Source organism: Tenebrio molitor, chromosome 6 (genome assembly GCF_963966145.1).
Source record: "Tenebrio molitor chromosome 6, icTenMoli1.1, whole genome shotgun sequence".
Taxonomy (NCBI): domain Eukaryota; kingdom Metazoa; phylum Arthropoda; class Insecta; order Coleoptera; family Tenebrionidae; genus Tenebrio; species Tenebrio molitor.
In genome coordinates, this window is record NC_091051.1 from 3,012,182 (window position 1) to 3,289,199 (window position 277,018).

The 277,018-nt window shown below is 40.4% G+C and overlaps 30 protein-coding genes, 4 long non-coding RNA genes and 2 pseudogenes across 59 annotated transcripts; 13 read left to right on the forward strand and 23 right to left on the reverse strand.

Moving 5' to 3' along the window:
- Window positions 1–261: 261 nt before the first annotated feature.
- On the reverse strand, window positions 262–4,256 carry LOC138132893 (muscle LIM protein 1-like). Of its 8 annotated transcripts, none has more exons than XM_069050594.1 (9): window positions 4,099–4,256; window positions 3,789–3,918; window positions 3,569–3,728; window positions 2,535–2,661; window positions 2,204–2,300; window positions 1,993–2,077; window positions 1,406–1,702; window positions 1,217–1,349; window positions 262–1,162 (listed from the first exon to the last, which is right to left on the reverse strand). In XM_069050594.1, exons 2-9 carry the CDS (start codon window positions 3,901–3,903, stop codon window positions 698–700), a joined length of 1,479 nt encoding a protein of 492 aa, XP_068906695.1. In that variant the 5' UTR covers window positions 3,904–3,918; window positions 4,099–4,256; the 3' UTR covers window positions 262–697. The 8 variants fall into 8 exon arrangements, 7 of the variants coding, with proteins under 7 accessions (XP_068906695.1, XP_068906694.1, XP_068906696.1 ...); XM_069050593.1 differs by lacking the exons at window positions 1,993–2,077; window positions 2,204–2,300 and adding exons at window positions 1,818–1,914; window positions 2,389–2,485; XM_069050595.1 differs by lacking the exon at window positions 2,204–2,300 and adding an exon at window positions 2,389–2,485.
- Window positions 4,257–15,751: 11,495 nt separating this feature from the next.
- On the reverse strand, window positions 15,752–16,477 carry Mp20 (Muscle protein 20). Its single transcript, XM_069052491.1, has 2 exons — window positions 16,204–16,477; window positions 15,752–16,159 (listed from the first exon to the last, which is right to left on the reverse strand). Exons 1-2 carry the CDS (start codon window positions 16,443–16,445, stop codon window positions 15,847–15,849), a joined length of 555 nt encoding a protein of 184 aa, XP_068908592.1. The 5' UTR covers window positions 16,446–16,477; the 3' UTR covers window positions 15,752–15,846.
- Window positions 16,478–16,619: 142 nt separating this feature from the next.
- On the reverse strand, window positions 16,620–45,847 carry LOC138134301 (paired mesoderm homeobox protein 2B-like). Its single transcript, XM_069052490.1, has 4 exons — window positions 45,053–45,847; window positions 37,814–38,010; window positions 23,778–24,045; window positions 16,620–18,486 (listed from the first exon to the last, which is right to left on the reverse strand). Exons 1-4 carry the CDS (start codon window positions 45,363–45,365, stop codon window positions 18,212–18,214), a joined length of 1,053 nt encoding a protein of 350 aa, XP_068908591.1. The 5' UTR covers window positions 45,366–45,847; the 3' UTR covers window positions 16,620–18,211.
- Window positions 38,955–42,629, forward strand: LOC138134300 (glucose dehydrogenase [FAD, quinone]-like). Its single transcript, XM_069052489.1, has 2 exons — window positions 38,955–39,279; window positions 39,326–42,629. The coding sequence occupies exons 1-2, from the start codon at window positions 39,171–39,173 to the stop codon at window positions 41,029–41,031; spliced, it is 1,815 nt and encodes a 604-aa protein (XP_068908590.1). The 5' UTR covers window positions 38,955–39,170; the 3' UTR covers window positions 41,032–42,629.
- Window positions 45,848–50,857: 5,010 nt separating the features above from the next.
- LOC138134308 (uncharacterized) lies at window positions 50,858–52,286 on the reverse strand. Of its 2 annotated transcripts, XM_069052506.1 has the most exons (4): window positions 51,626–52,286; window positions 51,532–51,577; window positions 51,399–51,477; window positions 50,858–51,349 (listed from the first exon to the last, which is right to left on the reverse strand). In XM_069052506.1, exons 1-4 carry the CDS (start codon window positions 51,698–51,700, stop codon window positions 50,902–50,904), a joined length of 648 nt encoding a protein of 215 aa, XP_068908607.1. In that variant the 5' UTR covers window positions 51,701–52,286; the 3' UTR covers window positions 50,858–50,901. The 2 variants fall into 2 exon arrangements, with proteins under 2 accessions (XP_068908607.1, XP_068908606.1); XM_069052505.1 differs by having other exon boundaries at window positions 51,399–51,577; window positions 51,626–52,255.
- Window positions 52,287–52,985: 699 nt separating this feature from the next.
- Window positions 52,986–62,687, forward strand: LOC138134306 (RWD domain-containing protein 2A). 3 transcript variants are annotated; one of them, XM_069052503.1, is made up of 2 exons: window positions 52,986–53,207; window positions 61,793–62,687. In XM_069052503.1, exon 2 carries the CDS (start codon window positions 61,795–61,797, stop codon window positions 62,629–62,631), a length of 837 nt encoding a protein of 278 aa, XP_068908604.1. In that variant the 5' UTR covers window positions 52,986–53,207; window positions 61,793–61,794; the 3' UTR covers window positions 62,632–62,687. The 3 variants fall into 3 exon arrangements, with proteins under 3 accessions (XP_068908604.1, XP_068908603.1, XP_068908605.1); XM_069052502.1 differs by lacking the exon at window positions 52,986–53,207 and adding an exon at window positions 55,003–55,140; XM_069052504.1 differs by lacking the exon at window positions 52,986–53,207 and adding an exon at window positions 55,680–55,815.
- clos (closca) lies at window positions 55,265–63,043 on the reverse strand. 4 transcript variants are annotated; one of them, XM_069052496.1, is made up of 18 exons: window positions 62,827–63,043; window positions 62,651–62,779; window positions 61,604–61,764; window positions 60,958–61,555; window positions 60,793–60,911; window positions 60,575–60,746; window positions 60,311–60,528; window positions 58,789–60,227; window positions 58,163–58,740; window positions 57,873–58,115; window positions 57,667–57,824; window positions 57,359–57,611; window positions 57,059–57,311; window positions 56,610–57,004; window positions 56,387–56,563; window positions 56,256–56,339; window positions 56,003–56,208; window positions 55,265–55,953 (listed from the first exon to the last, which is right to left on the reverse strand). In XM_069052496.1, the coding sequence occupies exons 1-18, from the start codon at window positions 63,041–63,043 to the stop codon at window positions 55,396–55,398; spliced, it is 5,958 nt and encodes a 1,985-aa protein (XP_068908597.1). In that variant the 3' UTR covers window positions 55,265–55,395. The 4 variants fall into 4 exon arrangements, with proteins under 4 accessions (XP_068908597.1, XP_068908595.1, XP_068908594.1 ...); XM_069052494.1 differs by having other exon boundaries at window positions 57,667–58,115; XM_069052493.1 differs by having other exon boundaries at window positions 60,958–61,764.
- APC10 (anaphase-promoting complex subunit 10) lies at window positions 63,031–63,750 on the reverse strand. Its single transcript, XM_069052507.1, has 2 exons — window positions 63,560–63,750; window positions 63,031–63,511 (listed from the first exon to the last, which is right to left on the reverse strand). Exons 1-2 carry the CDS (start codon window positions 63,675–63,677, stop codon window positions 63,063–63,065), a joined length of 567 nt encoding a protein of 188 aa, XP_068908608.1. The 5' UTR covers window positions 63,678–63,750; the 3' UTR covers window positions 63,031–63,062.
- Window positions 63,751–63,813: 63 nt separating this feature from the next.
- LOC138134304 (putative helicase MOV-10) lies at window positions 63,814–68,566 on the forward strand. 4 transcript variants are annotated; one of them, XM_069052497.1, is made up of 11 exons: window positions 63,814–64,010; window positions 64,056–64,158; window positions 64,207–64,452; window positions 64,508–64,705; window positions 65,487–65,815; window positions 65,861–65,982; window positions 66,033–66,485; window positions 66,535–67,319; window positions 67,363–67,949; window positions 67,996–68,191; window positions 68,242–68,566. In XM_069052497.1, exons 2-11 carry the CDS (start codon window positions 64,143–64,145, stop codon window positions 68,283–68,285), a joined length of 2,976 nt encoding a protein of 991 aa, XP_068908598.1. In that variant the 5' UTR covers window positions 63,814–64,010; window positions 64,056–64,142; the 3' UTR covers window positions 68,286–68,566. The 4 variants fall into 4 exon arrangements, with proteins under 4 accessions (XP_068908598.1, XP_068908599.1, XP_068908601.1 ...); XM_069052498.1 differs by having other exon boundaries at window positions 64,071–64,158; XM_069052500.1 differs by lacking the exons at window positions 63,814–64,010; window positions 64,056–64,158; window positions 64,207–64,452; window positions 64,508–64,705 and adding an exon at window positions 64,732–65,197.
- An 81-nt stretch (window positions 68,567–68,647) lies between these two features.
- Window positions 68,648–70,002, forward strand: LOC138134305 (uncharacterized). Its single transcript, XM_069052501.1, has 2 exons — window positions 68,648–68,753; window positions 68,914–70,002. Exon 2 carries the CDS (start codon window positions 68,931–68,933, stop codon window positions 69,858–69,860), a length of 930 nt encoding a protein of 309 aa, XP_068908602.1. The 5' UTR covers window positions 68,648–68,753; window positions 68,914–68,930; the 3' UTR covers window positions 69,861–70,002.
- A 101-nt stretch (window positions 70,003–70,103) lies between these two features.
- On the reverse strand, window positions 70,104–72,898 carry LOC138134310 (nose resistant to fluoxetine protein 6-like). Its single transcript, XM_069052509.1, has 11 exons — window positions 72,729–72,898; window positions 72,444–72,679; window positions 72,318–72,394; window positions 71,911–72,268; window positions 71,694–71,862; window positions 71,455–71,648; window positions 71,087–71,406; window positions 70,898–71,040; window positions 70,742–70,844; window positions 70,242–70,692; window positions 70,104–70,185 (listed from the first exon to the last, which is right to left on the reverse strand). The coding sequence occupies exons 1-10, from the start codon at window positions 72,846–72,848 to the stop codon at window positions 70,619–70,621; spliced, it is 1,794 nt and encodes a 597-aa protein (XP_068908610.1). The 5' UTR covers window positions 72,849–72,898; the 3' UTR covers window positions 70,104–70,185; window positions 70,242–70,618.
- Window positions 72,899–73,509: 611 nt separating this feature from the next.
- On the reverse strand, window positions 73,510–76,075 carry LOC138133007 (nose resistant to fluoxetine protein 6-like). The gene is made up of 10 exons (XM_069050782.1): window positions 75,649–76,075; window positions 75,365–75,600; window positions 75,239–75,315; window positions 74,825–75,182; window positions 74,607–74,775; window positions 74,366–74,559; window positions 73,998–74,317; window positions 73,805–73,947; window positions 73,655–73,757; window positions 73,510–73,605 (listed from the first exon to the last, which is right to left on the reverse strand). The coding sequence occupies exons 1-10, from the start codon at window positions 76,036–76,038 to the stop codon at window positions 73,532–73,534; spliced, it is 2,064 nt and encodes a 687-aa protein (XP_068906883.1). The 5' UTR covers window positions 76,039–76,075; the 3' UTR covers window positions 73,510–73,531.
- Window positions 76,076–76,394: 319 nt separating this feature from the next.
- On the reverse strand, window positions 76,395–79,326 carry LOC138133001 (nose resistant to fluoxetine protein 6-like). Of its 2 annotated transcripts, XM_069050777.1 has the most exons (11): window positions 78,719–79,322; window positions 78,498–78,673; window positions 78,214–78,449; window positions 78,088–78,164; window positions 77,681–78,038; window positions 77,463–77,631; window positions 77,222–77,415; window positions 76,854–77,173; window positions 76,661–76,803; window positions 76,509–76,611; window positions 76,395–76,458 (listed from the first exon to the last, which is right to left on the reverse strand). In XM_069050777.1, exons 1-11 carry the CDS (start codon window positions 78,903–78,905, stop codon window positions 76,418–76,420), a joined length of 2,004 nt encoding a protein of 667 aa, XP_068906878.1. In that variant the 5' UTR covers window positions 78,906–79,322; the 3' UTR covers window positions 76,395–76,417. The 2 variants fall into 2 exon arrangements, with proteins under 2 accessions (XP_068906878.1, XP_068906877.1); XM_069050776.1 differs by having other exon boundaries at window positions 78,498–79,326.
- A 26-nt stretch (window positions 79,327–79,352) lies between these two features.
- LOC138133002 (nose resistant to fluoxetine protein 6-like) lies at window positions 79,353–81,960 on the reverse strand (annotated as a pseudogene).
- A 668-nt stretch (window positions 81,961–82,628) lies between these two features.
- Window positions 82,629–85,296, reverse strand: LOC138133000 (nose resistant to fluoxetine protein 6-like; annotated as a pseudogene).
- A 310-nt stretch (window positions 85,297–85,606) lies between these two features.
- On the reverse strand, window positions 85,607–88,279 carry LOC138133005 (nose resistant to fluoxetine protein 6-like). The gene is made up of 11 exons (XM_069050779.1): window positions 87,994–88,279; window positions 87,773–87,948; window positions 87,489–87,724; window positions 87,363–87,439; window positions 86,956–87,313; window positions 86,739–86,907; window positions 86,498–86,691; window positions 86,130–86,449; window positions 85,940–86,082; window positions 85,788–85,890; window positions 85,607–85,738 (listed from the first exon to the last, which is right to left on the reverse strand). The coding sequence occupies exons 1-11, from the start codon at window positions 88,178–88,180 to the stop codon at window positions 85,698–85,700; spliced, it is 2,004 nt and encodes a 667-aa protein (XP_068906880.1). The 5' UTR covers window positions 88,181–88,279; the 3' UTR covers window positions 85,607–85,697.
- A 234-nt stretch (window positions 88,280–88,513) lies between these two features.
- Window positions 88,514–91,112, reverse strand: LOC138133003 (nose resistant to fluoxetine protein 6-like). The gene is made up of 11 exons (XM_069050778.1): window positions 90,903–91,112; window positions 90,681–90,856; window positions 90,397–90,632; window positions 90,270–90,346; window positions 89,861–90,218; window positions 89,643–89,811; window positions 89,403–89,596; window positions 89,035–89,354; window positions 88,842–88,984; window positions 88,689–88,791; window positions 88,514–88,639 (listed from the first exon to the last, which is right to left on the reverse strand). Exons 1-11 carry the CDS (start codon window positions 91,078–91,080, stop codon window positions 88,566–88,568), a joined length of 2,028 nt encoding a protein of 675 aa, XP_068906879.1. The 5' UTR covers window positions 91,081–91,112; the 3' UTR covers window positions 88,514–88,565.
- Window positions 91,113–91,788: 676 nt separating this feature from the next.
- Window positions 91,789–94,406, reverse strand: Ir76b (Ionotropic receptor 76b). Of its 2 annotated transcripts, XM_069050781.1 has the most exons (6): window positions 94,272–94,406; window positions 94,126–94,220; window positions 93,900–94,076; window positions 93,518–93,854; window positions 92,423–92,906; window positions 91,789–92,371 (listed from the first exon to the last, which is right to left on the reverse strand). In XM_069050781.1, exons 1-6 carry the CDS (start codon window positions 94,339–94,341, stop codon window positions 91,873–91,875), a joined length of 1,662 nt encoding a protein of 553 aa, XP_068906882.1. In that variant the 5' UTR covers window positions 94,342–94,406; the 3' UTR covers window positions 91,789–91,872. The 2 variants fall into 2 exon arrangements, with proteins under 2 accessions (XP_068906882.1, XP_068906881.1); XM_069050780.1 differs by having other exon boundaries at window positions 94,126–94,341.
- Window positions 94,407–97,733: 3,327 nt separating this feature from the next.
- On the reverse strand, window positions 97,734–101,167 carry LOC138133361 (nose resistant to fluoxetine protein 6-like). Its single transcript, XM_069051230.1, has 13 exons — window positions 100,931–101,167; window positions 100,525–100,818; window positions 100,230–100,468; window positions 99,957–100,174; window positions 99,809–99,903; window positions 99,566–99,759; window positions 99,186–99,349; window positions 98,972–99,140; window positions 98,727–98,920; window positions 98,347–98,678; window positions 98,109–98,251; window positions 97,948–98,056; window positions 97,734–97,894 (listed from the first exon to the last, which is right to left on the reverse strand). The coding sequence occupies exons 2-13, from the start codon at window positions 100,712–100,714 to the stop codon at window positions 97,809–97,811; spliced, it is 2,133 nt and encodes a 710-aa protein (XP_068907331.1). The 5' UTR covers window positions 100,715–100,818; window positions 100,931–101,167; the 3' UTR covers window positions 97,734–97,808.
- A 147-nt stretch (window positions 101,168–101,314) lies between these two features.
- Window positions 101,315–104,413, reverse strand: LOC138133360 (Bardet-Biedl syndrome 7 protein homolog). Of its 2 annotated transcripts, XM_069051229.1 has the most exons (13): window positions 104,274–104,413; window positions 104,104–104,227; window positions 103,935–104,049; window positions 103,763–103,892; window positions 103,529–103,716; window positions 103,285–103,471; window positions 102,944–103,140; window positions 102,780–102,897; window positions 102,500–102,652; window positions 102,076–102,443; window positions 101,919–102,028; window positions 101,639–101,869; window positions 101,315–101,590 (listed from the first exon to the last, which is right to left on the reverse strand). In XM_069051229.1, the coding sequence occupies exons 1-13, from the start codon at window positions 104,373–104,375 to the stop codon at window positions 101,448–101,450; spliced, it is 2,166 nt and encodes a 721-aa protein (XP_068907330.1). In that variant the 5' UTR covers window positions 104,376–104,413; the 3' UTR covers window positions 101,315–101,447. The 2 variants fall into 2 exon arrangements, with proteins under 2 accessions (XP_068907330.1, XP_068907329.1); XM_069051228.1 differs by having other exon boundaries at window positions 103,285–103,716.
- Window positions 104,414–104,920: 507 nt separating this feature from the next.
- Window positions 104,921–105,410, reverse strand: LOC138132399 (uncharacterized). Its single transcript, XR_011160067.1, has 2 exons — window positions 105,216–105,410; window positions 104,921–105,159 (listed from the first exon to the last, which is right to left on the reverse strand). It is a non-coding gene; the product is annotated as an uncharacterized lncRNA (long non-coding RNA).
- Window positions 105,411–107,171: 1,761 nt separating this feature from the next.
- Window positions 107,172–108,505, reverse strand: LOC138133594 (uncharacterized). Its single transcript, XR_011160429.1, has 2 exons — window positions 107,546–108,505; window positions 107,172–107,488 (listed from the first exon to the last, which is right to left on the reverse strand). It is a non-coding gene; the product is annotated as an uncharacterized lncRNA (long non-coding RNA).
- Window positions 108,506–110,858: 2,353 nt separating this feature from the next.
- Window positions 110,859–115,721, forward strand: LOC138133791 (uncharacterized). Its single transcript, XM_069051747.1, has 2 exons — window positions 110,859–111,199; window positions 111,992–115,721. The coding sequence occupies exons 1-2, from the start codon at window positions 111,191–111,193 to the stop codon at window positions 115,490–115,492; spliced, it is 3,510 nt and encodes a 1,169-aa protein (XP_068907848.1). The 5' UTR covers window positions 110,859–111,190; the 3' UTR covers window positions 115,493–115,721.
- Window positions 115,722–115,866: 145 nt separating this feature from the next.
- On the reverse strand, window positions 115,867–116,386 carry LOC138133605 (uncharacterized). Its single transcript, XR_011160430.1, has 2 exons — window positions 116,281–116,386; window positions 115,867–116,195 (listed from the first exon to the last, which is right to left on the reverse strand). It is a non-coding gene; the product is annotated as an uncharacterized lncRNA (long non-coding RNA).
- Window positions 115,970–120,170, forward strand: LOC138133595 (uncharacterized). Of its 2 annotated transcripts, none has more exons than XM_069051531.1 (3): window positions 115,970–116,095; window positions 116,186–116,326; window positions 116,598–120,170. In XM_069051531.1, the coding sequence occupies exon 3, from the start codon at window positions 116,602–116,604 to the stop codon at window positions 120,028–120,030; it is 3,429 nt and encodes a 1,142-aa protein (XP_068907632.1). In that variant the 5' UTR covers window positions 115,970–116,095; window positions 116,186–116,326; window positions 116,598–116,601; the 3' UTR covers window positions 120,031–120,170. The 2 variants fall into 2 exon arrangements, with proteins under 2 accessions (XP_068907632.1, XP_068907631.1); XM_069051530.1 differs by having other exon boundaries at window positions 115,988–116,128.
- Window positions 120,116–121,516, reverse strand: LOC138133603 (toll-interacting protein-like). The gene is made up of 3 exons (XM_069051544.1): window positions 121,349–121,516; window positions 121,004–121,302; window positions 120,116–120,952 (listed from the first exon to the last, which is right to left on the reverse strand). Exons 1-3 carry the CDS (start codon window positions 121,391–121,393, stop codon window positions 120,490–120,492), a joined length of 807 nt encoding a protein of 268 aa, XP_068907645.1. The 5' UTR covers window positions 121,394–121,516; the 3' UTR covers window positions 120,116–120,489.
- A 210-nt stretch (window positions 121,517–121,726) lies between these two features.
- MED25 (Mediator complex subunit 25) lies at window positions 121,727–125,392 on the forward strand. Of its 2 annotated transcripts, none has more exons than XM_069051534.1 (10): window positions 121,727–121,940; window positions 122,157–122,327; window positions 122,380–122,599; window positions 122,647–123,325; window positions 123,378–123,562; window positions 123,615–123,784; window positions 124,001–124,163; window positions 124,213–124,941; window positions 124,999–125,109; window positions 125,156–125,392. In XM_069051534.1, exons 1-10 carry the CDS (start codon window positions 121,819–121,821, stop codon window positions 125,291–125,293), a joined length of 2,688 nt encoding a protein of 895 aa, XP_068907635.1. In that variant the 5' UTR covers window positions 121,727–121,818; the 3' UTR covers window positions 125,294–125,392. The 2 variants fall into 2 exon arrangements, with proteins under 2 accessions (XP_068907635.1, XP_068907634.1); XM_069051533.1 differs by having other exon boundaries at window positions 121,728–121,940; window positions 124,993–125,109.
- Window positions 125,393–125,494: 102 nt separating this feature from the next.
- Vps2 (vacuolar protein sorting 2) lies at window positions 125,495–126,664 on the reverse strand. The gene is made up of 3 exons (XM_069051545.1): window positions 126,376–126,664; window positions 126,018–126,328; window positions 125,495–125,971 (listed from the first exon to the last, which is right to left on the reverse strand). Exons 1-3 carry the CDS (start codon window positions 126,541–126,543, stop codon window positions 125,764–125,766), a joined length of 687 nt encoding a protein of 228 aa, XP_068907646.1. The 5' UTR covers window positions 126,544–126,664; the 3' UTR covers window positions 125,495–125,763.
- A 298-nt stretch (window positions 126,665–126,962) lies between these two features.
- Window positions 126,963–130,337, forward strand: LOC138133598 (V-type proton ATPase catalytic subunit A). The gene is made up of 6 exons (XM_069051536.1): window positions 126,963–127,115; window positions 127,570–127,661; window positions 127,719–128,059; window positions 128,113–128,250; window positions 128,536–128,687; window positions 128,744–130,337. Exons 2-6 carry the CDS (start codon window positions 127,586–127,588, stop codon window positions 129,879–129,881), a joined length of 1,845 nt encoding a protein of 614 aa, XP_068907637.1. The 5' UTR covers window positions 126,963–127,115; window positions 127,570–127,585; the 3' UTR covers window positions 129,882–130,337.
- A 142-nt stretch (window positions 130,338–130,479) lies between these two features.
- Window positions 130,480–132,416, forward strand: LOC138133602 (zinc finger protein 626-like). The gene is made up of 3 exons (XM_069051543.1): window positions 130,480–131,118; window positions 131,166–131,964; window positions 132,055–132,416. Exons 1-3 carry the CDS (start codon window positions 131,011–131,013, stop codon window positions 132,399–132,401), a joined length of 1,254 nt encoding a protein of 417 aa, XP_068907644.1. The 5' UTR covers window positions 130,480–131,010; the 3' UTR covers window positions 132,402–132,416.
- Window positions 132,417–132,499: 83 nt separating this feature from the next.
- Window positions 132,500–134,279, reverse strand: Sas10 (UTP3 small subunit processome component Sas10). The gene is made up of 7 exons (XM_069051540.1): window positions 134,124–134,279; window positions 133,951–134,068; window positions 133,603–133,899; window positions 133,303–133,553; window positions 132,867–133,249; window positions 132,680–132,816; window positions 132,500–132,628 (listed from the first exon to the last, which is right to left on the reverse strand). Exons 1-7 carry the CDS (start codon window positions 134,138–134,140, stop codon window positions 132,536–132,538), a joined length of 1,296 nt encoding a protein of 431 aa, XP_068907641.1. The 5' UTR covers window positions 134,141–134,279; the 3' UTR covers window positions 132,500–132,535.
- A 389-nt stretch (window positions 134,280–134,668) lies between these two features.
- Window positions 134,669–137,786, forward strand: LOC138133597 (CLK4-associating serine/arginine rich protein). The gene is made up of 11 exons (XM_069051535.1): window positions 134,669–134,905; window positions 134,964–135,061; window positions 135,112–135,407; window positions 135,457–135,730; window positions 135,778–135,938; window positions 135,986–136,184; window positions 136,371–136,703; window positions 136,756–136,807; window positions 136,970–137,039; window positions 137,098–137,203; window positions 137,251–137,786. Exons 1-11 carry the CDS (start codon window positions 134,807–134,809, stop codon window positions 137,630–137,632), a joined length of 2,070 nt encoding a protein of 689 aa, XP_068907636.1. The 5' UTR covers window positions 134,669–134,806; the 3' UTR covers window positions 137,633–137,786.
- A 3,997-nt stretch (window positions 137,787–141,783) lies between these two features.
- On the forward strand, window positions 141,784–148,009 carry LOC138133599 (maltase 2-like). 2 transcript variants are annotated; one of them, XM_069051537.1, is made up of 6 exons: window positions 141,784–141,940; window positions 142,575–142,609; window positions 146,161–146,609; window positions 146,653–146,778; window positions 146,825–147,852; window positions 147,900–148,009. In XM_069051537.1, the coding sequence occupies exons 2-6, from the start codon at window positions 142,582–142,584 to the stop codon at window positions 147,994–147,996; spliced, it is 1,728 nt and encodes a 575-aa protein (XP_068907638.1). In that variant the 5' UTR covers window positions 141,784–141,940; window positions 142,575–142,581; the 3' UTR covers window positions 147,997–148,009. The 2 variants fall into 2 exon arrangements, with proteins under 2 accessions (XP_068907638.1, XP_068907639.1); XM_069051538.1 differs by lacking the exon at window positions 146,653–146,778.
- Window positions 148,010–148,338: 329 nt separating this feature from the next.
- LOC138133600 (maltase 2-like) lies at window positions 148,339–150,325 on the forward strand. The gene is made up of 4 exons (XM_069051539.1): window positions 148,339–148,880; window positions 148,929–149,054; window positions 149,101–150,128; window positions 150,178–150,325. Exons 1-4 carry the CDS (start codon window positions 148,377–148,379, stop codon window positions 150,239–150,241), a joined length of 1,722 nt encoding a protein of 573 aa, XP_068907640.1. The 5' UTR covers window positions 148,339–148,376; the 3' UTR covers window positions 150,242–150,325.
- A 58,830-nt stretch (window positions 150,326–209,155) lies between these two features.
- Window positions 209,156–241,928, reverse strand: Cph (Chronophage). 4 transcript variants are annotated; one of them, XM_069049910.1, is made up of 3 exons: window positions 241,312–241,928; window positions 217,849–218,355; window positions 209,156–212,032 (listed from the first exon to the last, which is right to left on the reverse strand). In XM_069049910.1, exons 1-3 carry the CDS (start codon window positions 241,346–241,348, stop codon window positions 210,087–210,089), a joined length of 2,490 nt encoding a protein of 829 aa, XP_068906011.1. In that variant the 5' UTR covers window positions 241,349–241,928; the 3' UTR covers window positions 209,156–210,086. The 4 variants fall into 4 exon arrangements, with proteins under 4 accessions (XP_068906011.1, XP_068906010.1, XP_068906009.1 ...); XM_069049909.1 differs by having other exon boundaries at window positions 217,849–218,358; window positions 241,312–241,924; XM_069049908.1 differs by lacking the exon at window positions 241,312–241,928 and adding an exon at window positions 222,820–224,715.
- LOC138132437 (uncharacterized) lies at window positions 231,327–232,624 on the forward strand. The gene is made up of 2 exons (XR_011160086.1): window positions 231,327–231,623; window positions 231,672–232,624. It is a non-coding gene; the product is annotated as an uncharacterized lncRNA (long non-coding RNA).
- Window positions 241,929–277,018: the final 35,090 nt, after the last annotated feature.

Genomic DNA, 277,018 nt, shown 5'->3' on the forward strand with positions numbered 1-277,018 from the left:
CGTGTGACATACTGTTTTCTCAATTTGGTTGTTGGTCGTAAAATTTTATGGTTTTATGGTGTCCGTTAATCGCTCATACTTAATATGCAATACAAGTTTACGACCTACTACGAAATTGAGAAAACAGTACAGCTTCTTCGGTTTTTGTATCAGCTATGGTACAATTGCTTCTTTTAACAAAGATTTGAACTGAGCATTTTGTGGAAACTTGAAAATATTGTCGTTTGATTTTGTTTTGGAGGGGTCAGGTATAGAGAGTGCTTCGATTTTTAGGTAACTTTATTAGCTTTTTATTAAACATAATGTACAATTAAAATACATCTAGACAAAAATGACTTACGTTGTAAATAGCATAAAAACAATCGAGTACAGTAGCGAAGCGCAAAGCTGTAAATAGACCAACGTGTGGCCGGTGTAGATATGTACAAAAAATCTCAGGTTTACCCTGGTCGTTCGAGGAAGTCTTTCATAATCTTATAACAACTGGTTATAAACGGAATAAGCCGTTCGAGTCTTGTTCCCTGTCAGGCGTCTCCTCTATCAAAATGGAATTCCAAAAAAATCATCCACCAAAAAAATATGCGTCTTCAAGCATCATTTTAGTATTAATAGAATATTATTCCTGCTAAAACCAAGCTAAAACGTTGTAAACGGGTCCCGGCCAATCTAATTGGCCGGGGGGTCGAATCGGATTGAGTTAAGCCATCGTGAGTGCGCCGGCGCCCATTCCGAATCCGACTCCTTTGGGCCCGAAGTTCCTGCCGTAGCAGCCCCTGCAGTAGATCTCTCCATCGGGGGCGTCATTCTGGTTGGTGGAGTCGAGGGAGCGCTTGCACTCGACGCAGGCGAAGCACCTCTTGTGCCAGATGCCGTTCTTGCTGAGCATCTGCTCGGCGGCGTAGACGGCATAGCCGCACCTGCGGCACCCTTGACCGGGGGCGGCTTTGTGGCCGCTGTTGGGTCTGATGTCGGCTTGGATGGCGGCCGGGGCGCCGTCGGCGCACACCAGAGTGGGGGTGTGACCGAAGCCGAAGCCCTTGGGGCCGAACAGCTTGCTGTAGCAGGCCCTGCAGTGGATCTCGCGGTCGGGGCCGTCGCAAGCTAGAACCGAGTCGAGGGGGCGGTGGCACTCGGCGCAGTTGAAGCATTTCTTGTGCCACATCTGTCCGAGAAGAGAGCGTGAGAGAGAACGTGAGGACTGGGAGGAAGGACTCACCGTTCCTTTAGCCAGTTGTTGTTCGGCGGCGAAAACCATTCCTCCACATCTGGGGCAACCTTGACCGGGAGGGGCCTTGATAGAGGTCGTGTCGGGGTTATAGAAGGGTCGATTTTGAGAGATCTCGTTTTCGCTGCAATTGATTAAGGTGGTGACGTTTGAAGGACGAGAGAAAGGAGGAATATTTACGTCAGGCCGTCAGTCTGCAGAAAACCTGAGCCGCAAGCGAACCCGTATCCGTGGGGGCCCCACTTTTTGCCGTAGCAGGTCTTACAATAGACATCGCTGTCGGGTCCGTCGCAAGCGATGATGGAGTCAAGGGTCTTGGTGCAGTCCTTGCACTTGAAACATTTACGATGCCAAGGTCTTCCCTTGGCGAGGACCTCTTCGGCGGCGAAGACTACGCCGCCGCAACGGGGACAACCTTGGCCGGGTGGAGCCTTGATGCACGCGGTGTCGATAACCGTGGTCTTGGGGGCGGCGTCACTAAAAGCCCATCGACCGTCAGATCGCGACGCATCAGCTCCGGAGTGTTATTGGGTGGTGAGCGTGAAAGCGGGGTTAGGCGGGTGACAGAGGTGCGACAGTACAGTTGAGGTACCTCTGCCATTCAAGGTCCAAAGCATCGCACATTAGCCCAAGGAAATTGCCGCCAGCGTGACCGATTCCTCGAGGACCAAAGCGTTGAGCATAGCAAGCTGTCGGAATATACGGACAAAAAATCATCTTTAGAAAGTGCAGCAGGTCGAGGGCTTGCGGGAGGGGTCAATACTGACCTATTAGCGTAACAATCGCTTTGCAGGGTGCCACCACCTTGACCGTAACCATATCCTTTGGGGCCGAATTTCTTTCCGTAACAAACTATGGGACAACACAGTATCATTCGAGGCACACCCGGAGGTACTTAGGTAAGTAAGACATGCTTCGACGGAAGCGCAACACTCAGTTGCGTCTCCGTCGACCACACCAGAGAGTGCTCGCACGCACCTTTGCAGTAAATATCCTTGTCAGGACCTTCGGTGACGTTAACAGAATCCAATCCTTTAGCACAGACGCCACATTTGAAACAGGACTTGTGGAAGGCCTAAACACAGAGAAAACACAACTCAGACGGCACAACACATGCGACGAAGACAGTGAACGAGAAAAGGGGGCACTCGAAGGGCTCATACCATTGCAATAAACTTCCCCGTCTGGTCCATCACAATGTGATGTAGAGTCCAACCACCGGGTGCAATTTTTACAACGAAAACAAAATCTGTGCCAGCCCTAGTCATAATTTTAGAGAAATGCGAAGAAGAAGGTTTTCGGAACTTACTCTTCCTCTGGCTAGCATCTGTTCGGCGGCGTAAACGTAGCCGCCGCATCGGGGACATCCTTCGCCTTCGGGGGCCTTAGCGATGGCCTTGGGCAGAAGGGGGGCTCGGGATACAACAATGTCGTCGCTAAAAAGAGAAAAATCGGGTCGATTAACCGAAACCTTGACACGGTGACGTGTTAGAAACAAAGCAAGTGAATGCGTTGAAGCGCGCTGCTGCCTAAAATGAACTAATCAAAATAGAAAAGATATGAGAGTCGTAATGAGAGAAGGTAAAGTCGGTCTACAACTAGTGTGATACTTGAGGGCACCTTCCTTATCCCATCACTGGAGTTAGGGAAGGACAAAAATGACAACTATGTTAATAGCGAGAGAGCAGGTTGCCTTAGCCATGCTTAAATCATCTATGTCTCACCGTTGGTGGCGCTGCTCGCTGTTGGATTAGATGGTAAGGGTGTGTCGGGGTGAGTAATAAGAGACAAACCGAACACCTACACCACTTTGTTTAGTGTTTTGCGAGGTATCGTGTGATTTGAAACGAACGTGTAATTTTTGACGTGATTTATTACGATTCAATTATTACAAAATAATAATCGAATTGTTTGTACCATGTATGTAAAACAAATTTTATAAACAGTAACCTATTTGTTATTTTAAAATCTATAAATATAACACAACATATAATTAATTATACGTGGGATGGAAGGAGTAGGTTTGCGAGGCGGCGACGGCTGGTGTTTGTCGACGAGGCCGCCCTTCTGTCCCCGGATGATCCCTTAGGAGCTACGATAGAGAAAAGGGCGAGTCATGCTCTGATAGACACTCAGTACAGTGGTTATCGACTCGGCATCGGCTTCACCAAGCAACACTTCTGATTAGCGCAAGCAAGCGTCGCCATCAGAAATGTTAACTTGCACAGTCAGGCACGACGACAAGATAAGAAAGACAAGAGAGCCCTCAAGTTTACACACGGAGATGATAGAGTAGCCTTGACCGATACCTCAACAGACAGCAGACAAAAACAAGAGACTCACCCTTGCTGGAGGTGGGAACCGGTGTCCATGCTGAGACAGCCGGCACCACCGCCGAAGCCGTACCCCTTGGGGCCGTATTTGCGGGCGTGGCAGTTCTTGCAGAACAGCTCGGCTTCGTGTTCCGTGCAGTTGGTCGAGTCCAACATCTTGCCGCACATTCCTGCGGCGCACACCTTGACTAGTACCGGGGGCGGCGACAACCGCTCGTCGTTCTACTTACCGCACTTGAAGCAGGACTTGTGCCATTTGTAGCCGCCGGCCACGCGCTCTTCGGCGGCGTAGACCGACTTCTGGCACTTGGGGCATTTGGGGTTTTCGATAGGCTTGAAAGGCATCTTGATCTAGTCGACCTGGAATTTTGGAAAAATCGATTTTCGAAACCGAATGCCTCGCGACTCTTATTAGGTCAACTGGCGCCGCTCCAACGTCGTGATGCAACAACGACGCCGGGTTAAAATTAGCGCCGGTTACCAAATAAGGGCGCAGGTAAAGCACTGTCGGCACTGCAGGACACTGTAACACTCGCGTACCTGGTCGGAATCGGAGTAGTCGGTGGAGAGGTCCTCGATGGTGTCCTTACACTACAACCACTGAAATTCGAATGCCAGAAACGGCAGCTCCTAGTCTATAAAAGTGGTTTTGCACACGACCCCAGGACCGAGTCTGGAGGGGTGGGACACATCATAGTCAACGTGCTGGGAATAGCCTTTTGAGCAGCGTTCTATTTTCGGTGGATGCAAGGATGACAGATGGACTTTTTCGATAAAAACCGCACCTTTTGCGGAAATTTGATCCGGCGCACCTGGGGGAAATGCGGCGGGGGATGGCCGAAGGGTCATCGCGCAAATATTCCGACTTAGTCATCGCTGATTTTTCTAACATCTATGCAGTATTTGGCAACGGGTTATTGTTGTGATGCACGCTTTACGGCCGCACACGTGAACAATCGCTTTTCACGCCAGAGGGAAATCCAGTCGGGAAAGTCTTTCGAGTGAAAGTGTGGGGTTTTGTGCGAGGGCTCATGTTACACCGCCGCAGAAGCATCTTCTCTTTCGGTGGTATTTTGGAAGCGTCCGATGTGCGAAGGAACTAAATCTATTACCGGCTTCTTTGCGCTTCTTGCGTTCGATAAAAATTACGGCGTGGCGCCGATTTTACTGCCGAAACACCCACTTTTCAAATTTTTTACATAATAAATACCACTGATTTATCTTTGTATTTGCTTTATTTTTTTTAAGTTTCAATGTTACCGGTTTATATTTAAAAAATAATTCGATTTAAAAAAATTATTTTCGGACTTTTTTTTTATTTGTGTTCTTCGATTATTTTTGACACGCTGACATACTTCGCCCAGCTTTTAACAGATAAGGGAGTTGTTTGTTACGTAATGGTGACAGGATTGTCGCTCTCAGAAGGTTTTTTTTTACCACGGCGCTAGGAATACTCCTTTTTCTAGTGCAGTTTGCAGTCTCACGGTATCACACGGATGTGAGTGGTGCAAAAACACTTGTGTCATTGTTACAGTGATTGCCAATTCAAATTTTTTTCTTCAATTCTCAAATGAATCACAATTTGCATTTATACAAAAAAAAAATCTAAATTTATACACTTTTCAAGAGTTATTCGTGTCCGCAAACAATTTTTAATTTCTGTGAAAATTTTTTCAAAAAACATTCAGTAAATTTTGACAACTTTTTACTGTCCACAAGAGTTTCTTAGTATCTTTACTAATACCCTAGAATAAAAAATCTCTTTTTTTGATTAAACACTTTGCCTTCTTGCTTGCTCCCTTTCAAGCCCTTTTAACTTTACTAAAGAATACAATTTCAAAGACTTCTAGCCCATAGATAATTCTCCAAGAAATCTGTAAGTCTTGACAAATCAGAATTTTCATTTATTCTTAATCTTTAAATTGTCAATTTTTCTAAATTTTTTCGTTTTATTCAGTCAAAAAACTTGTAATTTTTTTTTAATAATTTTGAAAAATTTATCCACTTTAATTATCACCAAAGTAATTATTTTAGTAAATCTACACTGTGTATATTATATTAGATAATGCCAAGGGCAACTATAAAATTATTGTTTTTTCAAAAAAACATCCACAATTAAGTGATTTTTGGTTATCGATTTTTGTTGGACATTTTTTAACAACTATTATCATAATTTAGATTATTATTTGTTTTGTAAAATATTCAGACATATTTTGAAAAAGTCGCGCAGTTGTTTAGCACCATTAGAAAGTTTTGAAAAATTAAACCGCTTCAATTGTAGGATAGTGATTAATTTAAAATTATTCATTTGATTTTGTATTTTTAGAAAATTTGTAAAATTAAACGGTTTTGATTCCTTTAACGTTTTTTCATTTGTGCTACACCTTGTAGTGTATTAGATTGTTATACAAATAAATTTTTCATTTTCCATTTTAAAAACATCTTGGTTATCCTGATCTGATTGTCTTGGAAATTTTTTCAAAAATATTTTAAGTGTAAAATACTACATATTTTTATTTTATGAATTTCGAAAATCAAACAATTTTGATTGTTTGTAGAGATATTTTCATATTTCGTGGCGGAAACAAAAGACTGAGAAATGTCACAAATTTGTATTGTCAGTGTCAAATTTCTCAAAGACGTTCGTGATTTCGACAAAAATGCAGCAAATTGGCAATAAGAAAGTTATTCATCGTCGAACTAGAGAAATAATTTGTAATGCGTTTGATTATATGAGAATAACTTTTCCTTTTGAAGCACTGACAAAAATTGGTTTCCTTAGAATTTGTTTTTTCAATCTATTTAGCGAAAATGTAAATTTACTTAGACATTCCTTTTTACGGCGTTTATGAGAAATTTCACACTGACAATACATTTTTGTGACATTTCTCAGTCTTTTGTTTCCGCCACCAAATATGAAAATACCTCTACAAATGTTTTCAAAAATATTCTTTTCACTGTTTTGACTTTTGTAAAAAAGCTGTTTGTGCTAAAGTGCTTTCAAAAGTATCTTGCTACTGTTGTATGTTAGTCTGTATTAGACTTTTTTCAAAAATATTTGTTTGTTTTTGTAGTATAATAGATTATTTTTAAAATTATCGTTTCGGTTTTTGGCATTTTTTGCAACAGATATTCGAAAATCAAAAAACCTTTATTGTTATCAGTTTTATGAATTCCAAAAAACTTCTTTTCTTCTCTTCTGCAACACAACATAACCTGACCGGCACAAAAAACGACTTACTTTGAATTTTATTAATATATGTAATTAAGTAATTCATTGTCTTCTTAAAAAAAATTTTTAGAAAAAAATTTATATTATGAAAAATTGCCAAAATTTGAACAGCATTTTGAATTAGTATCTCGTATTGTCAAATTAAATCTTTTAACACGTAAATCAACCGACAAAAACAACATGGAAGTAGCGCAAATTTTCTAATAATTTATTTAAACAAAACAGTTCGGTTGCCATGGTGACCTTAGCACTCCCGATCATTGAAAATATCCTAATTTAACTATAATAAAGAAAAATAAGCGCAAATATAATTTCAAGATCATTTATTAAAGAAATCATGAGTCGTTTTTTGTACCGGTCAGTGTATTATTTTACGGAGAAAGAAATCAATTTTTTTTCAGGATAATGTTTTCTAGGCATTTTTTCAATAATGTGTTTACATAATGTAACTTCTTCGACTCTTATCTAAATAAATTTAAAGTTTCTATTTTCATTTAACATTTTCAACAGATTATCAAAATAAATAATAATTTATCAAATTTTTCAAAAATGTAAAAATGAATTGCATATTTCAATGTTTTTAATGTGTTTAATGTGTAATGTGTAATTTTACAAAAATGTATCTACATTCAGCAATTATAAAATCAGTATTTTCTTTGCAAAATTTTGAAAAATTAAGGAGCAAAAAATTGCTCAACTTGTGAATTTCGCCGTTCTCGCAGTAATCTCTATTAATAGTGCAACTGAGAATTTAAGATAGCTCAATCAAAGATTAATGTGTTTGTTACAAACAACCAAATTTCGAAACTTCAACGAATTAAAACGCGATCATCTCTAATCTCCAAAACCCGCCCAACATACCGCCATTCTAAACAAACACCTCATCAAATAAACAAAAATTTATATTTTCTCCGAAGCGCAAAAAATAAACACTCCCAAATACCAAATTTTATTTTATTTTTTTCGCCACATAATCAAATTATCGTCGAAATTTATGCCCGCGCTTTGCAACTAACTTTCTCGACGGAAAATTTCCAAACGCTAATAATACCGGAGCTATTTTTAAAAATTCGGAAGATTCCAGATGTGCCGGAGCATTCTTCCCAAAGCGATCCGTCGATTCCTCAAAATTTGCTTTATTTTCGGAAAATGCGTCGGACGCTCGTGCACTTCTTCATCAAAACACTTTTGAAAAATGATTACGTAAGCGCAGTCGAGAAAAGTCCTGCGGCCTCTCGACCGCGGCGCATTTTAAAATGAAATTTATTTCGAGAAGGCTTGCATTGTGATCCGGCCAATGAGAGGTCGGTCCCACACACGTCTGGACCTGTCGCCGCTTATTAACCCCGGAGTGAATTATCGTTGATATTTCTGTACCCGGTCAGGTGTTAAAATAATTATCAAGCCGGTCGCAGTTGTCGTAAAATTTTGTGTAGTGGTGTTGTTGTGGTGCCCACGCAATATCGCCTTTTCAAAAATAAATTCCGTGTCGGACCAGTGAGTCACGTTTACGTTAAAACCGATAGAGAGGAACCGTTTGGCAACGGTTCCATTATTCACGGTCTAAATTTAGGGCGAAAACGCGAATCAAAAACGGCATTTCTGCATAACCGATTGGGACGTGGAGCCCGCCAGGACCGGCTTTGCCAAACTCCAATTTAATCGGGAGCCTTGGCGATAAATCATCGACGGTGCCCCCGCGAGCTTCGTGACTCCGCCGCCCGAAATAAGCTCCAACTGAGTCAGAAATTTTTTTTGCGGTCGGGGGCGGTTCTCAAAAATCCCCCGAAATCGGGAAAGTTCATTGACTCACCGGCTATTCCTGCCCGGACTAATTAATGCCGTGTTTATTTCAGTTGTGACTATTTCAGGAATTCGGTGCGTCTCTTCGCTTCGAATTATTGCACTTATGTAATAAAGTAGAATTATTCAAAGGGAGATCGGCTAAAATTGGGACGCGTGGGCGGCTACATATGTGAAAACTGAAATTTTACATGTTGCATGTGCCGTGAAATAGGATATAAACATTTCACTGGGTGTTTACCTATACTTTACACTAATCCAAACATCGCCCCCTATACTCCATCAAACGGACCGTCTGCCGCTGTGGAATTGGCGAACACACGGTATAACGGTTCCGGCAGACATTACTCTCCGGGTTTATAGGTCGTTACTAGGACCTGTTTTTCATCACGACCCAATTAACACTCTGTCTTTTATTGACAATAAAAAAATAAACACCAGAAAGAAACAATGCAAACCGGGGACCGGTTGCGCCTTTTCATTGTCAACGCCAACTATTTTTTTAAATTTCTATCTCCAGGCTTCTTATTTTTGAGTTGTAATTTCCAAAGTAAGTTTAGACCGTCAGATGTTTGTATATTTAATTTTTTTTTTAGCCCCCACTTTAATTTGAATATTTCGCAAATTATCGCTAATGGTCTTGTATTAAATGAAAACACTTTGTATATTTTCGCGTGTTTGGAGTTTGTCCAAAATTTTGAATATACGCCGGCATTAACTGATAGATAGTTATTTGATGATGTGCGAAATACACTGGGTGAAAATTTCTTTTGCAAAAATATACAGGGTGGAATTTGAAAGAGAAGTCAACGCGAATTTGTTTGTTTTGGAAAATGTGTGGCTCGCTAGGAAGAGCTTTGCCCTTTTTGTTTTTGATTTTTTGTTGTGGTGTCCTCAGTGTGAGATTTTTCAAAGTATGGTTTTGTTTTTTTAAATGAAAACACTTTGTATAATTTTACATATTTGAAGTGTGGCCAAATTTTGAATATAAGTTTAGTTGGCACTAATTGACAGTTTGAAGTAAATTTAGTTAAAATTTTATTGCAAACAAATGTACAGGAGTGGAGTTTCAGTAGCAAGATATATACAGGCTGTCCTCGAAATGCATATCAAAACAGATCAGTAGTTACATACAAAATGTTTTTCTAGTAAAGGTATTTTTGTTTTTGAAATATACTTATTCAATAAGAATTCAATAATAATAACAAATATAAAGCATTGAAAATTTGCTCGAAATTTCCAGTACGCTACTACGTTGAAGTAACTGAGAAAAAAAGAAAAAATATACTGGAAATTTCGAGCAAATTTTCAATGCTTTATATCTCAAAAACAAAAGAACTTTTACTAGAAATTTTTTTTGTATTTAACCTCTACTAAAGGATAAATTGGGCCAAGTTAAACCCAAAAGCGACCTTACTTAACCCACAATAAAATAAAACAAAAAGAAAAACAAAAAGGGGAAATATACAGGCTAATAAGAACTTTTATAATAATTCGTAAATACCGGGTGATCAAAATGGACTGTTTCAGTTGGCCATACAATTAAGAGCATTTTGTTATTCGGCTGTTTGCAATACTGCAACCGGATACGTCTTTTGACAGATATTTGACGTGAAATCAACAGCGATAAAATTGTAGGTTATGAATGTATAAAAATCAACGGTACAAAGAAACATTTTGAGCTGTCAACTGAGTCAAGTGTGAAGTCATCAACAACCGGAAGTAGGTAACTCCAGTTATACCATTTAAAAGTAAAAATCAGTACTGCCAACTCAAACAGTCCTTTTTGATCACGCTGTAGAATAAATGTACAGAATGATATTAGAAACAGTAACAAAAATAATTTATGACATCTTGCATTAAAGTAATAATTTACGACCATTGTCAAAAATTAAATATACTTAATGAAGAACAAAAAGGTTGTGTTAAGGAGTGTTTTGGTTGTAAAGAACAACTCATAATAGATACGGTAATAATGGAACAAGCTAGAAAAAATAATAGAAATATTTGTACCGCATTCATAAACTACAAAAAAGCCTATGATTCAGTACCACATTCATGGTTAATTAAAATTCTTAAAATTTATAAAATTAATTTGGATTTGATTAACTTTTTATCCCATGTTATGACATTTTGGAAAACTACTTTAAATTTATCAATAAACAATACTAAATTAAAATCCGAGCCTATTCAAATTAAACGGGGAATTTATCAAGGAGATTCTTTAAGTCCTTTATGGTTTTGTCTAGCCATCAATCCTTTGACAAATCTATTAAATAGCACTGGATATGGTTTCAATATTAGAGTTAATAATACCACACTATCCAAATTAAATCACCTTCTTTATATGGATGACATAAAACTTTATGCATCTAAAAAGAATCACATTTTATCTTTACTAACAATAACTGAAAATTTTTCAATTGATATTGGAATGAGTTTTGGTATTGATAAGTGTAAAACGCAATCAATATGTCGTGGTCATTACGAAAATTTAGAATATATAACTAAAGAAGGAGAAATCATTAAAAATTTAAATAAAGGAGAATTTTATAAATATTTAGGTATTAATCAATCAAATCATATTCAACATTCAATTATAAAAGAAAATTTAGAAAAACAATTTTATTTAAGAATTAAATCTATTTTAAAATCAAAATTAAACGGTAATAATTTAATTAAAGCAGTTAATACATATGCTGTTCCATTGTTGACCTATTCTTTTGGTGTTATAAAATGGTCCAAAACTAATTTACAGAATATAAATATTCAAACTAGAGTTCTCTTTACAAAATTTTGTAAACATCACCCCAAATCTGCTATTGAAAGATTTAATTTACCACGCGAAAATGGTGGTAGGGGTTTTTCAAATCTAGAAATTCTACAACACAATCAAATTGCTTCACTAAAAAATTATTTTCTCAATAGAGCTCGTGATAACACTTTTTTTAATGCTTTGGTTTCAGCGGATAAAGGTTACACACCTTTAAATTTAAGTGATAATGTAATTTCAGATATTGTTGAGCCAAATATACCTGACACTATAGCAAATATAAAACAAAAGTCTTTACATGGGAGATATTTTAAAGAGCTAGAACAGCCAGAAATTAATATTCAAGCTTCTCATGCATGGCTTAAAAAATCAAATATTCATCCTGAGACTGAGGGTTTTATATTTGCAATACAAGATCGTGTTATAAATACAAGAAATTATAAAAAACACATATGCGGTTTACAATCGATCATCGATAAATGTAGGATTTGCGGAACTGAAGGGGAAACCATTGAACACATCATTTCTTCTTGCACCGTTTTGGCTCAAAGCGAATATAAAAAACGTCATGATATATTCGCAAAAATTATACACATGAATTTAGCAGTTAAATTCAATTTATTAAAGGATACACAACCACATTACATTTATAAACCAGAAAGTTGTTTAGAAAATGACAATTACAAATTATATTTTGATCGCACAGTTTTAACTGACATTCACATTCAGCATAACAGACCAGACATTATTATTTTAAATAAACAACAAAAGCAAGCATATCTTTTAGATATAGCTGTTCCAAATTCACACAATATAACACAAACATATAATACAAAAATTAATAAATATTTAGAACTATCCGTTGCTATGAGAAATCTTTGGTGTTTAGAAAAAATTTCGATTTTACCATTTATAATTTCAGCAACAGGAATAGTACCGCAATCTCTTTTTAAAAATTTAAAAATTTTGGACTTAGAGAACACATTGGTGGTTGAAATTCAAAAAGGTATATTATTATACTCATGTCACATCGTGAGGAAATTCCTTAACATTGACACAGAACATAAAACACAAAAAAGTCAAAATGTGGAGGCGAGACGCCGGTAATTATGTTGATAAGCACTGCACTATTACTTGATAGTATTATCCGTAATAGTGTATGTACTCCGGCAAAATTGCCGTGCCGCCGGGTGGAGGTGGGATACGAAAAAATTCTCAAATTTGTTTATTCTGAAAAGTAAAGTGGAAACAAAATCGTCAAAAATATCGAGTGATGTGTCGATATTACAGGTATTTTTATTGATTTGCCAAGCGTAGCAACATCTTGTTGAGAGGTTGTTGTCTCTAATGATCCGGCAGGTTTTGCAATGAAGCTGTTTTTCTGCTTCTTTATCTTTATGGTTGCTGTGTCAACAGTTTTTTTAAACATTTGCTTTTTTCTCTGACGAAAGAAATGTTTGTGTATACAAACTTCCGACAAGATTTATTTTTTACACAACTTGTACACAAGTTTTTCAGGAAAATCTGATTTCATTCAAAAATCAAACCCTTTGGTTCCGATTTGGTGTGGTTTTTTCTTTAATTTATGTTTTGAAATTGAAAAGGAAAAATTCTTCTGTCAAAGTAAGTATGTACATACTTACATATCAGAATTAAAAATATGTTGTTATTTGTACAACTAGTTATGAAAGTCATACTTTTTTTCACGAATTTGCAGATTGATTAACGAGGGCGTAGCCCGAGTTAATCAAGCAAATGAGTGAAAAAAAGAAACTTTCATAACGTGTTGTACACACTATTTTTTTGGGTATCGATGTAAATTGAGAAATTTGGTCTAAAAGGATTTATGAAAAATTACACACAAAAAATAGGTATGCTTTGACAATCATCTCCAAGGAGATGGAATAAAATAATACAAAAAAGTACTACTTTCACTACGATTTTTCGTATAAAAAAGTGCTACTTTCACTACGATTTTGTGTGTAAAAAAGTGCCACTTTCATTACGATATGCTAAAAAAGATATTGTGCTTCAATTTTGATCAAAAATTACAAAATTGTCAGATATTTATTTAAAGTTCGCATTTAGCGTAAAGGGAATGCAATGCAAGAACCTTATTTATTACAGTGTCGAAACCGAAATATTTTGACGTAACTCGAACACTGTGCAGGTGAATTGGTAAGCTACTCGCCTAATAATATCTCAAATCCTTGGCACGAAAATTCAAATTATTACTTTCAAATATACAAATCATATGCAATTATAAACAGACCCACTCTGTTCAATTTGGGTCAAAGAGCGCAGAAAATGTCCTAAGAACAGCAAATAAACAAGTTTTATCTGGTTTGCAAAAACTCAACCAAAGAAGTCAAAATTTGTCCAAATTTTGACATTTCCAAGACTCGTCCCACCTTCGTCGACTTGGCTCAAAATAGAACGCCGTAGTGGCCCCCTATTTACTACTTCGATAGTAAATCCGGATTGGTCAACATTTATTTGCATCGACCTCTTCAGAAGCGTTGCCAAATATTTTGACAAATTCGACACCAACGTCTGATTCACGTCGAATTGAATTTTGCAAATTGTCCGACTTTTCCATCGGATATGACCGACAATAACGATGCGTAGGCGTTTTATGGGAACGTTTCCGGTTCAGTAATAACACGTTACAGTTTTACGGCGGTAGTTATACCAAAACAAAAATAGGCAAAGGACTTCAAGGTGATTTCGGAGAAAAAAATCTGGAAAGCTCGAGCTCTAGGTCGTTGTTGAGCAACTCTACTGTCAAGTTATGTCAAACATGTCAAAAGGTTAGACCGAGCTGTAACGTCACCAGTTGGCGATAAAATTTCGATCTTGAAGATGAATCGATAAGAAGTGGTGTTAATTTAGAGACGCGACACCACCCGCCGAAATGTATCAAACCATCGAGCAAAAATAGCTGGAGGAAATTTGTTTGGCAAGTGTACCTCGTCGCATTTTCCGCTAATTTGGAATCTACTCGTTCCCAGAAATAGATAACTCGCAAGTGTCACGCCTAATCAATACAATCCGTAGTTCACCTTTTATCTCTTGATCACTTGAATCCTGGTGTCAGATATTGCAGTAAAACAATCAGTTCGACAAAATTGTGTGTTTAACATGGCAGCTCTTCGAAACCTCCGCAACCTAGTGCTCGTCTCAGCTCTTCTCTTCCTGGTCTGTCAACAAGTCTCTTCGACCGTTGGTCCTTGCGTGTGTTCGAAGATCTACACCCCAGTGTGCGCCTCCGACGGCAACACCTACCCCAATGCGTGCACCTTCAACTGCTATGTAAAGGGATCAGGTGCCAACAGTCGAGACCTCAGAATTATAAGCGACGGAGAGTGTCCAGACATTGGAGACCTAGACATGTAACAACGACGACAAACAACTCTGTAAACGATTCATACATAAATAAAAAATAATTTATCTAGACCTGAACAAAAAAACCGACAAAATAATCACTTGTTTAGATCTAAAACGTACATTTATTAAGCGGCCAGAGTAATTAAGCTCTAAATTCGTTGCAGACGTTTACAAGACAGCGACCATTAAGGAAAATTTACAAGGGAAATGTTTAATGGTTCCGGCGGGTTTAAATGACAGATGAGGGCGCCCTCTCGTGGAGAGTGTACGCACTGAAGGCTTGACGGTCCAGAGTGCGGGACAAAGCTTTCAAAATGACCCACGATCGGTGTAGAAATTTTTGGAACAAGTGGAATTGTAAACGCGCCACCGCGACAAAGCTGAAAATTGTTAAATTTAGCGTCGAGAAGTGACACGTCAACGTGTACAGGTTCCTGTGTGCGTCGGAGTGAGTGTGTCGTGAAAAAACGGTAGAGGGCGCTGGATGTCCGACGATTTGACGTATCGATTACAAAGTCAAAATTTGCGAATGTCCCAATATTATTTGTTGATTTGTGGCGCCATTAAGTAAGAGTTTAATAAATGATCAGGTGCCAGATTAGGATTTGTTGGGTTTAGGATTAATACCAATTTAATTAAGATGCAACAAAATATTTGACAGGTTGTGATGCGCATTACAAAACTGTCAGCACTTTCTCAACAATGTTCGAAAATAGTTTCGGTTTTGAAAACAAGCTGAAACTTGTTCCCATTGCACAAACCCTAAATTTAAAATTACACGAACTGCAATCTGGACGAAAATAATCCGGTGTGTAAACAAAGTCCGAATTCTCGGGTAATTTATATAAATCTGATGTAAACAGGAGAAGTTGTAAAGAGCGTTCGATTCTATTTTGGAGTTTGGTGAAACATGACCGTGATGCGTCCTCATATTTATGGGAATGCTTCAAAATTAGAACCGCCCACAGGTTTGGGCCCAATCCGAGTAAAACTCCACATTATAAATAAATAAATTTATTAATAATTTGCCATAATGTAAAGAATTGAAATAAAAAATCTGGTGGGAATCTTAGACGTAGAAAAACACCTGGACCTACTTCCCGAGGATGATCTTGCGTCCAGCGCCCATGTTCTGTCCAGCTTGGGAAGCCCCCTTGTTCTGTCCGGCCTGGAGGCCGATCATGGTTTCTCCAGCCCTCATCTGCTCTTCGGTGAATTCGCGCTTGTTCTCGTCAGAGGGTTTGGGGCCCAGGTAGGGTCCTTTCCACTCGGGGTGCTTGTAGGTCGTCCTGCCCAAGGCGAAGATGGTGTTCGTGACTTGGCCGATGTCCTTCTTCTCCCACAAATCCACGGTCTGGAAGACGTCAACGTCGTTGACGCCGTAGGCCTTCAGGGCCGCCTGGAAGCTACGCACTGTTAGAACTAGTCGTCGCGACACCGCGAGTCTTACTTGTTGATGTTCTCCATCATCTTGAACTGTCCGCCGGAGGTGTTGATCTTGGGGACGGCGCCGGGGGAGAGCTTGTTGATCAGCTGGCAGAGGACGGTGCCGTCGCGGATCACATCTTCGTAGAGCTCTCCCGGGGGGAACTTGGCGCCGAGGACGGTCTCGATCCACTCTTGCGCCTCCCTGTCTTGGTCGGGGTTGCGCTTGGCGGCGATCTTGGCGCGGACTTGACGTTCCAGAGACATTTTGCCGGTGGATTGGTAAGCGACTGCGGCTGGGAGGCGTCGGGACGCTTATATAAGGGAGCGGGGAGTCCCACCACGCCGTGACGACGACGCAACGCTTCTCTATCACTATATTTAGTAGATTATTCGGTTTTCATTATCACGAACATTCTAGAAACACTTTCGTACAGTTACTTCGTTTATTTCATCTTAATTTTATACACGAAATTATTACAATATTGGACTAGAATGTGAAATAGAGTGATATTGTGAACAACCTCGAAAAATTACACGGCTAGATGAACACAAACATTTCTCATATATGTACAAATATACAGTCACTTAGAAAATACAAAGACACAATATCCTCAGTATACAATTATGTCTATTTACAATATACTTTGGGTAAAGAAAATCCGTATACCAATCGTATAATTCGATAAATCAATTCTATATGTGACGGATTTCCAACATCTTGTATCTGCGACGCTCTCACCGCTCACCTTCAAAAGTACAAATTTATTTTCAGGATATGGAAACGTTTCTCTCCCGATCCATTCAAGATTCCTCCTAATTCGACTCATTTATCTAAGACGGTCTCGTAAATTAGAGCGATGTAAAACATGCGAGAAAAAAATTTGGACGGCGAGAGCTCTCTTGGCATCTCTTCTCACGAAAAGAACAATTTACAGGTGTTCCTAAAGGAAAGGTGTAAAATTAGACGACAGAATCGAGCCAAACGATTTTTTGCTTTTCACGTAATTAGCAGAAAATTGAAGCGATTGTTAAAATTAGAATTTCCAATTTGCGATTCTAAATTAATTTGCATGTTGTAAACAAGAAAAAAGTGCGCCAACTTGCAGCTGCAATGGCCGTAATCGCTGAAGAAATAATCGATGCAAATGTCACCAGTGTTGGAATAGAAATTAAGCCAAGTGGAGATTTTGTAATCAAATTTATTGTAGATGAGCTTTGCTTGTGGATTTCCAGTGAAATAAGCTCATCAAGGATAATTCCTAAAACGTTATCGGGTTTTTTATTTTTTTTTTCTTGCTCTGAATAAATTCTCTAAAGTAATAACGGGCCTTCAAATAAATTTATATTTAGAGCAACCTATGGAAATTCAATTGTTTGCAACATTTTTCCAGCGTAGAAAATGACACAAGAAACGCCTGACATTTTAACGAAATAAAATTAGGTTAGAAAATATTTTTAATTTTTGTAGTGCATTCTCCCTATTCTCCCTCCACGGAATATGACAATATGAAATTGGGAAAAAGCTTACAATGCATACTCCGGAGAATAATTGGTTACCTACAAAAATTACTTTACCATGTCAAAAAAATTAGAATGTCTCCTACGCCTACTCTAAATATATATTTATTTGAAGGCCCGATATTATGTATTTGTAATTTTAATTTTTCGAAAGTTTCCAAATTCTGACAAGACTTCTTTTTGTTTGTTTTTTTCCGTGTCTGAAAGAAAATGGTTTGTGTTTTTTTTGGGTGGAACAGAGCAAATAAACCAAATAATTTTGCGTCCATCATCGACGGAATACTCCGAGCCGCAATCGAGCCTGCAGAATAAACACATAGACTCGTGTGAAAATAATCGTAAAATTTCCATTCTTAGGATCGACCACGCTCCTTTTGCGAAGCATAAACACCGTTAATTTTAATCGAAGGTTGCTCCAATAAGACGCATTTGTTGGATGCATTCTGGTGAGAGCGTCGCTTGTCGTCTCAACAAATATTTCCTAAATTGTTTTCTTTTGTTGTTATTTCTGTTTAAAACAAGTGGTTGGCCGCGGCGGTCGGCTTGAGATGATCGCCTAAGAGATAGGACGCCGCTCCTCCGCTCGCACCTAGAAGCGATGTGAAGGGGGAGGATAGAGCGGCGGCGGCTGCGGCGGCGGCGTGAGAGCCGTGGTGAGACTGGAGGTGTGACGGTTGCGAAGATAGTACTTTGTTGGCTTGGTGAACCAGCAGGGCCGTGTTGCAGGACTGCGGGCTCATTGACCATTTGTTGTTGTTGGAGATGATCGAGTCGTCGCTTAGCTTCCCTGCAAAACAAGAAAAAGTAAACTTGTTTGCTGGAGATTTTTGTGGACCTAATTCAAACACCAAGTCGTGTCAATTTGAGAAAAACAAGGAACATTTGACAATATTGTCTTTTGACAGTTAACCGTTGAATTTTTCTTGCAACTTCGCGCGTCAATTGTTGTGCTTTTTTAAAGCGTAGATTAATTGGAGCATGTTGACAGCTAACCTAAAATTTAGAGCCAAAAATCTTTCTTTTTTTCTTTCTTTGCAATGTTTTACATTAAAAATAGAATAACGTAACGATTCCTATTCTCGAAGCAAATATCTAAGGGCACCCTTTGCTGAAAAAAAACATGTGCAATTATGTTCCGATTAAACATCATAAACATGTCATTCGTGTCAAACGGCGGGAAATTCAAACTTTACACTGTTCTAAACGGTTTAATTTTTCCGATAATTTTTGATGGAACAATGTTTATTTATGAAGTTTTTTCTGCTTCAGATCGTCCTCTCAATCAGTAAAATTAAAAAAACTTATCTTCTAAAGTAGGTGTTTTTTTCTGCTACCTCCAAAAATAAAAGTTGAAGTATTTTTTGATAGTTTTGTTCTTTCTTTTTGTTTGATTTCTTCCCTTTTTATTTATCAACCTACAGGAGTAAACGCAGATGATAAATTCTCAATAACAACCCTTTAACATCCCTTTCTCATATTCCGACAGTTTTCTTCTTTGAACTCTCAATTCATTTTCACTAGGTTTCTTCTTCTAGGAATATTTACCACATTTTCTGAAAGCCTTATGCTCGACACCACTACGTTTTTGCAGCACTTTTAAATGATGAATGAAGGTTTTAGACAATTTTTTCCGCAGTTAATCGAAGATAACTTTTTAACTCCCAAAGAAATTTTGTGAAAAAAATTTTTGCAGTTTTTTTTTACTCCACAGTTGGTAGTTTGAAGAAGATGCTTTTTATTTATTTTTTCTTCTTCTGTGAACTTTGTTATTAAGACTAAGAAGTTTTTTCAAAAACAATTTTTCCGGCAATGTTTGAAACTACTTTTTTGATTCTTTGTGGCACTTTTGTGCTTTTACTTTTTATTTCGAAGTAAAGCTTTTCACCAACCAGCAACCAGAAGGAAGACAAATAACAAACTTATCTTCTGAGTAGCAGTCTTTTCTTTAACACTCGTTTCTTTCTTCTTTTGATACAACCAGTACTAGAAGATTATTTCTTTTTCTCTTAAAAAAGACATTTTCCGGCGTTAAGTGTTCTGTTTCAACATCAACTCTTTTTTACATTTTGAAAAATGAAGAATGTATGATCTAATCTTGATAAAAATCTTATAGCACTTTATTTTCTTCTGTATTTCTCATTGACAAAGGAAAATGTCTACTTCATTATCGGTCCATTTCACTTTGTTTCTCTTTCAGTAACTGTTTTTCGTAGCCTTTGCTTCACTTCTGCTAAAACTGTTGACATCTTCATTCTCTTCGACAAGCTTTGGGGTGTTTATTTTCCAAAAAAAAATTTTTTTCTGTGGTCAGTAAGTAACACAGCAGATCATTCTCTTTTCCGTTTTAACAACCTTTGTAATCTATCTTTCGTAAAGAAAACTCTCGGCGATAAATTTCCCTTCCTAACAAAGAACATTTCCAACTCTTTGGCAAACAAGATGGTTCCTAAATCGATCGATTTGTTCCCCTCTCGTGTAGTCCACCACATACTTTCCCTTATTTTTCAGTGTCGTTTGATTCTTTTCCTCTCCACCTCGTATGCTCCGGGATTTCTCTTTCATTAGCTAAGCGGATCAAGTCCTAGAAGTGAAAATATAATTTTTCCGGTGACAGTGTCTTCGCTCCCTCCGACCCCACTCAACTAGATTAAAGAAATTCTTGCGTGTTTGTACCGTGGCTGGTGTTTCGTGTTGAAAAATCGGCATCCCGTGTGCACCTCCGAAATAAATAGCCGGTAATTAATTACCGGAGACGGCTAGATTTGCGACTCCATCGCTTAGAAGAACTCTCCTCATCAAGTAATATGACATCAGATTGCCGGCTCGAGCGGTTCCTCGAGCGCCAGCTAAAGAGTTGACAGTAATGGAAATAAATGAGCGGCAGCGGGCAATTTTCTAGATTAAATGTCAGAATGGCGCGGCGAGCTGTCCTGCTGCCGTCCTGCAACCGGCAGCAGGAAAGCGAGGGCGAAAACGGACCGACGGACCCTCCCACTTATTGGGAATGAATAACACATATGAAACGGTTTGATGCTCGCCAGATGCTCGCTAGATTTATCTCCCGTATATAAAAATAATATTGTCTCTTTCGATTCCATAAAACGGGAGCGTCCCGACGCGCTTTTGATGCATCGCCGTCGACCTTTGTGAGCGTCTATCGAACAGACGTGCCAATTTTCTACTCGAGCACTCTATTTGCATACGCGGGATCCTGCTGCTGCTGCACGGGACTCCTGCTTGATCCACCTGAATCGATGTGTGCAAATGGCCATGCTGCCCAACGGACCTCCTGATCGATAACGGACGCTCCAGGAGTTTTTGCGCCGGAGGACACGCTAATTAGGCGACGTTGACAACGTGCCAGTTCTATTTATTTCAATGATGGTTGCACCGCGGACTCCACCAGGAATCGACGCGATCGATACGAGCTCTAGGAAGCCACGACTGGACACATCGCTAAATGACACTCTCAGGACGCGACGCCCAAAATAAACACGCTGATAGAATCATCACTTAAATGAATCGGGCGACATTTTTTTACTTTTGCAAAAATTAATTTTGTTGAGCGAACGGAACGAAAAATTTCTCGTGCCAGATTTTTTTTTATTGTTTCTTCTAAGCTCGAGAAACGACGAATGTACTGTGTTTCGGGCTGTTCGTCCTCTCCGTACTGTGGATTTTCCAAAACTGTGTTGTTTGGAGATGCTGTCAAAGGGCGTCAAATATCAAAAACGTCAAATGACATCGTTTCCAACATGGCCTCCTAGATCGAAAGAGACAAGGCCAATCGCATTAGCTATAGTCCATTCAAAAATAAAAAACCACCAACGTCGCATTTTCCTCGATATTTACTATCGGCAACGCTGTCTAGTGTAAAATTTGGTGAGAATTGTAATTTTGAGGTTAAGTGTTTATTAAGTGCCTTGTTTTTCTGGGCATGTTTAAGCAAAAATAACAAAAATTCATAAAAAATGAAACGTGCTGAGCACTAATAAAACAATTTGAACGAAATTCAAAGCAATTGAATTTTATTTTGAATCAAATAAATGTCATAATTTATAGTTACCAACATAGTATGAAAAAGTAACTACCTAGGGTTTTTTAAATTTTACCAACCTAAAGCAACAAGTGGTGGTTTTTTGATTTTTGAATGGAGTTTAGTTTCAGGCCTTTTTTGTGTTTTTTAGAGAGCAGCACATTAAGGGGCTTGGAGGGTTGCCTATCTTCAGTAACATAACCTTAAATAATGGACAATGTAAGGTTATGGCCGGCTGCATCGTCGGAATGTCTATTTTTAATTGTATTTAATGGACATCCCCTATAGTAGTTCCGTCTATTTTTCAATCATGGAGGCTTACAGTAGGCGCCTAATTTTGAGAAATAAAAAATATTTGTCAAATTATTGATCGACTTTTCGATAATTATGTATAAAAAAATGAACAGAAGTTTGTCATTCGCACAGTGAAATCTCAAAATTTAATATTTTTACTGTTCTAACCTTACACTGTCCATTTTTTAAGGTTATGTTACTGAGGATAGGCAACCCTACAAGCTCCTTAATGTGCTGCCCTCTTCAAAACACTGAAACTAGCCAATGCGGCAGGCCATATAAGAGACTTTGTCTCTTTCGATCTAGGAGGCCATGATTTCCAAGCACGAAATTGCAGTGATTGTCAAATATGCCAAAACTGGGACCTCGGCACTCCGGTTGCCAACCATACAAAGCAAAAAGCACTAAGAGATGTAATGGTTGTCCTTGTAGCGTTTTTTTTCCTTCTGTTATATCTGTTGACAAATCAACTCTCCGTGCCAGTTTTGATGTTTTTGTTTTTTGAAAAACAATCTGAATATGAAGTTTTTTATTTTGGCAACACAACATTTTTTTGAAAAAAAGATTTTTTTGCAACAATCTGTCTTGGAAACTTGTTGAAAAATATGTCCATCTACTTATTGAACAAAAAAAGGTATTGCAACAACGGGACACGGTTTCCCCGGACCGCCCATCCAAGTAGTGACTACGGGCGGTCTTGCTTAACTACTCTGACCGCATGAGAAGTTAAACTGAATTTTGTTTTTGATAGTTTTTCAACCTTTTGAGCATTTTATCGTTTTATTCTCTTCTGTATAATAACAAAGGTTTACCCATTGACGAAGGAAAATGTCTCCTTTATTTTCTTCTAAGAATATTCACCACATTTACTGAAAGCCTTATGCTCGACACTACGTTTTTGCAGCCCTTCTAAGTGATGAATGAAGGTTTTAGACGATTTTTTCCTCAGTTAGTCGAAGATAATTTTTTAACTCTCAAAGAAATTTTGTGAAAGAAATGTTTGCAGTTTTTTTTTGCTTCACACTTGGTAGTTTGAAGAAAAAGCTTTTTATTTATTTGTTCTTCTTCTGTGAACTCTTTTTTACACAAAATGAAGAATGTATTAACTAATCTTCTTAATGAGAATCTTCTAGTATTTTATTCTCTTCTGAGTAATAACAAAGCCTTACTCGTCGACTTCATTATCGGAGATCATTATTTTCTTCTTTTAAAGACAAAACCATAAACTAATCTTCATTCTAGTACTTTAATATTTTCAGTTGAAACTACTAAAACCCGTTGGAAAAAATTTTTACTTTGTTTCTCTTTTAGCAACAGTTTTGTGCTGCATTGTCTTCTAACAGAACGTTTAGGAAATTGATTAATTTGTTAAGCAGCAGATTTTTTCCGTAGCCTTTTCTTCACTTCTGCTAAAACTGTTGACATCTTCATTGTCTTTGATAACTTCTGGGATATTGATTTTCTGAAAGATAATCTATGAACAGCAAATCTGGTCAGTATTACAGTAGATTATTCTTTTTCAATTTTAACAACCTTTGTAATCTATCTTTCGCTCTTGGCGATATATTTGTCTTCCTAAACAAAGAACATTTCCAACTCTTTCGCAATCAAGATGGTCGCTTGTTCGGTTTCTCCGAGCCACCCATCCAAGTAATGACCGCGTACAGCGTTGCTTAACTACTCTGATCACCCGAGAGGTTGAATAGATTTTTTTAAAAATAGATTTTCAAGTGGTTTGATTTGTTTACCGTTGCCGTTGACCGGCTTGACGTCGACCCCGTTGGAAGACTGGTGGCTGGAGATGCTGCTGGTGTTCGAATTGGGCGTGGTGGAGATGCTGGAGTGCGGCGATCCCGGCTTGATCTCCTTGCTGCCGTTCAAGCTCTTGGTGTTGCCGTTTGTCTCCGCCTTGATGTTGGTCGGCGGGTTCGAGTTCTCGTTGGAGTTGCTCGACGCCTTCTGCTGCGCCAGTCGCTCCTGCTTCCGGAACTTCGCCCTCCGGTTCTGGAACCACACCTGCGGAAGGAACGCGTCTTAATTGCGTTGCCGGAAGAATCGGCGCATCGATTTAAAATTCGCGATCGGCCGACGCGACGTTTTAAAGGGCTCGTTAGAGCCGGCCGAGCCCTCCGCCGATTCGGTTCAATCAAACTTGTAAACATCGAGATGGGAGCCGAATACCGATGACTCTTAATTGTCTGCCAATAAAACAGCGGTCTGCTCAAATCAGAGCCAAATCAGGACCGACCAGTGCAAGACGATCCTTCGCAAACACCAATCAACTGACGGAGTGAACGCTTCGGTGGCTCGACGGCCATCGACGATGCTAATTTGGGTACCTGCGCCGCCGCCACGCAGCCCCAGAGAAAAATGGCGGCGACACGGGGCCCCAAATTACCTAAAATTAAACTGTCACCCGCAACCGCAAAGGCACGTCTTTGCTAGATTCCTCAACTTATTTAAAATAAGCGGCAAAACACTAAAAAAAGTACGTCTTTGCTAGAACCGTCCGGTTGTAGGAAATGTCAAACTTGCCGTCGTCATTAGTTTAAGTTTTTTGAGGTTTTTCGATTTTTGTGTGTGTAGGGGTTGGAAGATGGCGGCGAGTGCGGGTCCTGCCGCCTCGCCGCCATTAAATTCCGCCGCCGGTGCAAAACCTGTCACATCTCGGTAGGCTTACGCGACGCTGCCACTCCGACAACCGCACAGGGCCTACTTTATTATTAACCTTACCGAGCTTAATAAAGTCGCTGGATTTCAAACCGACAATTATGTCAAATGGGGCTTTTATGTTATTAGGGGGGTTGTAAAAAAGCGAGTCGCGTCGCAACATGTCGGGGGCGGCAGTGACATTATTTTGAGTCGAAAGGTCACGGTCCGTGCGGATCGAGCCGTCGGCAGCAATCAGGGAAAAATGGGGGGCGGCGGGGGCGGCGAATCAATCAGCGCCACTTAACTGCCTCATCACGCATGATTAGCCGTATCGTTGTGCAAACAACAATCACCCGTGCCGTGTAATAATATTTAAAGAACTCATAAACATCGGGTCGGTATGATGCCGGCGGTGGTGCCGCCGCCGCCGCCGCCACCCTCTGTTGTGTAATTACGCGCGTACGCGGCCCGATTAAAATTGCTCCCGCGTACAATTTAGCGCTCTGTTCGTTTTATTTATGTTAAACGCAGGCCGCGAGGCAATCAGCGTAATCAATTCTGCTTTTATTTATTGTGTCATCCGGTATACACGGGAGTTGGACGCCGCTCCCTCGCTCTCTGGATAAATGACGGAGGTCTCGATGTTTTCGCAAATAGACGGACGGGTTTTGATTTTCGACGCACGGGGGTGGGGCTGCTGATTTTTGTAATCGCGTTAATTCCGGATATGGGGGAGGAAATTATTTAAATTCGAACCGGGGCTAATAATGTCGGATGTGACATACATGCACGATGTGGGGTTTTTATTTTGCCCCCCCTCCGCCGAAAACTACCTCACGGAAAAGTTCATTCAACAGTATAGATTTTGCGCAGCCAACCAGTGCGTAACATTCATTTCAAAACAAAGTGGAAGTAATTAAAACGAAAATAGAAATGACAATCAGTCAATCAATCAATCAATCAAATTGCATTCTGAGTAGCTATGTTCAACCGTTGCGTACCGTTCTCTTCAGAGAAAATAAGAAAATACAAAAAGTATCGGGTGTTCATTTAAATGTCCGGTCAAAGTTGGCATTGAAGAGTCGATTGTGAACGCACTAGTCGTGTAAAAACGTAAGATTTAAACATCTGATCCGTGAACCGTAATCCGTAGTGCGTTCACAATCGACTCGTCACCGCCAAGTTTGACCGGAAATTTAAATGAACACCCGATAGAAGGATAAATGACTAGAAATTTTTTTTTTCAAGTTCCTTCGTTTCAGATTTGATTGGTAGTTGCAAACTGTGTCAGAAACGTCCGCGTTTTTAGATTTTTAGAATGTTCGTGGCGGTGTGTCGCCGCCCCCGCCGCTTTCTGCATCCCGGCAAGTGTTTTCGCATCTCCCACTGAATCAAAAGAAGCACATCAGCAGTCCCATCCCGGGGTTCGTTCCAGTAATGATTATTGTGTCAGGTGGCGGTTTAGGGGAGGCCGTCCCCCATTCGGCAGCGCTTGCCGTTTTTCGAAAGCAACCGTCACACAAAAGCGAGGAGGCAGAGCACCGAGAGCAAACAACACAGGACGCGTTAAGCGCTTCACACATTGCGGAAGAGGGCAGGTTCCTTTAATACACATGTTTCCCTTGTCACTTTGTTAAATACACAGTGCATACGAAATGTCGTTCGGTGGTGGAGGCGGCGGAGACTGGTGCGGTCCCCGGTCTGCGGCCCCTCGTTGTGTGTCATCAAACACGGTTTTTAGCCGCCGGCCGGGCTAATCTGCTGCACAAATACTCCACAATCCACCACCTACTTTCCGAACGAGATAATCCAAACAAAATAACACCGGTACATCTGTTCGCCTTTCTGTTTTCTTACGGGCGGCGACTAAATAGGCGGCGGACGGGACGCCCCACGAGATATCACCCAAAGTGGAAATGGGAGAGGCAAGTACGCGGGTTTGACGTGGTCAACCGGTGCGTACAAGACGGAAAAAAAATGAAATGAAGAAAGAAATGAAAATGAAAATGAAAATGGAAGAAGAAAAATGAAAATGAAGAAAGAAAAGCGTCATTTTCTTTTGGTTCTCATTGTTTCGACACATTTTCAGTAGATTTCATTTTGAAAGACATGTTACGCAACGGTTGACAATGCTTTGTGAAAAAACCAAAAAAAATATTATACCCTTAACTGACACCTCTACTTGGCGGACACCTCCTGACAACGGACATATACAAATTAACTTTGCCACCTCCCATTAACGAACACCTTCTCACAATGGATAATAATTAAAGATTGCCAATTGATGTCCGTTGTTAAGAAATTTTAATGTATTCCACATTTGTCACTATCATGTTTTTCGTTATCGTTTAACTTCTCTACTGCATACTTTGCTCAGAAAAGTAATGTTGACAACACCAAACTTCTACTTCTACCTATCAGAAGGACCTGTCAGGGGACAATTATTTATTTGCCATATTTTAAACCGTTTACAAAGAAAATAATCTCTGAGAGACACTTAGGCTTAAAAAAAATTTTTGGGCAGATTTTCTGATCATCAATATGGTCAACCATTTCGTATTCGACACTTCAAAGTTAAAAAAAAGTAGAGTAAAATGTGATTTATTGTATTGAACAGAACACAAGTTTTCATAGCAAGCGGGACCAGACAATCATTTATAAATACCGTGTATTATGATAATTTGTCCGTTTTTGCTTCACAGTTGATTGTTTTTCGCTCGCTCGGCTAAGCTCGACTCCCGAGCGTGACGATTTTAGCGTGTCGCATGAAACTAATTCACTGCCCGTGTGGTGCCCCTAACTCGATTTCCGAGATTTTAACTTGCTGCGAACGATTTTAGCGTGTTGCGAACGATTTTATCGTGATGCGAACTATTTTAGCGTGTCGCATGAAACTAATTCACTGTCCAGGAATAAAATGTCTTCAAAAATTGCATTCGAGAACTGATCAAGCAAGTTCACCTCTTTATTTTAAAATTTGCCATAGTTTCCTTTTTAGTGCTATCGCGCAATCCTTTGGTCGAACCTCCGTACATCCCACCGGCTTTGCAAGACATCCCCGATTAATCCATTTAAAATGCGAAAATAAAGCACAAGTGCACCCCTACGGTCTCCCCCCGGTCCACGCGACCCCTACCGTTTAGCGCTTCTCTTTGTCCTGGAGGTTTCCAAGTGGAAATGATTTAATATTCATTACAATAGCAAACGGACTTGCTACTTACATCATAATCCACCCCTCCCCGATCGGACACAATGGAAAAGTGCGTGTCATGTTTGGTAACATGTGTTGCCGATAAACTCGCGTTAATTGACTGATGTTCGGTTTGGTTGCTACATTTTTTTTTAATAAAACATTCGACAGCACCCTCGCCGCCGAAGAGCTGTTAACGCGGCGATTTCGATGGACGCGGCGGCGGGGGCGGTTAATATTTAAAACACAGCTTATGCATGCATAGATGGCGCTCGTCTTTTATGGTACCGCGAGTGTAGCCGTAAAAGTGTCTCGGTTTGGCTCTATAAAATCCAGAGTGGGATGTTGCAACATGTTTGGCGGAGGAATTTACGGCCGATACGAGTGGAGATTAAAATTGAGAAAATGCGCTTGTTCGAACCGGCTCGATTTGCAACCAGTGACATCACGTTGCTTTTTATAACTGATTCTATTTTTGGTTTTTTATCGGAAATTATGCAGGCCCCGCGCGTTTTGTTGGCCGAGATCAAAGACGTTCGGAATGTATTTATTTAATTTTTTTTTTTAGAATCCGCGCAAAAATTCCACCCCGCTTTTTAATTATTCCAGAGCCGATGAACGTTTTAATTTCGGAAATTCGCGGCGGTTTCGGTTAAATTCGTAATTCCCGCTGATTAAATTCCGAGACGCCCTCCTCGGGTGTCGCACTTTTTAATTTACGCCGTCTTTCCCGTAAACACAATGAACATAATTTATATCCGGTCCTTTGAATTGCAACCCTACTTATGGGGATTAACTAATGAAATGCATAATTTACGGAGACCGGGGATGATTTAATGAGCGCCTTATCACCGGCTCGACTCTCTTGTTTTTTTCGATTTCGGTTCTCACGGCCGAGTCCGTCCCTGGGGGGCGGCTCGCTAAATGGCACATAATGGGAGTGACGCGGCCCCCACGCAGGGGAGCGTAATGGAGAAACTAATACGCCGCCACTGTGACGGACGAATGTAAAGGAGGCGGACGACTGAGGTAGAACGCGATATGCCCCCCGAGGGACTAGCCCGAATTGTCACTGTAATTGTTTAATCGTCGGATCAAAATATCAACATGAATATTTTATTACGGCCCTGGGAATTTGCCGGCGTGGGAATGTCGACTTGTTTTTGCCCACGATGGGCTAATAACAGACAAACGTTAATGTCCAAATTGATATCGATCCCACAGTTTTTAATCTTCAATGGTCCCCCCCTACTCCGGATCTGGAGTGCAATCGTGTTAATTATTTTATTTCAAAAGCGAAACAATAAAAAAAAAACTCGGATGAGCCTTTCACCTCGGAGCGTGAGAGGCGACGCGTGACGGTGAAACTATTCACTGCCCCGGAATAATGTCCTAAGAAATTTTTGGCTTAAAAAATGAAGCCTATTTGTTCAGCGACCGAATCGAGAGTCGCACCGCAGCGTCGCCGGCGGCGGCGTCGAATTCCGCGATTCCTCGCGCGTCCCACATGTGGCGGCGCTTCCCCGTCAAAAATTTTTCCCGGCCGCAAATCCGATTAATCCCGCATAATTGTTGGGAAAATCGGGCGGTCGATCCACCCGAAATACAATTACGGCTAGATGTGTGGAGATACGATCGAGGGATGCATCAGATATCGGTGCAGCGACGGGAAGTGATTAGACTGAGTGTTAGTAGCAGTTGTGCTCCGGCAATTGCAATAAAATAAATGTCTATCTCGTGCGCCGTCTGCTGGTCTGTCGATTACCGTTCGCTTCAAATCGCATTATCGTCTCCCGTTTCCGTCCCGTTTCACCGGAGTTACCCGGAGCGCGTCACGCGGGACGCACTTCATTTGTTACGGGAAGGGCCGGACCTAATTCGATCCGAGAGATCATGATCTGATTCCGGACAATTAGAAGGACGACGGGAATTGGGAATCGAGCGGGGGCGGCGATTTTTTCAATTTTATTTTTTGTATCTTTTTATTTGAGTTTTTGGCGGGTGTAGTGGCCGCGTCCAGTGACGTAGCGCGCGTGGGTTGGTACGAATGATTTCGCTGCCAACACACTCACGGCCTTCGTGATTCAATGTTGGGCGAGATTATTTTTCCCACGATGGGACCACCCACTTATCAAAAAATATCCATGATCAAAAGGTGCCAATACCAAGCGATTCGTCATTCGTTTCTAAATTTGTCGGATATTTTTAGGAACGATTTTGACTCGTTTTGACAAAAATCGGCGCACTAATTTGTAAAATTATTAGTGACCTCCTTTACAGTCTTATTTTGTAATCTTGTTAGGGTTTATTTATAATGGAAATTAATAATTTTGTGTCAAGTTCAGCTAAAGCCAAGAATTGCAGCTTTTAACCCAGAATTCCACATTTTGCAATAAATATAAATTACAACTGCTCGTAATGAAACATGGTGGAAATTGTAAACAGCAACCAATTCTTCTCGTTCCAAGTATTCCATCTTTAAAAATATTTAAATTGCGCCACAAAAATTATTTTTTAATGTAGGAATTTGGATTATGTCAAAAGAAAAAAAATTGAATGTCTGATAAATATACAGGGTGTCGCAAAATTAACGTATTCTAAGTCGGGGGTCTTGTAGGGAAAAATCTCAGGAATCCCGAAAAAATAAAATAAAAAATATACGGGGGGGTCTTTACAAGGATATATGGGTCTGAAGGTTCAAACTTTTCATCATGTTTTCTTCAAATAAAAAATACAAATGGTTGACATTCATTTTGAAATATGGTGAGGATGATTATGTAAGATATTAAAATATAAATGAAACGACATTTCTTGAAAAAACAGCTTTATCTCGAAAAAATAAAAGTTTTATTTTTCCAATTTTTGATATTTTTTTCAAAGTGACAGCAATTTTTTCTTGGTCAACAGGATGTCCCCTACTAAGCCCCGAACTCGGAATACGATAATTTTAAGACACCCTGTATACAGAGTGAGACCAAAATATTGGCTAACGCACTTGCGTTCAGAGCTTGTTGGACTTTACGGGACAATATTTGAGATAAGGAGAAGGATGGAAAAGGAGGAAGCGAGAGGAAAGACAAAAAATGAAGGGTGAGTAATGTAGAGTAAAGAAAATGACTTTGGACAAGTAAGGGTCTTGATCAGGGATGTCGACCTGACCCAATACTGTTCAGGATTGAAGAATTAAGAAAATGAAGGCACAAGAAAATGGGTAAATGTAAAAATTTTCAACATGTGGTATAGATTAGAATTAAAGAGGGAGAATGAGAGAGAGAAAAAAAGAATACGTAGAGTAAGAACAGAAAAGTAACGGTGTTGAGCAGAGATGGCTAGAATAGTCAAAAATGAATAAAGAAAAAAGCACAGCGAAATACGGAAAAAAAATACGAGAGAAAAGTATGATTTATTAGACCTACGGTAAAATGGCGGAAACCTGGATTTTATCGGTGTTAAAATTGAACGTAACAACTTTGAGCCCTACTAAGGTCAACATACCCTTCATGACCACATTCTACGTTTTAATCAAGAAAGAGACACTGCGAACTTCTCTAAACTCATTACGGTCCGTCGAAACCGAGAAGAGGATGTCACGTGTCGCCGCGCTTATACGCCTTCAATGTAAATCATGCTCCGCCCATCCCTTTCTCGCGTCTTGTCGAAGAAGTCTAAGTCGAATTCGCTTTTTCGTGTGTCCCTCGCGTTTCGGGAGAAAGGGTGAGTTGCCGCCGCCGCCGTAATAATAATGTTTGTGTTTATTAAGGCCTAATCCGAGTTTACGGCCGTTTATGGCCGCGTCCTGCGGTCTAACGAGTGAGTGTGTAATGGCAGCACTTAGGGGCCATCTGTTGGCCATCGCGCCAATTTAACCGTCGCGTACCCACTACCTGGAGCATTTGTTTAATTTCCCGGTAGATATTTGGCGGGTGGTCCGGATTCGACCGGCGGAAATAAATATTGGCAAATCGGGTCGATGGTGGCGTGACGAGCGGAGCGCCGGCCGCCATACCGGAATTTCTTCCGGTCGCTGTTAATCCGGTTAGCAGACGGTCTCCAGCGGCCCCACTTCACTTCCTGTGACCGCGGGCATCTGTATTCTGCATATACACGCCGATGTCCAACAACTCGTAAACTATTCAAATGCTCATCCATCAGACACTGACGGAATTTATGGAGGTCCTGGTGTGTGCCGCCGCCGACGAGGATCGGTCGCGTGAGACGCCGCCGTAAAAATCCCAAAACGAGAGACCGGGAGGTATCAGCGACGTGCGTTCCGGCTTCCACGGCCGATTGATTTGTTAGGCGCTATTGTTTTCCTTTGACACTCTATCCTGTTGTTTGTCAAACTGGTAACAATTAGGATCAATTGAATCCGTGCCCTTCGCTTGTCCCTTCGCCCGGAGGCGCACGACGCACGGTCAAAAAGGCGTAACGCCGCACCCCTTCGTGCCACATGTCACCCTCACCGGATCCACTCCGGTTAAGTAATCACCATCGAGTGTATATTTTTATACAGATGTAATGCGACCGTCGAGTATCAAAATAATCACACGAAATGACCACGACCAAGATTTCGGCCTGCCCATGCCAAAAAAATAGAATAATAATCTTAATAATGTCACAAACGCGCCGAAACGTCACGAGAGCTATTTTCACACATCGCTTTCCCATAATAGTCAGAAAACTCCGAGCGACAACTGCGCGCGATTTGTCACATTTGACAGCGACGAGTTAACGTTTTCGCGTGATTTATAGTAGACTTTTGCACAGGTTTCGTCATAATTTTCTTTTATTATGTGTTTGTGCAGCAGGCTGTGCTACTATTAACTGCGGCCAACCTTGGACAGTTCCCTTTAGACAACAGAGAAACAAAGGTATGGGCGCGGCCACGTTTTACATTGAAATCCCATAAGATGAGGACACGTGACGTCCCCTTCTCGTTACAAAGAGTTCTGCGTTTGATGCGTCGATTAAGACGTGCAGGATCGTGCGTGGGAGTCCTGGAAGGACTAATGAAGGGTTCAATAAAAAAAGGTATGGGCGGGGCCACGATTTGCATTGAAATCCCATAAGATGAGGACACGTGATGTGATCTTCTGGTTGTGTAGAGTCGATTAAAACGTGCAGGATCGCGTGTGGGAGGACTAATGAAGGGTCCGGGGTGACGAAAGCGCGATAAATTTTTGTGTCGGCGTGCGACCCTCCACCTTCACATACGCGCATACACTTCAGGCCGACGCGGTCCGGGGGCGGCGCTGGGAATTGGGACCGAAAAGATAAAGCTCGCGTATGGTCCATAAAACTCGCTAAATGACGCGAGTTCTCGTCACTATTTTACCCGCAAACCATTTCGCGGTCGCGGCCCCATACGCGCGCCCTAATCCTGATATATGCGTTTGATTTCCTTCGCAGCCGACTCATTTTTGCTATTATAAACACATCTCCTAATTGGAAGCGATGGACGGCGAAGAATTTATAAAGCCATTCCGCCGTCGACCATGCAGTTTACAACTACCATAAAATTGTCAACGTGCCGGGTCGTACGTCAAAATTAACCGAACCGGAATTGATGGGTGGACAGTGGCGTTTTTCGCCGCCGCTCGTATGGGAAAATCCGGGGGCAATTATGGACGGTCGTCGAGTCAAGTGGGCCGTGCACGTGAGCTGTCATGTTAACACGACAAACAAGCACTCGTGACGAAAGACGATTCCACGGCAAGGCGCGATTAGGACGCGTCGATGCAGATCTATCGGTGTTTCCGGATCTGGTTACAAAGGGGCACGTGACCGCACTCCGAGACCGATTAGATCGGCACTCGACACCAAACAGGATAATGGAGAGCGACAAAGGCTCAGGACCACTCGGAGGGGCCCAACAACAAACGGGTATATTTTTGGCGGAACAGGATCGGCCCGGAGAGTGCTCCTTGCGGCACACGGGAAGATTCGAAGAAGCACCAGCCGTCAATTGAACTCGGAATGCCGTGACGGTGGCGGCGCCTTTTCGTTTTAATTAGCATATCGTCCATGTTGCAGCGGCGGTGTCGCCGCCCCCCGTCAGCCATGACGGGCTGCACCGGCGTACGATGGGAAACTGTCCCGAAAGCTCATCCATTAAAGTCCTGATGGCGCGTTTTAGACACCGGAACGGCGATGAATAATTTGTGGGGGCCGAAACCGAAAGTGATGGAATTACTTTTATAGATATTGATATCGTTAGCTTTAATTTAGTCGGTTGTAAGAGGCGTGCTAGTGCACCTGGGCTTCCGTTGTTGTCCTGAATATTTCATAATCCGGGAGACCGCCGCCGCCGCCTCCTCGCGCGCGCCGCCGACGAAAAGTTAAATTGAGCACGCGTCGGAAGGATGAAATGAAAAATGAGAGGAGCGGACCATCTGGACTCGACTTTTTCGCAGATAGGGAATTAATCCGCTGCTAAATTTCGTTTTGTCCTTGCGGAGCCGCCGCAACAAGTCAGCCTCATTAATCTGGGGCGGCACAACCCCACACGACGAATCCACGCCACCATACTTTCCAAATTTGACGACATTCACTCCACTTGGCAGGACAGTTTTATTGAGACACATGACAAATAATCGCCGTTTTGCCGAATGTTTTGTCGACTTTACGCAAATATTTGGCACTATTTTAACAAACGCCGACTCGACGAATTAATTGTTTTGGGGCACACCTGTACAAGCCTGTTAATTTATTAACAGTCTAATAAATAACCGCGCGGGGGCGGCGAAAAAGCACCGGAATGCGATCAGTGAATTATGCCCAAGTGCAAAATTGCAATAATTGTTTGGCACTCGCTCAAATTATTCGGATAACACAATTAGAAGATTACTCAATGAAACTTATTTCGGCAATTCTGATGTGTCTTGCCATTATTTCGCAGAGGAGAAAAACGGCGCTGTTGTCGGTTTATATCAAATTTTCACCCGATTTAATACTTGGCCGGAATTTTTATTTATGAGGCATCTAACTAGCACCAGTTTTGGCACCGTCACCTGACTCATTCACGACCATCACCTAATTAATTTCATTCGTTTGAGCGTTGAATAACCAAGAAAAAAATGAATCGACACTCTTTCTCGCTTTTTTTCAATAAATTTATTTTCAAGAATGAAAAAGAGATTATTTTAAACGACTAATACGACAAGGAAATGCGCTAGCTCGCGCTATAAACATATTTGGCACATATGAAACGTTGTGGAATTATATTACGAACACTTTTCATTGTGAACAATGATTTATGTATTTTTAAAATAACCGTAATGAAGAAAAATTGATCTTTAAAAACGCAAACATATCAACGGATTTGCCTCCAATTTTTTTTTACAATGCGAAATATCATTAATTGCGAACCTCATCTAACCTTTGTTTTTCGTGTTTTTTTAATATACATACATATATTATTTCTTATTTTTTGATTCACCTTTTAATGAAATAATTTTTCAAAATTTCGTAACTCACTTTTTGTAGAAAATTTTCAAAATTGTAGCACTTTTGGTTTTAATAAAAGTTCCAGGTCAAATATAAACAAGATAATTTCGAAAAATGGAAATTATCAAAACAGATACATATCCAAAAGTGTAATTATTTCTTTTTATACTACTTCAGTGCAAACTTATTTTGCGTATATTTCGTTTTTTTTTTTTTGGAACTAGTGTTATTTATCAAAGTTTTTTTTTGTATTCGTTCATTTAATTACTTTTATATCGGGTGTTGGTTTAAATTTCTCTTCAAAGTAGGCGTTGAAGAGTTGATTGTGAACGCACCACGGATTAGAGATCGCGGATCAGCTGTTTAAATTTTGCGTTGTTTGTATTTTAACTGTGCAAACGGACGAGGGGTGCATTCACAATCGACTCTTCAAGGCCAACTTTGACGAGAAATTTAAATAAACACCCGATACTTCTAAATTAGAACAATTTTCACTCCATTGACTTTTAAAATAAATTACAAATTAGCAAAAACAAAACCATACTATCATCAAAAAGATCTTTTGATTTTAAACCACAAAGTCTTGATATTCTAGGTATTTTTCTTTTATTTTCTGAACTAGTGATATTTGTCTAAGTACTTTCGCATACTTTCTGTAATGAACTAGTTAGTTTTATTTCGTTTTTCTTCCTATTGGTGGTTATTTATATTTTGTATACATATATGTGATTGTTAATTAATTCGGTGAATTAATGAGGCTACGAGGACCCAAATTAACCAAGAGAAAAACCAAGAAATATCTTTGTCCATTTTGCAGAATAGCGATTGTAAAAGATTTCTTAGAATTTTCGCAAACATTCTGTAGTAAAAATGATAAAATTGATAATAATTTTAAATTTGAGAATTATTGCAAGGAAAGAGACCTGCGTGATAGAAGGGAAAGAATCAAGATTCTAAGCTAGCAGTTGTTTTTGAAAAATGTTTGTATCTTTAACTTAAAATTTAGTACAAAATGTGAAGATACTAAAAAGGTACAGAAAGAGAAACTTTCTTTTATTATGTCGGGTGTTCATTTAAATTTCTTATCAAAGTTGGCGTTGAAGAGTCGATTGTGAACGCACCACTCGTCCGTCTGCAGAATAAAAACACAAACAACACAAAAAGTGAGGTTAGATTTAAACAGCTGATTCGTGATCTTTAATGCGTGGTGCGTTCACAATCGACTCTTCAGCGCCAACTATGAGGAGAAATTTAAATGAACACCCGATATTTTTTTATCTTCTTTGTTGAATCATTGACTGCTTTAATAAAAATATTTTCCAAAATTTTGAAATTATTAAATGTGTCTAAATTATGTCTATATTGTAAACTTTTAAAATTCAAAAAAAATCAAAGAATACAAACGTTTTCTAAACTTCGACAATTTTAACATCGTGAGAAAAGAGTAAAGAAAAAAATATTGTGGAAGAAAAAATCTAGATTGTAACGTGGTAGTTTCTTTTAAAAATATTTTGAAAATAGTGAATACCTTTAGATGATTTCCGAAATTACATTTTAAAAGTGAACACAAAATTGAAAGATACTGAAAGGGCGCAAAAAAGAGAAACTTTTTTAGATGCAAAATTCTGTCATTATTGTTATTGGTTTATTTTGTTGTGCAACCCCGTATATAATTTTTCCAACTTCTTTATTGAAACGTTCACTGCTTTAATACGTATTTAGTAAATTTTTTGAATTATTAAATATCTAAATTATTTCTAAATTGTAAAATTTTAAAATTCAAAACAAAATTAAAGATTAGAAATGTTTCCAAAATTTTTAGATAAGCGTAATCAAAGGAAAAAAATTATAATAGAAGAAAAATCTTGATTGTTACTCAATAGTTTCTTTTAAAACATTTTTGAAAATACTGAATGGCTTTATAGTTATTTGTACAACTAGTTATGAAAGTCATACTTTTTTTCATGAATTTGCAATCTAATTAACGAGGACGTAGCCCGAATGAATCAAGCAAATGAGTGAAAAAAAGATAGTTTCATAAAGTGTTGTACACTCTGTTTTTTTGCATATCGTTGTAACTTGTGAAATTTGGCAAAGTCTTGATATTCTAGGCGTTTTTCTTTTATTTTATGAACTAGTGATATTTGTCCAAGTACTTTCGCCTACTTTCTGCAATGACTAGTTACTTTTATTTCATTTTTCTTCCTATTGGTGGTTATTTATATTTTGAAAACTATTTTTAACTGAATTCATTCGAATTAGAAAATCTTCATTTTTGAATATTTCCTGTATTTTTTATATTAGTTTTTTTTCCTCTTTAAGACCAACATCTCGCTTTCCCAGATTGCAGTCGCAGCAGTAGTTTTCTTTTCGTCCATTTTTCCTCGCCCCTTTATTAATAGTTGTTAGTTTTATTTTTGTCGATTCCTGTCCCAAAACTATAACTTTTACGGCCGCCCCCGTCGCACCCTCGTCCTGACCCCTCATTCGACTAACCTGTACCCTGGCCTCCGTGAGATCAATTTTCATAGCAATTTCTTCCCTAGTGTAGATATCAGGATAATGCGTTTCCTGGAAAGCCCGTTCCAGTTCCTTGAGCTGTGCAGATGTGAACGTCGTCCTTATCCTCCGCTGCTTCCTCTTCTCCGTAAGGACACCGTCATGGCCAGGATAAACTTTGTAAGGCAATCCACCTGCAACAAAACATGAACATATTTTTTCTCGTTTCATTTAGAAATAATGCAATGTAGAGAAAATCGTAAACGTTCGGAGGAGGTCCTGGGAATTTTGTCACGCCGCTGCGAGTGTAGCGTGCCGCCATTTCAACTGACTAGCAGGAACTTTAGCAGGAAGAAACGCCTATATTGATCGCAACAGGATTCTCCCTTCTTTACGCAATGAAAAATGTCCGCCTCAGCCTCAGAATCTGGCTAACGCCAATGTTCCCTTATTTACTCGGCTAGATCATGCTCGTTCCACCACTGAAAACGAGCGGCTCGCTTAAATATTCCGCATAGAGGACGGTCGGGGGCGGCGCGGGTCGGATCTAGTTCCGGAGCGTTTAAATGTATTCCACATAACTTAATAGGCTGGTTAGGAGTTCACCGCATCCGGCGTATGAATTTTGCAGCGGCGGTTTCGCCGCCGCTATAATTGCACCGCCGCCCGCGTCTTCGGGGGCGAATCCAGAAATTTTTCCGTCGGCGCACCTCAGCCTCTGTCAAGTCGCGTCATCACCTTATGATTTTATAACGAAGAAGGCGCCCACAAACCCAAACATCACTCACGAAATTATCAACGCGTCCGCTTTTCGCCTTCTTTCGCAAACACTTGCCCCTCCAAATAGAAAGAAAATAAACAGGGGGGTGGAAATATGCAATTCGCTTTTCATTTGGCCGGATCGTTCGTCACATTTGAGGGACGCAACGGGAATCGGCCACGATCGGCCGTCCGTCTTCGCAGGAACAATCCTTCAGGAGCCGTCCGGATCAATTTGCACCACACTCCTGAAACAGTTGCAACAATTTGTCCACATTGTTTCGACCGAGGAGGAGAAGTGATGTAAATGCGCATCCATCGAATTTTTATCGTCCTTTTACTGTCGCAACATGTAGAGTAACTTTACGGTCGAGGGAACTTCTTTTATGGCTCGGAAGACGAATTTCTTTGTCTTTTGCCTTAAATATCAAACAAAATAAATCTTTTACGATTTTTGATTTCGTCGACTCCCGACCCACTCCTTTATCGCGAGCCAAGCGTAAACCACGCATTATCAGGACCATAAAACGTGACCAACTCTCTATTATTAATCCGTCAACGTGCCAACTCCACCACTCACAATTAGTCAAACATCATGAATTCCCAAGTCTACAACGCAATCCTTCTCTTCGCGTTAGTGCAACACATCCATGGAGTCCGCTTCGACTTCCTGGACTGGATCGAACCCGCGGAAGATCCGCTTTGTAAGAACTTCACCCAAAACTCCCACCTTCTAGACGATTGTTTCAGCCGTACACTACGACTTCGTCGTTGTGGGTTCTGGTTCCGCGGGTTCGGTAATCGCGAACCGACTCTCCGAAGTCCCACACTGGAACATTCTCGTTTTGGAAGTCGGCAACGAAGAGAACTTCCTCGCTGAAGTACCACTCGCAACTTCTTTCCTCCACTTTACAGACTACACCAATCGGTACTTGATGGCGTACCAACCTGGGATCGCCCAAGCGTGCGACAACCATCGCATGCCGTGGCCTAGAGGCAGAGCTCTAGGTGGTACCACCGTCATCAACTACATGGTCTACTCTAGAGGCAACCGGTACGACTACGACAGGTGGGCCTCGCAAGGCAACCCCTCCTGGTCCTACTCCGACGTCCTCCCGTACTTCATCAAATCAGAAAACTCGGGTTTGAAGGTTTCGGACCCCACCTTCCACGGCATTGATGGGTACTTGAGTGTGGAGGATGCGTACCAGACCCCGATCTCTGAGGCTTTCATCCAAGGCTTGCAACAGCTGGGTTTGCCGTACATCGACTACAACTCCAACTCCTCTCTGGGGGTGTCGATGCTCCAAGCGACCACGCTGAGAGGGCGCAGACACTCTGCCGCCAAAGCTTTCCTCAAACCGGTCCGGCACAGACCCAACCTCCACATCTTGACCCAAGCTTTGGTGACAAAAGTCTTGATCAATCGCAAAACCAAAGAAGCCTACGGAGTCGAGTACGAACGCTTTGGTAAGACGTACAAAGTGGGCGTGACCAAAGAGGTGGTGGTGTGCGCGGGGCCCATATCTTCCCCGCAACTGTTGATGCTGTCAGGAATCGGTCCTAGAGAGCATCTGGAAGATTTCGGTATCGCCGTGGTGCAAGACTTGCAAGTGGGCCAAAACCTGCAGGACCATCTGGCCTTCTTGGGGTTGTCTTTCGTGACCAACCAAGACGTGACCATGCGCTTTTCTGATCTGTACAAGCCGAAGAACATTCGAGACTTCTTGGTGAGCGGTACCGGAAGATGGACTAGTATCGGTGGTGCCCAAGCGATTGCGTTTGTCAAGACCGTCGAGTCGCAACAAGTCGAAGACATTCCAGACATCGAGTTGTTCTTCATGGGTGGTTCTTTGGCCACAGATTACGGAGTCTACCTCCGCACCGGGATGCACATTCGGGACGACGTCTACAAGAGCGTGTTCGCCCCGATGGAGAAGAAACCGTCGTTCATGATCATCCCGTCGCTCCTTACTCCCAAATCTAAGGGGTTCCTCAAACTGTCCTCGACCAACCCCCACGACCAACCCCTCCTCTACGGCAACTTCCTCACCGACAAGCGAGACAAAGACGTTGACACTCTTTTAGCGGCGGTCAGAGTGGTGCAAAGTCTGGCACGTACCGAGGCGTTTTGGAAGTTCAATGCGAGTTTCAACACGAATGTAGTACCAGGGTGCAAGCAACACTCGTACGACAGCGATCAGTACTGGAAGTGCGCGTTGAGGGCGCTGTCGCTGACTTTCCACCACCAAGTCGGTACTGTCAAGATGGGGCCCAAGGAGGACTGGGGGGCTGTGGTTGACAACAAGTTGCGGGTTTATGGGGTCGGGAGGTTAAGAGTGGCGGATTCAAGCGTCATTCCGTTTGCGATTGGGGCGCATACTAATGCTCCCGCGGTCATGATTGGAGAGAAGGCGGCTGATGCGATCAAGGATACTTGGAAGGAGTATTTGTAAAAAGAAATATAAAATATACAGGGTGTATCTGAAATAAGTGCATTAATTTTAACTGGTAATAGAACTCATCAAAAGGAACAACTTTTCTCTCTGCCATTTTGGCGAAAAACGTTGCGTAATGGCTTAAAAAACTAGGAAAGATTTTCCTAAAACCGTTCATATCTCCAAAACTAAGCTACCTAAAAACGTGAAACAACCAGATTCTTACCAAGTGGATTTTTTGCTATACGGGTAGATTTATTTGAATTTCGATTTCGGCGTTAAAACACGTTTTCTGGATGAAAATGGATGTTTTTTTCATATTAGCGCTGATCTCAATTAGCCATTGCAGTATTTAGTGGCCTAGGACTATTTTAGTGAAAAATTTCTCCAATTTTTTTTTGGAATTAAACATCGTTTTTCGGCAAAATGGTAGATAGAAAAGTTGTTTCTTTTGACGAGTTCTATTACCAGTTAAAATTAATGCACCTATTTCGGAAACACCCTGTAGAAATTTTTGAAGTGGTGTTGAGTGGGGCGATCTTTTTGAGTCGATTAATTGGAAGAGATGACACGTGTTGTTTTGAGGAAAATTGGAAAGGTTCAGATTTTATTGACGTTTAAAGAGATTTCAGAAATGAAAATTTTATCGGCAAGTGTAGCGCATGTACAGTTTTATTCGTCGCAAAATGGTGTCAATAACTGAAATTAAGGTTTACAACGCAATATCGATGTACTTCGTGTTCTGATTCATTTTGAGGAGAAACATTTATTGTTTGACATTGTCAAAAAAAGAAAAGGACGAACTTTTTAAGGACAAGAGACACGAAACTATTACATTTGCAAAAATTTCCAAATGTGAAGTTTTCGTATAAAAAAAATTAAAGAGAGAAATAGAAGAATAAGGAAAATCAACTAGGTAAATCAAAAAGGGGGAAAAATGGAACAAAATTTGAATTATTATTATTATTGATTATTTAAAGGATAATAACAAATAATTTGTTTGGTAATTGTTAATTAATTCGATGAATTAATGAGGCTACGAGGACGCAAATTAACCAAGAGAAAAACCAAAAAATATCATTGCCCATTTTGCAGAATAGCGATTGTAAAATATTTCTTAGAATTTCCGCAAACATTCTGTAGTAAAAATGATAAAATTGATAATAATTTTAAATTTGAGTATTATTGCAAGGAAGGAGACTTGCGTGATAGAAGGAAAAAGAATCAAGATTCTAACCTCAAAGTAAGCATTGAAGAGTTTATTGTGAACGCACCACGGATTACAGCTCGCGGATCAACTGTTTAAATTTTGCGTTGTTTGTGTTTTAACTGTGCAAACGGACGAGTGGTGCGTTCAAAATCGACTCTTCAAGGCCAACTTTGACGGGAGATTTAAATGAACACCCGATACTTCAAAATTAGAGCACTTTTTACTCCATTGACTTTTGAAATAAATTACAAATTAGCAAAAACTAAACGATACTATCTTGAAAAAGATCTTTAGATTTTAAACCACAAAGTCTTCATATTCTAGGTGTTTTTCTTTTATTTTCTGAACTAGTGATATTTGTCCAAGTACTTTCGCATACTTTCCTGCAATGGACTAGTTAGTTTTATTTAGTTTTTCTTCCTATTGGTGGTTATTTATATTTTGTATATAATTGTTAATTAATTCGATGAAAACCAAGATGAAACCAAGAAATATCTTTGTCCATTTTGCAGAATAGCGGTTGTAAAATATTTCTTAGAATTTCCGCAAACATTCTGTAGTAAAAATGATAAAATTGATAATAATTTTAAATTTGAGAATTATTGCAAGGAAGGTGACCTGCGTGGTATAAGGGAAAAGAATCAAGATTCTAACCTAAGCAACCTATAGCAGTTGTTTTTAAAAAAATTTTGTATCTTTAAGTTAAAATTGAGTAGAAAATGTAAAGATACTAAAAAGGTACAGAAAGAGAAACTTTCTTTTATTATGTCGGGTGTTCATTTAAATTTCTCATCAAAGTTGGCGTTGAAGAGTCGATTGTGAACGCACCACTCATCCGTCTGCAGAATAAAAACACAAACAACACAAAAAGTGAGGTCAGATTTAAACAGCTGACTCGTGATTTTTAATGCGTGTTGCGTTCACAATCGACTCTTCAACCCCAACTATGAAGAGAAATTTAAATGAACACCCGATATTTTTTTATCTTCTCTGTTGAATCATTGACTGCTTTAATAAAAATATTTTCCAAAATTTTGACATTATTAAATGTCTTTAAATTATGTCTATATTGTAAACTTTTAAAATTCAAAACAACATCAAAGAATACAAATGTTTTCTAAACTTCGAAAATTTAGCATCGTGAGAAAAGAGTAAAGAAAAAAATATTGTAGAAGAAAAATCTAGATTGTAACGTGGTAGTTTCTTTTAAAAATGTTTTGAAAATAGTGAATAGCTTTAAATGATTTCCGAAATAACAACATTTTAAAAGTGAACACATAATTGAAAGATACTGAAAGGGCGCAAAAAAGATAAACTTTCTTTAGATGCAAAATTCTGTCATTATTATTGGTTTATTTTGTTGTGCAACCCCGTATACAATTCTTCCAACTTTTTTATTGAAACGTTCACTGCTTCAATATACATTTAGCAAATTTTTGGAAATATTAAATATCTAAATAATTTGTAAATTGTAAAATTTTAAAATTCAAAACAAAATCACAGAATAGAAATGTTTTCAAAATTTTTAGATGACCGTAATTAAAGGAAAAAAATTATAATAGAAGAAAAATCTTGACTGTTACTCAGCAGTTTCGTTTAAAACATTTTTGCAAATACTGAATTGCTTTATAATTATTTGTACAACTAGTTACGAAGGTCATTCTTTTTTTCATGAATTTGCAATCTGATTAACGAGGACGTAGCCCGAGTTAATCAAGCAAATGAGTGAAAAAAAGAGACTTTCATAACGTGCTGTACACGCTATTTTTTTGCATATCGTGGTAAGTTGTGAAATTTGGCCCAAAAGGATTCTTGAAAAATTTAAAATCTCCAAGGAGATGAAATAAAATGATGCAAAAAAGTACTACTTTCACTACGATTTTTCGTTTAAAAAAGTGCTACTTTCATTACGATACGAAAAAAAAATAATTTTCGAAATTGCATTTCAAAAGTCAATACAAAATTGAAAGATGGTGAAAAGGTGCAAAAAACAGAAACTTTCTTTGGTTGTAAACTTTCCAAATAAGGATTTGAAATTTTAAAAGACAATGTGAATAGATAATTAAAATTTCTTATCCAAAACTTGTACAGGTACATGTTCCTCAAAAAAATAGAAATAGAAAATTTTCGTAGTTTTTTTCTAAATTTCTCTGTTTCGCTGTTTATCATAAATCATAAAATTTTGAAAGAGCGAAAGAAACACAAATTTTCGTTGGTTTTCCGGAGAAACGAAAAGAAAAATATGTTAAAATTGACTCAGCTCGCGTAAAACGTCGGTTAAGAGTTGATATTTTGGTAAGAGGAGATTCGGAGGCAGAGCGAGGCAAAGCCGAAGAGCCGTCGCTTCAGTTTCAAGCGGACCCGACGGCACCGCGATCCAAGTTCTAGGTGAAATATTTTGCGAAAAAATTTTGATCGTGGTCGTAGAGGTGCGAGTAAAGTTCGAATGAAAAAATGTACTTAGGTATCTAAAATAAAATGAGGAGAAAGGGGTCGCGAGTGTGGGAGTCCCCCGCGCAATAACCTAAACAAATAAAGCTCCGCTTTCTTTCTCCCCGGGCGAAGGGCGAAGGGCGATCCTCACCCGGCAAACTAGATTATTCACAATAAACTTTCGCTGCTATTAAATTATTTAATTTGAACGGTGGTGGGGGCGCCTCTCTGTAGTGGCTAAGGTCGAGGTGTAACCTTGTTAGCGAAGCACAACTGAGTTATGGTCTTATAATGGCCGGAATGAGAAAAAGAAGCCGAGCACGGCTTCGGCATCCGTCAGTCTGCCTCCAGCGGGCCCCGGGAGCGGTGTCGTGGCGGCGCGTGTTGGTGACTTACTCTGCAGGTTCATCGAGGAGGGGAACATCGAGGCCCGGTGGACGTCCTGGACGTGGGGCCGGGCGCCCATCACGGCGCACTGCGAGCCGGCCGAGCCCGGGTGGTGGACCCCCATGCCGCCGCCCGGGGGGTTGTAGGAGCGCGCCATCGACGCCGCCGCCGCCGTGTACCTGTAGGCCGCCTGCGACATCTGGCTGCAGGAGGTGAGGTCGCCGTACGAGCAGGGCATGTTGCCCAGGCCCGTGGGGTCCATGCCGGCCCCCTGCAGGCAGCCCGAGTCGAAGCCCGCCTGGTTCAGGTAAGAGTAGTCCATCCTGCACACGCACACAATAATACAATCAGACCCCCAATATGATCGAATTACGGCGCGATTACTGCCAAATCTCCACTTCGAGGAGTTTTTCCGAAGAGACGGAACCGCGCGTGAAGACCCGACTGTCTGCTACGTCGAAATCAAATGATAAGCTTAATTCAATAACTCGGCTAGGGGTGGGTCGGGGCGGCAGGACGGGGCGTTGCCACCCTCCATGACGCCGCCGCCGGCCAATGGCGGACGCACCCGCTCCCCGACGCCGGCTCCCATTGGAAGGGCCCCGTTACGTCATCGACCCTTCGAGCACGCGACTTCCGAGTGACAACTCGCACACATATGAACCCTGAATATTAAAATGCTACTGTTTCATATTAAATTTGCGTTCCGGGGGCCGATCTGGCCCCTTTTTTCCCTTTTCCAAACCGGCATCAACAGTTCCGAATTCGGACCGGAAGGATCCGATCCGACGATTTTTTGACACCTGTAGGACAGGAGCGGGATTGTCTCCCATCTCCAACGGGTAAACAGATGCCAACACATCTTCCACGTCTGTTTATTTGCGATACCGCCGCCGCCGAGCCGACGAAATCGAATCGTGAATAAAGAATTACGCGACGAGCAAACAACAATTCCCAAAAAAATTCTTCTCCTCCACTTCCAAATTCGATAACCTACGACGACGGAATGCAAAAGCAAAACACATTTTTCCTGACGCCGAAACTCAAAATTTCCTGTGCCTCTCGAGTCTGCTTTTTCTACGAGTTGGAAGTTTACGCGCACGACCGCAGCGACTGTCGTAAAAAAAACTTGTTAGAACCACAGCAAAAGTACTTTTTAAAGTGGTGGTGTGAATTTTTGGTGTCTCGATTTTTCACCAAAAACTGCCGCAAAGTGCGAGTGTCGCAGCCGCGGTATAAATTTAAAAATAATTTGTTGCCATAGCTGACATATTTTTCAGTGCCAATATTTTTAATCTGCTGGGATGTGCGTGGTTCGTGAATTGTAAAAATAAAATTTCATAAATTCTCGCTCGAAATTAACATTATTTGCGACACCGTTGTGAATAAATGATAATAACAATAAAGTAAAAAAAGAAATCGTATCTATAAATATGGTCTGAGAAACCTTGTGGAATCAAGATGTCTGTCAAAGCTAATTAATTAAATAAAAGATACACTTTTGTTGGATAGATTTATTTATTGATATGGCGAGTAATGTAAGAGACAAAGAAATTGACATTTGAAAACCATAGAACTGCTGAGAAGCTTGGTGCGTCAATTTTCTTAGTAAATTCAAAAAATCAAACTAAAAATATCTTTTATTTATAATTTACCGTTTAGCGTTTAAAAATCTAAGTTTAGATGGACTTTGACAAACAATAATTGCTAGAAGCAATTGCTACAGGAAAACCTAAAGAAGCATTGAGAAGCCTAATGGAAATGTACACATAGATTAGTTGTTCTATGTTTGCGATATCAATATTTTTTTCATTTATATCTTTATAAATCATAGATCATTATTAATCTTTATCTTATTTCAAGGTTTTCAAAAAAGTGTAAAAAATTTTCTGTTCAAAATTAAACCTAAAAATATTGAAAAACCCAATAAAACTGTTATCAAAATATTGTAACTAACTTTGTAAATAACATCAAAATTTCATCTCAGATACAACGTGATCAAGAATGACTGAATCTGTTGGCAACAATGAAAATTTGAATGATTTTGGCACCACTGTAACCTAAACGCATTTCCGGTTGTCAGCTTTGACAGCGTTGACAGCCAAATTTGACATTTACCATCAAAAGTTAATTTTTGTAATAGCATAAACATAACCGACATAACCTAATTTTTTTTAATGTCGTGTTATGTTAAAACATCCGGTCAGTGCCAATTGTGAGACAAAAAAATACCAATATTTTTCAACTGTTTCATTGCCAACGTACTGTCATTGTTGATCACGCTGTATTTCTAAACACCGTTCACGTTGTTTTGGCATAATGGAAGGCCACGATTTATTTTGTTAACGTTGGACACACTGTTTGATTTTCCTCATTAAAGTGCCTGACATGTGGACCTATCAAAATCAACATAACATGTTGCTGAATTTTCGGCGATGTCTGATTATTATTCTTCTATTGCAAACTAGTAAAATTGACAACAATGCACTAGGCATTGACTCTGTTTATAACCTCAAACTTAGAAAAACATAACCTAATTAAAATTTACATGGCCTCCGATTATGCCAAAACAACGTGAATGCATTTTAACTAACAAAATTTCTTTTGAGATATTTCTACGTTTTTAAATGTTTAAGACAGAGTAATCTTCAAAATTTTCTAAAATTGCTATTTTGGGAACTGTATTTTTATAAATTTGCTACGAGGAAATAAATATTCGAAAGCGACGGACTTTAAAATTGTAACTTTGGAAATAACTTTGAATAAACTCTAATGACAAGAGGAACAATCAAACAAAACTTTAAAAAATCACAAAACTTTAAGTGTTATTGAATTTCTGATGTCTTAGTGTTAGATTTGAAATTTTCACCTTATTTGATATGAAAAAAAAATGAATTTTCAAAATTGCAAATTTTAAAACTGTTTCGTCAAAAATGATGACATTTAAATGTCCATAACTTATTTCACAAGCGAGGTGGAGATTTAATTCTTTCGTCACATTTTTCTTATCAAAAATGTTTGTTTTTTCTTATTCACAAAACATTTAAAAAGCCTTTTTTCAAAAACTGACATCTATTATTACGCGAAGCTACTGTTTTTAGTTTACATAACCTAAAAATGTTTATATCCAGAACGTAAAAATATGTGGCATTCTGCAATTTTTGGTTAAGGAAGAGGCCACGATTTAAGGAAATATTTATATTTATTATACTTGTTTATTTATTTTGAACAATATTTAAATGTAAATTTCCAATAGTACAATTATTCAAAGTGATATCGATTGAAGACTCTAACTTGGTAAATGAAATAGTTATAGTATAATTCAGAATAAGTGGCATCGCGGTAGGCGTTGATTCTCTAAAGCGAGCTTTATGTTATGTCAAAAAATTTTGCAAACATGTGAAACCGTCATTACTTTATTCTGACGTTATGCGTTACATAATTTTGACATGGTTTTCGCTCACAGCAGAGATACCCCCAGAAAAATAATACACTTTTCATAAATGAAAGAAGGAAATTCCAAATATTATAACAAGAAAATAAACACAAAATGATCCCATTGATAATATCAAGGCCAAATTAAAAGCGAAGGTTACCAACAGTATCTTGCTGCCAACGTAAATTTGAATTTCCAACGCCTACCGCGGTGCCACTTATTCTGAATTATAATATACTTCATGAAAATCCGTTTCTATTGAAGAAATTGATTGATTTACTAGAAGAATTTTGTCTTGATGATGAGTCATGAATCATGATGAACTGATGGATAACATTACACTTTTTTTCACTTTTTTACAAACTTCTGGCCACAGCTTTTTTTAATTTTTATTTTATACAACCTATCGGGTTGACAGATCTGTATGTCAAAAAGTTTGACATTTATTATTTCATAAAAATCTGCAAAAGTGCAAAATAAAACATTTGGTCAGCCGAAAAGTGTAATACAAATGTCATACGGTAGGTGTATTTTCCAGCGCTCCAACTATTCGGACACTCGGCTTCGCCTCGAACCTGAAACCTAGTTGTCGCGCTGGAAAATACACCTACCGTACTCTAACGTAAATAACTAGATCAAAAATAACTATTCTAAATGAGCAAAATAATATGAATATCCTTCATTGGTGTATTTAAAAAGATCACATTTTGATTCTTCCTCGATTATGCTGTATTATAGAGAGATACTTTTGTAAATTTTATCCCACCCAAAAAATCGAAAATCAAATGGGCGACAATTCGGAATTAACTCAAAAAGAACTGTTTTGAAGTGGAGAAAAATTTTCGAGAACATCGAATTGAGGAGAGCGTCAATCAAAGAAAAGTGCTAATTTTCCAGTGCACCATGTATAACAACACGGCCCATTATGTATGTGCATGACTAATCTGTGCTGTTTAAATGTACCCTCTGCATGGTGGAATGTCATCCCTTATTTCCATATTCAAATGGTCCTTCATCCACCTCCCGACTTGTTGCGTCACAATCCCATTATGAACGCAAAATAATTCCGTCCTAATTTCAATAACAATCCGTTAATGTCGTCGAAATGTTCAATTATCGGCCTGATCCGGTCATGTGCCATTAAGTTATCGTGCGGTCCGCGGCCCAACTCCGGACGATATCTGCGCAATGGAGGAGAAAACTCTTCACATAACGATAAACAGATGATGAGGCCGGAGCCTGAATCGACGCGACGTTCCGCTTTTAATAAGCTTTATTATTTCATTATTTGTGTCTCGGCTCGACTCTTCCGGTTTTGATTTAGTGTCGGCCGTTCGCTGCCTTTTTACGGCCTCGTCCCATCGAACGGGAGCAATTACGCGAAGACGCCATTTTCCGTCGACTTTTAAACGGAAAAAATCAATCATCGCGCCCCCGATAATTGCGACCGAGCCCCGGAGGATTACGCTGCGACCGGAGTCCCAGACTCCTTCCCATCGTAAACATGGTGTCGAACGGCAGCAAGCCGCAGGACCTGCTGCAGCGGTCCTCTGGGGGAATCCTGCGACCCTCGTACACCGATATAGCGCAACGCACAATTATTTAGGGACCTCGTAGGAGGCCTAATCCAATATTCACATTAAAAGATTTATGTGCGAAATAAAACTTTCCTTATTTGCCACGATCACCTCCTTGCAAAACTCAAACGCCGCACGGAACTATTTATTTTTAATGGGATCAAAGGATTAGCGTCGACTACGACGGCTAGATCCTGCGCTCATCCTTTCACCGACTCGTCCAGGACGATCTCGCCGTCGGATTTTATCCACAGCACGAAATTCCTCCTAAGTATGTACACTCAAAAAGCCTAGAAAGTTTCCTGAGAAACCTAGTGGAACTCGAAATACAACTCAATTATTCTTCGTCTTGATTTACAAAACTTGAAAAGCCTAAAAACTAACTGAGCAACCTTGTAAAACTAGAGATACAACTCAATTATTCTTCCTCTTGATTTACAAAACTTGAGAAGCCTAGTCTGTGCAACCTAGTGGAACTCGACACAGATCAGTTGTTCTATGTTTGGGATTACAGAAATGTTTTCATCCAGAGCACTCCACGAAATTCTTCCTTCCAAAAGCCTAGAAAGTTTCCTGAGAAGCCTAGTGGAACTAGAGGTACAACTCGATTATTCTTCGTCTTGATTTACAAAACTTGTGAAGCCTAAACCTAGTGGAACTCTACGTAGATCAGTTGGTCTATGTTTGTGATTTTAGGAATGGTCTGTCATTTTCTTGTCAAGCTTTTGTCCTGGTAAGTCTCCAGAGAAACAGTAGGATACAGGATTACAGGATTTGACACTACCAGATCAGACAAAAGAGTACGACATAAATAATTTATTTTTTAAGCATCTAAAGAATCATCGTCATAAGTAGGAAGAATAAATCTTGCCGCTCCTCGTCTTTCTCGTGGTTTTGGTTTTCCTCCTCCTTTTGACCGTCTTGGGTCTGTGCTCCTCCCAGTCGCAGTCCCCGAAGCCCTGGAACCTCTCCACGTCGGGCTCCAGGGGCTTGTCCTCGATCTTCTCTAGTACGTTCTCTCCGTCCGATTTGATGCTGTACACGCTGGGAGAGCCCTCTTTGGTGACAGTCCCCCCGAGGCTGTCCTCCTTGGTGCAATCGCACTTGGTCGAGGAGACAGTCTTCGACGAGAGCGAGCACGTGGAGGAGCAATCATGGTGGAGCATCTGCAACGAATCTTTAGTCGCTTGAAGCAGATTGTTCCTACATCTACTTCTGGATCTGTGCGATCTGAATTTTCTGGGCAACCATGTTCGGTGGTCCCTCAAGTTGGAAGCGGAGGAGGACTGCGACCTGCAAATTATCCGGTTTTACAGTGAGAGGGGGGAGAGGTGGCATTTACCCGGATTTGCGGATGTGGCCGTCGAGGACCTTGGAGCGCCTACTGTTAGAGGGCGAGTAAGCGACTCGAATCCTCCTACCTTTAATCAAATGGTTGTACAACAAATACAGAGTTCCCGAAATTAAGACAATACCAGTGGACGACGGAAGGAGAGGAGTCCTGATCGCGGGGGCCTGCACCTGAAAGCCGAGTCAAAGGCGCTGCTTTGGGAGATTAAGCGTACCTACGGCGGCCAGAATCCTGTCCAACAACCCTCGCAGCACGACAGTCACCACCGCCACAGCAAAATTGGCCGATATCATTTTTCACACCATTTTTTGCAAATTTTACAAACACTTGAATTTAATATGGCACCTGTCAAAAAGGCAAAGACTAGTGGATGACGAAGTTGATAAATGATCAGCGCCGTTACATAAATCACGGTCATTGTGCTAGGGGACAATGCCGCTGCCAAATGCCCATCCAAGCCACGTGACGGACCCGAAGAGCGATCAAGTGGAAGTTTGCCGCCGCAACGCTACAGATGGCCTCTTGCGAGCTGGGGTGCGGCGCGTTTATTACCCCGAAATTTATTTAGAATGAGTGCACGGTCCGGTGAGGAGGTTTTAATTGCGCGCGATCCGGGCCTACGAACTTTGTCAATTCGGCAAGGAAGAAGTGAAAAGTAAACAGCGTGATAGATGTTTATTATAGAGCGGGGCGGCCATAGTTAGGATGGTCCCCGGAGACTCCGGGATGAATCTTAGAGGTGGAGCGCTTCTTGGACAAATTGCCCGGAGCGGAGATCGGGGACCTGAGACAGGATCAGGACGCGGGGCGCCAGGGTTTTCCACCAACGCACGACGCTGCTCCAAGGATAAATCACGATTAGCGAGGAAGCGCGCGATCGCGCAGGAACTGAACAAAAATTAATACGGAGTGGAAATGCAGATGAGGATTATTTTAAAATTTCGAAAACGTCTTGCACTGCTTGTAATTTTAAAAAATATAAAACAATTATCTAGTGACTTTTGTTTTAATGGAATTGGGTTGGTATCGAAGAAATGTCATTTCATTGAAAATTAAATTTCAAATTGTCTCCCAAATATTGTTATACAGTAATAATCTACCCCCTTAATAGTTTATTGTGATCCCACAACATGGATTCAGGTTCAAATGACATCACATTTAACACTGATATTTAGTAAACGCTGTTCAAAAATCAAGGTGCAAATAACACACATTTTTCATGACATTTTCTATTACTTATCACAGTGGCAGATAAGTCAATTTGCACCACAATGGTTTTTTGATTTTTGAACAGCGTTTAGGTATCAATATTCAATAATCACTAGAAACGAAACGAATTGATTTTCGTGTGACTGTTTTCAGTGTCACAAAATGCTCTTTATGACACCGTAATAGAAAAACACTGATTTTTCAAATTGTAGATTAAGAACACAAACAACGCAAAAAATGAGGTTAGATCAGCTGATCAATTACTCGTCTTAAAAAAGAGTAAAAACACAGATTTTTTAAACTGCATAATATTATTAAAAACACGCAAAAAGTTAGGTTAGATTTAAACAGCTGACCAGTGATCAGTTGTAATTCGGTGGTGGAAGTCTCCTGTTCTTCGGAGTGGTTCTTCAAGAGGACGTCGACTTTTCCATCGTGCACCAGGATCCCGTTTATGGAGCGCGACACCTGCAGGTCGTTGACGAACAAACCGCTCGTAAAGGACTCTCTGTAGTATCGGCACCAACTTCGACAAGCTTTTCCCAGAGATTTCGCCCCTCACGTCTAAATTCCTTGAAGGGTGTCAAACTTGTAAGTACAAAGAAGTCTTCTCTTCATCCTGCACTTTTGCGAAGATTCTGTCCAACTTCCTCTTTGGAAAATTGTTGATCAACATAACCGGGAGTGTTTTCTTTTCTAATTTGAGAAAGAATCTTCGTCCTAGTGCTGTTTCCTGGTCGTGCATTACAGGAATTAATTCGCCCCCCTCCTCAATTTTTTTAACGCTCGTTCCTGCTCCTTTGGCGCTAAGCCCCTTCTGACGTGCGTTCACGTTGAAAAAACATAAATTAAAGTTTGCCTTTTGGATTGTTTATGGCCGGCTTTTTCGCGAGCTCTGCTTAAGCCAATGAGCGGCGGAATGTCAATAAAGGCGCTCCCCTCGAGACGAAAGTCAATATTGTCGCTGTTCAATTCGTAAGAAGATGGTTTTGGGAAACGTTTAATAATTGACCGAGCTCGCGGAAAAGCCGATTTGTTCGTGGTGGAACAGTCGGCGATCCGTTTTCCGGTGCCAATCCGGAACAGACACGGACTCCTGTCCCGAGGCAATGAGGACAATCAGTCTCTCCCCTGTTCTTATTTCGCCGGAGATATTTGTCTGGCCGGAATCTGCTCTTGTGCAGAGTTGAGACTCATTTCTAGACCGTTTTCATCCGTTCTATTAGTCTAGATTGTAGTCGGTCGGGCGGCACTCTTGTCTTATTGCACACACACAACCCCGACAGACACACACACGCGCACGCCGCTCTGCTTTCTGCTGATTGCTTGGGGTACACAAATTGTGCAATAAGCTTTTTCATTAAATGAATTATGTGTTTTGTTGTTGCGTCGGCGGGTCCGGACTTTTTCCGGTTTTTTCCTTGGCGCGAACCGTAATATATGTGGCCGTGATTCCGTCGCCGGCTCGACCTGAAAGCCTTTCTCCTCCTCGTCCTTCTTGATAAATAAAACCCGCGGAAATCAAAACCACCCCGAAAGCGACAGTAAATAACCAGTTAATTTCGCCTAATGGCCTCAAGTTTGATTTCGATTTTGTGCAGCCAGGGGCCCTCAGATGGCTGGGCCGCAGCGAACGAAATTGCCGGCCTTGCCTTCCAACCCTTTAATCGATGTTTATGAAATGAGGCTTCAGATATTAACGCTATTACAGTCTCAAATTGCTTCTTATCTTATTAAGAGCCATGAACAGCCGCATTAACCGACTAATTCGCTTTTACATTCTAATTAAATTCTAGGCTTGAAACTCTTCTTCTTAGTTTCTTAATGTATTCTGCAATCATGGTGCTAATTTCATCAGCGCATCTCTTATAATCGCCTCTTCAATATTATTTTCACCTTGTTTTTTATCGCCCTCTCCAATTACCAACTCCTTTATCCTTCAAAGGACCCACCGACCGACCCATTACGATCATTATCCACTTTGGAGGTTTGATTTCGGGGCACAATGCCTCGTCACAAGATATGATCTCATCCGGAGACACGTGACTCTAACAGTCATATTCTTTCACGACACGTGACCGACGCGCGCCATCTACGCACTTCGCCCACGTCCGAATTGGGTTTTAATCTAATTTGATGATCCATTGATTCTACAACACCAACCATTCTAGTGGACATTTGCGCCTCCGATTCGTCCCTCCCCTTCATCATCAACCGAAAACATTTCCGCAAAACTAAACAATATTATCGTGAGGAAAGACGACATCAGAGAGGGAAAGAGTGTTTTAATAGATTCATTCGCACCAGTTGAAGTGTTGGGGGTGAGTAAGACAACAAGAACACAACCCCTGCAATATTTTCTGGTGGTATAGGCAACACAATATACACGCGATAACGAGTTGCGCAGCGCCCTCTGTATTGTTTTATTTATGGAAATGTCAACGTAAACAAACAATAATTGTCAAGTGCGAACGTCAAAAACACATGTTTGTGGTGAGACCTGCTGAACCGCCAAACCTGAAAGGTAAAATCATTTTTCATGACTTAATTTGCGACATGTATTCGATGTCACACTCGATACCATCGCGGTTTTGTTTATGTAACTGTCGTTATCAGTTTCGAGGTTATCAAAAAAAGACTTGGACAAAACTAGTTTAATCCATCATTGTATTGTACTTCAATGTACGTCTACACATTCGAAGATAATTAAAAAACACAAAAACAACGTTACAAAAAAAAATCGGCGACAATTATTAAATCCCCTTTCAAATTACATCATTCAGTTTACTTTTTCACCTTTAAAAATCGCCTCTATAACATTGATTTCGTCACGACTCTGCGCAACAATAAAATGCCGATCGACTCCACCCAGAAACTGGTTCAAGTAAACGATCTCCGGAAGAGTGGACCCGGTGACGGTCAACTGGAATCCGGCGATCCCCTCGTACCGGAAGACGAGCAACGGTTCGGTGGGGTTGTCGGTCAAGACGTACAACACCAGCTCGTCGGAGGGCAAAGTCGCAAACTCCACCTGCACCGGAGCGTCAAGCTCCAGACTCTGCCAGGGTAGAAGCGCGCGGGTCGACGGGTCGAATCGCCGAATCTCCACCCTTCCGGAGTAGATGGCGTTGTGGAGGTGTCCCGAAGCTATGGCCAAGTAGTGGAAGCCGTTGTACGAAACTGTGGCGACGCTCTTGGGGTGAGCCTCGAACATAGACTGTTGCATTTCGAAGGCGTTTGTTCGATTATTAAAGCGCCACAACTCTGTGCGGGACTCCTCCCCGCTGGGTTTGCTCACGATGACCAAATACAACGTGTCGACGGTGATCGAAGCGGCCTAAACAGTCGCATTGTCAGTATTGTAGAGGGCGCTCGCGTCCGCTTACCTTGGACGCGACGGTGTCGAGCGTTTGCAACAAGTGGACGCTTTGTCCCTTCGCGCAGAAAATCTTGGGGTTGCAGTCGGAATAGGTGAATAAGGTGCAAGCGGTGTTTGAGGGTAGAGCGAACGAAGTTGTGGATGTTGTGGTGTTGGTATGGATGGTCACTGTATTATCGGCAGAACTCGACACCGGAGCGAACTCTCCCAAACCTTAAACATAGAGATAGTACCGATTTGACCCAATATAAGACTAGTACCGTCGCTCCTTTCCATGTAGAGATATTGTCCCATCAGTACCTGGTCGACGTATACCAAGTGGTCACTTTTAAATGTGAGAGACGCTGAAAACAAAACACTGTATGTGTTGTCATCAAACGACGATATTTACCGTCTTTTGTAAATTGTTCGTCTTGAGGGTTCCAACAGTAGAGGTCCATTTTGACACCGGAGTCTTCTACCAAAACCCCAATTCTGTAGGCGCCATCTATCCACAGTACTTTGCGACTGTTTGATACTCCAGGTATCGTTTGGACAACTTTATAGTGATGGAGAAAGTAGGCTTGTGCTGAAACATCGATCGTCACTTGAATTCTTTTGACATTTCTCTTTACCTCCGATAGAGTCTTCGAGTTTGCCTGCCATGTTCAAGAGTTTGTTGTATTGATCGACTAAATTGTTCAAAGCACCCAAATTCGTCACGTTTGTGATCAATTCAGACATGTTCACCCCCCGGAAGGATTTTTTAACCTCCAAATTGTCAACAGTTATGTTATTGAAGAAGTTGAGACGACTCTTGAAGATGTTGTCTTGATTTTTGTAGGCTTGGTTGTTGATCAACTCGACGATGTCGACACCGTTGAGTCGACCTTTCAGTTTAATTCCTTTAAAAACGACAGGATCGCGAAGAGGTGCTTGTATAATTTTCACCCCTGTGATTTCTTGGGGAACGCTCTTCAACATCACGTTGCCACTGTCGAATCTCAACCCATTTAAGTATCCGTCGAGTCTAGAACACAACAAATCAACCCCACGGACCTAGTACAGGGTGGATCGTAAGTACTGCAACCCGTTTCTGAACGTCGCGCTCTTGAAGCTCTTGGTCCCGGTGATGTTGCTTCCCGTGGTCGTGAGCACCGAATTTTTGAACCACTCCAAAACGTCCACGCTTTGTATCTTCACGTTTTTGTCCAACTTCAAAGACTTGATGCTCAGATTATCGAAATGTTTTGCACCAGTGACCATGTTGACCTTGTCGTATCTCATAACGTCCTTGTCCAGGTCCAGACCGTTCACCAGAAACTCACCGGTCAAGTCTAGAAGAAAATGTAGTCGAACGATCGACGAAAATTCGATTTGTTACTTTGGACGGAGCAATTTTCCAAAAATACGACGCTCTCGAAGACTTGGTCGTGATCGTTCAGCAGCGCGGTGTGGACGAATTCGTCCAGATCGAGTCGATTCACTTCACCACCTAGAGTCATCGCCGGAACTGTGACGTCACTTTCGAAAATCAGATCGCCTTCGAAGGTGAACGTAGCGGTGACGTTTTGGTCTTTCGACTTGCTGAAGTAATTCTCGTGGAGATGGATCAGGCTGATGTTGTCGACGAAACCCTGGCAACAACATTGCAACATTGTGACAGTTGACGGACGATACTTTTGTACTTACCCCAACGGTGACGTCAGTTGTGAAAGTGACGTCTCCGAGTTCGAGTGAACCCGTCAAGACGCTGTCCTCGTCGCCGAACCAAGCCTCGTCGTTGATGGTTTGGACGCCAAGACCGTTGAGGTGAGCGACGTCGGGACCCCTGACGAAAAACGCATCACCTGAAATGCACATTGAGCCAATTTGTGCGACAAGCAATTGTTTCGTACCATCGAGGGTCAGATTCTTGTGGCGCACTTCGCCCCAAGCGAACTTGCAGAACTGTGTGAAATTAAAGTCGTTGACGAATCCGTCGAAACTGGCGGTACCGTTTATCGTGAGGTTAGTCTTGAACGTTTTTTCGTCGAAGAATGTCACTTCGGACTCGGTGTTTGCGAAAATTGCGTTGTCGAAGTCGAGGTTTTCGACGTGTCCGTGCAGAAGGACCGTGTCGTTCGAAATGACGTCCGATTCTAAAACAAACATGAGAGGAGAGTGTTTTCGAGAGGGTCGACAGTACCGAAAGTGACGAAATTGAATTCGAAGGGTTCGTCCAGTTTGACTGAATTCTCGGACAGTTCCCTCACATCGATTCCGTTGATTTGATTCGACGCGATGTAAGCCCCACCGAATATTGTGAGAGTGTTGAAGACTTGTTCGCCTTCAACTGTTCTGCAGCCGTCTTCGTGTGTTTCGTTCTTTCCAAAACTGTGACGGTCGACGCCGTTGAATTCCTTCTCAAAGTACAGATTCTCGATTTTGACGGTGGTGATCTCAAAGGGACCGGCCAGGGCTAGTTCGTCGATCTCGCTCGGTACGTCGAAGCCTTTGTTGACGCTCAATTCAACAGTTGTGAGTTTTTCGCCGAAATATTTGTGACCACGAACCAGACGATCGGTGTCTTTGGTCACGGTGTCGTTCACCATTTCGTCGAAAAACAAGTCGTTGACTAGTCCCTTAACAGTGATCGTCTTCGCCTGGACACTCTCCACGTTGTAGTCGTCATCGATGTAGACAGTTTCGGAATTAGTCCTGTTCGCGTCAGCTTTAACAGTGCTCAGCTTCTTGTTGTCAAAAAGCGTCCTCCTGCTCTCGATTCTGCAATTGAAAAAATACAATCGAGAAACTAAAAACTACCGATGTTACTTCTCCGCTATCAGATTCTTGACGTGGTGCTTGCCGGTGACAATCTGATCACCGTCAACTTTCAGCACTTTATTCTCCAACTCCTCCACTTCCACGTCGTCGATTTTGAGCGCGTTTGTATCCCCCGTGACTGTCAAGTCTCCGGTGAAGGTCTTCGCACCTTTGACGATTTGCGTGTCTTCGCTTCCCGTCACTACAAAACTGCTGACTTCTCTGCCGTTGATTTGATCGACGAAAATCTCGTCGACGTTCAGCTGTTGGGCGAAGTGCAGCCGCGGTTGTATTTCTTTGGCGGTGAGTCGGAGACCGTCGGCTTCGAGTTTCGACAAGGAGTGGGCGCCATCAGGAGTGATCACGTCGTCGGCGCTCACGAGGTTTTCAACTCGCACGTTGCCGGTCACGGTCCTGTCGCCGTCCAGGACGATGCTGTCTTTTAGAGTGACCACGGGGTTCATTCTCTCCATGTCTTCGCTGTTGATGCGGCCTCGGAGGTAGATCGCGCGATGGACTCGCACGTCGTCGAAGATTTTCTCACCGGAAATCTCCTGCTCTTCGGGGTGGTTCTTCAAGAGGACGTCGAGTTTTCCGTCGTGCACCAGGATGCCGTTTATGGAGCGCGTCACCTTCAGGTCGTTCACGAACAAACCGCTCGAAAAGAACAAGTCCGAGTCGATGGAGTACTCGCCGCCGTCGATCGGCACCAACTTCGACAAGGTTTTCCCGGAGATTTCGCCCCTCACGTCTAAATTCGTTCCTCGAAGGGTGTCGAATGTGTACAAAGAAGTGATTCGTTGGTCTCCGGTTTTCCTCAAAGCGTACTTGTCTAGTGTGGGCACGTCGACGTCATTGATGTACCCCCCGATCATCAGATTTTCAACTGTCAAAGTCTCCATAGACTCGACGGTGACGCTACCCTCGTCCCACAATCTCATAGTCGCGAGGTCGTTTCCCTTCAGCGATCTCGCAAAGATTCTGTCCACTGTCACATCTCTCACAACCAAAGGTTTAGAAAACTGTTGATCTCCAGTCCTCATGAGCAAATTTCCGTCGTCTACGACGACCCCATTCAGTGTCCCCCCGATTTCCACCCCATACGAAACTACTTTCCCCACTGTCAAAAACTCGAGAGTCAAATTGTCGTTACGATACACCAAACTGCTCGGATCTTGACGATTGATTGTTGTGGGGGTGAAATCACCCTCGATTTTGATCGACGCAAAATCTACTTCCCCCAATTCGAACCCTTCCTCGATATCCAGAATGTTATCGAGGATCTCCCTCGTTTGGAAACTGTTGATTGTGGTGGCGTTCAAATTATCGAAAAGCGTGAGATTATTGAAGATTATTTGATCGGCCGCGATTCCATCACCGTAATCGATTCCATCCAATAACGAGTTCAACGAAGCGATTCTAGAATTGATTTCTTCGATTTCCGCGTCCTGAAAATTAATTCACACGATTAATCGCAGTAGGTGCAAATGTCAAAATTTGACGTAAGGTGTCACAGCCATCTTTGACATACTCGCAACTCCTGTGATTCTTTTTCGTCGATGTCTGCCCTCTGAGCCTCCCCTAAAACGGCATCGAAGACCTCCGCATTGGTCATCTCGTTGATTTTTTCCAGTCCATCACCGCACCACCCCATCATGTCGTCGTACATCTCGTTCAGGGTGTTTTGGTAAGTGAAATTCAACCGGAACAAGTTACCGACATTACCGTTGTTGTTTTTGTTGGACACAACTGAAACTGTGTCAGTTTCCGATACAAAAAGTACCTCAAGACTCACCTAGTGTTGTAACGTTGCGAAAATCAGCGGAACGAATTGATGTGATACCAGACCCGCGCAGCAACTCTGTTGTTTTTTGGGACACCTCCGTAAACTCCCAACCGTCGTACTGGAAGAATCGCAAACCGTCGAAGCGAGACGAGGCCACAAGAACAAACTCCTGATCAGGACCCTGCAAGTCGTTCGTACAAATCGCTCAAATCTGGGTTTTTACCAACCTGTAGCGGAAGCCACTCCTCGACTCCGTTCAACTGGATGCTCTGGAAAGGGATGAAGTAGTTGTCGACCAATTTGTAAATGATCGAGTCGGTCTCGTAGTTGATGTTGCCGTCGAAGTCTGGAAGTTTGTTGTGAGGTCCAGAAACAAAAAACAAAACAATTACCTTTCTCGTGAGAGTTTGCGACCACAAGAAAAACATCTTTTCTGCGATCGTGCGACAAGCTAAACACTTTTATGTCGTTGCAAGCTCTTGTGAGAATGTTTTGGTACAATTCGAATTTTTCGCCGTGGTAGTCGTATTTGTAGATCTGCGAATAGATTCTGGTTTGGCCTCGGTCGTCTCTGAAATTGGCTATCGCCAGAAAATGCGAATTGTCTGCGGCGAAAGGTGCGACTCTTGTCGCACCTTTGCTGGGGATAATTTGCACCAAATCAAAGTGTCCACCTAGCCATTTGTATATTGGTAGTTCTATTTCGTAATGAATATTTCCGGTTTTATTGGACATAAATTGAGCAACGGACATGTACACATCATTATGAATTCTCCACATAACAATGTCACTTGCATAGTGCATGTCGATGGATTGAATTTTAACCAATCCGAACGCGTCGAATTGATAAATCCCGGATTTATCGTGGAATGTATTTTTGGGAGCGTCGTTCTCGGCCACCGCTATTAACGTGCGGTTTTTTGCGGCGACAGTGGCGAGTTTGACACCGTTCACCACCGCCACTCGAGACTCTTCGACGAAAGCTTCATCCTGAAAAGCTCGATTCATCGGTTGATTCACCCCAAATAATTGCGTTACCGCGAATTTGTACACGACCAAACTGTTGGCGTTGTTTTTGGGGGTGGGGCTCTCCAGAGCGGCGGCGAACCACCGCGAACCTTGTCTGAAGAGGGTGATGTCCACGGGAAAGCGCGCGGGGATCGTAGCGCATTTTTCGACGCCGTTGAGCAGATAGATTCCTAAAAAATGACGGTTTTATTTTTGCAGAGATGGAAGACAAGATAAGGAAGAATCTTGAGGTGCAGCTCTCGGAGGTCGAGACGCTCCAGTCGATGTACAACCCGGGGGAGCTGCGAGTGGAAGACTTGAACGTGCTGGCCGACGTGCACGCCTTCGTCGAGGGGCGTGCCCCAGAGCTTCCGGCTTATCTGGACCTGACCGTGAACCTCCTGGTGGACCAGCACAAGTTCGAGTTGTGCATCAACTTGTCGCACGAGTATCCGGACGTCGAGCCGGATCTGTTCGTGCGCAACCACAAACTGAACAAGCAGCAACACGCCGCGCTCAACAAGGACTTGGGGGATTACGTGGCAGGAGTGAGCAGAGGCGAGCCGTGCATCTTCTCGGCGATCTCTTGGCTGCAAGACAACGCCCAGAACTACGTCGTTTCGGAGGAGGTCGAGGAGAGGATCGAGAAGGACGAGGCGCTGGTTCGGTACTGGATCTACTCGCATCACATCTACAGCAAGTCGAAGAGGCGCGAGATTGTCGACTTGGCCCAGAAGATGAACATCACGGGGTTCTGCATGCCCGGAAAGCCCGGAATAATCTGCGTGGAGGGCACGACGAGTGACTGCAACGAGTGGTGGCAAACCATCAAAGCGATGAACTGGAAACGGATTTTTTGTAAGATAAGCGAGCAGTGTCAGGACTCCGGTGACGGCTTCCTAAAGTTTCGAACGTTCGAGGAGAGAGTGTTTCAGAACAGTAGTATTAAGTGCACCCACATGAACATGGGGGAGCTGTACAAGTTCCTAGACGAGCACGACTGCGGATACATATTCAAAGATATTTTCGGGGTCGAGGTCAAACCCGGTCCGCTGTGATCTGTACATACTTACTTACCTTTTGTAAATGTCTGTAATAAACTGCGTTTTTTCTTGCGACTTTTTTCTTCCCGCATAACCAGACCCACGAAATTGTCGATCTGTCGCTCAACAAACTGTCTAGATCGATCGCTCAGATCCGACTCAACTGAAACTTTTTTAGTAGATTTTTCAAGGTATAGCAGAGGGACTTACTTAACAATTTGGGATGGGCTTGCAAATTCTCGAAAAAGTTGCCTGAGAGCACCTCCATTTTCGTCGCGTGCAAAAAGTAAAACCCCGCGATTAACACGCCGACCTGGAGCAACATTTTAACACACCACACACGTGTAGGACAAGGGGATTGAGATTTTTTGCACAGCTGATAAGTTTTTGTGAGAGGTAACAAAAACCATCCAAAAAATGTAAACATTTATTAACGCCGAACGATTTTACCTAATTGTGGCAAACTGTTGAAATTCTACTGTAGAAAAAGTGAGAAAATTATCAATGGCCATGCCTTGTTTCTCAATGGGGCTGTAAATCTTGATCTGCCGCATGTGGGTATCGCGGCCGTTTTGGTGGTTACTAGTCACGGCAATTTGAATCATGAACACTCTAATTGGCTTGTCTCTGATATCTTTTATGGGGATGTGGACCCACCCCGTCGGCTCTGTCAGCATGACAACTTCGATCTCCTGCAGGTCGTTAAAATGGCTCCCCACCCGGATCGAGATGCGACTAGGGGTGTAGCTCTCATCCAGCTTGTAATCCGTGTAAATGTAAATGTCGCTGACCGTGGTTTTTCGCTGGAATTGAACGTTGACGAGGTGGGGCAACTGTCCGTCGGACTGCCAGTACGTGTCATCACGGTCATCCCTCAATTGGTCGACTCCAAACCCTGAAAGCGCTGATTAGAATGAGTTGGGCCGACATAACCTCAAAATACCTGGCTTGCACGACGACAAACTCCAAATCGCCTGCGAGCCCACCTCGCGAACTGTCCCGCTGCGCTCGCTTTTAATGGGGTCCACCTCTATGGACGGTTTTGAGGCCATTTTAAACATTAATCCGGATTAGAATTCAAAATTTGTAAACAAATCGACCTGTCATACCGACGGAGCGACAGAGATAGAAATCTGTACGGAGTACCAACTTTCACTCTCAACCAACCCCTAATTTTTTAATTTTTGCGAGGTTTAGCAACAAATCAAAGTGGGAAGTGTCACTTTGGAACGACTAATGGGTTTCAAAATTTAAGTGGAATTTTTCAATTTGAAAAAATGTAAACAACTTCTATTGGTAACAACACATCCGTTGGCGCCATGTTTCAAGTGTGAAATTCGCAAAACAGCCCCACTCTCTTTTCTTGCAAAAATTACCGCAATAACGACCATCAGGTGAGACTTGACGCTCATCAACAATCTTATCGATGTTCAAATTAGAATATTTGCAAATAGAATACGTTCAAGCGCGCGTCCACTTGGGGGAACCACTCACGTGAACCCGATCCCTCCAAAAACCACTCTAAAATGGATCAACATTTCTGTAAGATACCCCGATCGATTACTTTACAACTTTTAACATTTCTCCCAGCCTCGGCACAGCGATTTGCCCTCCACCTTTACAAAAACAATCATCTCGAAAACTTCTCAATCGAAAAAGAAGTTGCCAGATTAATTTTCTACCAAGAGTTCAAAAAAGAGTACGACGTGAGACGCAACTTCGGCTGCGTGTTTTCCGAAGGCCTCCATCTACTAAAAGCGCAGAAGAACCACGCCATCATTTGCTACAAACAAAACAATCTGATCAAACTTCTGCAAAAGGAACGCAAAATAATGGGTAGATATTGCATCGCTCGTGCGTTTCTTGTCGTTTTTTCACGACAAAACTGCAGAAGAGGCACCGAGAGCGGCGAAGCGGTCCACGATGATTTGTCAGAGCTTGTCTTTCAACATCAACAAGAAAAACGAAGAGGAAGCTTTGTCTCGTGATGAATGCAAATTGTGCGGGGTCAAATTCGAAAATGACGAAGATTTTGAAGAGCACGTCACTACTGATGGACACTCGTTCTTTGAAAACTTTAATAAAGCTCGTAAGTAGTGGTTGTTTGGTGTGGTAAGTTTACGAGGGGTTAGCGAAACATCCACTACTACTAGCGCCCCCTGCATCCAACTGGAACAAATTGAATTTATCCGATCCTGTCGCAAAACAACTCTTCATTTCAAGAAGACACTCTGTATTAGAAACCATCGTCCAGGCTGTACAGAGTGTCCCACTCTTTCAGTTTTTTGCACCACTAGTAGCGTACTATTTCATGAAAATGTGTCACTCCCACTCGCTGGAAGTCACCACTCACCTCTTACCATAGACATGCGCATGCGTCAGACTCACCGAACAAGAACTATTCCAAGAAGCAGATAAGATAGCAGAGACGTGAAGCAATGAAGGAAACGTTTTTTACACGACTTGTAATTTTTTCGATGATTGTGTTTTATCTGTCACGTTTTGAAAAAATGTAAACGAGGTGGAAACAGTCTAGGATTAGGATTAGTGGGTTAGACTAAGTAAAAAATGAATACGAAGGGTGAGTCATATTTGCTGGTCCTCTCTGGTTGAACTTTATGCGCCAAATGAGTGATAAACGTCTAGTAATAAGCGATAATAGTGATCTTTATGCACCAAATGAGTGATAAGCGATAATATGATAGTGATCAGCGCCTCACAGTCATGTTTTTACGTCCATCACTTCCTGTAGTTCTGTCCATTCGTAGTCGTGTAGTGTACAAAAAAAAAATGCTTGAAGGTGACGTCTTTCGTTTATTACGTCTCAACAGTGCGAGTGCTTCCTGTTTTCACAATTTTTTGCTTTGTAGTGAAGTTACCGTCGAAAACTTGGGAACTTAAGTTCACAATCGACAACTCCCCGGTCTTCAACAACATTATATTGCGCAAAAACGTCCCAAAGACTTTGCATTTTGGGGTGAAAAACGTATCGAACGAGATTGTCCAAGTGTTGACGGTCCAGATCCAACAGAGCACTCCCGACGTCCAGTTCAATCCAGTAGTACCGTACAATCTCCCTCCGTCAATCTTGATGCAACACGATCTCAAAGTGTGTTGCAAAACCGAAGGAATACTCTATTTTCCCATTTTGATCTTTGCACAAATCGGCGACAGATCTAGACAGTTCGCGGTCGAATTGGTAAGTCCTTCAGTTGTTGTTCCTTGTGTTGAGAAGACCTTCCAGGTGTTCCACACGCACGATGAGTCCTTGGACGATTTGCATCCGGTCGCACCATTCAAGAGGACCACTAGAGCTGTTCTGAAAGAACGCATAGAGACCGTCGACAGAGGACAACGCGCCAACTTGTACGTTTTCCAGCGGTCCAGAAAGACACTTGATGGTGTTTTGTTTGCAGATATCGCGGGCCACCACCTGCTGTGGCCTTGAAACAGTACAAACTCCCGGCGAAGATTTCGGTGGTGTTGAACACCGGCTTGAGACAGTTCAGCGGAATGCCGGACGCCCACCGGCACCAGTTGGAGAGTATGAAGAAGTTGTTGGACGTCGAGGACAAGAAGCACTGTTTGAGCTGCGCCAACTACACGAAAATGCTTGACCTTTTGCTCTTCATCGAGGAGCACCAGATGTGCAAAGACATCCGAGACTACGACAGAGAGGACATGGTGCTGAAGAGGACACCAGGAGGTCGCTTGTTGGAGCTGGAGGTACCAGACTTGGCGGAGCATCGACCATCGGTGATGGTGAACGACTCGGTCTTCGTCAGAGAGTCCAAACAAAGCGGGACTCTCTTCGAGGGATACGTCCACGAGGTCAGAGAAGCTTCGGTGTTGTTGAAGTTTTCCAACCGGTTAGGTAGTGCAAAGACTTGTTGCGAAAAAGTCTAATCGAGAGTTTAGTTTCTTCAAGGCGGTCTTCTCTCCCGGGAAGAAGTTCTACGTCAACTTCAGCTTCAACCGCTACCCTTTGAAAGTTGAGCACCAGGCGGTGGAGTTCACCAGGGTGGACAACATAGGTCATCTCCTGTTCCCCAAAAGTGTGGGGAGGAACCCGATCGCGGAGGTCGCGTTGGAGTGGTTCAATCGCGACATCGTCAACAACCCCGAGCAGCAGCAAGCCGTGCGTGCCATATTGCAGAAAACTGCAATGCCGGCGCCGTATCTGGTTTTTGGGCCACCCGGTACCGGCAAGACCATGACGATCGTCGAGGCCGTCAAGCAGATCCACAAGAACACCAAAAGGAACGTGTTGGTTTGCACGCCGACTAACAGCGCCGCCAACGAGGTGACGCGGCGATTGGTCGACACGATCTCGGAGGCGGATTTGCTGAGATTCGCCGCCTCCAGTGTGCCCCGCACCGCTGGGTTCGTCTCCATCGAGAAGTACACCAATTACAAGGAGGGCCAGTACAGTCCGTGGGAGGCGACCAACTTCGACAAGTACAGAGTCGTGGTGAGTACTCTGGTGTCCGCAGCGCGACTGGTCAACGGGGGATGCCCCCGGGACCTCTTCAGCTACGTCTTCATCGACGAGAGCGGCCAAGCCACCGAGACCCAGTCGCTGATACCGATCGCCCGGATTTTGTCCAAGTCCGGGTGCATAAACGGACAGATCGTCTTGGCGGGGGACCCCCGACAGCTGGGCCCCGTGATACACTCCCCGCTAGCTAAGGAGTACGGTTTCGGTAAGTCGCTGGAGTAGTGTGTCAGGAGTGACGCTTCTTTCAGAGATTTCGATGCTGGAGCGTCTGATGGACAGATGCGAGGCCTACAAGAAAGACTCCAACAACAAGTACAACCCCAGAGCTTTGACCAAGCTCCTGAAGAACTACAGGTCGCATCCGGTGATCATGCACCAGCCTAACGTGATGTTCTACGACGGCGAGCTCCTCCCAGCGGGGGACAGCGACATACACGAGGCTGTCAACTGGGAGGCTCTCCCCAACCCCAAATTCCCCATGGTTTTTCACGGCGTCGTCGGGATAGAACAGCGCGAGAAAACCTCGCCGAGTTTCTTCAACATACAAGAAATACAAGTGGTGTCCCAGTATTTGGACAAACTGATAGGCCACAAGATGCAGAACGTCGTGGTGAAGGAAGAACACGTGGGGATCGTCACTCCGTACAAGAAACAAGCAGACAAGATTCGACGGCTTTGCACGAAGAAGAGATACAGCGAGGACCTCCTGGTAGGGAGCGTCGAGCAGTTCCAAGGACAGGAGAGACTGGTCATCATCATCTCAACGGTCAGGTCCAAATGCGACTTCTTGAACTTCGACCACAAGTTTCATTTGGGATTTTTGGACAACCCAAAGGTACCACTTGAGATTGTTTGGTAGCGCGTGACGCGGTGGGTTTTAGCGTTTCAACGTGGCAGTAACACGTGCCAAGGCTTTGCTGATCATCGTCGGCAATCCGAACATACTCCAGTACGACAAGTACTGGAAGGAGTTGATTCGCTACTGCAAGGAGAACAACGCCACCACCGGAGTCAAGGTTGAGTTCAAGGACGACGTCGATGAGTCGCTGAGTGACGCCCAGAACATGTCGCTGCTCAGTAATTAGGTGAGGTTTAGGAGGAAATGGGACTGATTGAGTGTTTTTCAGCCAATAACGATCCAGAGGAAGGGTGCAGCTTCACTCACTCCTAAGAGAATGTATAGTATATTTTTTCCTGGTAGGCGGTTGCGCGCGCCATTTACAAAATCCTCCAATGGAATGCGACCTCCTTATTGGCTACTCCATTCCACTAACCAATAGGGAGGTCGCATTTCGTTGCAGGATTTTGTAAATGGCGCGCGCAACCGCCTACCAGGAAAAAATATACTGTCGTTACGGATGTTGTCGCACAAATGTATTACTCTACTTTGTCAAGTTTTTAACATTTTATAAATGTCGGAATATAAATTAATTTATTGTTATCACTGTAAAATGTGAGTTTTATTGCGACCCCCAAAAATTGAAAAATTATCCAAGCGTAGTTTTTGAATTTGGCGCCACTTGCGACTACGCCATTGCTGGGCGGTAGCGACGCTGCGTTTGCGAGCAGTGGAACAGGAGAACGTTGAATTTTAAGATTTGTTGCGTAATCTGTGCTTCACGGTGTCACCAAAGACGAGGTAAGGTAATTATTTTCTTTTGTTGAAAAAAGACAGTCCTGACAACATTGAAAAAAACACCAAAAATGTCTGTTAGGTAATCTCTGTTAATCCGATTTTGAAATTGAAAATTTTGTTGGTATTTTATTAAGTACGAGTGTGAGACAGTGCATGCTTGTAGGGGTTGCAGTGGCCGTGATGGAGGAACCCCAGAAGAGCTCGGCCGCCATCGGAATCGGTGTCGGGAGCTCGACACTCCGCATTTCGTACTGTTCCAACGCAACAGTTCGAATGTTGAAAAATAAAGAGGGTGAAGGTGTGACTTTCAGGGGAGAACTTTTGTACGATGCAGCCGCGGGGGTGCGCCTCCTGCAGAAAATCAAACGTCATTGCGTCACGCTGTTGCAGCAAACATTCGATCGCGCAATAATCGCAGTTCCGGCACACTTCACTTCCACTCAGCGAAATAACATCTCGATAAATGCAACAGCAGCAGGATTTGCGTTTGTGACGATCATTGACAACGCAATCGCCGCGACCTTGACCTACTCCTGTCACCTACCAGTCGCCCCCTTTGGCCATTTCCTGGTGTTCACCCTCGACGAGTCCTCCTGCAGCGCCGCCCTCGTCAGGAAAAGCGCCGCTTGGGACGTGGTGAACACGGAAGTCGACGCGCACCTCACAAGCGGACACTTCGACGACGTCGTCGACCGCTACGTCTGGAGTATAGTGTTGCACGATCGCAGCCGTGCGTGTTTCGGGAGTGTTAGGAGGAAATGCGAGGCGGCGACGAGGATGTTGTCCACTGTGGCGACGACGACGATCGTGATCGACGATTTCGCTGACGATGTTTACGAGATTCCGCTGTCTCGGAAGAAGTTTGAGGCGCTCGCGGACGTCTTGTTCGAGAGAGCGTTGGGGGTGGTGGATCGGTGTGTGAAGAAGTCGGGGGTGGGGAGAGAGGCGGTGGAGCATGTGGTGCTGGTGGGGGCGGCTACTCGCACCCCGAAAATAGAGAAGATGCTGGCGGGTTACTTCAACAGGAGTATCAGCAGGTTTGTTGATCCGGAGGGGTGCGTAGCTTATGGAGCTGCGTTATTCGCCGCCGCCATGGGGGTGGCGAAATGATGTTCGGGTCTCCAGATCTGGTTACCCATCTTGAGATAGCGAACAACCACGTCTTCTTCAATTTTAAAATTTGCTTTTGTTTTTCTTTTATTGTATGTATTTTTTATTTTTTACATATTTTACATGTATTTACTATACATATAGACCATGGTTTTTTTTTGTGGTAAACAATTAATTAGTGACACATGGAAATTGGTCAAGCGGACAAATCAAAACAAACACCATTAAAATATAATTATTAATTATGTATAAAATCCATGGACAGGCTAGGTGGTACTAGAAGGAATGCTTGAAATATGGCCCCCATTTAAAAGAGCTAAAATGTCTGAAAATCCATTTAAAAAAGCAGCTAGTACTTGATTGTTGCATTTTAACACTTACCTCGTCGAAATGATTTTTTTCTGTGGTAGTACCGGAAAAGGCAAATACTTCAAAATTGAAGAATTGTTTTCACTGCCGGCGAAAATACACAAAAACACTAACATTCTCGTAAACGGTAAGCGCAGTTCTTCGACGAAGTCTGAGTCGAAATTGGTTTTGATTACAAATCAGAATGACCAACAGCAAGAGAAATTGTATTTGAACCGCGTGTAAAGGCATGCTGGAGAAATTTGAAACAAAATTCTAACAGTACGACTTTTTGTACCATTCCTATCCGATTTCTTTGCCAACGTTGGGTAAAAAAAGTGTGCAAAGAAAAGACTTGTTTAAAAAACATGACTTTATTGGTTATAAATATGGTGCAAATATCTGTGGTACTACTTTTCTAAAGCAGCGTTGTCGACTCCACTTTCAAGATTTCTCTTTGACTGCTTCTTTTTACCAAAACTCTCTACAACATAATTGTGAACATGATACAACCATTGGGACAAAACACGTACCAAGTAAAATTTTTTCTATCACTACCATGGGAGATTCGGTCATCAGTATCAACAAATACGAGATTCCCGCACTGAACCACAGAAGGCCCCAAAAAGAGTACGCCTACAAAAAAAAATTCAGATACAAATGAAAGCTAGGTACTTCCTGGTACCAACCACGTTAATGTTACTGAAATAACCTGGGCGTTTTTTATCGTAAGTAATCATGTACAATATTGTCACGTGAATCAGGTAGACAGTGTAGGTAAATCTGTTAAGTACTTGGTAGATAGGGAGTGAGAGTACCCAGTTGATAGGACCTGAAAACGGTTTTGTGGGTTTTGATTTTTTTGGATTTTTTTTCACCTCCGTAGTCGTTGGTACAAGCTAGAATGATCCAAGAAATAGCGAGAGACCAAACAGGTCGTACCAGTGCTATGTAGAACGCATTTCCCCAACGATCGTACTCTTCGTCACGTAGAGAATTGAACCCTCCTAGCACACAAGTGAGCATCGTCCCTAAACACACTCCCCATATTATCCAAACCACAGTTTTGTTCAGTTTTAGTCTGAATTCCTTTTGTTTCAATTTGTAAATGTAGTACCCCAAGATAACACCGATGAACCATGAGGGGCATCTTGTATGGGTTCGATAGTAGTAGTAATTTTCATAATTTTTAATGTTTCTAAAAGTACCAGCTAGTACCATGCTTATTAACAAGACTGGTACTCACCCATAGAAATTTGATGGAATTGCATTCAAATCATTCGCCCACGCGACATAAAACGAAACTCCAACAAACCCTAGTACGCAAAGTACTAAAAATGAGAGACAAGCTCGAGGGTACTTCCACAGCGGGCACAGTAGAAGTGGTGATATCAAGTAGAGTTGAAAGTCAATACTGAGGTACCACGATTCTATGACACACTGAAAATATTTAAGAATAAAAAAAATACTTAGTTTTATGTGTACCATGTGGGTAACGTTGACATAATTTTGAACGTAGAGCAACGCCGACCACCAATTGTTAGAGCAAGGTTGTTGAAGACTCTGATCGACGAGTGGCCACTTTGGCCCCGAACCCATGTACTTCAAGAGAGTAGCGCTCACGAGTACCACGATTGCAAACGGTGCTGTTAATCTGTTAATTGAACGTAAACAAAAATATTTATTTTGAAGAATTCATCACCTGAGATATCTGTGCACATAATATTGGAATAGATTGAAACGAACATTTTTGCACTTGGCTTTCAAGAAACCGTACGACATTAGGGCGCTCCCTATCGTGAAAAAGGTGTCTACGGAGAGAGTAGCATTAAATATAAACATGCTGTACCAGGTGTCTGTCCAATCTATTAAATGTTTCGTGTTGGTAATGGAAGAGTCCCTTTGGGATATAAATGTATGCCCATAAACAATCCACACCATGCTGAGCCATTTAAGACCATTGAGGCAAGGGAGTTGGTCAGGCGTCGGAGTGGTCATTTTGAACAATTTTATACTGTTGGTGTAGGCTGAGAAGGCCTTGACAAGCATAGCGCAAGATTCTAGAAGAACTGTCAGTTGGAAAAATTTAGAATTGGTAGTGGTACTCACTGTGTGCATAGAATATGCAAAATATGTCGTATAGAGTCGAGAGAACGACCATTGATAATAACAAAGCTAAAATCGCTCTGGAAGAAAATAGATAGAAATGGTACCACTTGGTGGTGCGCTACGTACAAGGTTACTATGGCGCCATTGGTCAGTGGAGGGTTCACTTCCTTGACAGTTTGGCAAAGCAAATCCGAAAACCTAACACCCACCTCGTTTCCGATGACATACGTTAGTAGAAAATTCCCCACGAGATTGGCGTCGTCAGTGGTGCATCCACCGGGTAGACACAGAGCCCAGGGAAACTTCGCTAATAATACTACCCGATCAGTACCGAATTTGTCGAGAGAAATAATCTCCCACACCTGGAAAAATGACTCTTAAATATCACTCACAATGACACAAGACTAGTACATTTTGATGAACTGAAGAGGTGGTGTTCTTGACGGCGAGTGACCCTAGGCAGTACTTGCCGAGAATTACCCCCGTTTTAGTACTAGCTTCGATGTTGACACATTGCTGGAAGTCTCCCATTTCGCCGAAATTCAATGACCACAATCCAGACGGAATCTTCGAAGTGGCGTCCATCACTATGCAAGAATTGATAAACAAAACTTTACCGCAACGGTACTTACTTTGCAGGGCCCAGGAGTACTGGTCTATGGTGAAGTTGGAAAAAAACTCATCGAACTGCAGTTGGCAGTCTCGTGTGAGGGACAATTGCGAGGCATTAATGACTCTGATGACTGATTGTTGAATCTTGGTACTATACGCACTTAGGCTTGTTAGTACCAAAACTAAAACTAGTACCGCTTTCTGCATTTAGATGTCTTGTATAAATCACAAATGTGTCTAGTTCTATGTGGAGCCAGGGGAAGTACTCACTCGTGTTGTAAAAATACGATAAACACTGGAACCTTGGGGTTAACCTTAACTTGACGATAAGTAGTGTAAAGGTATGCCGTTTTATCAATTTTCTATAATAATAGTTCAATTATTTTTATAGTGGCAATTGTTGGAATGTGCGTCACTTGCCAACTTCAAATCAAAATATTTTCATAGGTAGTACCGAGAACTGTAGATTTTGGAATAAAGACGAAACAAATTATTGTCTTCAGAATCAGCAAAATATTCACTATGTGTGTAAAAGAAAGACCTGTTTGCAAAACATGATTTTATTAATTATAACATTAATTATCAGACTACTATCTGTGGTACTACTTTTCGAAGGCAGCCTTATCCACCCCATGTTCAATATCTCTCTTAGGCTGCTTCTTTTTACCAAAACTTCCTAAAAGACAAATATAAAAATGGTGTCACCATTGGGACAAAACAAGTACCAAATAAAATTGTTTCTATTACTGAGATCGGAGATTCGGTCATCAATACCAACAAATACGAGATTCCCCCACTGAACCACAGAATACCCCAAAAATCGTACGCCTGCAACGTTTTGCAGGTAAAAATGAAAGCAACTAGCTGATACTAACCATGTTAAAGCCACTGAAATAATCTGGGCGTTTCTTATCGTAAGTAATCATATACAAGATTGTCAGGTGAGTCAGGTAGATACTGTAGGTAAATTTGTTAAGTACTTGGTAGATGGGGAGTGACAGTACCCAATTGACAGGACCTGAAAACAGTTTTGTTGGTTTTGGTTTTTTGTTGTGTTTGTTTTTTCACCTCCGTAATCGTTGGTACAAGCTAAAATGACCCAAGAAACAGCAAGAGACCAAACAGGTCGTACCAGTGCTATGTGGATCGCGTTACCCCATCGGTCGTACTCTTCTCCACGTAAAGTACCGTACCCTCCTAGCGAACAAGCGAGCATCGTTCCTAAACACACCCCCCATATTATCCAAACCATGGTTTTGTTCAATTTTAGTTTGAATTCGTCTTGTTTCAATTTGAAAATATAGTACCCCAAGATGAGTCCGATGAACCATGGGGCGCATCTTGTATGCGTTAGAAAGTAGTAGAGATTTTCGTAATTGCTGACGTTTCTAAAAGTACTGGGTTGTACTGTGACTGTTAACAAGACTGGTACTTACCCATAGAAGTTTGTTAGAATTGCACTCAAATCATTCACCCAGGCCACATAAAATGAAACTCCAACAAACCCTAGTACGCAGAGTACTAAAAATGTGAGACAAATTCTAGGGTACTTCCACAGGGCGTACAATAAAACTGGTGATATCAAGTAGAGTTGGAAATCTATATTGAGATACCAGGATTGTCCCACACACTGAAAATATTTAAGAGTCAAAAAAATTACTGATTTTTCATGTTCACCATAGCGGTAACGTTGACGTAATTTTGAACGTAGAGCAACGCCGACCACCAATTGTTAGCGCAAGGTTGTTGAAGACTCTGATCAACGAGAGGCCACTTTGGCCCCGAACCCATGTATTTCAAAAGAGTTGCGCTCACGAGTACCACGATTGCAAAGGGTGCGGTTAATCTGTTATTCGAACGTAAACAAAAAATATTTGTCTTCTAGATCTAATTACCTGAGATATCTGTGCAGATAATATTGGAATAGATTGAAACGAATATTTTTGCACTTGGCTTTCATGAAACCGTACGAGATTAGGACGCTTCCTATCGTGAAAAAGGTGTCAACGGAGAGAGTACCACTAAGTATAAACGTGCTGTACAAGTTGTTTGACCATTCTATTAAATATTTCGTGTTGGTAATGGAAGAGTGCCTTTGGGATGTAAATATGTGCCCATAAACAATCCACACCATGCTGAGGCATTTAAGACCATCGAGACAGGGGAGTTGGTCAGGTGTCGGGGTGGTAATTTTGAACAGCTTTCTACTGTTGGTGTAGGCTGAAAAGCCCTTGACGAGGAGAGGGCAAGATGCTAGAAGAGGTGTCAGTTGACACAAAAATTTAGAATTGGTAGTGGTAGGTACTCACTGTGCCCATAGAATATGCAAAATATGTCGTATAGAGTCGAGAGTACGACCATTGATAATAACAAAGCTAAAATCGCTCTGGAAGAAAATAGATAGAAATGGTACCACTTGGTGGTGCGCTACGTACAAGGTTACTATGGCGCTATTGGTCAGTGTAGGGTTCACTTCCTTGACAGTTTGGCAGAGCAAATCGGAAAACCTAACACTCACTTCTTCTCCGACGACATTCGCCAATAGAAAATCCCCCACGAGATCGGCGTCGTCAGTGGTGCATTCATTAGGTAGGCACAGAGCCCAGAGAAGTCTCGCTGGTAACATCGCGCGATCAGTACCGAATTTGTCGAGAGAAATAATTTCCAACATCTGGAATTTGACTGTTAAATGACATTCGCAATGATCCAAACTTGGTACTTCTTGGTTCTTGACGACGAGATCTCCTAGGCAGTACTTGCCGAGAATTGCCCCCGTTTTGGTACTAGCTTCGATATTGACGCATTGCTCAAAGTCTCCCATTTCGCCGAAATTCAATGACCACAATCCAGACGGAATCTTCGAAGTGGCGTCGACCACTATGCAAGAATTGATAAACAAAACTTTACTGCAACGGTACTTACTTTGCAGGGCCCAGGAGTACTGGTCTATGGTGAAGTTGGAAAAAAACTCGTCGAATTGCAAGTGACATTTTTGTGTGAGGGACAATTGTGACACATTAAGGCTACTAATGATTGATTGTTGTATCTTGGTACTATACGCACTTGTACTTGTTAGTACCAAAACTAGAATTAGTACCGCTTTCTGCATTTCGATGTCTCCACTAAATCACAAGCGCGTCTAATTCTCAATGGTGCATAAACACTGGTACCTTGGGGTTAACCTTAACTTGGCAATAAGTAATGTAAATGTATTTTATTATGGCAATTGTTGGAATTTATAAGACACTTGACCCATTTATTGAAATATTTTTATAGTTAGTACCGAAAACTGTAGATTTTTGAATATGAGAAACGTGAAAGCGAAACAAATTATTTGCACAATCAACAAAATATGTCACTCTTGTCTAATTTCTTTTATAAAACTAGGTCAACAAATGTGTAAAGGAAAGACTTGTTTACAAAAAATGATTTTATTAATAATTATAAAATTAACAATACTATCTATGGTACTACTTTTCCACTTCACTTTAAACATCTCTCTTTCGATGCTCCTTTTTACACAAACTCTCTAAAACACAATTGTGGAAATGGTACCACCACTGGGAAAAAAACACTTACGTATCAACATTTCTTCTATTACTGTGATCGGAGATTCTGTCATCAATATCAACAAATAAGACAGTCCCGCACTGAACCACAGAATACCCCAAAAATCGTACGCCTGCAAAAAAAATTTCAAGTAACAATAAAAGCTACCGGTTGGTACCAACCAAGTTAAAGTTACTGAAATAACCGGGCCGTTTTTTATCGTAAGAAATCATATACAAGAGTGTCACGTGGATCAGGTATATACAATAGATAAATCTGTTAAGTACTTGGAAGATAGGGAGTGAAAGTACCCAGTTGATAGGACCTGAAAACACTTTTGTTGGTTTTGATTTTTTGTTGTGTTTGTTTTTTCACCTCCGTAATCGTTAGTGCAAGCTAAAATGATCCAAGAAACAGCAAGAGACCAAACAGGTCGTGCCAGTGCTATGTGGAACGCATTGCCCCAACGGTCGTACTCTTCGCCACGTAGAGAATGGAACCCTGCTAGCACACAAGTGAGCATCGTTCCTAAACACACCCCCCATATTATCCAAACCAGATTTTTGTTCAGTTTCAGTCTGAATTTGTTTTGTTTCAATTTGAAAATGTAGTACCCCAAGATGACCCCGATGAACCATGGGGCGCATCTTGTATGCGTTAAATAGTAATAGTACTTTTCGTAAATGTGGGGGTTTCTGAAAGTACTAGTCACTCCGGTGGTTATTACCAAGACTGGTACTCACCCATAGAAGTTGGTGAGAATTACATGCAAATCATACACCCACGCCACATAAAACGAAACCCCAACAAACCACAGAACGCAAAGTACTAAAAATGAGAGCGAAGCTTTAGGGCTCTTCCACAGCGCGTACAGTAGAAAGGGTGATACCAAGTAGAGTTGGAAGTCAACATTGAGGTACCACGAGTGTCCCACACACTGTAAATATTTAGGAGTCAAAAAAATTACTGATTTTTCATGTTTACCATAGCGGTAACGTTGACGTAATTTTGAACGTAGAGCAACGCCGTCCACCAATTGTCAGCACAAATCTGTTGAATTGTGTGATCCACGAGAGGCCACTGTGGCCCCGAACCCATGTATTTCAAAAGAGTTGCGCTCACGAGTACCACGATTGCAAACGGTGCTGTTAATCTGTTATTTGAACGTAAACGAAAAATATTTGTCTTCTAGACTTAATTACCTGAGATATCTGTGCAGATAGTATAGAAATAGATTGAAACGAACATTTTTGCACTTGGCTTTCATGAAACCATAAGACATTAGGGCGCCCCCTATCGTGAGGAAAGTGTCAACGGAGAAAGTGGCACCATGTACAATCATGCTGTACCAGTTGTTTGTCCATTCTATCAAATATTTCGCGTTGGTAACGGGATTGACCCTTCGTACTGTAAATGTATGGCAATAAACAATCCACACCATGCTGAGGCATTTAAGACCATTGAGGCAGGGAATTTGGTCAGGTGTCGGGCTGGTCATTTTGAATAGCTTCTTACTATTGGTGTAGGCTGAGAAGCCCTTGACGAGCATAGGGCAAGATTCTAGAACAGGTGTCAGTTGAAAAAATTCTAAATTGGTACTGGTACTCACTGTGTCCATGGAATATGCAAAATATGTCATATAGAGTCGACAGTAAAACCGTTGATAATAATAAAGCTAAAATCGCTCTGGAAAAAAATTGATAGAAATGGTAAGACCTGGTAGCACGCCACGTACATGGTTACTATCGCGCCATTGGTCAATGGAGGGTTCACTTCTTTGACAGTTTGGCAAAGCAAATCGGAAAACCTAACACCCACCTCTTCTCCGACGACATTCGTCAATAGAAAATTCCCCACGAGATTAGCGTCGTCAGTGTTGCATCCATCGGGTAGACACAGAGCCCAGCGAAGCTTCACTGATAACACCAATCTGATAACATCCAATTTTTCGAGTGAAAACATTTCCCACATCTGGAATATGACTGTTAATTATCACTAACAATGATACAAGAGTAGTACATTTTGATGATCTGATGAGGTTGTTTCTTTGACGATGAGTGATCCTAGGCAGTACTTGCCGAGAATTGTCCCCGTTTTGGTACTAGCTTCAATATTGACGCATTGCTGAAAGTCTCCCATTTCGCCGAAATTCAGTGACAACAATCCAGACGGAATCTTCGACGTGGCGTCCGCCACTACGCAAGATTTGATAAATAACATTTTACCGCAACGGTACTTACTTTGCAGGGCCCACGAGTACCGGTCCATGGTGAAATTCGAAAAAAACTCATTGAACTGCAATTGACATTTAGGTGTGATGGACAACTGTGACACATTAAAACTATTAATGATTGATTGTTGTACCTTGGTACCATACGCATTTACACTTGTTAGTACCAAACCTAAAACTAATACTGCTTTCTGCATTTCGAAATCTCGTCTAAATCACAAGCGTGTCTATTTCCCTGTGGTACTAGGGGAGGTACTCATTCGTCTCGTACTGGTACGACCATAAACACTTGAACCTTGAGGTTAACCTTAAGTTGGCGACAAGTATTGTAAATGTATGTCCATAAACAACCCACACCATGCTTTATCATTTTATTGCAATATTCAATTATTTTTATTAGTGGCAATTGTTGGAATATGCATCTCACTTGCCAACTTGATCGAAAGTTAAGTATAGTTAGTACCGAAAATTGTAGATTTTTCAATATTAGAAACGTGAAAGCGAAACAATTTTTTTTTAGATATGTAGATAATTTGTGCATATCAATACAACTGTTATCTGATTTCTTTTTAAAGCTAGGTCAACAAGTGTGTAAAAGAAGGACTTGTTTGCAAAATATCATTTTATTGATTATAAAATTAATACAACTCTCTGTGGTACTACTTTTCGAACACAGCGTTATCAACTTCATTTTCAACATCTCGCTTCGTCTGTTCCTTTTTACCAAAACACCCTAAAACACAAAATAATGTGAAAGTCGTACCACTATTGGGACAAAACACGTACCAAATAACATTTTTTCTATTACTAAGATCGGAGATTCGGTCATCAATATCAAGAGATACGAAATTCCTGCACTAAACCACAGAATACCCCAGAAATGGTACGCCTACAACAATTTTAAAGTCACTGAAATAATCTGACACTTTTTTGTTGAAAGTAATCATATACAATATTGTCTCGTGAGTCAGGTAGATACTATAGGTAAATTTGTTAAGTACTTGGTAGATGGGGAATGACAGTACCCAGTTGATTGGACCTGAAAACAGTTTTGTGGGTTTTGATTTTTTTTGTTTTTTTTTTTTCACCTCCGTAATCGTTGGTACAAGCTAGAATGATCCAAGAAACAGCAAGACACCAAACGGGTCGTACCAGTGCTATGTGGAACGCGTTACCCCATCGGTCGTACTCTTCGCCGCGTAAAGTACTGTGCCCTCCTAGCACACACGCTAGCAGCGTCCCAAAACACAGCCCCCACAAGATCCAAACAACAATTTTTTTCAGTTTTAGTCTGAATTGGTTTTGTTTAAATTTGAAAATGTAGTACCCCAAGATGACTCCGATGAACCATGGGGCGCATCTGGTATGCGTCCGAACGTAGTAGTACTTTCCATAATTGCCGCGGTTTCTAAAGGCACTAGCTAGTATTGTGAGTGTTAACAAGACTGATAGTCACCCATAGAAGTCGGTGAGAATTGCATGCAAATCATACATCCACGCCACATAAAACGAAACCCCAACAAACAACAGAATGCAAAGTACTAAAAATGAGAGACAAGCTCGGGGGTGCTTCCACAGCGCGTACAATATAAGTGGTGATATCAAGTAGAGTTGGAAGTCAATGTTGAGGTACCACGATTGTATGACACACTGAAAATATGTCAGAGTAAAAAAAAAATTCAATTTTTTTTATTTTTACCATGTCGGTAACGTTGACGTAATTTTGAACGTAGAGCAACGCCGACCACCAATTGTTAGCGCAAGGTTGTTGAAAATTCAGATCGACGAGAGGCCACTTTGGCCCCGAACCCATGTATTTCAAAAGAGTAGCGCTCACGAGTACCACGATTGCAAACGGTGCGGTTAATCTGTTATTTGAACGTAAACAAAAAATATTTGTCTTCTAGATCTAATTACCTGAGATATCTGTGAAGGTAATATAGAAATAGATTGAAACGAACATTTTTGCACTTGGCTTTCATGAAACCATAAGACATTAGGGCGCTCCCTATCGTGAAGAAAGTGTCAACGGAGAGAGAAGCACTAACTAGAAACATGCTGTACAAGTTGTCTGTCCATTCTATCAAATATTTAAAGTTGGTAGTGGGACTAGACTGTTGGGATGTAAATGTATGGAAATAAACAACCCATACCATGCTGAGACATTTTAGACCATTGAGGCATGAGAGTTGGTCAGCCGTCGGGGTGGTTATTTTGAATAGCTTCTTACTATTGGTATAGGCTGAGAAGCCTTTGACGAGCAGAGGACAAGATTCTAGAAGAGGTGTTAGTTGAAAAAAAAAAAATGGTACTGAGGTACTCACTGTCTCCATAGAATATGCAAAACATGTCATACAGAGCCGCAAGTACAACCGTTGATAATAACAAAGCTAAAATCGCTCTGGAAGAAAATAGATAGAAATGGTACCACTTGGTGGTACGCTACGTACAAGGTTGCGATGGCACCACGTGTCAGTGGGGGGTTCACTTCTTTGATAGTTTGGCAAAGCAAATCGGAAAACCTAACACCCACCTCCTTTCCGACCACATTCGTCAGTAGAAACTCCCCCACGCGATTGGCGTCGTCAGTGGTGCATCCATCCGGTAGACACAGAGCCCAGAGAAGCCTCTTTGATAGCAGTGCCGCATAAGGATCGAATGTATCAAGAGAAATAATTTCACTCTTCTGGAAAATAACTGTTAAATATCACCCACAATGATACAAGAAAAGTACTTTTTGATGAACTGAAGAGGTAGTGTTCTTGATGACGAGTGTCCCTAGGCAGTACTTGCCGAGAATTGCCCCCGTTTTAGTACTAGCTTCGATGTTGACGCATTGCTGAAAGTCTCCCATTTCGGCTAAATTGAATGATAACAATCCAGACGGAATTTTCGACGTGGCGTCCGCCACTACGCAAGAATTGATAAACGAATCTTTAACGCAACGGTACTTACTTTGCAAAGCCCACGAGTACTGGTCCATGGTGAAATTAGAAAAAAACTCATCGAACTGCAGTTGGCATTTAGGTGTGATGGACAATTGTGACACATTAAAACTACTAATGATTGATTGTTGTACCTTGGTACTAAACGCACTTACACTTGTTAGTACCAAACCTAGAACTAGCACTGCTTTCTGCATTTCGAAGTCTCGTCTAAATTACAAGCGTGTCTAGTTCTTTGTGGTGCTAGGGGAAGTACGACGATAAACACTGGAACCTTGAGGTTAATCTTAACTTGGCAACAAATAATGTAAATGTATGCCGCTTTATTGAAGTGAAACTTTTTATGGGAGGATTTTGAAATTCTGATCGGCAACCTTTTTCTGTGACGAAAAGTGGTGGGGGAAACACTGTCGGGTCGAGTGGGAACAGTGTCTCGTACAACGGTTGCGCCAATATTTCCATCTCCCTTAAATGTAAGTTAATCTGTTTGACACGATACAAACATCCCTTATGTGTATACTTCTGTCTTTGTCACACTCACGGCATTTATCGATAATGTCCTCTGTTGTCAATTGTAGTCTTAAAAATGAACAATGAGTTACGCATTTCGATATTGTTTAGTGTTATCGTTGTTTATAATTTATTTTCTTCATTAAAATATACAATTTTGTTGTGAATATGTCATTTAAAAGGGATTGACGTATAATTAGAATGTTTCCCTGTAATACAAAAGTTTCACTTTTGCGTCTTTACGACACACTCTGTTTTTTTTCTTTTTACTACGATAATATCTTAAGTTATTTTTATTATTATTTATTTAGTTGCAATTGTTGGAATTTGTATATGTCACTTGCCAACTTCGAATCGAAATACTTTCATAGGTAGTACCGAAAACTGTAGATTTTTGAATATTAAAAATGTAAAAGCGGAACACATTTTTTTAGATAAATAATGTGAGCATATTAGTACGACATGTTATAAAATAAAGATTTTATTGATTATGAAATTAATACAACTAACTGTGGTAGTACTTTTCGAACGCGGCGTTATCCACTCCACTTTGGACATCTCTCTTCGGCTGCTTCTTTTTACTAAAGCTCCCTAAAATACAAATGTAAAAGTGGTACCACTTTAGAGACCCAACACGTACCAAATAACATTTTTTCTATTATTATGACTGGAGATTCGGTCATCAATATTAACAAATACGATAATCCCGCGCTGTACCACAAAGTTCCCCAAAATTGGTACTCCTACAACAACTTGTTCAGCAACAAACGTAAGATATGTATATGGTATTTACCATGTTAAAATTACTAAATTAATCTGGCCATTTCTTATCGAAAGTAATCATATACAACATTGTCACGTGAGTCAGGTAGATACTGTACGTAAATCTGTGAAGTACTTGGTAGATGGGGAGTGACAGTACCCAGTTGATAGGACCTGAAAACAGTTTTGTGGGTTTTGCTTTTTTTGTTATTCTTTTCCTCACCTCCGTAATCGTTGGTACAAGCTAGAATGACCAAGCAGGTCGTACCAGTGCTATGTGGAACGCATTACCCCATCGGTCGTACTCCTCGCCGCGTAGAGTACTGTGCCCTCCTAGCACACATGCTAGCAACGTTCCAAAACAAACCCCCCACATGACCCAAACAACTATCCTGTTTAGTTTTAGTGTGACCTCGTTTTGTTTTATTTTGAAGATGAAGTACCCCAAAATAACTCCGATGACCCACGGGGCAGACCTTGTATGCGTTACCAAGTAGTAGTTGTTTTGGTAATTGTACGAATTATTATTATTATTATTATTATTATTGAATAAATCAACTAACAGACTTCTAAAAGCACGCGCTAGTACCGTGATCATTAACATTAGTAGTACTTACCCATAAAGGTTTGTTAGAATCGCTGTTAAATCATAAGCCCATGCTACATAAAACGATCCTGCGATAAATCCCAAAACGCAGACTACTTGAAACGCGAGACAAAGTTTTGGGTACTTCCACAGCGCGTAAAATACCGCTGGTGAAATCAAGTAGAGTTGGAAGTCTATATTGAGGTACCACGTTTGTCCCACACACTGAAAATATTCGTGAGTCAAGAATTTTCCATTTTTTCTTTTTTACCATGTTGGTGACGTTGACGTAATTTTGGACGTAAAGCAGCGCTGACTACCAATTGTCAACGCAGTACTCTTGAAAGGACATAATGGCGAAAGGCCACTTAGGCCCTGAACCCATGTACTTCAAAAGAGTAGCACTGACGAGTACCACTAGTGCAAGCGGCGCAGTTAGTCTGTAATTCAAGCATAAACAAAAAATATTTGACGTCTAGAGTTAATTACCTGAGATATCTGTGCAGAAAATATAAAAATAGATTGAAAGGAGTATTTTTGCATCTGGCCTTCATGAAACTGTACGACATTAGGGCGCCCCCTATCGTGAAGAAAGTGTCTACAGAGAGGGTACCACTAACTATGAACATGCTGTACAAATTTTTTATCCACTCTAGCATGTACTTAGAGTTGGTAATGGAACCTTTCATAGGTACGGAAAATTGATGCCCAGCAACGATCCATACCATGCTGAGACATTTGAGGCCATTGAGGCAGGGAAGTTGGTCAGGAGTGGAGGTGGTCATTTTGATCAGTTTCGTGGTGTTGGTGTAGGCTGAGAAACCCTTGACGAGCATAGGGCAAGATTCTAGAAGTACTGTTAGTAGAGGAACAATTGAAATTAGTAGTGGTACTCACTTTGTCCGTAGAATATGCAAAACATGTCATATAGTGTCGATAGTACCACCGTAGACAATAACCAAACTAGAATCACTCTGGAAGACAAATAGATAGAAATGGTACAATTTGGTGGTGCGGTACGTACATGGTTGCGATGGCACCACGTGTCAGTGGAGGGTCACTTCTTTGATAGTTTGGCAAAGCAAATCGGAAAACCTAACACCCACCTCGTTTCCGACCACATTCGTCAGTAGAAACGCCCCCACGCGATTGGCGTCGTCAGTGGTGCATCCATCCGGTAGACACAGAGCCCAGAGAAGCCACTTTGATAACAGCGCCGCATAAGGATCGAATGTATCAAGAGAAATAATTTCACTCTTCTGGAAAATAACTGTTAAATATCACCCACAATGATACAAGAAAAGTACTTTTAGATGAACTGAAGAGGTAGTGTTCTTGATGACGAGTGTCTCTAGGCAGTACTTGCCGAGAATTGCCCCCGTTTTAGTACTAGCTTCGATGTTGACGCATTGCTGAAAGTCTCCCATTTCGGCTAAATTGAATGACAACAATCCAGACGGAATCTTCGAAGTGGCGTCCGCCACTACGCAAGAATTGATAAACAAAACTTTAACGTAACGGTACTTACTTTGCAAAGCCCACGAGTACTGGTCCATGGTGAAATTAGAAAAAAACTCAACAAACTGCAGTTGGCATTTTCGTGTGATGGACAATTGTGACACATTAAAACTACTAATAATTGATTGTTGTACCTTGGTACTAAACGCACTTACACCTGTTAGTACCAAACCTAGAACTAACACTGCTTTCTGCATTTCGAAGTCTACTAAATCACGAGCGTGTCTATTTCTCTGTGGTACTAGGGGAGGTACTCGTTCGTGTCGTAATGATCGACCATAAACACTGGAACCTTGGGGTTAACCTTAACTTGGCGACAAGTAATGTAAATGTATGCCGCTTTATCATTTTACTATAATAATATATTCATTTCTATGCCACTTGCCTACTTATTCCAAATATTTTTATAGGTAGTACCGAAAATTGTATATTTTTGAATACTTATTAGAAACGTGAGGGCGAAAGAATTTTTTTTCACACTCAGCAAAACATTCAAATTGATTCCGTAGATAATTTGGGCATGTTATACAACTCTTGTCTATTTTCTAAATCAAAAAGTGTGCAAAAGAAAGACTTGTTTGCAAAATATGATTTTGTTGATTATTAAATTAATTGTACAAGTACTATCTGTCGTACTCCTTTTCGAACGCGGCATTATCCACTTCACTTTAAACATCTCTTTTTCGATGCTTCTTTTTATCAAAACTCCCTAAAAGATCATTGTGAAAATGGTACCACCACTGGGAAAAAACACTTACGTATCAAGATTTCTTCTATTACTATGATCGGAGATTCTGTCATCAATATCAACAAATAAGACAGTCCCGCACTGAACCACAGAATACCCCAAAAATCGTACGCCTGCAAAAAGAATTTCAAGTAATAATGAAAGCTACCTGTTGGTACCAACCAAGTTAAAGTTACTGAAATAACCGGGCCGTTTTCTATCATAAGAAATTATATACAAGAGTGTCACGTGAGTCAGGTAGATACTGTAGGTAAATCTGTTAAGTACTTGGTAGATGGGGAGTGATAGTACCCAGTTGACAGGACCTGGAAACACTTTTGTGGGTTTTGATTTTTTTTTGGTTTATTTTCACCTCCGTAATCGTTGGTACAAGCTAAAATGACCCAAGAAACAGCAAGAGACCAAACAGGTCGTACCAGTGCTATGTAGAACGCATTACCCCATCGGTCGTACTCTTCGCCGCGTAAAGTACTGTGCCCTCCTAGCACACAAGTGAGCATTGTTCCAAAACACACCGCCCATATTATCCAAACCAGAGTTTTGTTCAGTTTTAGTCTCAATTTGTCTTGTTTCAATTTGAAAATGTAGTACCCCAAGATGAGTCCGATGAACCATGGGACGCATCTTGTATGCGTTAAATAGTAGTAGTACTTTTCGTAATTCTTGGGGTTTCTGAAAGTACTAGTCACTGCTGTGATCATTACCAAGACTGGTACTCACCCATAGAAGCTTGACAAAATTGCATGCAATTCATACACCCACGCCACATAAAACGAAACCCCAACGAACCACAGAACGCAAAGTACCAAAAATGAGAGACAAGCTTTAGGGTACTTCCACAGCGCGCACAGTAGAAACGGTGATATCAAGTAGAGTTGGAAGTCAATACTGAGGTACCATGAGTGTCCCACACACTGTAAATGTTTAGGAGTCAAAAAAATTACTAATTTTTTATGTTTACCATGTCTGTATCATTGACGTAATTTTGAATGTAGAGTAGCGCCACCCACCAATTATTAACACAAAGCTGTTGAAGTGTCTGATCGACGAGAGGCCACTGTGGCCCTGAACCCATATACTTCAAAAGAGTGGCGCTCACGAGGACCACGATTGCAAACGGTGCGGTTAATCTGTTAATTGAACGTAAACAAAAATATTTGTCTTCTAGACTTAATTACCTGAGATATCTGTGCAGATAATATAGAAATAGATTGAAACGAACATTTTTGCACTTGGCTTTCATGAAACCATAAGACATTAGGGCGCTCCCTATCGTGAGGAAAGTGTCAACGGAGAAAGAAGCACTATGTATAATCATGCTGTACCAGTTGTCTGTCCATTCCATCAAATATTTCGCGTTAGTAACGGGACTGACTCTTGAGATTGAAAATGTATGACCATAAATAACCCACACCATGCTGAGACATTTAACACCATTGAGGCAAGGAAGTTGGTCAGGTGTAGGGGTGGTCATTTTGAATAGCTTCTTACTATTGGTGTAGGCTGAGAAGCCCTTGACGAGCATAGGGCAAGATTCTAGAACAGGTGTCAGTTTAAAAAATTCTAAATTGGTACTGGTACTCACTGTGTCCATAGAATATGCAAAATATGTCATATAGAGTCGACAGTAAAACCGTTGATAATAATAAAGCTAAAATCGCTCTGGAAAAAAATTGATACAAATGGTAAAACCTGGTAGCACGCCACATACATGGTTACTATGGCGCCATTGGTCAATGGAGGGTTCACTTCTTTGACAGTTTGGCAAAGCAAATCGGAAAATCTAACACCCACCTCTTCTCCGACGACATTCGTCAATAGAAAATTCCCCACGAGATTGGCATCGTCAGTGGTGCATCCATCGGGTAGACATAGAGCCCAAAGAAGCTTTACTGATAACACCAAACTGATAACACCAAATTTTTCGAATGAAAACATTCCCCTCATCTGGAATATGACTGTTAGTTATCACTCACAAAGATACAAGAGTAGTACATTTTGATGATCTGATGAGGTTGTTTCTTTGACGATGAGTGATCCTAGGCAGTACTTGCCGAGAATTGTCCCCGTTTTGGTACTAGCTTCGATACTAACGCATTGCTGAAAGTCTCCCATTTCGGCGAAATTCAGTGACAACAATCCAGACGGAATTTTCGATGTGGCGTCCGCCACTACGCAAGATTTGATAAATAAAATTTTACCGCAACGGTACTTACTTTGCAGGGCCCACGAGTACTGGTCCATGGTGAAATTCGAAAAAAACTCATTGAACTGCAGTTGACAATTACGTGTGAGGGAGAATTGTGACGCATGAAAACTACTAATGATTGATTGTTGTACCTTGGTACTATACGCACTTGCACTTGTTATTACCAAACCTAGAACTAGCACTGCTCTCTGCATCTCGAAGTCTCGTCTAAATCTCAAGCGGGTCTAGTTTTTTGTGGTGCTAGGGGAAGTACGACGATAAACACTGGAACCTTGAGGTTAACCTTAACTTGGCAACAACTAATGTAAATGCATGCCGTTTTATCATTTTACTACGATAAGATCTTAACTTGTTTTTATTATTATTTATTTAGTTCCAATTGTTGGAATTTGTATATGTCACTTGCCAACTTCGAATCGAAATACTTTCATAGGTAGTACCGAAAACTGTAGATTTTTGAATATTAAAAATGTAAAAGCGGAACACATTTTTTTAGATAAATAATGTGAACATATTAGTACGACATGTTATACAATAAAGATTTTATTGATTATGAAATTAATACAACTATCTGTGGTACTACTTTTCGAACGCGGCGTTGTCCACTCCACTTTCGACATCTTTCTTCGGCTGCTTCTTTTTACTAAAACTCCCTAAAATACAAATGTGAAAATGGTACCACTTTAGAGACCAAACACGTACCAAATAACATTTTTTCTATTATTATGACTGGAGATTCGGTCATCAATATTAACAAATACGACAGTCCCGCGCTGTACCACAGAGTTCCCCAAAATTGGTACGCCTGCAACAATTTGTTCAGCAACAAACGTAAGATATCTATATGGTATTTACCATGTTAAAGTTACTAAAATAATCTGGCCATTTCCTATCGAAAGTAATCATATACAACATTGTCACGTGAGTCAGGTAGATACTGTACGTAAATCTATTAAGTACTTGGTAGATAGGAAGTGATAGTACCCAGTTGATAGGCGCTGAAAACAATTGTAGTGATTTGGTATTTTTTTGTTATTCTTTTTCTCACCTCCGTAATCGTTGGTACAAGCTAGAATGACCCAACAAATAGCAAGAGACCAAGCAGGTCGTACCAGTGCTATGTGGAACGCATTACCCCATCGGTCGTACTCTTCGCCGCGTAGGGTACTGTGCCCTCCTAGCACACACGCTAGCAACGTTCCAAAACACACCCCCCACATGACCCAAACAACAATTCTGTTTAGTTTTAGTGTGATCTCTTTTTGTTTTATTTTAAAGATGAAGTACCCCAAAATAATTCCGATGACCCACGGGGCGGACCTTGTATGCGTTAGCAAGTAGTACTTGTTTTGGTAATTGTACGAATTTCTGAAAGCACGTGCTAGTACCGTGATCATTAACATTAGTAGTACTTACCCATAGAGGTTTGTTAGAATCGCTGTTAAATCATTCGCCCATGCTACATAAAACGATCCTGCGATAAATCCCAAAACACAGAGTACCAGAAACGAAAGACAAAGTTTTGGGTACTTCCACAGCGCGTAAAATACAGCTGGTGAAATCAAGTAGAGTTGGAAGTCTATATTGAGGTACCACGTTTGTCCCACACACTGAAAACATTCGTGAGTCAAGAATTTTCCATTTTTTCTTTTTTACCATGTTGGTGACGTTGACGTAATTTTGGACGTAAAGCAGCGCTGACCACCAATTGTCAGCGCAGTACTCTTGAAAGGACATAATGGCGAAGGGCCACTTAGGCCCTGAACCCATGTACTTCAAAAGAGTAGCACTGACGAGTACCACTAGTGCAAGCGGCGCAGTTAATCTGTAATTCAAGCGTAAACAAAAAATATTTGTCGTCTAGACTTAATTACCTGAGATATCTGTGCAGATAATATAAAAATAGATTGAAAGGGGTATTTTTGCATCTGGCCTTCATGTAACCGTACGACATTAGGGCGCCCCCTATCGTGAAGAAAGTGTCTACAGAGAGGGTACCACTAACTAGGAACATGCTGTACAAATTTTCTGTCCACTCTAGCATGTACTTGGAGTTGGTAATGGAACCGTTCATAGGTACGGAAAATTGATGCCCAGCAACGACCCATACCATGCTGAGGCATTTGAGGCCATTGAGGCAGGGGAGTTGGTCAGGGGTGGAAGTGGTCATTTTGAACAGTTTCGTGGTGTTGGTGTAGGCCGAGAAACCCTTGACGAGCATAGGGCAAGATTCTAGAAGTACTGTTAGTAGAGGAAACAATTGAAATTAGTAGTGGTACTCACTTTGTCCGTAGAATATGCAAAACATGTCATATAGAGTCGATAGTACCACCGTAGATAATAACAAAGCTAGAATCACTCTAGAAGACAAATAGATAGAAATGGTACGACTTGGTGGTACGGTACTTACATGGTTGCGATGGCACCACCTGTCAGTGGAGGGTTCACTTCTTTGACGGTTTGACAGAGCGAGTCTGAAAACCCAACTCCGATCTCATTTCCGGTTATATTCGCCAGCAGAAGATTCCCCACGACGTTGGCGTCGTCAGTGGTGCATCCATCTGGTAGGCATATCGCCCAAAGAGGCGCCAGTGACATCCCCGATTCATCAGTACCGAAGTTCCCAAGGGAACTAGCTCTCAACATCTGGAAATTGACTGTGAAATATCACTCACAATGATACAAGAGTAGTACTTCTTCATGAGCTGAAGAGGTGGTGTTTTGGACGGCCAGGTAACCTAGGCAGTACTTGCCGAGGATTGTCCCTGCTCCAGTACTAGCTTCGACGTTGATGCATTGTTGAAAGTCTCCCATTTCTCCGAAATTCAGTGACAACAGTCCAGACGGAATCTTCGCAGTGGCGTCCACCACTACGCAAAAATTAATAAAGATATTTTGGAAAGAATCGGTACTTACTCTGCAGCGCCCACGAGTTCTGATCCATACTGAAGTTGGCAAAAAACTCGTCGAATTGTTGTTGGCATTTTTCCGTGACCGGTATTTGCGACGCTCTGAGAGCACCGATGATCCATTCTGGTACGTTGGTACCGGATACACCAAGTACCAAGGCTAGAACTAGTACCGCTCGCTGCATTTCGAAGCGTCGACTAACTCAAAAGCGTACCTATACTTCACTTTTATAGATTTCCTCGGTAATTATCTCCAAGAAGGATTACTTTGTTTTTTGCGTTACTGCGACTTTGGAATCTCATGACAAGAATCATTTTAATTTGAGGTACTTGATCTGCAAAAAAAATTGATCGTATCTCTAGGTGTCAACGTACCAATTCTCAACTGGGCTAAAAACGTGAGTTTAGGTGTCAGTGAACTCGTTATCGAAGAAATGATCGTATACAGATTAAGTTCTTAATAAAAGAAAGATGCATTTGGCGAAGTAAACATCAATGAGCGTGGCTCAACGCTTATCGCTTCAAGGACGTTGCGGTTTTGTCAGTACTTTGATAATTCAAACATTCTCCGATTATCACTCGAGATTGGCCACTCTAAAACACAATGGCCTTTTGGTGATTATCGCATGTTCCGATAATGCGAAACTCGATCAGTTTGATGGAATTTTTGTTAAATCATCGGGTACAATAACCGATAATTACTACAACATTAGCACGTGGTACTGCTGGGAGTACTGATTCGTTACCTAACGACTAGAAAAACCGCAACCTTGTATTATCCTGACCTTTACCTCGATTAATGCAAAAGCATTGGACTTTATCGTCTTGGCGTAAAATTGCTTAAATTATTTTTAATGTGTTTGTGGCGGTACTGGAAAAATAAAACACTCACAGTCATTGTAGGTACCATTTATTTTAAACGACTACATGATCACACAAAAATCACACTCTACATCTACAACCACTTTAACACCAAGTCAATGCGTGTACTGAAAGAGCAAAGCTGAAGGAGTGCGCATGGGGATCATCTTGGTGCCCCCACCTAAAGAGTCATACACCCAGTACTCTCTCCCGTTGATGTTCTTTTTCTTCAAGTTCTCGTTGTTGGGCGGGTTGAAAAGCGTGTGGTAGGAAGGAGGCGGCGTAATGAACTTCGCGTTGTGCGGCGGTTGGCCAAACTTTTCGTAGTTGTTGTTGATGTTAACATGAATGGTGTGCTTCTGGTTCAGCAACAGATTGCTCTTGCCGTTGTTCTTTGCTTGTTTCGGCTTGTGGGACCGCTTCACCGCCAACTCGATCACAAAGATGACAGCCGAGATGACAAATCCTCCCCCCACGATCTCGTACGTCATCATCAAGTCCTGGTTGCGCAACTGCCTCTCCTTGTTGCCCAAATTGAGCGGGCAGATCTCCGTGTCGGGTAGTTCCTCCCTCAACTTGTACTTGATAATCCCGGACTCGACCAAGTGCTGGATCCTGCAAAAAACAACTTACTCTGGAGTACTGTCGCGGATCGGGGGTACTGACGTGGAGTCGAAGAGCATCTTGTACTTGAAGTCTTTGGAGTAGGCGAAGGCGCGCGAGAACGACACAATCGAGAACCTGGTGATGACGTAGGTGCACCTCTTGGGTTCCTCAATCTGGTTCCTTGTCTTCTCCTTGTAGTCGTCGTACATCACGTACTCCACAATCGGTTTTTCCCTGATGAACATCATGTCCCTCCTGTCGACGTACTGCTTCAAGATGGTACGGTCCGACTGGTCCAGGTACCTGTACGGCCTCCCCAACATGTTCCCGATGTCGGTCAAGCTGCCATCTGTGGTCACCGTGTCCTCCAGAGCGTTCCCTTGCGTGGTCACCCATTTGTACTTCTTCGCGCCGATGTCCTTGGGCTCGGTGATCGGTAAAGTAAATTTTGAGAGTGTGAGGAAAGCTGTCAAATTAGCTGTGTAGAAAGCTGTCAAAATCGTGATGAAAATCCACCAAGTCGAGAAGAGGAGGCGCGAAGAGTCTGCGAATGATACGCCACTGGTCAGTCGAATTTAATTTGTTTACAACATGGAAACGTAGAATTTCTTTGATGGATTTCAATTATTGGAAATTGCACCGTCATTTACCTAATGGGTGATTGATCGTCGACGCATTTATGGAATATCGGCAAATCTTGAAAAGTTTTGGAAAAAAATTTGAGGTTATGTAAGCGACAAATCTAGTCGGTGAGTTTCACGTCATTTGACGGTTGGGGGACAATTAAAAATGTATAATTAAATTGCAATTACGGCTGCATTATACATTTTTGTCCCAAATATGTTATCTTATCGTTGTAAATACTCGGAAAAGACATGATTAATCACATAAGCTACGCTGGCTCGACATCCGCTATTTATCTAATCTTAACAACATTCAAACATAATTTACTAGAATATAATGCCGAATTATTGAAATTTGTAAATATTTCCTTGAGAATCCAATAAAATATTAACAATATTGTTTTGTTTTCAATGACGTTTGTCAATTTGACAGTTCATAATTAAAACATTATCCGCTGCCTGGAGAATATTTTGTTGTGTTATGTATTAATCTAGTAGGTTGAATGACATTTGTTAGTTTGACAGTTCATACCTGTCATGGGATTGAGAGTGGTCCCCTGCTTCAAGAGGGCCCCGTAGACGAACCAGATGCACGCCGGCAGAGGAAAAACCTTGTTTTGGTCGTCGGGGCACAGTTTGGATTGCAGATAAATGATGAAATAAATAACGGGCCCCACCACGACCAGCGACAAGAGAATCAAGAGCCACACCGGAAGCGTGAAAGGTGCCAGCAAGCCCGACCCCGTCGCCGACTCCTGGGGCCTCTTCATCAAGACCACCCACTCCCCCGTGTCCATACTCGGCGAGTAGGAAACGTCGGTGGAGTACTGGGTGAGCACCGGGAGGAACGCCGCCGACAGGTTAGCCCTCTGCAAAGACGAATTAGCGCACATCAATCTCTGCGCTGGACGTACTTTCTCCTTCAGCATGTTCAAGATTCCGGTCTTCTGGGAGCCCCAGACGTTGGTCTTCGGCAGGACTATGGTGTAGTTGAACTGGAACTTCTTCTGGAGGATGTTGAGGAGGTCGAAGGCGACGCCGGTGCCGGTTAGTGTGCCATTGTCTTTCAAAATCCCGCTCAATCTGTCATTCTGAAAATTTGATTTATAAGATAAGCGCACGGATTGCGCAATTGGGTACCTTGAGTGTGGTGATTATCAGGTTCTCTTGGCGCAGCTCTTCGGCCAGTTGCGCAAACTGCATCTTTCTGGTGTTGACGGACACGTCCTGGTAGGCTGAAACACATTTTGGATTTTGTATCGATTTTGACAAAAATTTCGACTCACTCAGGTCCTCGTCCAGGAGGCATGTCGAGTTCAGACACAAAGTTGCCAAGACGATCTCAATTAGGCCCATTTGGTTCTCTTGGCGACTTTTTTCTTGACACCACTTTGCATCTTTACATAATCTAGTATTCGGACGGTCCCGCAACACTAAAGTGTCTCTTTAGCGTATTATTTTATTCATAAATGGCGCATGCTTTGTCCTGTCGGTGTGTATCGAAGCGGCTGTTAAGGACATTTATTATTCATGATTGATTCGTGCTTATCATAAACGATTTCACACACACCACGTCACGATAATGAGGGCGATAGGGTTTGTTTATAGGGTAAATTAAAAAACAAAAAAATTATCTGCACAGGCACGGAACGGTAAATGCTCTATTTACATTTTTTAATCAACTTGTGTAGACAATGTGTGTGGTTTTTGTAACGTCATCAAATATGACCTATTACTATTTGTCCAGCTATCGACGACGTTGTCTTTTTCATTATTTTAATATTCACAGAGACAGCTGAGCAAATTGACTCTTTATTGATCTACGACACATCAATTTGTCATGTCCTTGAAAATAATCGTAAAAATCTAACAGTTAACTACGAGGGAAATAATTACACACGCGTTTACGAGGCTTGCTTCAAACCGGTCAATTAGTTTGGTTTAATCAAACAAAGCAGTCGTGCACGCAGGAACATTTTTAGATCGTTAAAAGTATATTCATTTCAGAATTAGATTAATGTTTCTTGTTGTGGTGTGAGGTTTTGCTATATCCTGCTCGTATGTAAGATTTCCGAATTTTCTGTGATTTTGTGATTGTCACATATGATCTGAAAAAAAATAATGTCTTCGTTGTCGGTTGAGTGAGATCAAAGCAGATGCGAAAAATAGAATTCTGTCTTTAGTGTAGGTTGGAGAATACATTTTTGTGTTGCAAAAATGGTGGAGGCGCCGGGATATTTCTGAACTATGAACAGTGACAGCTCTATTATTTCTTGGTCTAGATCAAGTGTAAATACTGTGATTAATAAATTTAGTATTGACGAATAGATGCCCAAAACTGCATAGCTCTAACTTTATTATTAAGTAGTTGGAAAAAATGTAATTCACAAAAATGGTGGATGCGCCGAATTTTTTATAATAATAGTTCGATAGAATGATTGATGATGATTCGACTGCAGAAAACCGCCAATCTTTCTCTGCTCTGTTTTAGAAAAAAAAAATATATTTACGAAAAATGGTGGAGGCGCTGGAATATTTTTGTAAATAGAAATAATAATAATTCTCCTTTTTTTGGCTAGGGCAAATTCAAATACTGTATTTAATACACTTAATTACGATGAATTTGCAAGCCTAAATCGCCACAACTTTAGCTTTGGTATTAATTTTAAATAAGCAAATGTAAATTTTGCAAAATAGTGGATGCGCCAGGATATTTTTGAATTATGCTGCTGTAGATCAAATTTAAACGGTGTATTCGATAAACTGACTTATGATGAGTCGATTGTAGAAAAGCGCACAGGTCTCTCTATTAGTTTTTCAAAAAATCAAATTTTCCAAAAATGATGGAGGCGGCTCAATATTTTTTGAACTAAAAATCGTATCAATTCTGTTATTTTTTGAGCTAGAACAAAGTCATATACTTTATTTGACAGATAATTATGTTGAATCGAACGCAAAATATCGCTTAACGTGGCATTAGTTTAAATAATAATAATAATAATAATTTTGAAAAAATTGTGGATGCGCTGGAATGTGTTTATTTAGTGCTAGTGATGTTGTTCTTTGACTTAGATCAAATTGAAATACTGCATTCAATAGATTTAATTATGATGAATAGAATGCCAAAAACCAAACAGCTTTATTAGTTGGAAAAAATTTAATTCGCAAAAATGGTGGATGCGCCGTATTTTTTAATGTATTTTTTATGATAGTTCCATAGACTGAATGATGATGAATCGACTGTAGAAAACCGCCCACCTTTTCTCTACTATTAATTTTAGAAAAGAAATATATTTACGAAAAATGGTGGAGGCGCTGGAATATTTTTGTAAATAGAAATAATAATAATTCTCCTTTTTTTTGGCTAGGACAAATTCAAACACTGTATTTAATACACTTAATTACGATGAATTTGCAAGCCTAAATCGCCACAACTTTAGCTTTGGTATTAATTTTAAATAAGCAAATTTAAATTTTGAAAAAATGGTGGATGCGCTGGAATGTGTTTATTTAGTGATAGTGGTGTTGTTCTTTGACTTAGATCAAATAGAAATTCTGCATTCAATAGATTTAATTATGATGAATAGAATGCCAAAAACCAAATGGCTCTAGCTTTATTATTAGTTGGAAAAAATTTAATTCGCAAAAATGGTGGATGCGCCGTATTTTTTTATGTATTTTTTATAATGATAGTTCCATAGACGGAATGGTGACGAATCGACTGCAGAAAACTGCCAACCTTTTCTCTACTATCAGTTTTAGAAAAAAAAAAATATATTTACAAAAAATGGTGGAGACGCTGGAATATTTTTATAAATAGAAATAATAATAATTCTCCTTTTTTTTGGCTAGGGAAAATTCAAATACTGTATTTAATACACTTAATTGCGATGAATTTGCAAGCCTAAATCGCCACAACTTTAGCTTTGGTATTAATTTTAAATAATCAAATTTAAATTTTGAAAAAATGGTGGATGCGCTGGAATGTGTTTATTTAGTGTTATTCTTTGATTTAGATCAAATTGAAATACTGCATTCAGTAGATTTAATTATGACGAATTGAATGCAAAAACCGTATAGGTACTCACTCTATCTCTACAAAAAAAAAAAAAAACGGCCTTTTTTTTTACTTAAAAATAGTAATGTTTCTGTTACTGTTTGAACTAGATCACATCTAAAAGCCACGTTTCATCGACCCAACTGTGACGAATTCAGTGCAAAAATTGCACAATTCTAGCTTTGGCGCTTGTTAAAAAGATGATCAATTTATGTTTTGTATTAAGTATGATGGATGCGTGACGAAAAACAACGATGTCTCTATTATTTCTCCACTAAAACCGCTTTTAAGGAAATAAATAAATGAAAAATTAATTTTTGACGAGCGTCCAACTGTCGAGTGGAAAACGAAATCCATTAAATGTGTTTCTACATTATTTCTTTTCTTTTTGTTATGCTCATTACGCTTAATGCGACAATAAAAATCGACCTTTTTTCCATAACCTTGATTGCCGTGACACAAATTATTGCCGACAAAAATGTAAACCACAATATTTCTGTTCAATATTATCCATCGATTAGGCAAACAAAGAAATATATTTGTCTCCCCTGCCCGCTTTCCCCCCCGCCAGCCCTTCCGCGAAAGGAAGGATTCACTTGATTCATTCATTAAAGCATTAATTATTTTTTGATTGGTTAGAACGTTTTTTTGTGGAACATATTTATTTTAGAAAGGATTCAATTGATCAGTATTCTTTCGTTTCATAAAAGCTGTATTCAGTCGAAAATTTTATCTCAGTAAGATCTCCTATGTAATTATTACATCATTAAAATCGATTAATTATTTTAATTTTTGGTGTCACTTCAGTTGGACTTGGACTTTTGTTCTTCTCCTCTCCTTCATTATCTCCCCCTGTAAATAAACAAATTGAAAAACGGAAAATCTCTAGACTCGTCTCAACCTACCTCTCCTCAAAATGATTTTTTCCAGTGCTATAATGGGCGCTTCGAAAAACATGCTCAAAATCAGGGCACAAATGTAAGCTAGAGTTATATCACCCGCGGTGTAAAACCCCTGAAATAATCTCGACAAATATCATTCGCACTTGATTTTTGAACCAACTCACCAAAGTAAAAATGCTTGCGTACGAGGGATGTCGCAGAGTGGCCGCTGTGTATATTTGTATAGCGCCGTGACACAGAAAGGCGGTGTAAGTGATCCGGCTCAGAAGAATCAAAGGTTTCCAAGAGAGGACTGGCTCCACCCAAGCTGAAAGTGTACAGTTGGCAACGCTAACCCACGAGAAACAGAAAACAGTCGTAACTTAAGCCATCCAGTGCGGATTAAGTTGCGACAACTCTAACCTCCGTTTCCTTCCGAAATCGCGACGATCATCCAGCTGATGCAGATGCTCCAGGTGACGTGGTGCATCGAGGCGTAAATCGCCGACATCAGAGGGTCGTACGCCTTTTCCGGCAGGTAAAAAATGAAACAGGAGTACACCGTGGCTTCGAGTATGAAGAAACACATGACCCACCCCATGTAGACCATGTACTTGGGCATCTTGTACTCGCGGGTCTTCATGCAGTACTTCAAGTACCCCGTGACCATCCCCACGAAATACGGGCTGGCTCGCATGTGCGTCGGAATGTAAACATTCTTGAACGTGTTGTTGATAACCGGATCCTTGAGGAACCTGCGTGACGCAACTGTTACAACCGGACAAGTCGTCTGAATGACTCACTTCATGTAAAGCAGCAAAATCGCGTCTTCCTCGTTGAGGTAGACGGTGGCGAAGACGACGGCAACCGAGAGGATTATGATGACGAAGAGGGTGGACAGCCCTAGACTGGGCTTCTTGCGCAACAACCATATTATGGCGGGGGCCGCGATGAAGAAGTGCATGTCACACGTCAAGTACCACGATTGGAACATACACTGGAATCAGAGCGTTAAGAAAAGGGAGGATTGGAGAGCGCTGCGGCTCACTATCTGGTCCTTGTTGATGTAGTTGTTGAGGTAGAAGAGGTTGGCCCACCAACTGGCGATGCAACGTTCTTGCTCCACTTGGACCCTGTCCAGCCAGAGAGGACCGGAACCCGTTCTGATGAAGATGGTGCAGTAGAACCCCAGTACTATGGCGTACGCCGGGGTCAATCTGAAAATTGGGGTGAGTCGGCGATCGCCACAAGACTTTCAGTACCTGATGAATCTGTGGACGTAGAGGAAGATGAAGTTGATCTGCCGCTGGCGCTTGTCCAGCTGGACCAGCATCAAGTAGCAAACCAGAAAGCCGGAAATGTTGAAGAAAGTGTCGACGATAATCGGACCGTTGAGCAGTACCGACGCTTCGATTTTTCCGTAGATCTGAAATGTTTGTTGATTGTTTTGAGTCCTTGACATTTCGGTTGTGTTTGTGACGATCCATCGCTACCGCAATAAAATGTTTTCGTTGTTGGGATAATAATGAGTACCGATCAAATTTACAAGGTACCACAATAAAACGTTTTTGGGATAATAACGAGTACCGATCAAATTTACGACTATTGCGATTTGCCCGAACCCGGGAACCGGTTTACTCACGTCTTCGACGAAACTGGGATTCAGCATCGGCGAACCCACGCCGAACATGATCCTGTGACCCATTATCACCAGGAACATGGAGATCACCTTCAGGCCGTGGATGCACTGGAGGCCGTCGTCGTTGTCGCTCTCGCCGGACAATTTTTTCAAGTTTTGCCACAAAGAAAACGACAGTACCACCGTGTGCTTCTTCCCTAAAGCATAACAAATAGAGTTTGAGATAAAATACGCGAGCGGTACTACCGGTGAGTTTGTACTGTTTGAGATCATCGAGTTTCATGAGCCAGTCGTACCCCGTCGCAGCCAGACACACGAAAATGAAAAGTAGTACCACGGTTCTGAAACACAGTTTTTGGGTGTTGCGATCGGAGATGTCTCGGGGGAGGTTTACGTGAAGGAAATTTCCGAAGTAGTGAACGGTGTGCGGTCTTTCAGTTGGCAGTACCGCGGGTTGACATCAGCGGAGAGCTGGAAGTCGCTGAGGGCGTTGAATTTTTCGGTGACTCGCTGCAAAGAGGACTGCAAGTCGTCGGAGGTGCAGGAGGATGGGATGCAGTACGAGAAGTGGAAGTCGTTCCTGGTGCTGCGACTCCGATCCTTGGAAAATGCCTGAAGCGAGGGGGAAATGATGTCGGATTGTGTGTGCGAGTACCGCGGTACTTACGACGATTTTCTCCCAGGTGGAGACGTTGGCGTAGTTCTTGTCGGTTGGGAAGCGGTAGTACCGCCAGTCTCCATCGCCGAACTCTGGTGGTGCGATGTGAAACTTCGCCATGCAGTACCTCCCGGTCACGGGGTCCCCGTCGAGGGGCACGCTCACCGACATGCATTCGTCAAAGTTGCCGAAATCGTACGTGGAGCCGAAGAGGATCCCGCTGGGGAATTTGGACGACGCGTCGAACACTTGAACCAATCCGTTTTTTAGCAAAACTAGGGATTTTTGTCGACGGCAAACCTACTCTCCGTCGCCCACAGTTTCAGCTTCTTCAGCTCTTGCACGTAGAAGAGGCTGTGGTTGCGGCATCGCGCGCTGTCCGACTTGACGGTTGGCACCAGCACTTCCAGCAGGTCGTCGACGGCGACGTTGCCCAGCGCGAAAGCGTCTATCGCGCGACAGAAGAGGACACAAAGCAGAGCCCTGCGCCACATTATAACATAGTGCGACCAAATGGCCAACAACCACTCGCTATATAGGACTAACTAGAGACTGACGAAATTTGCGGGAGGATTTGCTCGCGCGGAGGTCATTTCATCTGAAAAAAAAACACCGTGGAAAATAAATCCGGTGGATTTTTTGGGTTTTGTTGGGTTCTTATCGGACTGGTTTCGACGGGGCGGGCGATTTCCTTTCATTCTTAGACTCACCTTGACAGTTTGTTAATTGAAAGTGGTTGATGGAACGAAAAAAGCGCGCTTGAGCACCACTCAAAGGACACTTCTTGCGTTTCCTTATTTACATCGACTGGTCAATTAGACTTATTTATGGCGATACCGCGGTACTATTTTTTGTGGACGTGGGCGGCGCACCGACCTCTCCACCTCTTGGACAGGTTTACGACGGGCGACTCTCCGCGGCGTTTTTTTTTAATGTGTTTATCCTTCCACAAAACCAAAACACTTTTTACTAGCACAAGCGCCAACTCGCACCGTTCGGCAACAGTTTCGCCGGAAGCGAGACCAACTTAAACTTGGCTTATAGTACCGCACTCTGCGACCCTTCCACTAACCCAAAAACACCAAGACGCGGTCTTTTAACCCCGCTGGATACGTAGGTGGGATTGATAATGAAAAACGAGCTACTAAGCAAACTTTATTGTTTGAAAACAAAACAGTGACATTGACAGTTTCAATTGTGCAATCGGTCGTTATTGTCCAAACATTTTTATTTAGCCAAGTCTGGCCGAAAGAAGAGGATCAAGGCGTCGTAAGAGTAGTCGTCGAGGATCTCACGAAGTCTCACCAACTTCGATTTCACATTGCACCCTTTGAACTTGTTGTAGTCGACGTACAAGTCGCTCACGATTCCTGAAAGTACCACCATCAGTACCTTTTCGTCTATTTGTCAGTTTGTACCATAGAGTCTGTCCAGATAGTCGGGTTGTTCCTGAAACTCAGCCCTCAGCCCTTTTTCGTTCACCAACAAATCTTTATATTTCCCCGACAAGCACCCCAAACTCTCCTCGTCGTTGACCTCCAACTCGTTCAAAGCATCCAAGAGCGTCACATTATTGCTGATCATCTTCTGCTTCACCAATTTGGGTTCGATCAACTTGATCACGTGATTGATACTTTCGTCGTTGATACCTGCAAGTACTCGTCGATCAATCGAGCAAATGCAAATCGATCGACTCACTCGAGCTTATCTCGATTTTGATCTTCTTCTTGGTCGCTTCTTTCGTCAAGAACTCCTTCAGGATCGAGATTGTTGAAACGTTGTCGCTCTTGAAGAACGCTTCACCTTTCCTGCAACAACCGCGCTAGTACTGCCCCCCGGGAACGCACCCACTTACTGATAAGTGCCTTGCAGGATCGTCCCCAACAGAGTCGACTCAAAATAGAGCTCCGTGTTTTCGGAGATTTGCGGTTTTTCCGGTACTTCCGGCAGGCACTGGGACAGCCAGGTGTGTATTTCGGCGAGACTGAAAGTACCCTTGATCGTGAGGGTGTTGAAGATGCGACTCTCGTCGAATTTGTAGATTCTGTAGTGCAAGGAAAGGGGTTTGATCTCGTACTGTTGGAGTCTGCTGCACTTGGGCTGTACTAGAGGGGTGACGTAGGCTTGGAGGACGCCGTGCTGACCTTCTATCGTCCTGATTTTGATCTCCAAGCGATTCGTGTTGATCTGGCAGCGATAAGTTGCCAAGAGAAAATTTCCGACCTGTGTGAGATTCCACAAAACAATTTAGTTGTTGGTGCGGGGTTGAACGAACCTACGGTACGATCCGAATCGCTGTAGCTGACCACCGCGGAATTTTTTTCGACGTCAAGCAAGTCGACGGGGACGTTGCTCTGCAAGAGAATGTTGTCGATGGCGGTGGGGACTTCCATCGTTAAAATGTAAGTTGCCGTCTCTTTCGACAAAACAAACTAAAAAAATATTGTTTGTGTCGCATTCGGGTGGTACCACATCAACACGAGACGTTTAAGCTCTGCCCAGAGTGGTACCAAGTGGGGTACCACATCTTTACGAGCTTACACAATTAATTGTACGTACTGAGTCCTTGATGGAGAGCAGGGGAATCGCCGAGAGCTCCTCGAAGAAGGATTGCGTCGAGCTCTGGTACTTCTCCCTCTCTTTCCCCACCTTGACCTGCAGGTCCTCTATGTCACCCCTGAAACAATGAAATCAATCGCGCTTCGACTGATCGACCGCCCTACTTAAGCCTGCTGATCTTGGTACTAGTTTCCTGCGAGAAAATGTAGTTCCCTACGGTACTATCTCCCCCGACGTTTTTGTCCACCGCTTCGGTGGTCAACCCGAAGACCCTTCCGGTGTAGGTCACGACCAGAATCTCGTCGAATCCTTGCGTACCCACAACTCCGCATTGCAATGACGAAACACTTTCGTTGCAGTTCTGCAAGAGGAAAGTGAGAGTGGCAATGATCTTGATCATCGCAAAAACTCGTTTGAAAAATGGTGTCGGTTCTCGTTTTTTGTCTGCGCGAGGAATGGGTCGATGCATCGGCCAAGGTCGTACTATCGACTAACTGTCACTCACGTGCGAATAGATCAAGATGGATGCGTCCATCTTGTCGGCGACGTTGATGATGTACGCCTCGATGGTACCGTCTTGTCTGCCCACGATCAGATTTTTGGTACCGTTCCCGGTCATGTCGTACGCATCCAGGCAAGAAATGGTACTCGCGTTGGAGCCGTCGATCAGCCACCGGTCGAAACCGTGCTGCCTAGCAGAAACAAACCAATAAGAGATCTGAACGAGTACAGGGGTGGTACTCTGGTACTTTTCCACGTCTAAGATCCCGACTCGTCCGTCGACGGTACCGAACAGGATGGTTTTGGTACTGTCTTCTTCGAGGATGTGGAGGAGGGTCGGGGCGCTCTCCACTTCCATGCTAAGGGTTACCCTCGCGTGTTCCAGCGCCCTAATCATGCGACCTTCGCACGCTATCAGCGACATCAATCTACGAGTCTGGACTAATGATTATTTTTTTTATTTGTGCAGTGCTGGCGGCTACCTTGTCAGCGTAAAAAGCGATGACATCGACGATTCGGTCGCCGCACAAGTACGAACCCACATCCTTGCAGTCTCTGTAATGGTTGTAGATGTGCTTCCCGCAGAGGAACAAATCATTCCCTAAAACAAACCTGCCACAGATTTTTTCATTTTTCAAGTGAAGTAGTACCAACATCGAGGTGACGGTTTCGGTCATCCCCGAGTCGAACGTCAGGAACAGTTTGCCCTTCTTGGTGTACCCTTTGACCTCGTTCTCCGCAGCGACAAATATCTTGTCGGTGGGGCTCCCTTCAAGTACAAATCGTTTGATTGGGGCGCGCTAAGAACTGAGTGGGTGGTTACCTATGGCGCCACCTAGCTGCAACGACGAGATTTTAGGGCCCGGCAGCGTTTTGAAGTGGAGCTGGATGTCTTCTTTTTTAATCGAGAATATCTGGAGGATTCCATCGTTGTCGGCTACTGCAACCTTTTGTTTCTATTGTAGGGTATCGTGTGGTGCGAGAAAGTCGTACCTTCTGGGGCTCTTTGGAGACACTGGGGGGTAACAGTTTCAGACAATTTGTCGACGTTATTCCAACCAGGGTGTAGTCGATTCTTGACAACTCTAGTTCCATTTTATACGTTTCTACTACTATAATAAATCGATAGAGTTGGGCTCTTGGCCGTTGCTAAGACGACGGAAATACAAACGAAAGTGTTACCAACAATATATTGTTTGTCTAATTTAGTAACTTTGATTTTTTTAATTTGCATGGAATTGTTTGTTGATTTCAAAGTTGTAATTATCAGTTAATAATTGTTTTCAAACTTTTCACGATCTCAAAATTGAGATAATTATTTATGAAATCCTGATCCAGGATTATGTTTATTTACTTTAAATAACAATAATAACAATAAATGTTATCATTACTTGAGAAGTAGTAAGTAGCGTTTAGGTAATTGTTCACTTTAACTACTTCTAGAATTTTCGCGTTTTTTCTGGCTAGACACCCTCAGGGCGTCCTCCTAGACCGTTTCCCACCATTCAATCTGACCTAAATGCGATAGTAATATACGTAATAATTAATTAATCCGGCCTGGATGCTGTGCCACCGGATGTGTGGTGGGTCAGAACATAATTATTATGTATACAAAGTGATCAAAAAGAAAACAAACCGAGTCGACCTCGTCAAAGGAGCAAAAGAAGGACTTTATTTGTTTTGTAGCAGTTCGCAGTAATTACAAAAAAATCCATGCAGAGCGCTCTCTTTGACTCGTGGGGGCCCAGCGGAGTACACGAGCCCTAGGGACTTCTCTGGTCTCCCTAACTGCGACGGGTTGGTAGATGGGCTGGACGGCGACGTTTTGGTAGATGGGTTGGGAGGCGACGACGGCCAACAACACGGCAAGAACTGCCACCTGCAGGAAAATACAAAAAGTCAGAGGTGCTAGATGCAAAAAAACTGAACACTCACCAAGAAGTTCATGTTTGTTGGTCTATTTGGGTCGAAATGGTCGATGCGGAATGAAAAACCGTAACAATTCGGAGGTTTTATACCAATTGTCGGGGCTAATGAGGCGATTATTTTATCACCTTCTACGCCGAAGGGGCATTTTTCGATTATCTACACGACGAAAACATTTTCGTAAAAGACTCAACAATATGCGTTTTATTTTGCAAACAGAATTGTATAGGGTGAGGTAATTTTAATTGTTTTCAATTCTTATTTTTATTAACATTTTTTCACTCTCATGATTTTCTAATTCATTTGTGAAGTCAGAAAGGGAAATATTAATTAGATTTAACGAACAATTATCAACTGGAAATAGGAAACAGGAATTTTACGATACGCGATGGAAAAATTGTCCAACGAGCCGAAGGCGAGGAGGTAATCCATCAAGTATTGTTATTGTAAAGATACAATACGACAAAAAATCGTACAACGTTTTATCTAACAGGTGATTTTAAATGAATGTGACTTTTTTCATAGGTTGGTAATATTATTGTTGGTTATTCTGCTTTTTAATGTGATATTTGACATAATCATAGGCGTCCTCGTCTATTTGACACAGTTTATTAATACATACATAAAATGTCAAAATGACGTACGTACGCCAATGTGTTGATTAAGGTATCAAGTTTGCCAAAATAATTTATGAAAAATGTTCCCAACTTAAGAAAAAAAAATCACAATCATTGAAAATCACCCGGTACTTTCATAATTATTACAAATATTCTTGTGTTTAATTACATTTTAAAAATTACGTTTATGCAAAAATAATAGGGCGGCTAATCTAATAAGTAATGACAATAGTTACGAAGTTGTTTACTTTTTTCACAAGCGTTCCAGTGACAGCAAGTTGCAGTGTAAGTGCAAAAATGAGTGACTCAGCGGAAAATTTGCCTTCTGATATAGAATTGGCTGATCAATCTGCAATAGATCCATGAATTCTTGTCAAATCTAAAAAGCGTTACGAGATAGTGTACAAATATTTTGAAAAATGGATGGAAATCAAGAAAATTCGTGAAGTCTCTGAAAAGGTGCTCCTTGTCTATTTTGCGGAACAATCAAAGAAGCTAAAATCATCCTCCTTAGAGAGGATTTCTATGTCGCGGACGTTGCTGTTAATTAATAAAATTATTGATATTGCTCAATATTATCAGTTTGCAGGGCCGGCAACAGTTGTGTCGCTTGAGAGCATATGATTCATATGAGCAACATACCGGAAACCAAACGTTATAAAGACTGTTGCCAATTTATAATTATTTTGTTTGAATGTAAGCGGGAAGAAATTAAGAAAAGTGAAATTTTTGTTTCGACGAAAATATTTATTTTTATTTGCAAGTTCTGATAACCATCTTTGACCAAGTTGAAGCTGTAAATTGAGAACTTCAAGCATCGTCCATGAATCACACTCTAAAATAAATGCTTTGAAACTACAGTGCATTTTTTTTAACTGTTGCCATAGGGAATTGCATGGTAAAACTTATACCCCCTGTTAACTTTTGTTCTGATGAAAATATTCAAACCATTTTTGGAACAAGGTTTGAAGATTTTTTAAACTATCGGACAGAATACAATTCCATATCCTAAACTGTCGAAAAAGTTGTGAAAAAAATATTTTTTAGCGCGCCGGAATGATGGTACATCGAGCGGCCGCCAGAATAGCGTCCCTGTCGGCTCAACCAGCCAGCACCTGGCCATCTCCACTTTTGACTTTTGTCATTTTCATTTAAAAAATAAATAGCGAGATTGAAAAATTATCTGCGTTCGACTATGCGTCAAGATCGGTTGAATCACATCACCATTTTGCATGTTCATAAGCTCTATTCGAAATCCTTAGATCTTAAGCCAGTTATAGATGAATGGATATCCAAATGTTTCGTGCGAAGTTCGCATTTTGCCAAATTTGATTTATCAAATAAATAATTATAAACAAACATCATTTAATTTTAGAAAACCTGCATACTATCAATACAACCTGTTTTCAATTAACATTCGACATCGACAATGAGTAACGTATCTATTTTTTTTATGGTGACGGTGAGACCGGGTCAGATAAAGCAACACAAGCCAAAAAGTAAAGATGCCGGCCCTGCTTCTCTGGTTTCCCTAACTGAGACGGCGTGGTCGACGGGAGCCACGCGAAGAGCAACGTTTTGGTAGATGGGCTGGGCGGCGAGGTTTTGGTAGATGGGTTGGGCGGCGACGACGGCTACCAACACGGCAAGAAGCAGAACTGCCACCTGCAGGAAAATACAAAAAAGTCAGAGGCGCTAGATGCAAAAAAACTGAACACTCACCAAGAACTTCATGTTTGTTGGTCTATGTGGGTCGAGATGGTCGATGTGGAATAAAAAACCGTGACAATTCGGAGGTTTTATACCAGTTGTCGGGGCTAATGAGGTGATTATTTTATCACCTTCTACGCCGAAGGGGCATTTTTCGATTATCTACACGACGAAAACATTTTCGTAAAAAACTCTACTGTATGCGTTTTATTTTGTAAACAAAATTATATCAGGTAATTAATTGATTTTAATTTTTGATTTTTTTTTTACCTTTTTTTCTCACTTTCATTATCTTCCAGTTCATTTGTAAAGTCAGAAAGGGAAATATTAATTAGATTTAACGAAAAATTATCAACTGGAAAATTTATTACGTGGACTTCCATAACAACCGGTATTTTTTGCCTAATGATGTAGTAACTTTTATTTTTCTAATTTCAATTGGAACTGTTTGTTAATTTTAAAGTTATATCTAAATTTTAATAAATATGAAAAAAAAAACATACATAGGTATTTATTTTCCACTGAAATGACCTTCCAGTCGAAAAACATTTCGCAAAAAATTTGTTGATTATCAAATTGAGACAATTAACGTCATAAAACGAATAAATCCAAAAATAAAACACTTATCCGCTGATTGACATTAACATAACCTCAATTTTTTCAAAATTTACGATCGCAAAGTAAAGTTGATATAATTATTTATGACATCCTCATCCAGAATTATGTTTTTTCACTACTAGTGATAAAGTCTAGCTTTATCGGTTGTCATAGAACACTGAGAAGTTTCGTTTTTCTACGTTGGCCCAGTGACAGGTAAATAATTTTTCATTATTAACCAGTGGTGAATAATGGAACAACCGTCACCTAGCAACGAAAGATTGTCGTCTATTTCATTGGTTAACGTAGACGATTTTCATACCAACTGTCAAGAAATGACAACTCGGACCCGTCGCATCCGACAAAATAATTTGATTAATAATTATTATTATATTATTATACTTATGTCACATCGTGAGGAAATTCCTTAACATTGACACAGAACATAAAACAGAAAAAAGTCAAAATGCGGAGGCGAGACGCCGGTAATTATGTTGATAAGCACTGCACTATTACTTGACACTATTATCCGTAATAGTGTATGTACTCCGGCAAAATTGCCGTGCCGCCGGGTGGAGGTGGGATACGAGAATTATCAAAAAGGGTTTTAACGTATCTAGTAGTGAAAAAAATAGTATATAAACCACGGTGGAGAAGTCCCTAATAGCCTTCGCGCCTTACAACCCTCGGCGCGCCTCGGGCTCTAATCTTGGCGCTTTGGCTATAATCATGAACTTCTCCACCTTGGTATATAATATACTATTTTAGAATCTGCGTCTCTAATAGGTCTATTATTGTATTCAATTTGGAGTCGTTAATGGCTATCTCTTAAAGCACTCGTGGTTTAATATATCTCTAAGAAAATTTTTATCAATATTTCAGTGTATTATTGTCATTTACACCAAAAAACTTCCACTATTAATGTTCAAACTCTACTTTATAATGTATGTTGCAGATGTAGTTGCATCAGTTACATACATCCTTGAATTACCAATTAATATCTACAAAATTCCCTAGAATTTTAAAATTTAATTTCGTTATTTAAAAATTAAAACAAGGGTGCAAATTCTAAAAAAAACTCGTTTTATAAGGGCATTGGCGCACTCGTCCCATACAAAACTCCCCTACGGGTCGTTTTCTACACTTGGGACTCGTGCGCCGAATCAACCCTTATAAAACTCGTTCTTTAATATACTATTATTTACTTTAAAGAATAGTAATAATAACATACGTAATACATTTTATCAGAACTTGATATCTAATAACATTCGTAATGAAATGATTGAAATGATAGATAAATCTGGCTTAAATTCTGTCACCAAGTTTGTGGTATAGTAAATTCATTTTTGTAATGACGAACTAGCTGGAACTTTTTTTTTGTTAATTTTTTTTACAAAATAAATAAAAATTAGACAGTTGGCAAATATTTAGATTGTCATATTATTGTCGCTGTCATAATGAATGAATTTCCAAAACGGAGTAGAGCATTAATAAGTAAGCAGACAAAGCAGCACATTTTAAAGGCTTTCAACAAAATAAAAGAAATGACTCAAGGAGATAATGGAAACGTAATGAAAAAGTACAACATTGTACAGGGTTATTATAAATAATTGTAGTCTAAGTAGGCGTAAAAACTGAATGTAAAATGTATGGTTGCCGCTCCATATAAAGAACATCAAAATGATGTGATTAAGTGAGGACACAGCGTTCACACTCAGGAGTTATATTGGGTGCAAAACAACTCAATATTCTTGGATTGAATCGTTAATTAAAAAAAATAAAATAAAATTCTCATCACCGTACTTTTCACCTAAAAAATGACAGTGACAGCAATATGAAAGCGGCATGGCCTGCTTCGACTACAACCACATAATACTCTGTAGAAGCAAATGACGTGACCCATAACCTAACTTTTTAAGAGCCCAAATTCGCGGTAAAAAGGTGTGTTCACAAGACAAAAGTTACTAAATTTAGTAACTCTAGTCAATATACAGAGTGATTTTGAAAGTTGTGCAGATATTTTAATAACGTTCTACTGGCTTCATGTAGAACTCGGAAAAAATTTACTATACCTAATATTTACAACAATACTCGCTATTTAGTAATCTTCGTAATAATAAATTAATCCGGCCTGGATGCAGTGTCACTGGGTGTGTGGTGGATCAGTATAACTTTTTTTATTAAACTGAAAGAAATATTTTGCAATTTAAAGTACCTACTCCTCGACTGACATTTCGGGTTTCGAATTGTTAAGTTATTTCTTCCTTTGGTACAGCGACCACAGTTCAGTCGAGCTTATGTAGAGATTTTACACTAACAAATTACTCTTAATTTTAATTATTTAATTTAATCTTTAAAAATTGGAAAAGTATTGAAAGGAAGTTGACTTGTTGACGTTTGTAAAGTTTCGCAGTGCCTGAATTGGAACTGAAAATTTTGTCTGTTTCTTGCTATGCTAAAAACGTCAAGTGAGATTCTGAAGCCTGGACTGGCTGGAGTATTTTTTTTAACGAAACTGTACGTGTAGCTGTCACTAATCTGCATTGCAAACCGTTATCAAAGCTGCCAACCTTATTAAGTACACACAGTACCACCAACCTTATAAAGTACAAAACATATACGGCTGCAGTGTTGCTAATAACTTAATTGCCAACTCAAACAGTCAAGACTTCATCACCTTGAAAAAACAATTTATTTTTTAATTGCATTGTTATTGTAAGAACCGGGTAACATTTATTTTACAGAAGTCAATTAATTCTGTTTACTTTTTTTTTTTAACTGAACGTTGATTATTTCTTTTTTGTGGCATATTTCTTTTTTGAATCTGAAAAGGGCAACAACGTAACAAAAAAAAAAGAAAGTTCAAAGGATGTACTTTCTATGGATCATGTCCTGTTTTCTGTTGCCAAACTGTCTTATCTACAATCCTCCCTCCTCCCTCACTCTTCATTCCCTCGAGCGATGCGTGGAAATGCACTTGTGTCGTCACAGTGTTGTTACTTGTTAGTGTTGTAATAAGTTTTTTGTTTGTAAAGTGGATGTGACAGTTTTTCTTATCGAATGACAAAGGTAAGTGACTTTTTCTATTCTTACCGAAGAAAATAGTAGATTGTATTATTAGGATTAAAAGTGGTACTTTTTTTGACGGGCAATAATTGCAAATCAAAAAAGTCACTTTTAATCCGAATGACACATACATTTTTTTTTCCAACCAAGTAAAGAACCCATATCATGAAAAGCACAAAATATTTAAAAATTTTAAAGCGAACATTTTATTGAAAAATTCGTGTAACCAAAGAGACAGGTTTGACTTTTGTTTTGTTTACATACATATTTAGTTGTTTCCTTCAAATCAACGAAGTGTCAAACTATTAGTTTCAAGTAAAAAATGTTAAGCCTAGGATTAAAAGTACTTGTAATCCTAGGAGGTAAAAGTGTTGGCTTAGTAACACGTAACTCTTTTATACAGTTACAAAAACGTCAACTTTAGTGACAGTGTTTTTTATTTATTTGTTTACTTTGACGGGGGTTCTAGTCGGCCATAAAAACAAGTGATCATTTTCGGTACCAAATTGTCACAACAATTTATAAGACAGGACAGCTGCAAATATTCGTATTTTTTCGATTTTTCAAGTACGTGATCTAGAGCTATAAAGATGGCGGCACTGACAGTCATCTTCGATTACGATAAACCAAATTGTCCCCTTATTTTGACTGAATAATAAAAATATGTATGTAGAATATTTAGATCAAAGAAAAGAGTCTGTTAGCTTTCTAATTTATCCTGCCACTTATGATTGGTCCCGCAACAATTACGTCACGCAACGGCGCCAAATTCAAATTGTCTCCTCTATCTTCCAGATAAAAATGGATTCGGACGTTGCCGATTTTGTGTCAAGATTCCACAATTTGGAGGGAAAAACATTCGAAGAAAAGAAGAAAAATTTGTATTTTTTAATGAACGATCTACCCAAAAATGAAGACGGATTGGTCGCGGCTCTTGTACCATCAAACCACCTTGAAGAAAGGTTCAGAGTGGAGATTCTTCTGAAACTGGAACGCCTCCCAGAACTGCTCCTGATCCTGAGGAGCGGGAAAAAATGTCTCATCTCAAGAGTACTGAGAGACAAGGGGTTCTGCAAGACAGTGGCGGAGCTTTTGGACGAATACTCTGCCGGATTCGTCGACTACATCTTCGCATTTATGTCGTACGGAAGTCGCATCAGCTTCATTTCTAAACTGGCCATCTACGGTACTACCTTGGACAAGCTCTACGACGATCTTGTCGCCCGCTATGGCTTCCAAATCGGTTCGCTCTTATTGCTAGGTTGTAGCGCCACAAAAATTGAAGAAGTGATGAGAACGAATAAAATCAGATTCTCTCCAAAACAGTTGATATTGTTGTACGAAAAACACCTCCCATTGTTTTTGTTGTACCTCGAACAAGACCACCTAAATCCTGACCCCAACGTTCTCAAATACATCGTACGTCGAGACATTGAAGATTTTCTTAAGGTGAGTGAGCGATTCTTCGTTGTTGCAAGTATAGGCAAACGTACAACGAAGAAATTGCTAACCAGTCACAAAGATTTGATGGTTGCAAACGCGGAAACATTCAGTTTTTCACTTCACATGAAGAGTGTTGCCAAAGTACTAAACCAAGACGATTTCAAAAGTTTTTACTTAAATTGTTTCCCCAAAACCCTCAATTGCTTGGAGAATAGGCCACTTGACGGATTTTACAAAGTGCGTAAAAGCCTCGGAAAACGGTACTATCAACTGTTCAAAGAGGGAGTAGAGAAAACGTACAATCGGAGTCTTTACACTTTACCCCACTGGGTCGACGACGATTTGATCGCCATCATGGAACCAGAAGAAAAACAGAAGTGGTTCCAAATCAAACAAGACAATTCTACAGAAACAGATTTGCTCAAGTACCTAGTACCAAGATGCGAATCGATCCGTGCCATAAAGCACAAAATCGACGCTGCTTCCACCACAGAATCCTTGGAACATTTCCTGGAACTGCTTCTGGTGGTTTGTAAGATCAACAACGATTTGGATCTCTTGGCAGAGGTCCAAGAGTACGTCTACTCTATTCAAAAAGATGGAGACGTTAACGTGACTGTGAGCTTTTCGTGCAAATTGAAAAAACACTTTGACTTGGAGGAGTTGGGCGAGGCCCACTGGAAGTTTATCAATCTCTTCGTGGAGGTACTACACGAGAAGGAAGTCAATTTGTATGGATTTTTGATCAGATATTTGGAGTTTTTGTTTCGCAATGGTCGCTTGAACGACGAGGAAATCTGTCGGCAGCGCAAATCAATAAAGAGTGTGTTTCAGGGCAAGTCCACCAAAATGGACAAAAATCTGGAGAAGTTTTTGCTATCCAGATGCGTACCATTGATGCCTTTTCTGGTAGAAAACCACGAGAAACTCGAACTCTACGACTTGAGCCTGTTAAATTCGATTTTGCAGTGGAACAAAACGCACCCCACAGATCAAATTTGTGTTTTTGACGAGCCAAGACTGTTAGAGTCGTTCAGAAAATCGGTACTGCTCGCAATCGATACCGACAATTTTGTAGAAGAGCTGGAACCGTTGATATCGATTTTGCAAAATGTTATCTGCACCAGAGAGGAGTCAACGTTTCGGGACGAAGCCATCCAGAGCTACTTCGTACTGAGTCGGCCATTTTACAACTTGACAGTTGACTCTTGGCTGTTGAAGTACCAACCAGAGGCTGTCACTCTTAACATTGACAAATTTCACGATCACTTGGTCAGCGAATGTGATCTGAACGAAGAACGTTGCGAGTGCGCGGTTACTAGAAGATATCGGCGAGAAGTGGAAGTTGCTCGCCGGTTAAAACACTGCGAGTACTTGTTAAGATCGAAAACAGTACAGTACTGTATCGGGAAATTACGAAGTCATGAAGCAAACAGAAACGACGGAGTGAACGTAGAAGCATTATTCCGGATTCTGTCGATAATCATGCCTCCAAGAAGATTTGTAGATTTGATTGGACAATTCTACTTTCCCACAATCACCAGTACTCCCACCAAGACAAAAATGGAGAAACATATGACGAGAGTAATCACCACAAGCACGAAGTGTCTTGCGGATGTCACTTTAATTCCGGTTCTTTTGAAACGGTTCAGGTCACAACACTTGAGAAACTCTTTCAATCATCTGTGTTACGAATTGCCTGAAGATCAACTGACCACTTTTGTTGGCAACTTGCTGTGGAATGATTTTGCGATGACCAGACAAATCATTCGGTTGCTGTTTTCGGTGGGAAATGTCCAGCACGTGACGAGCTTGATTGCATTGTTCAGTACGTGCGAAATCGACGTAGATCTGCACAGGGGCATGTACGAGCTGCTACTGAAGTACTTAAGCAAAAACCCTTCCGATGAGTGTTGGGGGAATGTAAAGAACTATGTCGAGGTCTTGCTGCACAAACACACCAACAAGAGTCTAGTTTCAGTGGTGTTCGACGTGAAGAGGATTCCACAGAAGTACCAAGACGCACATGTGATCTTCTTGTGGAAAGAAGTGAAGAAAAATCGAGGCCTGTCTGGAGGTGTGCGTGTACTGTTGTCTTCGATCACGCCAGAGCTGTGCCAAAAGCTTCCTTTACAGTTTTTCTTGGAGGTCCTGTCAAGCGACTCGTTCCAAGGTTGTCAAAACTCTGTCAGCAACTATCTCAGAGCGGTTCTGCGCTCCACAGATCGCCCAAACGAAGTGTTCGCCTGGATCTTCCATTTCGTCTTGTTGATAAAAGAGGGCAAGATACAATTCCTCGATGGGCGAAGGTCCGTCGCCGTGATCTCCACGTTCGTGAGCAACTTCCTCAAAAGTGTGATCGGCACCGACAGAAACAACCGCGATATTTTCAACATCTTCTTCAAGAAGTGGTGCGATATGTTCACCGTGGTCGAAACTCTCGATGAATTTTTCCAATTGGCGTTCGCCTCATACTATTTTAATTCGGGGGTGAGGTTGTTGCAATTGAGTCCAGATTTGATGCACTTCGTCAAGGGGGTGGCACAGAAATTCGGGATTTTGGTGGTCCAGGATTTTGCGACGGGGTTGAAACGTGCGCTGAAGCACTTTCACGATTGTGACGACGGCAGCGAAGAGTTTTTCTTGTTTTGTTTGGATCTGTTGAGGATTGCGGATGACTTGGCCGGGTTTAATTTGGTGGTGAATCTTTTGCCTACGAGGGAACCGTCACGAAACGGTCCCAAGAGGTTGTTGTGGAAGATAATCCAGCATTTGCAAGAAGTACCGGATGAAACGGTTGAAATGCTAGTCAATTTTTACGTACTGGACATGCAGGGAGATCCGGAGGACTGATGGTTGTAACGAAACAAATGTTTTGATGCAAAAGACTAAAAAATGATCGAAAGAAGTTTAGTATGTTGGCATCCCTGGTCAGCCTCATCATTGCCAACGTCTCACCTCTCACCTGTTGGTTCACTTTTTAGGTTAACGTTTTGCAAGTTTAATGTTATTGTTCATAAATTATAAAGATTTTATAAAATAATCGTGCAATCAGTTGTATTAATGTGAATTAAAAGCAATACAAATAAATGTATTTAGGATTAAGAATCATTTTTAAAAATAAAGCGATGATAACAACTTTATTTTATTTGACGTTTGAATTTGAAAATTAGGTAAGCCAACATAAAAGTGTGTTGCCAACGTATCAAAAAAAAAACAACACAACATTTATAGTCACTTGGTGTAAGATATTTACTTGAATTTGAGTGAAATATTCATAATCAGTAATCACAAAATAAATACGTTGGATTCCCCTCGTTCTCCTGGTGAATTTTCTCCAAACTAATTGATCCTGGGATGTGTAATCCGGCTTTAAAATTTCTTCTTTTAGTTTTTAGCTCCCAGAACATAAAGCCCAGTAAACTCTCTTCAGTTGGATATTATATTTATTGGAAGGTATTTTGGAATCCTTTATGTGTTACGTATTAAGTATAAACGAATTAATCAGCGTTAAAAATATTCGTGACACATTTGGATATTTTGTAGATGCAGCGACCTTGAGAAATAAACCGGTGGTGAATCATTGTGATTTTATTAATTCATTGCACGGTTTTTGCAAAAGTAAATGTGGGAAATAATACCTAAGTGAGGCTGAAACACGGTTCAAATTGTCTCGGAACGATAAAGGTAAACAAATCTTTTTTCGGAAAACTCGAACGCGATGACATAACCTCAAAATAACACACAAAAAAAGTCTCTACAAAATGTTTTGTCCACACTTTATCAGACAGTGTTTATTCATTGGAAAATCCGTAATTACAGTGTTGACAAAGGTTTTTCGACATTATAAACATTCTAACATTCACGCTTGCATAACTGGTTGTATACTTGTAAAAGTCCATTTTCTTCGATTCTCCTCTATACAAATCGGCGGCAAATTTAAATTCCCGTGTTTCAGGAGCATGGAGGTCAAGGATTTCGCCTCAAAATTTCACTCTTTGGCTGGAAAGTCGATCGGTGAGAAACGCAAAAGCTTGTTCCTTCTTCTCAATAACATTCCCTCCGATCACGACGCCATACTCGCGTCCGTCACAGCGACAAACTACCTCGAAACTCTGTTCAGACTTGAGCTGCTGTTGAAGCTCAAGCGCGTCCCGGAGCTGATCCAGGTGCTGAAAAGCGAAGAGGAGTACCTCCCCGCAAAACTATTAAAAAACAAATGGTTCTGTCAAAAACTGGCGTCCCTTCTGGACGAAGACAGTACCGATTTTGTCAACGGCGTCTTACCGTTTACCTCGTTGGTTATTCGGCAAAGAATCATTCGCAAACTGGCCCGGTACGGAACAAAACTGGACACGGTTTTCGACGAGGTTCGCGCCCGTTACGGCATCCACATTGCGAGAAACTTATTGGTCGCTTGTAGCGCACAAAAAATCGAGGACGTCCTCAAGGGTCAAGGAGTTGTTCTCCTGCAAAGTCACGTGGAGTTGTTGTATCGGAGGCATCCCCAGCTGTTCGAGTTTTACGTGGAGAAACACCAAAACGACATCGAGGAATCGGTGATGAATAAAATTGCGCGTCAAGATGTCGAGAGTTTTTTCAAAATGGTACAAACATTTCACTTGAGGGCTAATCTAGGCAAGAGGTTGACCAGGAGGTTGTTGACGAATTTCAAAGAGCGGATCATAGAAAATGCGGACAAGTTCAGTGTTTCTCTCAAAATCAAGACTGTGGTTGGAGCGTTGAGCGAAGAGGAGTTCAAGAGATTTTATTTCAAGTGTTTCCCCACATCTATCAGTACCTTGCAATTCGGAGGGTCTTCCCTTTTGTACAATTTTATTAACAAGTTGGACGCACGTCGGTACTACAGATTGTTGGCGGAGGGACTCGAGAAAATTTTGAACAAGAGTATTTACGATTTCCCGGATTTGGTGAGCGAGAGCATGATGGAAGCGATGGATGTTGACGAAAGAGAGAAGTGGATCGCTATTAAAAAGAAGAAAGGCGAGTCGGAGACGGATTTGATCAAGTTCATGAGAGTGAGCGATGCCGTTCCGTTAATCAAAAATAAAATAAACGTCACTTCGTCGGTCCACTCCAGAGAGAAACTTCTTATGCTCCTGGTGGAGACTTGCAAAATCAATTCGGACATGACCGCGTTCGCTGAAGCTCTAGAGTACGTCAGGTTCAGGCACAGAAATGATGATCAGTCGGTCCTCGCAGGGTTTCTCTTCCAAGTCGAGTTTCATATCCCTTTGGAAAAATTAGAAGAACGCCATTGGGACTCCATCAACGCCCTGTTGGACTTGCGGGAAAGCGCCGACTCTCACTTCACGGACTTCACGGTCAAATACGTCGAGTTTTTGTTCCGCAAAAATAAACTGAGCGAAGAGCAAGTTTTGAAATTCCTCAAGACAAAAAAGAAGATACGCCGAGACTGCAAAGTGGGCGACAAAGACTTGCAGAAGTTGTTGCTCCTGAAGTCGATCGAACTGGCCCCGAAACTGATGGAAAAACACGAAGAGCCGCATTTCTTCGACTTGACCGTCATCGGTTCCATCTTGGAGTGGAACAAAGAACACGCCGAGGACAAAATTTCGATTTTTGGCCACCCCAGGTTGGTGGCGTCGCTGCAGGAATCGATCAAACAAGCGATAGAGTGCGACACACATATTCCCCATCTGTACCGCCTGGTTCCCATTTTGAAAGAAATCATTTGTACCAAAGAGGAGTCGACTTTTCGGGATGAAATCATCAAAAAATATTTTCTCATGGGGTTTCGATTCTACGACGTGCAGATTGACGCTTGGTTGCTGAAACATCAGCCCGAACTGGTCGCACTCCATTTTGAAAAGTTCTTGGCCCACTTGATTCACAGTTACCACCCAAACATCGAGATCATCAATTGTTTGAAGAAACATTCGGACTTTTCATTTGGCGAAAGAACTGTCAATTATTGCGTCGAGAAAATCGGAAACAACGAGACCGAAGAGAAGTTGTTTGTCATCCTCGCTGTGTTGATGCCAGCTGAGACGTTTTTACGATTTGTGGCCCCGTTCTGTCCCGTTTCTGATAAAATAGAGGGCAGTGGCGAAGATAGTAGGGTGGCACAGCGAGCTCAATCGGTCGCCACTAGTTTCAAGTACGCCGGGAGCGCTGCAGTGCTGCCAGATTTGGTGAAATACTGTAAGGGGGACTTCTTGAGGTACTCTCTGGAGTCGCTCTACTACCTCTTCTACCATTCTCCTGAAAACAAGCTGAGCACGTTCGTGAACGAGTTGTCTTCCAAAGCGGTGTCAGTCAGGAAACACTCGATCTTCTTGACGTGCATCGTGGGCAGCGTCGACGACGTCGACAAACTCGTGGCGCGCTTCATCCAGAACGAGCGCAACGTCTCCGTCCAGAAACACCTGTTCACCGCGGCCTTGAAGTACTTCATCAAGAACCCGTCGGACCGGTTTTGGGAGTGCGTCAAGGCTTGCATGACCAACTTGGACAAGAACGACACCGAGAGCTTCTCCACGTTGGTGAACCTCCGCCAGATTCCCTCCGAGTACCAAGCCCGACACGTCATCTTCGTCTGGGAGATTTTGCAGAAAACCGAAGACACCGACAAGAACTTGCCCAGATTGCTCTCGTCGATTTCCGCCGAGGTGTTTCGAAACTTCCCGCTCGAGTTCCTTCTGGAAGTCATCACGGGAAGCTTCCTCGTGAGCGGGTCGAGCTGCGAGAGCGCCATTAACGATTTCGTGGTGTTGTCCTTGACGCGAACTCACTACACCGCGCAAATCATGGACGCGATTTTTGACGTTGTTCGCAAGTTCAAAGAGACAACTTACGACACGCTCGAACAAGAGAAGAACGCGAGGGAAGTGGTCCACTATTTTGTCAGCAATTTGGCGAACAAGTTGGGGTCTGAAGAGGAGAGTCTCGAAACGCTTCGCGAGTTTTCGCAAAGGTGGCATGGCATGTTTACGACGACTGAAACCTTCAAAGAACACTTGATCATAAGCTTCAACCAGCTCTTCTTAGAAGCGGGAAAAGATTTGACAAGATTTAGCGACACAATCGCCGAGTTTTTGGACAATTTGGTCTCGATCTACGGAGTTGTGATTGTCGATGTTTTTGCGTCAGAACTGAACTACTCGTTGAAGTCGCTTCTGCGTTGTTACGCTGAGCCTAATGAAGATTTCTTCGCATTTTGTTTGAATATCTTCAAGAAGTGGGACAATTTGGTTTTCTACTTGTTGTTGATAAAACTGCTGCCTACAAAAGAACCTTCTGAAGACGACCTCAGAAGGCTCTTTCACGAGCTTGTGCGAGGCTTGAGACAAGTTCCGCAAGAGTCTGTTCAAGTGTTGATGAACCTCTTTGTTATGAACATAGAGTAGACGCCAGAGCTTTACTCATTTGCAAAACTAACGGCCGTGAAGAAGTATTTTTACAGGATTAAAGTGTAGGTTAAAGAATTGTTACTTGTTTATACATAAATATATTTTTATGGTTGCGCAATAAAATCATATTGATACAATGATTGTTTATTTTGTAACAAGATATTTAACGTATTCGATAAAATATGTATAACAACATATTAAACCTAACAATGGAAATGTTTGAGTAAGTAATGGTTGTCCTCGGAATTATTACATAAAAGCAAAAATTAACCAAACCGGCACAAAGCATGACTAATTTTTGGCACTTTCATCAAGTAAAAAAAATGAAATTAGTCTTCAGATCCCTTTGGTCGTATCCAACGGATGAAACTTTAAAAAGCTACACGACTAGAACTTATGCAACTAAACGACGAATATGGCGATTAGATAAAATTAATTTGACGAGAAAACACCGATTTATTCGGCCATTTGTAGCAAGGAATTTATTGTGCCGTCTTTGTTGCCCCTGTTGGCCTCAAAGACGGTTTTGATCACCTCTTTGTCGATGTTCGGGAACATCTCTTCGATTTGCTTGAGCTCGGACTCGCTCAACACCGGCATGGGATTCTCGACAGGTGGCGCTGTGTACACCTTCAGCGGTTTGATGATGCTGCCGCCGCCCACGTTCGGCACCACCATGACGGGCGCGGGCGGTGGATATTTGTACGCCGGGAACACCAAATAGCTCAGAACGAGATTCACCATCCCCTCGACCCCCTCGCCTTGCTTGCCGTTCAAGGGGTACCAGTCCTCGTGGGTTTCCCCCGCCAGGACCTGCTGTGGGATCTGGAATTGGGTCCAGGCGATCAGCTCGTCCATGGTGAAGGAGCGCTCGTCGAAAATCTCCAGAGTTATGGTGTTGATGCCTTGGGGCAGCAAACTAGAATGAGAAAAATTAATCTGTTGCAAAAATGGCAATGGGGGGAAGTACCAGTGAACCACTTTGTTCCAGCGCGGGTTTTTCCCGCCGTTCGGGTCCGTGTGCGTCTCGTAGACGCAGTGGCCGACGCGGATTCGCGCGTAAGGGTCCATCCTGGTCATTCCGTAGTTCTTTGCAAGTTTGGCTTGAGCAACTGTGATACTCAGTCTTCCTACAGCGTTTGTGTATGATTGGCCGCCACTAAGCTGGTGGTGCAGCGCCATGGCTGTTTGACGATCCGCGGCTTCTTGCTGCTGTTGCACCGAGATGTTAATGCGCAAGAAGTCTTCAGGGAGAGGTCCCAACAACACCTAAATCGACGTTACCAAGCGGAATTTGTACAGTTGAGGGACTTACCCGACTTCGCCGCTCGCCCACTTTATCGTTTATCGCAGAGGCCATCGTTGTACTCTTAGTGTCTTGAGCTAACGCATTAATAATGTATCGGCGTTATTTAGAATGACAATAATATTTGGATCAGCTGTTTGTGATTCACGTCACAGCTGTGTCAGTCGCACGCGACAAACCCCAATCGACCAAAGTCCCTAGTAACAAAGGGAAAATATTTGTTTCTCTCTTTTCTGTGTACAATTTAGCCCTTCATTTAATTTTATTTTAATCAATGAATAACTTTACATAATTCTCCACTACAATATGTTTTTGTTACGCTCAAAAAAGTCGCAAAATTAAATAGACACACACCGGAAGGTGTGTACACCTGGATACCAAAAGTCCCTAAATGCTGACGTTTGTTTATATTGAGCAACATGGCGGGTGTTTGTGCTTCCTGAACAAAAATAAAAATAATTTGTTTGAAGGTTTAAAAAATGGTGGTGTGTCCCGCAGATCACGGCTTGCAAGCCGACATAATATTTGTGATTGAAGGAACCGCAGTAAACGGAGCTTACATAAACGACTTAAAAACAAACTACATAATTCCTTCACTGGAGTAAGTGATCAAATTGTAAAATTTCTTCCTCAACTTGCATGTTTTTGGTGCTTATTATGATGATTCATGAACGGATAGTTGAACGAGGTTTGAGGTACTGAGCAATCAGTGTAACCTTGCTTTGTTATGACAAGAATTACACGCTGATGTAACAATTTTGTTTGTTTTTGTTGCCCCCGCGAGTAGACTTTTTTCCTATGTTAGGCATTTTTCCAGATACTTCAGCCAGGGAAATATTGACGAAAACAATTATTTGTCAGAGGGTGTTAACTGTTACTATGGCATTGTGGTGTACCAAGCAGCTGATTGCTTGCCACACCCTAGCAGTGATACAATTGGCCCCTTTGTGAGCCCCAATAAACTGTTGAGCGCGATTGAAAGATTAGAGTGAGCGATTCGTATTAATTCCATTGAGACGCTTCTAAGGGGTTGATTTTAGACTGATTGGGGGTAAAGGAGAATCTCACGCTAATATCGCAGAAGGTTTGGCTACAACGCTTCAATGTTTCGAGGAATTGCAGCAGAAACGTGACAACAATGTCGGCGTACAAAGACATTGCATTTTAGTGTGTAACTCCCCCCCTTATTCTTTGCCAGTGTTTGAGACTCACGCGTACACTGGAAAAACGTCTGAACAACTGGCGACGATTCTGCAAGAGGTAATTTCGCGGTTGCAGCGTCCAAAAATAAATTGTTTCGTTTTTAGAAGAGTATTAATCTGTCGATAATCTCGCCGAGGAAGATTCCGTCGCTGTACAAACTGTTTGAGAAAGCTGGGGGCGACTTGAGCGCCTCGCAGACCAAGAACTACGCCAAAGACCCCCGCCACTTGGTCCTGCTCAGAGGTTTCAGCTTGAAAGAGCGCCCCCTGAGTCCTCCCGCCGGTACTGTCACCACTGGCCAAACCCAGATCCCCAACGCCACGATCCCCATCACTTCCCTGCCGAGCCCCCTCGCCAGCAACGACAGTCCCATCTCGGGGCCGTCCCAGACCAACGCCAACCTGATGGGCAGCAGCACCGCCAACGCGGGCGTACCCTCGGGGGTGGGTCCCACTCCGGTGTACCGACCTCCGAGCGCTCAAGGCATAACGCAGCTGCCTCAACCGTCACAGTCAATGGTTACGCCGGGCATGGTAGGTATGGTGAACGCGCGCGGTACCATGATGGGCAACAACGCGATGAATATACCGCAACTTCCGGCACCACCTGGCTACCATCAGACCAACAGGCCGAGGTGGCCGCCCATGCTGCCCCCCACGCAACCCAGATCCTACCTCCAGCAGAACCAGCAAGTCAACACCACCCAGAGTAGCGCGCTTATCGCTCAGCTGACGCAACCGCCACCGTCTCTTCCCGGGAGCGGCGTCAACCAGTTCGGGCAGAGTAATTTCGCACCCCTCAATTTAAGGGTTCGTTGATGAGGGTGGAGTTTCAGTGAATAGTAATTCGCCGATGACCAGTCAACAGCAGCAGCAACAGTTGAAGATCAACATGTTGAATCAGCAGAACCAGCAGACCAATGCGCAGACTTCCATGTCCCAGAATCCCAACAGTGGTATTCCCACCACTTCGATGACGCAGGTTTCGCAGCCGAATCAAGCGACGACGTCACCGGCTCAAGTAAAAATTGATCCAGATTTTTTAAAATTTTTATTCGAAATTTGTTGTCCAGAGTACTGCTCAACCGTCGCAGCAACTTGGACCAGGTAGGGAGCGCCACTCGATTTGGCAAGGTTTGCTCGAATGGATAGAAAAACCGAAGAATCCGAGCGATCAGCAGAAGATCACCAAACATGTCCCGTGTCAAGTCTCCGCCAATTCGAAAGACGGCGAACCGGAGCTGTAAGTGTCTGTTTAAAATGAGCCTACATAATTTTGACGTTTGTGTAGCTCATACGTCAAAATCTAGGAATTTTTTTTTTATTTGGTTGGTGGTTGATGTGAGTTGGCAACAATAGCGTCTGAAGTCTGTCATTTCTATCAGTGTTTGTTGTAATTAGTAATTCTAAATTAACTAAAGTATATTATGATGTAATTGTAATATTGTGCCGCCTCCAGGAAAGCCGACGGATGGCCGTCCAAGCTCATAATGCAGCTGATGCCGAAACAACTGATCGGCAACATAGGCGGCGCCTACTTGAAAAATTCCAAGTCGGTACTGTTCCACCCCCAGCCGTGCGAAGCCCTAGAGTCGCTGACGAAAGTGATGAGTTCCGGATTCGTAAGTAGTACGGATTGTCGTGCCCTCTGGTGACACAATCTCGTTTCAGGCCGGGTGTGTTCACTTCACGAGCATAGCTAATCCTGCTGCCTGCGATATTAAGGTGTTGATTTTACTGTACACTGCCGAGAAACGAGCATATTTGGGTTTCATTCCTAACGATCAAGGCGCATTCGTGGACAGGTTGCGGAAGGTCATCCAGCAACAAAAGTCGACGCAGATAATGCGTCAAACGCAAGGAGGGACCGGACAGCCGATCAACCCGCAAACTTCCGGGGCCCTCACCATGGGGGGCACTCCTCCACAGATGGGCGGAGCCAATCCCGTGACGTCTCAAACGACGCAACAGGGCTTGATGATGTCGCAGACTAACACTATGGCGATGGGCGGGGGGCAGATCACTCAGAATGTGGTCACATCCAGCGGACAACCCGGGATTTTGGGTCAGAACGTGCCGGGAGGGGCCATGAGACCCACGCTGAGGATGCAGCCGAACATGGGACCGCAGGCGTCGCAACCCGCCCCGAATCAAAACAACATGGCGCCGGGAATGATGGGGACACCCACGCAGAGAGCCCCCTTCGAGAACCAGTTGCAAGTAGAGAGGCAACAAAATCTGGAGAAGATCAATCAGCTGAAGCAGACACTGGAGGCGGCGCAGCAACAAGAACAGCAGTACAAGAGCCAGCTGGAGAGGATAAGTCACATGAAGACGTCGCAGTTGCAAGAAGCGCTGCAGATTTGCCAACAGAACGAGATGAAGTACAAGATTTTGGACGTGAGTAGGTGGCGTTGGGTAAGCGGCGTGGTAACGGTGGCGGTGTTGTAGCAACAGCAGAGGATGGCCAGTCAGGGTAATCAGCAAGCGGCGAACGCGCAACAGCAGCAGAGGATGATGAGGCCCGTGATGGGGGGCAATCCCGGGTTGAGACACTTGTTGCAACAGGTGAGTCGGTGCGGCGACGGTTAAGAGAGTGTAAAAGTTGTTTTAGCAACCGCAATACAGACAACAGTTGATGAACATGCAACAGATGACAGGTAACGGGCCGCGCCCGCAAATGAACCAACAAATGCCAAACTCGGGAAACAATCAACAGTCGTTCGACGAAGTTCCGTACGATTTTATGTAATAATTTTATTGTAACAAGTTATATTGGTGTTTATGTAGTGTCATGATTTTTATATGTATTTTAGACAATTATGCGAATTAAACTACACATCCAAGTTAACTAGTCACACTTAAGTATTTGTACGGCACTGCCCATTTCGGGTATTATCGCACACCCACACCTAAATCTTTTATTGACCGAACAGTTAACGCTTCCACTAAATGTGTCAAAAAATATACAACTTTATTTTTAAGTAAGCACGCTAACATCCTTTAAAAGCTCATTTATAGTTATTAACGGACGCGTATTATTGTTATTATTATTCGTAAAGTTACAACAAAAAATATATTGTATATAAAAACTTACAAGTGGAGTACAAGGCGAACCTCGTCAGAAGTGAAGTTGTTCGCATGCGCGCCTAACTGCCCCGTGTCCACCCAGATCCTTGAGACTGGGATTAAATAAACTTTAAAAAATGTACACCCGGGGCATTATTCCCTGCGCAGGTTGTCCAACCGAGCTTGCAGGTCTGCGTCGGCGTCCGACAGCCCCCCGTTACCACCCGCTGCGGCAGCCGCCGCCGCCGCCGGTTGTTTCTGACCTTGGGCTGGCAGCGTCCCTCCGGTTTGGGGCAATCCCGACAGTTGATCGTTCAGCTGCAAGCCCAATTCATCCAGGACTTGGTTGACGACGGCGTCACTGCAAATCGCGTTTCAAACGTGACTCAAAACTGTTCGCTACTCACCTCTCCTCTTCGTCGGCGTCGTCCTCCATCGCGTCATCGATCGCATCGTTCATCACCTCCTCTTTCATGTCCATGATTTCTGACTGTTTCTCAAATTCCTGCAGGATCCTCTGGATCTGTGGCAGGTTCAGCTGCCGGTTCATGCTCTGCATGGCTTTAGTCACCCCCTTCATGGCTTGCGCCATCGCGTTCTGCGACCTGAGCGTCTGGATTTTCAACGAGACGGCTTGGATGTTCGCCTTCATCAGCATGAATTTCTTCACGTAACGCCGAGTCCGCACCAGGTCGCGGGCCATTATTTTGACAGCGTCCTGAATAGCGACACTTACAAACTGCAAATGCGGAACAAAAGACTCACCATTTGACCTTCTTTTGCCAGTTTTTTGATGTCGTTGATCACTTTTTTCTCCTGCTGTTCCATCTTCATTTTTTCTCGGTCTAAATCACGCATCGCTTTGTTGAGGGCCCGCTGGTTCTTGCGGAGCAACTCTTCGGGGGTTAAACGCTTACCAAACAGCCACTCCATTTTGTCGGGGGTTGATTCACGCCGCGAGCAGGATTTCCGTTCCGGATTTAATCGCTGTTATTTACTAAATTCGACAATGACTCATTTGTGCTTTTTGACAAGAATGACAAATGTCATAACAAAGTAGACGCTGTTGGGAGGACGTAATCACGTGAAAAATCAGTTATTCAACGACAATGTAGGCTCTTGCAAATAAATCATTGAAAAGTTTTGAAAAAATTGTAGGTTTTTAAAATGAAAAACGTCGATGTTGTTAATTGGGTAGCATAAAAAAAGATGAAAGAGTGATTGCGTACTGCAATTACGCAAAGATAAGATCGTGGTCAAAGTCATAACTTTAGTTTCTAATTCGACCAACGTAGACTGAATGTGTAGAGTATTAATTTATCGAAAATATTTGAAAACTTTAATTTGTTTCTAAATTAAGAATTCGTGTAATATTTTGGAAATAACTTTTAATCAGAGCGAGTTTTTGACCTGTCAAGGAGCTGTCAGTCAGCTGACCGTCTTGTGACATTTGCACAAGCTTGATAGTCTTGTGAGTTGGGTTGGTGAGGTTTCAGAGGAAGCACGTAAGTGTTTTGCCAATTTATTAATTAAATTTGATCACATATGCATCGGTTAACACATTCGTAAAACGATCTAACATTTACACTACATTAATCGCACGAATTAACCGAACTATCGATCTGGGAAAAATCCACGACGACCCAGTTGTCCCTACTCATTCTGCATTGCCGTCCAGCGTTGTTCTTCTTTCTTCGCCATATTTTTCGAAACAATTCGACAATATTTCAAAAATTGGGCCCCCTTCATCCCCAGAATTGGCCAAAATTTGAAGGCGTATCCTCTACCGACGTAACCCCGTCCACCATCTCTGACTTGCGGGTCTCGATCGTACGCGTCATTCACGTGACACTCGTGCGCTCTATTCTCAGCGCTCCATATACATAGTGCACCCAACTAGTAATGTTTTCACGTGATTCCGATATCGCGACCATTAACCAAATTTTTCCATTTTTCCAGTTAAAAATCCTTCAAAATGACGAGTTTCCCAAAAATGGGCGACGAGGAGCGCGAATCCAAGTTTGGATACGTGCACGCCGTCTCCGGTCCCGGTGAGTTACCCCCATTTCGGGGTAGATTCCCCATTTGCTCATTTCCTCAATTTTAAGTCGTCACCGCTGAAAAAATGAGCGGCTCAGCTATGTACGAGCTGGTGCGCGTCGGCTACTCCGAGTTGGTCGGAGAAATTATTCGGCTGGAGGGCGAGATGGCCACCATCCAGGTGTACGAAGAGACTTCCGGCGTCACAGTCGGAGATCCGGTGCTGCGAACTGGCAAACCGCTGTCCGTCGAGTTGGGGCCAGGTATTATGGGCTCCATTTTCGACGGTATCCAGAGACCCTTGAAGGACATCAACGAAATGACGCAAAGTATTTACATCCCCAAGGGTGTGAACGTGCCGGCGCTTTCGCGGTCGGTCAAGTGGGATTTCGCCCCAATCAACATCAAGGTAAGGATTGATTCAACGGGTGGGACCAGTTTGTACAAGGGTGTTTTGCACAGTTGGGCAGCCATTTGACTGGAGGCGACATCTATGGTATAGTCCATGAGAACACTCTGGTCAAGCACAAGATGCTTTTGCCACCCAAAGCCAAAGGAACCGTCACGTACGTCGCCGATCCAGGAAATTACACAGTCGACGTAAGTAAAGGGTAGATCAAAGCTGTCAAATGTCAAAAGTGTCAAATGAGAGCAATGTGCCGCTGGCACTTTGAAAGGGTTAAAACATATAAATGTGACTGCAGTAACTCTAAAACCTACAAAAATTGGTTGGTTCCAGCTGCGGCGGTCAAATTTAGATCAGTACTGCCAACCATGTAAATCAGAAAATACTAGAAGTGTCAAAGATGACATTTCCGAGCTCCGGTGTTCTTGTTTACCATGTTTACGCGATTTTCGTAAATCATTTGAGATGTATCACTGCAGGAAGTCGTCTTGGAGACGGAATTCGACGGTGAAAGGACCAAATACACCATGTTGCAAGTGTGGCCCGTGCGTCAGCCCAGACCTGTCAGCGAAAAACTCCCCGCGAACCACCCCCTGTTGACCGGGCAACGCGTCCTTGACTCCCTCTTCCCGTAAGTCGCATCGAGAAGAGTCGAGGTACGATTTGTTGTTTGATTTTTCGTGGCAGATGCGTCCAAGGTGGTACCACGGCCATCCCCGGAGCCTTCGGTTGCGGCAAGACCGTCATCTCGCAGTCTCTCTCCAAATACTCCAACTCCGACGTGATCGTCTACGTCGGTTGCGGAGAGAGAGGCAACGAAATGTCTGAGGTGCTTCGGGACTTCCCCGAGTTGACGGTCGAGATCGAGGGCCAGACCGAGTCCATCATGAAACGTACAGCTCTGGTGGCGAACACCTCCAACATGCCTGTGGCGGCCCGAGAGGCCTCCATCTACACCGGCATCACCCTGTCCGAGTACTTCCGCGACATGGGTTACAACGTGTCGATGATGGCCGACTCCACGTCCCGTTGGGCCGAGGCCTTGAGAGAAATCTCTGGGCGTCTGGCGGAGATGCCGGCCGATTCGGGCTACCCAGCCTACTTGGGGGCCAGGTTGGCCTCGTTCTACGAGCGCGCCGGCAGGGTCAAGTGCCTGGGCAACCCCGACAGAGAGGGGTCGGTGTCCATCGTGGGCGCCGTCTCGCCCCCCGGTGGCGACTTCTCCGATCCCGTCACCTCCGCCACTCTGGGTATCGTGCAGGTGTTCTGGGGGTTGGACAAGAAGCTGGCCCAGCGCAAGCACTTCCCCTCCATCAACTGGCTGATCTCGTACTCGAAGTACACGCGCGCGCTGGACGACTTCTACGACAAGAACTTCCCAGAGTTCGTCGCGTTGCGTACCAAAGTCAAGGAGATCCTCCAAGAAGAAGAGGACTTGTCCGAGATCGTGCAGCTGGTCGGTAAAGCGTCGCTCGCCGAGACCGACAAGATCACGCTCGAGATCGCCAAGCTCCTGAAGGAGGACTTTTTGCAGCAGAACTCGTACTCCTCGTACGACAGGTTCTGTCCGTTCTACAAGACGGTAGGTATGCTGAAGAACATGATCGGGCTCTACGATATGGCGAGACACGCCGTCGAGAGCACGGCGCAATCCGAGAACAAGATCACGTGGACCGTCATCAGGGATTCCATGAGCAATATTTTGTATCAGTTGAGCAGTATGAAATTCAAAGATCCCGTCAAGGACGGAGAAGCCAAAATCAAAGCGGACTTCGACCAACTGTACGAAGACATTCAGCAAGCCTTCAGGAATTTGGAGGACTAAGTTAGGTGTAAAGTAGGGCCGTATTTAACCTCACTCTTCGTGGTACAAGTTGCCGTCTTTCGATATTAATGTACATTACTGTGTTTATAAATATGAAGGTAGTCCTATAGGGAGGCATAATGATCCTATAGATTAGAGGTGAGGGTAAATTGCTAAATTTCGTCCCTTCATTCCAAATGTACCAAGGGAGTTTTATTTTTCATTATTTCCATTAACGTGCGTTTATCAGCTTCTCCAGTATTATTCGGGAATTTCTTGTTTACCGTTTATTTTATTTTTCGTTAATTTTCGCATATTTACGTTTTTCAATGTTGTATATTTTATCATTTTAATCAAACGGCTAATTGTACAGTTATCTACATGTATATGATACCTACATAATAAGTGATTTAGCTATTTAGGCAATAGCACAATAAATTGTTTTATTGTAAACAGAATAAATGCATTGTTGTTTCATTCATCACTTTAATTACCACCCCCAAAACAAATTCCTGACGTAGAAAACATTGGTACCACCTGCGTTACTCCCGCCTGGTTCGGTACCGCATTTCAACCCCTCTTCCAAACGCCCTTTGACCTCATTCTGGGCGTTTTTTTCCAAGAACTCCACCAACCTGTCCTCTAGAGCCTCAATTCTCTTGCAAAAATTTTGTCGCTCCCTCTGCCACTCCTGTTCCTCTTGCCTGAACGATTTCTTTACCTCCTCAACTTCCCTCTTCAACATCGCATTTTCCCGTCGAATTTCCCCCGTTTCCATCATAATTTTCTCCATCATTTCCACAAGTTTCTCGAGTTTTTCACGGTCTGCGGGACCCGGAGCACCACTACTATTATCAGGACTGCTGTTGTCTTCTCGTGCACATATTAATTCATGTGCTTTTCTTCTATTTTTCCTCCCAGACATGGCCCCACAATCGTAGTTTATCCCATTAATTTGTATTTAAATCATCGTGTCACGCGCCACAATTTGAAGCAACATCCAAATGTCAACAATGAGTTTGAGGTTATGTTTGTTTACAAACGTGTTTAGAGAAGTTTTTCACAAAAAGGGGAGGCATAGATGGGATTAATAGAACGGAAACTACTCATTTTTAGGCGAAAAATTTATTGTGTGTAGAGTTGGGAAAAAATGTACAGTAAAAAAGTGTGTAGGTTATGTTTGGTCCAAACGCCAAGCTACTCGTCCCTGCTGGAGGATAAGACTGCGAAAATGTTGGAGGCTTTGACGTCGATCAAAGTAAATCGGAAAATTCGTCAAACAAAGTTTGTAATTCATGATTTTAGGCCAGCTCCAGTGATGGAGTGTCCACTGTGATTTGTCTGAAATGTCAGCTGAATCTGAAGCTAGCGTACAGAATACAGCAAAACATGATCAAGAGTAATGAGAGTTTGCTGGCGCAGCGTCCTATAAAGCAAGAAATCTACACAATAGAACTGGATGAAATTGTGATTAAAGAGGAGAGTAAGGAGGATTGCAGCAGAGAAGCAATAGAGTTGTGTAACAATTGTTGCATAATCTGTGGTGTAACCACCACTGCAATAAAAACCCACATGGAACAACACTTCAACTCTGAGCAAAACTGTGATTTGTGTAATAAGTCTTTTTCAAATATTCATTTGTACAAAAAACATTTGACCAACCACCCAGACCCAGCTCCCCATGAGTGCAGAAAATGCGGTTCAAGCTTCAGATACAAATCTTTGTATTACAAACACTTGGAGATGGTCCACCAAAGGTCGCTCATCGCGGAGTTGATCCCCAAACCCAAAACCTTCACTTGCGACATTTGTTCAAAAACTTTCAACACCAGGAGCACATGCGCGGCCCACAAGGCCAACCACAAGCGCAAACCGTGCCCCATCTGCCACAAAGAGCTCGCGGTGGGCAGCTTGCGGCAGCACATCGAGGACCACAACGACAGCCCCCAGATGTGCGAGTTTTGCGGCGCCACCCTCAAGAACAAGTCGTGTCTGCGGATGCACTTGCGCTACTCGCACAACAAATCGACGTTTCCGTGCGAGGAGTGCGGCAAAGTGTTCAAAAAGAAGGTGTCGCGGGATTTCCACCAGAAGAGCGCGCACGGTGCGTAAGCGGCCCATGTTAATAATTTATTTACAAAACAATAAGCAAAAAAAATACAATGTTGGCGAATAATTCGGTTGTTTTTTGCAGGCGAGCCGACGCATATGTGCGACACTTGCGGCAAGAAATTCTTCTCGACGAACCGTCTCAACATCCACATGAAGATGACGCACATGAAGTTGCGACCTCACGTTTGCGAGTTTTGCAACAAGGGGTTTTCGAGCAAGTTCGCGTTGAGGACGCACAGGAGGCAGCACACGAACGAGACGCCCTACAGATGCGAGGTTTGCGGGGAGGGGTTCAGACAGAATGTGTCCTTGAAGGGGCACAAAAAATCGAAACACAACATCGAGGAACCAAAGATTTGCGAGTGTAAGGAGTGCGGGAAGGGGTTTGCGTCGGAGTGGGCTCTCAAGACGCATCAACGACTTCATTAAATATTATCCAATTTACACCGTGTTTTTTTGACACCATGTACTAATGCGAAATGTGTGTAAACACCGCCAGGTGGCGCTCCACCAAATGATACGCTTACTTAATTTACATTATTTTATTCTCATTATTTACATCTTCAGCTTTTCAGTTTTATACTCTTAGAGACGTGGGCGTTAATTCCCGAAATTTCCCCGCGGTATCTCTTCATTTCAGTTCGAGGTTCGCGTACCTGAAACAGCAACATTACTACGCAAAAACCAAACATAAAACATTCACGTACAGCGCCTTTCCTGCGAATTTTCGCTTTTCTGAACTTGTTTCTGTGCTTCACTCTTGGATTTCTTTGTTCCTTCTTTCTGTGAGGCGTCAGGCCCTTATTTTTGGCCATTTTATAAGTAATAGCCCTCTTGCCAACCTCTGCAAATAAAACTCTTACCAACAGCTCAATCACAAAATCTCCAACTAACCAGTCTCGTTATTTTCCTGCTCTTCATTTTCTTCTTCTTCTTGCTCTTCATTGTCAGATATTGTCTTCTCCATAACTTCCTCATTGAACTTGACTTTTTTACTTGGAGCTTCACCTTCAACTGTCTCAGCTTTCTTCTTCTGTCCTTTCTTTCCTGTTTTCTCCATCAATTGACTCAAAACATTCAATGTTTTCTTCTGAATTTCTTCTTTTTCTTCTTCTATGAGGAGCAACTCAATTTGAGGCTTCATTATTTCTTCATAGACAGGTGCCAGTTGTGACAAGAGTTCTCTGTACTGGTACAACCTTTTTATAACAGGATGATTTTGCACATTCACCCTTGATGCTTTCAAGAGGAGGTACATGCAAATGTTGACACAATAACTGAAATTTTGATCATTTAACAATCTTCAAAATACTTAAATAAACAAAATTACTTCAAGATCAATTCCTGATGGACAGTCACAAATTCTATTGCTGAACAGTTTGGGATTTTTCCTTTCTTGTATTTTTGCAAAATTGGACTCAAAAAATCTTTCACTGTTGTCATTTTAGCTTGGAAATCCTCAACAAGACCAAAAAACTCAGGAGATTCCTTCTGCAAGATTTGAAGCTTCTCCCTTTTAGATAACTTGGAAATATCACTTTTGATGACTTCTTCTGGAATTTTTTCATCTTCTTCCATCTCCTGTATCATTTTCATAAATATTTATTTCACATTTATTCTACCACATTACCTTATTTGTTGATACATCTAAACAAAAATCATCATCATCTAGATGTTGAGCCAACTGTTGCTGCAAATTTCTTGCTTCTTCTTCTTCCAGTTCTGCCAAGTGGGCATCTTTGCCTTGGAAACCTCCATAATCAGGATCAACATAATCTGTTGAATAGAATTTCCTCTTATCCTTGCCCCAAGCCCTGACATCAGGCAATTCATCTTTATCTTCTTGTCCTTCTACATCACTCAAAGCTATATCACTTTGATCTTCATTATCATCATCAGTTCCTGAATCCACCCCGAACACTTCACCCTTCAAAAATACCAACATTCATGAATTATAACAACCTTTAACGCCACCTACTTCACTGTCTGAGTCTTTTGAATGTCTATTTCTAACTTTTTTAAGCAGAATCTTCTCATTTTCTGTATAATCTTCATCTGAATCACTAGGGTCATAATCGCTATTGTCGTCGTTAAACCTGACCACAAAAACAAATTACTTCATGAAAGACCAAAAAAACAACAAATACAGACTTTAAATGTGACGACATGATTACTTTTTCTTGCTAAATATTGGATTAATCTAAAAACACGTTACACAAGAAAATTTAAGGTTATGTATACATTTCGCATTTATTGATGAATGACGCGGCGGCAAATTTAATTTTTTTTCTTCTTTCCAGTGTGATCTGTAGCTGTCTTACTCTTAAGTTGATCAGTGTTGTTTTGAGTAAATATTTTTATCATAATACATTTTTTTAACACAGTTACATATTAGAGAATGTTTTCTTTAATATTCGACATGAATTAATTAATATCACTAACAACTAGTCATTAATAACGTGTTATAAAGTTGTATAAAAGCAATACAACATAAAGTAACACATTGTTAATGATTAATTATTGTTATTGATAATTAAAATTTTGAATTTAAAATTGGTAATAGGTAATAGGTTGCTTGGCTAAATGTTTTGTCTCACAACAAATAGATGGCTCTGTGGCTGGTTTTCCTTTTTATACATAGAGTGGGCTATATTAGTAATCATAGATATATTTAGTAATCCGTGTTGATCCGTGTATTTATAATCTATGGTTAGTTGGTGGACGCGCGTTGACAGATGGGTGATCAGTGAATGTAATTTTTCGTTTTTTTTAATAAACCGCTAGTGAACGGTTGGTTGTTTTCTGACTAATTTTAATGTTTCCGCCATAAAACCATGTGGCATGAAGCGAGAAGACAGGAACGGAAGATCCGCGGTATGTTGGTGGACTACCGTCGGAGAGCCGAGCGCCGGAGAGACTTCTACGAAAAAATCGTACGATTCTTTTTTCCCCCCAAAAAATTCGAGTTTCACTCGCGTCTTATCTTTCCAGAAAGCTGATCCGACCCAGTTTTTGCAAATTCACGGTCGACAATGCAAGATTCACCTAGATCCTTCCATAGCGGCGGCCGCGGACAGCGCATCCGCCATGTAAGTCGTGCAGTCTTAAGATAAGTAAAATCAGTCACAAATGAGTGTAGGATGCCGTGGCAAGGCCAGGCGGACAATCTGATCGACCGTTTTGACGTGAGAGCGCACCTCGACTACATCCCACAAGTCAAGAAAGAAGAAGAGGAAGAATTGACGTTCGAAGAGCGCCAAATCAACTACGAAAGATACAGGATCATCGCGCAAAACTCGTTTCTTGCAATCAATGAAGAGAAGTTTCTGAAACAATTGCATTTAGAAGAGCAGTTTGGGTACACCGAGTCCAAGTCAAAGAAGGAGCAGCGGACAGGGGGCGCCAGTATCGGTTTCAACTACGAAGACAACACTGGTAAATTTGAGTGTTTGGAAGGGAACTTGTGATGAAAAGATTTTTTTAGCGCCGACTTTGGGTCCAGACTTGCAAAACGAGGACGAGTCAGATGGAAACTCTGACAGCGACTTGGACGTAGATTTGTCGATAAACGTGTCAAAAATGGATTCGGTACAAGCGCACGAGATGAACCGGCACGGCAGAAACTTCGGCATGAGCTCGAACGATTTTTATTCATTTTTGACCAACGATCTGGAAGAGGCAGAGAGTTTTAGGCTTGCCAAAGAGGAGGAGCACGAGAAAGCGCTGTTTTCGGGGCGAAAATCGAGAAGGGAGCGCCGGTGAGACGATCCATCGACAAAAACGCGTCTCTATTTCGGTTTTTCAGGGCACACCGAGAGAAGCGATTAGCAAATAGAGTCATCAGTCCCCCAAGCTACGCCGCAAGAATTTCCCCCACTTATCCTTCATTTCGCAAAAGCAAATCGCTTTCCAAGTCGCCGTCGCCGGAAAACACCGGCAAGATCACCTACATCACGTCTTTTGGAGGTAGTTGTGTTAAAATGGAGGTCTAGGTTGCTCATGTCTTGTCGTAGATGAGGAGGAGAGTCCCTCGACGAGCAAACCCAATCACGTGGATAAGTCGAGACAAGGTCGCAACCGCAGGAGGAATTCTAGTTCAGAGCGGATGGTCTACATCAGCAAAAGGAGTTACAGCAGGGAGAGGGGCTACAAGAGGAGGAGGTCGAGAAGTAGGGACTCCCGGACGAAGCGGAGGAGTTGGTCCAGAGACAGGTAATCTGGAGATTGAGGTTATGGGGGTCTAGTTGAACAGCGAAATCGCGGCGAGAATTGACAGTAACTTGGATCTAGTAGGTTTGATTTGAAGCTGTCAACAGCAGCGCCACCTGGAGGCCGCGAAATCGTCCGCAACTGTCATCAGAATTCGACGGACAAATTTTGATCGGTTTTTCCGGACAGGTACAAGAAATCGCGCTCGCGGTCGAAAGGTCGAGGTCGCAGCTACAGACGCAAACGTTCGAGCAGTTCGTCCACGCTGTCATCATCGTCGAGTTCTTCGTCGTCGTCGAGGAATAAGTCACGCTCGTCATCACCGAAATTCCGCAAGAGGACACCGCCGTCCCCCACACCTAGTCCTCCCGGCAAGAGCAAGTCGAAGAGTCCGGCCCCCAAGAAAGAATCTCCCCCCAAAGTAATTCCGAGGTATTACGGACGGAAAAAGAGCGACCAGAGCTCGTCGGATTTGAGCGACTCCAGTGTGAAGGATGTCGAGATGAAAGTGGCCAATAGCCCGTCAGTAGTACCCCCATGTCGTTTGTTTGAGTCGCTCATTGTGGTGTTGCAGGGTCAACAGTGAAAAATGGTCTGGCTATGGTAATTCTGGCTCCGTGACCAAAGTCAGTAAGAATCACTTAATCATTGTTTTATCCTATAGCTATTTTTCCGTTCCCATTACTTTCCAATTTTTTTTGGTTCCTTGACAAAATTTTTGCGTGATGTGGAGATATTTTGTTGGGGTTTTTGTGGAGTTTTAATTAATCGTGTTGCGATGTTTCCAGAAAACCGGTCAGAATTTGAGCATTCAAGAGCGCCTTAAGAGGAAGCGGCAGGCCTTGTTGAATAAGCAATGTAACGATCCAATCGATTGTTTTTGCGTTTTGTGTTAATCGCATTTGTCCGTTTGCAGTTAAAGCGGATAAAATCGCGGAACAGTTGAAGACGGAGCGCGAGAAACAAGAGCAGCAACACAGAGAAGACGAGTTACGGGAGATGGCAATAAAACTGCGCAGGAGGTAGGGTCGGTCTCGAAAAAAGTCAAACGTGACGGTGTTGATTTCAGACAAAGAGAGAAGAGGCACGCGTACGACAGCAACAAGAGCTCGAGCAGTTCGGATTCGGATTCCAGCAAGAGCAAGAGCCCGCCCCCGACGGTCGAGAGCAAGCCGAAGAGTCCCAGTCCCCACGCGAGCCGGAGGGACGAGCACAGAGAGTCCAGGAGATTCGACAGGAGGGACAGCAGCAGGGAGAAGCGGGAGCACAGCCGAGAGAGGCGCTCCTCAAGGTCGCCGAGAAGGTGCACCGAAAAAAGGACAGTGTACAGGGAGAGGAGGGAGAGAAGGAGGGACGATTACGAACGGGATAGGGATTACAAAAGAGACAGCTACGATCGCGACAGAGAGAGAAGAGAAGAACGCACTAGCAGGTCTTTAGTGGACTACTGATTTGAATTATTATGATTCATTGTTTGTAATAAAGCCGTTCAGTAGCGCCGACACAGGAGAAACATTTTTTTTTGTTTCGATTTGGTAGGGCGAGCGGCGAAACTTGTGTTCCGCACTATTAGGGTTACGTGAGATAATAAAGGTTGAGGCAGTTTCTTTGGCTTTTATTTCGATAACTACCACCACCATTTTGTTGCACAAACAAAAGGCGCGGAGCTTGCAGCGCTTTTCTTGACGATTAAGACAACCGACGATTTATTTGTCTGAAATTGTAATCGGTCAAATTAAGCTGCGACCTGACGTTGAAAATTACAGCCACATCGAGTGTGTCGCGATTGTTGGACGTTCGTCGAGAAACCAAGCGACGAATCAAGTTCAGACGTGATTTATATAATCAGCGACGATAATTTCCATAAAAAAATTGCGATCGTAATGTTTATGTTAGTGTTAATGTTTTTTGCATTACCTAATCCAGACGATTGTACTTTTTTTTCAATTTTCTTGTGGCGACGAATGAATTTTAATTGTTTAAGAAGAGTCGGATCGGGCGTCTGTTTTATTCGAGGGCGGCGTACCTGACCACCAGTCGATAAACATAAAAGCGGCGATAAAACCTGCAGGAGCATTTTATTTTTCCCTTATTAAGTGAAACTCCTTTGAGCGAACGGATCGCTCGTTCACAGTCTAAGCATGTCGTGGTCGAGACCGGACTGTTTGCAAAAAGGGAAGACCGCAAGCCCTCGGGGACTCGTCCTGGCAAAATTACATTCTTCCAGAACTCCCCACCTGCCTCCGGCCTCGAATACGCCGCAGGACTCAGGATCAAACAGGACAACCATACCACAGGTATGCTACGTTTACAGTCGACTTTATTATTTGATATATTTCCCGGATATATCTCCGGATGCAAATAGAAATAGACCAACGTAACGTGCAACTGCCGCGCGGAATAATAAACGATACAGGACACGTAAATTCCCCACAACAAAAACACAAAAAGTGATCGATGCGATTGTTCCACACATAATCCACCTCTAATCACAATTATCTGCCGAATCTTGGACTTGGAGCGTCAGTGTGCGACGGAATCCAAGAGTGATGCTACGAATTTTCGTTTTCTTGGCGCTGGGGCTGCTGGTGATGGGTGATGACACCACAACCGTCACCACCACCACACGCCAGTACTTAAACATATATTGCGACAAATTTCCACAACCTTCGGACGTCGACGAGGGGAATTACGGCGACGGAATCTGCTACATCGACGGAAACTACAACGACACCGTCATCATGACGAAAATTCTACACAACGACGAAGGACAGATTTTCTCAGCGACGTTTACTATTTTCCGGAGACCACAGTGACTCGGGCCAACCTCTTCAACTTTGGTAGATACCACGGAGCCACCAACGCCATCGACATCTTCAACCAAGACGGCACCGGATCTGTCGAGATCTACGTCGACATTTTCTCCGGAAAGGCGATCAGAATGATGCTTGAAATCTTCGGATTCCACTTGGAACAATAAAGTAACTTGCAGCAAAACTTGTTTGTTTCATTTCTTACTTATTCTCTTAAGCGGACTTATTTCAAAATCAGAACTCCTCTTCTCTTCGGCCTTGCTCTTAAAAATTTCGGATTCCAGCACCTCCTCATTGGGGATTAAGCGAGTTTTGAGTGTCAAAACGGAAAGATAAGGTGTGTCAAATTGTCTTGGTGTGATTAATTAAGCACGTTAATAGTAGGTATATTAAAAGAGAAAGTTTCATAGGACCAGTCTTGAAGCACGAATTCAAGATTAAAAAACGAGTGGCGTAGCCACGAGTTTTTTTAAAGAATGAGTGCTTCAAGGTCTTATGAAACGAGTTTTTTATACAATTTTTTGTAATTTGCCGTTTTTAAACAAAAATGTTTACTTTCCTCGATTTAGGGATTTTTGTGGCGGTTGGTAACGTCTTAATTTTAAAAGTGAAAATTTGATCAAGTCTTCAAAGTCGCCTTTTGTTTTATCCAAATTCTGTCACAAAACACGAATATGGAAGATAATCCATAAAATACGGTCGCGAATTTGTTGCCTGTTAGGTAAATCCTGATAAATAAATTCTTTGCACATTTTGTAATTTAAACTGACACGCATGACGCATCAAGCTTTGCCAACCTAAAAATTTTCGTAAAATATTCCGTGAAATAATGGCTATAAGGACATCCCCGATGATAACGTCGCGTTCGTTAATATGTCTATTAGAGAATCAAAATGGAGGCAAATTACAAAAACATTTTTTAAATAGTAGCGAAAATTGGCACGCGATGCGGACACAGTTGGGATTCACTATTTATTAATAGTTACTTTTAAATTTTCGCTCGAACAGTGGCGTTAGTAAAAATTGCAAAGTTGGAATAGAATCATGAAAAGTTCGCTTCGTTTCTTTCTCGACGTTTGTTTATTTTCCTGTAAGTATTGAGTGTTGGAATCTGTTCGCGCAACTCTGCACACCTTCAAATCGTTGTTTGTCGAACAAAAAGACAAGTTTTGTACTAATGTCGTGCCTCTTTTGGGAGTCCATCAATCGCGTTTGGTGGACACGATAATCCCATCAGATGACACTAATCTGTCTCTCTTCAAATAATCTTTTTGCGCTTGGTACAAATCGGTCACTACGTCACGCTTGTTAATCTTCGTGCTGTTGGAGTTTTGCGTGAACGGTGCCCCCACAACCGAAGCTACAGAGTGGACAACTCTCACCACGACGCCACGCTCTATTGTGATTATTTCCCCGACCCTTCAGAACCAGATGAAGGAAGTTACGGCGACGCCACGTGCCACTACGACTTCGCTGGCGACGGCACCCCCAGCGAGCCCTCCTCACAAAAATTCTAAGCACTCAAGATGGCGACACTTTCTTGACCGACACTTACAAATTCCACAACTTTTTTCTGGAAAGGGAATCAGGATGTTTTTGGAAGTTTAGGAGTATACGATGTGACAACACAAAGTCTATTTTTGTTTTTGAGTCTGTTAATAAAGAATGTTCAGTATTTTTGTCCAGTCCAATCAAATATTTCCTAGTACCTACAAGGTAAGTATGAAGCGATAAAGTGCAAAAATCATTACATCTCAAAACAGCAGCTTTGCTTTGTTCACACAAATGTCAAAATTGACAATTTGGACAATGTAACGAGCATTCTAAAAATTTGTAGTCAGCAGGCTCTCTCTCCCTCTCTCTCTCTCTCTCTCGTAGTCGCCTTTCTGTTGATATGATTTGATATTTCCTTCAGATACATAACCTCACATTGATCATACCTCAATTTGCCATGCCTTAACTATTTTTGAAGTACGTGTTAATTGTCGTCAATTTCCATTATTTCGCCCTGTTTCTCGAAATATTTGACACTTGATGAAGCTACGTCCTACGTTAACCGAAACAAAATAAACACCAGTCCACAGATATTTTTGAACTCACGTTACCTACAGTACTACCGTGCGATCGAAAATTAAAAAAATCATGATTAATACATTTCAGTTGGCAGCTCGTAAAAATTTAGTTCAAATGTCATCAGATGTCATTTATTACAATAGTAACTGTCATTCCGGATTTTCAAGGCACTTACCAACAACTTGCCTTGATTATTTTGTTTTTCCATTACTGAAAAACAACGTGTTCAAAAACAGTAATTACTGATAACTGCAATTGATGTCCCGACTTTGCGAACATTAATTTTACTCTAGTTCGTAAATACGATTGAAGCTCCTCATGATTCTTTACAACCGACAGGTCACACATTATGCACACCTTTATGAAAATCAAGATTTCAACGTTCCAAAATCACTAACCTAACTTTTTAGACTGACATTTGATAATTGAAATTTTAACGAATTGCCAACTGATGAACTATTTTTTTTTCGATCTCGCGGTACTAGTAGTTAGTACAAAGAGTTTACAGTGTATTTGTCAAAGTTTTGTTCAAGGTTAGTAGGTACGAAAAGCTAAGTACAAAAATCACTTAGATCCCAAATTAGTGTCTTTGCTTTGTTCACACAGTGTCAAAACTGACAGTTTAAATTTCTTACAATACTATTAGCATTTCGCTTACATTCTCATTACTGTTTATGTGTATAAATTACTTTAAAAAGTCTGATAACGGTAGTAGAAGGGGAAGTGTATCGTGTGCAAGCTACACAATATTAAATGCTCGTACTTTAAATTGACAAATCGTTAAAAAAATTCTACTACTGTTGTGACATTTTCCACCATTTTATTACCGATTATCGTTACCGTTTTAGTGATTGTTGCACCGACAAGAACTTGGTAAATACAGTTTTGACATTTTCGGAACCTTTTACGACCTGATTTGTTTCTCACTTATCACTTATCAGTCTAACAATATAGACATAAAGCGGTATGTCAGTGTTTGACACTAACAAGTGTGAAATTTATTAATTTCTATGTACAAAAATTATAAATATATAGTTATTTGTACAACTAGTTATGAAAGTCATACTTTTTTCACGAATTTGCAGATTGATTAACGAGGGCGTAGCCCGAGTTAATCAAGCTAATGAGTGAAAAAAGAGACTTTCATAACATGTTGTAAACACAATTTTTTTGCATATCGATGAAGTTGAGAAATTTGGTCTAAAAGAATTTATGAAAAATTACAAAAAAAAATAGGTATGCTTTGACAATTATCTCCAAGGAGATGGAATAAATGATGCAAAAAAAGTACTACTTTCACTACGATTTTTCGTGTAAAAAAGTGCTACTTCCACTACGATTTTGCGTATAAAAAAGTGCCACTTTCATTACGATATGCAAAAAATGAAATTAATACAGAGTTTTGGTGTAACTGTAACAGAAAAATGAATGTTGCCAGATATACTTAAATAGTTGGATAATATGATGCAAATTTTAATTCATGGTGGTAAATTGTTATTATTTTTAGGGTAGCGATGGCATCGATTTTGGATGGTAGTGGTGGTAAGTTTTTAAAAATTAAAAGATTAGAGTGTTGTATTGATGATTGCCCGATCGACAGATTATCAATAATAACATTTTTTATGAGAGTTCTTGCAATCATCGACAGATTAGTTTGTTTGTTGCGGCGCGTTGGTGGATTCGCCTCTTGTAATTACGGAATCCGCCGTTATTTATAATCCATAGGGGGTGCAGTTGCGGGGCGAAGTTTGGAAATTATTTATCCGAACGCGCGGGATCAGGTGGGCAAGGCCAGCAAGAAACGCAAGGATGGGGTTTTTAGTCTCGGAGTGCGAGCCAAGAGCAGGACCTCGGGGCCCCCCAGGGACTCGTACGGCCTCCTTGACAGCCCCATTCGCAAACATACACCTTCCTTTCGGCGCCTCTCGCGCGCTCAGAATGTGACACCGCCTCGTGCGGCGTCATTACCGCGGCCGGCGCGCAATTAAAAACCACCCCCGAAAGAATTTAATTCTGGGCCGGGTCCCGGCGGACCGGGGATAAAACAAATTTATTAAGCACACACGTCAGGACCGTCGATTCCGCATCCGAAAGAAACAAATAGCTCCGGTCCCTCCGTCCCAGCACAATATTCGGCTTGTGCCGGCGCGGCCCATTCAATTATATCGCTGTCGGAGCCGATCGCAACGAATTTGTTATCGATATGGTTTATTGTTTGCGGGGGCGGCGCCCGGGAATCACGCGTGCCGTTGCAATTAGCGATGATCGGAAAAAGGCGTCGCGGTGCTAAGACGGTTTTTGCCCGATCGCCGAATTAATCGGTTTAGATGGGGGCGCGCTGATTGGCGGACGGAGCGGGGTGCACGTCGGTGGCCATTTAGCAGGGGTTCGATTTCTTGTCGGCCGCTCCAGACAGGGACATGCGGTGGAGGGCTGGAGAACTTAGGACAGCGGCCAGGCCGGACATGAATAATGCATACCGCAGATGTGGAATACGTGTAAGCCCCAAACCCGACCTTCCGTCCCCTGCCCCGTGGCTAACTTGCCCCTTCCTGCTCGCCTGACAACCCGTCTTTGGAGCCCCGGTCCGCATCACACCGCCCAACCAGCCCGACGACAAAAAGGCGGACGAAGCAAAAAGCTAATTCCCACCGAGGTGGACACTTCTTCGGGGTCTGATCACATCGCAAAAGCGAACAGAAATTTTGAAACTTTTCAAAACCGACATTCCTAATATTACTAACAGTACCTGTTGTATCGTCACACATCGTCACACGCACAAACATTTCTCTGCTTCAGCGTTCACCTTGGCAAAACTATGATTAATTCAAAAAACACCTGGACTGTCAAAAACGAAACAATAAACAATCACTATTGGGTTAGGTTCGTTCGCTAGTTATTTTCATATGATCACGTTGGTATTTACGATTTTCCAAATTATTAATTTAATATTGACAAATAAATCGCAAATTTAATCGTATTTAATCGAGTATGGTGCACAATCGACAACAATTATTGGTGATTGTTCTTTCTCTTCGTCTTTCGGGCGTGTAAAAATGAATTCACCAATGAGTGAAAAATGGAACACGCCATTTTGTCGAATATTTGTTTTTGAAATTCCCTGCACTTGTACCGAAAGTTTTCGCAAACTTTGAGTCGCCTTCACAGCACCGTTTTGCAGGAATCAGTTGGAAATGATAATTTCGCTTTCTACACGACGCGTAAATTGGATTGTGGAAGTGTGGCAACGTTGAGATCAGCTGAGCAAGTGAAACGGAGTTGTGGCTGTAATTGTCTGCATTAGAGTTACGTTGCAAGACCTCTTTTTGTTTTCGTTGTTCTCATTGTGTGTGAAAATGAGAAATAACAATTTATAACAAAATACCGTGACACAAATGATGTCAAATTATGCATTGACGTTTCCGTATACCAACACCAACCTATGAAAATGGTTACAGCGTTGTCACGTTGAATCAGAGAGAGGAGAATATTAACGTTAATAACGCATAATATTTATTTTGTAATAGTTACATGTGCAATACAAGTTTAGTTTTTATCGAGATTTACATCACATGGAGTTCTAATTGCTGCATTTCCCTTTAAAAATGTTTAAAATCAAAACATGACCCAAATTTATTTTGTTACTAGATTTGACATAAGTACACTCTAGTAGAAAAATTTGTACACACAAGTACAATCAAAATAAAAAGTGTATTCATAATTTTGACAGTTTCTTCTTCAATTTATCATAAACCCTTTTAAGTCTCTAAAACCCAAAACTGTTTCATTCGAAAACTAAGCTCTAAATACAGCCAGAAAAAAATCTTTCTTTCCTTCTGATTCTGTTCTCTCTCTCGACAATATTTGATTCAGACATTCTTATATTTTGAGTCTTCAAAGAAGTCCTAACGGTCCGAAAAACAGAAAATTTCTGTTAGTTACCTGGTTGAGGTCCACAACCACTAGCAAGAGTCACTAAAGAAGTTTCTCCTACTGATTTTATTTTTCCAATCAGAAATTTTCTCCAAATGATATCTCCTATTTAGACCCCCTTTTCTTCAATCAATCTCAGTCTTTTTAAATCAATTTTTTTAAACGCCAACCGACCACCAACAACTCTTTTCATTCCCAACGAACATCATTCTTATCTTTATTACTGTTTCTTTGTCCTACTGCTTTCACCCAGTCGTAACAACATTCATGACTCATGACGCTTCTCCATCATCAGAAATGTTCTTCACTTGAATTTCACCAAGACGTATAAAATTCTTCCTCCTCTGTGATTCGGGCTTCTGGGCCGAAACAGAGCGGATCCAGTGTAATATTTCGGATACTGCTGCCCGATGTCGTCTCTGACGGATCTGATCTAAATTAGTTAAATTTGCATGGAATTTCTCACACCACCACTCCATGACCAACAGCTTGTTTCGTATTGGTGAATTGTCAGTTGTTTGATAAATATGTATACCTAGCACTGAATAATTTAATCTACATTTTAAATCAGTATCGGAAATTTTCTTTTTTAATGAGGTCGGTGCGGATGTTTCGACGCGCTTCTTAGGACCCCCAGAATAATTACCTTTCTTATTTCCGCCGAATTAATAACTCCTCATTTAAATTCGTGGCACGCTTCGGAGACGATTCCGTTGCATCTTTAATTATCGCTTTGGAAGTCTCGCGAAAAATGACACGTGCGCTTGGCCGATCGCACTTACAATTCAATTAGGCACAAATCGGGCGATGATCATCATCATCAAGGTGTTTGCAAACCGTGACCTCGAAACGTGTTGCAATCGACAACATTATCTGGCAGGCGGCGCTCCACAAACAAATTAAAACCGTCAAGTTCAAGGACGCTCAAATTTGTCCTTTCACCCTTCCATGCACTCTTTGTTTAACGACCGTTTTTTCATAAAGACTCCATTATGTGGGACGTCTGTTTGTCCGAAGATCGAATTACCGCCATTTAGTTCAACACTGAAGAGGACATTGTTGGTCCTGTCAAGCTCTAAGAACCGAACCTATTGTGCTTTTTTTCCTTTAGTCACTCCAAATAAAAGTATTGTTTCTACCTCTAACTTTTTTTTTCTTAGTCGATTGTTTAGTCAAAACCGATTGGGATTGGTGGAAACACACCACTTTCTACCACATCTACGTAAAATCTTTCAAAGATAGCAACAACGACGGGATCGGAGACTTGCAAGGAATAATCCAGAAACTGGATCACTTTTGTGACGCTGGAGTCGAAGCGATTTGGTTGTCGCCCATTTTCCAGTCGCCAAAAATGGACCAAGGGTACGATATCAGCAACTACATGGATATAGATCCAGATTACGGTACCATCGACGACTTGAAACAATTAATAGATGAGGCGCACGAAAAAGGAGTCAAACTCCTTCTAGATTTTGTACCCAACCACACCAGCGACCAACACCAGTGGTTCAAAGATTCGGTCAATGGAGTCGATCAGTACCGCGACTTCTACATCTGGGCGGAGCCTAGAATAGATGCAGAAGGGAACAAACTCCCTCCCAATAATTGGGTAAGTCACAACTCGAGTTGTCTTCTTGTGTAGTGTGTCGTAGATCAGTGTGTTCAATCACTGTGCTTGGACCTGGAACGACAAGCGCCAACAGTACTACTTCCACCAGTTCGATCCGTCCCAACCTGACTTAAACTTCCACAACCCCAAAGTAGTGGAAGAGATGGATGTAAGTCTAGTACTGGGGTCTCTACTCTTGATTGATTCACTTCTAGAAAGTACTGCTGTTTTGGTTGGACTATGGAGTCGACGGATTCAGAGTAGACGCAATACCGTACTTGGTCGAACACAAAGACTTGCCAGACGAGCCTCTGTCACACCTTCCAGGCCACAAACCGACCGACTACGAGTACCTCGACCACATCTACTCCAAAGACCAGCCCGAGTCGTACCAGATGATGCACCACTGGAGGACCTTACTCGACGACTACACCCGCAAGCACGGCGGCACCGCTAGGATTCTCATGACCGAAGCATACACCACCGTTGCCAACACCATGCTCTACTTCGGCACCCCAGATGGTACCAAGCTCGGAGCGCACTTCACCTTCAATTTTTTCCTAGTGGGTGATGCGAACAGTACCGCCAGCGCCCAAGACATCGTCGACTCGATCAATAAATGGTTGGACAACATCCCCGAAATCTACACCTCCAATTGGGTACTGAGCAATCACGACAACCACAGAGTGGCGACCAGATGTGGTCCTGGAAACGTCGACGGGTTCAATATGTTGATCGCGATCCTTCCGGGGATCGATATCACCTACTACGGGGAGGAGATAGGGCAGGAGAACGGGGAGGTGTCCTACGAGGAGAATCAAGACTTGAAAGTGAAACATTTCGGGATGTTTTGGGAGTTTTGTAGGGATTTCGAACGGACGCCGTTCCAGTGGGACGATACTGTCAATGCTGGGTTTAATGATGGGGGGAAGACTTGGTTGCCTGTCAGTAGGAAGTACAAAGAAAATAACTTGAAGAAGCAGAAAGAGAGTGAAGGGTTGAGTCACTACAAAGTCTACAGAGAGTTGAGGAAGATCAGAAAGGATCCAGTTTTGAGTTTTGGGGGTTGTAGAGTTAGAGCGATTGGGAGGGATGTTATAGTGGTCAAGAGGAAGTATCGAGAGTCCTCGATTGTTCTGGTTTTCAATAAAGGAAGCCAGGGCTGTGTGGTCAATGTTTCCGAAGATGTAGAAGTACCAAATTCTGTCAAACTAACCAGTACTGATTCTTCTAGAACTTTAGGGTAACTAAAGCTTCAGAAGTCTTCTGAGAATCACAGTTCTGTTGTAGATCTGCTATAGATCCGGCTAATTTGGTACTACAAGCCCATGAAGCTCTAGTACTATCTTGTTGGAAAGTACATGTACCTGTATGCAGTACCGAATAAACGATTTCTGGTATTTCTTTTTGTAATTTGCGCAAAATGTTCGTCATTGAAACACCAAGAGAGAGATGTTATTAAGGATTATTATTTCTAACCACTTGATAGTCCTGATAATAACTTTGTAGACCAGTATACTCGTGCACAGTTGCCATCTTCATCATGTAGATAAAACGTTAATTAAAATAGTACCATTGACTCATTGCAGTGCATAAACTAGATTAAAAAGAAATAATCGCACCACTGATAAATTCTATTTTTCAACGAATTGAGCTGAGTGGCGGCGTAAACTAAACACTCAAGGTTTCAGTATTATTTTCCTATTATCTGTAATTGCCAACTATATAAACATCCGCGAACATTAAATCCTAACAGTACTCATCAAAATGCGTCTAGAAACACTCGCGACACTTTTATCGGTTTGTTCTTTGGCCGCTTGCGGTACCACCCCAAAAGAAGAGGACCCAGATTGGTGGAAACACGCCACATTCTACCAGATCTATCCCAGATCTTTCCAAGACAGTACCAACGATGGAATTGGCGACCTTCAAGGTATAATCGACAAAATTGATTTGTTTCCGGACGCTGGAGTCGACGCTGTGTGGCTGTCACCAATCTTCGACTCACCACAAGTTGATCAAGGGTACGACATCAGCAACTACACCGATATAGACAGCGATTACGGTACTATCGAAGATCTGCAAAAACTAGTCGAAGAGGCGAACGCTCGAGGAGTCAAAGTGATCCTAGATTTCGTCCCTAACCACACCAGTGACAAGCACCAGTGGTTCATAGATTCAGTCAATGGAGTTGAAGAGTACCGGGACTACTATATTTGGGCAAACGCAAAAACTGGCGACGACGGTGAAAGATTGCCCCCAAATAATTGGGTAAGTTGGGAGTGAAACCTTTTGGTACGTACTGTAGTACTTGCGTAGATCAGCATGTTCAAAAACTCCGCTTGGACTTGGAACGAAGAGAGACAACAGTACTACTTGCACCAGTTCGCGTCAGCTCAACCCGATTTGAACTACCGCAACCCTAAAGTAGTCGAAGCGATGAAGGTACGATAGTCTAGTGGTACTACTTGACCTAACGAGACGATTTTAGGATGTTTTGAGATTCTGGCTCGACCGTGGAATCGACGGGTTCAGAATCGATGCAGTACCTTACTTGTTTGAAGACCCAGACCTGCAAGACGAACCTCTCTCGAACAGTACCGGGTACAACTCAACCGACTACGAGTACCTCGATCACATCTACACCAAAGACCTCTACGACACCTTCGACATGATCTACCAGTGGAGACAAGTGGTCGACGACTACACCAAAGAGAACGGTGGAAGTACTAGAGTACTGATGACAGAAGCGTACACAGATGCAGACAAAATAATGCTCTATTACGGTACTGCTGATGGTAGCAGACTCGGCGCTCACTTTACCTTCAACTTCAATCTAATCACCGACATCAACATCAACTCCACTGCTGAAGATATTGCATCATCTATCAACAAATGGTTGGATGGTATTCCCGAGATCTACACTTCTAATTGGGTACTAGGAAACCATGACAATCACAGAGTGGCTACACGACTCGGTCCCGGAAACATCGACGGTTTGAACATGGTGAAAGCGCTACTCCCCGGAGTCGCGGTAACTTACAACGGCGAAGAAATCGGACAAGAAGACGGAGAAGTATCGTACGAAGAAGGACAAGATCCCAGTGCTCGAGATCCTGCGATTTTCGACCAAGTGAGCAGAGATTTCGAACGGACGCCGTACCAATGGGACGAATCAGTCAACGCCGGATTCAACACCGGAGCCAAGCCTTGGCTGCCAGTCAGCGAAAAATACCTAGAGACCAACTTGCAGGACGAGAAGGAGTCGAACGGATCCAGTCACTACAAAGTGTACCAAGCCCTTGCAAAAATCCGATCCGACCCTATCTTGGTTTCTGGCGATGTGGAAGTCAAAGCAGTTGACGAGTACACACTTCTGGTCAAGAGGAGTAACGAAGAAGCTTCACTGGTGGTGGTGTTCAACGTGGGAGACGCTGAGGTTACCGTAGATGTTTCAGCAGATGTCGCAGAAGACAATAGTGTCAAGATTGCAAGTGTTGACTCTTCCAGGGAGGCGGGGTAAGCAGCAAACGAAAAATTTTGGCAAGGTTCTACTGGATTTTTATAGGTCAGTAGTGGATCCTGCTAGTTTGAAACTGGACGCCCATGAAGCTTTGGTCATAGCTTCGTAGATAGTGACAGCGGAAACGTGTTTGTAATAGTCGAGATGTAAGATTATGTGAGAAGTTTTCAATAAAGTGACAAATTAGAAAAAAGTTGTATGTTTCTTTGTATGTTTGTGCACCTGTGTAACCTTAAGTACTGAAGCGATTTCGACGGGACTTTCACCAATGGGTAGCACAGTTATCAAGCAGTGTCACAAGATATGTTACGTCACGATTTTTCTTTTCTGACTTTGTTAAAAAAAATCATTTGTTATTTTTGTCGTGGTCGGGTTTTTTCGGTTTTTAAATTACTCTCGTCTGTTCGCCTGTTTCGTAACTAGATTTTTTTGTTGATTTGTTTATCGTGGGGCGTCCATTTTATTCAGTGAAGGTAATGAATCGAAGGGATGGAAATTGTGGGATTTTAAATAATAAATTGAGCAATTTATTGTGTGGATTGTCAATAAGGCCGTTCCGGCGTGTGCGGCGGTTAGTGCTCAACTCCTCTCCGTCCCTAAGTGGGTCTGAAGACCTTAACTGCGACCTCAGTGTGCGAAATCCCTTTATAAATTAGTATGCGGTCGAAGAGCACACTAATCTATCCTGGACAATGCGGATGAGGCAGTGTTTACTTTGCGGTCCTGCGTCTAAGACCCCGAATAGTCCGGGTCTGTTAGGCCGAGATTGACGAGTTACATTAGCAAATGGCCGCCCCCCAGCCCCCGACAGATGCTCTCGGACAATGGAATTTCTCACTGACAAGACACCAGAGTAGAACCTGCCGCCCCTAGTTTGACCCGGGGTGACCAGCGCCACGTTCCGGATTTAATCATTCCCTGGACCACTCTGCTCCCGTTTCGATCTTGTTTGACCCGACCTTTGACCGCGGCCATTCATACGGCCGCCGTAATTGAGTTTTTGTCGGCGGTGATAAAAGTTTTATGGGGGGACTTCCAGGGGGAGCGCGAATAACAAGCACATAATAACGCACTTCTACGGTTTTTATTAGCTTGCACGGCGCTCTATAATGTGGAAAGAATATGTGAGGAAACAAATCCGTGTTGTTGGGATTTTTATAGGACATCTGTGATTCCATAAGAATAAAGCGCGCCGTCGGTGAGCGAGTAAGGACGACCGGACCAATAGTTGCCGAGGTGGTAATCCGGACGGAGATCCTCTGTCACATTGTTTGGAGTCGTAGCCGGAGATACAGCGCGACCAGGCTCACGGAGGAATCAGAAACGCAAATGATCGACGCAAATACCACGCGAGCCCCATTCATTAACTCTTTAACACCGAAAACTCTTCCCGAACAAGTTTCTACCTCCATTTAGAACCCAACGAGATATAAACAACAGTAAAAGTGAACGGAAAAAACAGATTGCTATAATTTCAAAGCAGAGAAAGTGGAGGAAAAAAAAACGAAGAGGAAAGAGGCAACAAAAGAAGAAAATTTATTTTGATCTCCTTGATCAATCTGTAAGATTATTCTTTCATATCTCATTTATGGCGACAAAAACTAAAATTGGAATAGGTAGATAAGAAAACAATTATTAAAATACAAAAGTAAGTCTTGATAAGTAAAAATAACGCGAAAATTCCAGAAGTAGATAAAGTGAACAATGAAATTTCCCTGAAAAGGAATAATGCGCTACTTGCAAGGATGCAGAGAGAAAAAAAATATACAGGGTGTCCCAAAAGTACCGCCTTTCCTTGAAAGTACGTCATTTAGGGATGTGGTAGAGTGCTGGAAAAATATTTTTAAAAAATCCTGACCCTCCATTTAGGAAATATACGCAAATATAAAAAAGGCAACGCTGTAACCTGAGAATTACCTCTACCTAGAAATACGTAATAGTATTGTATTATTGAATACCTAGGCAAACATTTTGATGAGATTGAGAGGTAATACAACAATCAAACACTTCAACTAAAATTATTTTATTAAAATAAATGTTCAAAATTTTGGCCATTTGCGTCTAAATATGTGTTGGCTCTTTTAACGATGTTGCCGTGAACGTGCTCAAGCATTTCAGGAGTCACCGTCGAAGTAGATATGTATTAAATTTTTTCAGTATTTTTCAGTACTCTATAACACTTCTAGATGAAGCACCTTCAAGGAAAGGCGGTACTTTTGAAACACCCTGTATAAATAATAATAATAGTAAAGTGACTTTTGCTTCATCATAATAAAACTGTATTTGAATAAAATATTAAAAGTTTCAAAACTGTGTTTGTAGTTTCATTTCAATAATCAATCTGAAAAGATTTTTGGTTTTTGTTCAGCAAATGTAGAATTAAAAAATTGTCCAGATTTGTATCAAAGACAAAATCAAAAGTGGTACTTTCATGATCTACAACCTTTTTCAAAAATTTTGCTCGAAATGGAACATTGTGGATTCTCTATACCAGTTTGAACTGGTTCGATTCAATTGAAGTATCAGTTTATCACGGTCTCAAAGGTACACGAGTTGTGAAGATATCCACGTAGAGATACGAGGTGGTACTTTTCCCACACGTTTGAACAATTAAGGAGTACCGATTAAAAAGAACCAGTTGTGAAGATGAAACACTGGTGGTACTCTAGTTCTAGAAGGTTTTGATGATTAAGCAGTAGGTACTGATCAAAATATGCGTACACTTCTGGTGGTTTCTGGTGTAGATCTACCTTACCACGTACTTGTTCATTTTTCAAAACTGTGGGCAGTACCGGTAAAATTAAAATTTCCTGATTTGTTGTATTACTTTTTTCAATGACACAATTAACTGGTGACGTAAACTAAACACTCAAGATTTATCTCTCACTTTCGTATTATCTGTAATTACCAACCATACAAACTTTCCACGTCGTTAAATACTAAACAGTACACACTAGAATACTTGACACACTTTTGATAGCTTGCTCTTTATCTCTGTGAGGCACCATCAAAGAGAAGACGACCCAGGTTGATAGCAAGACGTCACATTCTACTAGATCTATTCTGGATCTTTTGAAGGTAGTACCAAGGATGGAACTGGTAACCGATATAGACAGGCATTATGGAATCAAAGACTAATTGAGAAAGTGATTCTAGATTCTACGCTAAGCGGGAAATTTAAAGATTAAACAACAAACAGAGTATAAAAGTACCGAAAGTACTACATTTGGGCGAATATCGCACAAGCAAAAAAATACTTTTTGGTCCTTTAAGGCATTCAAAAAAGATCGGTCTTGATAATAATAAAATTTAGTTCATAAAATACAACTTCCCTGGATTTTCCTCCATTAAAAATTAAGGAAATATTTATACTCGTTGAAAATTATTCCTACAAATCCTATATAAAATACAATACAAATACAACAAAACTCACAAATTATTGCAAAAATTGAAATGTCAAGTGAAGCAATTGTTTCTAATAACCAAATGTCACTACCTACTTCCGCTCATTCGCGCATTAATTAAAGGACTCGCTCCTTCGTCGCTCGTGCTTTAAAAAAATACGCTCATCCGGGAACATCGTCTTCCCGCACTTGGTACGTAAATAACGATTTCGTTGTTTATTCTATTTCTGAGATCTGTTGAGAGATCCAGCAGTTGAAAAAATGCAAATTTAGCTTTGGAAAAATAAAAATGTGATTTTGCAGGAGAACTGGCTAGGACGTTCGTCGTCGTTTTCGTTCTCTTCCAGTTTCGGCGCATCCTTGCCGTGATAGCGCTGTAAAAGGACACAACACACGCCCAGAACATTCCAATATAATGTTATATTCTGATCAAGCAATAAAACTGGATGCCACATCATTGTGCGCGCCTTTAGCATGCGAATTAGGGTGTTACGTTCTTTGATTTCTCGGGATACAAACTCCCGAGCCCATTTTTACTGACCTTCCAGCAGATACAAGACGATACACGTCGATGAATTATGCATCGTCTCGGCTGTTTCCCGGTTATAGAAAATGCAATGATAAATTCGTCATTTCCATACAAACGTGCACTTCTCCTCTTTCTCGCACCCCCGTCCAATTTTTTCTCTCCGGCGGCGGTGGATGCGGCCAATTTGGCCGAACGTAAGAAAGTAACGCCATTAGGAGCATCCGTGACCGTTTGTCATTCTAGCCACGGAGCGATCATTTCGTGGGTAGAAGCGTGGCCATTAGGTTGGGGGGCGGCGAGGCCGGGGGTGGCCATCGATTCCGCCCCCCGAAACCTCGTTCCGCCACCGGAACATAACATGTGTTCCGCATGCCGGACGCGCCCGACGCGCCGTTTCATTTCATGGACGTTTTTCCGGGGACGTCATAAAAATTGCCGGGCACGGGAATTAGACGCCTTTGTGGCGGCAGGGCCGGAATAGGCCTGTTTGTCACAACATTTTTCAAGCCCTACAACACTATCCTTGTCCCTCGAAGCTTTTCAAACAACAAAAATTAACAGTTACTCCCTCAAGACCATCAGATGATGATCTCCTCTTTTACTGCATCTCCAGAGGTCCTTCAATAAAAATTTTGTTGCTCTACTCAAATATAACATTATTGCCGAACTAAATTCTCCTATTCCTTCATATTTTTATGCCTCTTAATTTTCAAGACGACACAAATTTCTACATACATTTACATTTCTCGCTGCTCTCGTGCGTGTAAACTTCCCACTTAAAAAAATGTTTGCTAGTTGAAGAGAAAAGACCCATTTGTTGGGTGAGGTGCGCACCTGTTTGTAGTTCTTTGTTTTTGGCGAATTGAGAGCCCAGATGGGCCTTGTTCGTTAGCTGTTGGGTCCGCCGACGCCCCAGAGGCCGTCCCCATTGATCAATTTGGCTCAGCAACCCGTTAACACCATCTGTCGTCGGTGTTTTCTTATTTCCATCAGGTTAATAGAGCCCTCCATCAATCATCGCCCCATTACCAACTCCTTTGGCGAAGATTTCGCTCGGACATTATACAAGAAAAACAAGAATTCCGCGTCTGCGACAAAATTGAACTCGAAATAATCGAACTCATTTAAAAACATACATCGCCGGCCCGGGCGGAATCGAAACTTCCCAAAGTTTTATCGCGGAGTTCGTCGAGCGCATAAATCACCGCCGCCGCCCTGCAAGGTCCACTGACATAACAAATGCACGAAACTTTCGCCAACTCCTCGACGGCCGTCCGACTGCACACGTGAACCGGGCGACGTTATTTTCCACGTAATTCTGGGGCGGCGGTTTTGTCTGCCCCCACTTAGCCGACTTCTTTGCAGTCTGATCCCGTCCCTGGGGCCGGACTTGGACGCCGGGGTCAAAGACGACTGTAATGAGTTTCCGATCCCGAGGGGAGTTCCGCCAGGCCGCATTGTGTGCCGCCACCGGAACCGATCCCCGCCCCCGCAAAACAAAAATTAAAAGTGAAACATCGGAAATTCACTAACCGACTCCGATCATTATCCGTCTTCTATTACCGGGATGAGTTTTAAGTAAGCGATAAACTTCGCCGAACGGGACTCGGGGGCGGCGAGCGACGAGCCGCATTAACTAGACGTCGTCGATTCGCTGCAAACACTCTCATTAGACCATCTCCGGAGCAATTTTACCAACTACCTTTCAATAAAACCAATTTATCATTATCATCGTCATTATTATTTTTCTGATGAGTCGTGGTTTTTGCAGGTCGAGTCCCGTTTTGAGCGTGTTTCTTTCGCTGCGCCGCCTCCGGTCGTCCTGAGAAACGTAATATCTGGTATTAATTACGGGGGTCGCGGGTGGGCGTAAAGGACGTGAGTCCCAAAGAGAGGAGAAAAAAAAGTTGGTGGGATAGTAAAGTTGGGCCGTAAAGCGTGTAATAAGGTTCTGGCAAGTCCGGAGATCCGGGCCGGAGCGGGTCAGCTCGCATTACGTTTCGACCCTAAGGAAATAAGGCGAAGATGGTGCGGCAGTTCCCTGACGGCTGATGTATGTTCGGGTTGGCCTATTCCCAGATATTTATTGTGTACTTAAGTGGAACGAGATACGTTTCGACCGAGGCTCTATTATCTAAACAAAAACTGTATCTAAACAGAGGCAGACGATTCTATCGAATCGGATGCGACCGCCGTATATATGGGACCTAATTTGTTTATAGAACCAATTCCGGGGAGTGTTTCTGTCCACCGTCATAAAACGGCCGACTCCAGACGAGATTCGCATTTGATAAGACATGAATCAAAAATTCAAAGGAACGACGGCAAATACGGACATCTACAGTCCTATACTGTAAGATATTGCTTCGGCCGGATCTAGAGTACCCCGGAAGGGTCAAAAAACAAAACGCTTTTATTCACTGGCAAATGTTATCATGAAAACACGCGAAAATGGCCGAAAACAATCGCGTTTCACCTTTTCAAAATTGCACCGAAACTACGACAACAGCTGTTCTATAGACGATCAATAAACTTCTTGAAATGAGTTTTTCATGATGACATCGAAAATAAAGATATAAAAAGCAAGTCATCTACTTAATTTACTAAAACTAGTGAAGACGCAAAAGGTAGTACTTTTCAGGTTCAAGTACTCATAAAGGGTTAGATGAAATTGTAAAAAGAAAAGTGTTAGGTCCTTATGAACTATTGGTATAGTAGATCAGATTAACAATCATCTTTAAATGAATCGAATATGCTATTGGTACTTAGCACGTATTTGATGGTACTATATCACAATCTTATATAACAAGAGTCTACAAAGTTCAAAAACTTTGCAATATGACGTTTAGAAACCACTGTATGAGAGAATTGAAGATATTAATAACTGGATTAGCCAGTCCTGCGGTACTATTTCATGGAAAAAATAATTATCTACGAATCTTCCATGTGGCTACAAGGTACTTACCTACGCAGCAGATATTTAATTAAAGTTGGGGTTATGAATGACTCAATAACGATTAGCAAGTACTTTTGAGTCAAAGAACAAATTACGGATAAGAAATAAGGACAAAGAGAGTACTTTTGAAGATTCTAGTTGTTGAATAACTGCATTTTCATGACGGCTTGTCCCTCACCAAATCTAGAATGACAATAAATTAACTTCAATATATTAGATACTAGCAGTACTTTTAGGTACTGCATTAGGTTATTAATCTGTGGGGAAAAATCATCTAAGGATTGAAAACGTGTTGGATTGCTGTTGCATAAATGTATAATAATCATAAAATGAATTAACGATATTAATAGAGTAGGTACTGTTAGTCTATGGAGAACATATGACCAAAAACAATTTGTAGATAACATTATCAATGTAAAGAATAAGTTAACAGTACTTTTCAGGATTAAACTATCCTATTGCTAACAAGCCCAAAAGCATAGATTTAAAGACTACGAAAACTGTTCTACTGGAAATTCAGGTACTTACAGATGGAATTTTGTTGCAGGGTACTAAACAGACAAACTAAGTTGAGCCAAATTGTCTTCTAACGTAAGTCCCGTCAAGAATGATGTTTTCTCGGTGGATTTTTTTAAAACTTAATTGTCTTAGCAAAGAGGAAATTACATTGACGATCTCATAAAAGTTCGCTTTGGAACCTGTTGAATATTTAGCACAATTATACAACTGTAGTGGTACTTTTAGAATTAAAATCTAACAAGAAATTATACAAAAAACTTCAGAAGTAAATTCGAATAACCCAAATAAAGTCTGATTTATGTTTTCTTCACGACACAAATTTTCAAACAATTGTCAAATGATGGTACTTTTGAAAAATTGATAGTCCTAACTGTTCAAGAGTGAAACTGGAGATCTTGAGTCTATCTCTTAATCTTTTGACTGGTCTTGATTAGCCAAAGAAATGGTGGTACTAACTAGTAGAGGTGTTGGAATTCCTCATGGGCCATGAGTCATACATATCTGCGCAAACCACGAATATCGGTCGCTACAAACCGACCGGAAAACATCGTCATTCGCTGCGTTAGTTTCGTCTCTCTCTCGTTTATTTGTATGAATTTCAATTTGAAAGTAGCCGACGTTTTCAGTTTTCATTTACCGCCTTCGCGCAGATATTTTCAAGGTCACAACCCATGAGAGAATCCAACACCTCTAACATCCTTTGTTGTGGAAAACTTTAACAATTTCAGGGCCCAAACAAAACTTTCAAAATTCAAGAATTTTTCCTTGAATCTTTGTATTCAAAAATGTTACCGATATTTGCAAAATTGTTGGAACTTGTACTACTCTGAAACGAAATTTTTTCATTGTCGGTCATTTTTAAAAATTTGTTCAAAATTCATACTTTACACTACTACTATTACTAACGAAACCGAGACATCACATGTTAAATTGTTTTATGGAAAGTGCCTCATTATTCTACACCGAATAAAAATAAGTTCACTTGCTCTGGCTAACGTCATCCGACACCCGACAGTTGCGCCAAGCTACCGCTGGTGGCGCCACTCGAGTTTCGCTAATTCAAAGTGTCATTTGTTGATGATTTTCGTGGGTCTATTTCGATCGAATGGAACAATTTCGCGATTTCACTTACCTGCGACATTTCGGATATCTCTGAATCGAGATTGTTGCTGTCATATTCATGTATATTTACGGGGAGGCCAGCGTCGCATTGTGGCGTCAGAAGCTATCAGCCGTCTCCAAGGCCCCTGATTTAAATAAGCCCGGACTAGGGGCCGACTCGAGGGAATGGGATTTGGTTTTTGTCGCCAGCCGAAGTTTATATGTCAGTGTCGGCTACAACTACCTAATTTAGCCCGATATATTCTCCCCGAATCCTCCCAAATCACGGGCATTTTTAACCACCCACGTGACCGATCAACCCCGCGACCGCCGCCGATTCACTCCCCGCCGAATATGTTGCAAATCCATTTTTGACTGGTCGATCCCCGGTAATAAATGTCCTCGATGGGGGAGTTTGTCTGTCTGTTTGCAGGAGAGCCAGATCGTGCACCGGACCAGGGTGTGGCCACTCCACATTAAACACACCCTCGGACGGGGGTGGGCGAAGAATTGGCCGATTTCGATGGAAATCGCGGACGGACTGATACAAAAATGACATCTGCAACGCGACCGGATTACCCTCTCTTCAACCCTTTAGACCCCCGCTGGGCCCTTTCCTAAATAATATCCGACACTCTATAAGGCCACAAAACCCTTCAACGATCCGATTATTTTTTGTGCGGCTCTGGCCCTGAATGGGGTGGTTCGTGTACGGAAAAAATCGCAACGAAATCTTCATGTCATTATTAGCGTGAATGGGTGAAGTGACTCAGGTTTTTTTTTCACGGACGTTTAGGCCGGAGAATTTGGCGAAGAGAATTTATTGCTGCCGGGAAGAGGACGAGCTTCCCGTCAAATCCCGTCGATTCCCACGGTCCCGTTTTTTTACCTGCAGAAGTCAATAATATTGATATATCCTTCAGGACGGGATCGATTTTTTAGGGTCGCCAGGACCGCTACCTGGCTACTATCTTCAAATTTCACCCTACATTCTGTCAGTAATTCGCATAACAGTATTTTCCACCAATTTGGACATTGCCTGACTTAGTTTTGCTATATTTTATATTTTATCAAGTGGAATAACAAGTTTTGGACATGATTTAGAGTATTGGTTTTACGCTTTGGGGTCGTTATTTTATTATGGAATTTACGACCCCGGAAAAAAGTCACTCGGATACGAAAAATGACACGTTTCAAACCCTCTCACCAGTTTACAACGTTCCATATTTACCACGACTGTTGTATTTTCATTTTTAATACATATTGCAGTTTATTTAACTACTCAAAAATTTTCTTCGAGACCGAAAAAATTAAATAAAAAGGAACGACCAATTTTAGGGGCGTGTCTAATTTTTTAAGTTACTAAAATATTCTGAAAATTTTAAAAAATTAATGTAGAAAAAAATAATCCCTGATTTCGTTCTTTCAAAACATGGTCATCTTCTTAGATTGTCTTTTTTCAAATAGGAATATGTAATTTTCAAAAATGTTCTTCATTTTTGGTTTTCTTTACGAAGAAGGTTTTCGAAATATGTTTTTATAAATGTTCCTAAAATCATCTTTCAAAAAAATCTGAGATTAACAAAATTAGTAGCGGGTGTTCATTTAAATTTCTGCTCAAAGTTGGCGTTGATGAGTCGATTGTGAACGCACCACTCCTCAGTCTACAAAGTAAAAACAAAAGAGGCAAAAAGTTAGGTTAGATTTAAACAGCAAGTTACTAAAATATTCTGAAAATTTTAAAAATTTAAGTTAAAAAAAAATCGCTGATTTCGTTCTTTCAAAACATGGTCATCTTCTTAGATTTTCCTTTTTCAAATATATAAATTTTCAAAAATGTTCTTCATATTTTGTTTTCTTTACGAAGAAGGTTTTCAAAATATGTTTTTATAAATGCTCCTAAAATCATCTTTCAAAAAAATCTGAGATTAACAAAATTAATAGCGGGTGTTCATTTAAATTTCTGCTCAAAGTTGGCGTTGACGAGTCGATTGTGAACACACCACTCCTCAATCTACAAAGTAAAAACACAAAGGACGCAAAAAGTGAGGTTAGATTTAAACAGCAAGTTACTAAAATATTCTGAAAATTTTAAAAATTTAATGTAGGAAAAAAATCCCTGATTTCGTTCGTTCGAAACATGATCATCTTCTTATACATATGTACCTATTGCCTTTTTTCAAATATATGTAATTTTCAAAAATGTTCTTTATTTTTGGTTTTCTTTAGGAAGAAGGTATTCGAAATATGTTTTTATAAATGTTCCTAAAATCATCTTTCAAAAAAATCTGAAATTAGCAAAATTAGTAGCGGGTGTTCATTTAAATTTCTGCTCAAAGTTGGCGTTGACGAGTCGATTGTGAACGCACCACTCCTCTCTCTACAAAGTAAAAACACAAAAGACGCAAAAAGTGAGGTTAGATTTAGACAGCAAGTTACTACATAAAGTATTCTGAAAATTTTAAAAATTTAATGTAGAGAAAAAATTCCTGATTTCGTTCTTTCAAAACATGGTCATCTTCTTAGATTGTCTTTTTTCAGATATATGTAATTTTCAAAAATGTTCTTCATTTTTGGTTTTCTTTACGAAGAAGGTTTTCCAAATATATTTTTATAAATGCTTCTAAAATCATTTCAAAAAAATCTGAGATTAACAAAATTAGTAGCGGGTGTTCATTTAAATTTCTGCTCAAAGTTGGCGTTGACGAGTCGATTGTGAACGCACCATTCCTCAGTCTACAAAGTAAAAACAAAAAAGACGCAAAAAGTGAGGTTAGATTTAAACAGCAAGTTACTAAAATATTCTGAAAATTTTAAAAATTTAATGTATAAAAAAAAAATCCCAGATTTCGTTCTTTCGAAACATGGTCATCTTCTTAGATTCTTTTTTCAAATATATGTAATTTTCAAAAATGTTCTTCATTTTTGGTTTTCTTTAGGGAGAAGGTTTTCGAAATATGTTTTTGCGTTGACGAGTCGATTGTGAACGCACCACTCCTCAGTCTACAAAGTAAAAACATAAAGGACGCAAAAAGTGAGGTTAGATTTAAACAGCTGATGCGTGATGTATAATCCGTGGTGCGTTCACAATCGACTCTTCCACGCCAACTTTGAGGAGAATTTAAATGAACACCCGATACAAGTTTAAATCGAAAATTTTGAAATATTAAAGTCAAAATTCTGGGACAAAATGACAGTCCTGTTGTTGCAGTTTAGTCTTTCGGCACCCTCCATCAAGTGCAGGGCCGCCACCAACCCCCGACCCAACCGGCACCGAAATATGAATTTATTAGATAGAATGCTCCATTTCCATGTTATCCATGCCAATGCGTCCGGATAAATTTTTTGCGAGGTAGCCAGTGATCCGGGCTTGTGCGGGGCTGACGCGGCGAGGGTTTTAAAGGGGGGTGGAAATAGTAGCGACCCTCTGTTATCAGCGACCGGCCAGCCTCGCGAGGTATTACCATACCGACCCGGGAATAGCCGATATAACGGGGCAATAGCCGCGTTCTTCACACACACACATCCCCGCACTAACCACCCCCGTCGACGTCACCGTCTGGCGAAAAAATCCACCGACCGCACCGTTTTAATTGCACCTGCACGTGCACTTCGCACCGTGCAATCCAAACCCTTATTAGCGCGATCCACCCCGAAATGTGCGCTCCATTGTGATGTTTGCTTTTTGTTGAAAAACACTATTTCGGTAAATTCACCGGGCGGAGTGTTTACACAAAATATAAAAAGGGTCGGCCAATATTTTGGGGGGAAACAGGGATATAATAATATTATTACAAGCGACTTCATTTCAAGATTTTTTTACGCCGATTCGATCGTCACAATGGGATTAATGGGCCGACACTTTACAATCCCACTTTACTACCTCTGGAATCAGATAAGTTTCGGGAGATTTTTATCGCGGTGCTCCACTCGAGGACCATCGCAGTAATGAAAAGGACCCTCGTGCCCATTAGCGTTTCGAGTCCTGACGGGGATCGACTAAATGAAACACTGTTTGGAAAAAAACATATTAAAAATTGACGAACGTCGAGACGCGAGGGGACGACGCAAAAGGAGAAAGGACTCCTGTCCTTGCATTACGAAAGCTTAGGACTCGTTCGCATCAGAGCTCGCGACAGATTGGCTACACCTAATCCCATGCCCGATATTATATATTTCCGTCTCCGGGTTTCCCTTCGAAATAGGAACTCTATAGAAGACGATGATTGTGTTATAATGCGACGAGCTTTCCTTTTCTTTATTTTAACTTCCAAAGCTCTACTCGAGCTCGACGATTAAAAATTACGATTGTTGTGCTTTCGGGAGAAATCGCCCCCGGTGCAATATCGTCCTCCGACGCACCGATCGCCTATAAATGCGACCCCGCACCCGATGGAGATCGAAGGTTTTGCATTATAGCCAGTTCAATTTTGAATTTATGGCTCCGGAGTCGCCATATCAAACGCCGCCTCGTATATTAGACGTGATGGACCAACGGTCGCAGGGCGGCGGCGTCGCAACCGAACCAGTTCCTTCTTCAATTAAAAATCACATCTGCACCCAGTGCATATGCAGAATATTTCGGCTACCTGGAAAAGGTCGCCAACCCTTAAAAAAAGGATTAAGTGTCCCAATTTACCTAACACCTATCCGATCAGATTAGTTTTTGACTGGGCCACACTCGAACACGACCTCTACTTATCTTGATGACTGCCTGATGTGACATTTGAATATGGAGCACCTAGGTTTTATTGAATATGGAACAGATTGTGCAAGCTGAAGGGACAAAAGGGCATGTGCGGCCCAAAACTTTTGCATCACAATAAATCGAACCCGATCAATACCGACCCATGCTCCGGTCAATCTACCACCACACCCATCACTTCCATTAAATCAACAGCCCAAAAAAAATATAACAATTTTTTTTTCTCATTAAAAATTGTGACAAAGAAACATCCTTCAAAAAAAGGGGATCAATCGGATGTTCATTTAAATTTATCCTAAAAGTAGGCCTTGAAGAGTCGATTGTGAACGCACCACGGATTACAAATCACGGATCAGCTATAGTCTATTTTTTAATCAAAAAACCACAACACCGCAATTTACACCCAAAATAGAGCTGACAACATTGTACATTTTTGACATACACGTTAAAATTTTAGCTGCGAGTTTGCGTACTTTCAAGGACATTAAAAATGACAGACGGTTGGCTGGTAGGTATAGCCAATAGATATCATTAAATTCCCTAAATTTAGTAAAATTTTATATTTACAAAACCTAAATCAACAGGTCGTGGTTCTTTGATTAAAAAATATACTATATCTAACCAATCTAACCTCACTTTTTGCGTTGTTTGTCTTTTTACTCTGCAAACTGACGAATGGTGCGTTCACAATCGACTCTCCAACGACAACATTGACGATAAATTTAAATGAACACCCCATATAATTTACATTAAAATTATAATTTTGCAATAGGTACCTAGTAGGTACAGTTTGTTGCAAAAAAAAAAAACGAAAACTGTCAGAATAAAATTGACACATTTTTATATTTTTTTCATAGTGTGAAACTTTCTTACGAGAATTAGAATTAACGTCAAAATTCAATGACATTTTTAAAAATTATTTGATAGGTATTGTCAAGTAGACAATTAATTGACAAATGGACAAAACCAAATTTACATTAGGAAAAATTTCGTTTCCCGTTTTTTTTGCAACCAACTGTACGCACTAAAGAATGCAGTGTTAAAACTCGAAAACGATTGGAAATTACTTTAATTGGCTTAAAAATGTCTTTACAGTAGACTAGACACTGTGAATTTTGTAAATAATAAAATAATATAAAAAAAAATTAATAACATAATTACATAAACATTTCCGATAATATTGCGGAATCTGGAAAAGTGCCCCGAATGCTTGCAGCGTTTCCACGTTGAATGGCAAGGGAAATCCTCTCGAAAAGGAATTTCTTTTTGTAAATAATTTTTAAACAACATTTACGTTTTATTCAAAGTACATAGTAGAAATCTGCAAGTCACTTAAAATTGGAATATTTCACGACGCACTTTTAAATATTTCTCAAATCAAAATTATACTAGCTCCAATATTTCATCCATGGTGGTTTTTGATGCGTAGACAAATTAATATCCAAAAGAATAATTTCCAAATTTTAAAAATTGTTATAAATTATTTAAACAGTTGTCTGAATATTTAGAATTGTGATTTGAGTGGAGTAGAAGTGGAGATTATTTGTGGTGACCACGGCATCATCGTCCAATTAATTAGGATCCTGGGGCCCTTAATTAAAATTTCACACCGGGCAGCAACGGAAACCCGGCCCTTTGTGCTTTAATGTATGCCATATGCGGACAGGTAAAGTCTTTTGTGCAAGGACTAGACGCGGCGACATTAAAATGGGCCAACCCTTTTAATTCGGTCCCGGCGTGATCCCGGAAGGAAGAAAAAGGGTATTGCAGGTAGTTTATCGTGACGGTGTTCCCCGTAGAGAATAAAAATTACATCAGTTGCCCTTTAGACGTTCACACATCAGTATCTAGATGTAAAAGTCAAAAAGTGTAGTGTCTGGTCTCGTACGGTGAGTGTCGATAAATTTTTGTGTGCAAAATGGCCGCCCGCTAGCTGGGGTGGCCACCCTCTCTCGGACAATAATTAGTCATAGAGAGGTGGGGTTGTTTTAATCCGACGGCCATCTTGCGGCCCTAATGCAGTGTTGTTTGTTGAGAATTCGTCGATTGACGGCTTCCACGACAAACGATTCAAACAGACTAATGGCTAGTTCTTCCGGGTAATTTATGGGAGCACTTTACTGCAAGTCAATGCAAAGAAAGGTCCTGCTCTTGAATCGAGCTCGTCCTTTTCTGTCGCCTGCCAAACACGGCCGCAGTGATAAATTGCGACTATGTGTGAGGCAGTCGGGGCAGGAGAATGCGACAGCCAATAACGGGAACTAGTCCGAAAAGTGATTACGCGAAAATTCGCAACCGAAGAAAAATCATGACGATGGACGAGTTTGAGTCAGCCACGATAGATAAAAAATGCACTTCTTAGGAGAAATTCGGAAAGAAAGGCAACATTTTGACATGAACATAATGAGAATACTTGCTTAGAGTAAAAATCGTTGGTAACAATGTGGGAAAATTTGAAAAGAAGAATTCGAAATTTCGAAAATTAAAGTCAAAATTTGGAATTTTAAGTTACGTTCAAAGATACGGATTAAAAATTTACATATTTGAAATTTCGATTAGCGTCTTACAAATTTTTATTTTTTGAAAGAATTCAAAATTTTGAAAATTAAAGTCAAAATTCTATTTATTTGGAGTGTTTGAGTGACGTTCCAAGATACAACAGAGGAAAATCTGGAACAGAAATATGGATTTGACTGTGAATGAGTTGTGATAGTTTGGCTAAAGAAATGTGAAACATTCTCATTTTCAAAATTTGTATTTTTCAAAATTAACGTTTTATACTTTCAAATCTCGATTCGTGTGTTTCAGTAAAATTCCTTCAGGATCTTAAAAAAGATTGGTGTGAATTTTAAAATGTTGAAAGAAAGAACCTACAATTTTTCAAAATTTGTAATTTGGATTTTGGAAAATCGCCTAAAAATGTTGCGATTCTCGTCATGGTGAATTTTCTTTCTTAAGAAAAAGTGCAACCCTCCTGCTGGCTCCTGCTCAACTGCTGCGTGATTAATTAATTATTCTCGTCGCTAAGGGTCTCCAGGTAAATGGTTATCTTGGCCAAGTTTCGAATCCCAAAACAATAAGTAAAATCTAAATCAATATTAGTCGAGAACAGTCAGGTCTGTACATTAAACTAATCATCTCATTCGGCATTATACATCCTCCCTTCAAACTTGAATCCCCCATCTTACACAAACATTTCAAACAAGACGGGCCCACGCATAAAATAAAGACGACCACGGGCACAATGGACATTTGCCACAGGAGCCAAGCTTTTTCGCAGGAGTTGAGCCCAACTGGTGGATTAAGATTCGAGTGTCGGGGAACGGAGTCGTCGTCAGACAAAAACGACACGGTCCGGTCCTGTTTACATCTGTTTTACTTGTAAATTGCTAATTTATACCTGCCACAAACAAGCTACCCTTCGGTTTTATTCAAGGAGAGGAGGTTTCTTGTGTGTTGGTGTTTGCGGAAATGCGTCGTGGTTTAATTTGCCCGAAGAAGGAGAAGAATCGTTCAAAATGAAATCAATTCGAAACTGTGAAATAATCAAAGTACAAATGTTTTAAATTCAAGTGGCTGAGTAACAGTAATGCGATATTGCTAAAGAAATTTAATTTAAAAAAGAACCAAGATTGAGGTAAATATTAAGGATTAATAGGGAAATTTCCTTTTTTGAATTTTTTATAAATACAGTTTAAAATTTGTAAGGAAATGTGTTAGAAATATATTAATATACACATTAAATGTAATATTTCAAGTACCTGTAACATTTTAAATTTATCTAGTATTTAAAAATACGTGGGAGGATTGGGGGCAATTATTTTGCTTTCCAAGAAAATTCGTTGAATTCCCTATTCATTTTTGCCTAGTTTATTTTTTAAATAAAAAAAATATCTACCTGATTTACAAATTTTAACTGTCAGTTATGTTATACTGATTTGGAAAGTTAGAGTTCAGAATAATTTCCAAAAAAAAAAATAACATTAATAAAAATTTTTGCCTATCGTAATGAAAGTGGCACTTTTTTACACGCAAAATCGTAGTAAAAGTAGGACTTTTTTTCACGAAAAATCGTAGTGAAAGTATGTAGTAGTTTTTTGCATCATTTTATTCCATCTTCTTGGAGATGACTGTCAAAGCATATTTATTTTTTTTTGTAATTTTTAATCAATCTTTTTAGACCAAATTTCTCAACTTACATCGATATGCAAAAAAATTGTCTGTACAACACGTTATGAAAGTCTCTTTTTTTCACTCATTTGGTTGATTAACTCGGGTTACGCCCTCGTTAATCAAACTGCAAATTCGTGAAAAACTAACTAGTTGTACAAATAACTATAGACATATTTTAAAACTTTTGTTTTTAAGTTAGGTAATATAAAATTTAAAATTTTTCGCTAATAAAGAAAATAATGGAAAAGGAAAGGAATTGTGCAGTTAAAAAGTAAAGAGTACGTAAGTAAAAAACAAAGGACTCCATGTATATGGACATTTTAAAATAAAAGATATGAAAGCATTAATTTAGTGCTGTAAATAATTTGGAAATATTTAAATTTTAATTTGAGATCAATGAATTCTGAATTTCAGCGTGAAGGATAAAAAAATTACTTACATTTTTTAAGAGATTAAAATGTTCTTCCAAACTTTGATTTTTCAAAAAAGAATATCAAAATGTAGTCCGTTTTTTTCAAAGTTTAAAAATGAAGAAATCGCAGGGAAAGGAAATGACGACAAAGTGCTACAGTTTCATTTCATTTCATTTCAGTTAGAATAAAAATAATATATTTTATCCAAATTATACAAGTTTAATAAATTAAAAGATAAATCTCATAAAATAAGAGAATTTGCTTTCTTCATCAAAATGCAGGGTGTTTGAAAATTGCTAGTACAAAAAAAAACTGTGGCATCTGGAAGCCCTAAGAAATCCAAGAAACCAATTTTTAATTTTTTAAAACAAAAGGGATAAAGTAACCCTATTCCTGCATATTCTACGCCTCAGGCGGGGCAATATTTTTTAAACCTTGGTAACCAAGCGTGATGATCGTAGTGATAATGAAGGACTATACAACAATATGAAAAATTTATATTTTTTTGCAAGATCTTGGCAACCACAGATTGACAGTTTAAGAACATCAAATTTTTTATTTCGTTATTGCTTAACAACGTGAAGTGTCTTTTTAAAATACCTCAACTCAGTGGTGCACTAACAATTTTAACCCAATTTTTAGTAATTTTTATCTCGAAAACTAGAGGATTTTTATTAGAATTTTCTTTTGCCGATGACTTCAACTCACCATCACCAATTACCAGGTTTTTTTTGTACTAGCAATTTTCAAACAGCCTGTATAATTTTATTAAACATAAATTTTAAAATTTTGACACTAGTAATAAATCCAGTAATTAATTGGATTTATTTGTTAATTATCAATCACTAATTAAAAATACGATTTGGCGTTTAGTAAACAGTTCAAAATTAATTTTGGAATTAATTAAAATCAAATCAATTTAATTTTTCTTAAACAGAAAAAAAGGATCGCAAATAAAAATAATATATAAAATATGGAAGACAGATAAAAACGCACTATTCCCAACTTCGTCGTGGAAATGTCAAATTTTGACGTTCGAATTCAAAATTTTGAAAGAAATAAAAAAAATCGGGTAAAAAAAAAATAATCCCAGTTTTCCAACAAAGGGTACTAAGGAAAGAGTAAAATACACTTCTGTTTACCGAAGTTGCCGGATTAAATAAAATATGATTGTTTTTAATAATAAAATAATAACAATAAATTTGGACTGGGGTTTGCGGCTTGTCATTGCCTCAGATAATTATTTATTTTAATTCGTAGTAATAATTTAGCCTGAAGGCTATTGGGTAATTGAAAATTATTGTGGATAAGTATGGCAACTATGTACGAAAATTTATGCGGCAACTGTGTGGGTGACATTTTGTATGACATTTTATATTATATTTATATTTTCCATATGTGTGCATTTGATTTTTTTTATACCATTGCACATTGACTTCACAATTTTCAAAATTGCGCGACTATGAACTGTCAAAGAAATGTCAACTCTATCCTACCTACAGAGTTGCCACATAAATTTTCGTACATATACATATAGTTGCCATACTTATCCACAATCATTTTGAATCACCTAATAGATAACTGCCATGTCAGTGGTGGAAATGGATAATAATAAATTATTTTTATATACAGGGTGTAACAGAAAAAAGTGCATTTATTTTAACTGGTAAGAGGACTCATCTACTACAACAACTTTTCTAAGTAATTTTTTTTCGAAAACAAATTCTGAAGAGTTTTAAAAATTAATCTAAATTTACTAAAGATTTGCTTAGCAGCCTTTGGAACGATTTTAATCTAACTACATTTAATAAAGAAACAAAACAAGAAGGTAACAAAAAACAAACGAAAGTGAAACCTTGTTATTCATGAAGCGCAATTGCAACTTCTCATGACATTCAAGAAAAACACCAGTAATAAAGGCAACGAACGAAAGTGAAACCATTTTATTCATCAAATGCAATGCGAAGGGAATCAAAACATTCAGTTTTTACGATTTCTGTTTAAAAAAGTTTTCAGATTTATAAAATTACATATAACGTGAACGGCACGTCAAAATAAAGGGGGGACAAATGACAATTCAATTTTGCAAATTCCAAGAAACCTTATTTAGAAAAGTTGTAATTGATGAGTACTATTACCAGTTAAAATAAATGCACTTTTTTCTGTTACACCCTGTATTTAAGCAAAGAAAACACATACACGTGTATAAAACGAAATACAAAATTTTTAACACTTGACAAAAAATATCACAAAGAACAAAGAAAATCGTCGACTGGACAGTCGGAATGTGGTAGATTAAAACTTTTTCTTTTAAATAATTTTTCCTCTTGTATTTCATAGGAATATCCGTAAGGAAAAATTAATCCGGCCTGGACGCCGTGCCACCGGATATATCGCGCATCAATTAAAGGTACAAAAAATCTCTAAAATGTGATATAAATAAACAAACACTATCAGCTTGGTTGTTAAACTAAGACTTTGACTTTTGAATTCCAAATTTTTAGAATTTTAAAGTTTAAAAGAACGTTTCATTAGTGAAAAAATTAAATATGTCATTTCAATCAAAAATAACAGGATAAAAATCACATTAAATATTTGATTGCAAATTAAAATGGAGAATTGACGTGGAGTGCTTCTGTCAGTGTTTTAGAAAAAGGATAATTTTGACTTTTGTGTTGAAAAGTTTAAAATGTATGTATTTTTAAATCGTGCCAAAAACAAAGTAAGTTTCATACTTGTCGATTAAAGTTTGGGAGTTTGAGATTTTTGATTTTTTTTGATCTGCGCAGAAAAAGCTGTAAGGGTCGTTTTTGGGCTTGCGACTGGCCAGACCTGCTCGAGTAACATCTTGTTTTGCGGCTATAACTGCCTGAAGCGGACGAAACTTTTGCTTACTTTGCAATCTTCTTATTATTGATCAGTGTCCAGCGGTCAGATGCGCGCGCATAGTCCGAACTTTTAGGACAGGGGGGCTTCGGACGTAGGTAGATACTCGAATCAATCCTGCTTTACATTAATGAAAGCCCCTTTCTTTGCGGCCTCGCCGTCCCTTCCGTCCTCGTTATCCTTAGACAAAGGCCGCCGATCCTGGCGATCCTTTTCGTCTGATAATGACGATTTTACGGCGCGTTTCGCCGTAAAAGCGCGCACCGAGAACGGCCAATTTATCAAAAATCTTTCGTACAAATGTTCCCGATGATACGTCATTGTGAAATCTGCAATATTTCAATGTCCGCTCCGGCGTTCCCCGCAATATTTCACTGGTCCACCGTAACGACTCCCCACGTATGTTTATTTGCATACACATACTTTCTTCGAGAAAAATATACCCACTCAGCCCCCGCAAAGCATCCGAGCTGATATTGATGGCCGCCACAGCGTCTGTCAAAATCTCTGACGGGCATAATATATAAATTTGTTTATTTACACAAACAGCCGCACAATGGGAGAAAATGCGAAGGGTTGAGGGGCGGCGAAGGTGTGGGGCGGAAAAAATTTTTTTCTTCAAGGGAGGGGTAAGCGTGTACTGCTGAGTCAGGCGGTCGCCGAACGGCAAAAACCGCCGATGACTGGTGTATTTTTCTTTGGCGTCCTTTAGATTGATGGGACTTTTTTCAGATCTACAAGAAAATGGTAAAAATAAACCGAACCGGCACAAATCGAACCGGCAAACGTCCACAATGGATAATAAATGATCATTCGGGGGGCACAAATATACCGATGATATTTCGCGGGATGATTGCAAATCCGATATTTCGCTAATTCGGATTTATTTTATGGGCGCGGGGCCAGGGCCGGCCCGGCCCGATGTTCGATTTATCGACTGGGACGAGTCAAAAAACGACTCCCAGAAAATAACCAAATAAAGAATTCAACCTCAACTCTGATTCACATTTCATTTCATTTTTTTATTCACCTTCTCAATTTTTTGATCTTTCGGAACATCACACATACGTGTAAAAAAATATATTAACAGATTACTCATTTTTCTACTAAACGTATTCGTTTTTCTTTTTCTAAAGTTGACTCATTCTTGTGTTATGAAATTATTTTTCACTAAGCGTCTGCTTTAGTACAAAAATGAAATTTGGCTCTTTTTGATAAAATTTTATTAAATAAATATGTACATACATAATTGCATAATTCAAATACATAGATACAAATTTTCATCAACCTTTTGTGTCGCTTCTCTTATTGATAGACCCGTGTACCAAAGCAATTTATATCCCATAATACCTTTGCGAAAAATAACTACTTTCAATACAAGTGAGCAAAGTAGTCCATTTAATCACGAGTACGGAACCGTATTAGTGACAAAATGCACGTTTGCTCATGCGTGTTGAATCTGATTTTTTCCATGATCATAAAACAGTTGCGGAATCGAAATTTCGGGCAGCATTTTTTGTCACTTTTTGAATTTTGAGTTAATCGCAGTGAGTGTAATTAAATCATTACTTTCACCTGCTGCCTACCCCTTATTATGCCGCAAATCACAATTTTTTAATGTAAATAAATCAAAATTACAAAAACATGACAAGAGTAAAAGATGAGGTAAACTGTACATACCTATCATTATCTATCTCCATCACTATTTTTCATAACTGTTAAAATCACTGAAACAATAATTTTTACAAAATTAACCCAACAAGGAACTCACGAAAACAGTTTTTCACAACAAAACGTGAATCAACAAAATTCCAAACAAAAGAGGTTATGTTGTTAGGCGTTGCGTGTTTGTGATTGGTTTACTGATTTTAGTTTAATCAGAGATACCAACGCATAATGTATTTAGCATGAATTTTTCCAGAAGTTTACCCAAAGTAATTTCACGTTTTTAACACATCCATTCGACTTTCTTTTATCGGTTACCAATCCTGTTAATTCGTTATCCATCACTTTTTTCCTAGATTTTTTGCCATTCCTGCATTATAATTGCATTCTACCTATTTTTAAATATTTTTTAATTTTGTTTCATTAATTTTTGTTTAGAATCATTTCTCCAAATTTGCAAATACAAATTTCATATCTCATTTATGTATATTTTCTTGTTATTTTTTCTAATTTCTATTTTATTTGTGTTTAATTGTGAAATTTTGTTTTATGTTTGTAAGTACTGTTTTCTTCACTGTTCTATTATTTGTTTTATTTATTTGTTCATTAATACCTTTTATATTTACATTATTCATTTCTTGGACAAAATCACTACCAACTTCGGGTTTTTAATTTTTTTTTTATTAAATTATTTTTAAATAGCTGGGTATATTTTACACACCTTTGTTATTCCTTTTCAGAATTATCTAAAAAACGCTTCTCTTATTTGAAAATATTTTACAATTCATTAATTTTCAATTTTTTCATATATTCCTCATCTGCATACGTAATTGGTTTTATTTACCAATCTACACCATTAGCAAATTTTTTCTCCTAATCACTTTTATCCTTTTATATTCTGATTCATTTTTTTATTGCTTTATCATTTTCTTGTAATGGTTACATATCTCTACTTCATTAATATTTTCCATTTTAAATTTTATTTGTCAAACACAATTGTGAAATTTTACTTTTGTATTTATAAGTATGTTAGGTTTGTTTTTTTTGTTTTTTATTCCGTAATTACCATATTATAGGTATAGTTTCTTAAGATTATATCATTCATCTCAAGACATTTAATTGTGTCTTTTTCATTTTTTTTTTTCAACTTGTCTTAATATTATTTTCATGAGATCCATAAAATTATTTAGAATTGTTTATTGCTTTTAATAAACAGCAATCAAATTAATGTGTAATCGAGTTATCCATGAATCCGAAATCGTATGTCGTTACTTGAACTCCACGCTCCAATAAAAACAGCTTGAAACACAGGTTAGATCTCGACATATCAATCAAAGACATACGGATTCAAATCCATGGATGATTCGATTATAAATTAATTTCTTTCTTGCTTTTTATTCTACGAGTATTATATTAACACATCTTCCTGAATGATGTTTTCTTCTCTTTTATAGGTCCTTTCATTCCTTTATCTTTACTGTTATGAATTTTAAATATGTATCTTACTTTGCTTTTCCTTTTATCTTTGATTATGATGCACAACTCACTTGTTTTTTACATTGTGCTGTCATTTCTTCTTATTTCAATTTTATTAATACATATATGTTTTTTATCCTGTATTTTTCACCTTTTCTTTCACCTACACGAATAATAAACCGTCCAAGTTTTTTTTTTATTTCGACACATTTCACCCCTTGAATGAACTCAACATTTTTTATTTGCGTTCCCACCGCCGAAATTAGAAAACCGTCCGGGCCGAAATTCGCGTCCCAACGGTTGATGGGCTCCCCATCAGACAGATAGCCTATTGTGACCCATGAGAAATTTATTGCAACCCTTTTACAGTTTCAATATCGGCCATATGCGTCACGTTACACAATTACCTGCGCAGGTATGCAAACGGCAGCCACCCCAGAAGGGTTAATGTGTGAAATAAGGGAAAAAAATCATAACGGGCATCCGACAACGGCATATGTTTCCGCTACACTAATCACCGACGCAATTTCCAATTATCGATTCGCTTTATGTAGCGGAAGCGGAATTTTTGCCACCATTCGAAAAAAGTGACCGCCAGGGCGCATGCCTGGGGGAGAGCTGACCACTAGGGGTGGTCAGTCAAGCAGACCGCACCCTCCGTCCGGCACGCGTCTCAAGACTGGACCCGTTCGTGAGAATTTCCAAACGGACCTGCTTGTGACTCACAACCGATTTGTTCAATAACGGGAGAAAAAAATTTAACACCCCTTTGCACTTTTTTATACCTGCATTATTTGGCCATAACGGGAACACTGTTTACAATGGTAGAGATTTTTTATGGGACTAATCCAGGAATGGGTATTGTGAGTCAATGACGATTTCGAGACGAGAATGGAAAATTGTCCCCCATTCTGTTACATTTTGACTTACAACTATAATCCTGAAATGTTTTGGTTAATTCTGTATTGAATTAAACGATTCGAAACTCGTTTCCTCCACACTATTAATCATCTAATTGTGTGATGGGACACAGGGACTTTTTCGAAATTTAGAGCGACGCTTTAAACTTCAATTCAAAAGCGATAAATTATCGATTCTTCCATGTGGGTCCATTATCCCGATTTTCAATTCCGACGAGAATTTAAAGTAATTACGCCGGTTCACACCGAAGCCTTCAAACGCGACTGTCTCCTCCTTTAACAACCGAATCAATCAATTACTCTATTACCAGATATTAGCTCGATTCGCCTCGCCGCCATCCCTGCGCCCCCACACTTTTTACTTGCCTTTGGAGCGGTCCGACAAGACCCGGTGTCAAATTTCACGGCAAGATAAGCGCCTCCGGACGGGTGGGGAAAACGAGTGACGCGTGGGGCCCCGCTGACCGGTCCTGGACACACGGCCTGCAAGTTAACGTCATGTTACAAAAGCGTCGCACGCGATAGCACAACCAGAGGCGAGCAAAATGTCGCTTACAGTTTTTAGAATATCGCAGATCTTTACTGGCTGCCATACAGGCGAAGCAATAACGATAGTGGACCCGAGATGGGATACGAAGCGGTCGGTCGTTTGCTCGTTATCAGCCACTAACGGGATTGACCCGTCCGCAATGGCCAAAAGCCCCCGAGTCGTCGTTGCGGTTATCGCGTGCAATTATATTCGTCAGAAGTTTCTTCGATAATCGGGGCAAAGGGACAGCTTGGGGCAAGGGCTCCGAAAATCTAATGAAATGCCAAATTTTTATGACAGACAAACTGACAGACTGTACTACCAATCGTCATCACAACTATTCCAACTCATCTTAGTAGCACAGATTTTTATTTTTTTAATTGGGTTATGGCACCCCTGACTCACGCTTATTCACTGTTTCGCCGGTGAAAAATAGGTCTCGTGTTCGAAGAAAAAGTGGCAAATTATTGTTCTCCTGGTGTAAATATTTAAAGAAGGGACTCAGTTTGTGAAACGGAGAGTTGATCGGTTGCGGAGTCAGTTTTGTATCGAATGTTGCAAATTTTGTCACAGGTCAATGACTTCTCTCCTGGAAACATAACCTCAAATTCGCGAGAAGAAAATTGTTGGAAATTAAGTAAACGGGTGTAAATTATAACAGTAACAGCAAAGTTATGGAATTTCAGTAAGTGGGAGGAAAAGTGAAAAACTTAAGTCGGTGGCAAGCAGAGGATGAAATTTTTTTGGAAAAAATGAAGAAATGAGGGATGGAGCAGATTGTGTGAAGCGGCGGCGAAAAATGTTGTCGTTTATGAAGAAAATTTAGGTAGCTTGGTACTTTTGGTAAAAATTGATAATTTTTTAAATCTGATTTTTCTAGGTTGGGCCGAGAATGTATGATTTTCGGCGATTTGGTTTGTTTTTTCGTCTAAAATGAAAACGAGACGATTGTGGATTTAATTGGGGCGTAGTTGAGTAAAATAAGCAGGTTAAAAGTTCCAACTGGTGCATAACTATAACAGAGCCTTAACCAATTTAACCTCCCGAAATTCGTGTAATATATTCTCCTCGAATTTATGACCTGGAGATACGCGTGTGTGCTCAATTCATCTATCTGTCTGGGCAAAACCAACAAAACTCAATTTTGGCCGAGTCCTAGGAAATGGCAAATAATTAGCATTTTTCATTAAATCGACTGTCATACCGTCCGAGGCCATCCCTTCGTCGTAAAGCCCCCAGATTACATAAAATCCGGCAGGCGTAGGGTCGCGCGATACGTACGTCGTGACTAAGTCCGTCCGGGGTCCCGTCAGACGCACGGCCATGTTATAAATAAGGATTAGACCAGTAATTTCGACCCTACGGACCATAGATTCCTTTTAAAGTTATTTATTTTAAAATATTGGCAGCATCGGCTAAAAGCCCTGTGTGTGACCATTTCTCCTCTTCCGACCCTCGCCGCGTCTGTCTCCCTGCACGGTCCACTTATTTTAATTTTATGCCATTTTTATGCCCAAGGGGTGAAATTGGAAATTTCTCCGTACGCACCCCCTTTTTAAAATTTATACGGTCCGACTTTCGACGTTTACGGAGACACAGGCGGACCGACGGGACCGGGGGCGGTTGGTCGCAACCCATCGACAAAATTAAAACCGGCCTGGACGCCGCGCCGCGAGTTGGAGCTAATTCGCAATCAGGGGAGCGGAGGTAGTTCTTTCGGGTGTCGGGAGGGTCGGGGGTAGTAAAGTTGTGCGTCGTCGGGACCGTCGTTCCGGCGGCCGTTAGAGCGTCACGATCGTCGAGGGACGCCTCCCTCGGACACTTTCAAATTTTCAATGTCTCCTCTGGGATTCTTTTAAATTTTTGACACATAGTAAAGTAAAGAACGTGGTCATCTCCCGCGGAAACCCGATACCCCCGGTGGCGGCGGCGCCGTCGTCAATAATTCATCTCGAGTCCGTGCGCTTAGGTTAACTCAAATATTGAAGTTGCAATAATGAGAATCCGTGGATTTAACGTCGGGGACAGTTCGAGGGGGCGGCGGCATCAGCCTCTGACCCCGGGAGAAGCAAGGTCGACCACAATAAGCACGATTACAGTTCTATGTCACATTTAATCTGCCTGTTCAAACATAGCTGTTTAATTAAGGGATACGTTCAGGACCGTAACTTAAACACAAGTGTCCGCGCGCGACGGGCTTAACACGACTTAGGCAAATAACCGCCCTCCTAAACTCCTCACTTGATACCAGCGTCCATTCTCGGCGGAACTTAAGGAAAAGTTGCGGGAACGTTTGTATCAGGTGATCCGGAACGGCGAGATCGGCCGACCCGAACGAAAAGTTCGCTGAGGGTTGTGCAGGTTCACGTCGGGGGGACGGAATTATTTCGCAAAAATTTACCCCAACAAGGGGATAGTAAGATGTTCGACAAAAAGACATCCTTAAGAACCTAGAAGAAACGTCGAGACGACAATAAATAATAAAAATCACAAACAGAGACATTTTATTATTACCTATCACTGTTATTATTATGTTATTACCGATTGTTAATCCATCACAGCAAATTAAAATTGTTATCTGTCCAACATTACGTTTTTCGCAACCGAGAAGTTTACTGGCACGAGTGGAGCGTGTAAATTGCTTTGTGCACAAGTTGTATCATGATTTTTTTCTATTTTGCGTCTGTATGAAAGCTATTACAAAACCCATTTTGGGTGTTGTAATAGAAATTCGCGTTTTGAAACAGACTACGGCAATTTACTTTTTCAAGGTTGGCATTCCGGATCTTAGCATGACGAAAATGAAATGTCAATACGTGTCTTGGGCAGTCAGATTAATAATAATCTCGTATTTCTGGTGGGCTACAAACAAAATTGTCTTCGCTCATTTTTAATTTGTTAATAACGATTGAAATTTGAATGTGACATTTGTTGCCAACCAGACAAAATTCCCCAAATTTGAAAATTATTAACTTTTATTTAATAAGAACTTAAAAGGTGCAAAGTCGAAAAATAGTGTATGATATTTCGTTAATAAGGCATTTTGTAGCACTCGTATCATAATAGTATATTAAAGAACGAGTTTTATATAAGGCTGATTTGGCGCACGAGTCCCAAGTGTAGAAAAAGAGCCGTAGGGGAGTTTTCTATGGGACGAGTGCGTCAATGCCCTTATAAAACGAGTTTTTTTATGTTATTTTTTCGAATTTGCACCCTTGTTTTAAGTTTTTAATTGATAAAAAAATTAAATTTTCAAATTCTAGGGAATTTTGTATTAATTGCTAATTCAAGGTAACAGATGAAACTACATCTGCAACAGATGTTAAAAAGTAGAGTTTGAAGATTAATATTGGAAGTTTTTTGGTATAAATGACAATAATACACTGAAATATTGATAAAAATTTAAATTGAATACAATAATAGACCTATTAGAGACGCAAATTCTAAAATATATTATTTTGCAATATCGTTGCATCTGCAAAAGAAAATTATTAATAAAACTTCAAAATTTCAAATAAATTCCCTAGATTCATCTTGTCAAAACAATTTTTTTGTGTTCTAAATTTTTCTTTTAGAGCCAACAATTTTTTTTTATTCCACAATACCCTTTGGAAAATCCCCAACATTTTTTCAAAATTTCAAATGGCCATAGATCTTTTGTTAGACAAACAATCATCGTTGCGTCGCTAGATTTGTCTCGCCAAAATTTCTCTTTTGGGTTCAAATAATTTCTTTCAACGCTGAGATTTTTCTCAAAACAAAAAACAAATTCCCAATTTTTCTTCAAAGATGTAAATAGCTATAACTTGTTTAGTAATGGATCCATGACAAAGATCCTTGCCTCGATAGATTCATTTCGCCAAAACTTTTTTGAGTTCAAAATTATTCAATAGGCGTCAGTAGATACTTTTTTTTCGAAAATCGTCAAACGTTTTGGGTGATTTTTGAAAATTTAATTGGCCCACAGTACGGCCCACGTTCTGCACTGCTAGATCGGTCTCGTTTGCGAAAGACATCCTTTCTGTGAGCCAAGAGTGTCGTCGACGGTCACACCTCCGCATAATAATTTATTTGAACACCCTGTAGATGTGCGTTTTCTTGAAACCTCGACTTTTAACTGTTAAATCCAATCTCGCAGAGTGGCCGAAATGAAATAAGAATCGTGCAGACGTCCCAGCACACCTCGTCGCGTCCCGGCAATTTAATATACCCAAACCAAAGAAGATATTAAAATGTCTCCTCGGGGACGGCTCCCTGGTCCGCCGTCATGATTAATGTCCGTCCGTCGTGGCAGACGATAAGTTTTTGCGGCCGTTTTCAGCCGGAAACGGCACGAGAATCCCGCGGACCATTGTCCGGCCGCCCCCGCAAGCCGCCTAGATAAAACCGAGAACGAGGGGGAGAAAACATTTGACGTTTACAAATGCAAAGCGTTTTAGAGGGGTGCGAATGATGTGTTTGGATATTGCGAGATTTCTTTACGGTTTGAAATTCGGTTATTAGTGTAAAGCGTTCGATATTTCTCTGTTTTTGGATGAGGTCTCACCCTCCCGACAGTTGTTTTCGAGTGTCGAGAACCGGTGGTGATTGGCTCCCCTACTCGGACCCGTGCCGGACACACACCCTTATATTCGACGCGTTTTTGTTACGCCGTTTACCTGGGGGACGCACAAAATGGACGCTCGATACGAGACGTTAAAACTACACCCAAACTAATTAATACAAACCCCTCAGATTCGTCAGCAACAAACGGCAACGAAGGGGTGGATTGATAATTAATTGTCGTCGTGCCAAAGCGAAACTTTCTTAAATCTCCTCGAGAACACCAATGACGAATTAATTTTTAATGTTACGAAAATATTTATGCAGTTGAGAGAAGATATTCGTATTTTGTACTTCCAGGGGTTGGAAAGGGTATAACGCACGACAATTCTACCACCAGGTACACAACCGGTTCGGAAATTCGTGGGGTGATTGCTTTTTACGGGACAAAAAACGTGAGGGGTTGATTCGAACCGAAGACGCTCACCCCAACTGTACCGATTCGTAGCCCTCTAGGGGTGAATAGCACATTCATTGAATCGGGACAGTGGTGGGTTTCACCGGTTTGTGGCTCAGCTTATGCATAATTTAATTAAGGGATGGGAATAAAATGAAATCTGCCCCTGTTGTGTATCTCATTTTATTCAAAATATTCAAATGTTTGTCAATTTATTAATTAGGAAATAATTTATGTTTGTTTTAATTAACTCGAAAAAAATTGAACCTTGTTGCACAACAAGTTCCATTTTAAGCCGTGAATATTTTTTGTTTGCGATTTTCGCATGAATACGAGAAGTGTGTGGGCGGGGCTTCGGCTTACATTGCAAGCATACGCGCTCGCTACCACGTGACGTCCTCTTCTCGCTTCACTGGACACGGTTGCGGCGTCTTCATTGTTGTTTTGGACGAAGTTTTCTTTGGAACTTTGTCCACGGCCACCCCGATCGGTCTCCTCTCTCGTTAATAACGTTTCCCCTGTACGGTTAGTAGTTTTTACGCGCAATAAAATGTCGAAAACACTTTTATGTCGGCCGTAAAACCCGTGCGAAATTCATTAACAATGCCAATTACGGTCCTCATTTAATAATCAGAGCCGCAACTTAATAAATCAAGCGGACCGAGTTTGGGTACGTGAAGTGCACGTTGCAGCCGACATCCAGCTTATGCGCTCGTAAAATTTGACGTCGCCATTTAACAGAATTACGCTACAATTAAGTTGGAATCGAAGTTTATAGTTCGACGTCGACAGTGGTCAGGTGGTAGCGGGAACGCATGCGTCATCTGTCGGCAAGTTGGCAAGTGACATGAACCGTGGACGGGGTGAATGTGGCCGTGCAGGAGATGACCGTCACGGTAGTGGGTCACAGTCTTAACGCGTCGACGAACAAAGGGTATATAAAGAAGAGACGCCAAATTGCAAAGTTCGTTTGCGGCTATTCCCTCCGCCTCCGCTTCGGGATCGAGAGGTTGTTTGATGCCCGGTCCACTAGAACTTTCACAAAACATGATTCAAGCCAGAAATTAGTTGGAGATGGGGGCGGGTACGATGTGAGAAAAGCGCCGAAAAGGGGTCGGGGGTGGTGATGGAAGTGTGGGATGCGGAGGAGATAAACGAAAATGCAATCGGTAAAAATATGTAAAGGTCACCTAAAATGTCAAATTTGAAGGAGTCGACCAATTGCGAAACGTTTACGTGTTTGACGTTGTCGGACAGGCCAATGATGAACTTGTGTATTGCAAAATGGGAGGTACTAAGTTTCTACAATTCGAGATTTGATAATAAATAATTACTAATGAGAAATTAAATTAAAATGGCAAAAAAACGAAAAACAAAGAAATAATTTCAAAAACTAGAAATTGAACTGAATGATTAAAATAACTCAAAAATGTATGGAATAAGTATGTACAGGGTGTCTCAAAATTCGCGAATTCCGAATTCAGAGCGTGGTAGGGAAGAACCCAGTGAAGCTCGAAAAATACTTGGAAAAAAAATCGCTCTTCTTGAAGAAGATATACCTAAGCACTTTAATTTTGTTCAATACATAGCGGCCTTCATATTCACAGTGACAAAATACTATTCTAGCTACGTTGCCGTTTTATTTTTAAGAAAAATTACAAAAATTTAAGATTTTTTTACTCCAAAGTACATAAAGCTATTCTTCAAAAAATTGTTTTACGTTATTATTTTCCACAATCATCTACACCATAAATAACAATAAACACTGAACTTTTCAATCTGTATTCGAAGAAAACGCAGTTCAAAGAGTGCAACTTCAGACCAATGTATCTTTGTGGGGGGAGTCCCGATTTTTTTTTATTTCCATATTTGGACTACTCAAGTGATCCCCTACAACGCTATGAATTCGGAATTCGCAAATTTTTAGACACCCTGTATATTGGTTGTTCATTTAAATTTATCCTCAAAGTTGGCGCTGAAGAGTCGATTGTGAACGCACTACTCGTTAATCTGCAAAGTTCCTACCTACCTAAAAACACAAACCACGTAAAAAGTGACGTTAGATTTAAATAACTGATCGGTGATCTGTAATCCTTGGCGCGTTCACAATCAACTGTTTAACGCCTACTTTGAGGATACATTTAAATGAAGAGCCGATATATTTCAAACAATATGTCTTAGTTATTGAAAAGACCAAAATTTGATTTTTAACTGAATTAGTCAAATTTTAATCTGAAAATGATGCCTGCATCAAATAGAAAGCTTGCATTTGATATGGTTGTCACAGCAACGACAATTTCGGAAATTTCAAAAAATTAATACATAAGTGGATTTTTTTGTGCACGCCATTGGACATTTTTTTTTTTAATTACTGTTCCGTAAAAATTCGAACATTGTAGTTTTGATATTGAAAATAAATACCTACGTCTATTCAGCTAATTAGGTACCTACTAAGTGTAGTGCGATTTTCTTGTAAAATCTCTCGCGTGCATGCGGATTAGTTCCGTACATTTTTCATCGCTTGTGACTCGTGCCTTTGTTATCGTTTGGAAATAAAGCACTCGTCTGCCAGTCGTGTTTATTTGCACAACAACAAAAGCATTGTGAGCTCGGAAATCACTTATGTGCTAGAGAGACTACAATAATAAATTAACAAAATAAACAAAATTTGAAATGGATTTTCAAAAATTCAAAATTTGACTTTTGTAACAATTTAGTTGGTCTAAGATTTGAAATCGTTGTGAAGGTCCAGAACGAAAATAAAGTAGGCCTGATTTATGAGTCCAGATAACAAGAATCAAGACGGATTTTTTTTAAGACAGCGAAAATTTTAATTTTGGGACAATTACCTAATTACCTAGCAAAAAATTTGGAATATCTAATTATCAAAATCAAAACCAGACTAAACACCGTTCACGTTGTTTTGGTAGGTATAATGGGAGGCCATGATTAATTTTTTTGACGTTGGACACACTGTTCGATTTCCGTCACTAAAGTGCTTGACATGCGGACCTATCAAAATGTTGCTGAATTTCCCGCGATGTTCGAGAATTCTTCTATTGCAAACTAATAAAACTGACAACACTGCAGTAGACTACACATTGACGCTATTTATAACCTAACTCAAGAGGCAGCTTTACTACCAAAATTTTCATGGCCTCCCATTATGCCAAAACAATGTGAATGCATTTTAGTTAGAAATTAAAAATGGCATAAATGAAATTTTGATTGTGAGAATAGAATTAGTCGAAGTGGGTTAAGACGTTTCTATTTCTGATTCTCATTTTTCTCTTTTTTTTTAATTGAATTTTGTTTGTTTAAACAATTGATTTGTCCAGTTAATCTTAAATTTATTTTAGAAATAATTTTCTTGTGAGAAAGATGAGGAGAAAATAAAGAAGAAAGACACAATTGCTCGCTTAGATGACTTTTTCTTCGTGTTAGTTTAGTCTTTGTTGTTGTGGTGTTTGTTCAGCAAAGCACGCCGGCCGTAAAAATCGTCGTTCGTGTTCGTCCTCATGTACAACAGACAACCGCACAAAGGACAAGACGTAACCCTTCGCGCCGTCCATCCTCCTCTGCGGCGTCCCCCGTGCGAAGAGTGGCCCTTTATGTTGGGGCGATTCAGCGAAGAATTTGAATAAGAATGCGGGTTGTAAGAAACGGCGCGAGGAAAACACGCAGCAGAAGGAATGTAAATAGTCGACATTCCGAGTGGTAATTCTGAATAGCTCCGTTGATGAAGCGTCCAGTGCTTGGCCCTCATTCAGGCAAGTATTCCGAGTGAATTTCGTACATTGTCTTAAGACATTTCGAAGTGTTGGGAGGCGTGTACGCCCGTCCAGACGTTTAGTGAGTGCGGTCCTCTTCAAATGCTTCTAGTATTTGGTTGGAGGATACGTCAGAAGGACAACTAACTTGGAGAAACTCAGTCGCCGGCGGGTTTCTCTCTCTTCTAACTTTGCCCGCCTAAACACACTTACTGTTCGCAGCAGTCACACTAAGCGCTCTCCATGAATTAGTTTTGGACCTGGAAGTTTGTTTTGTATATAGTTTCGTTTGCACAGCTTCTGCACCAATATTTTCCCGGCGCTAATTATTTTAATTCGCGCGTGCACCGGGTCCGACTTCGCACGGGACTTACGCCAGATTAGACAAATTAATGCACCGGCGAGGAGGATCCCCACAGAAATTACGAACACCTTAGTATCCCCAAAAATCAGAAGAGTGACCATTTCACGTCTCTTGAACCGCCAAAACCTCAAAAAACAGACCGAACACCAAACACCTCCACCTCTAGCGAAAATGTTAACCAAATCTCTTAGGAAGTGTCAAACTTCAAACATTATTTCCATTTTTAGTCACGTAATAACCCCTTTCTATGTTGGTGCAATAATTTACAAAGAAAAAATCATCTCCAAATGAAATTGAAATAATTATTTATTTCTAACGCTATTTATAAAATTGTAAAAAAAGTAGGAATATATTTTTAACGTTTAGAAAATAAAAAAAATATACAGGGTGTCTCAAAAGTACCGCCTTTCCTTGAAGGTGCGTCATCTAGAAGTGTTCTGGAGTACTGAAAAATAGTTTAAAAAATTCCATATCAACTTCTACTCCTCTCTTGAAATGCAACAACGCATGTTTAGACGCAAATGGGTAAAATTTTGAACATTTATTTTAATAAAATAATTTTTGTTGAAGTGTTTGATTGTTGTGTTACTTCTCAAGCTCATCAAAATGGTTGCCTCGGTGTTCAATAATACAATGCTATTACGTGTTTCTAAGTAGAGGTAATTCTGAGGTTACATTGTTGCTTTTTTTATATTTTAAAATTGCGTATGTTTTCTAAATGAAAGAACAGAATTTTTTAAAAATATTTTTCCAGCACTCTACCACATCCCTAAATGACGTACCTTCAAGGAAAGGCGATACTTTTGGGACACCTGTATAAAAATTGTAACGAGCGTTCAAATAATTTGTTGTGGTCAAGCAGGTCTTTCCTTATTAAACGCACGTCCTCTTTTTACTTAGTGTGCTTTGACATTTTCTTCGGACTCGTCGAATCCCTGTGAAGGATCTGACAATTTATTTTTATCTTTGACCATACATTTTTTTGAACGCTCTTTATCCACATAAATACATAAATACAAATAAAATTGTTTTGGCAGAACGATTTTTAAAATTCAGGTCAAATTTTCACCTCAATAATTAAGATAAACAGGCAGGGTGGATCTGAGAAAAAAAACCAGAGAACATCTTTCTAAAAATGGTATTTTTTTAAATAAAATTGAGATTTTTGATAAAATAATAAAGAAACTCTCCAGTACAACTGATTCTTATTTAGCCACCGGCTGAATTTTATATCTACATACTTCAGATTTTATAATCATTGTCCTGAAATGTTAATTAACTAACTAAATGATACAAATACAAGGATATTTCATTCTGTACTGAGATCAACTAAATTTAAAATGTACCTATTGTTAATTTTTTTTATCAAGTTATTTGGTACGATACAGAATCGCCTTGTCGAAATAAAAATGCATCTAGTGTTTTTCATTACGATTTTAGCTGCTTCAAGTCGAAACAGGTTTTTTTTGCTTTCGTTTTGTAAAAACTGTTAAGAAAACACTTTTCTTTTCACATTTTGCGCTAAGTTTTTCACCGACTCGCTGTACAGTGTGGCACAGAACTAATGTCGATTGGGAGGGCGCGTTGCTCGGCGTCACTCGCTTTGTTCGGATTGTTCGACTGGTGTCGAGTTTATTGGGGGCGAGTTTTCGCTCAGTTTACGAAAATATTCCGACGGTGTTTCCGCGTCGGAAGGGTTGAAAAATCGGGTCGGTCCTTGTCAATGGGATGATAATTGTCGGAATACGGTTTCTGGTCTGGAACGAACGAAACGGAGCAGCGAAAGGAAGAGAGTTTGAATCGAGTTAGGCGGCTTTGAACGCCTGCGGTAGCAGATGCAAGACGTTCCACATCTTCCAATTGCCAATATGCATGCATTATTGCAATTTGTACAATAATTTCCAAAGGCAATCTAACACGACAAATGAGGCCGACTTCTAAAATCTAGTTTCAGTTTGACTCTATTAGCGCCAGGATTATTGCGACGAAGTCCTAAGCGGCAGCAGGATTCGTGCGATCCTGCGAACATTCCGCAACCCCTCGACCATTTTTATTTCGAAAAAGCTGTGGACTTTTTTCGGTTTCAATTTGTCGAGATCGGATTTCGTCCCCGGCCCCCGGGGACGGACAAAAGAGCGTCGGTGGCCATTTTTCCAGCGCCATAACGACACTCACATAACATTAACTATTTAATTACGAAGCGTTTTCATTCATAATCACGTCGTTAACAATTCCTATCGGCCGTATCTGAAGGGTTATATCGGTACATGTCGCCCCTCTTGCCCAATCGGCGATCTTACGCCCTCACACCACGTTATCTCGCACTCTAACCCCATCATCCCCGTGCCTCAGGGACGTTCTCCATCATGGATTAACCCTTTCCGAATATATCTGAATATTCGCATAGTCATTATTATGGATAATTGATACCCGGGAGGACAAGGCCAAAAAGTTAACCTGCACCCATAAGGACTACGCCGCACCACTGCCGCCACCCTCATTTCCGAAAATTCGACTAAATTTAATTTCAACCGAAAGACCACACCCAGGAAATGTTTATTCACGCGGTTCCATTTCCGCGGCGATGGGACCTAAATGGAGAGGCGAAATTGGGGTGGGACGGGGGCGGGGGGCTCCCCCAGGATCACCGAATCCAACGGAAGGAGATTTTTTCATTCAAAAAAACACAAGCAACAAGATACGGTGTTCAGAGTACTTCGTTATTTTCATTTTTGAAAGAAATCTAAAATTCATATACAGAGTGAAAATGCAAAACTTACATCTTTTCAAAAAGCGAAAGCGACTTGGTAAATCTTTATTTTTTTATAATTTGTAAATTGAAATCCATTTTGTACTAAAAATGAAATAATCAATTTTTATTTTGATTTTTGAAAAAAAAGTTGATATACAGGGTGGAACTACAAAATCAAAAATTTTTCAAAAAGGTAAAGGTAAGCTCTTAACTAGGTATTATTTTTCTTAATCATGATCATCTAATCGATTTTGATATAAAAATAAAATAAGTTGATTGTGATATCAAAATTTTAAAATTTTCTTTTTTGTTTTAGTGATTTAATGGCCACATGTATCACGTTTGTGTTCTGAATACGTCACTTTTTGTGTTGGCTGATCTTGCGTTGTGTGAAATCCTATCAATTATCCTGGAAGAGATGAAAAGTTTGGTTTACAAAGAGGTGACAAAAGAAGTTAACCTAAAAACCAGAAAACTAGATAATTGAGTTCTTTCAATAAAGAGAGACAATTACGGAATTATGAAACTAGCATTTCTTAATTGGAAAAAGAGAAGATTTTTTTTTGTTTGGGGTTTCCCTTGGAAAGTGGGTCTTCCTCGCCCCGTCCCCATGTTTGATTAGCCGAAGTCGTCCATTTGTTTCGGTTTCTGTCCTGTTTTGTGTTCGACTGTCGACCGACATCCATGTAATTCTCGGCAGACAAAGATGGTGTAACGAAGCTGAACAAAGCACGGCATAATCTTGGATCTGAATCGTTAATCAAAACCCGGACTTTAGCCGGAGGCGAAGCTCGAGGATGGTGTCCGCGCCACCGGACCAGCATGGCCGCCCACCCTCCCGGACCCGTAATTTATTATTCACAACTTCCGGACCAGGATTCTATTATAAATGGCTAATAATCGCGTAGCGCTAGGTTCGTGCCGAGAGTTCCGACCCCTCCCCGTCCCCCCAAACGAACTCCCGGAGTTGCCCCCCCATCAATCGTCGGATGAATTTTTCGGGACCAATTATACGTGTATTTCGGGAGGTAGGTACGCAACCCTTTACGCCCTCAACCTTGTAATTTCGGAGAGCAGACCCCTCCCTCGGCCGCTGCGGACGGACCCTCTCTGAATAATTACCAAGCAGCGTGACCTCCAGAGACCAGTAAGGGATGATGCGCTGCTCGACTATTCGGTTACGTTTACACACGACGAGAATCTCCTTCTTAATTTAATTAACATTTTATGAAATATCTCGGCAGTTAGCGCGCGGAATTAAAGTATTGTCTCGGCGGCGGGGCTTGTTACCGCCGCCCCCAAAAATGAAACTAACCCGGCGAGGTTTTCGCTTTTTCTAAATCAATCCGCGCGGCTGAGTTTGCGGAGATGCAACCGTTGCGTGCACGCCAGCGGGACGATTTTGCTTTACGACGACGACCACGATTTTTTGTCGACTTATCCTTTTGCATATTTCCACTTATCGATCTCGCTTTTGTGAAATTTTAAGAAGCGAAGGAGCTTCGGGTGATTGTCGTTAATGGGGAGTATGTCTGGAAGTTCTCGTCAAAGAATCTATTTGCAGAGTGCCCGTCTTAAATTATCTCGTATTTTCAGGTCGTTAGAGATGGTGGCCGGGACTAGAGGCGAGGCTTTAGTATCCATTTTAGCGAAGGACCTGAGGCACCGCTGGAAAGCAGCCGACCCTCGCTTGATGCCCAAAGAGTCATTAGCAGAGCGCCCCTGATTGCGCTGACCACATTTAAGTAACACCAGCGAGGAAATTTCGCAGTTTACTAGCTACAACTATAATAAATTTCGCCGAGTTTACTCAAAGCGCTAATTAAATTGATTCCGCTGCAGGGGCGCCCACCACCGCCAAAAATAAAACCCCCAAGGGTTTTTTCGTTTTGGGTCTGGAGCGCGTTTGAAAAACTCAAAAAACTCCACATTTTGGAATTTTCCAAAAAACGGCATCGATCTTGCGTCGAGGTCTGCACAAATGGCACTCGCTAAATCCATCATATTTATGATGGAGAGTGTTTTGGTTCGAGGGGTTGTGGCAGGAAGGGAGAGCGACGGGGGCGGAGGTGCTACTGTCAACCCACGGCTAGCTTGATCTCCGATTGCAATTAATTCGGCCGGCTTGAGCACTAATTTACATCTGCGGACAGCGTTAGGAAATCTTATCATGGCACGAATGGAGCGGCAAAATGTCATTATCGAGTACGAACGATCCTGAAACTAGATCGGGTTTCTAATTTGAGCTGGGCTAATGGATTTGTTGGGGATTTTTTTTTTTGGGAAGAAGTTGGTGTCACGACCTGCAACTGATCAAGAAACGTCGTGCGGATGTGGAGGCGAGCTCATACGTTTGAACAAATGATAATAAAATGTTTTATCGACAAACAGGAATACAGTTTTATGAGTTTTGATGGAAACTATTTGGAGAGGCTACGGTTGGAGGCGGTCGATCGGAGGTGGAATGACCGAAAAATAACATCGGTTTATAACGTGTGGTATAAAGTAATTAGAGGGGAGGCAGTGCCATGGAATGAGGAAAAATGAGGTTATGGTGGACATAAATATGAAAATAAAGAAGTGACAAATAAATAAATAAATAAATAAATAAATAAATGCAAACGATGTCCCCTCGCGTTGGCCTCATAATTAAATAAATTATGATAGATTAATACTAAAATACTTCCAGTTTCGTTTGTTAATCATTATGAAAAGCTTACTTGTTACTAATTCAAAAATTAGCATTCCCAATTATGCTTCACCCAATTAATTTAATTAGTTCATTTAAAATATCATTTGAAGAATATTTAGATTAATTAATTAAATTTGATTTGTATTTTGTATTTGAAATAGTTTTCAACAAATACAAATGAAATTAAATTAATTAACCTAAATTTTCTTGAAGAGTTTGTCAGATAATAATGTTACCTAAAGTAAGTATGTAATTGTAAAATTACAACAAACTTATGCCATTTATTGGCACGTACTAAATTCTATAATTAAAATCGCAATACATAGAACAAATACTGCAAATCTCATTTGATGAAATTAATTACAATTAAATCAGAATTTTGATTAATAATTATTAATTTTAGATTTGATGTCAATTGAAACTTTCTTTTAAAGTAAAAATAAAAAGTAAAAACTAAAAGTAAAAATAGCTATTTATGTAACATGTGTATAAAGTAGTGATGAAACGATTACCAATTGACGATTACGATTACGATTACGAATATTGAAGTTATAATCGTACGGTTACGATTACGATTACGATTATATTTGTGGAAATAAAACACCAATTTGAAAAACCATTATAATAATACGAAATAATAATAAATAAATAATATTAATGATTTGAATTAAAATAAAGTCTAAACCTAAGTAGTATAAACAGTAATACGGTGCGATCAATTAAAAAATAAATCGAGTCGGCGTGTTACCTATGGCAACCCATGCTATAGCTTCAAAGCAAACTCGATTTATTTTTTAAATGATCGCTTGGTATATATGTACTTTGTGTTTAATATTCAAAATTAACAATGGGCAAATTTTTATTTAAAAAACACAGCGTTTGGAGGTTGTTAGGACTTAGGCGATTTCTTTTCGGAGTCTGAATAAGTCCTGCTGTGGAGAAAAACCTTTCTGACTGAACTGAAGCGGGTTTGTAAGATAGATATTTTAGAGCTAAGTTTTTTAAGCGCGGAAAGTTAACATTTTCTCTCCAATATTCAAGGGAGTCTGACGAATGTGATATATTGGCTGATTTCAGGTACGCATCAACCTCATCTTTGGCAGTATTGACTAAGAAAAAAAGTTGTTAAGTGTCTGAAAATTCTGAAAATTTAAGTAATCTTACTCGCAAAATTTGACAATGGTTCACTGATTTCACTGTCGTCGATTATTTCTCGACAAATGCTCCAAATTCCAGTACTTGTAGAAGGTCTATTTGGGGAAGAAACAGATGGTGAAATTTCTGTTTTTTCTTCTGTTATAGCAGAATAAAGAAGTTCTGTAACTTTTTTAGAAGCGTTGATATTTCGAAATATACGGGTTTTGTATCTTGGGTCCAGCGCGGTGGCCAATATGTAGGTTTCATTTTCTTCAATATTACCATATCGATAAATCATCTGTGTCTGCAGAGTCTCTACCATATTTCTCACCGTTTGGTGTTTTGTATCGTCTGAAGAAATTTTTTGTATGATTCTGAATAGACTATTGATAAGAGGAATAGCATCAGATAATGTAATTGCATCTTTACTTAATGCTTTGGTCACATCTTCAAAATATACCAGAATTTGGACCACTTGTTCAACAAGAATCCATTGCTGTGTATTTAGATCGAATTGGCAATTTAATTTTGGAAGAACAGCTTGGATAGCAATGCGCTGTTCGTATAATCTATTTAACATCAGATACGTAGAATTCCAACGAGTCGGAACGTTCTGTATCAAAACATGTTGCGGAATATTATGTTTCTTGAGCTTCTTGAAGCAATTTCATGGCTGTTGTTGAATGACTAAAATGGCCTACTATTTTCTTAGCAGTATTCACCACATCTTTTATGTTAGTTTGTTCCAAAAGACCATCTTGTAACACAAGTTGCAACGTATGAGCCATGCAAGGCACATGCTTCACCTCGTGGATATCTTTGACGGCATTTACGATATTTCGAGCATTGTCTGTAACAATTACTTTCACTCTGTCAGTAATTTCCCACTCTAACATTGCCAGTTGTAAATTGTCACTTATGTTTTCGGCAGAATGTTTTTCACCTTCAAAAGGCATCACTTCAAGGCAAAAATTCTTCAATTCAAAATTTTTGTTTAGTCCATGTGCAGTTATACTAATAAAATCATTAACGTGTGAAGATGAATCGCTAGTCCAGAGATCTGTTGTCACAGAAATGTATGGAAGATTTTTCAATTCACATTGGATTTTCGTTTTTACACGGTTGTACATATCCGGCAATATTGTTTGTGTTATATGTGTTCTTGATACCATTTCATATTTGGGACAAATGTTTTTCATAAGCCTTTGAAAGCCTTTTTTATTTACATGATCCAAGGGTTCCATGTCAAGGCACATTTCTTCAACAATTAACTTTGTTATCTCTCTTGCTCGAGGATGGTCCGAGCTGTATGAAGCAGATCGTGAAAATATTTCTGTAATTGTTGCTTGTTTTTTCGCTGGAGAAGGGCCTTCCATATCTGTCAAACATTCCTCGCCAAGGGTGACTTTTTCTAGAACTTCCGGGTGGAACCGTTTTACGTGGGCCCACATATTAGTAGTAGTAAAACCTTTTGATGCTGCGTTTTTCCCTCCTCGAGAAATTACCGCTTTGCAATATCTACAGGCCGCTTTATTAATGTCATCCATTTTTTTAGTAAAATATTTCCAAATTTCACTAGTTTCTGTACGTTTAACTTTTCCAGACATTGTAAATATTTTTTCTTCAATTTTATTGTAAATAAAACCACCAAACTTAACTAAATTCACTGAGAACGCTTCACTGTTCTTAAGACACACTGCTACTTGCATTTGCCTGTCGATTGCATTGCGCAATAATTACTAAACTTGTAGGAACTCGTCCTACAATAATCGTATAATAATCGTATGCGTAATCTGCGATTACGATTAATCGTAAAATTCGCGATAATCGGCGGTTACGATTAATCATAATCGTAATCGTTTCATCACTAGTATAAAGTACTTACTTTTTTTCGAAGTGGGAAGCTTACACTTACGACCACAGCGAGTGCTGTAAATCTGAACGACAGTGTCACATAGAATCTCTGATTTGTATCAAATATTAAAATGACGTTTTCTTTAACGGCCGTCGTTAAAAGCAACGGCCGCGAAATTGGATTTCGCGGCCTGTTTTAGGTACACGAAGTGCTCGTTTCGCGTAAGGTTGCACAAAAAAGATATGAGAAATAATTTGAATATCTTCTTTGCTTAAGAGAATCGTGTTAATTAAGTAGTTTGCATAAGAAATCTTGAATTCTGTTCAAAAAAAAAAAATGTTACTATTACGAGTACATTGTATTTTACGTAAAATATTTCAGCATTTTTCTTTGAAAATTGTGGTAAAACTAATCTCTGCATCATTCGTGGGATGAATGAAAATTTGAAATAAAAAAATATCACCGGAATCATTAGTTGTTAATTTGTAAAAATGCCTTGCTCGAGCCCCTGCAACATCCTCGTAAACAAAGAATCTGCCACTGCAATGCGCGCCTCACATTAGCAGAAACACCCCCGAGCTTAACCCACCCTCTAATTCTCGCACGCCCGGCCGCCCCCTCCTCCGTCCGAATAAAAATTCATAAATCGTAATATTTACGTACCCGTCGTGAAAACCGTAAATATTTCATTCGGTTTCTTCTCCCCGGCGGAAAGTAAACAGAGAGAATTTGCGAACATTCCGAGTACATTAACAATTAACCAAATGAATAAGAGCCGGTATAGAATTGCCCCGAGCCGTATACAGACCGAGGACCGGCACGCCATTGGTCAACAGCCCTATGGATTATTCCGTCTTTTGTTTCACCCCTTGAGAGAGCGTGGTGCGAGGGCCGAGGGAGCGAGGGGGGCCAGCTATGGCCGCTGCTTGTAATGACACTTGGACGGACCGACTTGCCCCGAGTTTCATGAGCCGCCCCCGTCGCCGCGCCGCCGTCCCCGGCTGACAAACGCAGAACTCCGAGGACATTGTTCAACCCGGTGCCGCACTCGCCCAAAGAAAAATTCCATTGTACACCGGCGGTGCTTCCGAAGAAGTCGGCCACGTTTTGACGGGGGAGGAGGCGGCCGCCACCCCCGGCTGCTATGTCGATAATTTAATAAGCAAAAGGAATGCGTGTGATTTCTATATTTTAATATTGTATCTTCCTGGCGGTATTTAAGTGACAGAGGGCCGGCTGCGTTCTCTCCATAAATGGATTAAAAACTAATTGTGTAATGGGAAAGACTTCGCTGTGCGATTGCTTTGATATGCAGATACACCGAGGATGAGGGATTCGTATCCCGGCAACACACCCTTTGTGACGTCACCCAGGTAACACTGTACGGCCCGGTAAACCCATACTGTAGTCGTCGCCGTCTCTGTCCTCATCATTCCGCATATTTTTATTGAAATATTTCATTTCAGAGAGATTTGCACAATTGACTCGTCGAGCGTCGGCCCCCGACTTCGAATTCGACGTGGTGTAGGTAGTCCAATAAAAAAAAATGTTTACACTGACGAAGAAAAAACCAACAGTATCACCCGGAGCGAGGAAAACCGACCGACGCACACAACAACGCAGGTGTGGGAAGTAAACCGAAAGAAAATTCCAAATACTTAATTTCTTTCGTTAATTTACTTTTTAATTATCAAACTGTGGAGACTGTTCCAGAAAAAAAAACAAATTGGGATTACAAGGATGCGAAGGACCTGCAGGACCACCGTGGAATTAATTCAAAACACGAAACATATTAATTAATTTTAAAAATTTAAAAGGTGCACGTTGAAAATGGTACATGGTACAGTTTTCGAAATCTGAGATTTCTATAAATACTCAGATCTGGAACATTCCGGAAAGATCCGGGACGAACGATCACCTCTTAAGCTAAAGCCGTACTTTTCATTTTCTTAATATGTCGTCTGGTTTGATTTTGCGAAAGACGGGGTCGCTCAGGGTTCAAGTTTAAGACCTCAAATATTTATGTCTTCATCAGTGGCCTTAATTGTGCACTAAAATGGTGATTTGAATAATCTCACATTTAATTAATCCGTGAAAGTTTCCGACACTTAACATTTTCAATCTTGCTGGATCCTCAAAAGTTACAAAATAATTACCTCCTGAAAAGTTTTTCTCTTGAACTAAAATCTTGGAGGCTATTTTAATTCTTCTCTAATAAAAACCTAGATTAATGAAATGTTAGTAAGCAAAGATGTGTGAAAGGTCTCCTAATTTTTAATTAAGTTAAAATTAATTAAGTCCAGGAGGAACTTTGAGACATCAAATATTTGTTTCTTAGTTAGTGGCGCAATTGATTCAGAAGTAATTAAACACACTTATTTCTTTTGTTACATTCAGTTAAAACAATTAATGTTTGAAAATTTCTGATGGGTATTATTTCCATAATTATTCAATTTCTTAAGCATCACAATAATTATTATCAAAAAATGTTTTTTTCCCTTGAACTACATCCACGTCGGTTAATTTAATTAAAATAAAAAAGAAAAGAAAAAAGAATAATATTTCTTATATTTCTAATACTTTACCACTTTGAAAAGAAAAATGGAAGTTAAAGGTCCTTTCTAAGCATTCATTTTACATAATTTAATTTAAATTGAGTAATATTGTTGAGATAAAAACAACTCCTTTATCCCTAATTAATCACTCACTTACATTTACATTTGGAAATATAAATAAAAAATCTAATTAATGTGAGGTAAACTCTTACCTAATTCCTTAAAGGCTGCAAGAGAATTCCTCATTTAAAAAAATATACCGGGAGGGGTGAGAAATCGCGACTTCTAATTAATTAAAATTGGCGATATTATTAATAATAAATAAGGTAAATTTGATTTTTTTTTTTAAATAAGGCCGTAATAGTTTTGTTAGTTTTCTGATATGCATTAACTGTTAATTTACCTATAAAGTTTTTACACTAAATGAATCTGTACCTGCTTGCGCATCAGATCCTAGTGTCGCAATTACAAATTTTGACTTGGTTGGCTAAATAATTCGCTTTTTTATTTAAACGCAAACCAGACGCGTGATTTATGGCAAAATGGTATAATTTGCCAACAAAAGGATCATTCACTAGTAGCCGACCGTTTTGGAGCCTCTTATTTACAGCTTTGCCATAAAATTGCGTTTTTTTCCACTGATTTCGTAAATAATTATAGGAAGTGAATCTGGGTGGGTCAGTATTAAAATCAGAATTTGACTTTTTAATTGAAATTTACTTTTTTTTTTTGGCTTTGTAAGTGAAAAATTATCAAAAAGTTATGAAATGTACAGTCACGGCCACGGAATTTCGTCATTCAACTGACATTAGCTGTAAAATAGCCCAAAGTTAATCCAAAAGCTAGATTCCCATTTTCCCCGGCCGCTACTTTAACCGATACCCCTCCCGGTATAATTAGAAAATTCGTAACAAAAATTGGAAATTTGAATTTCCTTCAAAGTGAGATTTGCTGATTTGAGTCGATGAATGGCGTTGCACAAGGTTCGTGTCTAAGACCCCAAATATCTGAATCTTTATTAATTCAATGAATTAGGAACATAAATGCTAAGTTCTTGTACAATTTTGCAGCCAAATAAAACTTTGCATTTTTTTTTCTTTCCTTCTTCATGTCACAACGTTAGGTATAAAATACTTTTCAAACATTTTTTTGGCTCGTTTTTTTTCCAATCAAAGTAAAACTGAATTTCTTGCTTCTTTATTAATGCAATCCACAAAATGTAAAATAACACATAACTACGAGTAAATTGTGAATGTTTTCCAAATTTTTAAAATTCTCAAAAAAATTGTGAAAATACCCAAGATTGAAGCGAATACTCTTGTCTCAATTTAATTTTAGTTAACACCTTTTCTAGCGTTTAAAATGGAGACTCTCTAAACTCTAATGAATGTCCCAGTTATATTTGCACTTAGAAACGCAGTTAATAAACTTAGTTAATTTTACTTAGCTAAACTCTTTACCGATGCACTAAAAGCTACAAAGAATTCCCCTGCTTTCTTACAAAAAGAAGAAATTTGTGGCAACATCAAAACTAAACTTGAATCTTGAAAATACATTTGACAACTTGAAGGTTAATTCAACGAGTGGTGTTACCCAAGGTTCAAGTTTAAGACCCCAAATATTTACATTTGAATCCATTTCATTCATTGTAAGAACTAAAATGCCTTTTTTTAACGTCCGTAAAAAAAAAGTGCAAGTTTTTTCATTCGTTTGCGTTCATAAAATATGTGATTTTTGAATCGGTCAAGAAGCGTTAAAAAAAGTGCCATAGCGTGTCATTTTTTAACGCAATTATAAAGTGTTTCATTCATAATTAGCAGTTTTTTTGAACGACTTCGTATGTAAATTGGGATTTTTTGGCATGAGTAAAACGCGAGTAAAGGTCCACGGATTCACACAGGAGAAAATTTTCAAATTTTGAGAGTGTCGAAAAAATGGTTATCTAAACTTACGAGCGCCAAAAAAATGTTATATGCAACTCGTTCGTAAAGTACTTTTTTTACTCTGCGGATTTGCGCACTCGCTTCGCTGGAGCGGCAAATTTTCCTTCTCGTAAAAAAAGTATCACTTTACTCACTTGTTGCATAAATAACTATTATTTTAAAATTAAATAATTTAAATTGGTGTAATCATTACTAAATAGGTTTGTGATAATTTTTGTGATTCGTTTTGTATTTTAAATTTTGCCACGATAAAATATCCACTCTCCTGACACAGAATCCCCTGTGTAATGTATCATCCTGCCCTGCATCCTACCCCGTTTCGAATCTGTGCCTGGTCAAAGGTGAAATGTCCCCAATTAGCGGGTCAAAAGGCAGAATCTCTTTGTCCGAGCATCCTTTCAGCCAACCAACATCAATTTGGACCAGTTTTGAAAACATGAATAGGTAGAGATGGTCACACGACCACATTTAACCTGTGACCTATCATCCCATCTCCCCATTGACGAGATGAAAGAGATGTTACCGGCTAAGTGACGAGGGTTAAATTACCCGATAATTGCCCCCCTAAAAAGACGCAAGATTTTTCCAAGCCTCGAACTCGCCCCGTTTGATACGTCATGTATGAGCCCGAAGATGTGCCAACGTCTTTGACACTCGAATCATATGCTTTGATCAAATAAATTCTATTTGGTCGTGTCCGTTCGAGTGCGAACAATAATGTCTCGTTTCCCTAACGTCCCCCATTTTTCAGGGCGCGGACCAGCGAACGGAAAAGTCTTCTTGATGAGCTACACTCGGTATATTAAACTGTTTGCCCAACGGCTCAAGCTCGTTCGGTGGCAAATTGTGTCCACGACCGGTGTGACGAGTGGACGCCGGGTGGCCGCGGGTCATCCAGGGCAAAGGTCGCGGGGTCGCAGACATACAAGGGAGTGAGCACGCCGCAAAAACCCTAATAGTAGTAAACTGTCAACACATTGCCGATATTAATCATAAAGAGTACACAGAGCGCGATTTCGAGATTTCGGAAAAATTTTTCGACGGAAAAAAACCCACAGGACTACGATCCAGACGAGGTTTTTTTGGGCAGATGATGCAAATGAGAAAGAGCCAAGCGACCCTTTCGGGATCGCCTACCTGGAAAGGGATGCGTAGGTAAACGCGGCCCTTTCGGCTCCCCCAAAGACACCCGATCGATTTTCCAATCACGATGGCCAGTTAATTCGGTACTTGTCGGTATTGATGCACTTTCAAAGTTTCTAATGTTGATATTTGAACAACGTGTAGTTGCGAACCCCAAGAGGGATCAATAATGATGTTCTCTTTCTATAGAACGCGGTCGCAAGTGCTGCATCTTGTTTGCATCTTGCTTGACGTTTCAGCGGTTGAAATAAAGTTATGAATTTAACAAAAGGACAAAGTTTTAATTAAACTGCCAAGTTCTAGGCAAACGTCGCCCGATTTCGAGACGCTAATGCGAATCAAAGGAAATGTGTGTGCGTCGCGACGCTCACCAAAGAAACGAACTCCCATCAATCATGCAAACAGAAGAGACCGAAGAGTGCCAAAGAAGTTGTTAACGTAGTCTTAATAATCCTAATGATACGATAGGTCTGAAAGTACTGTATAATTCGATCACTGAGGTGAAGCAAGATCGGGTGCGGTCGATTCTTGGATGGGTGGCCCCAGAGGAGACCGCGTTTCGATGCAACTTCGTAGCTTGGTTGTTTGATCGCAGTAGTCAGTAATGTTGTGAACAAACTGCGGCCTGAATGGCGTGCCCCCGGCTCAAGAAAAATAAGTACAAGAGGGGTGTAAAAATAATACGTTTGGACTTGGACTTACTCTACTAGTGCAGGAAGAATATTTTGTTGTGGATGGGGTTCCAGTATCTACACGAAGAGTATTTATCTTGGCAAGATAATAACGCGGATAAATTAGACGGGAGGTTACCAATCGATCGGCCAAGAACGGACGGGGCCGAACATTCCTGCCATTTCATTGCCAAGTATTAAGTTAATTACGTCACCAAGCCGCCCCCACGCCCCGACAGCAACATAGAAAAATCGTGTGCCGCCGCCTCCCTCTCCGCGGAACAAGATAAATCGGGAAATTAGCGTTTACTTTATGCCGTGTCCCGATTAGCACTGAGCCAAGAGCAAATAATAAAAAGAATCGAAGGGGATGCACAGAGGTGATGGCGGAACGCGACGAAAGAGAGAGTCATAAGAAAATATTCGGCGGAGACGTTGCAGTTTTAATTTGGCAGCGGAGGCCGAAGTACGTTTCACAATGGGGATAATTAATTACGCGCCGCCATCTAATTAGATTGTCGCGCCATTAATCAATCGAAAGGGGAAAGTTCTTTTTGTCGGTTTGGTCCGGTGTGAACTGTGCTTGGTGTTCGAGTGACCGATGGCCAGTGTCCACCAATGAGAGACGGCGTCGGGTCGACGGACCTCCTCTGGATGGCGGAGTGGGGAGATGGGATAGGGGAAGAGGTGACCCCTGGCTTGCGATGCGTGAAAGGGTAATATTATTAATTCATGAGGGCGAAAGAGTGGTGATTTTAATTGGGACACGTTCGGAGGCAAAATGTCCGGCGGGGCGAGGCGATTATTGTTTTTTCATTAAATGGAAAGATTGATTTATCGTGGGGTTTTGTTTTTGTGTTTTCCTTTTTTTTTGTTTTTGTTGTTATTTTTGTGTTGAGAGTGAGTTCAGTTTTTGTACGTGTACGTTAGGTATCGCATTTTAATTCATACTTTAATAAACTATTTCTTTTTTCGTATTTTTATTCAACTGACCCTCATCCTTTTCTACACACCACCATTATTTCATTTGATGTAGCTTTTGTATTCTTTTGTTTTGTGTGTGGGTAGAATGAAAACGTGTTTTTATTTTATTTTGAACAAACTTAAATGAACTGAACAAACTATACTAAACATTTATTCTAAATTCTTTAGAAAATACATATAACAAGCTATATATCCAGCGTTCAAAAAATTATTGCTTTCCTCACTATGAACAAACGCAGGTTGTCTATTTGGTTGGTTTGCTTTGACAATCGGATGCACAACCTCACTTTGAACAATATTTTAATGTGATTTACTGATTTAGATCATTAGTTTAAAGAAAATGATCGTGTTGCTGGAAAAAAACAGGAAACACTCATTGATAACTTCTTAAAAGAGTTGTTTCTTACTAAAGAAATAATGCATAGGTACTAACGTTTGTTTGAATAAAAGGCGTTAACGGAAATAAAAGCAAGGGGGTCATTACAAACTGCATGGTAGTATATAATAAACTAATTAGATTATGCTAAAGTTTTAGTGACAAAAATCTTCCAAAATTTATTATCGAAAGACCGTTATTTCAAAAAAAAATGTTTTCCAAAATTTTAGAACAGACGTTTTCTCTTTTCGTTGTATAGATAAATGGAATCTTTTTTATCATGTTATTCTCGGCGGAAGAGAATTTTAATTGAAATTAATTAATAAATTTTCGTATATACAGGCCGTCTCAGCTAAGATTTTCGAACCTAATATCTCGGTTATTTGCTAACGGATTTTTGTGAAATTTAAAATGCAGATATTTTAGACGGTGAAGAATAAAATCCCATTAATGCAATCACCCAAGTCTTAAAAACGTAATTTTTACGTGCCTTTTTAAAATATTGAATCACTTAAAATTTATTTCAAAAAATTGATCGTCAATAACAAGTGTTGTAAGGAGAAACTCGTCCTTGAAAGACGTCTGGTTTGCAATAAAGAAGAAAAAAACTGCGTTAAACGTGCAAAAGCTTAGACGCGTATGAAACAAACGCGCGTTATCGCCGAATTTTGGTCAACCCTCTTCGAACAAACGGAGGTGACATATTTGACGTTTATCTTTCTAACCTTACAAACATTTACAAAGTTAAAGACAACATTTGGACGTAATTTATTATACTGGATGCTTTCATTCTTCCATAAAGGACTAAAACACGATCGGGATATTTTAGCAAGGTAATTTAGTTCACGTACGCTTCCTGTGTCTACAAATAAATTGACGACTCTCTTAACCTTACATTTTGTATAGCCTACATTTGGATAGTGTTCCACGAGTGTCATTGAAGTTCTTACGACACTCTACATAGGCAAAAATTGTTTCCTTTTCCGACAATATTGAAATTTCTGCCATGGTAGTCTATTTTTAGAGTATTTTCAATAAATTTACACAATTTGACTTTTCTAATAAAGCGCGGCCACTTTTGACAGATTTTAAGGGGTGTACAAAATGTTGCTTGGCAACTTTTCATCAATTGTTTCAAAAGGTAAACTGCTCAAATAGCTTCAAAATTTAGATAAAATTTTTAACAACACAATCTAATCTTTTCGTTGAATCAGACGAGTGATTCAGTTAACTGTTCGTGCAGACAACTATTTTTTAATGTTTAACAATCTCATAATTAATTTTCAATAAAGATTAAAATTACATTTTTTAACTTGAGGTAATTTTATTATTACTAATTAAATCTTCACCGTCTAAAATATCTGCATTTTAAATTTCATTAAAATCCGTTGGCAAATAACCGAGATATGTATTAGGCTCGAAAGTCTTAGCTGAGATACCCTGTATTTTGGTATTTCCAGTCTGTTTTCTTTTAACTCGAAATCAATTTGACTTTGTTAAGGATTGAGTATAGTAGTTTATTTAACTAGTTCGTGTGTAAATTGGGCTTTTTTTGGCACTCGTGGAGTGAAACGAGCGTTTTAAACTGGCCCACTCATGCCAAAAAAAGCCCAATTTACACAAGAACGAGTTGAATACAAGGTTTTTTTGTTCGACGAGCCCCTTAAAGGCTCCAAATCGCTCAAAATCTTTAAAATTAGCTTGACGTTTCGTTTTGACAAGTTGTCAAATTTATCAAAATTCGTTCACACAGCAGAAAATTCTCAAATTCTGACAGTGTCGAACAAAAAAGTATAATTATTAAACAATTTAATGCCATTACAAAAATGAACCTTTGATGGTAAATTTCAAATTTGCCAAATTTCATTGTTACCAACAGATTCAGTCATTCTTGCTCACGCCGTGGAATGTCGCGTTTTGAAACAAACTACCTAGTGCAGCAATTTACTTATCATGGTTGGTATTTCTGATCTTGGCTCTTGGCATGGCGAAAATGAAATGTCAAAATAACGTGTCTTGGACAGAGACTAATCCTAATCTCGTATTTCTGGTGGGGTACATACAAAATTGTCTATGACATCTGTTGCCAATGAAGACAATATTCCCCAAATTTGAAAATTGTTAATTTTCACTTAAAAATTGCTTAAAAGGTGCAAAGTAGAAAAAATCTCGTTTATAAGGCATTTTGTAGCACTTCCTTGCAAGCTCGTCGTGCCTTAAAACCTTGCGTGCTACAAAATGCTTCAAATAAAGCTCGTATCATGATATACAGAGTGATCAACAAGTGAACAAAGCAAGAATGTTTCATCTTTTGTGTTATCGAAACGTTTTTCTTAGCTCGATCGTACACATATGTATACTTTCTATACACAGTTGTTTTATTGGTTGCCTACCCCTCGAAAAATCTATTCTAATGTAATTCATTCTTAATAATTAATGCTTTATTTTGGGATCATTGTTGCTTAGGTACAATTACAGAAAACGTCCGTAAACTTTGGCGAAATTGAAAACTATTTTCAAGGTTAACATCAATACCGTTGCTTTAAAACTGACGTTTGTTTGACATTTCACCGAAAAATCTGCTTAGCAGTGGCGCCACGTTTGGTTGGCAATAAAACTTGTCAATTACCCATTCTTACGAATAAAATAATTATGTGGCTCTTGTTTATTTTATAAATTTTCTCCATAATAAGATACCTAATGATAATCAAATGCAGAATTATAATTCCAACGTCTAAAATTCATGAGGTAGGTATGATTTATTTTATTGTAAAGTAGCGTTTGAGACTACAAATTGTCTACGCCCATGCATTGAAAGCTTATTTGCATATGATTCCGCCATGACATGACCGATAATTTGCAACGCCTGCTCTGATTTGTTTTCTTTTTGATCACTTTGTACCAAGTTAGCTAAACGGTCACAAAACTGTTGCTTTTTGAATTATTCACTTTTAACACGATAATTTTATCAATTCTCGTGCTTCTTAATGGTAAGCTAAAACTTTTGTTTTAGTTTTGCATCGTAAATTAAATTCCCTGTTCTTGACCCGAAATGAACAATATTTTAAAAAGTCTTATTTTAGCTAAAATTTCCAATTTTTTATAATTCCTATTAATTTTGTAAGCAATAAAAAATGATCTAGCACGCAAAAATTTTGATTACGTAACCCAACTACGAGAAACAAAATGGATTCAAATTTAGAAGTCGTGTAAGTCACGACCGAACGTCACAACAAAGCAAAGATTTAAACAGAAACACTTTCCGGTGAAAATAGAAAGTTTGACGTGGCACAAATAAATGTATTTTGTTTAAACTTCCGTAGTTTCTTCAGCGAGCTCGAGAACGTCGCGATTGTCGTTAACGTATTACTGGTTGCCTACACGTGAAATAATTAAAAACGAAGGGAGGAACTAAGGAGAGACGAGAAGAAGAGCGTGAAGAATAAACCAAAATTTTTATCCGGGAGCAAAACATAATAAAGTCCCATCAAAATTCCAGCGAGCGTCGCTTCATCCTTGCTCGCTTCCGCTTCCTGCTCGGTCTCGTCTTTATTTTTCGCCCCGCGTCTTTCCTCCAATCTTATGCACGTAACACCACACATGTCTTTAATCAGTCAGTCACAGTCTATGCACGGTGCGAAGGGGAGTCAAGCGGTAACGGCTTGATAGGTAAACAAAGCTGGAACAATCAAACAAGAGGCGGGAATCCATCTCGCAGTCATCAGACATAATAGCTAGGTGTTTTTACGCGCCTGGCCAAGACAGCTCCGGATTGAGTGGCGGCGTCGCCCACCCCCGACCCCGTAGCGCTCCGCCGGACGCGGGGCCCTTTTTCCGCCCCCGACTCCGATCCGCACGCTCACAGTCTGAGCCGGTGGCAGCCTCCTTGATGGATTAATCCTGCCCTAATGAGTGTAAGAGCGATAAGTCTCGCATGTGAATGCTCCGAAGTCAGCAGCGATCGCTAATTAGATGAATGGTGGCTCACAATGCCTGGCCCACTTGACTGGCATATCGTGCGGTTTGTTGTACAACCACTTGCACTTATTCCTGCTAAATCCTGCTGCTGCCGCTGTGCCCGACTTGCTTACTCCACTATTAAGATTAATGAGACGGATTTTGGGGCGGTTCATGTTCGGTGTTCATATTATAATGGAGCATTTTTGGTTGAACGTGAGGATGTTTGCAGGAAATTGATTGCCGAGCGCTGCTCCAGACGCCGAAGGTGGTGCCGTAATTGTGCCATTTACACGCAACAAACACCCGAACAACAATTACGCGATAAATAAACATCGGGGGCAAAAATGGGGCAGCTCCGAAACTTCTACGACTGTTCAAAACTGGCAACTCGAGGATCTGCTGAACAACAAACCAAACGTTGTTGTGAACTGAAATATGACAGCATTCTTTCCGATCGCAAACATTTTTTGACTGAAATTTAGAAAAGTTATTTTGAAGGACCTCAATCTACTTAAGACAAGGAAATTATTCCGTTCAAGATTTATTCTGGTGTGAACATTGACAAGAACGTTGTTAATTTTTGGAAAATTTTCGAAAACTGGAACTGGAAGATAAGTCCAAAAAATTTTTTTGAAACGCTAGATTTCTGATTATTCCTTGAAGGTGACACAATTGTAGTTTGACGTTTTTAAAAAATTGTTTAAAATTGAAACAGCAAAATTTTTAGCGAAATTTCAATATCTTCTACCTGAAAATTGTTATTCTTGTATTTAAAATAAAAATCTTAAAAAATCAAACGCTTTATTGATAGATAATTTCCCAAATTTTTTGAAACATTTTCTTTGATATGAAATTTAATATTTCTTACATAAACTCCGTCACTGATTACAAGAATCACTGGAAAACTAACCTAATTTAAGAAAATAAAAAATATTACAAAAACTGGTTATGGCTTATTCATTTTTTTTTTACCGTCAATACTACGGATTTTGTACACAAGATGATCAAAAACAAAACAGTGCTATACTCTATTTTTTAATTAAAGTGCCACGACCTGTTGATTTAGGTTTGCAAATATAAAATTTTACTAAACGTAGGGAATTTAATGATACTTATTGGCTATACCAGCCAACGTGTGTGTGTCCTTGAAAGTACGCAAACTCGCAGCTAAAATGTCTCACAAAGTAAGACATTTATTAAACTCTCAAATTAGTTATTAAATATTAACTTTATTAACACGCTGCGCTACTAATATCTCTAATAACCTCAATTTTTATATGATGAGATTTTTCACCCCATGTCAAAAGTGTACAATGTTGTCAGCTCTATTTTGGGTGTAAATTGCGGTGTTGTGGTTCTATGATTAAAAAATAGACTATACCTCATCTTTTGTTTTATGGAAACGTTTGTCTTGGTTTGAATCATACGGATAATTTATACGGCGCGATCAAGAACGACTACTGAATCTGTTGGTGAAAATGCAATTTAGTAAATTTGAAATTTACCATCAAAGGTTCATTTTTGTAATAGCATAAACATAACTGACATAACCAAAAATGTAGTGTTAAGTTAAAACATCCGGTCAGTGCCAATTACGAAACAAAAATCACCAATATTTTTCAATTGTTTCATTTCCAACAGACTGTCATTGTTGAACGCGCTCTACTTATATGCACAGTCGTTTTATTGGTTGCCTACCTCTTGAAAAATCTATTATTAATTAATTATTAGTAATTGATGTTTTATCTTCAATGGTACTACTTACATTGTACTACTTATTCTGGGATCATTGTTGCTTACAATTACAGTAAACAGCTGTAAACTACCGAAGTCGAAAAGTTATTTTGTAGGTTAACAACAGCACATCGTTGACGTTTCTTCGACATTTCAGCGAAAAATCTGCTTACCAGTGGCGTCGGTTTTGGCAATAAAGCTGCTAAATTACCTATTATTATACGAATGTAAAAGGTTGCTCAAGAGCAATAAACAAGTTTATTTTATACATTTTCTCCATTATCAGATGATAATAATAAAATGCACGATTATAATTCCAACGCCTAAAATTTATGAGGTATGATTTATTTATTATAAAGTAGCATTTGAGACCACTAATTGTCTACACCCATGCATTGAAACCTCATTTGCACAGAATTCCGCTACGACATGACTGATAACTTGCAACGCCTGCTCTGATTTGTTTTCTTTTTGATCACTTTGTACTTTTTCATGTCTTAGAGGAGTTTACAATTTTTACATTTTTAATATGACCCAGAAAATTACAAAATATTTTGCATTTTGTCGGATGCCATTCTTTTATTTATTTATTTTATTTAAACCATTGAAAATGTATTATTTTTACAAAAATTTCTTAAAAAATATATCAGATTTCTGACTACTTATTTAGATAAACGTCTTGAACATAATTTTAATAGATAAATGAATCTAAAGCATTGTATAGAAAAAAAAATGATAACGAAGATACAATGAAAGTTTTTTTAGTCCAATTCGAAGAAACGCGACAACTGAAGATCTAAAAAGAAGACAGGACAATGAAATTTATTGGAATTTATTTTTTTTTGAAAAGGCCAGTTTTTATTAATGTCATAAAAGTTGATAAAATTATTTCTTATATTTTCAAAAACACCCATTTTCATTTGTTTGGATTTAAAGAGCAAAACTCTGTTATGACAGTTTTCATCGGATGTTCACAAATTTTGTTTAAAAATACTTGAATAAAATTAAAGACACCTCATTTTGACCAATAAAATTTTCTAATTATGTATTTAACATTTTTTATTAAGTAAATCATTAAAAAATTTTTTTTTTTCAATTTTTCAACACTGCTTAATTTAGCTAAACCGGCAGCACCAACTTTCAGTTCTGAATTTCAACAGTAGCTTTTGTAACGGGTGTTCAAAAAGTTGCATGTTTGTAGTTGACTATTACAGTTTGGAACTGTTTGGTGTTACTTAGCCTACGTAATCTAAAATCAGACTTACAAATATGAACAAAACGTTAACTGTGTTATAACAAACATACGTTCAAATATGCACAAACCGACTAATTTTTGAACGCAAGTTATTTAGTTCCAAGATAAATTTTTTAGAAAACACAACAAAATTTCGACAACTGTAGAAAAATCATTATTACTCATAGATTTTGTAGAAATAAATTCGGTTAGTGGCATTTAATAATTATTAAAAAAATGAAATATAAGCAATAAAAAGAAATTTGTTTATTATTATCAATATTTATTCTTTGTTATGCCAATTTGGCCGATCTTTTATCTTTAAGATCAATCTGACTTTCTTTATTTTATTTTGTTATTTTTGCAGTTTTAAAAATTTGTTGCAAATTACTTGGACAAAATTTTAGAAACGCTATTTTTCCACGTTGTATTTTAACATTTTTCCCTACCAATAATTTCCGTCACCTTGGCCCAACACCTATCTTTTCCAAAATAGGTAGGTATGTTCGAAAGAAGAAAAAAAATGCAGAAAACTCTCTTTCCCTTAAATTAAATATTCTTAACCATATCTGTGCGACATTGTATTTTCCTTTGAGCGGTCTTTTATGCAGTAAATGCAGTCAAAGGAGCCGATTTTTTTTTTCCTAAAAAACTTCTCTCTTTCGGTCTTTGTTGTGCGCACTGTAGACATTCGTTTATTGATTAACTGATAAAAATATTTATAAAAGGATTAGCGAATAATTAATACCATATGCAGAGTACAGTGCTTGTCACAATAAACATCCGCAAACAATTTTACCAAATCGTAAAAGGTCGGGCCGCCCACGTTCATTTCTTTTTTGTTTCTTTGAGTGGAGTGCTGCATCCTTCTATACTATTATTTCACACATGTAAATTTTTTATTTCTTCTTAAAATATTTTTATTATGTCTCCCAACATTACGCAAATAATTTTTTCTTCAATTTTATTACCAACTTTTTATTTAATATTTGACTTGCGTACCAAAATATTTGTCGTCTTCAGTTAAACCCAGACGCTCCATATTTAACACATAAATATACGACTTCTCTCTCAAACAACAATAATGGTAAATTATTAAACCGACAAAGCAGATACGGTGTAAAAAGCAAACAAAAGTGTAACACAACACAAAGAACTTTTTTTAAAACTTTTTAAACGTCTCCTTTTCCTCCGATTGTCGTCGCAATTAAAACAAATAATATCCAGGTATTTGTACAACCCTGCGAAATCCACCCCTAGAAATCGATAAAAATATTATGATTATGCAACCAAAATATCGCACAGGTAATAAAGGTAAACAATTCCACCTCGTCGCATCACCGTGACGGCCTTTCCGCTCTGGATCGTTTCACTCGTGCGCCGGTGCTGCCCCCTGTGAGCGGGTAGACGCTGCAGATTCCTGTAACGAGTCGGACAGGGTTGCCTAACCCGTGGAGTCCGTCCCTTAGTGCTAACCAACGAGGGGTGCAGTTCAGAGTGCGACGATAACAGTGCACGAAGAATAATTGTGAAAAGGTGATTGTTTGAAACGGCACCGGTGCGGAATGAAACTCGAAATTCAATATTGTAATAGATTTAATTTTAATACACACTGAAATGGGAGTTCAGTATAGGAACACGATTATATTAAGTGTAGTGCAGCCCATACGAACACCGTAGTGCTACAGCCATATCGTTGAAATAAATAAAAATATTCGAAATAACATATTGTTAACATTAATAGTACAGTTACATTGAATCGAATCCGGCGAATACTACAAGAACAGACCCTGGTCCACTGTTATTACTAGTATTGCGTTAGAAAATTGGGGGAGGGGGTCGCCGGTGGGGCGACCCCGTACGGGGATTGTTGGGGAACGCGGATATGCTCCTACGGATTGATCTGACCCTGAATTAAACCTAAGACGACCCTGTAGACGCACAGGGGCAAATTTGTCGATTCGCTAACACCAACATGAAGAGTAACTCTGAAAAACATGTATCTATACAATGATAATACTATACATTAAGTGTAAATAATTTAATGAGAGACATTTGTACAGTACAGTGGGTCTAGTACACGGCAATAAATACTGTTTATGTACAGTCAAGGCTACTGGCCATCAGAAATGATATGATCGGGAATGTACAGTGGGCCCGAGACGGCCTGAAGCGGCGCCCCTCACGCTATCCGGGGCCCTCAGTCTCAAACAACAACCTACCTAGTTATTACAAATATACATGGATCAATAAACTCAATAATCAATAATAATTACGAAAGTTAAACATTGCTTTGGTATCGGTTACATCGAGGCGCCGAGCCGGCCCTTCCCGGGGAAGGGCCGCCTCGTCTGCTATACAAAACTAGAACAGGGCCAGTCCGCCGGGAGACCCCGTGGGGATCTCCCCGCGGCCGCTCCGTCGCTGATCACAATTCCTGCGAGTCCGGGGACTAGTACGTGAGACTGGGAGGCGGCGGGGGTAGCCTGATGCCGCCCCACGGAAAGAGTCATGTAGCCTCCTTGGAGGCGATGCTCGCCGAGGAGTCCTCGTCGCCGGACAGCATCGGCATCGTCGACAGGAGATGGGCCTTGCCCTGGTTGACGACGCACTTACGCATGTGCTTCTCGAGCGTCGACGGCACCGAGAACGGCATCTCGCAGAACCGGCACCGGTAGACGTCCTTCCCGATCCGGCCGTGGGTCTTCATGTGCCTGGTCAGCTTCGAACTTTGCGCACACGCGTACGAACACAACTCGCACTTGTACGGCTTCTCGCCGGTGTGGGAGCGCCGGTGGACAGTCAGATTCGAACAGTTCTTGAACACTTTCCCGCAGAACTCGCAGGTGTCGTTGCGTCTGCTCGTCTCTTTTTTGATGAGGGGGTTGGGGAGGAGGGCGCTGGGGCCGGCGAGGCCCTTGGCCTCGCGGGGGAGCCCCGGCAGCCACCAGTCGTTGCGCTCCAGGTCCAGCTTGAGCCGCTTCGAGGCCTCGTACGAGTCGTTGAAGGGCGGGAAGAGGGGCAGCGGCTGCGGGGGCGGCACCGGCAGCAAGCTCTTGGCGAACTCGTCGCGCAGCTTCAGCTGGTTCGTCAGGCTGGTGCTGTTGTTGTTGTCGCGGTCTTTGCTGGCGAGCTGCAGCTTCAACGCAGAGTTGGACTCCTGGAGGGCCTGCTTGTACGCCTCGCTGTACTGCGCTATGTTACTCAGGCCGAACTTGTCCATCAGCTCCCCCACCAGGGAAGCCGATTGGTTGGCGTTTTTTGGCGGCAGCTGAGACGGCACGCTCAAGTCTTCCGCTTCCTCCTCTTCCAGCTCGTCTTCTTCTTCCTCTTCCTCGTCGACTTCGTCGTCGTCTTCGCTCTCGTCTCCGTCCAAGGTCTCGACGGATCCGGCGTTGCTGGTGCGGTCCTCCGGGGTTCGATGTATCTTCATGTGTCGTTTCAATTTGGAGCTTTGGGCGCAAGCGTGGTCGCACACCGTGCACTTGTAGGGTAACTCCCCCGTGTGGGTCCTCCTGTGGGCCTCCAGGTTGTTCTGGTAGCGGAACTTTTTGCCGCAGTAGTCGCACGCGTGCACCGCCTCCACCGAGTTGGAGTTTCTCGGCGATCCCGGTTTGCCCGGGGGCGTGGAGGCGGAGCGCGGCGTCGTGGTCAGTTGTTGCGCGGCGTCGTCTTTAGCGGGTGGCGACGTACTGGTGGCTCTGCTGCCGCCGCTGCTGCTGTTGTTGTTGTTATTGTTATTATTGCTGTTGGTGCTGCTGCCGCTTATGTTGTTGGGGATGGTGGTGGGCGGCAGCTGCGAGGGCGAGGGACTTGCGAAGGGCGGTGAGTGCTTCCGCGGAGACGGCGAGCTCGCCTGAGCCGCTCCCGGGCTGGTAGTACCAGCGAGTTGCCTCAACCGCTGCGAGTAAAAATCCAGTTGCGGTTCGAGTGAGAGGGGTTGGTTGGGGGTGCTGCGCTCCCGCGAGGAAACGCCGGAGGCCGAGGGGGCGCGCTCCGCGGGGGACGGGAAGCTGGCGTGGGGCGGCGGGACACCCTGGGCGGCCACCGCGGCCGCCGCCGCCGCCAGGTTGAGGCCGTGGTGTCGGAATTGTTCGCTAACTAGTTGATCGATGCGATAGTGGTGCTCCGGTCGGAACAGCGGAGCGGGAGGAACTGGACCGTGGTTCAGCGGCGGCAGCGGCAGCCGGAGGAGGCCTCCGACGCCGAAGGGGTTGTGCAGGTCCGGCGGCGGCAAGAGGTGGTGGCGCATGCTGGGTGGGGGCGGCGGCCCGCCGCCCGAACTGCAACCCGACGAACTGCTGCTGGCGCTGCTCGAGCTGTGGTTGTTGTTTTTGCTCGTGGGGGAGCTCTCGATGTAGATTTTGATTCCGTGGGAGTGTTGGACGTGCTGGACGAGCCGCCAGGCCGAGTGGAGGCGGGCCTTGCACGTGCAGCACACGTAGTTGCTCGGCTCTGGAACAAAGAAAATCGATTGTATTTTTGTGATTTTTGCGGGAAAAATCGCTCGTGGCGGTCGCCGCTGCAGCAGCTTGTCGGGGGCGGTCGGGGGCGCGGGACGGAAAGCAATTTCGGTGTCCATATCGCAGCGGTGGCGATCTGCATGCGGCCGCATGTTGGCGCGCCATTACCGCCCCCGCCGCGACAAAATAATAATACAGTGAAAATCGGAATGAAAAATTGCTCGGACATTTACGTTGGGAATTCTCGGCGAGGGTGTGCCGTACGTGCCCCGACTGGAAAGCGGTCCCGGTCCGATCCTGGCGCTCCTCAGACAACGACGAGGAAGCACGGATAACTGAACACATCTCTGCCGAGGTCAGACTTGAGACGGCGGAAGTAATATCATAATGAGGGGCACGGTGCGATCGGACCGAAATCGCTTCTTCTCCAGGTTAGTCCATTGTTCTGGGGCCGCAATTTAGCGAAATCGATTCGCTTAAACGGTGTCCCGCTCCGGCCGGACGTCGCGGAAACGGAAATAGTGGCGGCTTCCGGTTTGCGACACGGCTCCGGGCGACATCCTCTCCCGGATTTTTTCGCCGCCTCGCCGATCCACGACCGATAATTAAGGCCGTAATAAGATAGCCCGACATAAATAATGACATGCAGCCACGTTCGAATGGAAACTAAATGAAAAGGCGCGCGTGTAAGAATAACCATACAATGTAACATTAGCATGCACCATGCCATTCCTAGTACATACAAACTGGAGATATCGAAAAATTCAAAATTGTTGTTACGTCATCGCAAATAAACACGCTACACGACTCGATAAATCCGAAGAATACACACACGCACAACCTGGCCTGTCGACGAGGATGCTGTTTTTTACCGGTGTCATCGCAGGTCGGATTTCACCCAGCTTTCGAACACGAGCCTTGAAAATAATTTATTCCGCCACTTTTCAAAAGACACTTCGTCGCAGCAACACTTGCAAAATTTTTCGGGTCTCTAAAAATGTGACTTGTTGAAGATGTTGTCTTGATCATCCCTCGGGAAGGTTCTTCAGAGGGTCACTTAGTCGTGTGGCGGGATTACCTGTGCGTGCACGTCCACGCGTCGGGAGCAGTTCTGACGGTCGCGTGTTGGACCTCTCCGGTGCACGCGAATTAATTACCCCCCCATCGCACCCTTCCCTATCTTGTCCACGTTCCGTCGACAAAAAAGATGCACCCGATGGAGATGAACAGATAGGAACCGGTAGGACGCGTGTCCGACGTAAAGCCGTACCTGATAAAAGTACCCTCTCCGTCCCATTAATCGTTCTTTTTTCTCCTGCGGGTCGGGGTTTTATTGCCGCCTCCTGCGTGTGCTGTTAAATGAGTCCGCACCGGTGTACGTATAAGACGGCGGTCGTAAATCCCGTCGTCGCCGAGAGGACCATCCGTCATAAGCCCCAATAGATTATTTCCTTAATGCGGCGATAAGGCCGAAATGACCGCGATATTCAAATTTTTAAGCTCCGTTTCTTTGTGCGCTGTCCAAAAGCCGTATCACGTATTCAATGCGGGGCTACTTTTATTCGCACCCCCATCGGCGGCGAGCCGCTCGTCCACCCTTTCGCCCTTTTGTGCGACGAGCCCGATACTTTGCCGCTAGCCTAGCCGGTGGGTGACTTTAAAGATCTGGCAAGATGTTTCCAGGGACCGCCGCCCCACTTCCCTCTCGAACCCTTCGCGATAAATAATCGCGAGTTCGTGGAGTCCTTTGTGCTCAGTTCGCGGCCACATTTTAAACGTATGCAAATGCGACTAAGCCTTCTGCGATGACCGTGACTGGAATCAAGGATCCCGCAGGCCCCACCTCGCTCAACCAAAATACCCGAAAAGAAAAATCGATTATTTTTACTTACTGGACACGCTGTAGACAAGAACCCATCCCGATGAATGTCCCTTAATTTTCAAAAATTCCGCAAAACCGAGCAACAAATACATTCACAGTTTTTTTAGAAGTTGATTCTGTAGATTTATATTATAAAAGGCCTCCAACAAAAAATGTACAGTGTATTTTTCTTTAAAAAAAAGAATTAAACAAAAGCATATCTTTAAAACTTGTGTTTTATTCAATTTAGAATGGATTAAAAAAGTTTGTAGAAGTTGATTTTACCTCTTCATTTTCTGTAAGATTTCGATGTCAAGAAGATATTGCAGATCCTAAACACCACACTTAGTTTTCTTTGTTCTTTTAAAAAACAGAAGCAAAAATACTGTAAAAACCCTAGCTTTGAAAAATGTTACGTCAATCAACCAACAAACCTTTTGGTGTTTTAGAAGTTGATTTAGTCTACACTTGAAATTGGGAAAATATTCTAATGACGATTTTAATTGTCGTTTTCTTTTGTTTTCTCTAACCCGAAATTTAGTCTTCAACATCTTAACGGCAATGACTTTAGAAGTTGATTCTTACAAAATGTTGGTGTGCTTTAGTTTATTTTCCTTGACAATTAAAAAAAAATTCAATGTTTATCTGGCATTAGATTCCACCCATAATGGATAAAAAAAATTTTTAGAAGTTGATTTTATATCTTCACTTTTTGCAAGGCACTCATCTTTCTTTGTTCTCTTTAAAAACCCAAGAAAGAACCATGTAAAACCTCTGGCTTGGAAAATGCATTGTTAATCAACCAACAAATATGTTGAAAATATTTTAGAAGTTGATTTTCTGTATACCTAAAATTTGGAAAAGATTCTTCTAAAGTTGATGATTTTAGTTGTTCTTTATTTTATCTAACAACCCGAATTTTAGTCTTCAGAGATTTTGTCTTAACGACAGTGAGTTTAGAAGTTGATTCTCAATCACAAAATACATAATATTCACTTTGTCTAACAAAGATTTTGTAGAATATTGAATGCTTCGGTCACTCATTTATTTTTTCAATTACGATGTTTGACCTAGTGGACACGCTGTAGGTAGATAAGAACCCATCCAAATGTATGTTCCTTAATTTTCGAAAATTCCGTCACGATCGAGCAACAAATCCATTCATAGTGTTTTTAGAAGTTGATTCTGTATAATAATTATAAGTAAAAGAAAAGGCCTTACATCAAATCCGACAAAAAATGTACAGTGTACTTTTCTTTCTTTTCTCTGATAACTTAAACGAAAAATTAATCAAAAGTTTATCTTTAAAACTGGTGTTTTACTCAATTTAGAATCGATCAACAAAGATTTTAGAAGTTGATGTTACCTCTTCATTTTTTGTTAGACTTCGATGTCAAGAAGATATTGCAGATCCTAAACACCAAACTTAGTTTTCTTTGTTCTTTTAAAAACCAGAAGTAAAAATACCGTAAAAATGAAAAATGTTACTTTAATCAACCAACAACCCTGTTGATGTTTTAGAAGTTGATTTAGTCTACACTTGAAATTGGGATGATGATTTTAATTGTCGTTTTCTTTTGTTTTCTCTAACCCGAAATTTAGTCTTCAACATCTTAACGACAGTGACTTTTGAAGTTGATTCTTACAAAATTTTGTTGTGCTTTAGTTTATTTTCCTTGACAATTAAAAAACAAATCCAGGTTTATCTGGCATTAGATTTCACCTATAATGGATCAGAACATTTTTTAGAAGTTGATTTTATATCTTCACATTTTGCAAGGCACTCATTTTTCTTTGTTCATTTTTAAAACCCAAGAAAGAATGCTGTAAAAACTCTAGCTTGGAAAATGTATTGTTAATCAACCAACAAATATGTTGAAAATGTTTTAGAAGTTGATTTTCTGTACACTTGAAATTTGGAAAAGATTCTTCTAAAGTTGATGATTTTAGTTGTTCTTTGTTTTATCTAAGAACCCGAATTTTAGTCTTCAGAGATTTTGTCTTAGTGACAGTGAATTTAGAAGTTGATTCTCAATCACAAAATACGTCTAACAAAAATTTTGTAGATATTGAATCTTCGGTCACTCTTTTTTTTTTTTTGCTTACGATGATTGACCTAGTGGCCACGCTGTAGACAAGAACCCACCCCAGGTGAACATCCCCTTGAGGTAATCACCACTGCGGTGCAAATTTTAATTAGCAATTATTAATATGGATGCATCAGAGTCCTGCACCCACCCTCCTGTTTTTGTCCTGGCAATCAATCGATGTTACGCATCGTGGGGGTTGCAAACCATTGTCCAGCGCCTAACCCTTGCCATGTGTCACCCTTGCATCTCATCTAATAGACTCGGTGGAGCGTACTCAAAATTTAAACTTCTTCAGCCCCGAGGGTCATCATAATCGCGACATATGCGCGTTTTTCTCTCCGAAAAAAAATTCGTTTCCACTCTTGTCCTGTCGATCCTCTCCCGCTTATTAAATATTCCCGTTGACGGTCGGGGTGTTGCGAGAATGACAGTTTGTTAATTTAAACGCTGCGAGTTGAAGACATTTGACACCGACGCCGTAAGAAATGCGATTTGGTTACAACGCGTCAAAATATTGTCTTACGTCGAGCCGCAGGCACCAGACTAAATCGATTTATCGAGTACCATTACGCCACGAATCACGGGCATGGTACCGTCGACTGTTTTGGGCGCGTCCAACGCGGAACCCGTGCGTCATGCTTGTGACCCAAGAAGTAGGACTCGCTGTTACGACACTCTTAAACAACAAACCGTAAATTAAAGCGGATTATTCGCGGATTTTTATGGACAGGGAGGGACTAGGCAGATTAATAGTTCGTGTTCTACACGACATCCGATGCAAATGCGACCGTAAAACGCCAATTAAAGTTTTTAAGTGCCGGCCGAGATGTAAACAAGTCGCAAATGTCACTCGTGGCGCGTCACGTGACCCAGTCGGACCAACGACGGACGGGTCCGCCCTCGACGGCTGTCGGTGCCCTCATGTGCACCGAGCGGCACACACGATGGGGATAACGAGAGCAGGCACACGGTGGTCAGGGCCGACCTGTGACCCCTCGTCATTAAACGCTTTACAAGTCTGAGATAAACACACCAATAATGCACTTGCTCGCCATCAGGACGCGGTGATGGGCCAATAAAACATCTCTAATAACCGCTTCGGGTCCGAGACGAGTGCGCTGCCGTAATTGTTTCGGCGATAATTGCGTACAGTTGGCCAACCTGTCGACCGGTAGGTCAAACAGCGCCCCAATTACGTTCAGCGTTGAGGAGCACGTCGGAGTTTCACCCCCCGGCGGCGTCGAAACTCTTTTAATAAAACAAAGAGATCGCGCCGCCCGAGGCGTCTGTCAGAAAGTTGTTTCGTATTTATTAAAAAGTAAATCTCAATTTTGATTGATTTACAGCCTATCGATAACATTTGCGACGCTGTGGCGAAATTCATAATCGTGTATTGTGTTTCCCTTTTCTAAATTTAATATCGGGGTGAATTTGAGACTAAAATAAAAACCGTGATCATGGTGTGTGATTGCGGTGGGCGACGCCACCGCGGGAATACTGATGAGGGGTGGTTTTCCAAAATGCAGTCGAGGCGGAAATTTCGAAACGAATTATTAAGGCAATAAATTCAAAACGGCGAGTCGACAGGCGAAAAATTTTAATATTCAGTTGGCGCGGCATTCAGGCCGGACTATTGCCCCCTAGAAGTATTTTTTGATTGACAGAAGATCTAAATGTGAGCGTTCGGCTTAAGATGTAGTTAGTTCAGTGACGTCGTAATTCGCGATTGTAATTCTGCTGGACGCGGCACACCTGGTGCACTTCCGGTTTGTGCGGAAGTGCCATTAAACGGTCGTGTCTGATCAAGATGTGTCACGCCGACAATGGGTGGGTGTCCAACCCATTTCTCGTACTCACCACTGTGTGTCGTGTTGGACTCGGCGTCGGCGAACTCCGTCCTCGACTTCTTGCACTGGCTGCTCTCCTCGGTGGTGTCCATGCGTTCCTGCTTGATGTCGGGCTTGATATCCTCGCCGTCCTCCAGACTGGAGGAGGTGAGCGGCGAGGCCGAGGCCCTCCGCTTGGGGGTGGACGAGGCGGCGCCGTCGACGCAGAGATCCCCAGGTGCGGGCAGCCTGGGTGAGGCGGGCGGCGGCGTATGCACCCGACTCCCCGACCCCTTCTTGCCGGAGATGGGGGCGGAGATGCTCGGCCGCCGCGTGTTTATGGTGGAGAGGGGCAGCGCCCCGTCCTCGTTGTCCCGCTCCCTGTCGGCGGCGGCGAAGCATTGTCCGAAGTTCTCTTTGTTGCACGAGGCGACTTTGTGCTGGATGAAGCGCACGATGTCGGAGAGGGCGAACGGCTTCTGGCACACGCCGCAGGTCAGGATGTCCTGGTGGCCGTCGGGGCCGGCTCCCTCTGCGTCTGCTGCAACAAAACGCCAGGATCAGCTTTGGCTCCTCTCTTATTTTTGACCCGATCGATTTCTGTAAACAGCTGCGGTCCAGGCCGCCCCCCGACGCGACCGGGTGTCGTAATGACACTCGACAAGCGGGGCGGCAACCCCTTCGCCCCCCTAATAACGAACCCCTGCGGGGATTAGCAATCACCACGATCCATATTTTTAATTGTCCGTCTTGACGGGGCGTCTTGTTTGCCGGAGCATTGTTGACAACTTCCCACAATGCACCAACGATCAAAATAAAAATCTAAACGACCGTTTTAATTAAGGAAGTATTGCCAACCGCAAAAACAACACACGTTAAGGTTTCTATGCCCCACAGATAATTATATTATTGTTATTGGCCATTCGTCGGTAAGACTTTGCAGCGCAAATAGGCTAATTGCCTCGTTTAATTTATGGCAAAGGCGAGTTTTGACAATTCATTAGCGCCTAAGTGCCGACGCGAACGCAAATAAAGTGACGTCATCGATGTCAACGCAGAGATTAAGACCTCACGGAAGCTGACCGGAACCCGGAGGAATTCAGAACTAACACAGCTCATAATATGCGCGTTCAAATGAAATCTTGGACTGGGAAGGCGTTGGAAACCATCAATTGTTGTGCTTTTTTAAAGCGTAGATTAATTGGAGCATGTTGACAACTAACCTAAAATTTTGAATCTTAAAGTCTTTCTTTTTTTCTTTCTTTGCAATGTTTTACAGTAAAAATAGAATAACTTACCGATTCCTATTCTCGAAGCAAATATCTAAGGGCACTCTTTGTTGAAAACAAACGTGTTCAATTATGTCCGAATTAAACGTAAACAAATGTCATTCTTGTCAAACAGCGGGAAATTCAAACTTTACACTGTTCTAAACGCTTTAATTTAAAATAAACCTCTCTCACCCCATTTCTGACGTCAACTTAAAAAAAAATTCAAGACAACTCATTACTATTATTGTCATCATGTGACCACCACTGACCTGTCAACCCTATTTGTTTTTTTAATTCCATAATGTTGGTAGTTTCTTGAGCTCGAGCCATTACCGAAAGAATTGCACTTTCGCCGGCCGTGACATCTACTTTCTTTTTAAATTCGAGTTTGAACAGAAATGGGACTGTTTAGCGGCTGGGACAGGATCAAACGCGTGAAAATAAACGGTCGTAGATAATTGGAGTGGTTTAAAAATAAGTCCCAACGTGTCAGTGTCTGTTTCTGGGAAAGTGTCGGTTCGTTTCGGTTGGGACAGGATAATCGGTGTCCTTTTTTCGTCCAACCGTGTCCGGCTCGGCTACCCCTTGCACTGACCACTCCCCGAAGTGACCAATAAGGGTGCGCGAAGGGTTCACACGTATTATTGTAGGCACGTCACCCTTTTTATTGGTGGACGGTGGTCAGCCGGAGTGGCAACCCTTGGAAGTCGTGCGATCCAATCTCGTCTCAATTTGGAATCAATCTCGATAGCGGTATCTAACAATGACAGATATAGATATAAAATTGGCTATTTTCTCGTCTATTACTGGACCAATATATATTGTAATGTATTCTATTGGGTCGTGATAAGGAATCGCGATGTTGCGTGACGCATCGAAATCGCATGATTAAAAGTGCTGTAATGACGGAGTTTTTCTTGGAGGTGGTGCGGCCGCCCCCAGGGCCGGAGCGTGTCCTCTAATTGAATTTGTGAATTACGTCGGGTTAGTCGATCCGGCCATTGGATTATCTGTTTCGCCGTTATGTGACAAGGTGGCCCCAAATGCGATTACTGACCAGCTCGTGGCGCCGTCAAAACGCGGGAAATCTCGTTATCGGGCTCGGGGCGTCGCGACGCTGCTTATTTGACACTTCTTCGGTGATGCCCAACAGTGCGTTCCGACGTCGGTATTGTTTCGGCGTTGATCAATATTTCCTCTTAACTCGAAGGAGCTGCGAGAACAAAAACCGCCCTTTTTGGGGTTCGGACAATGGCGAGGCTGAGACGCGTCCGTTGTTTGGACCATTGTAGTGGTCCGTGTGCTCACTACGCACCTGGACATTTCTGTTCGGTGGTGGAATGGCCGACGAAGGGTTGGTGGTTAATTTTCTGTGCTGTTTGGAAGCAACACACAAAGAACGCGACCAGACGCCGATCAATTGCTGGACTGTTGCGCCAAGATATATACGCGGTGGAGTGGAAAAGGACACCCTCACGATCTCCATTCCAAAAATACAGAAAGCAAACGTGAAAAAAAAATCTTTTCTATTAATAAACTGGTTAAAGGCTAATCCATCATAATGCGAATGAGTGCTTCCGTTTTTGTTCTTTTTGAGTTAACGATTTTCTATTCTTCATTTTATAAAAAAATATTTTTGAAAAATGAAAGAATTGTGAATCTCGCTTGTCGTCCTTACATAAGCCGTAAAAATCTTAAATATAATAACAATGCGGTCATGGTTTCGCTCAATATCACTTTTTGGACATTTTTGACAGTTTTTTCTAAATTGATTTTATTTTTTTAATTATTTTCGTAGACTAAAACAAAAAGCTACATAGCGGGTGCATCTAAAACGATTCTTTCGTCTCTTCTGGATTCTTCGTAATTGCCGACAAGTCATTTTTGATTTTCAAAAATTTTGGTAAAAATAAACATTTTTGAAAAGTTCCAATTTGATATTATTATCCTCAAACTGTAACAACCTTTTTAGAGCATTGCTAATGGTTTCGCAGTTTCCTTTAATGTCATTTATTTTGTTTTTAATTATGATTTTGTTTATTTTGCACGATTTTTTATAAATAAAATAAGTTTTATACATATATTGCGTATAGAGGGTACAATTTTTTTAATTGCTTTTAGTCCTACGTTGTCCTACAACCTCGTAGGTAAAATTTCGTCACATTTTGAAAATACACCCTTGTGTATCATATTTTATAAAATGTACACCAATGCGGTTTCCTTGTTTTAAAGCATATTTCCAAGAGGTTACTTCGCATTTATTTAAAATGTTGTGAGACAACGTAGAAGACTAAAAGCAGTTAAAAAAATTGTACCTCAAAAATTAAATGTCATTTTATTTTTTGACATTGAATTTTTTAAATATTTTTTCCGAGTTCTACATGAAGTCAGTTAGCTCGTGGTTAAAATTTTGCCGTGCATTTCAGGGACACCCTGTATATCCGTAAACTATAAAACAAAATGGTAGAGTTAATCCTGATTCACTGAGTGCTTGTAGAATATTTTTTCTTATCTTCTAGATGTTTTGCAAACAAGAAAACCGTTTGATTTTGAACATTTTTGAGTAATACATCCATAGATTTTTAAAAATATGAAAATATTTTGAAATTGACATGTTACTGCCCCGTAGAATAATTTCATTAAGAGTTTCTGATGAATTTTCTTTGCTATAGGTACTGTTTTAATATTTTCAGTTTACATATTTTTGAAGCAAATTATTGATTCGAAAAATGTCAATTTGGACTCGATTCGGTGATTCTTTTCTTATTTGTAAAAAAAATCCAAAACTGTAATTTGGAACTTGTCAGCAAAAAGCTCTAGAATCTTTGATGATTATAAACATTTCTGAAAGAATTTGAATGATTGTTTTTACTTAACCTGTAAAAAGGGCAATCAGCAATAAATGCCAATGACTTATTTTTTGACAGACTGTTAAATTTTTCTTTAATAACTGAAATCAACGTTATTAATTATTAGCATTATTATTGGGAACAGGATATTCCTTTTCAAAAACAAATACCTATCTACAATTTCAAAAATTATTTGAATCAAATTAATTAACAGAATCGATCACAAAAATATTTAGTCACCGAAGTTGAGATTTTTTCGAATGTTCCAAAATATACAGGGTCGCACCTAAAATAAACGGTAATTGTACTCAAAACGTATCGGTTCCTGCGACGTGTTAATAAAGCGAACGTTGTTGGTGAATCACAGTGTATATGTTAGAATTTTCGCGATGAAGAAACAAACGGAGAGATGTGGAAACGCGTCGGACATTAAAATATGACATTAACAACCGATTGGGAAGCGTTTAAAACACTTCGTTGTGTTCATCCGTCGTGAACTTCTTGCATAATTGTCGATGACGCTGTTAATTCCGTTGAAATATCGCATGCTCAACTGCGACGAAGTCCTCGGCGAAAGGCTTAGAAAAAAGGACAAGGAGGTGTAAAAATAGTGAGTCGTTCGGTAGTTAATGTCATGACCTGATCTTCATTTGTCACCCCCGAGGGCCAATAAAATGACGCCGACTGTAGCCACTCGTACAGTTTTCGAAGCGGTATCTGGACATTATGTGACTGGATATACGGGTCCTTGGCTTAATCAGGACATCGCAAGGCTACTATTTCCAATCAAGAGGGCTGCGCTTAATGGCCTCGAAACGCAATATTTTATTCGGCGAAATTAATGAAGAGATTACGGTAATTCCCGTCCGGAGGAGGACTCACCTTTGAAATACTTCCAGAAGAGTCGCATCTTGAGGAAGAGCTCGACCGTCATGGTCGCACCGAAAAACTGCGCTACTGCCGCACGGGATGCTGGTGGTGGACTGGTGGTACAGGTAGCGAAATCTAGGGGCCAGCTATGGGTGGGGATGGGACCCCTAAAAAATCCTAGGGGGTCGGAGGGCGCACAAAGGAATTCGGCCAGGGCCGCCGAAATTGATGTTAATTTTCGCTATCGACACCAAATTGGGGAACGCGAAAAGGGCCCCGCACGGCCGTTATGATTATTGGCCTGGGGGACCGATGATGACCCAAATTTGTGGAATAAAAGTGACGGTTTTGACGAGAAACGACGTGAATGGGATCAATGCTGGACGCATAATGGGACAGGTTGGGCTGACCATTGTCCCCCGACAAGTGCTGAATGCGGCTGACCCTTTCTTGTGGGCTCCGGTTCATCTGGAGCGTGGGAGTCTTCCGATTTCCACGTCAGAACACCTTGCTCTCCGCTTGTTTACATGGCACAACAGCTACCGTTAGAGGTCGCGTTATCTATAAATCACGCATCCTAATTGTTCGTATATCAAAGTAGACGGAATGAGTTATGGCGTTCGAAAATAGCAATGTCCATAGTTGGGAGGACGAGATCACCGCGGGTATTTGACGCGCAAGGGGATTTATCAAACGGCGACGACAGCAAAACGGAAATGTACAGGGTGGATCACGGGGAACCCCCAACAAAGAGCGCGAAACAAACGAGTCAGCGTACGAAAAAGTGCGTCCGAAAAAGAGTTACTTTTCGTCCGCTTATGAGTTCCTAAAAAAGTGGTTTTTTCGTGTTTAATTATGTAGTTTCGGACCAGCCGGTATCTGCCTCTCGGCAAAAATAATTTAATTAGCCCATGCGGCATTGTTGGCGGCGTGGAAAACACAGTGTCCGGTGAAAGGGTGCCCCCACACCGTTGTTTTTTGTTGTAAAGTTTGAATTGGAGGTTTGGATGCAGCGGCGTTCGGCATTTTCAGTAGAACGCGTTCACATTCAGCGTCCAAACATGTAGTTAATTATTTTCACCATGGATATACGGGCATTTGTTCTGAATAAAGGCATGAAACCATCACACAATTTGCTTGTAAATTTGTTCGGTCCTCCACTCGGTCTAAACAAGGCATATCTGAGCCTATTCTCATCGAATATAAGATTTATCCAGCGACTATTCTCCCGGTCGTCAATTAGATCAAAATCGGCGATCAGAGATCGATATCTTAAGCTACTGCCGAGTCAGTTGCGTTTGTTAACATGGCGACAGCGGCAATAAAGCATGGCCTAAGTTGAGTCCTAGCTTCAATTAAGAGTGTGGTGCTTATTTCGGGCCAGTTAAAAATAGCCCCCCTTTTCTGGCCCTGTCCAATATTTTTCGTCTTACCGGAGTCAGCCAAATGGGTCTTGTACGTGAACAAACACATTAAAATCCTCTTAACTAACTGCCTGATCGGACGAGGGTGGATCGACAAGTTTAGAATGTGGAAAGTGTGGGTCCTTCACCCCACGTGCGCACAATTATTTTTAATATTCGACTGGATGCACCTCCGAATCGAAATTGGATCGCTTAATAAGCCACGAAATTAGCCAAAGGAGCAAACAAAGAACACGAAACGAACGGACAATGCAACCGCTTCATTTGCATGCAGCATCCGTTTTCTGTTTTTCCTGAATCTCCAAGAGACATTTGCATATCTATCCAGCTTAAAAAACCGATGATGTCCACTTTAATTGATGTCAACTCGGCACGGACTTCTCTTGTTTTGATCGTGTGGGGTCTCTGGACTGGGGGCCCGATACGCAAAGCTGCAGGGACGGTTTGAGGCTCAGCTGAATCAGAGAGACTCGCCAAAAAAAAACAAAAAGAAAAAATCATGCTGTACTAGCAGAAGGGCACATCAAAGAAATATGTTTTTGCGCTAGTAAAAACAAGAAGAAAAAATAAAGAAAAAAAAATTTAGATAAAGAATCAGTCAGTGTTTCAGATTTTATCGTTTGAAACGTTTACATTTTATTTTTAGTATTTGATATAATTTAATAAAACTTAAAAAATACTAGAAAATTGCGCCTTGAAGATGTTTTAAATAAATATTTTACTAGAAACATTTTTTTAACACCCTGCAAATACATAATCGTGTTTTTTTATAACTCCCATTTTCAGTTTGTACATTTTTCTGTTTATTTTATTCTCTCTTTCGCTCACTTCTGTTTTTCTTTTTACACTTTCTCTTCAGATTTACATTTTCTTACCCTTCTATGTATTTTTAAGTAAAATTCTTCCGCTCAGCGATCCTACCAATAATAAAAATAATGATTTTTTCTTTCTACAGGGTGTCAGCTAAAACTTTCGAGCCTAATATCTCGGTTATTTTCCAACGGATTTTTGTGAAATTTAAAATGCAGATATTTTAGACGGCGAAGAGTAAAATCCTATTTGCCTTTTTAAAATGTTGAATCACTTAAGATTTATAACAAAAAATTGATCGTCAATAAAAAATGCTGTAAGGAGAGACTCGTCTTCGACGCTCTCCTCGGCAAAAATTGTTTTCTTTTTCAACAATATTGAATTTCTGCCATTGTGGTTTGTTTTTAAAGTATTTTCAATAAATTTACAAAATTTGACTTTTCTAATAAAGCGCGCCCACTTTTGACAGATTTTAAGGGGTGTACAAAATGTTGCTTGGCAACTTTTCATCAATTGTTTCAAAAGGTAACTGCTCAAATACCTTCAAAATTTAGATTAAATTTTTAACAACAAAATCTAATTTTTTCGATGAATCAGACGAATGATCTAGTTAATTGTTTGTGTAGACACCTATTTTTTAATGTTTAACAATCTAATAATAATTGCGCTAAATTTTCAATAAAGGAAACATGTGTTAAAATTACAGTTTTTAACTTGAGGTAATTTTATTATTACTAATTGAACCTTCACTGTCTAAAATATTTGTATTTAAAATTTCATAAAAATCCGTTGGAAAATAACCGAGATATTAGGCTCGAAAGTCTTAGCTGAGACACCCTGTATATTTTTCTTATTGATCTTGGACCATCTCAAACATTTTTCTCAGCAGTTGAACACAATTTTTTCAAGAACAGTACCGAAGACTTTATCTTATTATTTATTTTTTTCCTTGCTCTTTTTCCTTCTCTTCTCCTCCTTAAAATGTTTTCACCTTTTTCCTTTTCACTATTTCTCTAATACTGATTATTTTTTTCATCATAAAAAACAGTTATTTTATTGGCGATAAAATTTGTATCGAGCGTGCAAAAAATGAGTAATCAAGCAGGCCTTGACTTTCTCTCTTTTACACACGTAGGTCGTCTTTTTAGTTACTATCCTTTGTCATAACCTCACTAAATCATCATTCTATTTTAAATTAAATCATCAAAGTAAAAACCATCATGTTGGACTACGAAAACCACTAAAATTTTCGTTGTTTGTTGTCAAAAGAGCAGTTCAATGCAATCGAAACAATTCACGCCAATGTTTGTTCGCTGAAAGAATGATGTTTGACATGTATAATTTGACAGCTGGTGTATCTGCGCCATACGTTAAAGCATTTTTTGAACGCTCGTTACTTGTAAAAATTAAAATAATATCCGCAAGACAATGCTAGAAACTCATAGTTAGCAAAAGTGTTAAAACATTTTATACTACTTCGAAGTAAAAGAATGTTTTAGAGCGTATAATTCAAAGAATCTTTTAAACACATTTTTTTTAATTAAAACTTGACATTAGGTTCGGTATAAACTGTGGACGGATTAATAATTCAAAAAATTATTCATCATTCCTGTTTTCTCTTTGATTTGTTAAATTCTCCATGAGATTTTTTTAATGGCAGGGAAGCTTTTTTAACATTTTTCTTTCAATGACAAAATCTAATACTTTGAAAATGCTTGGTCTACGAGATAATCTTTAATTCTAATTAATTTTTCTTCTCTCTGTTTGCTTTTAGTTTTGGTCTTGTTATTACAAAAAATTGAAAAGTTCTTCTTTTTATCCGAAAATAAAGGAATATTTTGGACGTCCAGCCTGAAGAATTAAATTTGTTTCTTTCTGTGTCTGGAGGGATAACTGTTGGCCAAATCTCCTTGAAACAATTTTTAAATCCGATTGACATTTATAAATTGCTGCATTGTATAATTTTTTTGTACATTTCCTTAAAGATTTTTTTAAATTTCCCAGTGTGATTTTTTTGCCGTTGGTGTAACGTTTCCTTTCATTTTGACAAGTCAACTGGACCGATAAATCACCCAAAGCGTAACGAATTTGTCCGTGAATTAATTATTGAAAGACGGATCTTCAGGTGCTATTTCGAGCGTCGACACAACTCCCACCACAAACCTCGCCGCCAACAAACAAACATCCCCGAAACCCCTTTGACAAAAAATCGAGATCATACTTTTTTTATCGACTCCGAAGTCTCCTCGAGGCTGGCTCCCATGCATCCGTTTGTCAATTTAATTAGCCATTTATTTAATAAAGCTTCGGAAAAAGCGCAATCGCGTTTTCATCTCTCGCTTCTTTGATCTCTTTCAATGTCCAGATAACATTGAGGACGTGGCCGGAGCAGATGTGGGTGCTGTGTGGGAATCTCGCTGAACCCTTTGGCCCACAATAGAGGTCCGTTTGGTCCGATACCTTCGAATTCGTCATGTTTACAAATGAAAAATGACCCGAAAACCGGACGCAAATTCCGTTTTTGTTTATTTATTTGTCATTTTGTTGTGTGGCGAATAATTCCGGTGCGATCGGAGAGAGTCGTGAGATGGGAGCAATGGTCAGATCGTTCTCAAGATTTGACAACTGGACCATTCGCAGGTCACAGATTCCAGCGCAAGGTGTTCGATATTATCTCCCCGTTCCCACGTAAAATAATCGCATTGTCGGTTATCTATAACATGCATGTGTGAGTTTTGTGATAATAACGAGCTGCTCTAAGCTGAGACAAAGACTCGTTAATTTCGGGTCGGAACAATACGCACCAAAGGGCGGGCAATCTGGTCATCTCCTGGCAAAAAATTATCGCAGGTGGAAAAGTTATCAAGAGTTTTGGGCCAAAATGCGGACCCCATCGAGACTGCTGTCTTTCTTGTTTATACTCATTTGTTTCACATCTGGTTCAAACCGCTTTCGTAACAACGTTTTTGCGGTTCCATTATTTTATTTTTCTAACATTTTTGCAATATGTACTTAGCCACGTTTATTAATGTGCATGTAATAATAATGAATTGGATAAATACTTAAAACAACAGAAGTGAATATGTACATATTGCACATTTGTGGCCCTCCAGATAATGAAAAGAATAGAGTCTAAAAAAATCAAGTATCGGATACCACATTTTATATTGGTAAAAAAAAGTACGTCGTAACTTGAATCGGCAAGGTTCGCGTCTTGTGAATTTTGGGGTTTGAAACCACATTTAAAAAGAACACTAAGACATGCGTTATTAATCCAAAGGTGAGTCTGATGGGACATTTTTTAAACGCGTAAATAAAATCGAAATATCTTCTTTGACGTGTCAAAGCGATGTCTGAGATTGAGTCAGAAAAGTGAAAATAAAGTTGGAGAAACGTGGGAAGTCTCACATTTATTACTTTCCTGAAAATTAAAAATGAAATATATACTGGGTGTTTTCTTTATCATTTTGCTTCCCCAGTCATGTATTATCTGTCTTAAGGAGAAATTTATTATGGAAAGGAAGCAGAAAGAGTCTAGTATTTGGTATTTATTTGTTTTATTTATTTATCTGTTATACATAAAGTATTTAAATAAGTAAAAATAAAAATGGAAAAAGAGGGAGAAATGTACAGTTGGTTGCAAAAAAACGGGAATTGAAAATGTTCCTAATGTAAATTTGGTTTTGTTCATTTGTCAATTCATTGTCTACTTGACAATACCTATCAAATCATTTTTAAAAATGTCGTTGAATTTTGACCATAATTCTAACCTATCTCTCGTAAGAAGGTTTCACAATATAAAAAAATCGTAAAAATGTGTCAATTTTATTCTGACAGTTCCCGTTTTTTTTTGCAACCAACTGTAGACTGTCCATTAGAAAACTTATTATTTAAATACTTTTCAAAAAATTTGTAAAAACATTTCCTCACGAGATATATTTATAATTTTCTCTGACAACACAAACGATGTCTTAGATTGAACCAGAAATGCGTAAAGACGATTAGAAAGATGTGACCAGGAGAAGAGAAAGACTTCACATTTGCTACCTCCGGATAAATTAAAAATAAAATATATACTGGGTGTTTCCACTAGGATTCCCTTTTCCTTGAATGCTTTATTTTCTTCCAATCAATACTCTTAATTTACATTATCTGATGTAGAAAAAATAAAATTTGGAAATATTTTTGACAGTTTAAATTCGCTTCTTCTCTAGAACACTTCTGTAATACATATTTTATCCATAAGTTTTTTCTTTGCATGATTCCCTTTCTGTTGGTGTTTTTTTAACCTTTTTAGTCTCCAAATTTTCGTGCAATTTATATTCACTAAGAGGCCGATCTCAAGTTGAGTTGCAACTTGTATTGTCATGGTAACGGCACAAAATTGCAAGTTTGAGAAAGATGACGCATATTGGTAATTAATGTGTAGGACAAAGATACCTACACATTTGCGCTGCATCACCTATTTGTCACCCTGACTTGAAATCGGGCTCTAAACCAGCAAGATCATAACAAAAGTGATAATTTTTTATTATACATTTTTCTTTAAATAATTAATTTAAGGGGAAAAAATGTTTGAGGACACGGCAAAAGATTTTACATGTTTTTTCTTATTTTATTCCCAATTTCTCTCTTGTGTTAATTTTCACATTTAAAAATTGTTCTTTATTTATATTCTCTGCTAAGCTAAAATGGCTGTATAACATCTTGGGCCAGTTGAAACACTTTTCTTAGATGTTCTAATATGTCCAAAAATATTTTTTAGTGTTCGTTTCCTGAGATATATAACCGGGAACGTGGTATACAGGATGTCGCAAAATTAACGTATTCCAAGTCGGGGGTCTTGTAGGGAAAAATATCAGGAATCTCGAAAAAATTAAATAAAAATTATAGGGGGGGTCTTTACAAAGATATATGGGTCTGAAGGTTCAAACTTTCCATCATGTTTTGTTCAAATGAAAAATATAAATGCTTGACATTCATTTTGAAATATGGTGAGGATGATTATGTAAAATATTAAAATATAAATGAAAAGACATTTCTTGAAAAAACAGCTTTATCAGTTTTATTTTTCCAATTTTTGTTCAGAAGGAAAGTACAACATAGCTAGAATATTAATCAGGTACTTTTGAACAAATATTGGCAGCTTTGATATTTTTTTCAAAGTGACAGCAATTTTTTTTAAACATTTTTACTTGGTCAACGGGATGTCCCCTACTAACCCCCGAACTCGGAATACGATAATTTTAAGACACCCTGTATACCTAACTTGACATCTGTCAAAGATAACCTCAAAATTTACAATAAATTACTGTTTTCTAAGCTTTGCCCAAACGAACACGAAAAATGCTATTCAATATTTGTGCGCTGTCAGTTTTCTGGTATTCGGCCTGTTTCATCACTCGGCTGACGCCTCGTGCTTCAAATTTCGGCCTCATATCTGAAAACTGATCCTTCCATAAAGTAAACTTTATTTTATCATACCTTTAAGTAAAATTTCTTTTCTATTGTCATTAGGTCTTACATTCATTATGATCTAGCAAAAATGCACTTTTCACTTTCTTATTTTGCCTCTATTTCTTTCGACCAAAAACATCTCAATAAAATGTGTTTATTTATTTCTTCTCAGTTTAATTTTTTTTCTATTAGACATGTTTATTTTGCGTTCGCTGACGCAAAATTGTAGTTTTTCTTTTGGATGAATCGGTAAAACCGCCGGTCCATAAACAGGATTCTTGTGGATAAAAGCCGCGACGGATTCACAATCGGCGAAAAATTCTCAATCAAAACCGCATCTCCCATCTCGATTAATAATCAATGACTTAACAACAGTCGGAATTCAAGCCCTGAAGGGTTTCCCCGTCGCTTATGCTTGTGAAAAACAATTTCCCAACACGTAACGAGTCAAGTCGTCGTTTTGTAATGAAGTGTGAGGGGTTTCGATTATTCTCCGCCACCGAACAAATCTATTTCGAAAGTGGAGCGAAACCAAAACTGAGATTAAAATGCAAGATGTCGGTCGGTGTAATCTCGCTGCATTAATTAGCAGGAATTGCACGTTTCTCGGTGCAGTTTGCCAAGAGCGCATCAAAGCGCGATTTTTGCACGGCTGACGTGTCAATTAGACATATTGATTAGGTGGAGGGCCCCGATAAAAATGATTAGACGTTGCATTTGCAACACACATGATAATGATTAATCACCTGGCGTGGATCGTGGACGAAGAACCGATCGGCTCACGACATCATCAGCGACCGGACCAGGAAAAGTCTCCTCCGGAGTCCCGACATAAAACTCATCAGGTGCGAGTGTTGACATTGGAATTAATTTATATCAGATCGTAAAACAAATTCCTTGAAGAGATAAGCGCGACACGACAGATTTTTTATTATTTTTCGTTTCTTCGAAGGGAATGCGTGTGCGGTTGTGGCGTTTTCGCAACACAACATGGCGGCCAGGTCCGTAATCACAATGTCGCAATAGGGGCCCGGTGCGCGATTGGGTCACGACGACAATGACGCTGTATGTGTCTAATCAGCACAAGAAAATGGATACGGTCAAGCTTCGTAAATAAGTAACACGGTGGGATTTTAATAATGGAGGGACACGGTAATTCACTTAGATTTTCAGGGACTTGATGGTCCACCAACGTGAATTACTCATAAACTTCACGTATGCAAACGAGGGTCAGGGTGGAATCTCAAGGAAGCGTGTCTTAAAGGAGGGGAGAAAAAGGGTCTTCCTTCGTGGAAAAAAATTACAAAGTATTTGTTGGTATGTACGGAGCTTACAAAGTGATGTCGTAGATTGGTGCAGAAATGCCAAGGTGTACAGCAAAAGGAAGTGTCTCATCGTTGAATTTCGATTCTCCAGAAAATTTGCCTTTGCAGGATGATACATCATAACTGATACAAAATGACACTTATCTAATCTGACCTACTTTTGTGTTGATAAAATCTTACGAAGAAATCTGATGTTTTTATTTCCATTTTTTGAAGAATTTTCGTTGCGGGAACGTGGGTTCACAAAATTATGTCTGAGCTTGGTTCGGAAAGAACTGGAAAACATGACTAGTGACAAAATGTGTCAAAAGTCTTAGACGTAGGAGAGAGACAGGCACATACTATCTGTCTTAGGGAATAAGAAAAAATCTAGTAATCTCCTTTGACATGACAAAACGATGTCTTAGATTGAACCAGAAATATGTTAAGAACGGTGGGAATTTATACTGGATGTTTTCGCTAGAATTTACTTCCCCTTACTTTTTATAGGCCAAAAATGTTTTTTTTAGGGTTTGTAGTGGAAAATTATGCACAGCAAAAATGTGTTCCCCTTAATTGAAAAAAATTAAATGGGGGATGTTTTCTGGGTCTGTTACAATATTGAATTGAATCAGAAATGCCTAAAGGAGTTGAAAAATGCGAGGCAGATGTTGTTTAGGTGGAGAAAAAAACAGAAAGAATCTTGGAACATCCCACGACTTGATAAAACAACGTCTGAGATTAGATCAGACGCTTAAAAATAAAAATATGTATTGATTGTCAGCAAAAAATATATAAAAATAAACATTTGTGGTGCCTAAATCTCAAAACAATTGTGGACAATAATTTACAATTTTTTGTCCAAAAAAACTAATTCAAATTCCTCCTGGTTTTTGTATCACGGCGTAGAAATCAATAAATCGAATGACAAATGTCAGATATCGCGCGTTCAAATGAAATCCTGGGCTGGGAAGGCGTTGGAAACTGCCAATTGTTGTGCTTTTTTAAAGCGTAGATTAATTGGAGGATGTTGACAGCTAACCTAAAATTTAGAGCCAAAAAATTCTTTCTTTTTTTCTTTCTTTGCAATGTTTTATATTAAAAATAGAATACCTTAACGATTCCTATTCTCGAAGCAAATAGCTAAGGGCACCCTTTGCTGAAAACAAACATGTTCAATTATGTCTCGATTAAATATAAACGGCGGGAAATTCAAACTTTACACTGTTCTAAACGCCTACTCAGCCCAGGATTTCATATCGGCGACCAAATTTTTATTGTCACGTCGCGTGTCGAAATCCAAGTCATCCTGAAATACCCCGAGATGATAAATAATTTACCTTCGTTCTAAAATTAGAGATTTTACAATTGCGTTATCAGATGATTAAACTCGCCGTGACATCAACTTCGATGTTTAAATACAGTCGGCCAAAACAAATTCGCAATTAGAGCTGCATCCACTCAAGACAAACCCGAGATAACTTGGCAACAAGATAAGCGCGCGATTCTAAAGAGTGTAATTGCGCTTAATTAGGGTAGCGTAAACCGCCCCACCTCGATCAATTTACGGAAAGACGACACCGGCAAACGCACGTGACGGTCGTCGGATGGAAGTGTTTAATAAAAATCAATGGCTAGTTTGCATCAGGCGCCGCCCCCGCCGGTCCTTTCGTCCGTTTTAATTATTCTGATGGGCCGCTGATCCGGCCCGAGGTGGAATTGCGGAATTTTTATTACGCAGCAATTACGAAATTGTTCAGGTCGAAATAAATTAGGTGGAGTTTGTTTAGTAATAACGTACACATGGCCGCAGCTTTTTATCTTATCGGCGCGTCCGGAGCGGGGCACGGTCTTATCTTGAGCAAACACCGCTCACCTACATAGGTGCCGATGTTTTGTCGAAAAACCGACGGCGATACCTGGAGCGTTACGAATTTGCCCCGGATCAATTAGCGCACTCGTCGAATTTATCGCTGGTCGATTCAGACGCGACACTAAAACGAGATTTATGCATTCATAAAATGGGAAACACGAATCCGTGAGGATGGTCAGCGGAGGCATTTTTAATGGGCCGTAAACGCTCTTACGTAAACTCTTTGAGGCGGTTCCGTGCAAAAATAAACTGGTTAAGTGAAATATTTTAATGCTAATTCGAATGCATCCAGCATCCGCTTTATTGTTGAGGGTCTAAATAGTGGAGACGTTATATTCGACGATAAACAACAACTTCTAGCGAATTATGGCGGAGGAAAGTGCCAGGTTTGACTTTACGGCCGGCTTCTCGCACCAGACATTCTTGCAAACGAGGCATACACGCGGTGGGCGAAAGAACGAAGCACGCTTACGCCATCAGGAAGTGGATACGAAGACGCTTTTTTTCGAAATCGCATGATCCTGTCCAACCGTAAAATTGCTGAGCGACTGAGCGATTCAGAATTGATCCCAACATCGGTGATTTTATCTGAATTGAAAAAAATTTCGAAATATGCATTTTCCGAGAATTATTTTTATCGAGCTTTGTAGAAAAGTGTGTCCAACGAACAACACAATGCAATAGGAATTTACTTGGAAGCGATCGATGTGTGATGATCATATACAGGGTGGATACTAAAATGTGACAAACGACACTCAACATCGATGACAAATCGATCGTTTAGTCTTTAGCATCAAATTGAAACTTGCAAAAAATGAGAGTTTTTCTAAAAACTGGAAGACAATTGGTTCATTTTTGAAAAATATACACAGTGAGTCAGTCATGGACAAAATGTTGGATACACCTGATGGATTCAAGAATTGAGAATTAAATGAAAATTTTATAATAAACAAACTAACATGACAAAGTTATGTCAGATGTAGCTTAAGATTTTTGATTTTTTTTTTTAGAAATTTGTAGACAAAATAAAAATAGAAATTATTCTCTACGAAAGTAGACCTTTGGACAAAATCTACATTTTCAGAAGATAATTTTTTTGTACATATTTGCTTTTAAAGCAAAAACAAAGGAGCAATAACAGATAACAAATATCAATTACTTATGTTGTTTTGTTCGTAGTAACTTAGAAGTTCTATAACTGAGCATAGAAGTTTTCATTAGATCAGAAGAGTAAAACGTTCAAGAATGGTTATGGATGTTTGAGTCAAATCTACAGAAGTACCAATAGAATGATTTTTGTTTTTCTGTGTGTGGTAGAGCTAGAAGATTTCAATACAACAGCAGTTGACAAAAATATAATTGGAAAGATAGCAAAAGAGCAAAAATAGAAAAACTTAATGCCATAGAGATATGCAGACAATAAAGAAACAAGAAGTAGTGAAAAAAGCATTCTAGGGAAATACAAATCTAGATTAGAACAGTTTTCTTATTGTTACTCAGCAGAGATACCAAAGTGAAAGAATACAGGTAAAAAAAATTTAGACAAAATTTATAGATCTAGAATTGATTAATTTTCTTTTTCTTTGTACAGGAGAAGGAGAAGAATTTATGCGATAGTGATTGTAAACCAACAAACACATAAAATGAAGAAACATTCTACGTAAGTGTAGATCTAGAATGAATTCTTAGATCCAGATTGTTTTCTTTTTCTCTGCACAGAAGTTTCAAAAAGTCGTATAAATGTGATTAGTTTCTTTTTGTCTTTTTGTGAAGCAGAAGAAGCCAAAGATTTTAAAACATTTAAAACATTCTACGTAAATGTAGATCTAGAATGAATTCTTAGATCCAGATTGTTTTCTTTTTCTCTGCACAGAAGTTTCAAAAAGTCGTAGAAATGTGATTAGTTTCTTTTTGTCTTTTTGTGAAGCAGAAGAAGCCAAAGATTTTAAAACATTTAAAACATTCTACGTAAATGTAGATCTAGAATGAATTCTTAGATCCAGATTGTTTTCTTTTTCTCTGCACAGAAGTTTCAAAAAGTCGTATAAATGTGATTAGTTTCTTTTTGTCTTTTTGTGAAGCAGAAGAAGCCAAAGATTTTAAAACATTTAAAACATTCTACGTAAATGTAGATCTAGAATGAATTCTTAGATCCAGATTGTTTTCTTTTTCTCTGCACAGAAGTTTCAAAAAGTCGTAGAAATGTGATTAGTTTCTTTTTGTCTTTTTGTGAAGCAGAAGAAGCCAAAGATTTTAAAACATTTAAAACATTCTACGTAAATGTAGATCTAGAATGAATTCTTAGATCCAGATTGTTTTCTTTTTCTCTGCACAGAAGTTTCAAAAAGTCGTATAAATGTGATTAGTTTCTTTTTGTCTTTTTGTGAAGCAGAAGAAGCCAAAGATTTTAAAACATTTAAAACATTCTACGTAAATGTAGATCTAGAATGAATTCTTAGATCCAGATTGTTTTCTTTTTCTCTGCACAGAAGTTTCAAAAAGTCGTAGAAATGTGATTAGTTTCTTTTTGTCTTTTTGTGAAGCAGAAGAAGCCAAAGATTTTAAAACATTTAAAACATTCTACGTAAATGTAGATCTAGAATGAATTCTTAGATCCAGATTGTTTTCTTTTTCTCTGTACAGAAGTTTCAAAAAGTCGTAGAAATGTGATTAGTTTCTTTTTGTCTTTTTGTAAAGCAGAAGAAGCCCAAGATTTTCATGTCATTGTGGTTTTCAGGAGACATTAAAGAATGTGGAATAAAAAAACAAAAAACACTCAGGAAATGTATCTAGATCTTTCAAATTTACAGATCTAGATTTGAATGGTTTCTGTTTCTCTCCCAAAAGAACAAAAACAAGAATGCAATAAGATTTATAATAGAGTAGAAAAAATGAAAAGTCATATTGTAGAAGTGTAGATAAGTTTTCTTTTTTTGGAAAATGAAGAAAATGAAGAAAATTGACAAAATTAAATTGAGCTCTACTAATTTGCAGGAATTATTTTCAAGCAAGTTCGGTCACCTCTAGATCTCTTGGACTTTTATCTGGCGTATTTGCATCTTTATGACGACACCCTGTGTATTCACTTTATTATAGCGATTTTATTGCGTCGACGATTTATACAAATTTATGACTCGCTTGATTACACATTCATCGTTTTAGTCTCTCATTTGTGACGTTTAATTCACTCAAAAACATTACTCAACAATTTTTTTTAATTCTTCACGAAGGAAAAAATCACCAAAACGAAAACACGAACTGACAAGACCCCAATTTTTATAACACATCGTTACGAGTGGAGTACAACCGAAATTATCTGAAGAATGCCATCTCCAAGAAATGTCAAGATAATCCTGCGAATTTAATGGGACATACATGAGTAGTGTTTGACATTTGCGGCCATCAAGCTGACCTTTAACAGGACCGCGATGTCTCAAAAAAAGGCGAAAAAAGCTCAACCGGACTGGCCAAAAAAAAAGGAGAAGAGTCAGCGGGAAAAGTGCGTTTCAGCTGTTTGGAATTGGAATTGCGTAATTGGAATGTGTGGCAGGCATCGGTTTCCTGTTTTGGAGGCAACAATCGTGGCGATCCAGAGCATAACCCGAATTTTTTGCGCGACTCCGGTGTCGAAACGCTTTTCTCGCAGGTCCCCGAAATTAGAAAGCTCCAGGGCCGTTCCGGCTGCGGTAATTAAGCGGCAATTTCTTGCGCAACACTGCTTGACATTTGTGACATCCTGATAGTTCGTCACATAACTGGACAAAGCCTCCACGGCGGAGCTACGCTTCTCGTGCGACATCCACCGGAGCGAAACAGTCCGGAAGAGCGGTTTCTTCTAGGTCGGCGAGGAAACGGGAAAAAGCGCGTCCAGTGGTTAACGCCGATTTCACGCCACCTGCGTCGCAACCTTAAGAATATGGCAAATGTCAGGGGGTCGGCTGGCCAGCGTGGGGCATGACTCGATATTTATCGCTGCGGTTTCGCCGATTTATCGCCCGCGAAACAATGAAAAACGCGGCGGCGTCCTTCCGCCGCCGCCCGCGGGAGTCGCACGTGTTCGCCACGACGAACGCGCCGGATTTATGCCGCCGGACGGATCGTTCTCGGTATTCCGGAGATGGAGCGCGAGTTGACTCGTGGTCAACTCGCCGGCACGCCTATTTGCGGTCGCGAAACGAAAAGGCGATTAAAGCCATCAGCCAGCAGGAAACAGCGGCGGACTAGAAAATTTCACCGGGTTTAGAAACTGTTTCGAGAGGTACGAACACGCAAAAAATTCGACTGAAGCTGCCCACCCAACCACCAAATCACGTTTCCCGTAACAACCTGACGCAGATCACTAACCGCGTTTAGACCAATCCGCAAAAAGGCAAACGATCACTAATTTGTCCAACATAAAACTAAAAAAAAATAAAAGCCCGGAGTCATAATCGCACTATATTTCTGGACACTGTTCAGTGATCCCATCAAGAAAAAAATTAAATGTCAGGTGGAATTAGTCTCTCCGTAATGTACGAACACGAAATCCTTTCTCTTGTCCTTAAGGATGAATCATTTGACTGTAATCTCACTACACGTATGAGTGTTTGTCCGCAACGACAAGATGTCCAAATTAGATTTATTCTAAAAAAATTATTAAAATAAAACAATTTTAAATCTACTAGAAACAAGTTTTCGTTAGAAAGTAGTGCTAGAAGATCTACCACTGCAGTTTTCAAAAAGGAATAAAAATCAATAGATAAAACAAAGTAGGCAATGAAAACGAGTTTATTTGTTGTAAAAAAAGTAGAATTAAGTGATCATTAAATTTCCATGAGAATAGCAGCGATTGGAGAATTGCTAGTTGCTGTCCGTAATACAGAAATAACCACATTAGAGGATTTAAAAGGAGAATAAATCTGTTCATAATAAAGGGACAGAAATAAATGAAAACGAAATTATTTTTTCCTCGAGGTATAGTTTTTTATAACTAAGCAAGTCCTAATTTTACTCTATTTCTGAGAACAAGAATACAAGACTTTCTAGTCACTGTCCGCAATGAGGAATGTTTCTAAATGAAGCTTAAATTTTCCATCATATGTATTTAATTGCTGGTTGGATGAAGGTTTTGTAAGGTTTGTAAAAAAAATAAACCAAAACAAATGTAAATGTAATACAAACAATTCAGAACAAGGAATTTTCAAAAAAAAAAAAAAACAATTTTCTTTGCAACAGTTCCAAAATAACAATTTTTATATAAAATAAATGAAAGAGTAAGAATAAGTAAACAACATAGTTTTGTGAAGGTTAATTAAGTCATTATTGTATTATGTCTTCGAGAATAGTATTCTGCGAATTGCTAGTTGCTGTCCGCAACGCAGAAATCTTCATTTTAGAAAGGATTTAAAAAGCAGAAGTGTGTCCGGTAACAAAGGGAAAAGAATAAATGACGAAGTGTTTAAGGATAGCAAAAGTCAGCAATTTTTAGGATTAAGTATGTCATATTTTCATTATATCTCAGAGAATAGTTAAATAAGAATTTCTAATCACTGTCCGCAAAATGGAACTTTTCTAAAAAAAATTGGCGTAAATATTTGAACATATGTAAATCTTGTTTAAAGGGTAAATTATGAAGGTTTTAATTTATTTAAAACAAATTACATTTCCCACAAATAGTTTAGGACAAGGAATTTTAAGAGGATTCTCTTTTATTTAAAAAAAATAAATAAATAACTTATTTCCAAAAGTTCCAAATCAATAATTTTGATATAAAACAAATAAAAGGGTAAAAATAGGTGAGCAATATATTTTTGTTGAGGTGAATTAACTCATATCTTCGAGAATAGTATTCCGCGAATTGCAAGTTGCTGTCCGTAATCTTCAGATCAGAGATTTTCTGAAGAAATGTGGACATTTTAATCGTCGCTTAAATGGATAAGGCGTTTATGGAAATAGAACCGTTTTTTAATGGCACCAGGACAACTCCTATTAAAAAACTAGTCCTTGAGGAATAAGTGTGTCCGTAATAAATAAGCAAAATTAAATTAACATGAAATCTTGTATCCCGCCTTCAATTCATTATTATCATCGTGAAGCACTGTAAAAATTAGCAATTTTTACGAATTAATTAAATCACATCTCTGGGTATAATGCGGAAGAATTTCAAGTCGTTCGCAACAAAAGAATTGTTTTTAAATTGTCGAATGGTTTTGTTTAAAAATAAAATGTTATCTTGTGTCAGTTATTTATTGTAAAAACTAGTGAAAGAAATATTTTAAGTCATTGATGGCAGAGTTAAAAAACTGTTACGTTTTCAAACTGGCAGGGGAATCCTGAATCCCACGCTTAAGATCGTAAAATTAGCAAACGTGAGTCAATTAGATCGTAATCACACAATTTCTTCAGTAGTATAGAAAAATTCACAGTTACTGTCCGCCTCACATTTTTTTGTTAATAAATCCGAAGATGCCGTGGGGAGATAAGCGAAAGTGATGATGCGCCTAGAAATAGTTAAATATTGGCGCAATAAATCACCATAAATTTAGGTTGTCTCGCCCGAATCCTTGTAGGTGTTTGTGCATAAATAAAATAATAATAATTAAACGAAGATTTTTACTAGAAGCGAAATGCGTGACTGTCGTGTTGCAACAACTTACAATGGATTTTTCAGTGATGTGCTAACGGTGACGTCAAGTGCATCAATAACAGAAATGGATCTATTAATAGGCGTTGGAAAATGCAAAGTTTGAAAAACGACGAGTGGATCCCGATTATGTGGAAAAAACGTACTGTCAAAAGGAGACGAGTCCTCCGACGGTGTCCAACCAGTTGGGTCTGTTTAGGTGAAATATAACAAGGTCTTTGATCAGTTCGGGCGAATCTGCGAGATTTGGGTGGTCGCCCCCATAAAACCCGTCAACATGTTCGCCGCTTCCAATACTGGACCAGTCACAGAATTGATTGTAATTAATCGACACTAACACGTTTTATGTCCGACCATAAAATTACTCACTGCATAGATTGTGTGGAATTACTTTAGAAATTTCACGCCGACACTTAAGCCCAACAGTACATCGGCAATAAAGCAAAAAGTGCACCGGGACGGCTACCGTAAAAAAAATAACACTTTGGAGATTAGGTGGCGAGGAGTGTTGTAGTTTTTGTCGGTGTTTGTCCATCGTTAAGGTAAAACAATTTGTTGGTAAATTGGTGAGAAAAAGGCCATCGTGCAAACACTAGTAAAGGTGAGATGTTAATGTTATATCAATATTGGCATAACCAGGTGAGCATACAGACAGCCGCTGCCCTCTCACGGGTGGTAGAGCAAAGCGGGGGTGTTAACGGAGTTTGGCGGTTTTTTGATAATGAGTCCGGAAGCGCGGCACCGGAGCGAAGAAAGAAGCACGGCGTGCCGCCACCGGAGGATTGTATGGCACGCGCGGCCGTCCACCTGCCGCGTTCACCCTCCCGAGACGACGAGCGACCTGGAGCGTCGGACCACCTCCAGGAGACTGAAGAGAGCGCTCGGAAAAAGTTGCGCAAGCGGCGTCGGCAAAAATCATTATAAGTTTTTGTTATTAGCCCGCAGACAATCCACCCCTCCCGCTAATTAAAAACGTAGATCACGTGGCGCGCGATTTTTCCGCGCGGGGCTCACCTTGCGCTATACGCACTGCTGGCATCTTGATTCTCATCTTGGCTAAGTGTTGGCTTCCTAGTGGAAACAGAGGTCCATCGTCTGCACTGGCACTCGATCACTGCACTAGGTCCTGGGGCACTGTCATAGTCGCGGCGCACCGGGGGCGGTGGAGCGTCGTGGGGTGACCATGCCGTCCGGTCTGGACCAGAGATGCTGAGTGGCCAATGGTCCGAGCGCGTGTGTCGTGTTCGCGGACAGCTTTCGGCGACAGAGCGGCCGTTTCTGGGTCGGCGTCGATCGGTTCTTATCGTTCGGGCTCGGGCAGGCCACTCACTAGCCATCGGCCGTGCTCACCCCATAGGAAGGGATGCTGCTGCGCACATGCATCACCCGGAGTGGGGGCTTTGCCCGCTGGCTCTCCGGACGTGCACCGGAGCGCTCCGGAGCGAAAGCTCGCCGCTCCTCCGGACACCGACACGATCGCGATTTTCGGACGGTCACGCCGACGAGCCCGTCCAGGACTCCCGCTTCTTCTTCTTCATTCTTGCGAGCCGCCGTCCGGCGAATTTCCCGACGGGGTGGGGGCGGAAGCGGTGTCGCTTTCTGCCGGGAAGGGGCGCCACGTGTTGGCGTCGCGACGCACGGCCGGATTCACTAGGGGTGGGTCTGCGTAAGCGGCGCGATCCGGTTCCCTCGTGCCACCTCGACAATAAAAACTTTGTCCGGCAGGTGCAAAAAACTAATTGTTGATAAGAGTAATGGCCGCTCGTAAATTGCGCGGTAATTGCCGCGATCCTTACGCCGCAATGGTTTAGATATCCGTTCATTTCATTAAATTTTACTTCGACAAAAGTGCCCCGATAAGCGGACGGCACTGTGTCCCCGTTTATTATCGTTAAGTATAGATTAATCTTGTCCTTGACTACTACCTGGTATTTTGTGACTTCTCTCTGACTTCTTGTGGATCACCAAGAGATACCCAAAACACACTTTTTTTCGTTCGACATTTGTAAAATGTTTACATTGTTGTCGTTTTTGTTCAAAATGGGAAATGGCAAGAAATCCACGATAACGCTTACTTTACGCACAAATTCTTTCATAACTTACGGTTTTGACTCATTTCCATCATTCCAATCTAATAAATTTGCATACAAAAGCGATAAACATGTCACAACGCGAAGAAAGCCCAGGAAATATTTTCTTGAAATTTTTTTTTTTGCTAATTTTTTTCTCTCCATTCCTGCAACCGTCTTTCGGTACTTCCTTGCACTTACTTCATCCGTACTCTGATTTTTATCTTTTCGCAGAATTCTAAAAATCAACAACACAGATAACTCCTTGTCATTATCTATATTTACTTATTCTTTTTTATTTCCTGCTCTACAGTGACATTTCTTTTACCTTGATTTTGTTGTATAACGCAAGTTTTTTAAAATAAGATGATTCACAGTATTCAAGATTTTGCCAATAATCTACATTTCTTTATAACTAGTTTTAGAGATTCATTCAAGAATCTCAAGTATTTGGTCTTAGGCAATTTCACCTTCAATCACAACACACGTACAATCTTGCCTCGATAACATCCAATTTTTTATCTTGTTGTTGTTTTAAATTATTTTTTGTTTTTCCCACCAAACAGCATGTGTAACGAGCGTTCAAAAATGTTGTAGGCGTGCAGGCTCCGCCTATCTTTCTTTTACGAACACTTGTCGTTTTGTTTTTTTGACATATCTTTCAAACAGAACCTCACTTTGCTGTCAATATTTTATGCAAAAAATTGAGAGTTGAGGAAGCTACGCCATACGTTAACGGAAACAAAACAAATACCACTGACCAGAAGAAAAAATTATTGAACGCTCCATAAAATACAATACGAAAAATGACGAATATTTTTACCTTCTTCTTATTTTTTTTAATCTTGTTTTACTTAAACTACAGCGTGATCAACAATGACTGAGTCTGTTGGCAATGAAACAATTGAAAAATATTGGTGCTTTTCTGTTTCGTAACTGGCACTGACCGGATGTTTTAACTTGACACGACATTAAAAAAAGATAGGTTATGTCGGGTATGTTAATGCTAGTTAATGCTATTACAAAAATGACCATTTGATGGTAAACGTCAAATTCGCCTGTCAACTCTGTCAAAGCCGACAACCGGAAATGCGTTTAGATTACAGTGGTACCAAAATCATTCCATTTTTCATTGTTACCAACAGATTCAGTCATTCTTGATCACGTTGTAATTCTTTAATAATAAGTAATATTTTTTCGATTTTTTTCTTCATTATCTTATTTTATAAAAGACATAGTTTTCCATATACAGTATGTCCAAAAAGCCTGGAAACATCCCAATAAAATAGAAACGAATGATTTTCGAGAAAAACGCAAAAATAGGTAAACTAGCGTATTCAAAAAGCTTTCTGTTGATGGTATCTGTTTGCTGTTTTTGATGACCTTGAAAGAGATGATGTCATCAGAGGTTTTTTTAAATGACAACGTCGCATTTTTACTACCGTTTTTAATAGATCTTCAAAGTCATCGAAAAAACCAAAAAGAAAATATCAGCAGAAATCTTTTTTAAAACACTAATTGACCTGTCTTTAGATTTTTTTCAAAAATTATGCGTTACGTTTTCATTTGGCTCTTTCCAGACTTTTTGGACACAATGTATGTATCGATATCTTGTCCGCTTTTAACTAAAAAATTATACAACAGATTTCGATGGCGTCCAAATTAAAATGTAAATTGTTTCTTTACCTTAGCTTTTACACACACAATTCATTCATCACTTCAGGAATAAATACGAAAAATCATCTCATTCCAAGTTTTAGATATTTGACACGCTTTGACAACTTTATACCCAATGAAACCTTATTAGAAGCTAGTCTATGTATAGTTGGCGCGGCGAACCAGTGGAGTAGTCACGAGGTGTTCACGTGATAGTTCGTAGCGATTTCGTGAAAAGCCTGATTTACACTGTCTCGCCAAATTTGAGTTTTGTGCAGGAAATTTAAATCTTATTACTTTAAGAATGGATGGAAATTTCGGCTGCGTGCATTGAACTGCAGCACCATATAGAAAAGCATATAGAATACAGGGTGTCTTAAAATTATCGTATTCCGAGTTGGGGGACACCTGTTAACCAAGTAAAAATGTAAAAAAAAAATTGCTGCCACTTTGAAAAGAAATATCAAAGTTGCCACTATTTGTTCAAAAGTACCTGATTAATATTCTAGCTATGTTGTATTTCCCTTTTGAACAAAAATTGGAAAAATAACACTTATTTTTTCGAGATAAAGCTGTTTTTTCAAGAAATGTCTTTTCATTTATATTTTAATATTTTACATTATCATCTTCACCATATTTCAAAATGAATGTCAACGATTTGTATTTTTTATTTGAAGAAAACATGATGAAAAGTTTGAACCTTCCGACCCATATATCTTTGTAAAGAAAATATATTGTATTTTATTTTTTCGAGATTCCTGAGATTGTTTCCTACAACACCCCCGACTCGGAATACGTTAATTTTGCGACACCCTGTATATTTTAAACTTCTTTTCGCAGAGTATCTATTCTGGATAATTCTTTATTTAATTCTTATTTCCCAATCAAATTAATTTATACTAAAACATGATCAAAGGTTCACAATGTAGTAAATAAAAAAATATTCTTACATTTATTTTTTCATTTCTTTTGTTGATTCATTTTTACCTAGACTGAATGAGTTCTTTTTCATTTTTTTCACTCTCATTTCTTCTTCTCTTCTAACAGAAAATCAACAACATGTATAATTTCTTCTTTATTTTACGATTTGTTTGTCTTTGTTCTACACTTTCTTCCAAATAACTTCTTATCCCTTCGTAGATTTCCAGAAACTCTTCAAAAATTTTACTCCAATTGATATCCCTTCGTAGATTTCCAGAAACTCTTCAAAAATTTTACTCCAATTGATTCTTCCTGTCTAGTATCAAATCTTCGCATTTTCTTCATTTCTTCCCTGCTCAACAGACATTAAGTTAACAATTAACATTACATTAAGTAAATGCGGATGATTCTGTTAGGCTACTGTCTAATTTGTTCTTGCATTGTGGTAAAGCCTCGATGACTTACGTCATCCGTGCCGGCAAACAGGTTGTTTTGGGCCTCGGAAGAGCCGAGACAAAGAGACGTGAAAAGGCAGCACCTCCCAACTTTCTCCCGAAGAAATGAAAGAGTATGGCCACGGGTTGTTGATACAGCTCGGCCCGCTAAATTGATGTATTTACTCACAGTCGTGAATAAATGAATAAATAATAAATGACTTGACACGGTCCGTTGGCACCGTCCGAAAGTCAAATAAATCTGAACTCGTGGAGAGAAAAAAATCGTCGGGACCCGTTGAGAATGTGTCTCCCTTCGGGTGACCAATTAATGTAACATGTGTACAGACATGGCCAAACAATCGAGCTGGTGTTTTTATTTACCGACTAACTGTACAAATCAATAAGACAAATGTGTTCAAGATTTGAAGTTGAATACGAGAGCGCCGACACTTTTATCGCCTTGCTAAAATACTGTTATGAGGATGTACGTCGACCTTCGATAAGGAGATGTTATCCACCGAAGCAATTACAGGATTGGCCGTGTTATTAGGCCGTCATCATGAGTCGAGGTGTTAGTCGATGACGATGTCAGAGGTTCCATCATCCAAGGGGTCACACGTCAAGAGAATCGACGCTGTGTAATTAATTGCATTGTGCAGAGACGGTGCCGTGGCCGTCTTCCTCTTGGTCAACCCGGCCATCAATCACCGTAAACAAACATCCAGAGACTGTCTATCTACCACGGACAAGACATAATGAAAATTTACACCTGTCAAAAATTTTTCACATTCTTCAATGCATCCTCTGCATTTTCTTCATTGCACCAAAGACCCAAAAACAAACTTGGATTCATCAAGGTCCTAAAGAAATATGAAGTAATTGATATCAAACAGTCATTGGAGATCTTTGGAGGAAAGACAGATCTAGATGTTTTGTTGAGAGAAAATACTGAAGAAAAGATGTTTTGGGGAATTTTTTTTGGGAAAGAAACCTGTGTTAGGTTAAGATGTTTGTAGAGTGGTAAATTAGAGACGAAATGAAGACATCTCGTGGTTGTTGGCGTCTGCAGGTGATACTGTTGAAGATCCGTCGAAGACGCCCCGAGCAAACACACGCTTAGCCTCTTAATTATGTTGAAATTGTGTCAACCACCGAGATAAGGTGACGAAACTGTGTAAACGTCTGTGTACGTGCGTCGGTATCAACGGTAATGAATAATAGCGTTAATTGCGGTTGAACCGCACCGAATTGGCAAGTTCTTCCGGCCTGAAGAGAGCTAACGATCCGATGATGACCCGCGGATTGACATTATCCAGAGACACGGCGATCGTGAGTCGAGACTCCAGAAGAAGGAGAGTCGTGTTCTTGGACAATAGTGACCCGGCTCGCCCTCCTGACGTCACAGCATTCAATGCTAATGCGATCTGGGGCCTCATCTCGCCAGTCACTCCTCAATATATCTGAAAAAGTCGCGCTATCTCGCGTGTTAAATAAGAATTGAATGGTCCGGAGAAGGACGTGGGACGGAATTATGCGAGACGAGGTGTGGGTGGACTCGACACATTTCAACCCGACGAAAAATCGGACGCTGTCGACACAATGGACGAACGCGAGGAATCTCGACAATGGCTCCACTGGGTCAAAAGTGGAAAAATTGCAATTGCGTCAGCTGAAAACAAAACTAATTCTAACTGATGGACCAGTTCCAACGCGAAAACAGGAATTTTTGAGATTTTGGAACATTTTTGGAAAACACCACAAGCTTTTTTGGAGTTGTTTTACAAAAGCAGACGCTTGACAAGAAGTCTACATACGTTTTCTCATTGTTGCTTACAATTTTTTTAAACAATTTTCAAAACGGGATTAAATTCTGGAACTTTTGACTCTTTTTTTGCTTTTTTTGGGTCTATCGAATAATGATGCTGTTGAAAAAGTACCAATTTCACACTTAATCTTATCGCTTAAAACACTTTCACTTAGTTTTGTTTACAATTTTTCAAGATCTTTCCAAAACAGGACCAAAATCTGGAACTTTTGACCATTTTTGTTGTTTTTTCGGGGTTTATCGAACGGCAACACTGTTGAATGAACACCAGTCTCACATTTAGTCTTATCCTCTGAAACACTTTCACTCGTTTTTCTTTCCAATTTTTGAAAAATTTACAAAACGGTGCTAAATTCGGGAACTTTGACTCTTTCAGTTGTAGCGAACGGCGCCTGAGCGTCAATTTCCTGCAAATTATTATCCACTGGGTCAAACGTGGAAAAATTGCAATTGCGTCAGTTGAAAACAAAGCTAATTCTAACTGATGTACCAGTTCTAACGCGAAAACAGGAATTTTTGAAATTTTGGAACATTTTTTGAAAACACCACAAGCTTTTTTGGAGTTGTTTTACAAAAGCAGACGCTTGACAAGAAGTCTACACACGTTTTATAATTGTTGCTTACAATTTTTTTAAAGAATTTTCAAAACAGGATTAAAGTCTGGACCTTTTGATTCTTTTTTTGCCTTTTTTGGGTCTATCGAATAATGATGCTGTTGAAAAAGTACCAATTTCACACTTAATCTTATAGCTTAAAACACTTTCACTTAGTTTTGTTCACAATTTTTCAAGATCTTTCCAAAACAGGAACAAAATCTGGAACTTTTGACCATTTTTGTTGTTTTTTCGGGGTTTACCGAACGGCAACACTGTTGAATGAACACCAGTCTCACATTTAGTCTTACCATCTGGAACACTTTCACTCATTTTTCTGTCCAATTTTTGAAAATTTCCAAAACTGTGCCAAACTCGGGAACTTTTGACTCTTTCTGTTGCAGTGAGCGGCGCCTGAGCGTCAATTTCCCGCAAATGATTATCCAGTCTGATTAAAATCGCCACCTTAGACCCCAGCACTCGTATAAATGCTAATTAATTTCCACTTAATAAGTTGTAAATAAATGTTAACGACAAAATCAATTATGTCGAAATTTGCCATCGAAGGTCTGCTCACTTGACCGACGAAGGTGTAAAGTTCTCATGCCGTTGCAAAATGCATCAGAAGAAACGAACAGAGATGCCCCCAGTATGTGACCTACGACCTGATTTCTATTGCGAGTCAGTCCCGTTTAGCTCGCGGCGTAACGCTAGTTTCGACTCTTTTCGTCTTCGTACCACATATCTCGTATACAGTACGGCTCTTGGACGTACACGGAGTGACGTAAATTGCGCTGGGAGCGGCGGAAAAATTACCTCACGGTGATCTGGAGGGATGCGGCAAAGGAGAAAAAAATCACAGAAGGAGAGAATGTTAAAATACATTTAAAGAAGTAACGGAGACAAAGTCAGTAGAGAAAATGTAGGAAAGACAAAATTTTGGAAAATTTTGGGAAAGTGTGAAATGACTTGCGGCAGCTCATTTGGTAATAGTAGTGCAGAGAAAACTAATTGCCAACAAATATTTTATGCTTTTGTCAACTTTTGTGCATTTTTGGAAATTTTTCAAAAAACTTTTGACAAGTTTTGGACCAAGTTTTCTCCAGTCTGCCACGACTTTTTCCGCTCCTTTTTCTTTCCGGTTCGTTCTTTTCGTCTTTGGTAAAATTTCCCAAAAGCTTTGCCAACAGAGGAGCGACTTGAAACCGTCCGTTGCAGGAGAAATTTGCATGAACAACAGTTGGCGTTGTTTCCCCTTGTCACCTGCGATAAACCATGACCAATAACCGATCCCTCTTCTATTTACCCAAGATAATGTTTGTTGTCGTTGCGCTAAAAGCGGTATCGAGAGCCAAAATAAAAAAACACGTGTGACGCAGCTACCGTCCACTTGCTCGACCCCCAAACCTAATCTCTCCTTTATATGGTCCTCCATTCTGGCCCGCACTTCTTAACAGCTTAACGATTTACTTAAAAAATAATGACGTATTGTGTTGACCAACTTCTCCATGTAGCACACATACCCGATATGGGCTAGGCGATTGATAGACAGTCAGTTAACAGATTTGAAGAGCCTCGCTTCGATTATACGAAACGAATGGATGGTAGAATAATAAAAATCCGGTGTGTGATTCTTCGGATGGCTGGCAATTATTCACAGTTAATAATTTATGAGTGATTATGACCGGACGCTTCACGTTGTCTCCTCTTCCTTGAACCATTTGTTCTGACGACTTCGAGATATTAATCGATCGACAATGCGAAAGCGTGAACAAATAACTTTCGTGTAATTTGTCGTACTTTGCATAAGTACTTGAATAATTGAGGAATGTGTTGACCCCTGACCCGCTAATTCATAAATGGGATAAATAATTATTGTAATTACAACCAATGCACGTATCTTAATCAAGTTTCAAGCTATTGACGACACGCTCTTCGAAATGTGGTCAATTTGGTTTTTGACACTGTCCTGGACTTCGAAAAGTAGCCAAGTAGGTTAAGTTAATAATCGGACTGATGCAAGATTTTTTTGTTTTTGTTTGGAGTGGACAAGACAATTTGAACATCTGTCTAGACTAAGTGTATAGGTGCCAAATCTGGTGATTGTGGCGGACAATCCATCGATTTGGCGATTTTTGCAAAGTTTACAATGAGGCATTAGGTATTGTGCTATTTATTACATAATAAAAAATAAGGTTTCTTCATTGATCATTGAATTTCAGTGATATATGGCAATTGAATCACTAGTGAGGAAAAAATATTTTCTCACTAGTGAGGAAAAAATATTTTCTCACTAGTCAGGAAAAAATATTTTCTCACTAGTGAGCAAAGTTAAGCTATTTTATATAGTGATTATTTTTTGTGACGTAGAGGAATAGATGTAAGTTGGGTGTTATCCCTTGAATGAAGAATCTGGGAAGCCGTGTCGGAGCTGAGAAGTCGCAAGCCGTGTTGAAAAGAGCTTAGGGTAGTTGGAGGGTTTAGGGCAAAATTCCGCAGAAAGGAAGCGATGTAGACGGCGGTTCATCGGTCAAGGTTTCGCCACCCCAATAAACAGTTATTCCCCCTGGCCGCGCACCGCCCGGCAAACACACCCTCTTTGTGCCCATCCGGGGCGAAGCAACGATACACTGACCGCAACAATTCACCAACCTGTCACAACATGGTCAGAAAAGAGCGGAAGCGTAAGGTGTAATTCGGCAAATAATGGTCACGACACTTTGTAAACGCATGTCGCAGATAAGATTGGAGGCGATGGGAATTTATTAGGGGTTGGCGGGCCAGCATTCAAATTAAGTGAAAGCCAATTAACGTCCTTGGTATTTTTTCGTGGAAATTGGTACCTGGGTAATAACACCTCGAGAAAGTCTGAAAGGGGAGCATATGGCGGGTGGGGCGGTAATGATCGGGTGGCGGACACGGAAGCCTGCGGTGGCGGGAGAGAAAAATCGAAAAAAGGAAGTCGATTTATTATAAACAAGGCGAGTTTCTTCGAACCCCCGGTTTCGGCAAATCCGACACGATTTTATGGTAGTGTAAACCATAATACGAATTGTTTACATGTCGACTTTTTGTAGAACTGTAAAAATGCTCGTCGGTCACATCGTGTAAATATAGCGAGCACATGTTCGGAACGGGGCCCACGATATTCACCCTTATGGCGGGGGTGAATGGGGCGACGGCGGCGGAGCCGGAGGGTCGGCGCACATGTGGACGCGTGTGAAGAACATCTTCAAGATGCCTCCATGTGTGTGCAGTGGACATCCGTGGTCTAGACTCGGAGAGAGGGTTACGGGATATTTTTAACGCGGCCGGAGGAGAGCGGTCCGAAGACGATCACCAGAACACGACGATATTTTTCTTTTTGTGGGAATCGATGATGATGGCGCAGCGTCCTCTCATTGTTTGCTCACCCGCTAATTATGGAAATTCTGGTACAATTGTTCTGCGATGAGACAATCGTACCGAGATGACTGAGATCGCAAACCCAAGGATTTATGCGGGTTTAAAGGTCACACACTTTTTCCTAACTATTATCTCTCCACTACGCACTCTACGAAAAATTCAACTCGGTTTTTTTCTACAAGCTAGACCTGAAACTGAAACCTGTCATTACGCACAAACGCGTACCCTCCTATTACCGACATCTTGGATGGACTCTACCACTCTACTTATTTATTTATGATGGACCTTACCAGGGTCAGGCAAAAGGGTTTGCTACATAACGAGATTCGAAAGAAATATCTTTTGTTAACTGGTTGTTTGACACGATCACCGTAAACTTTGTCATAATCCGAGCAAATCATCTAAAACAGATTCTTAAAAAGATTACTGAATTGATTGCTGTGAAAAATATTTACATTTTATGTAGTGAGGGTGAGGCTAGCTAAGATTGGTTCTTATCTTATTACGATTAAGTACCACCACTTGTTTAGTGAAAGTACCAAAAGCAAAAAACAAATCAGTTATGCTGTGAGTAAATCTGCTCCCACTTATAGTGAACAACTACCTTCAAATTCTTTTTTGAAAGAAATATCTAAGTGTTCCATGTAAGGAAAATTTCAGTATGTTGTATATTATGTTTTTGGAAAAAAATTATCAAATGGACTGAAGGTTGGGAAACTTGATTTGAGATTCGAATGAGCAAACGGTTGAATGGATTCCATAGAAAACTGAAGCACACGAATAGATAAGTCTTCTTTGTTTTTTTTTTTGTGTGTTTTTTAATTTTCTTTGCCTTACTGCATTTAATTTATTGCATGGCATACCGTTTTCACAGAATACAAATGCGTTATTGAATGCCATTACGGGATGTTGGAAGCGTAGCAAGAAGAAGAGATTTGGATTTAATTAATTATTTCTTATTGTTCTGATATTGAGAAAAAAAATATGAAAGAGAAGATTGTGGAAGTGAAATACATACTAGATCATTTTTATGGAGAATATAAATAATTAAGGAACGAGAAGTAGGAAATGCCGACGAATAATATAAAAGAGAAGTAAAGAAAAACAAACGAATGAGACGAGAAGAGACAGAATACAAGTAGAAAGAATAGCAAATATAAAAAAAGAGAAAAAGATTAAAATAAACACATGAATAATGCAATTACAAAACAAAGAAAGTAAAATTAGACCATTTAAAATTAAAATTAAGGACGCTGAAAAAATATGGCATAATGGAATTAAACTAAAGTAGAAATTTGATAACAATATTTGTTGAATACAGGGTGTTATTGAAATGCGTGGACAAATTTTAACCACGAGCCAGTAGGGCTTCATGTAGAAAATTATTTAAAAAATTTCTGTCAAAAAATAAAATGACATTTATTTTTTGAGCTACAATTTTATTTAATTGCTTTTAGTCTTCTACGTTGTTCCACAACCTCGTAGGTAAAATTTGCGGTGTATGATATACAGGGTGAATTTTTAAAATGTGCCGAAATTTTACCTACAAGGTTGTGGGACAACGTAGAAGACTAAAAGCGATTTAAAAAAATTGTTGCCCAAAAAATAAATTTCATTTTATTTTTTGACATAACTTTTTTTTTCCCGAGTTCTATAGCTCGTGGTTAAAATTTGTCCACGCATTTCAATAACATAATGTAAAATACAAAAATATAGAAAAGTAGAAAGACCCGAAAATAAAAGAGATGAAGAAAAATCAGAAGAAGAAATATTAAAATTAAAGAATAATAACTGTTTTCCCAATTCTGGAAATTGAGACACTTTGTATGGCTAAAAGGAATAATTGCCAATGCCACAGAAGTATCTTTTGAAGAATTTGGAAACAAAAGAAAGAGCTTTATTTTTGTTTTTAAATTTATTAAATAATTTTAATTTTATCTGATTTTTATCACACTTTGTCTCTTATTTCTTTCTCTTTTTTTACTTCCACATCTGCTACTCTCTTTTTACCCTCCATTTTAGTACGTACGTTATTTCCAGTATTATATTCTTTATGATACGTTTCACATTTGGCAGTTTTTTTTCATTTGTCCTTGATTTATTTTTTTTTGTCTTGAAAAAATTATCAAACATTTTAACTCTTCCAGAGATTCTTTTTAATGTCTGTAACTATTTATTTAATTATTACATAACATTTTTAATTTACAATGCGAAAATTTCCGATAATAATGCGGAATCTGGAAAAGTGCCCCGAATGCTTGAAGCGTTTCCACGTTGGATGGCAAAGGAAATCCTCTCAAAAAGGAATTTCTTAGATTTTGAATCCCCTGATTCCGCGATAAGTCGGTCTCCGATGACATTAATGAAATCTATTGTTTCTTTTTTATTTTTATTTTTTCATATTCGATTTTCTTCTATTCAAATTTTATATCTTATATTATCTAGTCATTTTGTCTTATTGTTTCACAGTATTTCTTCTTTTATTCATTCTTAATTTTTCTGTATTAATAATTTCTTTCTTTCCTGATTTACGAGTCCATACTTTTTTGCCACTATTTTATTCCCTGCTTTGTCCAGATAGTACTTTCTACTAATTTATTTACTGAACGTCTTTTTGTTGTTTTATTCAACTGTTTTCTTTCGATATCTACCCTCATTTTTGTTCTTTCCTAGATTTTTTTTTCTTAAATTTCATGACTTTTCAGGTACTTGATCACTTTTTTTATTCTGCCATTTTCTTAAACTACGTATTTTTTGCTGCTGAAACGTCCGTCAGCTTCAGTTTTAGTAGTCTACTTGCTGTAGAGGAATTAATAAAATAATATCTCATTCTTAATAACGTTTTATATCATTCTTCCTTCTTCAATCAAATAAATTTCCATTAAAACATGATTAAAATTTCACAATGCAGAAAATAAGAAATGCTTTTTCATTTCCTTTTCATATTACATTTACCTGTACCACAGAGCACAGAACTTCTCTAACACATATTTTTACCTTTTTTTGTACTTTTTACTTAATTATCTGTCCACCAACTGCTCACTTTTCTTTTCTTTTAATTATTTAATTTATAACTACCCTATTCTATTTTCTTCTGTCTCCACTTTTTTCTTCCGTATACGTAAATGTATATGAAAATCATAAGATTTTTCTTTGTCTCCCACTTTAAATATTTTCCAATTTTACAAACTCTTCGCACAGACCAAAATAACGTCCAAACACGCCATAATTATTTTTTATCATCAAACAACATCAGCGAAGGCGCTAACTTGAGCCCCACATTAGCCAGGAGAGCTTTACTTATTGTCACAAGATAAAATTTAATGATGGATGATCTAGATTTAAAAAACCAGTTAAAACTAGTTCACAGTTCTAGCGGAAAGATATGAAAACTGCCAAGCGCCATGTACACATCTACAATAAATCAACTTTAACAATATTTTCCGTCAAGGTCAAACGACAAAATAATCGTCAACTGTCAGCGCTTTCATTTGTTCGATGCGTAAACTGTAAGTCTGAGGATGGCCAAGTCGCGGTCGAAACGCATCGAGACCAAGTAAAAACGCTATCAAGAATGTTTTTAATTGCAACCGGCGACGACTCAGGTAAACAAACATCAGAAAACGGAAAACGTCACTTTTTGCAATTGTCAAATTGTGAAAGCGAGATAAGCACGAACCTTGAACGATTTTTCGTAAACAAAAACATGTCGCAATGGTGGTCGAGTGTCGTGACACATGTGACCGCGATAAATCCTGGGGTAGATAATTTTTTGTCCCTTTGACCGTAAGTGGCTGAAGAGGGCAAGAGGGTTAATTCGCCGCCGAATATAGGGCACACATGTAGACTAAACATCGGCCAGACGTCTCGTCGTTTCGAGAGGGATGATGCAGGCCGCCTGATGGTTTCGATCTGTCAATGCGCCACCCCCACGCGGTCACCTCGCCGCCACGCACTCGGGTCAGCGGATAACAGTTAGCGCCATAAAAAATAACGAGTAGCTGGTTTTCTCAGGCGGAGGGGTCAAAGGGGGCGCCAGCCTCCTAGATCGTCTCGAGAGGGCCTTCTGGAGGCCAGATGGCCCGTTCGTCCCCTGACCGTTTTTTAAGCCGGCTTTTTTATGCGCGGTCTTAGACCCCCGTTTTTTCAAGCACAGGAAAGGGGCAGATTTTTTACAAGGAACCCTACGCCGAGTTCCGTTCCGAGATTAATTTGGGATGGAAGAGCGCTTTTTTTGTACCTGGACAATGGTGGTGCAAGATCGGTTTGCAGAAAGAGCGAGAGGGGAGAGCGGCGGTGTCGGCTGCGCGACAGAGACACACCGATATAGAAAAAATAACGCACATGTGCGTCTTGTATCCTCTTACGTGGGAACGCAGGGTAAAAAAGCAGGACTGTGCGTATGTCGGGCCGCTAGATTCACAGTTCAGTCAATATTTGGCGATTTTTTCATTTTCTCACGATGGGACCCAGCTCTGGCGATTGGCGAGGCGATCGCAGATAACAAAACATATCACGAATTTAATAAATAACCAGTGTGTTCGAACAAATCTACACTTTCTACCAACCTGACTTGACTTGTTTGTTTTGTCGCTTTTTTCTCTTATCGAGAGAAATTTGTTGTGATCCGACAATTTTGATTTACCGTTAAAAATACCTCATGATTTATTGCGTCATCACGAGATTGCAATTTTTCCGACACTTTTTGACGAATCAACCTTCGACTTTTATCGCTTTTATGGTCGGTTAAGGCTGTGGAGATTTGCGAGCAATTTGGGATGGTGTCGTGCCGAGTTTATGCGTCGAGATTCTAATCGACGAAAAAATATCAGCTACATGATTACGGAACGCACTGAAAAAACACTCTTACATGCTCATCCTTTCATTTTTTTTTTTCAATAATACTCTCCGACCAGGAGTTACAACTGAAATGCGGTCGCAATTTTAGACCTTTTGTAGACCAGAATACCTGCAGATAATAGAAATAGGGTTATTGTCGCTACTGAAAAAAAAATGGTCGAACGATCAATTGATTTCGAGAAAGTGGAAGGTAAAGGGATTATGAGAATGGGTTTAAAGGGTTCAACTACCCCAAAATTAATAGTCATGCTGATATTGTTCGTCGTTTTTATAGCAAAACGTCAAAGTTTAATTTTAGATTCTTTTATTAAGTGAAAGAGATGCATCATCAGCGCAGCCTCATTGTGCAAACTTCACATCCCTGCGACAATAATATCCCACTTGTTGCTTAAACAACTATTAAATGTCCTCCTCCAAGTCTTCATTTTTATGTTTCTAATACCTTTGTCTTCTTACTTTTTTTCTTTTATTCGTCTACTTATTTTTATTCCCTTCTATTTTCTTCCATGTTTTCTCTTTTAAATTTTATTTCTTGATATTATCTGCGCACTCTTCTCCAAAACCAGTACCAATTGCCTTGCAATTAAGATGGACATACATATTTTTCTGAAAATGAATTCGATGCTGGTGTGTTTAGAAGAACATTTACTGAATAATGATGATGTTAAAAGTGCGAAAATAAATAAACTAAGCGGGTGTAGGATTATATTTTTCGGACAAAAATGATAAATCCGCTTATGGAATGCAAAGAAGATATTAAAATCATTGTGTGGAGGTGCACTGTGAAATTTATTCTGGTTTTTACTTACCTAACTTTAATTAAATATTATTTATAATTTACCGTTCTTCAAAAAGTGACATTAATGTCTTTATCAATACAATGGACACATTATTTAAATCTATCGACTGCAGTGAGAAGAATGTCATGGTAGGAGGAGACTATAATGTTCACTTTGGCACTGCAAAATGGAGCACAATAAAAATAATAATAATAATGATGATGATGATGATAATAAGTAGGTACTAATAATCATTATAGCAATAATAATACTTGTTTTAAGAAACTCTCATTAGGTACCGGTAGAAACAAACACGGCCTGGATGCCATTCCCCTGTATAATTTTTTTCTAGTAACAATCCATTTACAGAATGTGAATTAACAATAAAAATTACAATGTAGAAAGAAAAGTACATATTGTCTTTATAAATTTAAGATATTCAAATGTGGCATACAGGATACAAACATGAAGAATAAAAAAAAAACAAAATATAAAAACGTCAGAAATGGAGAGAGAAATATAAAACTGTTGCGTTGGTAGGAAGTAAAAAAAAAGGGAAAATAAGACAGGATGCAAGAAAGAGATGGTCGACATATGAGAAGTATCATTAGCAAAGAAAAAATTTAAAAAAAAACGAGAGGGTTTACGAAAAGGTAATGGAAAGGGTAGAAAAAGAGAGTGAAGAATGCTGGAAAAAAAAACGTTATGCGTGTGCAGAGATTAAGAGAAAATCAGTTTGAGAGAAAAAGAGAAGGAAAATACATCCACGTAGGTCATATTTTTTAACCCCTCAATGTTTTTCGTGTTTTTTTTTAGTATCCCTTAGTGGTACTTTGCGGGTCTGCACCACTACGCGGTTTAGTTTTTTATTTAACAGTTCTATTCCATTCGAATTAGTTCAACAGTTTGCTCAAGAATTCATTTAGTGAATATTTTTAAAAAATATTTGCAACTCCCCTTGTTTCAATGATTTATTCAAAAATTAATTTGTTTACTTGCAAAGCAACTCTTATTTATACTTTCCACGTTTTCGAGGAATTTTTGAAAATAAAGCATAGCGAAGAAAAATTGCATACGCGCGCACTCCAGATTTTAGTACCATTGAATTTGTGTAGTTAGTGCTAATTAAACTAACCAACTCGAATTAAGTAGAAGCTTGTGGGTGAAAATGTGGAAAGTGTAAAAGAAAAAATGTTGTAGTAGACAACAAATTTAGATTTGGTGATTGCTTATCAGATACAGACAAGTGGTCGAGGTCTGGTGTCTCAATGGAAAAAAAATCAATCAACACTTATCACAACAGACTCTCCGAGGTCGAGCCAACACACATTTTTGCCCAAAAATAGCTGCAAACAAAAACAGAACATCATTATTGATTCGTGTGTTCCGCAGCGAACAGCATCGGGTCCTCTACTTTGGGCCAATTAAGAAAAGCGATATAATCTTTGAAAGTTTTGCGTTTATGAGTTGAACAAGAGAGCGAAGGAAGGTGGGGCGACGTTTCGTGCCGTGAGCGTCGTCTTCCGGACCTGGCGGCTTATCGGTGTCCCTTTTTGCTCTCCTCTCAAATAAACTTAATTGAAAACAAGCGCTCCCAGATAGGATCTGAATTAAATTGTTGGCCGCATAGTGGCGTAGAGCGTGGTTTGCATGAAAAAGACACATAGACAGCGAGCCGCGACCTTTCACCAAGGCACAGTGGCGTGTCATGCGATAGGGGAATGCGGGCCCGGGAAGGAAGGTGCCACTCCACCGCCCATTAGGTCACCTGCATGATATCCAGATAAGCACGTGATGCGTTTCGCAAATTCGACACGTGTCGATTTTTCGCGGCGCACCAAACGCAATCGATTGGGCATAAATCAGGCGACGAGAGCGGTGATTATTTCTCGAAACGGCGAGGACAACGCGGCCTCCGTATCTCGATCGTAAATCATCGGAAAAGCTGGAAAATAAATTTCATCGAGTGGTTTTCTGGTGTTGCCGTGGTAGAGGTCGCGCATTTATCCGCGGTTATTACCACTTATTAGACGGAGAGATTTGCGACCTGGGGTACGCAATAAACACGAATTTATTTCGATGGCGCAGTTTACGGCCAGACCTGAACACTGTTTCCTTTCAAGTTTTTACGCACACCAAAACGTGGAAAATATACCTACAGGGCGGACCAAGGAATTTTGGACAAACACGCAACCCGATCATAATTTCTCTTCCAACAGATAAAAATCGTAATACCAACGATGCCTAAGATCTTTTGGTAATAAAAAAAATATGATAATATGTCACTTGAAAAATTCCTAAGACACTTGGATTTTTCAAATTTTTATTATCTTTGTGTTTTTTGTTCCATATTTTTTCCAAAATTTTATTTTTAGTAACAGTTGCGAAACCAGTTTCTGCACGGCTGTGGCGTCCCTGGAAAAATAATGACAGCTCGGTGTGTTTACGAAGTGCATGATTGTAAATTAAACAAGTTAAATTAAAATTCGGTGAAAAAATCGTAAATCAAGCCACGTACATCTCTATGAAACTTTCGGCATTTTCAATTTCGTGAAAGAGGTCAAAATGTAATAACGTTCGTGCCGTTGGTGGTGGAGGTGTTGTCATCCAGGTGACATACGGTCAGCACCTGAAGCTGTGGCGGCGAAGTCCCCGAAATCGCCGCCCCCACTCGAAAACGTCGCACGTAATAAAATAAAACCGCGACATTATACGCTTTTTCATTCATAATCGGCGCCAGCCTCCCAAATGGAGGTTCGCTCCCGTTCCGTCCTCCTCTTTTATCAACTTCCGAGCTGAGTGACTAGACGACGAGATTATGGAACCAGTTTACTTCAGTAAGCCACTTGAATTAATTTCCAAAGTTCGTCGTGCATCCGGCCAACTCGGTACTCGCCGTTTTCATTCTTGCCAGCTCGACCTCTTAATTTCATCGACTTGGCGCAACTTTCGCCGGTTTTTCCCGCAGGTGCGGGTGGATGCGCTTCCGTCTGCATTTCCGGTCAGGCTGGGCAACCTGATCGGCCCGTATACGCCGGACAAAGCGTAACTCTACACACCATTGTCGGGAGTAATTAACGAGATTTCGGAGGAATTTAATACAGGGTGGAGATTCGACGGTGCGATCCCACGGTCGGTAAAAAAAGGAATACCTGAGAGACGGTCATCTTTGTCCGGGTCCAGATTTTTTATGCTCTCGTGGCAGGGGCGCTTTTTTAGATTCTATCGCAAGTAGCCCCGTTTACAGTTAGGCGGATATCTGATACCACCCCGGGAGGTATAATGGTATTTAGATTCTTTTTTTAGATTCACTATAGTTTTCTTCAAGTGCATAATGACCCAGTCGACAAAGGCTCCCTTGTGGGGCTGACTTAATTGTGGGACTTTTGACGGGCGAGGGACGTCTGGTCACTCCGAGGGGGCGAAACGTTCCAAACTCCGAATCAAGATTTCACTAGATTTCTTAGCATGACGTCCTGGACAATTCATTTCTTGCAAAAAATTCCTCTAAATTATCGTTATTATGTTCTGGCCCGCCACACACCAGGTGACGCGGCATTCAGGCCGAATTAATTTATCGTTACGGATATTATTATCAATTAATGATAAAATTTTAGTAGAGATCCACCCCATGATAAATGCACGGTAAATACCTACTATGTATAGCTACACTTACAATGTGACTCAAGAACATGAGATAATTTCTTCTTTCATATCTTCTTCAGCAAACAATGTTACCTTGATAGCACAAAAATGATAAAAACTGAATTGGTCTTCTTATGACAGGAGAAATGTCAACACGAACTGTCGCAAATAACCTTCAGGGTTTCGGACCTACAATTTTAAAATCCCTCAAATGGTTTTAATTAATTTTTTTAAGTATTTCACACGAAAAAAAGAAGTGAAAAATGTGCCATTAAAGTGAAAAACGTACATATTTTCAAACAAAATTCTGTAGATTTTACGAGGAGTGTTTAATTTTCCCTCAAGTGTCAATATGAAAGAGAATACAGAAAAGGAATATGAGAGAATGTTTCTGCTTAATTTGCTTTATCAAACAATGCCGTTAACACCATAAGTAATTATAAAAACTGAATTGGTCTTCTTATGACAGGAGGAGTTAAGTGTCCCAAATGACCTTCACTGCAATCTAACCTAAATGTTTTGTCGAGAAATATTTAAAATGCATTTAAATTTATTCTGTAAGCATTTTAAGAAAAGAAATAAATTGAAAATGTGCCATAAAAATAACAATAACATAAATTTGACCGACAAGATTCTGTACATTTTGTGATCAGAGGTTAAATTACTGTCCGATGTCTCCTAAGAAAGGGTACACGAAAAACAAACTGAGATGATTTCTTTTTAAGTTATCTTTAGCAAGCAATGTTATTTAACACATAAAAAATAATAAAAATTGAATTGGTCTTCTTGTAACAAGGGAAATGTCACTTTGAGCTGTCCCAAATGACCTTCAAAGTAATCTAACCTATATTTTGTGTTAAAAATCCCTCAAATAAATTTAATTTATTTTTAACTATTTCACACAAAAGAAACAATATGTATATTGAAAAATGTGCCATAAAAGTATGAAATTTTTTTTAATTTGGTCGAAAAAAATGTAGAGATTATTTTTTTGTGAAGTGTCGTCTAATAAAGAATAATACGTATACGTAAAACAACATAAAGGAAGATGAGATGATTTATTTTTTAGAATTTTCTTCAGCAATGTCCCCATAAAAAAATAGGAAAACTGAATTAATCTTATTATAACAGGAAAAATGATAGGTGGAAGTGTCTCCAATGACCTTCAGTGCAATCTAGCCTAACTTTTGTGGTAAATATCCTTGAAATAAAGTTAAATTTGTGTTTTAAATATTTCTTTCACGCGAAGGAATACATATCTATTGAAGAAATGAGGCTAATTGTTCACTTTAACTACTTCTGGAATTTTCGCGTTTTTTCTAGCTAGACAGCCTCAGGACGTCCTCCTAGATCCTTTCCCACCATTCAAACCTTGTGGAAATGCTTTTGTTTTCTCTCTTGTTGTGTTTCAAGGTCGCGCCAATGTCTTAGTATAACTAAAGGGTAAGGAAAATTCATTTGCACAAGGTTTGAGTGGTGGAAAACGATGTAGGAGGACGCCCTGAGGCTGTCTAGCCAGAAAAAACGGGAAAATTCCAGAAGTAGTTAAAGTGAACAATGACCGAAATGAGAAATAAACTATGAAATGTGAAAAGTAATATGTACATAGAAACATGTAAGTATTTTATTCTTCCATTACCTAAGTAGGTCTGTTGTATTATTTTATGACCAGAAATGAAATTTCTGGTATTTTAAATTAAAGAGGCAATAAATGTGCAGCGATTACAAAATATTTTAACAATAAAAAAAATCGGATGTTATTTTTTGATCGAGACAAAAAAACCTTGGTAAAAACTACCAAAAACTGTTCTGTATTGAAACTTCCTGCGCTACAAATTTACACTCTCGCCGCACTCTCTGCTGTTGGAGTATTATAAACAATGCGCCGCAGACCGTCCCCCAGAGTCCAATCGTCGTTAATGTCGTCTTGGTTCCTGACGGCTTCCACATGTGTCCGACCCATGTGTTGTCTTAAATGTCACCGCGTCATCATTATTTCCACCAAGACGGCGGTACACGTGAAAATTCGACACCCTTCCGATGACGAATCGTCCGAAACTCAACAAAAGAAGAAAAAAAAATTCGATCGACCAATAAATCCGTTCAATTACGGCGAAATCTCAGAGGAAGACCGCACGAAACGGTGTTTTCACGCGAAACCTCAATCCGTTGCTGGTGAAATCGCCCACTGTAATGTCACAATGGACAATTAGGAAACGCGGTGATTTTTTTTCTCTGAAGAATTAGATCGTTTCCTCGCGGTTGGCCTCCCGGTTTGACAGACTCGAACACATCGAATTGTGTTGGGAGCGGTGTACGGATCGATTCGGTTGCTCAAATAGGATTCTCGACCTAGGACAAGAACACGAACGAATACAGAAATGGATTTGCAAGGTCCTGGAAGGATAAATTGGGAACCGGTGAAAATGGTATCGTTCGTCATGCAGAAATAATATCTGCACTGGTTGATTATTTGCCAAAAGGTTCAATAATCCACTAACACTGACCAGACGACTGGGGGCTATTTTTACCCCGCAAGAAAACGTAAATAACGCCAATCCGAAAAGTCATTGACCAATCGTGCTGCTCTCGGACGCGACTCGATAAGGCCCAAAACCGGCCGCCTCGCTGGCAATTAAAAGCATGAAATATGCGCCAATTTAGCCGACCTTCCATCCTTCGGCTCGGTCCCACATTATAAATAGGAAAACTGTGCAACACTAATGAATGTCCAAAGGCGCATACTAAATTAACTCTAATTAATTGCATGACGACTCACTCGGAGAGAGCGGATAATCCGACACCGGAGGCCCCAAATGTGGACCCAGATACGGATCGGGACCGTTCACATCGTACACATAAAAAAAGTATCGGATTTCCAGTCCAGAACGATTATTATTGTGCCTAAACGAAAATTACACCATTTATAATATTTCTAAGTGACGTGTCAATGAAATGTCCGAAAATGCGCAAGCTGACGAGAAAAGTGCAAATCATGGGCGGCTGCACGCCAGGGACGGACACAGTGGAGAAAGGGGCCCCCGAATTGGTAGTCGAAGGCTGGATTCGGCTTGTAACAAGAGATTTTCAATTCATAACCTCAATAAGTAATTCACAAGAAATGACAGGTTGGGGCGCTGCTGATAGCGACGTTGCCAAACTGGGAAACTGACTGAATTCAGTAAAACGTAACAGAGATATTCCTGTTTGCTACGTTTTTTTAATTCGATTTAAATATTTGTGAAGTTGTGACAGGAGAAATATCAAGACGAATTGTCTCAAATGATCTTCGCCGCAATCTAACCTAAATTTTGTGTTAAAAAGTGTTTTTTTTTAATCAATCGAAATAATATGAGTCTGAAGAAAGGTTAATTTTCAATCAAGCGTCTAACAAGAAAGAGTTCATCAAATACAAACATGAGATAAATGCGCTATGAAATAATACAAATTTTTGAAAATTTGATCTGAAAAATTCTGTAGATTTTATGAACAGAAGTAATTTTTTATAAAATGTGCAATGAGAAAAACTAGGTACACCAGAAGAGAATGTGAAATGATTTCTTCTTTAGAATTACACAATGAATTGGTTTTCATGTGACAGGAGAAATGTCAATACGAAGTGCTCCAAATGACCTTCAGTGTAATCTAAGATAAATATTGTGCTAAGAAATCCTTCACATCAATTTAAATTATTTCGAAGTATTTCACGCAAGAGAAATAATATACCTACTGAAGGAATGGGAAATATATTGAAAAATGTGCTACAGGAGTAAAAAGAAATGTTTTCGAAATGTGGTGGAGAAAATTTAACAAAAAGGAAGAATGCTTTATTTTCTGTCAAGTGTCTGATAACAAAGAAAACGCCAAAAAAGAAACATGGGATTATTTCTTTTTAATCTTCTTTATTGACACCGTAAAAAAATAAAAAATATATTGCCCTTCAAGTGACCAGAGAAATGTCAAGATGAAGTATCCCAAATGACCTTCGGTGCAATTTAACCTAAATTTTGTATTAAAACATCCTTTCAAACGGTGATTAATTTTTTATCAAGTGGCTAATAACAATGACTAACTACACAAAAAAGAGCGTGAGATATTTTATAAATTGTCTTAAAAAAAATGTACAGAAACTAAATTGGTTCTTATGACAGAATAAAACTCAGCGTGGACTGTCCCAAATGACCTTCAGTGTAAACTGTCCCAAATGTTGTGTTAAAAGTTCTTATCAATAAATTCTAACTTTATTTTATACGTTGTAAATCTCAAAATATGATTTGTTATTCAGTATAATCTGACTTTTGTAGCAAAATTTTAATTTGTAAATAGGTATGTCATTTCAAAGAGACAGTTTTTAAAAAATTTCCTAACTAATAATTATGCTTCACAACGTTTTGTTGTGAAATTGAATGATTGTAAAACGAACTAAATGTGTCTCTTTGTGACAGGAGAAATGTCAACGTGAACTGTCTCAAAATGCAATTTACTGAAAATATGGAAAACAAATGACAGATGTCACCTAACAGTTATGAAATTCTGTAGAATTTATGAAGAACATGAGAATAATGTTTTTATTATTTGTTTTATAATCAAATTCCTTAACGAATTTATTTCACAACAAATTGAATTTTCTTTAACTAGTGTCTAAAATGCAACAGATCAAAAATGAATCTTGAATAATATTTTTCTTGAAACCGATCACGTTGGTGTGAGGGCGCTGCGGTCGCCAGACGTCCAACAACCATCAATCACAACTTTTTGTGTTACGAAACACAGAAAACGTCCAAAACAGCAGAACGAATTTCCGTCGGTCGAAACCCGAGCCCGAGCCCCACTTCCTGGGCCCGGCTCTGTCCTGGAGCGTGGTCATCGGTCCCGTTGACGGACAGATCATTCGTCATAACGCATAACCTCATTGTTCGATTGCACAAAGTCGCAAAATCCGCCCTGGTAAACAAGTCCGAGGTTGCAGATCGTGCGGCACCATGTCGAATCTTGTCCCCATTCATCACCAGATCTCCCGTAATCTAGTTAAGGAAGGCGCATCCGGTGAAAAGAGCCCCGCAAACTGATCAAAGTCTTCCTTCTGACCAACGATGCACAACTTAATTTGCAGATAATAAAGTTTAGCAGAAGTCGCACACATAAAGGAGAGCGAAGCGGTGCTGGCACATTGTACATTCTCGTCTGTGGAAGTTTGGCGGAGTTTGCGGGACAAAAGTGTCCAGCAACTTGGCCATCAACTCACCCTCGCAAGAAGCGAGGAATTTTACGTCGTGAGCCGGCTTAATCGGTTTCGGTTGCAAGAAGTAACTGTTTCGTAAGTGATGTCATGCGGCGACGACCACAATAGATGCAAAACTGTGACGATAATGCCTCTTTGAGTTCCGCTACGGAATGTCCGACGCGACTTCCGGTCCGAATCTCTTGCCGATTATTTCAAGCAACGCGGAGGAGCGCACGTGGACGTCGCACTTCCGCGTTCACCACTTTCGCCCAATATTTATTCCTAATGGTGACAATAATGGACGCAGGTTTCTACCATTCAGTCGGAATGGTGCCACAAATGTGTACATAAGGAGACGATTTCTTGTCAAATGGTGCGTCGAATGTTGTTTATGTTTGTGTTTTTACTCGCAGGGCTGGGTCAGCGTGGGTCACCCGCGGTGGGAGAGCTGCTCAACGCCAATTGCGCAACCGGAAAAAGGGTCAAAGAAAAATGTATGCGTCAGAGAGAAAACAAAGCGCCTGCTAGGTGGCTCTTCACCATCTCCAACTGTGAAGAAAGAGAGACGTGTGTCTGTCTCTGTCTAGCAATTAAACATTTTTATTTTGTCGACTCTTGGTTGTCGAGAAATAACGAAGAACTTGAAGGAAACATTTTTGAGAAATTCCTTCTTTGAATAGAATTGGACTATTTTGGAATAGCAATAGATTTTGTCTCTTGTTAGTTCTTGGTTGCTTGCAGAAGGTTGTGGCAAATTCTTCTGGGTGTATTTTCTTTAGAAGATTTAAGTTCATTACGTTGACAAGAGCAAATGAGACTTGAAAGTTATTAGGAAGAAAGTTTTCTGAACTCAGATCCAGCACCTAGACAATTTACTTCTCTTCACATCTGCTTATCAATATCTAAAAGAGTCTATAACCTGGAACATTGATTAGCATAGTTCAGAAATTACAGAAAAAGTTTCATTTCTATGTATTGCTACTTTGAAGAATGAAGATTATTTGGAAAGTCAAAAATTAGAGATTTTCATATTTCTCAAATCTTGTTATTGAAGAAGGATGCTGAAGTTGTCAACACGATTTAAAGGAAATGTTTTTGCCAAATATCAAATTCAAATTGGACATAGTTTTGGCTAATACGAACAATCAAACATTTTTGAAATTCCTCTTGGTGATTTAGCAAAGAAGCAGAAGTTATCAGTGTTTTACTCATCTCGAGTTTCTTTTGGATTTTGCTTGCTTCTTTCTTAAGTGAAAATTCTTTAGTTCGTCAGAAATGAAATCTTTTACCTTGACATGAGGAGCTGGGTTTGGAAATTTTTCCAAAAAAACTCTTCTGATTGGAAAAAAATATTAATTTCTCGTTCTACAGAATCAAAAAACATACGTACAACGTCTGACAATATAATTTTGGAAAGATGGTCAGATCTAAATATCAAATATGGACTTTCGAAAATTTCGAAATTCTTCGAAGGTTTCAGACTTCTGAAGTGATTTTTTTATTGAAGAAGTTAGAAGGAAGTGCAATTCTTAGGAACTTTCTCGAAGTCCAAGAAAGCCAGGTTTGGCTGGTGCATAAGGAGTTAAAAACGCTTGGCGCAGAAGAAAACAATGAAGATATAAATCTGCAAAGGAAGAAAGTTAAAAAATCAAATGTCAAACGACTCAACTGGGAGCAATTTTTATCGTTCTGTTATCTCATTGACCCCAATACCGGCGCTACTTTCCGGGTTGTGTCGTCATGAACCTGGTCTTCCTGGTCGCGTTCAGTCCAACACACCTTCGTCATCTTCTCGCAATAAATGACGGAGAGAGCTACCGTCACACTTCCATTAAAACAGCATTTCTCTCCAATTTCCTCTCCCAACAATCCGAATCGATTTTCAGGGGAGACAAACGAGGTGTTTTTTCCTGTTAACATTCCTGTGTCCTGCGCCATGCATTATGCTCGCCCAACAAAACTGACCATTGTTGTGACACCCACATGTTGCATGTAATGAAATATAAATCGGTGCGAAGGTGGAGGAGCGCCAAGCCTTTCGGTGCACACGGTGTAATTACTAATAATAAGCAAAATCGCGCGACCTGACAAATAACGAGTCCTCCGGAGCGTGGGCAACGAGGAAGAGGACATCTGAGCGACGTAGCCCATAAGTGGGCACAAACCTAAACTGGCCAGATTGTTTCATAATCAGCGGAAGAATCGGTGACGTCTTGGGGGCCTCAGCCTCTCGGAACCGGCGATTCCTTGAAAACTAAAAATGGCTCCGACCGTTTCGAATCAAATTAAATAGCGTTCGGGTTTTTGCCGGGGCGCTCTGTAAAATATCACACCAAAAAAACAAATATCCCGATTACGGTTTAAATTGATTAAACGTTAGTCGCCACCGCTTATTATTCATGTGATTGGCTCTCCACACCACCGCGAAAAAACCTCTTTCCGTGAATCCATTTTTCTGTTCTTTTGTGTTTTTCTTCCGCATCATCCGAAGATGTTCCCATGGATGCCTGCACGTGGCGCGCTATCGACGCGGTCATCGCCGACGACGGACCCCAGCACTACGTGTGGGTGTCGTGATGGGCCGAAATTTCGCGTCCGCGGTAGCCATCGCCACCTACACGACCAGAGATGAGCCGCGCGTAAATCATATCGCGGAAGAAGTACCGTGTGCTGTTCGATAATGATCCGCTGCAGCCGAGTTTCTCTCCAGACAATGGTTTACGTAAGACGAAGTGGCCAATTGATTATCGGTGATGCGTCAATCAGCGCCGGCATTAATGAGGCTCTCGTATGTACGCCTCATTAGCGCTGCCGACTCCAAACAGAATTATTCGGTTTCCGTTCCCAAGAGGCTTGAGATTTTTGCACGGCGGTGCCAACGGTTTTGACGCGAGCGGGGTCAAGGCGGGGACGGCTTCCACCGTTTTACGAGCACCGACTGAAAAATCTTTGCTTCCGAACAGCAAACACGAAAACGATGTGATGAAAATTTTTTTTTGTCTCGTACAGGTGTCGAAATGACATAACTGGTTTTGGAGTTGCTCTTCATGGACAATAAATAATTTCTTGAATTAGTGGCCCTCGATGTGATGAGCTACTTGGCAAGCCACTTGCATAACAATAATAATAACAGTTAATAATATATTTTCTTTATAATAATAACGTATTCTTAGCAATGTACATATGGCACCTCCAAAAAATACAATCAAAAATACATAATAATTGTCATCACCCAGTTTTTGATAGGCTGGTTTGTAATACTCTTGAAATATTGCTTTCGCAAAGCTGATGTTTAAATCAAGACACTGGCGTGCACGCCATTTTGACATTTTAATTATTGTTACTACAATAAAGATTTCTAAAAACGGGTTTCGCTGTTGTTTTCATGATGAGGCGTGGTTTCACCTTTCTGCTTAACTCTCAAAATCATACAACTTGACCATCGTATAACCCACAGAAGACTTTAGTGTTGTTTGCAACAAGCTGTATGTACACATGTCGCGAGCAATAAATTTTGGTCGTCAATGTCATTTCAAAATTTGGTTAGATTGTCACAAAATTTCCCTGCCTGATTATGCCCATGTCAACAAACTGTCAAAAAAATGAGAACAAAATGACAATTAATGTCATACAACATGATGATAGGTTATGACATTTACGACTGTTTTACAATGGAGCATTTTCGATTGCGTCAAAGAATGACCTTGATGACCAAAATTTATTGCTCGCGACTGTATCATTTCAAACATTTTCTCTAATCACTTACTTTCATTGGAATGTTTTACAAAATGTATTTTCTTTCGTTCTTCCACTTTTTAATAACTCTTTAATAACAATTCGAAAAGGGTCAATAACAAGTGTGTTTTTGTCGCCCAATAGAGTTATACTATAATTAAAAAATGTAAATTTGTTGTGATTTGGTGTTATTTAAATGATTCACAAAGTAAAAATTACGCAAGAACAATAAATACACAAACTTAACCTCACTTATAAATGACACATTTTCGCGTCATTAATGGCATTTCACTCCACAGTAATCGTAAAGCCTAAACACATCGTTCTACTAAAAAAAATTGCTAACCAAAAATCTTGCTATTTTTATTAAATTCTGGATTTCTGGAGGTTTCATTCATTGTTTCACTTCTTTACTGTGACGTCACGATCAAAGACAATTGTATTCTAGATGGCAATGCCTGGTGCTTCATTTTAACGCACTGTTGCCAGATAGTCAGCTCCATGATTGCCAAGTCGCATGATACGAATTAGAAAATTCTCGTTGGGAAATGAAATGACAAAAATATTCGCTGGTTCTCCGACTAATAGAGAATTCGCAGGCTTAAAAAATTCGCCGTGACAAAAACCTGACACTTTGCTAAATCGATTGATTATGTATAGGTGAACATCAAAAAAAAAAAGTTCAAAAATTGTGGTGTGCAAAAGGGCGTTACTCAAAATTTTCGAGTTACGTAGCTTATCGGATAGCCGATGTTCAAGTATTTTTTTGGTAGAAACTTTGTAATATTTTCTGTAGCCGTTTGCTTGTAAAAAAATAAACAATTTTCAAAAAAGTATTGCGTCTTATGGAAACAATAAAATTCAAATGCCTGTATCTCCGTTCGACGCTCGCCAAAAATTCGTTAATTTTGCCGTGTTTTTACGTTTCTCACTCCATTGCTCGAAATCTAAGCCCCAAATCGAAAAAATGTATTCTTTAAGAACTAAAGACCAATATTCCCTGATTACGATGGCGTTTATTATTATAATTTTGAGGGAATATGAATCAAGTTATGATTAAAAAACGAAAGTTGCAACAAAATCTCTTAGGGCTAATAAGCGCAAACCTCGATCACCCTCCCGCACCGCTCTGTACCCCGCGCTCGGCCTTTGCCTAAGACCTACCGAAACAATTATTTTGTTTGTAATATTTATACTCCAGTCAATATACAGGGTGTCGCAAAATTAACGTATTCCAAGTCGGGGGTCTTGTAGGGAAAAGTCTCAGGAATCTCGAAAAAATAAAATAAAAAATATAGGGGGGGTCTTTACAAAGATATATGGGTCGGAAGATTCAAACTTTTCATCATGTTTTCTTCAAATAAAAAATAGTTATAAATGGTTGGCATTCATTTTGAAATATGGTGAGGATGATTATGTAAAATATTAAAATATAAATGAAAAGACATTTCTTGAAAAAACAGCTTTATCTCGAAAAAATAAAAGTTTTATTTTTCCAATTTTTGTTCAAAAGGGAAGTACAACATAGCTAGAATATTAATCAGGTACTTTTGAACAAATATTGGCAACTTTGATATTTTTTTCAAAGTGACAGCAGTCAACAGGATTTTTTTTAACATTTTTACTTGGTCAACGGGATGTCCCCTACTAAGCCCCGAACTCGGAATACGATAATTTTGAGACACCCTGTAGACATAAAAAAGGATTCGACCTTGCAAAAGGTTATGTAGTTCTAACTTTTTAATACGTTATTTGGACCTCAGCCAAGAATAAAAAACCAAATTTGCAACTTCGAAAGACTTGTGCTCGCTGCGTGGTAGCCAAACAACTATTTTCAGTTTTTGCTCAATATCTACTAAGGTATGAGTCTCATAGTGGAACTTACCTTTTTTAAACTACATATTTTCCGTTTCTCCCGCAGTAAAATCTTCAGATTCAAGTTTTACGTTCCAAGCTACTTTGCTTTTATTATCTGGCGCCATAATTTTTTCCTTTTGTATTTTATGGAGTTCCAACAAACTGGTACTGTTTGGCGTGTCATTTGGCATAATATCGTCGGTCCGTGTAAAGTCCGGTGCGCTTGCACATCTAGATTGATTGACGCATGAAAAGCTAGATTTTGCTTGTCGAGGCAGGAAGCTCTCCTCATCGCCGTCCAGCGCGTTCACTTATTATAAAATATGTTCGGCCTCTTTGCGCCGTATGCACCGTCCGCATAACTAGCCACTTATGTCCGTAATATTCCGTGTTGCCAGCATAATAGCACCAGGTCTCGGCGACGCTCGCGGAATACATACGAGCCTCTCTTCGCAGCGTTCGATTTTTGCTTATCGGAAAAAGCGCCGGTTAATTAATCACCGGTGGAGCTTCCTTTGATACTTTTTAGCCGAACCACTAATCCCACGCCCGTACCCTGCGGTCACGCTGTGGCAAAACCGACACCGCAGCTGGATACATATTGACCTCCGCCAGAAGGAACGCAAAAGCGAACAATGAGACCGTTTATGAATTATCTACGGAGATGCGGAAGGCCAAATATCCGCCACTTCACGCAGATCTGAATAAAACGCGATCCGGCGACAGTTGTGCCGCCCCCGGCATTGTCCACCCACCCTTTCGCAGGTACCACGACGAGGTTTCCGTGGCCGCAGCGGCGGCGGCAACGCGCCCAGTTCAGGTGTCCCTGCAAACTGGTCGTGGAAGCGAACACAAAGCCCTTTCAGATCCTTATCCCCAGATTAAATCGGGATTTTTTAGCGGACGTTTTGTAAAAAATTAAATGGACCGGCTCATAACCAGTCAGAAGTATTTTATTCTGGGATTGTTTGACCCAAACTGTGACGTACAGTCTGGCCATTCAAAGGTCCTGAAGGCGTATCTGATCGAGAATCTGACAGGCCAAGGGTCAGACCTTTGTCAGCCAGAACGCACCAGATCTCTTATCGCAACACACAAATGATCGAGACGTTAACGCACTCGATTCAATCAAAAACATTCGGCCAAGTGGGGGGCGGCGGGGGCGGCTCCCAATAATCAACGAGATGTGTTAAATAGTGCGTCCCTCACGGGTCTAGTTTTGGTCCGTTGCTGTTCCAGCTGTATGTTTTTTTGGAGTCCAAGTTGTCCCTGCAGTCTGGCCGGCGGCGCTATCGGGTTAATCTCGCCTCTTTTTCGACGATCGCTCCTGCGTCGTTAATTTTAGAACGCCGAAAATACCGTGCAGACGCGAGGGTGTCGACGAAAATAGTGCCGTCGCCTGGAGGGTGTCGCCTTGACCTTGTCTGGCCTTCATCCCGGCAATAAAACCGAAAAATGATATTTACGTCTGTTGGAACGGACGGATTTATGCGAGTCACCCTGGAACCGCCGCCCGAAAACCACCTGTCTCGATTTATTAGAAAGTTAAATTCACAGGTTCGCAGCACTCGATTCTTCTCCAAATCGAGCTTGAAATTGGCCAACGACAGTCGACCCTATTCGGGGGTGCTTTAGGGGCGGGCCTCGCGCCTTCCAAAAATTTCGACCGTGGACATTAATTCCGGACCCTCATCAAAGTGAAATAATGTCCCGAATTTCGGCGCTTGCAACCTGTCCGATTCCACCCCTTGGTCAGCGGACGAGCGCACCCTGTGTTTCGGGCTTGATTGCTCGCCGCAAGGCTCCGCCGGCGACCCTTCGCTGTTTCCGCAATATCGCTGGAGTAGTGCTTTGGTAGCGCGCTCTCCTGACCGCGATCCCGCAGATACCTGAATTACCATCGCGCATCGAGAATGCGAGTCGACTGGTCAACAATACAAAAATCAGCATTCTCTCATAATTAAATGCAGGAAATAGTTCACTTACACGACTCGTATACCTGCGAGGTTCACATAGCGACAATGGTCACATCGGTACAAAGCTCCTAATTAGATTCCCATTTGGCCGGGCTTTGTATTCAGAGACGACCTCAAATCGCCGCTCGAATTTTTTCCTCCATTAATAAGACCTCGATGGATCTGATAGCGAGCGCTAATTAACTTCGATGCAAAAATCTTAAGAGTCGAACGGTGTTGCGGCGGTGCGGCCTTGCGTGTTGACGAAAGGATGTCCGGAGTGGCCGGGGGTCGGGCAAGGGTCAGTGGTCATTCTCGTGGGAGCTCTCGCACGACTCCCATTGTTACGCGGCTTCTTCGCAGACCATTGTGTCATGTGAATGTTGCCCCGGATACGACGCTGCCATCTAATCGTCATGAGCCAGAGGTGGTCATTAGGGGCTCTGCTGGGGCCACACTTGACCCCGGTCGCAAAGGTTAAAACGCTACGCTTTCCTGCAATCCGGCATACCACAAAGATCTCTCTGAGGGCACATGTTATTTCACCCAACGTGGTGGTCTTGAACTTCGATCCCATTTCAACCAACAACCATCATCAACATTACCAATGCATTCCACGAAGTGCAGATTTGGACCCAGTTGACCACTCACTCCTCCATCCAAACACTCTTGCCTTGCTCTTGCTTTTGTATCATCGGATTCACTCTTGGTTCCCTTTTTGGGACCAACAACCATCATAATTGCTATTGTTGATGGGTTCCACAAGATGCAGATCATCAAAATTCTTCACTTCTCTTCCCAAGTGTCACTTTTCCATCGTCTGTCACCAAACCTGCCACTTTATCACATTTCTAGTTCAGATTGTCAAACTATGTGACACAGCGTTGGTCTGCTCTGAACCCTTGTCGCTCTCCCTCTCCTATCTCAACTTGGACTTTCCGATAACTGATCCAATCAGTCAAGTGTGACCCCAGATTGGAGCTGGGTCATCCCAATATGGCATCCAAGTGTGCCACTTTTTAATTGATGATTAATGGCGCGTTTACCATAATAAATATTTTTATTTATTGTGTCTAATTCTAGTGGAGTGGTTTGTCGACGATGAATAATAATGGCCCCGGGAAGAATAATATTCAAATGGAGAGAAAAAAAAATCACAATGGTAGTATCTAGATCGATGGATTAATTTCTGCAAAAAAGCTGGGATGATAAGCAGAAACGGTGTCCGAGCAGGTGCAGGAGCAGAACCACCGAACAGTTAATTCTTCCCACTTGAGTTTTAATGGTTGGTCCCCGCCCCCCGTCGACCGTTAGACCGGCCAGATCTGATACCCATAAACCAAGAATCTGGGAGTGTTCATTAAACAAAAAAACCACAATAATAATATTAAGTTTGTTTGTTTTCGGGCCGAATAAATTATTGTTATGGTACAATGGTACTGATTTGCATGGCTCGGAAAAGTACCGGAGGAGTCCAAGTGGGACTCCCGCAAGGGTCCTCTTTGCGCCCGTTAGTATTTCCGATAATTTTGCAGTACTGGTATTATACCTACTAGTACCGTGTTGCGTTCAAGGTGGGCGAGGGATCTCTCAACCTGTAGATTATGATCGTCGGCCGGCGGTAAACCAGCCCGCTCCTGCGTCGTGAAATGTTGAGATTCTTCGGGTGATGGGATTGACGTGATGAGTTATTGCCGTCTAGTTCGAAATGTGTTCGGTAGCTGGCGCACGCGGTCCTAATTAGACCGAGATGCGTACAATACCAGTACCTCCAATTAATAAGTGCACGTTTGCGATTGAGCTAGATTATTTGTGGCCTTTTGTCCGCACTAATAAGCGCAACCGACGGACGCATGGTTCTCATAGGTTGCAACACTTTCCATTCGCGACTCTCACGATTGTACGGTCGGTGAGTTGTTGATGTCTGTTTCAGGCAATATAATTATGCCGCGGTACTGATAGCTGGACATAACTTTCTAGGCACGGTGCGGCCCGGGACTGATGTGCGAATGCATAAGTAGCTAAGGTTCTTGTGGAGATTGCAACAATCGAGCTAAAGGTTAAGGCATACGGTACGACATAACGAAATAGTACCGATACGGCAAAAAGTGAAGTCAAGTTGCTGAGAATGGAATTAAATCGAACAAATTATAATTCTTTTTGAGTATCAGGACCCAGCAACATTTTAGTTTGAGGAGTGGAGTACCAACAGAGTACCACTGGATGTTTATAGCAGAAGAAAACACAATACATGGAGAATGTTTTTGTTATGTAGAAAAAATAACTCTATTTTCTAGTTAACTCACGTTTAAGAAGAAAATGGTACTGATGAATTAGGTGATGGTAGCTTAACAGAAGAAGAGATACTTTTCTAAAGCAGAAAATAAAGGGCTCTGTAACTAAACAGCGCCGGACAAAATAGCGCTGGACAAAATAACAGCGACAAAATAGCGCTACGACAAAACAGCGTCAGTCAAAATAGCGCAAGTTGAAAACAGCGTTGGTCAATTCAGCGCAGGACAAAACAGCGTTAGTCAAAATGGCGCAAGTTGAAAACAGCTTTATGTGGTACCGTTGTGATGATAAAAATCGACTACAGTTAACTTGGGACGCCTCTGAGATTTTTTGAAAATTTAGGCTGAGTGAACGTACCTACCGAGATTTGTCAAAGTTTGTCAACCTCAATATTTAAAATTTTCAAATCAACTTTATTTCTAAAACAAGAATAATATAAACACAACGTAGATGAAACATGCATCCTGTAATTTGTGCATTTGGAAAAACCTCATTTATGGCGTTGATTGCGGATATTTCAAAATCGCTTACTATGCTTTCAGGTCTTAGCGTTGGCTCAATTTCCATCAACTTCTCAAATACTCTCTTATACGTTGCCTGTTGTTTATTGTTTAATAATACATATATCATAGGTAGAGCTCTGTTGTTGATCAATGCGTGAACAGTATATACTTGAGTGAAGAATTGTGGAGCTACCGTAAATGTCCCATCAACGCACCAGTGTGGAAATTCATTTAGCAGTGCAATATTTCTTGCCGTGCCAAACATGATGATTCGATTGTTGTCATTATTACCAGAATCGAACAGCAAAAAATTTTCCCCTCTGTCGGTTTTTTTGTACTCTTCATTAATGTCAATTTCTGAAATATTCTTATTCCTGGTTGTATTTCTTGTAAGAATTTTATTTCTCTGACGCTGTATAGTACGTCTTGCAGCATCGTAACTTTGAATTTGGACACAAGCTTCTTCGGAAATATTACTGCTGCATGCTTGAATAATAGCCCTTGGCCTTTCTTCGGATGATACAGCTGACTTTCTAATTTTTTCTCTAACAATTTGTGCTTCATTGCTTGCGGGATCCGGACCGTGATTGTGCTCATTTGTTGCCTTCTTGTAATTTTCTCCCGTCACCAACAGCCTCCCCTTGCAACCAGTTTTGGTGCATCGCCACGAAGTGGAATTGAGGCGCGCCTTATCTTTTCTATATCTGTACCCATCACACAGCAAGAGTTTCCCGTTTTTCTGCGACTTTATGTATTCCATTGACGTTGACTAATTTATTTTGTCGCTGTTATTTTGTTCAGCGCTGTTTAGTTATGGAGCCGACTAATTTTATTTTAAGTTTATTTATTTTTGCGCTATTATGTCGCACGCTGTTTAGTAGCACGCTTTTTAGTCGCGTCGCTTTTTTGTCGCGCGATATTTTAGTTGTTCGCTATTTTGTCGCACGTCATTTTGTCCAACG

Bases quoted from the DNA above. Each gene is read 5' to 3' on its own strand.
- LOC138133595 (XM_069051531.1), top strand. From the start codon at position 116,602: ATGGAGGTCAAGGATTTCGCCTCAAAATTTCACTCTTTGGCTGGAAAG.
- LOC138133602 (XM_069051543.1), top strand. From the start codon at position 131,011: ATGTACAGTAAAAAAGTGTGTAGGTTATGTTTGGTCCAAACGCCAAGC. The intron at 131,119-131,165 runs GTAAATCGGAAA...TCATGATTTTAG, and splicing joins AGGCTTTGACGTCGATCAAA to GCCAGCTCCAGTGATGGAGT. The intron at 131,965-132,054 runs GTGCGTAAGCGG...TGTTTTTTGCAG, and splicing joins CCACCAGAAGAGCGCGCACG to GCGAGCCGACGCATATGTGC.
- LOC138134306 (XM_069052502.1), top strand. From the start codon at position 55,101: ATGTTTGTGGTGAGACCTGCTGAACCGCCAAACCTGAAAG. The intron at 55,141-61,792 runs GTAAAATCATTT...TTATTTTTGCAG, and splicing joins TGAACCGCCAAACCTGAAAG to AGATGGAAGACAAGATAAGG.
- Vps2 (XM_069051545.1), bottom strand. From the start codon at position 126,543: ATGGAGTGGCTGTTTGGTAAGCGTTTAACCCCCGAAGAGTTGCTCCGC. The intron at 126,329-126,375 runs GTGAGTCTTTTG...GTCGCTATTCAG, and splicing joins TGGCAAAAGAAGGTCAAATG to GACGCTGTCAAAATAATGGC. The intron at 125,972-126,017 runs GTGAGTAGCGAA...CGCGATTTGCAG, and splicing joins GACGCCGACGAAGAGGAGAG to TGACGCCGTCGTCAACCAAG.
- LOC138134304 (XM_069052497.1), top strand. The intron at 64,453-64,507 runs GTAGATATTGCA...ACAAAACTGCAG, and splicing joins AAAGGAACGCAAAATAATGG to AAGAGGCACCGAGAGCGGCG. The intron at 65,816-65,860 runs GTAAGTCCTTCA...AAGACCTTCCAG, and splicing joins GACAGTTCGCGGTCGAATTG to GTGTTCCACACGCACGATGA.
- LOC138133361 (XM_069051230.1), bottom strand. From the start codon at position 100,714: ATGTGGCGCAGGGCTCTGCTTTGTGTCCTCTTCTGTCGCGCGATAGAC. The intron at 100,469-100,524 runs GTAGGTTTGCCG...GATTGGTTCAAG, and splicing joins GAAACTGTGGGCGACGGAGA to TGTTCGACGCGTCGTCCAAA. The intron at 98,921-98,971 runs GTGAGCCGCAGC...CTCTGATTCCAG, and splicing joins ACATCAACAAGGACCAGATA to TGTATGTTCCAATCGTGGTA.
- LOC138133603 (XM_069051544.1), bottom strand. From the start codon at position 121,393: ATGGCCTCTGCGATAAACGATAAAGTGGGCGAGCGGCGAAGTCGG. The intron at 121,303-121,348 runs GTAAGTCCCTCA...ACGTCGATTTAG, and splicing joins TGGGCGAGCGGCGAAGTCGG to GTGTTGTTGGGACCTCTCCC. The intron at 120,953-121,003 runs GTACTTCCCCCC...TTCTCATTCTAG, and splicing joins TGGAACAAAGTGGTTCACTG to TTTGCTGCCCCAAGGCATCA.
- Ir76b (XM_069050780.1), bottom strand. From the start codon at position 94,341: ATGGGCCTAATTGAGATCGTCTTGGCAACTTTGTGTCTGAACTCGACA. The intron at 94,077-94,125 runs GTACCCAATTGC...TCAAATTTTCAG, and splicing joins TGATAATCACCACACTCAAG to AATGACAGATTGAGCGGGAT. The intron at 92,907-93,517 runs GTATGAACTGTC...TATCATTCGCAG, and splicing joins CACTCTCAATCCCATGACAG to ACTCTTCGCGCCTCCTCTTC.
- MED25 (XM_069051533.1), top strand. From the start codon at position 121,819: ATGGTGGTGTGTCCCGCAGATCACGGCTTGCAAGCCGACATAATATTT. The intron at 123,326-123,377 runs GTAATTTCGCAC...GTGGAGTTTCAG, and splicing joins CGTCAACCAGTTCGGGCAGA to TGAATAGTAATTCGCCGATG. The intron at 124,942-124,992 runs GTGAGTAGGTGG...GCGGTGTTGTAG, and splicing joins TGAAGTACAAGATTTTGGAC to CAACAGCAGAGGATGGCCAG.
- LOC138132893 (XM_069050593.1), bottom strand. From the start codon at position 3,903: ATGCCTTTCAAGCCTATCGAAAACCCCAAATGCCCCAAGTGCCAGAAG. The intron at 1,915-2,388 runs GTATGAGCCCTT...ATATTCCGACAG, and splicing joins CGGGGAAGTTTATTGCAATG to CTTGCTATGCTCAACGCTTT. The intron at 1,703-1,817 runs GTACCTCAACTG...ATGGGCTTTTAG, and splicing joins TTGGACCTTGAATGGCAGAG to TGACGCCGCCCCCAAGACCA.
- LOC138133007 (XM_069050782.1), bottom strand. From the start codon at position 76,038: ATGCAGAAAGCGGTACTAATTCTAGTTTTGGTACTAACAAGTACAAGT. The intron at 75,183-75,238 runs GTGAGTACCTAC...CACCTCTTCTAG, and splicing joins TTGCATATTCTATGGGCACA to CATCTTGCCCTCTCCTCGTC. The intron at 73,758-73,804 runs GTTAGTATCAGC...AAAACGTTGCAG, and splicing joins ATTTCAGTGGCTTTAACATG to GCGTACGATTTTTGGGGTAT.
- LOC138134310 (XM_069052509.1), bottom strand. From the start codon at position 72,848: ATGGGAGACTTCCAGCAATGTGTCAACATCGAAGCTAGTACTAAAACG. The intron at 71,041-71,086 runs GTGAAAAAAAAT...AACCGTTTTCAG, and splicing joins TTGTACCAACGACTACGGAG to GTCCTATCAACTGGGTACTC. The intron at 70,845-70,897 runs GTTGGTACCAGG...TTTTTTTTGTAG, and splicing joins ATTTCAGTAACATTAACGTG to GCGTACTCTTTTTGGGGCCT.
- Cph (XM_069049906.1), bottom strand. From the start codon at position 222,871: ATGACGGTCGAGCTCTTCCTCAAGATGCGACTCTTCTGGAAGTATTTC. The intron at 218,359-222,819 runs GTGAGTCCTCCT...GTTTTGTTGCAG, and splicing joins CTTCTGGAAGTATTTCAAAG to CAGACGCAGAGGGAGCCGGC. The intron at 212,033-217,848 runs GTGAGTACGAGA...TCTTTGTTCCAG, and splicing joins GTCCAACACGACACACAGTG to AGCCGAGCAACTACGTGTGC.
- clos (XM_069052492.1), bottom strand. From the start codon at position 63,043: ATGTTTACATTTTTTGGATGGTTTTTGTTACCTCTCACAAAAACTTAT. The intron at 61,765-62,650 runs GTAAGTAAGTAT...GTCATTTTTTAG, and splicing joins ATTACAGACATTTACAAAAG to GAATCTATCTGCTCAACGGC. The intron at 60,529-60,574 runs GTGAGTCTTGAG...ACACAGTTTCAG, and splicing joins TCGCAACGTTACAACACTAG to TTGTGTCCAACAAAAACAAC.
- LOC138133597 (XM_069051535.1), top strand. From the start codon at position 134,807: ATGTGGCATGAAGCGAGAAGACAGGAACGGAAGATCCGCGGTATGTTG. The intron at 135,408-135,456 runs GTAAATTTGAGT...AGATTTTTTTAG, and splicing joins CAACTACGAAGACAACACTG to CGCCGACTTTGGGTCCAGAC. The intron at 137,204-137,250 runs GTAGGGTCGGTC...TGTTGATTTCAG, and splicing joins GCAATAAAACTGCGCAGGAG to ACAAAGAGAGAAGAGGCACG.
- LOC138134300 (XM_069052489.1), top strand. From the start codon at position 39,171: ATGAATTCCCAAGTCTACAACGCAATCCTTCTCTTCGCGTTAGTGCAA. The intron at 39,280-39,325 runs GTAAGAACTTCA...CGATTGTTTCAG, and splicing joins ACCCGCGGAAGATCCGCTTT to CCGTACACTACGACTTCGTC.
- LOC138133599 (XM_069051537.1), top strand. From the start codon at position 142,582: ATGGCATCGATTTTGGATGGTAGTGGTG. The intron at 142,610-146,160 runs GTAAGTTTTTAA...TTTTTTTCTTAG, and splicing joins GATTTTGGATGGTAGTGGTG to TCGATTGTTTAGTCAAAACC. The intron at 146,779-146,824 runs GTAAGTCTAGTA...ATTCACTTCTAG, and splicing joins AAGTAGTGGAAGAGATGGAT to AAAGTACTGCTGTTTTGGTT.
- LOC138133003 (XM_069050778.1), bottom strand. From the start codon at position 91,080: ATGCAGCGAGCGGTACTAGTTCTAGCCTTGGTACTTGGTGTATCCGGT. The intron at 90,857-90,902 runs GTAAGTACCGAT...ATTTTTGCGTAG, and splicing joins GAACTCGTGGGCGCTGCAGA to TGGTGGACGCCACTGCGAAG. The intron at 88,640-88,688 runs GTACGTGTTTGG...TTTGTATTTTAG, and splicing joins AATAGAAAAAATGTTATTTG to GGAGTTTTAGTAAAAAGAAG.
- LOC138133598 (XM_069051536.1), top strand. From the start codon at position 127,586: ATGACGAGTTTCCCAAAAATGGGCGACGAGGAGCGCGAATCCAAGTTT. The intron at 127,662-127,718 runs GTGAGTTACCCC...CTCAATTTTAAG, and splicing joins GCACGCCGTCTCCGGTCCCG to TCGTCACCGCTGAAAAAATG. The intron at 128,688-128,743 runs GTAAGTCGCATC...TTTTCGTGGCAG, and splicing joins GTCCTTGACTCCCTCTTCCC to ATGCGTCCAAGGTGGTACCA.
- LOC138133360 (XM_069051228.1), bottom strand. From the start codon at position 104,375: ATGGAACTAGAGTTGTCAAGAATCGACTACACCCTGGTTGGAATAACG. The intron at 102,029-102,075 runs GTAAGTGGGTGC...CGGTTGTTGCAG, and splicing joins ATCCTGCAAGGCACTTATCA to GAAAGGTGAAGCGTTCTTCA. The intron at 101,591-101,638 runs GTACAAACTGAC...TGGTACTTTCAG, and splicing joins CTATCTGGACAGACTCTATG to GAATCGTGAGCGACTTGTAC.
- LOC138134308 (XM_069052505.1), bottom strand. From the start codon at position 51,700: ATGATATCGGCCAATTTTGCTGTGGCGGTGGTGACTGTCGTGCTGCGA. The intron at 51,578-51,625 runs GTAGGTACGCTT...CTCGGCTTTCAG, and splicing joins TGGACAGGATTCTGGCCGCC to GTGCAGGCCCCCGCGATCAG. The intron at 51,350-51,398 runs GTAAATGCCACC...GATAATTTGCAG, and splicing joins GGCCACATCCGCAAATCCGG to GTCGCAGTCCTCCTCCGCTT.
- LOC138133001 (XM_069050776.1), bottom strand. From the start codon at position 78,905: ATGCAGAAAGCAGTATTAGTTTTAGGTTTGGTACTAACAAGTGTAAAT. The intron at 78,039-78,087 runs GTGAGTACCAGT...CACCTGTTCTAG, and splicing joins TTGCATATTCCATGGACACA to AATCTTGCCCTATGCTCGTC. The intron at 77,416-77,462 runs GTAAACATGAAA...AAATATTTACAG, and splicing joins ACGTCAACGTTACCGCTATG to TGTGTGGGACACTCGTGGTA.
- LOC138134301 (XM_069052490.1), bottom strand. From the start codon at position 45,365: ATGGACTACTCTTACCTGAACCAGGCGGGCTTCGACTCGGGCTGCCTG. The intron at 24,046-37,813 runs GTTAGTCGAATG...TTCCTTCCGCAG, and splicing joins TCACGGAGGCCAGGGTACAG to GTGTGGTTCCAGAACCGGAG. The intron at 18,487-23,777 runs GTAAACAAATCA...CTTGTTTTGCAG, and splicing joins CAAGCCGGTCAACGGCAACG to GGAAGCTAAGCGACGACTCG.
- LOC138133600 (XM_069051539.1), top strand. From the start codon at position 148,377: ATGCGTCTAGAAACACTCGCGACACTTTTATCGGTTTGTTCTTTGGCC. The intron at 149,055-149,100 runs GTACGATAGTCT...AGACGATTTTAG, and splicing joins AAGTAGTCGAAGCGATGAAG to GATGTTTTGAGATTCTGGCT. The intron at 150,129-150,177 runs GTAAGCAGCAAA...GGATTTTTATAG, and splicing joins GACTCTTCCAGGGAGGCGGG to GTCAGTAGTGGATCCTGCTA.
- Mp20 (XM_069052491.1), bottom strand. From the start codon at position 16,445: ATGTCTCTGGAACGTCAAGTCCGCGCCAAGATCGCCGCCAAGCGCAAC. The intron at 16,160-16,203 runs GTAAGACTCGCG...AACAGTGCGTAG, and splicing joins ATGATGGAGAACATCAACAA to CTTCCAGGCGGCCCTGAAGG.
- LOC138133005 (XM_069050779.1), bottom strand. From the start codon at position 88,180: ATGCAGAGAGCAGTGCTAGTTCTAGGTTTGGTAATAACAAGTGCAAGT. The intron at 87,725-87,772 runs GTACTACTCTTG...GTCATATTCCAG, and splicing joins CCTCATCAGATCATCAAAAT to ATGAGGGGAATGTTTTCATT. The intron at 87,440-87,488 runs GTATGTGGCGTG...ATTTTTTTCCAG, and splicing joins AATGGCGCCATAGTAACCAT to AGCGATTTTAGCTTTATTAT.
- LOC138134305 (XM_069052501.1), top strand. From the start codon at position 68,931: ATGGAGGAACCCCAGAAGAGCTCGGCCGCCATCGGAATCGGTGTCGGG.
- APC10 (XM_069052507.1), bottom strand. From the start codon at position 63,677: ATGTTTAAAATGGCCTCAAAACCGTCCATAGAGGTGGACCCCATTAAA. The intron at 63,512-63,559 runs GTATTTTGAGGT...CAGCGCTTTCAG, and splicing joins TTTGTCGTCGTGCAAGCCAG to GGTTTGGAGTCGACCAATTG.
- Sas10 (XM_069051540.1), bottom strand. The intron at 133,900-133,950 runs GTAGGTGGCGTT...GTATTTTTGAAG, and splicing joins CAAAAGACTCAGACAGTGAA to GGTGAAGTGTTCGGGGTGGA. The intron at 132,817-132,866 runs GTTAGTTGGAGA...TTTTATTTGCAG, and splicing joins GCAGGAAAATAACGAGACTG to AGGTTGGCAAGAGGGCTATT.